At 45.6% G+C, this 288358-nt stretch overlaps 4 protein-coding genes across 13 annotated transcripts; 3 read left to right on the top strand and 1 right to left on the bottom strand.

The window, feature by feature from the left end:
* Positions 1–8579: 8579 nt before the first annotated feature.
* On the top strand, positions 8580–48582 carry LOC144598741 (kelch-like protein 13). The gene is made up of 8 exons (XM_078409104.1): positions 8580–8747; positions 17494–17638; positions 18307–18439; positions 18596–18792; positions 20071–20866; positions 22336–22449; positions 25431–25912; positions 47719–48582. Exons 1-8 carry the CDS (start codon positions 8647–8649, stop codon positions 47752–47754), a joined length of 2004 nt encoding a protein of 667 aa, XP_078265230.1. The 5' UTR covers positions 8580–8646; the 3' UTR covers positions 47755–48582.
* wdr3 (WD repeat domain 3) lies at positions 34815–101591 on the bottom strand. 4 transcript variants are annotated; one of them, XM_078409100.1, is made up of 28 exons: positions 101376–101591; positions 99280–99433; positions 95565–95774; positions 94433–94642; positions 93069–93187; positions 92455–92533; positions 91192–91287; positions 87899–87991; positions 85519–85620; positions 84143–84240; positions 71817–71927; positions 67106–67336; positions 65814–65907; positions 60661–60762; positions 58883–58968; positions 57621–57756; positions 55813–55869; positions 54616–54716; positions 50687–50798; positions 47698–47832; positions 45098–45148; positions 43881–43946; positions 43685–43777; positions 41938–41985; positions 41609–41652; positions 39722–39850; positions 39186–39279; positions 34815–37975 (listed from the first exon to the last, which is right to left on the bottom strand). In XM_078409100.1, the coding sequence occupies exons 3-28, from the start codon at positions 95733–95735 to the stop codon at positions 37820–37822; spliced, it is 2814 nt and encodes a 937-aa protein (XP_078265226.1). In that variant the 5' UTR covers positions 95736–95774; positions 99280–99433; positions 101376–101591; the 3' UTR covers positions 34815–37819. The 4 variants fall into 4 exon arrangements, with proteins under 4 accessions (XP_078265226.1, XP_078265227.1, XP_078265228.1 ...); XM_078409101.1 differs by lacking the exon at positions 101376–101591 and adding an exon at positions 99904–100282; XM_078409102.1 differs by lacking the exon at positions 101376–101591 and adding an exon at positions 100167–100281.
* Positions 100868–149481, top strand: gdap2 (ganglioside induced differentiation associated protein 2). 3 transcript variants are annotated; one of them, XM_078409105.1, is made up of 14 exons: positions 100868–100930; positions 102291–102661; positions 116340–116479; positions 121349–121502; positions 123975–124063; positions 127315–127391; positions 130273–130432; positions 132290–132440; positions 134762–134838; positions 136952–137028; positions 141851–141990; positions 144357–144411; positions 148211–148354; positions 149349–149481. In XM_078409105.1, exons 2-14 carry the CDS (start codon positions 102483–102485, stop codon positions 149373–149375), a joined length of 1470 nt encoding a protein of 489 aa, XP_078265231.1. In that variant the 5' UTR covers positions 100868–100930; positions 102291–102482; the 3' UTR covers positions 149376–149481. The 3 variants fall into 3 exon arrangements, with proteins under 3 accessions (XP_078265231.1, XP_078265233.1, XP_078265232.1); XM_078409106.1 differs by lacking the exon at positions 100868–100930 and adding an exon at positions 100944–102113; XM_078409107.1 differs by lacking the exons at positions 144357–144411; positions 149349–149481 and having other exon boundaries at positions 148211–148344.
* tent5c (terminal nucleotidyltransferase 5C) lies at positions 148219–191794 on the top strand. Of its 5 annotated transcripts, none has more exons than XM_078409108.1 (3): positions 148219–148354; positions 149349–149454; positions 190446–191794. In XM_078409108.1, the coding sequence occupies exons 1-3, from the start codon at positions 148347–148349 to the stop codon at positions 191622–191624; spliced, it is 1293 nt and encodes a 430-aa protein (XP_078265234.1). In that variant the 5' UTR covers positions 148219–148346; the 3' UTR covers positions 191625–191794. The 5 variants fall into 5 exon arrangements, with proteins under 5 accessions (XP_078265234.1, XP_078265238.1, XP_078265235.1 ...); XM_078409109.1 differs by lacking the exons at positions 148219–148354; positions 149349–149454 and adding exons at positions 159326–159358; positions 169107–169182; XM_078409112.1 differs by lacking the exons at positions 148219–148354; positions 149349–149454 and adding an exon at positions 159227–159358.
* Positions 191795–288358: the final 96564 nt, after the last annotated feature.

Genomic DNA, 288358 nt, shown 5'->3' on the forward strand with positions numbered 1-288358 from the left:
CTTTCACCGTTGGGCCCGTCCCCGTAGGGTTTCCATTGTAACCGGGAGGGGGGGAGGGAGGGTGGAAGGAGGGGGAGAGGGGTGGAAGGGTGGAGGGAGGGGGGGAGGGAGTGGGGGAGGGTCGGATGGAGGGAAGGAGGGAGGGGTGAGTTAGGGGCTGAGTGGTGATGGAGGTTGGGATTGAGGGGGGAGAGAGTCGGGATGGAGGTGGGAAGGAGGGGGGGAGGAAGAGGTTGAGGGGGAAGTGGGACCTCCCCTTTTCCCAGTACCCCTCTTTCCCCCACCACCAAGCCCCCACCGCAACGACCCCTGTTGTCCCCCTACCCAGTCCCCATTCTCAGACCCCCCCCCCATTCTCTTGGAATAAAAAAAAATACTTTTTTAAAAAAAGTGCTTTTTAATTGCTTGTTTTGAAACATTCGCGGTTAAGTGCTTTTTAAAAAAACATTCGCGGTTAAGTGCTGGTTTTGAAACATTCGCGGCTACTTAGTGCTTCTGTCAGTTGCTTTTCGAGGGAGGGAGTAGGGAGGTGTGGAGGGGGGAGGGGAGGGGGAGGGGAGGGGGAGGGGAGGGGGGAAGGGAGGAGGGAGAGGGGAGGGAAGGGGGTAGGGGGGAGGGGTAGGGAGGGGGGAGGGGGGAAGGGGAGGGAGGGGGGAAGGGGAGGGGGAGGGAGGGGGGGAGGGAGAAGGGAGGGAGGGGGGAGGGAGGGGAACCTCCCATTTTCCCAGTACCCCTCTTTCACCATTGGGCCCGTCCTCGTAGGGTTTCCATTGTAACCGGGAGGAGGGGAGGGAGGGAAGGGGGAGGGAGGGAGGGAGGAGGGAGGTGTGGAGGGAGGAGGGGAGGGGGAGGGGAGGGGGGGAGGGGGGAAGGGGGGAGGAGGGAGGGAGAGGGGAGGGAGGGGGGGGAGGTAAGGGGGAGAGGGGGGAAGGGGGAGGGAGGGGGATCTCCCCTTTTCCCAGTACCCCTCTTTCCCCGTTGGGCCCGTCCTCGTAGGGTTTCCATTGTAACCGTGAGGAGGGGAGGGAGGGAAGGGGGAGGGAGGGAGGAGGGAGGGGTGGAGGGAGGAGGGGAGGGGAGGGAGGGGGAGGGGAGGGAGGGGGGAGGGGGAGGGAGGGGGAAGGGGGGAGGGGAGGGGGAAGGGGGTAGTGAGGGGGACCTCCCCTTTTCCCAGTACCCCTCTTTCCCCGTTGGGCCCGTCCTCGTAGGGTTTCAATTGTAACCGGGAGGGGGGAGAGAGGGTGGAAGGAGGGGGGAGGGGGAGAGGGATGGAAGGGTGGAGGGAGGGGGAGGGATTGGGGGAGGGAGGGATGGAGGGAAGGAGGGAGGGGGGAGTTAGGGGGGAGGGAGTTGGGGAGGAGGGGGGGAGGGAGTGGGGATGGAGGTGGGAAGGAGGGGGGATGAAGGGGTTGAGGGGGGAAGGGGGACCTCCCCTTTTCCCAGTACCCCTCTTTCCCCGTTGGGCCCGTCCCCGTAGGGTTTCCATTGTAACCGGGAGGGGGGAGGGAGGGTGGAAGGAGGGGGGAGGGGGAGAGGGATGGAATGGTGGAGGGAGGGGGGAGGGAGTGGGGGAGGGTGGGATGGAGGGAAGGAGGGAGCGGGGGAGTTAGGGGCTGAGTGGTGATGGAGGTTGGGATTGAGGGGGGAGGGAGGGGGGAGGGAGTGGGGATTGAGGTGGGAAGGAGGGGGGAGGAAGGGGTTGAGGGGGGAAGTGGGACCTCCCCTTTTCCCAGTACCCCTCTTTCCCCGTTGGGCCCGTCCCCGTATAGTTTCCATTGTAACCGGGAGGGGGGGAGGGAGGGTGGAAGGAGGGGGGAGGGGGAGAGGGATGGAATGGTGGAGGGAGGGGGGAGGGAGTGGGGGAGGGTGGGATGGAGGGAAGGAGGGAGGGGGGGAGTTAGGGGCTGAGTGGTGATGGAGGTTGGGATTGAGGGGGGAGGGAGGGGGGGAGGGAGTGGGGATGGAGGTGGGAAGGAGTGGGGAGGAAGGGGTTGAGGGGAGAAGGGGGGGGGAGGGAGGGAATAGGGGCCCCATGCTGATCTGTGTATGTTAAGTGACTTGCACAACTTTAAAAAACTGGCAGTTGCCTTTCGCAACAATGTTGCAACAATCTCACACAAGCATTGTGACGTCACAAGCTGAAGATGTAAATTTAAAACCGAGCTGATCTCTGATTGGTGCACGGGTGCCATTGTGACATCACGCGCTGAAGCCCCTTCAAGAAAAGGGTTAGAAATGAAAATTTAAACTTTAATATCTCTCTAGCTTTAAAAAGGTAACTTCAATTTGAACGAAAGTACTTACAATAGTTGCCCACGTTAATGGTGAATATGGCGGTACAAAAATCGTAGCGCTTTGGTGTACCTTCAGGGAGGAGTAGGGTTTGTAAGTTATGGACAGAAATTCTTCGGAATCTTCCGTACATACACATATACATACATACATACGGAATGTTGGACCGCAGAGTTTTAGTAGTATATAGACTAGAAAAGAGGGCCCGTTGGGCCCGTCCCCACACCCCCCATTCTCTCCTCCCCCAGCCCCACTCTTACTCTCCAAGTGTGCCCGTTGGGGAGGGCCCGTTGGGCCCGTCCCCACACCCCCCATTCTCTCCTCCCCCAGCCCCACTCTTACTCTCCAAGATGTTTTGTTTTTTTTTCCTAATCAGATGTGCAGTACTTTGGTCAACGTGGGTTGTTTTTAAATGTGCTATACAAATAAAAGTGACTTGACTTGACTTGACTTGCAATAACAAAAAAGACTTCTTGGAAGCTTTTCGAAACAATGTAGCCGTCACAAGCTGAAAACTAAATCCTTGCTGAAAACTAAATGCTTTTCTGTAAACTTTTTGAAACAAATGTAGCCCCTTGAAGAAAAGGGTTAGAAATGAAAATTTAAACTTTGAAATGAAAATTTAAACTTTAATATCTCTCTAGCTTTAAAAAGGTAGCTTCAATTTGAACGAAAGTACTTACAATAGTTGCCCAGGTTAATGGTGAATACGGCGGTACAAAAATCGTAGCGCTTTGGTGTACCGTCTAGGAGGAGTAGGGTTTGTAAGTAATCTTCCGTACATACACATATACATACATACATACGGAATGTTGGACCGCAGAGTTTTAGTATTATACTAGAAAAGAGGGCCCGTTGGGCCCGTCCCCACACCCCCCATTCTCACTCCCCCAGCCCCACTCTTACTCTCCAAGTGTGCCCGTTGGGCCCGGAAAAGAGGGCCCGTTGGGCCCGTCCCCACACCCCCCATTCTCTCCTCCCCCAGCCCCACTCTTACTCTCCAAGTGTGCCCGTTGGGCCCGTCCTCCTGATCTGTGTATGTCAAGTGACCACTATAGCCTTCATTCTTTTTTTTTTTCCCTAATCAGATGTTTGTTTTTTTTTTCCTAATCAGATGTGCAGTACTTTGGTCAACGTGGGTTGTTTTTAAATGTTCTATACAAATAAAACTGACTTGACTTGACTTGACTTGACTTGCAATAACAAAAAAGACTTCTTGGAAGCTTTTCGAAACAATGTAGCCGTCACAAGCTGAAAACTAAATCCTTGCTGAAAACTAAATCCTTTTCTGGAAACATTTGGAAACAAATGTAGCCCCTTGAAGAAAAGGGTTAGAAATGAAAAATTTAAACTTTAATATCTCTCTAGCTTTAAAAAGGTAGCTTCAATTTGAACGAAAGTACTTACAATAGTTGCCCAGGTTAATGGTGAATACGGCGGTACAAAAATCGTAGCGCTTTGGTGTACCGTCTAGGAGGAGTAGGGTTTGTAAGTAATCTTCCGTACATACACATATACATACATACATACGGAATGTTGGACCGCAGAGTTTTAGTATTATATAGATAGATAGATATAGATAGATAGATAGATAGATAGATAGATGGCAAGATAGTGCACCTCAATGGGTCAATGGTACTTTATTGTCACATGTACCTAACTATAGTGAAATTCCTTCTCTGCATTCAGTTTAGTAAAGATCTTGCTATACACATAAGCACAATCATACTTAACTCCAAGTGTGTAAGAACAGAAGATTACTGTGGAAGTACACAAGAGTCACCGTATCCACAATATCAGTACCAGGTGACACAAATTGTATTCACTAAATTTAAATGCAAATTCCATGGAAACATTATCTTCAGTATTAAATCAAAAGTGGTTGAGGTAGAAGGGGGTCCGAAGGGGGTTGTGATTAAGAAGCCATTCGCAAATAGCGATGAATTAGTTATTGGAATAAATCGATGTTACACACAAACTGCTGGAGGAACTTAGCAGGTCAGCATCTGTGGAGGGAATGGACAGATGATGTTTCAGGCTGGGACTCTTCTTCGACTGATTGGAGAAGGGGCAGGAGAGAGAAAGCTGCCAGCATCTTTAGAAAACTATGGACTCAGTCTGAAGAAGGGTCCCAACCCAGAACGTCACCTGACCAAGTTCTCCACAGATGCTGCCTGACTCGCTGAGCTCCTCTAACACTTTGTGCCTTTTTTTTGTAAACCGGCATCCGCTGTTTCTTGTATCTATAGAATAAGCAACTGTATCTATAAAATAAGCACCTGTAGTTTATTTCCGTTAAGCCAGCACAATGGAAATCATTACTAAGATGCAGGTAGTCTGAAGAAGGGTCTCGACCCGAAACGTCACCCATTCCTTCTCTCCAGAGATGCTGCCTGACCCGCTGAGTTACTCCAGCATTTTGTGTCTACCTTCGATTTAAACCAGCATCTGCAGCTTTCTTTCCTATACATTACTAAGATGCAAATAATTAAATGTGTTAAAGATATACAAAACATGCACAATGATACACAGGATAGCTCTATATGCAATGAATAATTTTGTGTGTAGCCTTACTCCAACAGTGATCAGCCATGATCACATTGAATGGTGGTGCTCGCTCGAAGGGCCGAATGGCCTACTCCTGCACCTATTGTCTATAGAGGAGGCCCAGGACAGAAAGGTCAGTGTGGAAATGGGAAGGGGAGTTAAAATGGTTCACAACCGGGAGTACCAGCAGGCCTTGGCAGACCGAGGACAAGTGCTCAGTGAAAAGGTGGTAGTCTATGCTTGGTTTCGCTGCAATGAACAAGCAGCACCCTGTGCCTGAGGCACTTCTTGTGAGATCTTGTCACTGATTGAGGTGAGAGAAAAAGACACATTTCTCAGAACCAGATAATGCGCTTCCTCTTGCAGCAGGAAACTGAAATTGCTTGCTGGTTTTAGGCCCCTTGTTCAAGATCTTATCTGCAGTAATGCATACCAGAACCATAGAAGGCAGAAGGGTAGCCAACAGTGGTGCAGCTGGTTGTGCTGATGCCTCATTGCTAAATATCTAGGTTTGATCCTGACCTCGAGTGCTGTCTATGTAGAGTTTGTACATTCTCCCTATGAACACGTTGGTTTGCTCTGTATACTTAGTTTAGAGATGCAGCATAGAAACGGGGTCTTTAGCCCACTGAGTCCACGCTGACCATCGATCACCTGTTCAGACTAGTTCTGTTATCCCTCTTTCTCATCCACTCCCTACACACGACAGACAATTTACAGAGGGCCAAATAAGATACAAAGTGCTGGCGTAACTCAGGAGGTCAGGCAGCACCTCTGGAGAATATGGATAGGTCACATTTTGGGTTGGGACCCTTCTTCAGAGTTATTTGATTCTACATTATCAAAAGCATATATATATTTATTGATTCGTTCTTTTTATTTGATTTAGCCATACGTTAAAACGTTCCTACTGCATACTCTTCCCATCTATACCATTTGACCTTCCATTGTCACTATTTTTAATGTCATTTTATTCTAAAGACAATTTGATTGTTGGTTTGTAAAATTAACAAGGTCTGTCCAAGTTTGTTACATTGGAATAATTTGCCAGAAATAGGCAGAAAAAGGAAAATAAAGACTGGAGGAAGAGAGTGAGAGAGAAAATGAGTCAGAGAACAATAAAAAAGCTTTAAAAAAACCCACATTAAATTGAAAGCTCAAGGAAAGGGAAGGTTTGATCAGACACACCGCTCCACTGGATGCTGACCTCTGCAGCTATCTAATCGCTGCAACAACTTCAAGTTTACAGTGGTCATCCATTGACATTCCAGACTGTAGCCACCACCCGCAAGAAGAAGTGATTCATTCACTCAAACGTTTGTTTGTTTTTTTTGCATCGCCGACAATCCAAGAACGATTGAGAAAACCAAGAATAACTCATGGTTTGGGAAGTGCGACATATTCCCACTTGAGGAGCAGCTCCGGTACAAGTTTTAATGCAAAAGAAAATTAAAAGAAAATCAAAAGAAAAGCAAAAATACATACAAATTTGTACAGGTTTTGCATAAATTAACCATAAATACACCTAATTAATAGTTTTGAAAGCAGTATTTTCTTATCTCGAAGAAGCAAAACTGGACAATACGGATGAAACGCAGGTCTGTATACACGCAGCAGCTCAGCCGGCGAGAATGTTTAGCGCTTGTGACCTCTGACCTGCGCATGCGCGGTCGAGATACCGAACTCACTTATTGAACTCATCTTTCTGTAATGTCTCCAATTAGCCACTGGGTGGCACATGGTCTCAAGCACGAGATTGTTTTTAAAAAATTTGTTTGAAAGACACAGCATGGAAACAGGCCCTTCGTCTGAAGAAGGGTCTCGACCCGAAACGTCGCCCATTCCTTCTCTCCTGAGATGCTGCCTGACCTGCTGAGTTACCCCAGCATTTTGTGAATAAATACCTTCGATTTGTACCAGCATCTGCAGTTATTTTCTTACACTACCCATTCAAGCTAGTTCTGTTATCCCACTCCCTACACACTAGGGGCACTTTACAGAGGCCAATTAACCCACAAACCCGCACGTCTTTGGTATGTGGGAGGAAACCGGACACGCAGAGGAAACCCATGGGCCCAAACGTGCAAACTCCACACACAACCAAGGTAAGGGTTCAACCCTGCTCTCTGGTACTGTGAGGCAGCAGCTTCACCAGCTGCCCTTTAATGCAATAAAGCATTTTTTTAAATGTTGGTGCTAGATCATAAATCAATTTTCATTTCCGAGATCCATGAAACCTATGGTGCACCCCCTGGGGAAAGGATACATGGTCGTAATCATTCTGACAGTTGTCCTTATTGATGCAATGATAGATGGAAGCTGTTCCCTGGCTCCAGACTGTACCAGTCACTGCATCAGCCGCTGAATTAGAGCAGGTTTAGAATTGACAACAATGGGTGGCATGGTGGCGCAGCGGGTAGAGCTGTTTCTTCACAGTGCAAGAAACCCAGGTTCGATCCTGACCTTGGGGGCTGTCTGTGTGGAGTTTGCATGTTCTGCCTGTGACGGTGTAGGTTTCCTCCAGTTGCTCCGTTTTCCTCCCACATTCCAATGGCGTGCAGGGTTTGTAGGTTTTTCGGCCTCAGCAAATTGCTCAGTTGATGTGAGGTTGATGGGAAAATGGGGTAACATCAAACTTGTGTGAATGGGTGATTGATGGTCGACGTGAACTCGGTCCACCGAAGGGCCATTTCCATGCTGTAATATTCAATCGTTCAAACAATTAAAGGCATTTATTGATGGAATTCTTGTGGATGGGGATGGAGGGAGGGGTGAGGGAGATGCAGAGGGGTGGTTGTGACTGTGTCACTGTGACTGGTCAGTATTAATGACCCATAGGCTGTGCTTACAGCACAACCAAAATATTACAACAAAGACTGAATGATTAAGGTTGCCCTGTTTAATAAATAGAACATAGAACAGTACAAGACCAGGCCCTTCGGCCCACAATATCTGTGCCAAACATGATGCTAAGTTAAACTAATCTCGGCTGCCTGCACATCACTCATATCCCTCCATTCCCTGCATATCCATATGCTTATCTAAATGCTTCTTAACGGCACTATCACATCTGCCTCCAATACCAGACCTCCACCCTCTGTGTAACAAAAAACCTGCCTTGCATATCTCCTTTACACTTTGCCCCTCTCAGCTTGGACACAAGCCTTCTAGACTTAGTGTAGGAAAATAACTGGAGATGCTGGTACAAATCGAAGGTATCACAAAATGCTGGAGTAACTCAGCAGGTCAGGCAGCATCTCAGGAGAGAAGGAATAGGTTTCGGGTCGAGACCCTTCTTCATTCTTTCTCTCCTGAGATGCTGCCTGACCTGCTGAGTTACTCCAGCATTTTGTGAAGCTTTCTAGACTTTGACATGTCCGCCCTAGGAAAATGGTTTTGACTGTCTGCCCTATCCATGCCAAAGATTCCTGAAGCATAAATATTTGACAGTGATATTCATGTAGCTGTATCAAATATTCTCTTTAATTTATATTACTAACATCATTTTTGAGGAAACTACAATCAGTTGTCCACTTACATAGAATCTAAACTGTCAATACCCAGATAGGGAATGAAAGAGAGAGGGAGCCAGTGAGAAGCTTCTGCCTAAAGCAGGCTTTATGCTCCTCAATCTGCCAGGTTTAGAAACTGACGACATTAACTGGATCACGACCTGCTATTTTAGGAGCATGTCTCCCAAATTAAGTTACCTTCGGTGTGAAGATGCGGTAATGTGAATGAGTGAGGGAACAGATTTTGTTAGCAACGTAAATGCATGACAGTGTTTGTCGTTTGATCTAAACAACCATGCCGTTGAAATGGAAACTCTGTAATAGCCCCGTTGAAAGAAGATTCATGGTTTCTGTTCTCAAGGCTTCCAGGGCAGCGAGTGTCTCTCCAACATACATGTAAGTTGTGTTTAATTCTCTGTCGGTAAGCATGCCTTGGTGATCAGATAACTGGAATGTTGCAGGAGGAGCAATCAGGAATTGATTGGAACTGCAGACTCTGAACAAATGTTATCAAGAATAAAATAATGATATCTGGCAAATAGTAAATTCTGTAAGAATTCTCATGATACCTAGAAACAAGGAACTGCAGATGTTGGTTTACAAAAAAAGGCACAAAGTGCTGGAGTAACAGCAGTTCAGGCAGCATCTCTGGAGAACATACATAGGTAACATTTCGGGTTGGGACCCTTCTTCAGAGGAGTGATGCGTATCCCATCCCATCCCCATCCTTGACTCTTGTAGGCTGGCAAACCAGAGGAGATTGGGAGGTCTAAGACTGAAGAAAAGTCCCGACCTGAAACGTCTCCTATTCATGTTCTCCAGTGATGCTGCCTGACCTGCTGAGTTACTCCAGCACTTTATGTCTATTGTGATACCTAGGCTCTCTTGTACAGGCTCCTCAATGAATTGTGGTACCTATGAGAAAGGATGATCTATGAAACTGTCAAGATTCTGATTAAGAAAGAAGGAACTGCAGATGCTGGTTTACACCAAAAGTCTGAAGAAGGGTCCTGACCTGAAACATCACCCATCCATTCTCCAGAGATGCTGCCTGACTCGCTGAGTCACCCTAACACTTTGTGTCTAAGATACTACTTAATGTTAATTTGAAGATTTGATAGAACATAGGCAAGTGCAGCACACCCGATATGATTTGCTACTGCCAACCCCACATGTCCATAGATCACAACTGACTGAAAGACAACCTGGTTGATTTTATATCAAGCTAAACCCCGAATCATGGTCACACAGCATCATAACAGGCCCTTTGGCCCAACCTATCCATGCTGACCAAGATGCTCCATCTTATGCTAGTCCCCTTTACCTGTGTTTCACCCATATCCCTCTAAACCTTTCCTATCCATGTACCTGTGCAAATGTCTTTTAAATGTTGTTACTATATCTGCCTCAACTGCTATCTCTGCCAAGACACAAAGTGCTGGAGTAACTCAGCGGGTCAGGCAGCATCTCTGGTGAACATGAATTGGTAACGTTTTAGGCCGGGACCCTTCTTCAGACCAGACGTCACTAATCCATGTTCTCCAGGGATGCTGCCAGGCCCACTGAGTTGCTCGAGCATTTTGTGTCTATCCTTGATAAACCAGCATTTGCAGTTCCTTGTTTCTACCACCTCTAGCAGCTCGTTTAATTTACCTACCACCCTCTGTGTGAGAAATTTGCTCCTCAGATTCCTATTAACTCTTTCCTCTCTCACCTTAAACCTACCGACACCCTCTAGTTCTTGATTCAGTTTCATTTTAGTTTTAGAGATACAGCGTAGAAACAGGCCCTTTGGCCCACTGAGTCCACGCCGACAAAAGATCACCCATTCACCCCAGGTCTGTGTTATCCCCACCCTGTATTGTTAGCAATATATAATACACAAACACAGAAACAGAATTTAATGATAAACTGAAGCATAACTGTAGAGGACGAGGGGTGACCTTATAGAGGTGTAGAAGATCATGAGGAGAATAGATAGGGTAAATACACAGAATCTTTTACCTGGAGTAGAGGAAACATAAACCTGGGGAAATAGGTTTAAGGTGAGGAGGCAAGATTTAATAAGAACCTGAGGGACAACTTTTTTTTTACACAGAGGGTGATAGGTTTATGGAAAGGGCTACCAGAGGAGGAAGTTTGGGGCAGGTACTATCATAACTTTTAAGAAACATTTAGGCAGAGGTCTACAGCAGAAAATGTCAATTTAAATTGTTTTCCCATCATCAGTAGTAAGCTGGCAAAATGGAACTGAAAAATGGTGCCTGTAAACAAAGGGTGGGTTTTAGGCAAATAATGAATCGCGCTTGTTTTGCATTTGACCTTGTAAAGGACCGAAATCGGCCAATTAAGAAAAAGTATTTTACCGCTGGAGACAGTTAATGTTTCAAGTCAATGACCTTTCATTAGAACAGGGTGGCACAGTGATGCAGTTGGTAGTGTCACCCCTCACAGCACCAGAGACCCTGGTTCGATCCTGACCTTGGGTGCTGTTTGTGTGTGGAGTTTGCACATTCTCCCTATGACTGCGTAGGTTTCCTCCGCGTGCTCCGGTTTCCTCCCACATCCCAAAGACGTGCGGGTTTGTTGGTTAATTGGCCCTCTCAAAATTGTCCCTAGTGTGTAGGGAGTGGATGAGAAAGTTGGACGTAAAACTAGTGTGAACGAGTAATCGATGATTGACATGGGCTCAGTGGAACAAAGGGCCAGCTTCCATGTTGTATCATTGAACCAATCTAAAACAAAACAATGTAGTGTGTCTGAAATTCGATCCCATTTATAGCATTGAGCAGTAACTCCAAATGCTGTTGTAAGTAAATACTCTCAAGATTAAATCCATCTGTACACGAACAGCGAACAGTACTCTCATCCTAATGAAAACTGTGGGAATACAAATATCTGTAATTATATTCTTGCAAGCAGCAATGTAATAACTGAAAAGGGATAATTTCTTTTCATTTTCACTTATGCACTCCACTTCAATTTATGTAAATGAGTTTTTGACTAGATTAAACAGTAGTCTGCCAGCCACACTAGTCATTTTCTGTGTAATAGATTTAATGCTTTTATCAATTTCAATAATCTGCAAGGGCAGCACAGTGGTGCAGCTGGTAGAGCCACTGCCTCACTGCGCCAGAGACCCAGGTTCCATCCTGAGGTCAGGTGCCGGGTGATCGTTTCATCCCACATCCTAACTGGATATTGTAAGTCCACTGGGTGGCGTGGTACAATGGCACCCTCACCAACAGTCTGTCTTGTCCTTTTCTTTCTTTGTTGTTTTTAGTATGTTGTTAAATGTATGTTTTGAGTGTATCTTTAGCTTTGTATTATGTGGGAGTGGGGGTGTGGGGGGGTGGTTGGGGGAATATTTTTAAAATCTCTTGCCTCAACGGAGGAACTGATCCAGAGTCGAGAGATCTTTGGAAAATGATCACCAATGCATCCACGATTTCTAGGGCCACCTCCTTGAGTACTCTGGGATGCAGACCATCAGGCCCTGGGGATTTATCTGCCTTCAGTCCCAACAGTTTACCTAACACCATTTCCTGAGTAATGTGGATTCCCTTCAGTTTCTCCCTCTCACTAGATCCTCGGTCCCCTAGTATTTGTGGGAGATTGTTTGTGTCTTCCTTAGTGAAGACAGAACCAAAGTACTCGTTTAACTGTTCTGCCATTTCCTTGTTTCCCATTATAAATCCACCTGTCTCTGATTGTAAGGGACCTACATTTGTCTTCACTAATCTTTTCCTTTTTACATATCTAATGAAGCTTTTAGAGTCCATTTTTATATTCCGGCAAGCTTTCTTTCATGCTCTTTTTTTCCCCCTCTTAATCAACCCTGTTGAGTTCTAAATTTCTCCCAGTCCTCCGCTTGGCTGCTTCCTCTGGCCAATTTATATGCCTCTTCCTTGGATTTAACACTATCCTTGATTTCCCTCGTTAGCCACAGTTGAGCCGCCTTCCCCATTTTATTTTTTAGCCAGACAGGGATGAACAATTTTTGGAATTCATCCATGCGGTCTTTAAATCTTTGCCATTGCACCTCTACCATCAACCCTTTACGTATAATTTTCCAGTCTTTCCTAGCCAATTCCTGTCTCATACCTTCAAAGTCTCCTTTCTTTAAGTTCAGGACCCCAGTCTCTGAATTAACCGTGTTACTTTCCATCCTAATGCAGAATCCCACCATATTATGGTCACTGTTGCCCAAGGGGCCTTGCACAACAAGATTGCTAACTAATCCTTCCTCATTACACAATACCCAGTCTAGGATGGCCTGTCCTCTAGTCGGTTCTTCTACATATTGGTTTAAAAAATCATCCCGCATACATTCCAGGAAATCCTCTTCCCTCAGCGCTGCTACCAATTTGGTTGGCCCAATCTATATGTAGATTAAAGTCACCCATGATAACTGCTGTACCTTTGCTACACGCATCCTTAATTTCCTGCTTGATGCTATCCCCCAACCTCCCTACTTCTACTTGGAGGTCTGTGTCACTCTGGAGCCATGTCTCCGTAATTCCAACTACATCATATTCCTCAACTACTAACTGCACATTCAATTCATCCACCTTGTTACAAATGCTCCTCGCATTAAGGCACAAAGCTTTCAGGTTTGTTTTTCTTATCTCCCTTCTCCCTTTAGCTTCTGTCCTCCTTTTATGTCCCTCTGTCACCTTGCATTGGTTCCCAGCCCCCTGCCCTGTCAGTTTAAACGTGACCTTTCCTACATTTTCTTTCCCATTAACTGCACGCATAACGCCGTTGTCGACTCCATCTTCCATGTTGTTGACTCCATCTTGGTCAGCATGGACGAGTTTGGCTGAAGGGCTGTTTCCTTGCTGTATGAATCTAAGTATGACATCCTTCATTCTGAACACCACTCAGGTATTGACTAATTTTATTAACACCATTCACCTATTTTCTTCAATGCTTGAAATGGGTTAATTTACAAAGAATCATATCTTTACACGAATCATTGCAAGAATCTATCTGTAAGTATGTTATTAATCTTTTGTAATCCACTTTAGATTGAAGTACTGCTGATCAAGCTTGTTCTGGTATGCTGAAGTCACAGATGGCAGTGGGTTGAAAGATCAGAGACTGGGCGCAGACTGTGTGGAGCTGGGAGGAGTGTATTTCTCAGCTGAATCAGCAATCGCAGCGGTGCTATTATAGGACAGGTTGAGGCCAGATGCTTTTCAACTAAAGAGGCAGAGGAAAATTTTTAAAAAACAATGATCTTACCCGAGGTCACTTTGGCAGAGGCTGATAGTTTGCCAAATCGTGTCAAATGTGCTGAAATCTAAGGAGAGAAATCAACCAACAAGAGGAAATAATAATGTTTAGATGTTTCGAGATACAGCATGGAAACAGGCCCTTTTTCCCACCGAGTCAATGTCAACTAGTAACTTCACACGAGTTCTTATGTTATCCCACTTCCAGCATTGTAGCATTTGGATTTGCTCCTCGTTGCTGTAAATGGGATCTAATTTCGGACACACTGCACATTATTTATTTTCATTTTAGTTTAATGATACAGCTTGGAAACTGGCCCTTCAACCCATCAAGTCCACACTGACCATCGATCACCGGTTCACACTAGTTCTATGTTATCCCACTTTCTCATCCACTCCGTACGCACTAGTGGCAACTTCACAAAGGTCAATTACCTACAAACCCGCACGTCTTTGGGATGTGGGAGGAAATCGGTGCACCCGGAACAACCCCACGCGGTCACAGGAACATCGTGCAAACTCCACAAGCAGACAGCACCCAAGGTCAGGATTAAACCCAGGTCTCCAATGCTCTACCAGCTGCTATTCAACTCCTACAGGGGTTTAACGTTTGGTTTTATCAGGAGAACTGATGGCAGGAGGCTGGCCACTCAGTACGGCCCAACAATTGGGGTTTTTACCCAATAAAAACTCAGCAGGCTACACAATAGACTTCTGATGTGGCATTGGCAGTTTTCCACCAGCATTTATAGGTAAAAACCACTCCAAAGAACTCCAATGCTGATATCTGAAATGAAACAGAAAATGCTGGAAGCACTCAGCACCTGCTGTGACTTTCCAGCATTTTTTAATTCTATTTAAAATCCATCCCATGCCAGCATAACTACAGTCTACACCCAGAAATGAAAGAGATTACAAGGTGGTGAACAGTGCCCAGTCCATCACGGGTACTGACCTCCCCACTACCACGGGATCTACAGTGGCCTCAAATGGCAGCCAGCATCATCATCAGAGACTCACACCACCCTGGCCACACTCTCTCCCATCAAAAAGGTGGTACAGGAGTCTGAAAACCATGACCACTAGGTTCAAGAACAACTTCTTCCCAACAACCATCAGGCTCTTGAACACCCCATCAAATATGATCTTCAGTGGACTGTGTCTTTGGTTGCACTACACACTTCGGTTTTTGCACTATAATAATAATAATAATAATGCATTACATTTATATAGCGCTTTTCATATACTCAAAGACGCTTTACAGAGATTTAGAGAACATAGGGAAATTAATAAATAGATAAATAAGTAAATAAGTAAACGAACAGAGAAAGGAGACAGAAGGTGAGGTGCCCTTCAGTGGTTGAAGGCAGTACTGAACAGGTGAGACTTCAGCGATGTTTTGAATGTGGTGAGTGTGGAGGAGTCTCTAATGGTTTGGGGTAGTGAGTTCCATAAGGTGGGAGCAGCGATGGAGAAAGCCCTGTCCCCCCAGGATCTGAGTTTGGTCCGGATGTGGGGGGATAGGAGATTGGCAGCAGCAGAGCCGAGGGTGCAGGTGGGAGTGTGCCTGTGGAGGAGGTCGGTCAGGTAGGATGGGGCCAGGTTATGGAGGGCTTTGTAGGTTATTATGGTTAACTAGTACTACGAAACAAGGCTGCATCCTCGCTCCCACACTCTTTGGGATTTTCTTCGCTCTGCTCCTGAAACATGCCTTCGGCACCGCAACAGAGGGGATCTACCTGCTTACTAGATCAAACTGCAAGCTCTTCAACCTCACCCGCCTCCAAGCCAAGGCAAAAGTACGTGAAGCTCTCATCAGAGTCATGTTGTTCGCCGATGACGCAGCAGTTGTGTCCCACACGCAGCAGGAGCTACAGTCGTTGATGGACCGCTTCTATCGGGCTTGCAACGACTTTGGGCTGACCATCAGCCTGAAGAAGACGAAAGTCCTGGGACAGGATACAGCCGGTATCACCATCGATGACTACGAACTCGATGGCGTCCATCAGTTCACGTACCTTGGCTCCACCATCACCGACAACCTCTTCTTGGACACAGAGATTGACAAGAGGATCGGGAAGGCAGCTAGAACTCTCGCTCGCCTCACACTCGAGTGTGGACCAATCCAAAGCTGACAGTGAAGACAAAGATAGCAGTCTACAACGCCTGTGTCAACAGCACGCTGCTGAACGGCAGTGAGACATGGACTACATGTGCCAGACTGGAGAGAAGACTCAACACCTTCCACCTTAGAAGCATCCGCCGTATCCTGGGTATATCCTGGCAAGACAGAGTGTCCAACGCCGAGATTCTGTCTCGCGCTGGCCTTCCGAGTATGTACACTCTACCCAGGCAGCACAGGCTGCAGTGGCTGGGCCATGTCCACCACATGGAGGATGGCCATATTCCAAAAGGCATCCTCTATGGAGAGCTGACATCTGGGAGGCGAATCATCGGCCGCCCCCAGCTACATTACAAGGATTTCTGCAAGAGAGATTTGAAGGTGCTCGACACCGATGTGGAGTCCTGGGAGAGCCTTGCAGCTGACCGTACAAGGTGGAGAGGTACCCTGAACCAACATCTCAAAACGGGGGAAGAGAAATCGATGAACGCAGCGGCAGAAAAGCGGGCACGCAGAAAGGAGTGCAGCCACTTCAACAAACCAGAGACCACACACAAATGTGACCTTTATGAGAGAGACTGTCACTCCCGCATTGGTCGCTTCAGCCACAAGCGACGCTGCTCTAGCCAAGGTGTGGAGCAAGCAGGCAAACTAGGATGAATCACCCATGGTCAGCCATAAGAGTACTGCGATTATTGATTTGTTGTATTATCGATTATGATATGTTATCTGTTATTGTGTTTATGGGCCTGTTGTGCTGCAGCGAGTAAGAATTTCATTGTTGGAGCATATGACAATTAAACATTCTTGACTCTTGTTTCTCTGTGAGATGATGTTGTCTGCAAGTCAGAAATATATAGTAACTACTCTATATCATAAGCATACTTCCACAGTATTGTAATAAATGGCAACAAATCCACAAAGACGAGCAAGAAAGAACAATGACCAAGAATGAATGGAGAGAAAATACTGTTTTTGCTGTTTGTACGAATTAAAATTTGTACTTATGCTAGACTTTCCAACAAGAAATTAGGCCAGTTACTTGCATTTTGAAGAGACATTTGGTTTGATTTATTATCACCTTTACAGGGATACAGTGAGATGCTTGTTCTGCACAATATCCAGTCAAATCCACCATATCCAAGTACAATAGATCTTCTTCTGGAAGCAGAGGTCAGGTTCGAACCCAGGTAGCTGGCGCTGGGTGGCAGCAACTATACCAGGTGCGCCACTGTGCTGCCCATTGAAAAGCTGTAAAATTGCAGGAACTCGTTCACATGCAAGGATGTCCATAAATTGATGTTCGTAACGCAGAGATGGTCTGTATAGTAATATGGTCATGTATGGCGTAGTATGTTCTTTGGACATAATATATTCTTACATATAATATATACATTTTTATGATATAATTATATTAAAGTAACATTATTATAATATGTCATTTATATATATATGATTGGGAGTATTATGTACAATTATATATATAATCATATGCTTGTATATATTATATATTGTAGTGTGTGTGTGTGTGTGTGTGTGTGTGTGTGTGTGTGTGTGTGTGTGTGTGTGTGTGTGTGTGTGTGTGTGAGTGTGAAAGACAGGGTGAGAGTATGAGAATTCGTCCAAGTATGAAAGTGTGTCTGTGCGCGATCGCGTGCTTATGTGTCAAATATATTCTTATGGACATAATATATTGTCATGGACAATGTTGGCAGGCTAATTGCATGTCACAGAATGACGGTGATCTCTATATCCAACTGCTCGTCTGTCTCTTATTCCACAGCTCACTGGCAGAAGAGGGCACCTTCCCTCTGAAAGTGCCACTATCTGGCAGCAGGATGGAAGACTCGAAAACATCTCCCTCCTCGATTTCTCTTGGAGGTCCTCAAACCTTCAACAGCGAGACACACTGCTCAGCTGTGTTACAGGTAACCACAGATATTTTCAAAAAAAATTATTGTCATGTAAACCGATTGATGAAGGCAGTGGGGTAGATGTTGTTGATGTGGTGTTTAGTAAGGCACTTGACAAGCTTCTGCACTGTAGGCTGGTTCAGAACGTTAAGACACATGGATCCAAGTTAGTAAGAGAATGAACCAGGGTCGTACCTTCCGCACTCTCAAGTTTGGCTGTGGGAGGCGCCCCTGGAGCATAAAGGCTGAGGTGGCTGGGCGAGGAGAGAGACTACGGTTTGCTAAACGATCCAGACGGAGGCGGCGGCTAGAGGCCCTGCAGCAACCTGGGTCTCACCTGGATTGGCTGCCAAGACCAAGAGTGCGGACCGGATTGCAAACGGTCTCAGTGGACTATTTATAAGCACTTTGTACTAATCGGGGTGTGTGGTAGGTATGGCAATACTTTACTGAACTGTGTGCAAAAAAAATATTTCATTGTACATGTGATAATAAAAACCATTGCAGTTGATATGGTTAATTGGATCTGAAATTGGATTGGTTATAAGGGGCAACGGATAGTGATGGAAGGATGCTATTTTGATTAGACTTCTTTTGTTAAAATTGTTGGACTTTCATGCTGGTGGTGACGTTCTCCATCCTATAAATTCTAAATTTTGTGTTGCGAATTTTTGTTTTACCAGGGATTTAACAGCCTGAGGAACTGCGGTTTACTCTGTGATGTTACTTTAATGCCCGGAGACAGTGATGAAAGGTTCCTTGTGCACAGAGCCATGATGGCATCAGCGAGCGACTACTTTAAGGCAATGTTCACAGGTACACAAAACATAGAACAGTACAGCACAGGAACAGGCCCTTCGGTTCATAATGTCTGTGCTGAACATGATGTTAAAGTAATCATTACATGATGTTAACTCTTAAACAACATCTTAAAGCCATTGTCCATCTAAACTTGAATTCACTTGGTGGCAGGTGGTATGAAGGAACAAGAGTTGACTTCTATCAAACTGCATGGAGTAAGCAAAATAGGACTGACAAATATAATCGAATTCATCTATACGTCAAAGCTGGCTCTCAGTGTGGACAACCTCCAGGACATACTAGAAGCAGCTAGCTTCCTCCAGATTATGCCAATACTAGACTTCTGTAAAGAGCTTCTAATTTCTCAGGTTGGTCTTATATCACTAGCATATCATTCAATGTTAATGTGATTGGAGAATTAAGGGGCAAGTAAGAATTTCATTGTTCTGTTTCGGGACATTTGACAATAAAACACTCTTGACAGATGAGAAGACCACTTCACAGAACACCCTCCGTCCAATCCACAAGGGTGACCCAAACTTCCACCCCCCCTCACTTTAATTCTCTGTACCTCAACCCAAAGTGCTGCCGGATCTCAGAGGGTTCGCCAGCATCTGTGGAGGGAATGGACATTTCAAGTCAGGACTCTTCTTGCGACTCAGAGGTATTCCTGTCCCAAAACGTCATCTGTCCATTCTGTCCACAGATGCTGCCTGACCCACTGAGTTCCTCCGTTCCTCCAGCACTTTGGGCTGATTGAAGCAAGGTACTGCATGGTTCATGACATTGATGATAGTTTGTATATATTACATAATCTTCCTTCAACCTTTACCAGGGTTGAAAACTGCATTACATAATCTTCCTTCTACCTTTACCAGGTCTCGGTTGAAAACTACTATTTAATCTTCCTTCTACACTAAACCAGGTTTCGGTTGAACTGTATTATATAATCTTCCTTGTTTAGTTTAGTTTAATGTCATATGTACCAAGGTACCAGTGAAAAACTTTTTGTTGCGTGCTATCCAGTCAGAGGAAAGACTATACATGATTACAATCGAGCCATCCACTGTGTACAGGATACATGATAAAAGGAATAACATTTAGTGCAAGATAAAATCCAGTAAAGTTCAATTAAAGAGAGTCCGCGGGTCTACAGTGAGGTATCTCAGGACCGCTCTCTAGTTGGTGGTAGGATGGTTCAGTTGCCTGATAACAGCTGGGAAGAAACAGTCTCTGAATCTGGAGTCACACTTCAGATGTGCCTGGCATTTACGTTGACAACTGTATTACATCATCTTCCTTCCTCATTTATTTGGTCTTGATTGAAAACTATTATCTAATATTCCTTCCTCATTTATTTGGTCTTGATTTAAAACTTTATTATATAATCGTCCTTCTACATTTTACTAAGTCTTGCTTGAAAACTGTAATTTTCCTTCAACGTTTACTCGGTCTTGGTTAAAAACGTTATTATATAATCCTCTTTCTACCTTTACCAGGTAGATGATATACCAGATATGATCTTAATTCTACACTTACCAGGTCGCCGTTAAAAACTATGATATAATCTTCCTTCTGCCTTTGCCAGGACCCACGGGTGTCGGTTAAAACTATCACCTAGTCTTCCTTCTGCCTTTCTTTGCCAGGTGTCGGTGGAGAACTGTGTGGAGTTTGGCCGCCTCGCCAGCGTCTTCCACCTGACCGACCTGCACGACGACATCCAGGAGTTCATCGTGAGCAACTTCTCCGCGCTGATGGCGAGCGGGGAGTACGTGAAGCTGAGCTACGAGCAGCTCGCCTTCGTGCTGGGCAGCGACAGGGTGCGGGGCTGCTCGGAGCTGGAGTTGTTCGAGGCGGCGCGGTGCTGGCTGGAGCGGGAGGAAGGCCGCATGAGGCGCGCGGCGGCGCTGATGGCGTGGGTTCGCTTCCCGCTGATGGCGCCGCGGGAGCTGCTGGAGCGCGTGCAGACGGTGGGCTTCATGCGGTCGGACACGGCCTGCGTCAACCTGCTGCTGGAGGCCAGCAACTACCAGATGTTGCCTCACATGCAGCCCGTCCTGCAGACGGAGAGGACGAGGATCCGCTCGGACGCCAGCCGCCTGGTGACTCTGGGCGGCGTCCTCCGCCAGCAGCTCCTGGTCAGCAAGGAGCTGCGCCTCTTCGACGAAGCCACCCAAAGATGGCGCCGCCTGGCCTCCATGGACGCCCCGCGCTACCAGCACGGCGTGGCCGTGATCGGAAACTTCCTCTTCGTCGTCGGCGGCCAGAGCAACTACGACACCAAGGGCAAGACGGCCGTGGACACCACCTACAGATACGACCCGCGCTACAACAAGTGGGGGCAGATGGCGTCCCTCAACGAGAAGAGGACCTTCTTCCACCTCAGCGCCCTCGAAGGCAAGCTGTACGCGGTGGGAGGCCGCAATGCGGCTGGAGAATTAGGTACGTTGTGGTCAAAGATTCATGGAGTCAGTCATACAACACGCAAACAGGCACATCGGCCCAACTCATCCATGCTGACCAAGATGCCCCATCTAAGCTATTCCCATCGATGCCCCATCTACACAAGTCCCATCAAGATGCCCCATTTACACTAGTCCCACCAAAATGCCCCATCTAAGCTAGTCCCATAAAGATACCCCATGTAAACTAATCCCACCAAAATGCCCCATATGTACTGGTCCCACTAAAATGCCCCATATGCACTAGTCCCACCAAAATGCCCCATCTAAGCTAGTCCCACCAAAGCTAGTCCCATCTAAGCTAGTCCCACCAAGATGCCCCATCTACACTAGTCCATTCAAGATGCCCCATCTAAGTTAATTCCACCAAAATGCCCCATCTACACTAGTCCCACCAGCCCATGTCTCTCGAAACCTTTCTAATTCATATACTTGTCCAAATGTCTGATGATATGGTTAAAATTGAGACGGTTAATTACACATTTATGATTATCCTATTCCTCAGTCACAGTCGGCTCAAATCATAAATGCTGACCAAGATGCCACATCTACACTAGTCCCACCAAGATGCTCCATCTACACTAGCAGCAGCAAGATGCTCAATCTACACTTGTCCCACCAAGATGCCCCATCTACACTAGTCCCACCAAGATGCCCCATCTGCACTAGTCCCACCTGCCTATATCCCTCTAAACCTTTCCTATCCATATACTTGTTCAAATATCTTTTGAAGGTTGTTATAGTACCTGCTTCAACTACTTCCTATGGCAGCTCGTTCCATTTACTCTGTGTGAAAAAGCTGCCCCTCAGGTCCGTACTGAATCTTTCCTCTCTCATCTTAAACCTATGTCCTCTGGTTCTTGATTCCCCTGCTCTGTGTAAAATATGAAGGTGTGCAATGGAAGAATTAGCACAGAGATAATTATGAAATCAAACCCGAGTGCTTGCCACTAGCTATCTTTGAAATTAAACGATTCTATGGGACTGTAACTGAATTTTGCTGTCAATGCATTCTGCTTGATTAGTTTTAGTTTAGTTTAGAAATACAGTGTGGAAACTGGCCCTTTAGCCCACCGAGCCCACGCTGACCAGTGATCACCCGTGTGTGCATTAGTGCCATCGTACACACTAGTGATTATTTACAAAGGCCAATTAACCTAAAAACCTACACATCTTTGGAGTGTAAGAGGAAACTGGAGCACCTGGCGAAAACCCACGTGGTCACAGGGAGAACGTGCAAACTCCGTACAGACAGCATCTGTAGTTAGAATTGAACCTGGGTCTCGGGCAATGTAAGGCTTCAACTCGACTGTTGTGTCACTGTGCTGCCCTAAATTTAATAAGTGATTGCAATTTAATACTACTGCTTTTACAGTGAAATTAATATATTATATTCAGTAATCTTGCTGTACGTTAAATTTTAAAACAAGTGCTTTCTGTTATAATCAGCCACAGTTGAATGCTACAACACAGCTGTGAATGAATGGACGTACATCACAAAGTTAACAGAGCCACATTATGGACATGCTGGAACAGTTCATGGGAGATACATGTACATATCAGGTAGAGAAACCTAAAGACTTCTATCTTCTTTGGTAGTTCTGTAATATAATTAGAGCAAAAGTTTTTGTGTGATAAGGATATAGAAAATAAAACAGTTCAGCAGAGGAACGGGCCCAATGGTCTACAATGTTTTGTGCCGAACATGATGCCAAATTGATCTCATCTGTCTACACATGATCCGTACCCCTCCATTTCCTTTACTTCCATGTGCCTATCTAAAAGTCTCTTAAAGGCACCTTCGTATCTGCCTCCACCACTACCTCTGGCAATGCTTTCCAGGTACTCACTACCATCTGTGTAAAAAAAACTTGCCCCACACATCTCCATTAAACATTCTCCCTCTCACCTTAAAGCTATGCCCTCTAGTGTTGGACATTTCCATCTTGGAATAAAAGTTCTGACTGTCTACCCTGTATATGTCTCTCATAATGTTTATCTATGTACTAGACTGAGGACGACTAGACTGGGTCCAAATCTCTCCTGCGGGCCTCTCCTGGGGCAACCCTCCCCCAACTGACGATCCTGCAGACCCAGCAACCCTCTCCGACTGACGTTGGCGGGCGGGGAGTGCCCCCAGGGTTGTGGGTGGGCGAGGAGGGACAGGGAAGGGGAGGAGGGTGCTGCTCACCTCAGCCCCGTGCCACCAGCACTGCAGCCAGAGCGAGCCGTGGACCCAAAGCTTCTCCTGCATTGGTCTAGCACCCTCCCCACCCCCACTCCCTCTCCCCTCTCCTCCCCACCCACTCCCCCTCTCCCCTCCCCCCAGCTCCACTCCCCCCACCCCCACTCCCCCCACCCTTTCCCTCCCCCCCCATCACCGACAGCTGCGCCTACGCAGTTGGAAGATGGTTGCCGGGCCCGGTTTCCACGCGTGCACAGTTGGGGGAGGGTTGCCGGGCCAGGCGGCGGCACGCCCAGAAAGAATGAAGAGACGGAATTTGAACTATCTTCGTCACAACGGAAAACCAACAGGTCCACGGGTATCCGCACGTACGCAGTTAGAGGAGGTTTGCCGGGATCGGCGGCGGCACGCCTGCCCAGCAGCGCCAGGAGGCCAGGTGTGCCCCGCGCCTGCGTGGTGCAGCGTGGCGGCAGAGAGAAGGTCAAAGAAGATGGCCGCCAGCAGGACGAACAAGGCGCAGCACCTTGCAGGCCCTCTCCTGCTGCTGGCCACCCAGGGCCGGGTAAGTGGCTCCCTCCCCCCTTTCCTGTTCCCCACCCCCCTCCCCCCACACCCTCCCCAGCCCCGGGGGAGACTCCTCGGCCGCCACAGCCTTGGATAAACCCTGGGATCTTGCTGTGCGCTTTTGGAGTGGGGAAGGGGAGGGTGCGAGACCAATGCAGGAGAGGTTTGGGTCCACGGGTCATCTAGTATACTTCTATCGGGTCTACCCTCATCCTCCAATGTTCCAGTTGTATTGTATTCTAATCTCAACACAAGGTTCCCAACCTCTCTCCTATTAAGATGCTCCTTACATCCCACTCATTTTAGCCATCTACTGTAATATCTATTTTGTTAGCTCTTCTGTCAAATTTGGTTCATCAATGCACCTCCCTTTAAAGTGCATGGAAGAATTTTACCATTGGTGGTGATGAAGAAATGATTGTTTCGTTCTAACTAGAGATATAGCATGGAAATAGACCCTTAAGCCCACCAAGTCTACATCAACCATCGATCACCCATTCAAACCAGTTCTGTTATTTCACTTTCTCATCCACTCCCTACACATTAGAGGCAGTTTACCGAGGCCAATTAACCTACAAAGCCACACGGTGTGGGAGGAAACTGGAGCATCCGGAAGAAACCCACGTGATCACAGGGAAAACGTGCAAACTCCACACAGACAGAACGCGAGGTCAGGGTCGTGTCTCCGGCACTGTGAGGCAGCAGCTCGTCCAGCTGTGTCACTGTGCTGCAAAGTGTTTAAGGGTGCATGATTGTTTCCAAATATGTAGAAGCACCCAAGTTATCTCTATAACTTAGTTGTGTGTAAACCAGGTTGGCATCAAGCTACTAAATTATTATGCTCAATAATAAGCTACTAAATATATTATTATTTCACGGTTATTTGCATGATCTTTGTATATTTATATGGACTAAGTTGCACCCTTTGTGATTTCCAATTTATGCACTTCTATTTGTGTATTATAAATAATTGTAATGTTCATGCTGAACATATTTGAAATTGCAATAAAAATAATTCCCAATTCCTTTTCCTATTGTTTTCTGTGGGTGAGATTGTTTTCTGAGGAATTGAACAAATAAGCAAATTATTTAAGACGACCATCTGAAAGAATCAGATTTTGAAGACGTTTATCGTCCCATTATAGGAAGGATGTGGAGGCTTTGGAGAGGGTGCAGAAGAGTTTTACCAGAATGCTTCCTGGATTAGAGGGTATTAATTATAGGGAGAGGACAATTTTGGACAAATTTGGATTTTTTTTTTCTCTGGTGCGTCAGAGGTTGAGGGGAGGCCTGATAGAAGTATATAAAATTATGAGTAGCATGGATTGGGTAGACTGTCAGAAACCTTTTCCCCAGGGTGGAAATATCAAAGGCAGGAGGGCATAGCTTTAAGGTGAGATGGGCAATGTTCAAAGGAGATGTGCGCGGCAAATGTTTTCAAACAGAGTACTGGTACCTGGAATGTGCTGCCGGGGTTAGTGATGGAGGCAGATACAATAGTGCCTTTTAAGAGGCTTTTAGATAGGCACATGGATATGGAAGGGAAAAGAGGGATATGGTTTATGTGCAGGCAGATGAGATTAGATTATTTTGGCCTCATTGACACTGAGCTGAAAGGCCTGTTCTTGCACTTACTATGCGTTATCTTGGAATCATGTTTGGCACAGATATTGTGGGCCGAAGAGCCTGTTCCGTGTTCTAAAATTGATTGGTGACCAAATAAGCTGCCCAATGCCATTGAGCTAATCATTTGTCCCTTTATTATAACTCTAATGATCTCCGATTGCAATTGCAGGCGGAATAACGCAGGACTCGTTTCAGAAAGAGCTACAGCGTTACAACCCAGAGAGTAACAGCTGGTCACGGCGATGTGACATGTCCACCGTGCGCGGCCTCCATTGTATGTGCACGGTTGAAGATCGCCTATACGTTATCGGAGGGAACCACTTCCGTGGGACCAGTGACTACGACGACGTGCTGGCTTGCGAGTACTACTGCCCCGTTGCAGATCAGTGGACGGAGATCGCCCCTATGCTTCGCGGACAGAGTGACGTTGGCGTGGCGGTCTTCAACAAGAACATATACGTTATTGGCGGCTACTCATGGAACAATCGCTGCATGGTAGAAATTGTCCAGAAATACAACCCGGAGAAAAACGAATGGCAGAAAGTCTTTGACGTTCCAGAATCACTTGGTGGAATACGGGCATGCACCTTGACTGTTCACATGCCGGAGGATGAGGCCGAAAATTCATCTCCGCAATCTTCGTTTCTTGGAGTAAGTTCAATTAGCCGAGTGACTAGTTTTAATATTAAATGCTGACTGCGATGAATTTTTCCTTACAATGCTAACTGTTTATGGTTTGTAAGAGCAGAAATGTTAAAGTGAGAGGGGCAAAGTTTGAACAAGATGTGCAGGGGAAGTTTTTTCACTCAGGATGGTCGGTGCCTGGAACCTGCTGTCAGGGGTGGTGGTGGAAGCAGGTACGATAGTGGTTTTTAAGAGGCTTTTAGATAGGCAGGGAATAGTTCAGATTTCTGCACTCCTTTAGTTCAGAGATACAGTATTGGAACAGGTCCTTCGGCCCACCGAGTCTGCACCGACCAGAACTGTTCACACTAGTTCTATGTTATTGCCACTTTCTCCCACTTCCTATACACGAGGGGTAATTAACAGAGGTCAATTAGCCTACAAACCCACATATCTTTGGGAGGTGGGAGGAATCCGGAGCACCCGGAGGAAACACATGCACTCACAGGGAGAATGTGCAAACTCCACAAGAACTGCACCTATGTTCAGGATTGAACCCTAATCTCTGGCACTGTGAGGCAACAGCTTTACCAGCTGCGCCACTGTGTTGCCCTGATGGTGGTGGTAGAAAGCAGATATGATAGTGGCATTTAAGAAGCTTTTGGATAGGAACATGGATATGCAGGGTATAGAAGGATGTGGATCATGTGCAGGCAGATAAGAATTGATCTTGTCATCATGATCAGCATAGACATAATAGGCTGAAGGGCTTGTTCCTGTGCTGTATATTTTAAAATGCTGAAGGCATTTGTAAGCCAAAACAAAAATTGCTAGAGGAACTTAGCAGGTCAGGCATCATCGGTGGAGACCATTCTTCAGGACCATTCTTCAGATTGTCTCGACCCGTAAAGTAGCCTATTCATTCGCTCCACAGGGATATGGGCCCATCCAAATGATATTAGAATGAGGCATCTTAGTTGACATGGACAAGTTTGGCCTCACGGCCTGTTTCTGTGCTGTATGACCATAATGGCACTGTAAAACATTTCCATTAAAAAGGAATAGTGGGTAGTCTCAGACATTAATCATTTGTGACAGTACTGGAGTTAATTCACCATCTGTCTGTCCACAATCCATTCCTGTCCGTATAAGCCTGAAATGCTAGCGTGTTCCTTGCTTCTTATCTCTGACATACGGTGAACCGTGTATTTGCTCTGGAGTCCAATTGCAAGACACTGATTGAAATGTTTCAATTCTACTGATTCAATATACCTAATACAGGTAAAGAAATCAAGAACCAGAGGACATAGGTTTATGGTGAGAGGGGAAAGATTTAGTCAGAGATAGAGAGTCGTACAGCATGGAAACAGTCCCTTTGACCCAACTTGCCCACGCTGACCAACATGCCCCATCTACACTCGTCCCACCTTCCTGCGTTTAGCCCGTATCCCTCTAAACCTATCCTATCCATGTACCTGTCTAAATGTTTCTTAAACTTTGTGATTGTACCTGGCTCAACTACCTCTTCTGGCAGCTTGTTCCATATACCCACCACCTTTTGTGTAAAAAAAAAAGAAGGAACTTTCAGGTTCCTATTAAAGCTTTCTCCCCCCCCCCCCCCCCCCCCCCCTCATCTGAAACCACTGTTCTCTGATTCTCCTACTCTGGGTAAAAGACTCATTAATAGGAACCTGAGGTACAACATTTTCAATCAGAGGGTGGTGGCAATATGGAACGAGCGACCAGAGGAGGTAGTTGAGGCAGGTACGATAACAACATTTTAAAGACATTTGGACAGGTACAGTATAGGAATGGTTTAGAGGGATATGTGCCAAACGCAGGAAATTGGGACTAGCTTCGATGAGGCATCTTGGTCGGCCTGGACAAGTTGAGTCAAAGGGCCTGCTTTTGTTCTGTATGAAGCTATTATAAAACCGTTTTCTACACATCGGTGACTAATTTGATGCTTTTCTGGTGGGCAGGTTTAATATCTGTGACTATCCAATCATGCAGAGAGTGATTACATTTCTTTCCCCTCCTATTTCCCTATTGACTGTTGGATGATCAGGGCCTGTCTAATCGTGACATTATTCTGATTAATTCCAAGCAAATGAGTTGTTTTAGCACACACCACTATCTCAAGGCTGAGAATAACTATTTAAAGGCCAAGGGGCTTCTGCCTGAGTGGTCTATTGCTCCAACACAGGGCACATGTAATCATTCATTGACTGTGGGCTGAGTGGGATATGGGCCAAACATGGGCAAATGGGACTAACTTAGATAGGGCATCTCGGTCAGTATGGATGGGTTGGGGCAAAGGGCCTGTTTCTGTGTTGTACGACCACCTACACTAAAAGCAGGTGAGCACAGGAGCAGCTGACTTCTCTATCCAACCTCTCTCTGTAGCTAAGACTCCTCATTCCAGGCAACATTCTGGTAAACCTCCTCTGCACCCTTTCCAAAGCCACCACATCCTACCTGTAATGGAGTGACCAGAACTGCACGCATGACTCAAAATGTGGCCAACCAAAGTCTTATAGAGTTGCAATATAACTTCCTGACTCTAACACTCAGGAATATGGTGGCACGGTGGTGCAGCAGTAGAGTTGCTGCCTTACAGCACCAGAGACCCAGGTTCAATTCTGACAAAGGGTACTATGTGTACAGAGTTTGTATGTTCTCCCTCTGACCACGTGGGTTTTCTCCGGTTGCTCCAGTTTCCTCTTAGATTCCAAAGTTGTGCAGATTGGTAGGTTAATTGGCTTCTGTAAGTTGTAAATGATTGACGGTACATGTGACAATTAAACACTTCTGAAACTCAACAAGACGACAATGAAATGAGTACGACAACTAGGTTGGGGGTGGGATGGAGAGAGAGGGGATGCAAGGATTACTTGAAGTTAGAGAAATCATCATCATACCACTGGGTTGTAAGCTGCCCAAGCGAAATATGAGGCACTGTTCCTCCAAGTTGCCTATGGCCTACTCTGTAAAAACTTATCACTTATCCCACAACCAACAATGGACCATTGTGGGCTCCACTTTCCCTTGATTATCATTGCTTTTTGCATATCTTCCATTCATTTGTCCTATGTACAGTCTATATCTCTCATTCCCCTTTTCCCCAACTCTCGGTCTGAAGAAGGGTCTCGACCTGAAACGTCACTGATTCCTTTTCTCCAAAGATGCAGCCTGACCCACTGAGTTACTTCAACTTTTTGAGTTCATCTGTTTTCATGGCAGATTGAGAGAGAAAATGAACAACAGGCTAATTCCTGCTAGTTTAAAAAAGACCAACTTTGAAAAATTACATTTATTGCTGGCATAATAATATGTTTGAAACATACTGCCAAAGTCACATTGAACGACCAATACTGAACCTACTTGCTAGTTCTGTTGAACTCCATAATAAGCCGACCTCGGGTGCTGTCAGTGTGTGGAGTTTCCACATTTTCCCTGTGACCATGTGAGTTTCCTGTGGGTTTCCTGTGGGCCCTCCAGTTTCCAAAGTTTGTCAGTTAATTGGCTCCTGTAAAGTGCCCCCAGGGTGTTGGGAATAGATGAGAAAGTAGGATAACATAGAACTAGTGTGAACTGGTGATCAATGGATGGCATGGACCCGGTGGGCCGAAGGGCCTGTTTCCATGCTTTATCAGCCCTTCAGCCTAACTTGTCCATGCCCAACCAAGATGCCCCATCAAACTAATCCCATTTGCCCTGTATTCCTCTGAACCTTTCTCATCCATGCAAAGTTGTGGATCCAAAAATAATATTTAGTTCCATTTTCTTCCAGAAGATAATTGGTAATGTGGAAGTTAATGCCTGATTAAACACGTGAGCAATGAACTTTATCTGCATTGAAGTATTTACACTTCTATAGCCCCAGGTCCCTGTTCTAAGCCCTGATCCCTGTTCTAATTAGATGCTGAAATGTCAGATAGAATTACATGGTTCTATGCACAAAAAACATTTTTGTTGATGGTAACATGCCAAAAATAGAATTTTGTGCTGGATATTGGACAGGTGACCTTGATGTACCATTTTAAATGGATGCAAAATGAGTGGACTGCAAGGCCTCAAGTCAAATGCTGCAGAGATCATTCAATAGGTTCAGACTTCTTTATTATTTTGAAACATAATTTTCAAATATCGAGATCTGGAAATTATTTTGCTTAGTCTTTTTCTTAAAATGCTGCTTCATTAAGGGATGAGAGTGGATCTCATTGAAACTTACCGAATAGTGAAAGGCCTGGATAGAGTGGATGTGGAGAGGATGTTTCCACTAGTGGGAGAGTCTAGGACCAGAGAGCACAGCCTCAGAATAAAAGGATGTATCTTTGGAAAGGAGATGAGGAGGAATTTATTTAGGCAGAGGGTGGTGAATCTGTGGAATTCATTGCCACAGGCAATGGTGAAGGCAGTCATTGGGTATTCTTAAAGTGGAGATTGACAGGTTGTTGATTAGTAAGGGTGTTGAAGGTTACAGGGAGACGGCAGGCGAATGGGGTTGAGAGGGAAAGATAGAGTAGGTGGAGTAGACTCGATGGACTGAATGGCCTAATCCTACTGGTATGTCTCACCAACTTATTAATGTTTTGTCTATGGGGATAGCGATGCTGTGGTTATGAGGATGGTCGCAATTGTACAAAAGACTGGTTCTTTGGATTGAGGATAAAATCATGTCTCGTGTCCAGGAGGTTCACCTGTGGTTCTTCCATTAGGTCTATCCAGAAGGCAGATTCTGGACAAAGATAATAGATCTTGCCACTCGATCAGCTTGTAATTTGGTTTCTGTGCTGTATGACTATATGACACTAAGGCCAACAGAGTGCCAATGACATCTTCAAAATTAAGATCTTGAGCTGAGCTTAAACTACGCCGGAGACTTCCCTCAGTAATCTCCAGAAGGTTCCATGCTTTGCCCTATCAAATGCAAGCTCCAAGATACCGTGGTTATGAGGATCATGGCAATTAGGCAAGGAAAATCTTGCAGACAACTTCTCAAACAAGTTGCTTTATTCAAGGTCTTAACAGGATGCACTCTGTGCTTCAATAATTCACAGCACTTCAAGGGTTTTTAATACTCTGATAGGATGGTTACATGTGGATTTTACATTTTTGATCAACCTTCAATTTTCTGTTCCCACTTAATTAGAAAACCATTTTCCCATTTGTGTTGCAACTGGGAGTCAGTTTGACTTTTCTTATCTCATAAAGAGTTTTATTGCCTCAGCCTGGTTTATGACCTCCTATGTTTATCTTTACTCCAGCTAGCTACAGTGCCCTCCATGATGTTTGGGACAAAGACCCATCATTTATTTATTTGCCTCTTTACTCCACAATTTGACATTTGTAATTGAAAAAATCACATGTGGTTAAAGTGCACATTGTCAGATTTTAATAAAGGCCATTTTTATACATTTTGGTTTCACCATGTAGAAATTACAGCAGTGTTTATTTATACTGTCCCCCCATTTCAGGGCACCATAATCTTTGGGACACAGCAATGTCATGTAAATGAAAGTAGTCATGTTTAGTATTTTGTTGCATATCCTTTGCATGCAATGACTGCTTGAAGTCTGCAATTCATGGACATCACCAGTTGCTGGGTGTCTTCTCTGGTGATGCTCTGCCAGGCCTGTATTGCAGCCATCTTTAGCTTATGTTTGTTTTGGGGGCTAGTCCCCTTTCGTTTTCTCTTCAGCATATAAAAGGCATGCTCAATTGGGTTCAGATCAGGTGATTGACTTGGCCACTCAAGAATTGACCATTTTTTTGGTTTGAAAAACTCCTTTGTTGCTTTAGCAGTATGTTTGGGATCATTGTCTTGCTGTAGAATGAACCGCCGGCCAATGAGTTTTGAGGCATTTGTTTGAACTTGAGCAGATAGGATTTGTCTATACACTTCAGAATTCATTATGCTACTACCATCAGCAGTTGTTTCATCAATGAAGATAAGTGAGCCAGTACTTTCAGCAGCCATACATGCCCAAGCCATAACACTCCCACCACCGTGTTTCACAGATGAGGTGGAATGCTTTGGATCTTGGGCAGTTCCTTCTCTCCTCCATACTTTGCTCCTGCCATCACTGATATAAGTTAATCTTCGTCTCATCTGTCCACAAGACCTTTTTCCAGAACTGTGGTTGCTCTTTTAAGTACTTCTTGGCAAACTGTAACTTGGCCATCCTATTTTTGTGGCTAACCCGTGGTTTGCATCTTGCAGTGTAGCCTCTGTTCATGAGGTCTTCTGCGGACAGTGGTCATTGACAAATCCACACCTGACTCCTGAAGAGTGTTTCTGATCTGTCGGACAGGTGTTTGGGTGTTTTTCTTTATGCTAGAGAGAATTCCTCTGTCAGCTGTGGAGGTCTTCCTTAGCCTGCCAGTCTCTTTGTGATTAGTAAGCTCACCAGTGCTCTCTTTCTTCTTAATGATGTTCCAAACAGTTGATTTTGGTAAGCCTAAGGTTTGGCTGATGTCTCTAACAGTTTTATTGTTGTTTCTCAGTCTCATAATGGCTTCTTTGACTTTGATTGGCACAACTTTGGTCCTCATGTTGATAAACAGCAATAAAAGTTTCAAAGGTGATGGAAAGACTGGAGGAAAGACTAGAGCTCTTTTATACCTGCATTAAGGAGGCATTTAAACACACCTGAGCAATTACAAACGCCTGTGCTGCCATGTGTCCCAAACATTATGATGCCCTGAAATGGGGGGACTATGTATAAACACTGCTGTAGTTTCTACATGGTGAAACCAAAATGTATAAAAATGGCCTTTATTAAAATCTGCACTTAAACCACGTGTTTTTTTCTATTACAAATCTCAAATTGCGGAGTACAGAGGCAAATAAACAAATGATGGGTCTTTGTCCCAAACATTTTGGAGGGCACTGAATGTCTTGTAATCTAAACACCTCCTAAATCTATTTATTGCTCTCCTAACATGACCTAACATAACATGACCCATTCCTTTTATCCAAAAATGCTGCCTTTAGTTACCCCAGCATTTTGTGTCTATGTCCATTAAGATATATTATTTTCCCAAGAAGCTTCTCCAGTATGTAAGCTTTGAGGCTGAACATATTATAAACTTGCCCAATTTTCTTATAATTTCCAGAATTTCCTCTATCAAAACCTGGCGACTCTCAATGGTTTTACTATTGACGATTCTTGATTGGTGAAACCTAGAATGGCTAGGCCTGTCATTAGGTGTTGATGCCTTGTAGTGCAGGTGGTGTGGCCAGGATCACAATCAATCACAATCAATCACAATCAATGATTTTGGTTTAGTTTAGAGATACAGCATGGAAATGGGCCTTTCAGCCCACTAAGTCCACGCTGACCATCCATCACCTGTTCACACTGTTTCCATGTTATCGTAGCCTTTCTGGGTTTATAGCCTGACAGTCTGTCCTTCCTGCACAGGTTGGAGGGGACGACTTGAACGATCATAACACACCACTTTCTCATCCACTCCCTACACATTAGGGGCAATTTACAGAGGCCAATTAATCTACAAACCCATACGTTTTAGGGATGTGAGAAAAAACCGGAGTCACAGGGAGAACTTGCAAACTCCACTCAGACAACACCCAAGGTCAGGTTCGAACCTGGATCTCTGGTGCTGTGAGGCAACGGCTCTACCAGCTGTACCGCTGCGATGACCGAAGTTACGACGTGACAGAGATCTTGCAACATCAGTACTGCCCTCGAGTGCAGCACTTACAAGGATTGAAGGCAATTATTTGCATCTTGAAAATAAATTTGGTTTGGTTAATTTATTGTCATGTGTACAGAGATACAGTAAAAAACTTGTTCTGCATGCTATCCAGTCAAACCATATCATACACTAGTACAATAGATCCTCTGCTCAAACAGCATGCAGAGAGTCACCATGTTCCGGTGCCATCTTGTAACTTAGAAGGCTCTGAAAAGTTTGATCTTGGCCCAAGGAGATCTGTGGTTTCTTATCTTCTCACTTCGTGGCTCGGTGACCTGCAGTCCTGCAGCATTGGATGCGTGGGCCTGGCCCTTATTCCACCACTCCGTGCAGCTGCTGCCAGCTGCGCTCCATCCCCGGCTGCTGTAATTGTTATGTAAATTATCACAGTGGGAGAATTTATGAACGGATAGACAACAGTGATGGAGGAACTCACCTGGTCCTCCATCTTAGACATGCGGGTTTGTGGGTTAATTGGCCCTTTGTAAATCGATACCAGTGTGTAGGGAGTGGACGAAGAAGTGGGGTAACATAGGACCAGTGTGATGGGCGGTGTGGACTCGGTGGGCTGAAGGACCAGTGTCCACACTGTATCTCTCCAAAAATAAAAACTGTGGAGGAAACGGACAGATATTTCTATTTGGGATTCTCCTTCAGCCTCATTGGGTACATTTACAGCACCACGACGGCCATGTTGATGCGTACATGAGAGTGAATGGGATACGAGGAATTAGGTGGGAGAGTGAAATTGCTCTGAGAGACTATACAGCCTCAGACCTCCCAACCCTTCCGAATTTGGCGGGAAGTTTCCGCTTTCTCATTGCATTTCCGCCATTCTGATTTTGCCTCACATTTTTCCGCAAAACACACGCCTCGTTGCTGTACTCGCCCCGCCGCTGTACTCGCCTCGCCCTGCCACTCGCCTCGGTACTCGCCTCACCACTAGTCTCGCCCCGCCACTGGCCCGGCCTCGCCGCTAACCTCGCCTCACCTCGCCGCTCGCCCGACCTCGCCTCGTCGCTGGCCCGGCCTCGCCTTGCGTCGTCTCCCCGCTGCCCCGGCCTCACCTCGCCTCTCTCCGCTCGCCTCACCGTTGGCCCAGCCTCACTGCGGAGCGTGAGGCCTGTTGATGTTGAGAGGGGATGTTGAGAGAGACTTAGTCATACATTTTATGACCATTGTTCTTTTATTCAATACCAAGAGAATTGGGATGTGTACAGAAAAAGCAAAATAGAAAAAATAAAACAAAACAATTTGTTCTTTGTTGTAAAAAGTATTTCTGTTCAATAACCTTTCTATAATAGTAGAATGTACTCATGATAGGCCTGACATTGTACATGTACTCCAAGAACTACAGACTGTTGGAAATAATAGTTGTTTTTCACACGTGAATGTAGCTCAACGCGTACGCGCATTTGGCGTGCATACTTTTTTTTGCTGAAAAGTTGCATTATGCGCCATATTATGAATTTTGATGTAAAATTCTGAATTTTGGACATCAAAATTCTGAATTTGTAAAATCAATTGTTGAGAGGTCTGCAGCCTAGCTGGGCCCTCTGCTTATATGAATAAATCCCACCTTTTGCCCCATGCTTATCAAGATATTATGCCATTCTACCGTTAAAATATTCAGAGACTTTACTTTCATTGTTATTCTAGCTGCAGTTCATTAGTGCAATACAAGGTGTCTAGTTATTGGGGCAATTGAGTGGATGAGCAGTCACAATGGTGATTATTCAATCTTGTGCCAGCGGCCAATTTTGAACATAGGAACAGCCACCCTCGGGCCACAATGTCTGGGCTGAACATAATGCCAAGACCAATTTTTATCTGCCTGCACATAATCCATATACCTCCATTCCCCACATATCCACGTGCCTATCCCAAAGTCTCTTAACGCCACTATCGCATCTGCCTCCTCCCCCACCCCAGGCAGCACGTTCCAGGCACCCATTAACCTCTGTGTTAAAAAAACGTGTTCTGCACATTTCCTTTAAACTTGGCCCTGCCCACCTTAAAACTATGCCCTTTAGTCTTTGACATTTCCCCCCTGGGAAATAGGTTCTGACTGTCTATGCCTCTCGTAATGTTATATACTTCTATCAGGTCTCCCCTCAATCTCCACATCCTAGAGAGAACAATCCCAGTATGACTTTCTTCAAACATAGCAATCAAGTCTGAAAAAGGGTCCTGAACCGAAACGTCTACCATTCCATCCAAAGATGACTGCAAAAATACAAGCACAAATTGGAACAGCAATAATTTGCATTTTGAATGATGTGATCCTTTGTACTCCCCTCCCCCAACCTTTTGATTCTACTGTTTGTGCAGAGGCCCAGTGACGTTTCAGAGACCCATCTCCTGTTCTCATCTACCTCACCCTGTCATTATGTATCCCACAGCTCGCTGGAATTTAGAAGATTGAGGGGGGATCTTATAGAAACTTACAAAAGTCTTAAGGGGTTGGACAGGCTAGATGCAGGAAGATTGTTCCCGATGTTGGGGAAGTCCAGAACAAGGGGTCACAGTTTAAGGATAAGGGGGAACTCTTTTAGGACCGAGATGAGAACGTTTTTTTTCACACAGAGAGTGGTGAATCTGTGGAATTCTCTGCCACAGAAGGAAGTTGAGGCCAGTTCATTGGCTATATTTAAAGAGGGAGTTAGATGTGGCCCTTGTGGCTAAAGGGATCAGGGGGTATGGAGAGAAGGCAGATACGGGATACTGAGTTGGATGATCAGCCATGATCATATTGAATGGCGGTGCAGGCTCGAAGGGCCGAATGGCCTACTCCTGCACCTATTTTCTATGTTTCTATGGAAGACAGAACCAGATACAGCACAACGATGTCTGTATCTACCACTATCTACCATTAAACAAGAGCACCATCTAGTGACACATCCAACAGACTCAGACAACACAAAGTGTTGGAGGAACTCAGCAGGTCAGGCAGCATCCGTGGAGGGAATGGACAGAGACTTTTCTGGCCGGGAGACTGATTGGAGACCATTCCCTTTACACCCTACTCCGATCAACCCGACAGACCATGTCCATTCCCTCAACAGCGAGTCAGTCAGCATCTTCAGTCTGAAGAACGGTCCTGCCTCGAAACGTCACCTGTCCACCGCCTCCACAGATGCTGGCTGACTTGCTGAGTTAATGTACTTCAGCACTTTGTATTTTGTTCAAGATTCCAGCAACTCCAGTTTAAATACAGTTGGAATTGTTGGAAAGGTCTGAGGATGTACATGTTTGTGGACAAAACAGACATTTCAAGAGTCAAGAGTGTTTAATTATCATATATACTGAAAATGGAACAATGAAATTTAGAACAAGTGAGCCACTACAGTTAACATGAGGTGAATCTGGAGTCACACACAAGTCAGATGGACGAAGATGGGAGTTTGCTTTCAGAAAAGGATAGGACATCTGCCCGATTCCTGGTCACTTTCAGACAGACCAAAATTTAGTCATAAAATAAAAAATTGTTTAAACAACCCAAATTGTCAAGGACTGATATAATCAGAAAGCATGGGAAACATATCCAGTCTCTTCAGTACAATAAATCCTGGTCACTGGCTCTCTAGTACGGTAAACCCTCACCATAACGGACCTCTGTAGAGTGGATTTCCATTATAGCAGCGGAGGGTCCCATTGCACCGTTCCCTCAAGTCCGCCAGGTTACCTATCCAATGAGCTGGCCATATGGCGTGCTTCAGTGTGGGAGCGCTGAGAGCGAGCAGCAGGAAGGCAGCGTGAGTACCGGGCCCATCCCTGGCACACCCATGTGGGGCTGGGGTCTCTGCAGCTCCCTGGCTCGTGAATTCCCACTGGTTTAACTTAAACCTCCCCTGCACTCGTTTACAGCAGACAATCGGCATTCACGGACACCATCCCCTCATCCGTGGTCTTTTATACAGATGGTTTACTGTACCGACAGCTCCCTTATGTACATCATTGAATGCACACAATTTTAAGAACTATTCTTTTATTAAAACACGTTTGCAGAGTAACTTATTTTCCAAATCATTGCAAAAGTAATCGGCAAGAAGACTCGGATATTGTTTATATGTCTGGTATGAATTTGGGTGAATTGGAATGTCCCTCATTGATTAAATGAGATATACATTTCTCACAGATCTGCTGAGGAACTGCAGTATTATATGGTCCAATTGTGAATTAGGCGTGGATATTATTCAATAGTGAACATTATACAACCGCCAGAACAGATCTCTCTTTTATCTTTCTTTTCCTTTTCTTCTCCATGAACCTCTCAGTTGCGTCGGCAAAGAAGGTCACATCTTCTTTTGCTTCCACCTCCCGTTGTAAAAACTGCAGCCCAGCCATATTAAAACCAATAAGATCCTGTCAAAGCAGAGCAGAAAGGCACTGAAGTGAAAATATATAGTATAAGAAAATAACTGCAGATGCTGATACAAATCGAAGGTATTTATTCAGTCTGAAGAAGGGTCTCGACCCGAAACGTCACCCATTCCTTCTCTCCCGAGACGCTGCCTGACCTGCTGAGTTACTGACGTGAAAATTTCTGATTCCCTAAACTTCCAATATCTATTCATGTTGGAGTAACTCAGCAGGTCAGGTACCATCTCTGGAGGACATGCATAGGTGGCATTTCAGGTCGGGACTGAAGAAGGGTCTCATCCCATAAAAGTCACATATCCATGTTCTCCAGAGATGCTGCCTTACCCGATGAGTTACTAAATATTGATTTACTGTAACTAAATACTGGTTAAATAAACAAAGTGCTGGAGTAATTCAGCATGTCAGGTAGCATCTCTGGAGAACATGGATAGCATTTTGGGTCTGGACCCTTCATCAACTCAGCATCTGCAGTTCCTTGTGTCACTAAATATTAGTTTATTATTGTTACGTGTAGCAAGATACAGTGAAAAGCTTTTATTTGCGTGCTATCCAGTCAAATAAGATTATTTACTGGTGAATGAGTCAGTTTATACTGCTTTTTGGAATTTATTCCATTGGTAAGGTTTGGGTAGTTTAATCCAAAGATCTGAAGAAGGATCTGCAGATGCTGATTTATGAAAAAAGACCCAAAGTGCTGGAGTTACTCAGCTGGTTAGGCAGCATCTCTAGAGAACTCGGAGAGGCGACGTTTCTGATCTGGACCCTTCTTTGAAGTGAAGAAGGACCCGACACAAAACATTGTCTGTCCATTCCCTGCCCAGATGCTGTCTGACCTGCTAAGTTCCTCAAGCACTTTGCTTTTACTTATTGTCACCTGTGAACAGCAAATGCCATTGGCAATACAACTGCCTAATGAGTGTGCTGCTTTGTAACTGTAATAATATAATAACTTTATCATTCTAATGACGATACAACTGCTTTACGATTAGTTTGCTGTATGATTCCTGAAGACAGCCCAATTGAAAAACTATTTGTAAAAACATCCTATAATAATTTTGTCCCTGAATGTAATTAGTATATTAATTGTGGAAACTGTTAGTTATCATTGTTCTATTATTCCTTATCTACCTTAAAATGTACTTCATTTACAAGTATCATACATTGGTTAGTTAAAGAAGAACAATAACCATACCTTCATTTCATTTATCTTCCCGATTGTGTTTTTCCTCAAACTGTCAATGACTGTAAGAAGCATCTGATTACTTGTAATCTGTCCAAAATGAATTCTATGGGAAAAAAAATAGAATTATATGTGCCATTAGATTTTGTCTTGTTCATGATGTTTTAAGGACGGCACAGTGGTGCAGCAGGTAGAGCTGCTGCCTCACAGCTCCAGAGACCCGGGTTTGATCTTGACCTCGTGTGCTGTCTTTGTGTGGAGTTTACATGTTCTCCCTGTAACCGCGTGGGTTTTCTCCGGAAGCTCCGGTTTCCTCCCACATCCCAAAGTTTGTGGGTTAATTGGCCTCTGTAAATTGCCCCTAGTGTGTAGAGTGGATGAGAAAGTGGGATGACATAGAAGTAGTTTGAATGGGTAATCGATGGTCAGTGTGGACTTGGTGAGCTAAAGGACCTGGTTCCAGCTGAACATTTAAACTAAAATGTGCGAACATTACCCCAGATGAATAAAATCGTGTTTGCAACCACAACTCATGTCCAGATCCTTACCTGAGCAAGAAGAAGAGGCATCGGCAAATGAGCTCAACCTCCAGAGAAAGTTGAATGTACTCATTGAATAGAGTTAGCAGATCCGGGCTATAGGAAAATGGCAGCACAAGTAGCGATTCCTCCAATTCACTAGAAAACAGCCAAGCAAAGGAACAGCAAATATACACATTTACAATTAGAGGTGCTCACAACTCAAAATTATTTCCTACATTTTTATGACAGTTTAAAAGACTAGTGAACTTTTACAAACATTAGAGTCATATTTTTCATCAGTTACAAAAACAACCCTTGTACACCACACAACTATGATCTTCTGTGGACTGTGTCTTTGGTTGCACTATGGACTTCCTTTTTAGCACGATAATGTTTATCGAGTATTATGGTAATTAACATTGTAATTTTGATTATTATATATCATCCGTGTGTTATTGCATTTATAGGCCTGTTAAGCTGCAGCAAATAAGAATTTCAATGTGCCTTTTAGTTCAGTTTAGAAATACAGCGCAGAAACAGGCCCTTCGACCCAACCAGCGATCCCCGCACATTAACACTATCCTACACACACTAGGGACAATTTACACTTTCCCAAGCCAATTTACCTACAAACCTGCACGTCTTTCGAGTGTGGGGGGAAACCACAGATCTCGGAGAAAACCCACATAGTCACAGGGAGAATGTACAAACTCCGTGCAGACAGCACCCGTAGTTGGGATCGAATCCGGGTTGCAAGCGCTGTAAGGCAGCAACTCTATCACTGCGTGCCGCACGCTTTGTTGGTACATAGACTATTAAACATTTGACTTTCATAATTACTGATTTCCACTAAATTAAAAATGGAGTCCCACAGATAACGTTTGATTCCAGAATGGAAACACAAGGAACGGCAGATACTGGAATCTTGAGCAGCTGTGCTGGAGGAACTCAGTTGCTCAGGTACATCTGCGGAGGGAATGGACCGGTGACATTTGATCAGGACCCTTCTTCAGACCCAAAACTTCATATGTCCATTCCCTTCTTAGATGCTGCCTGACCGACGATGCCAGATTGTTTAGCTTAAGGACTCAGAGGCATAATTTTTGATACTGCAAAATAACTTTTGGTGCAGACATTGTGGACTGAAGGGCCTGTTCCTGTGCTGTACTGTTCTATGTAATCTCAACATCTGGACTAAATGGCCCAGAGGTGTGAAGTCCTTCCAAGAAATTTGGGGAAATTAAATTCTATTGATTAGTATCAATTACAATGAACATGAAACTGTAAGATAACATCTTAGTTCATTATCATCCTATAGGGAAACCGATCTGATATCTTCACACTCTGTTCTATTCGTGATTCTAGCCCCACAAAAATCTGTAGCAAAGAGCAGAATGTCAGAAGACCTCATAGCAGGTCACCCAACCAGCATCTGTGGAGGCAAGAGGGAGCAAGTTGAATCCCTGCAATAGAGCAGCGGTAAGAGGAAAGGTAGCCAGAATTATATAGAAGAGTGCAGGAGGGGTGAGACACAGGCTGGCAGGTGACACATGGAGCCAGGCAGGGAGGGAATAAATGGCAGCTGGAACGAGGCGGGGAATGGGAAGAGGAAAGGTGAACGCAGTTAGGGAAACTAGGTGGGCAGGTGAGTGCTGAATCACTCCATGACCTACACCTCATGTTAAAACAAAAAGAGTAACTCAATGTATCACATAGAACTAGGAACAGTACAGCACAGCAACACAATGTTTGTGGCGAACACAATGCCAAGTTAAACTGATCTCATCTGCCTGTACATGATCCATATCCCTCCATTCCCTGCACTTCCATGTGCCTATCCAAAAGCCTCTTAACCACAATCGTTTAATTTACACTCTGCAGTGAATTTGTTATCAAGATTAAATTGTTACTCACCTTGACTTGACTTTTCGAATAACATCCAAGACGTAGCGTGATGGCTAAGAAAAGTGTAAAAATGAACACTTATAAACTAAGCAATACACATATAAGCCAAGCTAAAGTTACTGGCTTCAACTGATAACGGAACAAAGACATTCTTGCAGGTCGGTTATGCTGCTGCAGGTAAAAATATCATTGTTTGGTACATATGACAATTAAACACTTCACTCTCTCTTCAAACATTCTGCAATCTCGGTCTACAAACCGAGGCAACTCTGCTAAGTAGCAAATTGTTGAGTGCCAAGAAGAATAAAGAAACTAGTTGGGGAGGATTAACTACTCACAGAAATATTTCCATGTGCGGCCAGTATAGGGTTGGTTGGTGCAGGCAGCTGGAATGGATAAAGATCACATTAGTTACCTTCTACAACATGAACATAGCCAACACTAATAGGATGAACAATGTGTAAATTAAACTTGTAGGCGCTTATAGTAAACTTTATTTAAAAATAAATTCAAATGATTTTTTGTTTAGTTTAGTTTAAAGATACAGCATGGAAACAGGCCGCTCGGTCCACCGAGTCCATGCCAACCATTGATCATCTTGTACCCTAGCTCTATGTATCTCAGTTTTATATCCTACACCCTAGGGACAATTTTACAGATGCCAATTAATCTGCAAACCTGGAGGTCTTTGGGGTGTGGGAGGAAACCCACACAGTCACAGAGACAACATGCAAAATCCAAACAGACAGTATCCAGAGTCTGGCTCAATAAGGCAGTAACTCTACCGCTGCGGTACTGTGCCACCCATTAATACTATTTAAAAGTCAATATGGCAGAGGCATTTAATTCTGTTTATAGACAATAGACAATAGACAATAGGTGCAGGAGTAGGCCATTCAGCCCTTCGAGCCAGCACCGCCATTCAATGCGATCATGGCTGATCACTCTCAATCAGTACCCCGTTCCTGCCTTCTCCCCATACCCCCTCACTCCGCTATCCTTAAGAGCTCTATCCAGCTCTCTCTTGAAAGCATCCAACGAACTGGATTCCACTGCCTTCTGAGGCAGAGAATTCCACACCTTCACCACTCTCTGACTGAAAAAGTTCTTCCTCATCTCCGTTCTAAATGGCCTACCCCTTATTCTTAAACTGTGGCCCCTTGTTCTGGACTCCCCCAACATTGGGAACATGTTTCCTGCCTCTAATGTGTCCAATCCCCTAATTATCTTATATGTTTCAATAAGATCCCCCCTCATCCTTCTAAATTCCAGTGTATACAAGCCCAATCGCTCCAGCCTTTCAACATACGACAGTCCCGCCATTCCGGGAATTAACCTAGTGAACCTACGCTGCACGCCCTCCATAGCAAGAATATCCTTCCTCAAATTTGAAGACCAAAACTGCACACAGTACTCCAGGTGCGGTCTCACCAGGGCCCGGTACAACTGTAGAAGGACCTCTTTGCTCCTATACTCAACTCCTCTTGTTATGAAGGCCAGCATTCCATTGGCTTTCTTCACTGCCTGCTGTACCTGCATGCTTCCTTTCATTGACTGATGCACTAGGACACCCAGATCTCGTTGAACTCCCCCTCCTCCTAACTTGACACCATTCAGATAATAATCTGCCTTTCTATTCTTACTTCCAAAGTGAATAACCTCACACTTATCTACATTAAACTGCATCTGCCATGTATCCGCCCACTCACACAACCTGTCCAAGTCACCCTGCAGCCTTAGATTGTTTAAACCAATAGCTGAGAAAATCTGAGATGCAAGGAACTGCAGATGCTGAGTTATACAAAAAAAGACAAAGCGCTGGAGTAACTCAGTCAGGCATCATCTCTGGAGAACATGGATAGGTGACGCTTCTTGTCGGGACCCTTCTTCGGACAATCATAAAGGTTTTACGATGATACGAAATGAATGGTTTACATGAAATGAGTGGTTTCAGCTCTCTCTGGCTTTACAACCTTTACAAGCATAAATTTATCGATCATGCAATTATGTAGCCTTGGCATATTGTTGTCCTCACTAGGTGTGGAATAGCAACCCAATAAGGAACTGTGCAACGTGAAATCCAACCTCTTTGCCTGCCGCTGCACAGGCTCTTCTGTGTTCCTCGAGTTTCATGGTCTCTTCCCGATAGAGTTCGATTGCTTCCATGATACGCTCAGCCTGTGAAGAACACTCAACAAATGAATCCACTGGGGCCTTCTGTGATTGTGTGCTCATGCGTTTTGTAAATTCTGCAAAGCGTTGTAAAGTTTGGTGCACTTACAGCTTTAACTGTTTCTATCGTCTTCTTTCCAGCTAAACCTGCTTCCCCTTCTCTCTCTCCGGGAACCTGCAGAATGAAATGTAATTTCAGTCAAATCTTCTTGTCATTTTCATGGGATTTCTGTAGACTTCACAGACACGTATATAAATTGTGGACTGGAAATTGGTTACAGAGCAAGAATCCTTCAGAAGGCTAGAAATATATATGTTTTTGGCCTGGTGTATCTAATCAACAATTCTACTTAGCATGCACATCTTTACAGAAAGACTTAGTCATAGTCATACAGCTGAGAAACAGGCCCTTCGGCCCAACTAGTCCATGCTGGACAAGATGCCCCATCGAAGCTGGTCCCATTTAGTCCATATGTCTCCAAACCTTTCCTATTCATAAACCTGTCCACATGTCTGTTAAATGCTATTATGGTACCTCCCTCAACCACCATCTCTGGCAGCTCGTTCCATATACCCTTCACCCTCTGAGTGAAAAAGTTGTCCTTCGGGTTCCTATTACATCTTTCCCCTCTCACCCTAAATCTACGTTCTCTGGTTCTTCATTCCCACTACTCTGGGTAAAAGAGTCTGTGCATTCACTATCAATTCCCCGCATCTATATACTAAAACTCTTGTTTGTTTGTTTGTTCCTGAACTACAGCCAAAATGGTACATGATAGCGCAACAATTTTAGGCCCACCTTACCGTCATCCCTTTGGTACTAATGGAAGAAGTTTCATTGAAATCAGTGTTATATTTTTTAAGTTATTCACATTTTAAAGTTTAAATCTATCTCCTAGGGAGGGAGGGGGGTGGATAAGGGGGGTTGAGGGGGATGGAGTGGGGTGAGGGGAAGGGGGAGGGGAGGAGGAAGAGGGAGGGAGGGGGTGAGGAGGGTGGAGGGAGGGGGTGAGGAGGGTGGAGGGAGGGGGAGGGGAGGGGGTAGAGGGGAGGAGAGGGTGCTGCACCAATGCAGGAGATGTTTGGGCCCAATGGGTCCACTTCGTCTAGTGATTTTATATACCTCTATCAGCTCACCCCTCAGCCTACTGTGTTCCAAGGAATAAAGTCCTAGTCTACTCCTCGTAGCTCAGGCCCTCAGAGATGGGTTTTATTTTAGATATTATAGATGGAAGAAGCTCAAGGCATCTGTGCAACACAATGGACTGTGATACCCAGTGAAACCATTATCAATAGTATATCATGAGGCTGCAGTAAACAACTCACCACGGGTTCATTTTCTTTTGCCAAACTCTCTTCAAATTCCGCTTCTCTTTGCTGTGGGAAAGTAACAATAATTAATTTGAAAAATTAATGAAATGTACTTAGATGCACAATTCAATCATGGAGTCATAAGAGTATGGAAACAGGCCCTTCAGCCTAACTAGTCCCTGCCGATCAAGATGCCCCATCTACGCAGTCCCATCTGCCTGCGTTTGGCCCATATTTCTCTCAACCGTTCCTATCCATGTATCTATCCAAGTGTCTTTTAAATGTTGTGACTCGGCTTCCTCCTCTGGCAGCTCGTTCCACAAACCCACCACCCTCAGTGAACAAGATGCCCCTCAGGTTCCTAGTAAATCTTGCCCTTCTCACCTTAAACCTGTGTACTCTGGTTCTTGATTCCCCTATTCTGGGTAAAAGATTCAATGCATTCACCCTGTCCTACACACAATCCTCCGAATAGCTGGAAGAGAAATTTTGATGGAACTGCTTTAAAAATAAATCTTGTTCCACAATGAAGCCATGGATTGCTCCAATGGCCCTGACAGGATTGGATGTGGCTTCTACTTATTGTTCAAGGCTCCTCAGCCCAGGGTTTTGCTTCTTGATGTAAACACGAGGCCAAAGGTTACTGAAAAAAGCCAAAATCTTCACTAGGGATAGGGACAAATGGGAACTAAATACAAGTTTATTCATGTGTATTGCATTACTACGTCTAATACGCTACAGCAACTAAGAATTTCATTGTTCCACTGTTGGGACATATGACAATTATACACTCTTGACTCTTGAAATTAACTCTTTGTCTGCTAATGCCACTGGTTAGAGTCCACCTTAGAATGTCTCAACCTTATTTTCACTTCCCCCACAATCTTACCTCTCTGCCATCTTTGTAATTCCCCACAAGGTCCTCCAAGCCATTGCACGTCAGTCCAAGGTTTTTGTGACCCAATTCTGCTTTCGTTTTTAATTTTGATCATTATACTATTATCTAAAAGCTCCAAAACTGTGGCATTCTGTCCCTTTGCCATTGTCTAATACTCTCTCCTATTAAGGTGTTCCTTACATCCCACGCTGAAAGACATTTTAGCCAACTGCTGTAATATAAACGTCTGCGGCTCTTTTGTCAAAATTTGTTTGACAAAGCTCGTTCCTGAGATGTAAATTGGGAATATTACCAACTTTGAGGAGATATAGAAAAGCTTTTTTATTTTATTTTAGTTTAGAGATACAGCATGGAAAAAAAGCCCTTCGGCCCACCGAATACACACCGACCATCGATCACCCATTCACACTAGTTATTTGTTAACCTTATCTACAGGTTCCATGTTTTCTTATCTACATACTTGGGGGCAATTCTAGGCCAATTTGAGGCCAATTAACCTAAAATCCGCAAGTCTTTGGGACATGCGAGAAAACCGTAGCATCTGGAGAAAACCCACGCGGTCACACGGAGAGAGTACAAACTCCACACAGACAGCACCTGAGGTCAAGAATGAACCCAGGTCTGTGGGGCTGTGAGGCAGCTGCATCACTGTGCTGCCCTATTTGTTTTATAAAACTATGACAACATTAACTATAAAATCTGAGTGGTATCAACTGAGTTTTTTTTAAGAGCAATACCTCTCAGCCAACAGACAAAAGATGCTTGAATTAAACAATATAGAGGCAAGAAACTGCAGATGCTGGAATCCTGAGGAAAAGGCAAAGTGTTGAAGGAACTCAGCGAGTCAGCCAGCACCTGTGGAGGGAATGGACAGGCGACGTTTCAGGTGGGAGCAAGCCTGTCCATTCCCTCCACAGATGCGGCCTGACCTGCTGAGTTCCTCCAGCACTTTGTGTTCTGCTCGTGAATTATACCAACCTAGCTCCATTTAAAGCCAAGTTCCAGAGATGAATGAGTACAGTCTCACAGTATTTTTCAACCCTCATTCAGAGTTTCTTGGCAGGACAGTGCGCATGTAGCTACAAGTGCTGAAATTACTCTGCCCACTGACAAGACAACTTAACCGCAATCAATGTGCAGAAACAAACAACGGCAGATGCTGGTAAATTTTAAAAAGGACAAAAAGTGCTGGAGTAATACAGCGTGTCAGGCAGCATTTCTGGAGAATATTTGATAGGTGACGTTTCAAGTTGGTCTGAAGAAGGGTCTCAACTCAAAATGTAGAATCTGGTGAAGGGTTTATTTAAGTTTAGAGATACAGTATGGAAACAGGCCCTTTGGCCCACTGAGCCAGCGCCTACCAACAATCACTTCGTTCTATCCTAGATTCTAGGGACAATTTACAGCAACCAATTAACCTAAAAACCCACACATCTTTGGAGTGTGGGAGGAAACCCGGATAAAACCCACGCAGTCATAGGGAGAATGTACAAACTCTGTACAGCCAGCACCCATAGTCAGGATCAAACCCGGGTCTCTGGCCTGTTAGGCAGCAGCTCTACTGCAGACACCGTGCTGCCCTCTGACCCAAAACATCACCTATGCATGTTCTCCCGAGATGCTGCCTGAGCCGCAGAGTTACTCCAGCACCTTGTGTCCGTTAGATCTTAATCAATATAGCTTGTTTCCCTCCGAACAACAGTTAATGATACCTCACCATTTCTCTCTCTTCCTCCAGGATGATCGGCTCCCTTGTGCGGTCCCACAGCCGTAGAGACTTATCATGAGAGGAAGAAACAATGTGGTCTCCATTGGGGCTGATGGCCAAACACCAGACTTCACCATGATGCCCCTGCAGAGAACAAACATCAATGAACTATCAGACTGAATCATGCAGGATTTACATGTCTGCAAAGAACATAAAAGTGATCGCAATTCCCCGACGATTTAAAGAGCCAGCAGTATGCTGTGAGACTGATTTATGTGATATACCAATCAATATTTCTGACAACAATGTGTTTTAGACTTATTTATACCCAGCAATATGCACAATTCAAACGTAGCCATTTATAATAATAAGACTGAGCTCTTGGACTCTGCAGCAACAAAAGGGTTTCAGATACTTTAACAAAATGGAATACAGTAAACGTTCAAACTCTAGCCTGGTAAAATTCTGGGAATCCAGAGTCCTCAGGATTTCAATGGTAATTTTTCAGACTGTTACTCCTAATAATACCTCAATACAATTCTTGTTCATTTTATTTTATACGTTACATTGTGGAAAGGAGACAAGTATTCCGGACATTGGCTCCAGCCAGGAATCTGACCGCGTTCCCAAACCCTGCTAATCCAGACCACAACCCTGACTCAGGATACACAGTATGGTTGCTGGATCTCACGGTTACCAACCATTCTAACACCCCTCCCTATTCCCACACAGATCTCTCTGTCCTGGGCCTCTTCCATTACCAGAGTGAGGCCACAGGCAAACTGGAGGAACAGCACCCCATACTCTAGCTTGGTAAAATTCTGAGAATCCGGAGTCCTCAGGGTTTCAATGGCGATTTTTCAGACTGTTACTCCTAATAATACCTCAATACACTTTTCATTCATTTTATTTTATTGGTTACATTGTGGAAAGGAGACAAGTACTCCGGACATTGAATTCTCCAATCTTAATATCCCCCCCAACCCTTCGCTATTTTCTGCACCCCCACCACATCTCTGTTCACACCCCACACAGACAGCATGCAAAGTCAGGATCGAAACGGGGTCTCTGTGAGATTTGATTAAAGGATTTGTCAGACCATTATCAATGGCATTGACAAATATTACCTACATATTACCAACTTTGAGGAGATATAGAATGTACATTTCCACTGACAAATACAAATCCCACGATAAATGTGACCAATTCATGCAAACCACGAAAATTAAAGGCAGTAGTATATCGAGGTTTATAATGCTGTCAAAAGAATGTCATAAGAATTAAGATCAAGAGATATTTGTTGAAATACATGACTGAAATGTTGATGCAGCATAATTTAAATTGGAACAGTAAGTTGGTAAATATCGATATAAAAACTGGAGTAAAGGGAGAAAAATTAAAAGTTTATACAGTGGAGTAAGGAATAAAGGAAGGTCTGAGGCATTACACATATAATTTGTTTTTGGCTTCATTGCAGAAGAGACCAACGTAGCAGAAATGGGGGGGGGGGGGGGGGGGAAGAAAGGGTTATCTGGAATTAAAGTAAAGAAGAGATGCCTGTAACTCATATGTGGTACTTTGGGAAAAGCTCTCTGTCAATCCACATCTACTAAATCTATTGTGAAACACAAAATGCTGGAGGAACTCAGCGGGTCAGGTGGCATCCTGTGGAGGGAATGGACAGATGACGTTTCAGGTCAGAACTCTTTCTCAGAGTGCATTGACACGAAATGTTCCTCCCACAGATGCTGCCTGACCCACTAATTTCCTCCAGCACTTTGTGTTTCACTCAAGATTCCAGCATCTGCAATTCCTTGTGTCTCTATAATACCATGTCTATCCTGCAACTTATACGTGTAAACAAAATTTAACAAAATTTCCCGGGATAAAGGGGGCTGTCCCACGGGGGGGCTATTGAGTTGTATTTGAAATTAAAGGTTATTTCATTGAGACATTTCATATTCTTTGAAGAATTCAGCGGATAGATAGATGTCAAGTGAGTTTCCTTCGGTTGGAAAGATGAGAACATGCCATAGCACATTTCTATCCAGGATGGGGCTCCAGTGGCCCAGCACCAGAGACATGGATTCAATCCTGACTGCAGGTGCTTTCTGTTCAGAATTCGTATGTTCTTCTTGTGACTGTGTGGGTTTTCTCATGTTGCTACAATTTCCTCCCACATTCCAAACCTACTAGGTTTATAAGTTAATTAGTTTCGGTAAAGATTGTAAATTGTCCCTTGTGTATAGGATAGTGCTGATTGGCGCAGGCTTGGTGGACCAGTTTCCGCACTGTAACTTTAAAGATGGAAATATCAAAGATTAGAGGGCACAGTTTCAAGGTTAGAGGGAGGGCAAAGTTTAAAGGAGATGTGCGGGGCGTATTTTTACACAGAGGGCGGTGAGTGCCTGGGGCGATGGTGGAGGCAGATTCAATAAGGGCATTTAAGAGTCACATGGATATGCCGGGAATGGAAGGATATGGATCTCATTGAGGCAGAGGAGATTAGTTTAACTTAGCATCATGTTCGTCATGGACATTGTGGGCTGAAGGTCCTGTTCCTGTGCTGTACTGTTCTGGGCTCTATGACACAACCTCAGAATAAGGCTTTTTCTATTTAGGACTGTGATGAGGAGCAATTTCTCAATGCAGGCCTTTAGAACTCGATAACCCTGAGATTGATCAATGGCCAATCAGTAACACATCGGCAGCTGCGATCAACAGATCTTCATGGGGATTGGGTGACAAAGAGGACCAGATAGATGTTCAGCCTCGATCTTATTGCATGGCGAAGAAGGTTTAAGTGGCTACATGGATGTTTGCCACTTTTTTTCATCTGTTGTCTAATTCTACAGTAACACATTTTCCACTTACTGATCATTTCCAAGTGCAAAGAAATCATTTTTTTGTTTTAGTCATTCAAATGGCAGCCATATTTTGAAATTATTAGCAATATTTATAAATTCAAGAGTTTATATATTGCTGAAGTTATACTCACTTCCAGAGTCTGAACCTGCACGAACTTGTCAGCGTCCCACTGTTTGATTTTCTTGTCCTTCCCAGCAGTGAAGAAGAGGTGAGTTTTTGCCACAAACTTCAAAGACATTACACTGCGGAGAGAAAGACCAGAGACTTTAGAGCGTGGAAACAGGTCCTCCAGCTCACGGAGTCCCTGGCGACCAGCGATCACCCCGTAAACTAGCACTTTCCTACACACTGAGGACAATTTACAGAAGCCAATTAACCTACAATCCCACACATCTTTGAAATGTGGGAGGAAACCAGAGGTCCCGGATAAAACCCACATGATCACGGGGAGAACGTACAAACTCCGTACAGACAGCACTCGTAGTCAGGATCAAACCTGGGTCTCTAGCACTGTAAAGGAGCAACTCTACCACTGTGCCGGATTTTCCTCAGTCACTGTTGTTGGGTTATGTAAAATGTACCTTTTTTTAATCATTTAATCTGTGAATGAAAGTTAATCTATGTTGACTACAACAAATAACAACTGCACAGTTACCAGGTTTTGAAATTTGATTGCTTAAGAACGGAGGCTGCACAAAGTAGTGGACATTACCTGGCCCATCACGAGTACCAACGTCTCTGACGTTAACGTGGGGCGATCTACAGGAAGCGTGGCTCAAGAAGGCAGCTAACATCATCCATACCCGACCCACACAGCGGGCCCATACTCTCCGCCCACTGCTACCACTGGGTGGAAGGTACAGGATCCCGAGAACCAAAACCTCCAGGTTGAAGAACAGCTTCTTCCCATCACCTTGTACAACCCTAACCACAACCTTACTTCAACCACCTCAACCCTACTGAACCTTTATGGACTTTACACTGCCAATGTACATTTGTATTTGCACAGTCACGGTCCAGTTTACTTAGAACGATTGAAAATTTATGGTGTATTTATTGTTGCATCTAGAGTCATAGAGTGATACAGTGTGGAAACAGGCCCTTCGGCCCAACTTGCCCACACCGGCCAACAGGCCCCAGCTACACCAGACCCACCTGCCCACTTTTGACCCATATTCCTCCAAACCTGCCCTATCCATGTACCTGTCTAACTGTTCCTTAAACATTGGGATTGTCCCAGTCTCAACTATCTCCTCTGGCAGCTTATTCCATACACCCACCACCCTCTGTGTGAAAACGTCACCCTTTAGATTCCTATTAAATCTTTTTCCCTTCACCTTAAACCTATGTCCTCTGGTCCAAAATCATCTACCCGCTTCCTACCCAATTGCATCTACCCAATCCTCTCATGATTTTATACACCTTTATAAGATCATCCCTCATCCTCCTGCACTCCAGGGAATAGAATCCCAGCCTACTCAACCTCTCCCTATAGCTCACTCCCTCCAGTCCTGGCAACATTTAATGTGCCTGTAAAGTAGCATTTCATTGCTCCAGTTCATATCTGGTGCATATGACACGTAAACACTCTTAAAACTTTAAAAGTGCGTAAACATAGCTGGAAAAGACATGATAGAAACCAGGAATAGCAGATGCTGGTTGACAAAAAGACAGCGGGGCAGCCAGCATTCCTGGAGAACTTAGAGGTTTTGGGTCGGGGTTCTTTTTCAGACTGTCTGATGAAGGGTGCCAACCTGAAACATCACCTGTCCATGTTCTCCAGAGCTGCTGCCTGAGCCGCTGAGTTATAAGATTATTAAGGGGTTGGACACGTTAGAGGCAGGAAACATGTTCCCAATGTTGGGGGAGTCCAGAACAAGGGGCCACAGTTTAAGAATAAGGGGTAGGCCATTTAGAACTGAGATGAGGAAACACATTTTCAGTCAGAGAGTTGTGAATCTGTGGAATTCTCTGCCTCAGAAGGCAGTGGAGGCCAATTCTCTGAATGCATTCAAGAGAGAGCTAGATAGAGCTCTTAAGGATAGCGGAGTCAGGGGGTATGGGGAGAAGGCAGGAACGGGGTACTGATTGAGAATGATCAGCCATGATCACATTGAATGGCGGTGCTGGCTCGAAGGGCCGAATGGCCTCCTCCTGCACCTATTGTCTATTGTCTACTCCAGCACTTTGTGTCTTTTTCTGGAAAAGATAAGATCAGCATTGTGTCAAAATTCCTTTTCTTTTAAATCTACATGGTGCATTAGTTTAAGATGTTTTTATTCTAGTAACCCCTCACCACCCATTCCTCCCCCAACCCGTTATATCCTTATATTTTTGTAAAACGCTTTCAATTCTAATTCTTACTTATCCTTACCTTTAAGTATTTATCTTGGTGCAGATTTATCACACATTTGCCAGTACTCATAGATTTAAAAAATCTTCTTTAAAAACCTGCTTTAAACGTTGGGAATATTTGCCAAGCAGCCTATTTTCCAGACCTCATTTCCAACTTCTCATCGTTACACCAAACATTACTTACTGCTCCAACATACACAGTAAAATGGAACAGCATAACTCATGCAAACCTGATCCCACTGACAGCTAATAGGTGAGCTCAAGCATTGAGCCCAGATTGGATGGGTTGAGTTATGAAGTGGGACTGGTTAGGCTGGGATTGCTTTCCTTGGCACGTGGTGACCTTATAGCGGTATGTAAAATCATGAGGCGTAGATAACATGAATGGTTACAGTCTGTTTCCTTGGGCTGGGGAAGGAAGGCATAGGTTTAAAATGAAATACAGAATGGTAGGGCTCTGGAGAGTTGGAGAGTCGAGGCATCTAGGAGTACAGGTACATAGTCCCTTAAAAGTGGCATCGCAGGTAGACAGGATGGTCAAAAAGGCTTTTGGCACATTGGCCTTCATCAGTCAGAGTACTGAGTATAGAAGTTGGGAGGCCATGTTGCAGTTATACAAGATGTTGGTGACGCCACATTTAGTGTATTGTGTTCAGTTCTAGACACCATATTAAAAGGAAAGATGTCAAGCTGGAAAGGGTACAGAGAAGATTCAAGAGGATGTTGCCAGGCCTCAAGGGCTTGAGCTATCGGGAGAGGTTGAGCAGGCTAGGACTCTATTCCTTGAGGCGCACAAGGATGAGGGGTAATCTTACAAAGATGTAGAAAATCATGAGGAATAAATCAGGTAAATGCACAGTCTTTTGCCCAGAGTTGGGGAATCGAGAACCAGAGGACATAGGTTTAAAGTGAAGTTAAACTAGTTTTATGTTATCCCCCATTTAGTATCCACTCCCTACACACTAGGGGTAATTTTATAGAAGCCAATTAACCTACAAACCTGCACGACTTTGGAATGTGGGAGGAAACCGGAGCACCTGGAAGAACATGACACAATCACAGGGAGAAGGTGCAAACAGCACAGACAGCACCAGAGGTCAGGGTGGAACCTGGGTCTCTAGTGCTGTGAGGCAGCAGCTCTACCAGCTGCACCACTGTGCTGCCTACAATTGTATCCAAAGTTGCGGAATAACCGTGAGTTAGTATTTTGCAGCAATTTTATACATATATATATATATATAATTAATGAGTTATCGTGATACTTTTATGTGCAATTTCCCACTACAGACTAATGCAACACAATGTCAATGATTACCAAAATCATTGAGTTGAAGCATGAATTGATTGAGATGCAGCCGTAGAGTTGCTGCCTTACAGCGCCAGAGACCCAGGTTCCATCCTGACTACGGGTGCTGTCTGTACGGAGTCTGATCCTTCTCCCTGTGACCGCCGTGGGCTTTCTCCGCGTGCTCCTGTGTCCTCCCACATTCCAAAGATGTGTGGGTTTGTACATTAATTGGCTTCTGTAAATAGTCTCTAGTGCGTAGGATAGAACTAATGTATGGGTCGGCACGGACTCTGTGGGCCGAAGAGCCTGCTTCCATGCCGTAGCTCTAAACTAAACTAAGCTGCTCCCTCTTTGACTCCGTGAAAAATATAAATCTGGAGCAATGTACTTTTTTCTATTGGAGAAATAAACTCTACCTGTCCTCATGTGCAAAAAGAGACCTGTGGCAGTCTCCAAACTCCAGTCCCCAAATCTTCACATTCCTGTCCGCTGAACCAGTTGCGATCAGAGAGCTATCCTACAAATTAACAATGAACAATGAGACATCAATTAATCACAATTACAGAAGAAGGGTTACAGCAATCAAAAATGCTCATTTTGGCCTTGGTAGCTTAACAATCTTCACAAAACATTAAATTAAACAATTACAATCCTTCTGCTCAAACAAAAAATAAGACAAAATTGCTTATAACAATTAGAACTGTTCCAAAGAAGAATGTCAGGTCCAATATAAAATTTGACACAAAGTGTTGGAGTAACTCAGTGGGTCAGGCAGCATCTCTGGAGAACATGGATGGTGATGTTTTAGGTTGGGACCATTTCTTTAAACTGATTGAGGTGGGGGGTGTGAGTGGGGGAATCACCTATCCATGTTCTCCAGAGGTACTGCCTGACCAGCTGAGTTACTCCAGCACTTTATGTCTTTCGTTGGTTCCTTGGAACTCCAATATACAATTAGTTGAGGTGACTCGGTCACAATGTTTAGCACTCCTTTCCAGTAGTTTTTTTTTAATTTCTGATTTTCTACGGTAAAACCAGCTCATTAAAAGGCACAAGCTTCAAAATCTTTGTACTCTGGGTTGCTACAGATGCATCATACTGCAGCCTACGCTCCCTCATTCTATTACAATGGTTAATATAATCATCCAAAATCATTACCCCGTTCCTGCTTTCTCCCCATATCCCTTGATTCTGTTAGCCCTAAGAGCTATATCTCTCTTGAAAACATGCAGTGAATTGGCCTCCACTGCCTTCTGTGCCTGTTCCTTGCACTAAACGTTATACCCTTTATCCTGTATCCGTACACTGTGGACGTCTTGATTGTAATCATGTACAGTCTTTCCGCTGACTGGATCGCAGGCAACAAAAAGCTTTTCACTGTACCTCGGTACAAGTGACAATAAACAAAACTAAAATCTCTAAATGAACCTAATATTAGTAAGTGGAGGCAAATCATTGATTCGATTTTACCCAAATCTATTTTGCTTTGACTTTATGAAAAATCTGATGCAACCATATTCCCAAGTGGAAATAAATCTATCCCAATATTTTGAACCATTTTGCCATCCCTTTTTTCCACAATATATATTAATACTGAAAGTGAACAAACTTACATGAGAGATATCCATACAAAGCACAGGTAGCTTGTGTCCATAAAGTGACAGGAAAAACTGCAAAAAAACAACAAAAAGATAGGAACTGGCAAAGGTACATTTGAATGTTTTTTTCAGTTCTTGATTAGGAAGAGTTGAATAGTTTACTTGGTGGTCTTATTCTTTTTCTTTTAGATCAAGTTAATTTTGATTTTATTTCTACAATTAACATTTCATTTTCTTCCACCACAAAACCAACATATTTCATGTTCATAAGTTCTAGAATAAAATTAGGACATTCGGCTGATCAAGCTACTCCACCATTCAATCATGGCTGATCTATCTTTCCCTCTAAACCCCATTCTCCTGCCGTCTCCCATAACCTCTGACACCCGTACTAATCAAGAATCTATCATTCTTTTCCTTAAAAATATCCATTGACGTGGCCTCCACAGCCTTCTGTGGCCATGAATTCCACAGATTCACCACCCTCTGACTAAAGAAATTCCTCCTCATCTCCTTTCTAAAGGTACGTTCTTTTATTCGGAGGCTGTGGGCTCTGGTCCTAGACGCTTCCACTGGCAGAAACATCCACTCTAACCAGGCCATTTATTTATCCACATCACACAACTAGTTATTATCTGTCTGACATCAAAATCATTTTCAGCCAGCAACAGCATAAAATAATCACTCTATGTTGGGAGAAGGGAAGAAATTAAGACATTCTCTAATTTGCCAATGATCGAAAGATGTATATAGTGTACATTCACACTATGTTGACCATTAAAGCCAGGTGATCGATGGTTTAGCGCTGACATGCAACCAGTTTAGGTGCCAGAGCTCAAGTTCAGTTTGAAGTGTAATGTTATGATACTATCTCCTCCTAAACCTTATATCACTTTGTTCCAGTAACAGGCTGATCTCTGACTTTATGATTTTTATTACCCGTTTTAGTTTAGTTTTGTTTGGAGATCTGCATGGAAATACGCCCTCTTGAGTCCACACCAGCCATCGATCACCCCTTCACACTAGTTCTATATTATCCCACTTTCTCATCCACTCCCTACACATTAAGGGCAATGGTTTTTTTTTAAAAGAGGCAAATTACGACAAACCTACACTTCGTTGGGATATGGGAGAAAACCGGAGCACCCAGAGGAAACCAAGGGTTAACATGCAAACTCCACACACACAGTCAGCACCCGAGGTCAGGATCGATCCCAAGTCTCTGGTGCTGTGAGGCACCGCAACTGTGCCACCCTTTAGTTTGCTGGGTGTAGCAAAGACGGGTACTGCCAGGCCACAATTACTCTTGAAAGGTGGTGGAGAGCTGCCTTAGTTTAGAGATACAGTGCAGAAATGCCCTTCAGCCCACTGAGTCCGCACCGACCAGCGATCCCCACATTCTAACACTACCCTGCACACACTAGGGACAATTTTATATTTGTACCAAGCCAATTAACCTACAAACCTGTACATCTTTGGAGAGTAGGAGGAATCCGAAGATCTCGGAGAAAACCCACGCAGGTGATGGGGAGAACGTACAAACTCCATACAGAAAGCACCCGTATCCGGAATCGAACCCGGGTCTCTGGTGCTGTAAGGCAGTTGCTCTATTGCTATGCTACCGTGCTGCCTTCTACAACTACTGCCACCCTTCTTCTAAAGGTACTCCCACTGTAACCAAGATGAGAGCACAAGGACTTTAAGCCTTTGACAACGAAGGAACAATGATAATGTTTGCAAGTTAGGGTGGAGAGTGACTAAGCAGAGAGCCTGATGCACCTGCAAACACAAGGCTTTATTCTGTCACTGTGATAATCTTTTACCTTGAGCGTGTCGGTGTAGAATACTTTCACGGTACAATCTAGTAGGGACACAGCCAGGAGCCTCCCATTGGGGCTGTGGCACACGGATAGGACATCTTCATCCAGTTGAAGAGTGCGGGTGTGATTCACAGACAGCCTGTGGTTACAGTAAAAGGAAGATCATGTCACATTCAGCCAGTTGGTAAGCAGTTATAATTGAAAAGATTTCCAAGGATGTTCCCTGGCTGGAGGGCTTGCATTGCAAGGAGAGTGGTTAGACCGGGGACACAAGGAACTGCAGATGCTGGAATTAGTTTAGAGATACAGCGTGGAAACAAGCGCTTTGCTCATCAAGTCCACACCGACCATCAATCACTCGTTCACACTAGTTCCATCCTACACACTAGGGGCAATTTTACAGAAGCCAATTAACCTCCAAACCCGCACGTCTTTGGAATGTAGGAGGAAACTGGAGCACCCGGAGGAAACTGGAGCACCCGGAGGAAACTGGAGCACCCGGAGGAAACCCACGCGGTCACAAGGAGAACAAGCAAACTCCGTGCAGACAGCACCCATCGTCAGGATCAAACGCGGATCTCTGGCGCTGCTGTAAGGCAGCAACTCTACCACTGAGCAAACTTGAGCAAAACAAGATTCTGAGGAATCTTGAGCAAAACACATAGTGCTGGAAAAACTCAGCAGGTCAGGTAGCATCTGTCGAGGAAATGGACAGAAGGAGTCTATGGACTTTTCTTCCGAGTGATGAGGGCTCCCGACCCAAAACGTCGTCTGTCCATTCCAGATTTTAGAGATACAGTAGGGAAACAGAACCTTCAGCCCACTAAATCCATGCCGACTAGCAATCACCCTGTACACTAGCACTATCCTACACACTAGGAACAATTTACAATTTAAAGATGCCAATTAACTTATCAACCTGTATGTCTATGGTGCGCGGGAGGAAACCGGAGCACCCGGAAACCCACCTAGACACGGGGAGAACGTACAAACCCCGCACCCCCGACACACTAGGGGCAGTTTACAGAGGCCAATTAACTTACAAGCCCGCACGTCTTTGGGATGTGGGAGGAAACCGGAGCACCAGGAGGAAACCCACGTGTGGTCACAGGGAGAACGCGCAAACTGCGCACACAGGCAGCACCCGAGGTCAGCGTCGAACCCGGGTCTCTGGTGCTGTAAGGCAGCGGCTCTACCATCTGTGCCACTCTGCTGCCCTCGCTACTCGAGTAAGAGCTTCATTTACTTTCCCTTTCGTTGCTCACCTTGTCTGCGAGGAATTTTCGTCCTTCACCAATTCAAATTCCCAAAATTTCACCGTCTTGTCAGCACTTCCAGAAACAATGCCACGCTGGAAGAAAGAATTGAAAAGTGGCGTAATCAATATTTATAAAATGTTTGTGAGACAATGAAGCCATTCAGTGCTCAATAATGTCATTTCCTTTCAGACTTTAACATACAAAAGTACAGCACAGGAACAGGCCCTTCAGCCCCCAATGTCTGTATCGAACATGATCCCAAGATAAACCTTTTTCCCCAGGATGGAAAAATCAAAGACTAGAGGGCATAGCTTTAAGGTGAGAGGGGCAAAGTTTAAAGGAGATGTGCGGGTCAGGTTTATATTACAGAGAGAGGTGGTGTTGCGAGAATGCCTTGTTAGGAATGTTGGTGGAGGCAGCACAATAATGGTGTTTAACAAAACTTTTGGATAGCCACATGGAAATGCATGGAATGGAGGGAAATGGGTTATGTGCGGGCAGGTAAGAGATAACCTTGGCATCATGTTCCTTTTATATCATGGAATGGAATATTTTACAATTCTCAGTCAGCCTTTGACTTTAATGTTTTCGGCCCCAACTGTGCCGTGGAACATAGAACACAGCACAGCAACATGCCCTTTGGCCCACAATGTCCATGCCAGACATGATGCCAAATCAGTACGTGGCTTGGAAGGGAGCTGCAGATAGCAGTCATCCCCTTGTGCACACTTGCCATCTAATGCATCTGGTAGAAGGTGTCCAAGGAGCCCAGTGTATTGGACTGTGGGACCTGTCTCGGCTCAAATGGCCACACAGCTATCCTCTGGGCAATAACCGTTTCCACCCCACAGTTGCTGGCAGCTATCCCGGACCTTTCTTTTGCTCTGCCAGCAGAGCCCTGGGCATCATGTTACTTGTCTCTGGCCGGCGATGAAGGCTGCTGCTATTTTCACAGCAATGGATGTTGGCGCGTAGTGGCGAGGGCCTTGGCACACGGCTATTTTCCACAGATGCAATTAATTTATTCTGGTAGCTGCGCGGAATTGGGTTCCCCTTCCAAGTCAGTACAATGTATTAAATTATATACATTGGCTTTAACTCTCCTCCGGTGCAAGGTTTAGACTTTTCCCGCAAACTCTTACAATGTAAACTTGATTAGGTTAGTTGAGAGATCCAGTGTGGAAACAGGCCCATTAGTTTAGTTTTAGTTTAGAGATACAGCAGGACCTTGACTTTTATGTGGGGAATATCGGCTAAGGTTTTGATTGAAACATATAACGCGGAAACTGGCTCTTCGGCCCAACGAGCCCGTGCCGCCCAGTGACTACCCCGTACACTAACACTACCCTACACACTAGGGGCTTTGTACAGTAAACAGAAGCCAATCAACCTACAAACCTGTACATCTTTGGAGTGTGGGAAGAAACTGGAGCACCCGGAGAAAATACACGCGGTCGCAGGGAGAACGTACAAACTTCGTACAGACAGCCGCCTTAGTCAGGATCAAACCCGGGTCGCTGGTGCTCTAAAGCAGCAACTCTACCGCTGCACCACCGTGCCACCGTTTTTCTTTAAATTTTCTTTAGATTTTAGATGAGATTTTAATCTCACCTTCCTACATGTGATCCATATCCCTCCATTCCCTGCACATGCATGTGCCTCTGCAAGCCTCTTGAGTGCCACTATTGTATCTGTCACCACCCCTGGCAATGCCTTAAGATGAGATCATTTCTGATCTCATTTAGAAATGAACTACACGTCTAAAAGTATATAGAACACATTACCTGGTCAGGTGCCAGTGAAATAGACCATACTGCCCCATCGTGGGCATCAAATGTCTCCAACATATTTCCTGATGCTAAATCAAAGAGCTGCAGCTTCCCAGACTACAGGAAACAAGAGAAAGCACAATAAATGAGAGGACATTTAATCTAAATCAGCTGGATGCCAATACCAAGTTTAACATATAAAATAATATATTTTATTTGCTGTCTTTACTTCCATCCACATACATCTGTTCACGATTAGAGTCATAGAGTGGAAACAGGCCCTTCAGCCCAACTTGCCCACACAGACCAACATATCCCATCTACACGGGTCCCGCCTGCCTGCATTTGGCCCATATCACCAGGGGGCGCTACATGATGGCTGCCTCGCCAACTTTTCCTTCTTTGACCCTCTTTGTCTTTTCCTTCGGTTTCCTCCCACATTGTGTTTTTAGTTTGTTGTAAAATGTACTTTTTAGTTAATCTTTAGTTTTGTATTATGTAGGGGGTGGTGGGGGGGAGGGGGGTAGGGGGAAACTTTTCTTATCTCTTTCCTCGACGGAGATGCGATTTTTCCGTGTCGTATCTCCGTCTGCACTGCGGCCTAACATCGTGGAGTTGGCGGCCTCTTGCTGGGACTTCTAGAGCTCCAAAACCGCGGAGCCTGCGGACTTTTAACATCTCAGAGCGGGTGATCCCTTTGCCAGGGGTCGGCCTTTGGAGCTCCAACCTGGGGCAGCTGCGGACTTTAAGATCGTGGAGCTCGCGGTCTCTGGTTAGGAACCGATTTCGGGTACCCCAAGCCGCAGGAGTTTCGACCGCCCCGAGGTGGGAGCTTAGACCGCCTCAACGAGAGAGCTCGATCGCCAGCTGTGGATGGTTCAACTCCCCCGACCGCGGGAGGAAAGAAGATAAGACTTTATTGCCTTCCATCACAGTGGGGAATATGGAGGGCCGCTGTGATGGATGTTTATGGCAATTTATATGTAGTTGTGTGTCTTTTTTGTTACGACTGTATGGCAAACCAAATTCCGCATATGTTAATAACATATTTGGCTAATAAATTACGATTATGATCCCTCTAAACCTGTCCTATACATGTACCTGTGTAAATATTTCTCAAACTTACGATAGTACCTGTTTCAACCACCTCCTCCAGCAGCTCGTTCCATACACTCACCACACTTTGTGTGAAAAAGTTACCCCTCTGGTTCCTATTAAACCACTCCCCCCCACCACCTTAAACTTATGTCCTCTGGTTCTTGTTTCCCCTACCTTGGGCAAGAAACTCTGTACCCGATCTTTCCTCTCATGATTTTCGACACCTTTATAAGATCACCCCTCATCCACCTGCGCTCCAAGGAATAGAGTCCTAGCCTGCTCAACATTTCCCTATAGCTCAGAACTTCGGGTCCTGAGCAGCCAAAATGTGTAGGAAGGAACTGCAGATGGTGGTTTTATATCAAAGATAAGACACAAAATACTGGGTCAGGCAGCATCTCTGGAGAAAAGGAATAGGTGACGTTTCGGGTCTGAAGAAGGGTCCCAAACTGAAATGTCACTTATACATCTTCTCCAGAGATGCTGCCTGACCCACTGAGTCACTCCAGCACCTTGTGTCTGTCTGATGATAGAACAGTGTTTGTTTTCAGAGCAGCAAGCTTTTATTTTACATTGAATGGCCAAATTATTTACTTCTCAAATGAGCAATCAGTTGATCAAGTCTTCACTCATGCAGACATGTGAATTTTTCTCATTTAGAACAGTTACGAATTGCTTTGGAATGTCGAGTTCCTAAAGAATTTAGAAGAATCGTTTAAGGTCAGTTTGGAATCAAACGATGTAAAACTCCTCTCACAAACAAAAACGCCTACGTTTATGAGAATTGTTTTAATTGTTTTTTCAACTTGGATGAAACGAGGGGTGAATGGCAATATTTCTGCTCACAACCCTCTCTAGATCCTCTAGATTTAGTGATGATTTTCAATACATTAGTATTTGCTTGCTTCCAAATCACCCAGAAAATGGCATGGCAAGGGTAGCCATAGTCTTAATTCTTCTCCGAGGGTCGCCAACTTGTTGCGGTGGAGACGCTTGTGTTTGCCACAGATCCTGAGGGCTAAACCGTCTGGACCTGTGCTCCTGGCCATGTCACCCCTGGCGGGCAGGTCATAGAAACATAGAAAATAGGTGCAGGAGGAGGCCTTCGAGCCAGCACCGCCATTCATCGTGATCATGGCTGATCATCCACAATCAGTAGCCTCTGCAGCTCTATCTAACTGTCTTTTAAATTCATCCAGTGAATCGGCCTCCAATGCCTTCTGTGGCAGGGAATTCCACAAATTCACAACTCTCTGGGTGAAAACGTTTTTTCTCATTTCAGTTTTAAATGGCCTCCCCTTTATTCTTAGACTGTGGCCCCTGGTTCTGGACTCCCCCAACATTAGGGACATTTTTCCTGCACCTAGCCTGTCCAGTCCTTTTATAATTTCATATTCGGGTCGAGGTCCCTGACAAAGCACAGCCCGAGACGACCTCCATGGTGGATCAGGCAGAGGATGGTGGAGAAGGGGGTCTCTCCCTGGCACAGCAGGGAGAGACCCCCGACCGTACTGGAGTCCATGCCGTTGGACCCGGGTCTGTATCTGTCAAGGTCCGTGCACCAGTCTCCCCACGTTAGAGGATATCACGCCCATCTGGAGGAACCCACAGAAAGGACACACCAGGAGGACAATCATACTCGACTGAGTGTAAGAAAATAACTGCAGATGCTGGTACAAATCAAAGGTATTTATTCACAAAATGCTGGAGTAACTCAGCGGGTCAGGCAGCATCTCAGGAGAGAAGGAATGGGTGACTTTTCGGGTCGAGACGTTCAGTCTGAAGAAGGGTCTCGACCCAAAACGTCACCCATTCCTTCTCTCCTGAGATGCTGCCTGACCTGCTGAGTTACTCCAGCATTTTGTGAATAAATACTCGACTGAGTGATCGCCAATGATCAATTGTATTCAATGTTAAGAACCTTAACCAATATTAAGATTTAATAGGAACCTGAGGGGCAACCTTTTCACATTGAGGGTGGTGGGTACATGGAACGAGCTGCCAGAGGAGGTAGTTGAGGCAGGTACTATAACAGCATTTAAAAGACGTTTACATAGGTACATGGATAAGAAAGGTTTAGAGGGAATATGGGCCTAACACAGGCAGGTGGGACTAGTGAGGTCGCTGTGAGCAAGTTGGGCCGAAGGGCCCGTTTCCACGCTGTATGACTCTATGACTCTGACTACCAGAAAAGGCCAGATTCCTTTCCAAAACAAACCTGGATAGAGTGGATGTGGAAAGGATGTTTCCACTCGTGGGAGAGTCTAAGACCAGAGGTCATAGCCTCAGAATAAAAGGATGTACCTTTAGAAAAGTGATGGGAAGGAATTTCTTTAGTCAGAGGGTGGTGAATATGTGAAATTCATTATGACAGGCCGCGCAGGCCAAGTCAATGGATATTTTTAAGGCAGAGATTGACAGATTTTTGATTAGTACAGGTGTCAGGGGTTGTGGGGAGAAGGGAGAAGAATGGGGCTGAGAGGGAAAGATAAATCAGCCATGATTGGATGGCGGAGTAGACGATGGGCCAAATGGCCTTATTCTGTTCCTAGAACTTATGAACATGAACAAAAGATGATGTGTGCCAAAGATCAGGTGTTGGAAATGTCAAAGCTATCAACTAAAAGTTGGTAATGCAGAGAGAAAAGTTTGCTTTCAGTAACAAATGTCCACGTCATTGTCATTTGAGTTGTGCTCCCTGTGATTGCGTGGGTTTCTTCCAGGTGCTACGGTTTCCTCCCACATTCCAAAGACGTGTGGGTTTGAAGGTTAATTGGCCTCTGTAAAATTGCCCCTACTTTGTAGGGGATGGATATGAAAGTGGGATACCATAGAACTAGTGTGAACTAGTGTGATCGATGGTCGCGCGGACTCAGTGGGCTGAAGAGCCGCATTTCCATGATGCATCTTTCAATCAATCAATAGGCCCCGTATCCACACTGGTCACATGAATGGACGTTGTTGGGACATTATGAATGTTGCTGTGTAGCTTATTTGCAATAAGAGAACGCAAGAATTCTGCTGGTGTTGCTCTTTCAAAGTTGAGCGTACACCTAGATTCATAGAGTATAAGAAAATAACTGCAGATGCTGGTACAAATCGAAGGTATTTATTCACAAAATGCTGGAGTAACTCAGCAGGTCAGGCAGCATCTCGGGAGAGAAGGAATGGGTGACGTTTCGGGTCAAGACCCTTCTTCAGAAGACCCTTCTTCAGAAGACCCTTGTCTGAAGAAGGGTCTCGACCCGAAATGTCACCCATTCCTTCTCTCCCGAGATGCTGCCTGACCTGCTGAGTTACTCCAGCATTTTGTGACTAAATACCCTAGATTCATAGAGGTATGCAGCGCAGTAACAAGCCCTTCGGCCCATCTTGTCCTTGCCCACCTGAGCTAGTCCTTTGCTGATGCTCCCCTGGTTTCAGTTTAAGGTCCTGCTCTATCACTAAACTAAATTAAACTAATCCAAAACCAAACCAAAACTACAATAAAACTAAACTACCAACCCCCTTGGTGAGTGCACTGCCCAATGACTCAGATAGCCAGGTCAAGATGCTTTTGGGACTTCTTCACCATGCGTGTAGAGAGATTATGCTGCTGAGTACATTTATATAAAAAACCTTCCAAATAGCCAAGAAAGTTTGTTTTCAATTTACTCCGCTGCACCACAAGAGGAATCGCAATACCACAGGATTTATTTGGATTTCAAATGAAACTAGATATGAAAAATATATAATATCCTATAATAGTTTCATTTAGAAATACAGCACGGAAACAGGCCCTTCGGTCCACTGAGTCCGCACCGACCAGCGATCCCTACACATTAACACTACCCTACACACTAGGGACAATGTTTACATTTACACCAAGCTAATTAACCAAAAAGCTGCACGTCTTTGGAGTGTGGGAGGAAATTGGAGTTCTCGGAGAAAACCCAGGCAGGTCACGGGGAGAAGGTACAAACTCGGCAGAGACAGCACCCGTAGCACCTGTCCGGATCCATCCAGGGTCTCTGTCAGCACTACTTTATTGAAATGAACAAACATTGAATTGTAATAAATCTGTGCCTTACCTTGGTCCCCACAATAATCTGTCTATCTCCAGGAACAAATAGAGAGCAGAGTGAGTACTGACAAGCCATGGTCCTGATACACTGCAGGCTGGACCTGAGGATAAGGAAAGCATGACTTGACTATCAAGGGCCGCTTCAGAAGCAGGACACGTGTTCTCCGTCGAATGAAAATGTCTACGACTTCAAGCATGCACTTGGAGAAGGTGTTGTCATGTATACATCATTAGTTTACCAACATCGACCAACTAGGAGTTGTACGGAGAATGGAGACACAAGGAACTGCAGATGCTGGAATCTTGAGGAAAAGCCAAAGTACTGGAGGCATTCAGCGAGGCAACATCTGTGGAGGGGATGGACAAGTGACGTTTCGGGTCGGGACCCTTCTTCAGACAGAATGGAATATGGAGGAGAAAGATGGAAAAGAGAGGTGGGGGCAGGGCAAAGCCTGGCAAGTGAGAGGTGGATACAGGTGAGGGGAGGGGGGTGATTGGCAGATGGGTGGAGTAAGTGACAAAGGCTGGAGATGAAAAGAGGACCAAAGGGTGTTGGATAAGGAGGGAAGAGGAGGAGTGAAATGTAAAGCTGGAGAGAGGGATACAGGTGGAAGGGATGGGGTAAATGAGGACGATAAAAGGGCAAAATAAGACTGGGATGGGAGATGAGTGTGCAGAGAGGAAATAAAGCAGGGTGGCTTGGGTGTTGGGAGATAGTGGTTGTATGCAGTAGTTTAATCGTGAATTTAATTAATATGTGTGCGTATCATGCCGGTATATCTACGCATGCATGATCCAAGTACAATAAACTGGAATATTTTAAAATAAAAAATGTGGATTCGGTTAAACATAATAGCATTTTTGTTTGGACACAAACCATCCACCAACCCAACTTGTGACTCAACTGCACCCAGAAGCACATGGTGACACAAGGAACTGCAGACGCTGGAATGCTGAGGAAAAGGCAAAGTGTTGGAGGAACTCAGCGAGTCAGCCAGCATCTGTTGTGGGGAAGGACAGGTGACGTTTCAGGTCGGACCAAGCCTGTCCATTCTCTCCACAGATGCTGCCTGACCCGCTGAGTTCCTCCAGCACTTTGTGAATTATACCAGCCTAGCTCCATTTAAAGCCAAGTACCAGAGACGAATGAGTAAAGGATCGCAAAGCTTTCCTCTTGAACTGTAGCTGGTAGCTTTTTTCAAGATTTTTCAATTTTCTCTGATTATGTCAATTCCAGATGGACAAGCTTTGGCACAGAAGCCGGGAACAAGTATGTCGACAGAAAATAAATGTACAGACCTGTTCCATATTTTGACCATCTCAGCCGAGGCAGAAAGTACTGCGATGTTGTCAGAGCTGAAGGCCAGGGTTCTTGTATCGGTCCGGTGGCCTGCAATGGTTATTCTCGCACAGTTTGTGTACTCTGGTATAATCCCAGTCAAGTTCAGGTTGAACGCTTCAACTGTGTTGTTCTGCAACAGCACCACAATCTTGACCTCCTCATTTGGCATTGGAAGAAAACTAACGGATCTACAAGAAAAAAACAAGTCAGGATCAAAGTAAATATCATAGGGCGGCCGGCCCAGCGGTGGCTGCTGCCTTGCAGCGCCAAAGACCCGGGTTCCATCCTGACTACAGGCGCTGTCTGTACATTTTCCCTGTGGCCGCATGGGTTTCTTCCGGGTGCTCCGGTTTCCTCCCACATTGCGGGTTTGTAGGTCTAATTGACGACTGTAAATTGCCCCTAATGTGTAGGATAGAACAAGTTTATGCGTGATCGCTGGTCGGCGTGGACCCGGTGGGCCGTAAGGCTTGTTTCCGCACTGTATCTCTAAAACTAAAACTATTGATTTAAGGGTATTCTCTGAAACAGTTGGCAACAAAGGAAGAAGCCAATCTGAAACGTTGTCTGTCCATTCCCTCGTCACCTACTCCAAATGAGTTCCTCCAGCACTTTGTGTTTAGGTAACAATGGATCAATGCATTGTCCAACAACACAATATATGCTCCCTCTCCCCCCCACATTCATATCTCTCTCTCTATCTTTGCATTTCACTCCTCCTCTTCTCTCCGTATCTGACACCCTTTGACACTCACTCCACACGTCTGCCAATCAACTCCCCTCGCCTGTATCCACCTGTCACTTGCTAAGCCGTGCCCCGCCTCCACCTCTTTTCTAAACCATAAGACCAATATAGGAGCAGGAATAGGCCAATTGGCCATCCAGGCTACTGCACCATTCAATCATGGCTGATCTATCTTCCCCTCTCAACCCCATTCTCCTGCCTTCTCCCCGTAACCTTTGACATCGTTCTGATCAAGAATCTATCTCCGTCGTAAAAATATCACAGTCGTCCGTGGCAATGAATTCCACAGATTCACCACCCTCTGGCTAAAGAAATTCCTCCTCGTCTCCTTTCTAAAGAAACATCCTTTTATTCTGAGACTGTGCCCTCTGGTCCTAGATTCTCCCACTGGTGGAAACAGCCTCTCCACATTGATATTAAATTTCTGCAAATGCTTATTTGAGCTATTAACCTTTTTCAGAATGAGATATATTACAATAGATTTCAAAATGTAGAACAGTGCAGCACAGGAACAGCCCTTTGACCCACAATGTCGATGCTGATCACAATGCCCAGTTAAAGGCACAATGTGCTGGAGTAACTCATTGGGTCAGGCAGCATCTCTGGAGAACATGAATAGGTGACAGTCAGGGTCGAGAACCTTCTCCAGATACCAATCCGAAACGTCACCAATTCATGTTGTCCAGAGATGCTGCCTGACCTGATCAGTTCCTCCAGCACTGTGTCTTTTCTTGTATACCAGCGTCTGCAGTTCCTTATGTTTACATGATGCCAAGTTACACTAATCTCATCTGCCTACAAGTGATCCACATCCCTGCAGAGGTGCTAGTTTGTGGGTTAATTGGCTTCTGTAAATTGTCCGTCCTGTGTAGGATAGTGCTTGCATACGAGAGTGATCATCGATCGGCACGGACTTGGTGGGCCAAAGGGGCTGTTTCCACGCTGTATCTCGAAACTAAACATCTCCTTTCAACTTTGCCCCTCTCAGCTTAAGGCCATGCCCTCCGGTCTTTGATACTTGCACCCTGGGGAAATGCTCTGACTATCTACCGTATCTATGCCTCTTGTAATTTTACATACTTCTATCAGGTGGCCGTTCTACCTCTGATGCTCCAGAGAACCAATGCATGTTTTTCCAACCTCTCCTTATAGCGAATGCCCTCTCATCCAGCCTAGTCCAATGAAGTTGGGCTTCAGTGTGGAGAGTCAGCTGCACGAAAGGTCTTTTCCATTCATGCGAGTTTGTTTGTTTAAGGTCAGTGATTTCAGTCAACCGAGAGATATGCACCTCCTGTCAGATGCGGGAAATCAGGGCCAATTTATTTTTAGTGTTGCTTTTGTGTTTTGGAATGTTTGTGGATGTCAGAAACCTTCGCACGCTGGCTGGGTGATGGCTCTGACAGTCGGTCAGTCAGTCTGGGGGAAGGGCCTTACTTCTCGAGCTGCTGCATCACTCAGCCTTGCTGACTGGCTGGAAGCCAGCGTCTCAATGAAAGACTGCTTCAGAAACCACAACAGGACAAATAGTGTGGTCCTAGTGCAGGCAATTAGTAAGCCTGTTATCCGAAGAAGGGTTCTGTACTGAAATGTCACCTATTCCTTTACTCCAGAGATGCTGCCTGACCCGTTGAGTTACTCCAGCTATTTGTGTCTATCTTCGGTATAAACCAGCATGTGCCGTTCCTGCCTGTGCAGCTTACAGACTAGGGAAGATACAGCTCCTTATCATCTCCAATGCATATAGAACATACAGTACAGCACTAGAACAGGCCCTTCGGCCCACAATGTCTGTGCTGAACATGATACCAAGATAGAGTGGATGTGGAGAAGATGTTTCCAGTAGTGGGAGAGTCTAGGACCAGAGGGCACAGCCTCAGAATAAAAATGTAGACTTTCGTGATACAGTGTGGAAACAGGCTATTTGGCTTAGAGTCCTCACAGACCAGCAATCACCCCATACACTGGCACTATCCTGCACACTAGGGACAATTTACAATTTACAGAAGTCAAATAACCTACAAACTTGTGGGAGGAAACCGGAGAAAACCCACGCAGTCACAGGGAGAACGTACAAACTCCACACAGACAACACCCGTAGTAAGGATCAAACCCGAATCTCTGACACTGTAAGGAAGCAACTCTGCCGCTGCACCACTGTGCCGCCCTGTACAGGACATGCCTTTAGATTGGAGATGAGGAGGAATTTATTTGGCCAGAGGGAAGTGAATCTGGCCAAGTCATTGGGCATTTTTAAAGCAGCGATTGATTGGTTCTCGATTAGTAAGTGTGTCAAAGGTTATGGGGAGAAGGCAGGAGAATGGGGTTGCGAGGGAAAAGTCGATTAGCCATGATCGAATGGCAGACCCAGACTTGATGGGCCGAGTGGCCTAATTCTGTTCCTATATTTTATGGTCTCAAGATCAACTCTCATCTGTCTGCACATAATTCATATCCTTTTATTTCATTCCTCTCCATGTGCTTATCCCAAAATCTCTTAAAACACCACTATGGCATCTGCCTCCACCACCACACCCGGCTGCTCAAACCAGGCACCCACCACCCTCTGTGTAAAAAAACCTGCCCAACACATTTCTTTTTGTTTCCCCTCTCACCTTAAAGCTATACTCCCTAGTCTTTGATTTTCTCATCCTGGAAAAATGATCCTGACCGTCTACCCTATCTATGCCTCTTGTCATTTTATATACCTCTATCAGGTCTCCCCGCAACCTCGAACTCTCCAGAGAAAACAATCCAAGCCAGTCCAACCTCTCCCCATAGCTAATACCCCCGAATCCAAGGCAGCATTCTGGTAAGGCTCCACATGCGGCCTAACAAAGTCCAATGAAGCTGCATCACGACTCCCTGACTCTCGTACTCAATGCCTTGACCTATGAACGCAAGCATACCATATGCCTTCTTTGCCAGTTTTCTATAAAGTCAGAACCTTTTAGCAGCATAAACCCTTAGCTATATTGTACTGCTGAAAAGTGCAATCCATATGACAGAGTGCTGGAGTAACTCAGCGGGTCAGGCAGCATCTGTGGGGAACATAGATAGGTCTTGTACTGATCATTGTATTTACCATTACTGTATGTACACTGTTTACTCTGTGAACTCGATGTGAACTGGAGAACAAGGATAGGTGACGTTTCAGGTCGGGACCCTTCTTCAGTATAAATCTGTGCATTGTATCCCTGCATAGTTATGTTTCAGGCTTCAAAGCTTCCATTCAGAGGAAAAACACATGGTCATTTTAATTCATCCACAGAGCACTATAATTCTTTCTAAACGTTAAAGCAATGATACAATGATCTATAACTCAAACTTTGGGTTAAAAAAGGTCAATTTCTGAGATTTGATTATTTTTTATTACTGACGAGAGACCCATGATTAATATTTTAATCAATGCTCAAATACCTCCATGACTCTAAAACATTATTCACAGAAGCGGTCGAGTACTAGAGCAAGGAAGCAGGCCCTTCAGCCCACCGAGTCCATGCTGACCATCAACTATCCACTCATGCCGTTGTTCATTCTCCCCACATTCGCATCAAACCATTCTGATTATTGCGGGGGGCAGGGGTTATGGGGAGAAGGCAGGAGAATGGGGTTGAGAGGGAAAGATCGATCAGCCACGATTGAATGGTGGAGCAGACTTGATGGGCCGAATGGTCTAATTCTGCTCCTATCCCTTCTGAAGATCCCACCACTCACCTGTATACTGAGGGTGTATAATTTACAGTTGCTTATCAACCTATTAACCCCATACTATTTTTGGGAGGTGGGAGAAAATTGGAGCACCCGGAGGAAACTTAACACAGTCACTGGGGGTACGTGAAAACCCCACACACACCAGCTGCACCACCCAAAATTACATTACAATTTGTTCTTTCTTTTTGGCCAGTTATCTAGCTCAACCGTACCTGATTTTTGCTGAGGCTTTAATTTTCGTTACCACCACAATCTCATCTTTGAGGGTTTGTTCTACAGTCGACTCCAAGTCAGTGGCATCTTCACCAGATTCTGCTCTTTTCCTTTGGAAAAACCGACAAAAGAGTTTGTTTAAATATATGCCGTAAAATAAGGGTGGACACAAAATGCTGGAGTAACTCAGCGGGACAAGCAGCATCTCTGGAGAGAAGGAATGGGTGACGCTTCGGGTCGAGACCCTTCCTCAGTCTGAAGAAGGGTCTCAACCCAAAATGTCACCCATTCCTTCTCTCCAGAAATGCTGCCTGTCCCGCTGAGTTACTCCAGCATTTTGTGTCTACCTTCAATTTAAACCAGCACCTGCAGTTCCTTCCTATGCAGAAAAATAAGTTAATTACACGTACAAAGTTTTCTTATTTACCCTAGTCATTATTGCAGTCATAAGAACTGGAGCGTGGATTTTGAAAATGGCGCCAAAACATGGTGCCTCTTGCATGCGGGCTCAGTAAATGACTTCTATGCACCTTGCTGATCAGCGATCAGGGGTATGGCAATACTCAACTGGGCTGTTTGTAAAAAAATGTATTCCACTGTGTTAGCACCTCACACGTGACAATAAAAGCGCCATTGATCCATTGATATTGAGAGGTTTAATGTGGATAACAATGCTTTATTCTTTTTTTACAAGATTTCAAATCAATCCTTGGAATTTTATGTTCAGAAGGAGCAGAATTAGGCCACTCGGCCCATCAAGTCCTATTCCTCCATTCAATCATGGCTGATCTATCATTCCCTCTTAACTCCATTCACCTGCCTTCCCATAACCCCTGACACCCGTACTAATCAAGAATCTATCGATCTCTGCCTTAAAGATATCCATTGACGGCCTCCACAGCCTTCGTGGCAGAAATTTCCACAGATTCACCACCCTCTGACTAAAGAAATTCCTCCTCATCTCCTTCCTAAAGGAACATCCTTTAATTCTGAGGCTATGTCCTCTGGTCCTGGACTCTCCCACTAGTGGAAACATCCTCTCCACACCCACTCTATTCAGGCCTTTCACTTTTCGGTAATTTGCCAGTCCATTCTCCCCACACATGCTGCCTGACTCACTGAGATACTCCTGCAGTTTGTGTTCCATGCAAGATTCCAGCATCTGCAGTTCCTTGTGTTTCCATATTGATTACGAATATGTTAAGACGTTAACTGATGTAAGTGGTAGTAACTAATACCACTTGGCTTTAGATCTACAACAACCAAGTGCCGGAGGAACTCGATGGGTCAGACTAAAGGGTCCCAACCCAAAATGTCACCTGTCCATGTTCTCCAGAGATGTTGCCTGACCCACTGAGTTACTAATGCACTGTGTATCCTTTTGTGTATTAACCAGCATCTGCAGTTATTTGTTTTTACTCCTTTAGACTGCCCCGCTCACCTTAAAGCTATGCCTTCTTGTCTTGGAAAACGATAAAATGTACCTCAGTGAGATTGGAGTCATGGTAACATTTTCGTGGTATAGGTCCACCACCTATTTTCCAGCACTCTTGGTTCCAGAGCCTTGACGTATTATCGATTTTGCTGGCTCAACAGAGGTCACGGTCTCGGGAAGACAGAGATACCGGCCTCGGGAAGACCGCAAAGTCGGCTGCGGAAGTCGGCTATGGGAATGGATCTGCCAGCTCTAGCAAATTAGCCCCGCCGATGGGCCGCGGAAGTCTCGATGAGGTCGAGATCGGCCGCCTCACAAGGGCTAGCACCACATTTTCGGGGTGACTTCCGGTGGGGGATGGAGAATTTTTCCGGATCACAGGGGAGCCTGGACCACCAGTTTCTGGATTATCGGTGGTTGAGCTGTATAATTTCAATGGTGTGTACAATTTAAAGAAAGAAATGGATAGAAAACTGAGGGGCACTAAATATCCATCGACAGATAAATAGGTTATTTGTGTGGCTTCAAAGGATTTTTTTTTTTGTTACAGCGCTGTAACAGGCCCTTTGGCCCACTGAGTCCCCGCCGACCAGCGATCCCCGTACACTAATGTTATCCTACACACGAGTGGTAATTTACAATGTTTACCGAAGCCAATTGACCGATAAACCTGTACAAAGAAACATAGAAAATAGGTGCGGGAGTAGGCCATTCGGCCCTTCGAGCCAGCACCACCATTCACTGTGATCATGGCTGATCATTCACAATCAGTACCCCGTTCCTGCCTTCTGCCCATATCCCTTGATTCCGCTATCTTTAAGAGCTCTATCTAACTCTCTCTTTAAAGCATCCAGAGAATCGGCCTCCACTGCCTTCTGAGGCAGAGAATTCCACAGATTCACAACTCTCTGGGTGAAAAAGTTGTTCCTCATCTCATTCCTAAATAGCCTACCCCTTATTCTTAAACTGTGACCCCTGGTTCTGGACTCTCCCAACATCGGGAACACGTTTCCTGCATCTAGCCTGTCCAATTGCTTAAGAATTCTATGTTTCTATAAGATCCCCTCTCATCCTTCTAAATTTCAGTGAATATAATCAATTCTTTCATCATACGTCAGTCCCGCCATCCCGGGAATTAACCTGGTGAACCTACGCTGCATTCCCTCAATAGCAAGAATGTCCTTCCTCAAATTAGGAGAACCAAATTGCACACAATACTCCAGGTGTGGTCTCACCAGGGCCCTGTACAACTGCAGTAGGACTTCCTTGCTCCTATTTTCAAATCCTCTTGCTATGAAGGCAAGAGAAATGCCATTAGCTTTCTTCACTGCCTGCTGTACCTGCATGCTTACTTTCAATGACTGGTGGACAAGCACACCTCCCCTTCACCTAATCTGACACCTTTCAGATAATATTTATCCACATTATACTGCACCTGCCATGCATCTGATCACTCACCCAACCTATCCAAGTCACCCTGCAGCCTCATAGCATCCTCCTCGCAGCTCACACTGCCACCCAGCTTTGTGTCATCCGCAAACCTGCATATGTTGCATTTAATTCCTTTGTCTCAATCGTTTATATTGTAAATAACTGGGATCCCAGCATTGAGCCATGCGGTACCCTGAATGGTCACTCCCTGACATTCTGTAAAGGGCCCGTTAATTTAGATTTTTTTTTTTCTTCAAGATTTAGATTTAGAGATTCCTAAGTAGGAATTCCAAAGAATCCCTACTCTTTGCTTCCTGTCTGCCAGCCAGTTAGTTCCCTATCCATGTCCCTACCTTACCCCCAATACCATGTGCTTTAATTTTGCACACTAATCTCTTGTGTGGGACCTTGTCAAAGTACGTCTTTGGGATGTGGGTGGAAACTGGAGCACCCGGAGAAAATCCACGCAGGTCACGGGGAGAACGTACAAACTCTGTACGGACAGCACCCGAGGTCAGGATGGAACCCGGGTCACTGGCGCCGTGAGGCAGAAACTCTACCGCTGTGCCACCAACATGATCGATTAAGAATGATGTGGGAAATGTGGAGAAGCGCGAGGCTAGGGAGATGTAGACATTCCTTGCGGGGCAGGAGAGAGTGCCAGGAAAGTGAAGTAATATAAAACCTGTGTGAAGTGACCTCTTCTGGCAGACGAGCAGTAACAGCCTTCCTGTTCCAAGCAGAGTTAAAAGTGTAGCTGGCACTCGCTGGCATCAGCAGACCACGATCTAATGAAATCACCATGACGACCGTGGATATATGTGGAGCAGGAAACACCACTGTCTAACTGCCCCTCACTGAAGCCCCCAGGAAGGCAGTGTTCTTCGGTGACTGTTGACACAAAATGATGGAGTAACTCAGCGGGTCAGTCAGCATCTCGGGAGAGAAGGAATGGGTGACGTTTCTGATCGAGACCATTCTTCAGATTGATGTCAGGGGAGGGGGCGGGACCCGAGTTACTCCAGCATTTTGTGTCTGCCTTCGATTCAAACCAGCATCTGCAGTTTTTTTCCCGACACACTTCTTCAGTGACTGCCTGGTACACATGTTTGGGTCGAGAGATACAGCCAGCAGAACAGTAGATCCACACTGTAGCTGCCGGCTGCCATTTGGCACTGCGTCCTGGCCCTCTGCTTTCTGCTGAAAGGGACTTTTAGCGGGATGGACTTTCAAAGAGCTCAGTGAAACAGGAGTTTTAGTTTTGGAGATACAGCATGGAAACAGCACACCAGTGATCACCCCGTACGCTAGCACTATCCTACACGCTAGGGTATATTTACAATCTTTACCGAAGCCAATTAACCTACAAATATGTACACCTTTGGAGTGTGGCTGGAGACCTGAGCACCCGGAGAAAACCCACACGGTTACAGGGAGAACGTACGAACACTGTACAGACAGCACCCGAGGTCAGGATGGAACCCGGGTCTCTGGTGCTGTGAGGCAGCTGCTCTACCGCTGCACCACTGTGCCGCCCCGACACAGTTCTTTACAAAGTGCGAACAGACAGCTCTTATCAATTTACTGCGCTCAACTCCTAAATCTGGAAGCTCTTTCCTTAAATCAGAAAATAAACAGGAAGCAAACAGAACAAGGCTAATGCACACACTGGACACAAGAAAACAAAGCACTTTCAACCTGTGAGCAGTCAAGTCTGAGCCCAGGATAAATCATCCTGAATTGTCGACCAGTTTGTTAATTTGCTGGCAACTTAGTAAACCACAAAACAATAACTTTATTTTGCTTCAGGATGCCCAAGAAAGGACCCGAAGTATTATTAGATGTTAATATAATTTTCCGAGCTCTGACAAAGAAAAGCTTGAAAAATGAATCAAATGTTTTTGAATAATCACTTAAGTTGAACGAGAAAACATAGAACAGCTTGACAATGTTATTTGTAAGCCTGCCAAGCACAGTGTTACACAGGAACACGAGCCAAGAACAGAATGTTCCCTAGTGCTGCACTTTACAACACTACAGGTCACTCAATGTGGATCCTGTCATCGTTGGTACGTGTGTGCGCATGAGTAAGGCTGAGTTAGTTAGTTTAGTTTATTGTCACGTGTACCGAGGTACAGTGAAAAGCTTTTGTTGCGGGCGAACCAGTAATCAGAAAGAAAATACATGATTGCAATCGAGCCATTTACAGTGTAGATACATGATAAGGGAATAATGTTTAGTGCAAGGTAAAGCCAGCAAAGTCCGATCAAGGATAGTCCAAGGGTCACCAAAGAGATAGATAGTAGTTCAGGACTGCTCTCCGGTTGTGGTAGGACACTTCTTTACCTTTTGCCTGATGGGAGTGGGGAGAAGAGGGAGTGGCCAGGGTGCGACTCGTTCTTGATTATGCTGCTGGCCTTGCCGAGGCAGCGCGAGGTCTAAATGGAGTCAATAGAAGGGAGGTTGGTTTGTGTGATGGTCTGGGTGGCGTCCACAATACGCTGCAATTTCTTGTGGTCTTGGATAGAGCTGTTCCCAAACCAAGCTGTGATGCATCCCGATAAAATGTTTTCTGTGGTGCATCTGTAGAAGGTGGTGAGGGTTGTGGGGGACATAAGGTCATAAGTGGTAGGAGCAGAATTAGCTATCAAGTCTACTCTGCCATTCAATCGTGGCTGATCTATCTCTCACCCCGAACCCCATTCTCCTGCCTTCTCCCCATAACCCCTGACACCCATACTAATCAAGAACCTATTTATCTCTGACTTTCAAATATTCATTGACTTGGCCTCCACAGCCTTCTGTAGCAATGAATTTCACAGATTCACCACCATCTGACAAAAGAAATTCCTCCTCATCTCCTTCCTGAAGGAACATCCTATAACTCTGAGGCTATGACCTCGGTCCTAGACTCTCCCACTAATGGAAACATCCTCTCCACATCCACGCTGTCTAAGCCTTTCACTATTCGGTACCTTTCAAATGAAGTCCCCCCTCATTCTTCTAAACACCAGCGAGTACAGGCCCAGTGCCGACAAATGCTCATCATAAGTTAACTCACTTATTCCTGGGATCATTCTTGTAAACCTCTGGTTTCCAGAGCCAGCACATCCTTCCTCAGATATGGTGCCCAAAATTGCTCACAATATTCCAAATGCGGCCTTACCATCGTCTTGTAGAACTTCAGCATTACATCCCCGTTTTTGTGTACAAGCCCTCTTGAAATAAATGCTAGCATTGAGTTTGCCTTTTTTACTTTCGATTCGACTTGCAGATTAACTTTTTGGGAATCCTGCACCTGCACTCCCAAGTCCCTTTGCAACTCCAATTTCTGTTTTTTCTCCCCATTTAGAAAATAGTCTGCACCTTTATTCCTACTACCAAAATGCATGACTCCACACTTTACCACACTATATTCCATCTGCCACTTCTCTGTCCACTCTCCCAACCTGTCCAAGTCCTTCTGCAGAGTCCCTGCTTTCTCTACACTACCTGCCCTTTCACCTATGTTCGTATCATCCACAAACTTGTTGCCACTCTTTGCCTTCTGCCATCCAGCCAACCTGCTATCCATGCTAGTATCTGCCCTTTGATACCATGGGCTCTCATTTTCCTTAGCAGCCTCACGTGTGGCACCTTATCAAAGGTTTTCTGAAAATCTAGGTAAACAACATCTGTTTACTCTCCTTTGTCTGTCCTATTTACTTCTTCAAAGAATTCCAGCAGATTTGTCAGGCAAGACCTTCCTTTCACAAAGCCATGCTGACTTTGGCCTATTTTATCATGATCATACTCCATAATCCTCATCCTTTATCACTCTAAGGCTCTAAAATCTTACCAACCACCGAAGTCAGGCTAACTGACCTATAGTTCTCACAATTCTGCTTTGTTCCCTTCTTGTGCAGCGGGGTAATATGGGCAATTTTCCAATCATCTGGAACCACTCCTGACTCTAGCGAGTTTTGAAATATCACTATCAATGCCTCCCCAATCTCTAAAGCCACCCCATTCAGGACCCTAGGGTGCAGTCCATCTGGTCCAGGTGACTTGTCCACCTTCAGCTTCCCAAGCACCTGCTCCCTAGTAATAGCCACTCCACTAACTTCCACCTCCTGACTCTCTTGAATTTCAGGCACATTGCTGGTGTCTTCCACTGTGAAGACTGATGCAAAAAAGTTATTCAACTCCTCTGCCATTTCTTCATTCAATAGACAATAGACAATAGGTGCAGGAGGAGGCCATTCGGCCCTTCGAGCCAGCACCGCCATTCAATGTGATCATGGCTGATCATTCTCAATCAGTACCCCATTCCTGCCTTCTCCCCATACCCCCTGACTCCACTATCCTTAAGAGCTTTATCCAGCTCTCTCTTGAATGCATTCAGAGAATTGGCCTCCACTGCCTTCTAAGGCAGAGAATTCCACAGATTCACAACTCTCTGACTGAAAAAGTTTTTCCTCATCTCAGTTCTAAATGGCCTACCCCTTATTCTTAAACTGTGGCCTCTTGTTCTGGACTCCCTCAACATTGGGAACATGTTTCCTGCCTCTAACGTGTCCAACCCCTTAATAATCTTATACGTTTCGATAAGATCTCCTCTCATCCTTCTAAATTCCAGTGTATACAAGCCTAGTCGCTCCAGTCTTTCAACATATGACAGTCCCGCCATTCCGGGAATTAACCTAGTAAACCTATGCTGCACGCCCTCAATAGCAAGAATATCCTTCCTCAAATTTGGAGACCAAAACTGCACACAGTACTCCAGGTGCGGTCTCACTAGGGCCCTGTACAACTGCAGAAGGACCTCTTTGCTCCTATACTCAACTCCTCTTGTTATGAAGGCCAACATTCCATTGGCTTTCTTCACTGCCTGCTGTACCTGCATGCTTCCTTTCAGTGACTGATGCACTAGGACACCCAGATCTCGTTGTACGTCCCCTTTTCCTAACTTGACACCATTCAGATAATACTCTGCCTTCCTATTCTTATCACCAAAGTGGATAACCTCACACTTATCCACATTAAACTGCATCTGCCGTGCATCCGCCCACTCACACAACCTGTCCAAGTCACCCTGCAACCTCATAGCATCTTCCTCACAGTTCACACTACCACCCAGCTTTGTGTCATCTGCAAATTTGCTAATGGTACTATTCCCCATTGTCACTACTCCTGCATCATTCTCCAGCGGTCCAACTTCCACTCTTGCCTCTTTCTTACTCTTTATATATCATAGCGGGCCTTCTAGTGCCGCTCGGGATCGTTTGACTTGTACGCAGCAGACTTGGCCTTACCCTGTGAATGTACCTCACAGTTCATCCATGGTTCTCGGTTGGGGAACACCCGGATTGTCTTCGTCGGCACAGTCTTCCACGCACTTGCTGGTGTAAGAAAATAACTGCAGATGCTGGTACAAATCGAAGGTATTTATTTCACAAAATGCTGGAGTAACCCAGCAGGTCAGGCAGCATCTCAGGAGAGAAGGAATGGGTGACGTTTCGGGTCGAGACTGAAGAAGGGTCTCGACCCGAAACGTCACCCATTCCTTCTCTCCTGAGATGCTGCCTGACCTGCTGAGTTACTCCAGCATTTTGTGAACTAAATACGCACTTGCTGGTGGTCAGTCCCGGCAGTGGCGCACTCATTCAGGCTAGCTGCGGAATCCCTGAATACGGACCAGTCCACTGACGCAAAGCAGTCGCGTAGGAAGTCATCCGTGTCCGTTGACCAGCATGTAACAACTCTCTGTACCAGATCCTCCTGCTTCAATCGTTGTTGGTAGGCGGGGAGCAGAAGCACAGCGAGGTGACCAGATTCCCCACAATGTGGCCGAGGGACAGAGCGGTCGGCATTGTTTATTGACGTGTAGCAGCGGTCGAGGGTGCTCTGACCCCTGGTGGGGCAAGAGACATGCTGGTAGTGTGTGTGTGTGTGCGCGTGCGTGCACGTGCATAGGTGAGAGTGTGTGCAAAAGTGTGTGTGTGAGTGTGAGAGAGAGAATGTCAGAATGTGTGTGTGAGTGTGAATGTGTGAGTATGTGTGAGAGTGTGTATGTGCAAGTGTGAGTGTGTGCGAGTGTGTGTGCAAGTGTGAGTGTGTGCGAGTGTGTATGTGCAAGTGTGAGTGTGTGCGAGTGTGTATGTGCAAGTGTGAGTGTGTGCGAGTGTGTGTGTGCAAGTGTGAGTGTGTGCGAGTGTGTGTGCAAGTGTGAGTGTGTGCGAGTGTGTGAGCATGAGGGTATAAGCACTTGCTGCCTCATTAATATTCTCACTATATTTCCTCTATTTCTCACAGTAGTTTTAGTTTTCTTATTTTGTTTTCCAACTCTCACTTGCCAGTAGTGAAAGCACCAATTGAAAGTAAGGATATGCCCACGGACAGAAGCAACTGCGAGCCTCATAAGTGAATGTTTTTTGAACCATGATGTAAAGCCAGATTTTACATTATTTTACATTACAATATGCTGGCCATCAAAAGTCGGTAAACTGGCCAATCTTTCCTTTCCCAAGCCAACAGCTAACTTGCCAACAGTTACTTTACTAACAACCTGCTGGAAATTAACCAAGGCTTATGTTTACTGTTGTCACGTGTACTGAGGTACAGTGAACAGCTTTTATGCTGTTTAATCAAATCAGAAATATCATGCAGGGCCATCACCGAATTTCTAGCATCTGGTGATCTGACCCCCCTGTAACCCAGGCAAAATCCCCTCGGGAGCCCCCCTGAAAATGTGGCGCCGAGGCCGGGTGAGGTGGCCGATCTCAACCTCATCAGGACTTCCACGCCGATGAATGTGCCCCCTGAGGCTGGGCCTCGGGAACCCCAGCCCGGCCAGAGTAGCCAGATACGTTCCCATAGCCAACATCCACAGCTGGCTTTGTGGGCCGGTTTCTCGGCTCCCCCCAAGGCCGTGACCATCAATGGTCCGACAAAAAAGATAATCCAGAAAGGCTCTGGCACCAAGGGTGCGGGAAGGTCGGTGGTGGGCCTGTACCTGAATACAATCAGGCCACACATGTGCACAAGATAGAGAGAAGACAGTGCAGAATATCATAGACAATAGACAATAGACAATAGGTGCAGGAGTAGGCCATTCAGCCCTTCGAGCCAGCACCGCCATTCAATGCGATCATGGCTGATCATCTCAATCAGTACCCCGTTCCTGCCTTCTCCCCATACCCCCTCACTCCGCTATCCTTAAGAGCTCTATCCAGCTCTCTCTTGAAAGCATCCAACGAACTGGCCTCCACTGCCTTCTGAGGCAGAGAATTCCACACCTTCACCACCGTCTGACTGAAAAAGTTCTTCCGTTCTAAATGGCCTACCCCTTATTCTCAAACTGTGGCCCCTTGTTCTGGACTCCCCCAACATTGGGAACATGTTATCTGCCTCTAATGTGTCCAATCCCCTAATTATCTTATATGTTTCAATAAGATCCCCCCTCATCCTTCTAAATTCCAGTGTATACAAGCCCAATCGCTCCAGCCTTTCAACATACGACAGTCCCGCCATTCCGGGAATTAACCTAGTGAACCTACGCTGCACGCCCTCCATAGCAAGAATATCCTTCCTCAAATTTGGAGACCAAAACTGCACACAGTACACCAGGTGCGGTCTCACCAGGGCCCGGTACGACTGTAGAAGGACCTCTTTGCTCCTATACTCAACTCCTCTTGTTATGAAGGCCAACATTCCATTGGCTTTCTTCACTGCCTGCTATACCTGCATGCTTCCTTTCATTGACTGATGCACTAGGACACCCAGATCTCGTTGAACTCCCCCTCCTCCTAACTTGACACCATTCAGATAATAATCTGCCTTTCTATTCTTACTTCCAAAGTGAATAACCTCACACTTATCTACATTAAACTGCATCTGCCATGTATCCGCCCACTCACACAACCTGTCCAAGTCACCCTGCAGCCTTATTGCATCTTCCTCACAATTCACACTACCCCCCAACTTAGTATCATCTGCAAATTTGCTAGTGGTACTTTTAATCCCTTCGTCTAAGTCATTAATGTATATCGTAAATAGCTGGGGTCCCAGCACCGAACCTTGCGGTACCCCACTGCGGTACACGCAATATGATGTCAGGACTCAAACCTACAACTATTGATTCAGGACCATTCCCTACACTGTACAGAAACCCGGCTTCGATCCCAACTAGTGCGGTCTGCACTGGTGCTCCGGTTTCCTCCCACACTCCACAGACCTACAGGTTTGTAGGTAAAATTGTAAATTGTCCCTAGTGTGTAGCATAGTGTTAGTGTACGGGGTGACACTGTACACATTACTCCAGATGTGGTCTTACCAGGGCCCTGTACAATTGCAGAAGAACCTCTATACTGAAATCCTCTCGTTATGAAGGCCAACATGCCATTAGCTTTCTACACTGCCTGCTGTACCTGCACGCCAACTTTCAGTGACTGGTGTACTAGGACTCCCAGGACTGGTCGGCACGGGCTCAGCGGGCCGAAGAGCCTGTTTCCGCCTGTATTTCAAAAGTCTAAAGATGTTCTCATGCACGGCAGTGCGAACTGTGAAGAGGATGTTAGGAGGTTGCAGGGTGACCTGGACAGATGCAGTGAGTGGGCAGATGCAGTATAATGTGGATAAATGTGAGGTTATCCACTTTGGCGGCAAAAACAAGGAGGCAGGTTATTATCTCAATGGTGTCAGGTTAGGTGAGGGGGAGGTGCAGCGAGACCTGGGAGTCCTAGTACACCAGTCACTGAAAGTTGGCGTGCAGGTACAGCAGGCAGTGTAGAAAGCTAATGGCATGTTGGCCTTCATAACGAGAGGATTTCAGTATAGAGGTTCTTCTGCAATTGTACAGGGCCCTGGTAAGACCACATCTGGAGTAATGTGTACAGTTTTGGTCTCCTAATTTGAGGAAGGACATCCTTGTAATTGAGGCAGTGCAGCATATGTTCACGAGATTGATCCCTGAGATGGCGGGACTGTCATATGAGGAAAGATTGGAAAGACTGGGCTTGTATTCACTGGAGTTTAGAAGGATGAGAGGGGATCTTATAGAGACATATAAAATTATAAAAGGACTGGACAAGCTAGATGCAGGAATAATGTTCCCAATGTTGGGGGAGTCCAGAACCAGGGGCCACAGTCTTAGAATAAAGACGAGGCCATTTCTAACTGAGTTGAGAAGGATCTTTTTCACCCAGAGAGTTGTGAATTTGTGGAATTCTCTGCCACAGAGGGCAGTGGAGGCCAAATCACTGGATGAATTTAAGATAGAATTAAATAGAGCTCTGAGGGCTAATGGAATCAAGGGATATGGGGAGAAGTTGGGCATAGGTTACTGATCGTGGATGATCAGCCAGGATCACAATGAATGGCAGTGCTGGCTCGAAAGGCCTCCTCCTGCACCTATTTTCAATGTTTCTATGGCAACTGTGATCTTATTCTTGGAGCCAACTATTATATATTTCAACTTACTTTGCCTTTTTCTTGGTTTTTCTTTGTTTCTTTTCAATCTTTTTCTTCACTTCCTCATCACTTAAGACCCTAAAAACCTCGAGAACATCATTGGTGCCCTGTAAGAAGTTGCACAATGATTAAAGTGATGGTCACAAGACTGCTTCACCCTACTTAGCCAATTTATCTTCATTTACGTTTAAGGCAGTACATTACAAAAACCCAACAACCATATGCTGAACGATCTTAATTTATTCCAGTCTACACAAACAACTCTTGCTCATAGCCATAGAGTGTGGAAGCAGGTGCTTTGGCCCAATGCCCACAGCAACCAACATATCCCATCTACACTAGTCCCACCTGCCAGCGTTTGGCCCATTTCCCTAAATACCTGTCTAAATGTTCCTTAAACATTGTAATAGTACCTGCCTCAACTACCTCCTCTGACAGTTAGTTCCGTAAACCTACCACCCTCTGTGTGAAAAAGTTACCCCTCAGGTTCCAATTAAATCTTCCCATGCTCACCTTAAACCTATGTCCTCTGGTTCTCGATTCCCCTACTCTGGGCAAAATAAACTGTGCTTCTACCCGATCTTTCCCCTCATGATTTTGTACACCTTTATAAGATCACCCCTCATCCTTTTGTGCTCCAGGGAATAGTCCCAGCCTACTCAGTCCTAGTCGATGTGCAAAATGAGGAACACCATAATCGGATCTCGACCCGAAACGTCACCCATTCCTTCTCTCCTGAGATGCTGCCTGACCCGCTGAGTTACACCAGCATTTTGTGAATAAATACCATATTTCAAAAGATCTTTGAAGAGTATGAAGGATATATCTGCCAGTTTGATTCTTCACCAAGGTGGAATATTAACAGGTTAGAGCTGTAAACTATCTGGCATAACATTAAACCTCAAATACAAATTTAACGGTACTTTGTTTAACTTTATCAAATACCCATCTGTCTAAAATATATTAAAACACTTGGCATTCCACGATTAAACAGCTTAATTTAGAGATACAGCATAAAACTCCTTTGGGTAATGCCAACAATCACACCAGTTCTTTGTTATCCCACTTTCTCATCCGTTCCCGACACACCATGGCCAATTTACAGAGGGCCAATTAACCTACAAACCCGCACGTCTTAGTGGGGTCTATCAAACTTCTTTAACAAACAGAGCAGCTACTTTTAATCAGAATATTAATGACAAATTACTGAATGTTACAGAATTCAGGTCCATTTGTTGGTTAGTCAATCAACCCAGCGATGAACATTGTGAATGAGAGTCACAAAGTGCTGGAGTAACTCAGTGGGTCAGGCAGCATCTCTGGAGAAAAGGAATGGGTGACATTTTGGGTCGAGACCCTTCTTCACACTGAACATTGATACTTACATGACAGACAACGATTCTTTGACTGAGATCAGACGCTAAGGAAACGACTCGATCCCTGCCCTCCCTAAAGATGGATCCAACCTTCTCACAAGTCAGTAAATGCTGTAAAGATAAAAGAAAACAATTACAATTGTTGAAGGCTTCACAAGATCCACAATGGTATCTCACCAAATCACCCAACATCAAAATCCATCCATGCAAAGTTGCACAAGATCTAGCCCTCTACCAGCCACTTCCCTTCCAACTAAACTCACCCTCAACTTATTTAGACTTTATTTGCAATTTTCCCTTCCCGCGTTTCTACCGTCTGAAAGCAGTTTAGTTTGTATACTTGAGACAGACCGGTCGGCCCACCGAGTTCATGCCAACCATTGATTACCCCGTAGGCATAATGAGAGGGTCGTCGGAGAGTGAGAGGGCCGTCGGGAGAGAGGAAGAGGGCCGTCGGAGAGAGAGAGTGAGGGCCGTCAGTGAGAGTGAGAGGCCGTCGGTGAGAGAGAGGGCCGTTGGTGAGAGAGAGAGAGAGAGGGCCATCGAAGAGAGAGAGAGGGCCGTCGGAGAGAGAGAGGGCAGTTGGTGAAAGCAGAGAGCTTCGGAGAGGGAGAGGGCTGTCGGTGAGTGGAGAGGTGTCGGTGACAATACAGAGCCGTTGGTGAGAGTGGAGAGGTGTCGGTGAGAGCTGAGAGCTGTTGGTGAGAGCAGAGAGCTGTCGGTGAGCCGTGTCCCGTGTGAGTGCCAGCAGTTGGTGGAGGACGTGCTGCCGAGCACAAGGAGAGGCCTGGCGTAGGGGGGCCGCCAAGAACAAATAGGAACTGTGAGGGGAGGTGGGGGAGAAGGAAGAGGGACTATATTGAATACTCTTGTAACTTCGTCTGTGCCCTTCAGGTGGCGACCCTTGCATACTTGTACTGTATGCAAGCAAACAATCTCACTGTACCAAGCGCACGAGACAAAAAAAGTTTCAATTAATCGATAACCCGCCCACACTAGTTCTATGTTATCCCACTTTCTCATCCAGTCCCAACACACGAGGATCAATGTACAGAGGTCGATTAACCCACAAACCCGCACATCTTTGGGATGTGGGAGGAAACCTATGGAGTCACAGGGAGAACGACAAAACTTTACACAGACAACTACGAGGTCGGGATGGAACTGAGGCCTCTGGAGATGAGGCGGTGGCTATACCCGCTGCGCTGTGGTGCTGGGATGCCACATAACCCGGATGCCACAACTCTCGTTGATTTATACTGCGTACGCTTCCAGCTGCCAACGCGCGCCCAGCCCGACAAACCAATTGTTTGTGTTATGATTAGCAGTGAAGATCCTGTTTTTTATGGATTTGCCTGCCAACTGATGGTTTAGTTTGTCCAGTGACTGTGTTCTTCCTGCTGCAGAATAATAGCTTCGTGAAGGCAATGCAAAAGACTGCAGATGCCAGAATCTTGAACAAAGCACAAAGTGCTGGAGGAACTCAGCGGGTCAGGCAGCATCTGTGGAGGGAACGGACTGGCGATGTTTTAGTTCGGGACAGTCTGAAGAAGGATCCCAACCTGAAACGTGCTGGTTATCAGGTTAACTGGCCCCTGTAAATTGCCCCTGGTGTGCAGGGAAGAGAAGGGAATGGTCAGACCACGATTCCAGTCAGATCCCTTCTTCAGATTAATCAGTCCGAAAAAAGGATCTCGACTTGAAAAGTTGTTTGTCTGTTCATTTCCACACTGACCACCTGGCCTGAGCCTCCTTCACTGTCAGAGTGAGGCCAAACACAAATTGGAGGAACAGCACCTCACATTTTGCTTGGACAGCTTACAACCCAGTGGTATGAATATTGATTTCTCTAATTTCGTAACCCCTGCATCGCCTCTCTCTGTCCCTCCCCCTCCCTAGTCGTCCTGCCAGTTCCACTGTTCGCATCCATATATCCCTTCGTTATCACCTCTTCCACAGCCAACAATTAACCATTGTGGGCTCCACCTTTCCTTGGCCATTGGTGTCGGCTCTGATTTGTTCTGCACCTTTTCATACCACTAGTTTCCCTCCTCCCTGACTCAGTCTGGATAAGGGTCTCGACCCGAAAAGTCACCTATTCCTCTTCTCCAGAGAAGCTGCCTGACCCGCCGAGTTACTCCGGCATCCTGCGTCCATCTTGTCCCTACTCGGATGTTGCCTGAGATCCACCAGCACTTTTGGTTTGAGTTTAGATCTTGCTCTTAACTCCCTAAACACTTACAAATACAGCAGGAGTCAAGCAAACTTATTCATTTCATTCCAACATACAAATTTCATTGCTCCCTGTATTTTAAGAAAATACAGTTCTGTTGATAATGATCTCGGAAGTAATTAATACAACAGATGTCCATAGTTGCAAATGTCTCACCTCTTCAGGTTCTTCATTCAACTCCTCCATGAATTCCGTGTATTCTGAAGAACGCTTGGTCATTTTCACATCTGGCTCTCCAGGTTCTTTTACCTGAAAAGTAATCCACAACATCAGACATGCGTGAAATAAATGAAGTCTGCCGTCTTTCATTGAATGTAGATCTGTTGGATGAATAATTTCAACATTGATATGAGTCTCAAAGGAGAAACATGGTGCATTTAATTTTTTTGAAAACCAGGAGCACCAAGCCAGGAAGAGAATATCCATCTAGTCTAGTTTATTGTCACATGTACCGAGGTACAGTGAAAAGCTTTTGGTTGCATGTTAGCGGAAAGACTATATATATATATATATATATATATATACATATACATGATTACAACTGAGCCGTCCGCCGTGTACAGATACATGACAAAGGTAATAACGTTTAGTGCAAGGTCAAGTCCAGTAAAAGATAGTCCGAGGGCCTTCAATGAGGTAGATAGTAGCTCAGGACTGCTCTCCAGTTGTTGGTTGGATGGTCCTGTTGCCTGATAACAGCTGGGAAGAAACTGTCCTTGAGCATTTTCACACTTCTGTACTTCTTGCCTGATGGGAGAGGGAGGAAGAAGGTGTGGCCAGAGTGAAACTGCTCCTTGATTTTGCTGCTGGCCTTGCCGCGGCAGCGAAGTGTAGATGAAGTCAATGTTTGGGAGGTTGGTTTGCGTGATGGTCTGGGCCGCGTCCAAAACTCTCTGCAATCTCTTGCGGTCTTGGATGGAACTGTTCCCAAACCAAGTGCAATCGATTTTGAGTTATACAGAAATCAAAGGTAAAGTGGACGCGAAGAGGATGTTTCCAGGGTTGGGAGAATCTAGGACCAGAAGGCACAGCCTCAGAATAAAAGGACGCACCATTAGAACCTGGGTGGCATGGTGGCACACCGGTAGCGTTGCTGCCTCACAGTGCCACAGACCCGGGTTCGATCCTGACTAAGGGTGCTGTCTGTATGGAGTTTGTACGTTCTACATAGATACATAGAATACAGGGGCAGGAGTAGGCCATTCGAACAAGTACCGCCATTCAATGTGATCATGACTGATCATTCTCAATCAGTACCCTGTTCCTGCCTTCTCCGCATATCCCTTGATTCCGCTAGCCCTAAGCGCTCTAACTCTCTTTTTAATGCATCCAGTGAATCGGCCTCCACTGCCTTCTGAGGCAGAGAATTCCACAAATTCACAACTCTCTAAGTTTTTTCTCATCTCAGTTCTAAATGGCCTACCCCTTATTGTTAAACTGTGGCCCCTGGTTCTGGACTCCCCCAATATTGTGAACATGTTTCCTGCATCTAACGTGTCCAATCCCTTAATAATTTTATATGTTTCTATAAGATCCCCTCTCATCCTTCTAAATTCCAGTGAATACAAGCCCAGTCATTCCATTCTTTCATCATATGTCAATCCCGCCATCCCAGGAATTAACCTTGTGAACCTACGCTGCACTCCCTCAATAGCAAGAATGTCCTTCTTCCAATTAGGAGTCCAAAACTGCACACAATACTTCAGGGGGCCACTGGGTGGCGCCAGTAATGGTTGCCTTGCCAACAGTCTGTCTGCCCCTTCCTTCTTCGTTGTTTGTTTGTATGTGTTAAATGTATGTTTTTTGTGTTCTTTAGCTTGTTTTATGTAGGAAACTTTTTCCAATCACTTACCTCAACGGAGATGTGATTTATTTCTGTATTGTACCTCCATCCGCACTGCGGCCTAACATCGAGGAGTTGCCGACCTTTGCTGGAGACTGATTTTGAGAGCTCCACTGCGGGCGCCTGCAGACTTACCATCGCCAGGGATCGGCCTCGGAGATCCAACCATGGGTGCTTGCGGACTTTCACATCACGGTGCTCGCGGTCTCTGGTCAGAGACCGACTTCGGGAACTCCAAGCCGCAGCAGCTTCGACCGCCCTGACGCGGGAGTTTCGATCGTCCTGACGTGGGAGTTTCGATCGCCCCGACGCCGGAGTTTCGATCGTCCTGACGCGGGAGCTTCGATCGCCCAGACGTGGGGGCTTCAACCGCCAGCTGCGGGAGTTTCAATCGCCCCGACGCAGGAGCTTTGACCGCCAGCTGCAAGGGCTTCGATTGCCCCGACGCGAGAGCTTCGACCGCCGGCTGCGAGAGCTTCGATCGCCCCTACTGCCGATGGTTCAACTGCCCAGACCGCGGGAAAATAAAGAGGAAGCGGTTGGACTTTTTTGCCGTCCATCACAGTGAGGAATGTGGGGAATCTGCTGTGGTGGATGCTTATCTAAACTTTTATGTAGTTGTGTGTCCTGTTGCTTTTTTTTTTGTATGGCTGTATGGTAATTTGCATATCATTGTACCTTAATTGGTACACGTGACAATAAAAGACCTTTGAAACCTTTGAGGTGCGGTCTCACCAAGGCCCTATACAACTGCAGAAGGACCTCTGCTCCTATACTTAAATCCTCTCGTTATGAAGGCCAACATGCCATTAGCTTTCTTCACTGCCTGCTGTACCTGCACGCTTACGTTCTCCCCGTGACCTGCGTGGATTTTCATTATTTACGGTTTCCTCCCACATTCCCGACGTACAGGTTAATTGGCTTCGGTAAAATTGTAAATTGTCCCTACTGTGTGTAGGATGGTGTGTGTGGGGATCTCTGGTCAGCACGGACTCGGTGGGCCGAAGGGCCTGGTTCAGTGCCGTATCTCTAAACTCAACTAAAATTAGAATGGAGGTGAAGAGGAATTTCTTCAGCACTAAATGTGGTACCCTTTATCCTGTATCTGTGCATTGTGGATGGCTGGATTGCATTGATGTATAGACTTTCTTTAATCGGACTTTATTTTACACTAGACGTTATTCCCTTTATCCTGTATCTGTACACTGTGGACGGCTTGATTATATTCACAAAATGCTGGAGTAACTCAGCAGGTCAGGCAGCATCTCGGGAGAGAAGGAATGGGTGACGTTTCGGGTCGAGACCCTTCTTCAGTCTGTCACCCTTCTTCATTCAGAAATGTCACCCATTCCTTCTCTCCCGAGATGCTGCCTGACCTGCTGAGTTACTCCAGCATTTTGTGAATAAATCGATTTGTACCAGCATCTGCAGTTATTTTCTTATAGGGCTTGATTATAGTTGGATAACACGCAACAAAGTAGCTTTTCACTGTAGCATCGGTACACGTGACAATAAATTAAACTATCAATTCAGAGGAAAAACATAACCGCACTAATTAACCACTGAGGTTTGTGACCGTCATCGTGAACGTTTATGAAGCTTTTACCTGATCCAGGTACTGGATATCCCACACTCTCAGCTCACTGTCAGACGAGCCAGTCATGATTCGCTTCTCGTCTGAAAGTAGCACAAAGTTCCAAACCTGCAGCAAAAAACAAAACTACAGTAACTATACTTTAGTCTCGTTTAGAGATACAGTGCGGAAACAGGCCCTTTCGGCCCACCGGGTTCGTACCAACCATCGATCCCCGCACATTAACACTATCCTATACCCACGAGAGACCATTTTTACATTTACCAGGCCAATTAACCTACAAACCTGTACGTCTTTGGAGTGTGGGAAGAAACCAAAGATCTCAGAGAAAACCCATGCAGGTCACGGGGAGAATGTACAAACACCGTACAGACAGCACCCATAGTCGGGATGGAACCCGGGTCTCTGGCGCTGCATTCGCTGTAAGGCAGCAACTCTACCGCTGCGCCACCGTGCCTCCCACATATACTTAACAGTTTCTTTTCAGAGTGTGAAAAAAAAGAGTCCTGATCCAAAACATGACCTATTTAGGCACCTGGCCTCACCTGGCTCGACCCAAAATATCACCTATTCTTTCTTTCCAGATATGCTACCTGACCCGCTGTTATTCCAGCATTTTGTGTCTTTCTTCGGTGTAAACCACCACCTGCAGTTCCTTCCTACAGAGTACCAGGGCACCCTCCTTGTCAACCGAGAGGCAAGAACATCACTGTACATAAAACAAGAGACATTGGCTTGGGTTACTCAGCACAGTGCCAGGAGCCCTGCGCTGTGGCAACAATGGCATTGTGGTCTCCATCACCACCAGTCACTAAAGCACCGTGCAGAGGCTGTCTGTGGGGCTGGTGCTGGGTGTCTGGGAGTCCCTCGGCTCTGATATGTTTAGAGATACAGCATGGAAATTCAAACAGGCTCAAGGGCCTGTTTCCATACGCTAAACTAACCACAAAATGCTAGTGTAACTCAAAACGTCAGACAGTATCTCCGGTGGACATTTGGACAGGTACGTGGATTAGAAGGATTTGGGCAAAACATGGGCAGGTGGAACTCGTGTAAATGGGGCAAGATAAACACAAAAAATTGGAGTAACTTAGCGGGACTCTGATGACAGCATCTCTGTAGAAAAGGGATAGGTGGTGTTTCGGGTCGGGACCCTTCTTCATGTTCCTACACACTCCAGAGATGCTGCCTGAGCCGCTGAGTTACTCCAGCACTCTGTGTTGTACAAAGGGAGATTTACTGGTTAAGATGCTCGACCAAAGTGGCGAAACTAACCTCACCCCGATGTCCAACCATGGTCTTGAAGCAATGCTGTGTCTCCAAATCCCACCATTTCACTAAAGTGTCCTTGGAGCTGAAAAATTAAAACAGATGGAAAATCAGGATACAGACATGAAGCAATCATTTACAAATGCAAAATTCACAGAGCAGACGTCCTGTCATGCTGTTCAGACCTGTAGTGTTGCTGCAAGTAAGAATCTCACTGTTCCGTTTCGGTACATATGACAATTAAACACTTGACACTCTTGTAGAATCGTTAATTGAATCAAACTTGGATTGTTTCCCCTGTAATGTCGGAGGTTGAGGGGAAACCTGATAGAAGTATATAAAATGATGAGAGGCATAGATAGGTTAGACAGTCAGAACCTTCTTCCCAGGGTGGAAATGTCAAAGTCTAGAGGGCTTAGCTTTAAGGTGAGAGGGGGAAAGTTTAAAGGTGAAGTGCAAGGTTTTTTATTTACACAAAGGATGGGGGGGGGTGGGTGGGTGCCAGGAACGTGCAGCCAGAAAAAGACACACCATATGGGGACAAAACACGACACAACAGATGAGGATTGGAAGGAATGCAGGAAAACTAGCAACTTATATTTAAAAAATTCCTTTGTTACCTTGAGACCAGAAAATTCCTGCCCTTCAGAAATGTGGCATGTGTAATGGCATCTTTATGGCCTTTCAATCGATATAATCCGCTCTCATTGATCACATCCCAGACGATGATTTCTGTGTCCTGTGCAGTATTTCAAACACAATTTAAATCAAGTCTTATTCAGCTATATTATTACCACTAATCTCAAGAAGGGTCCCGACCCAAAGCATCACCTATCCATGTTCTCCAGAGATGCTGCCCGACCCGCTGAGTTACCACAGCAACTTGTATCTTTTTATGATTATCACTAAACAGTCTTTAAGACATATAATTGAAATAGCGTTCCAGAAAAGTCAAGTACGTACACCCTCGTTATTAGGTACCTCGTTCGTTATAATGGATTTTGGTGATAGTGGACTGTCTCTTTAAGAACACAGGCTATTAGTTACACTGTGGAGGCGATTGAAATTGACAAGGCATGAAAATTGACGAGACACTGAAATTGACGAGGCATTGAAATGACAAGGCACAGAAATTGACAAAGAATTGAAATTGACAAGCTGTCGAAATTGACACTTCCATCCACACCTAATTCTATTAAACAATGTAACATACAGCCTTTAGTATTTTTAGCTTGCAGTAACAAAAATAAATGTTTAGCTGTTAAAAAGAACTTATGTATTTGAAAACAATTCGTTGTTTCACAGAGTTACCGCTCACAAGAATCCAATAAGACATTCCCTGGAGGTATCTGCTACTTCAGAGCAAAATTAAATGAGGTCAGAATGTGGAAATGTGGGCGGCACATCATGTTTGCCAGCTCACAGTGCTAGAGTTGCTGCCTTACAGCAAATGCAGCGCCGGAGACCCTGGTTCCATCCCGACTACGCATGCTGTCTGTGTGGAGTTTGTACGTTCTCCCCGTGACCTGCGTGGGTTTTCTCCGAGAACTTCGGTTTCCTCCCACACTCCAATGACATGCAGATGTGTAGGTTAATTGGCTTGGTAAATGTAAAAATTGTTCCTAGTGGGTATAGGATAGTGTTAATGTGCGGGGATCGCTGGTCGGCGCGGACCTGGGGGGCCGAAAGGGCCTGTTTCCGTGCTGTATCTCTAAAAACATTTTAAAAACAGGGTTCGATCCTGACCTTGGGTATTGTCTGTGTGTGGAGTTTGTATGTTCTACCTGTGATCACATGGGTTTCCTCTGACAGCTTCGGTTTCCTCCTACATCCCAAAGACATGCGGGTTTGTAGGTTAATTGGCCTCTGTAAATTGCCCTTAGTGTGTCGGGAGTGGGTGTGAAAGTGGGACAACATAGAACTAGTGTGAGCGGGTGATCGATGGTCGGCGTGGACTGGGTGGGCCGTGCTGTATCTACGTTACCTTTGATCCTGAGACGAGCCTTGCACCCAGGCTGTCATAGCTGAGAGTGGTCACTGCAGCTTTGTGCCCATTAAAGGTGACGTGACTCTCTCCAGTCAATATATTGAATATCCGTATCGATCCATCTTCATATCCCACCGCCAAGTGCCGCCCATCGGGGGCACAGCACAGATAGGTCACTTCATGTTTAATGCCCTTCAGAATCCAAATCTGCAGATACAACAGATGGCAAAAACAGTAAACGACAAGGCACTTTCAAATTGTGATGCAGCTTTTTGGGACTTTGGTTAGGCCGCATTTGGTGTGCTGGTCCACCGCCGATTTTCCGGCAACTGGTGGTCGAGCCTGCCCTTGAATTCAGACAAAATTCCCCCCTGGAAATCCACCCCGAAAATGTCCTCGGCCAGGTGAGGTGAGCTCAACCTCATGGTGACTTCCATGGCCGATCGGCGAGTCGAACTTGCCCCCTGCAGACAGGGCTCTGCAACTCTGGCCAGCATCTCTAGAAAACATGGATAGGTGACTTTTGTGGACACAAAATGCTGGAGTAACTCAGCGGGTCAAGCAGCATCTCTGGAGAGAAGGAACTGGTGACGTTTGTTTGGGCCGAGACCCTTCTTCGGACCTGAAACGTCACCCGTTCCTTATCTCCAGAGATGCTGCCTGATCCGCCGAGTTACTCCAGCACTTAAATCAGCATCTGCAGTTCTTTCCTACACACAGGTGACTTTTGTTTTGGGACCCTTCTTGAGAATGGTTGTTTGGGGGGAAGGGGTTAGAAGAAAACCTGAAGAGGATGGAGAGAGACTGGTTTTACCTGCCAAGCCTCGTCTTTCCTCCCTGAGCTGTCCGTGTAGGAAGGAACTGCAGATGCTATTTAAACCAAAAATAGACACAAAATGCTGGAGTAACTCAGCGAGACAGGTAGCATCTCTGGAGAGAAGGAATGGGTGACGTTTCTGAAGAAAGATCTCGACCCGAAAGGTCACCTATCCATGAACTCCAGAGATGTTGCCTGACCCACTGAGTGACTCCAGCACTCTGCATCCTGTTGTTAAGTCTATCACTGCATTTGATCACTTACACACAAAAAATAAACCAAATAAACCAGCAGTGGGCCAGTGTTGCTGACCTTCTCTCCTTTGCGGATATCCCAGATGAACACGTGCTCACAAGCTGCCACAGCCACATAGCGGCCTCTCTCTCCCCGCAGTTGTACGAAGGTTATGTTGGCCTTGTGGCTGCCGATCACGCCGAACACAGCGCTGGCATTGTAGCGCAGGTACTGCTTGGTCAGGCCCATGTCCGGGGTCTACGCTTGCTGCACCACTGCTGTGGGGATCTGAGGACACACAAACAAGCAGTGAATCCCTGAAACTCACACACCTGGATCACAGCGCCAGAGACCCAGGTTCCATCCTGACTACGGGTGCTGTCTGCACAGAGTTTGAACGTTCTCCCTGTGACCACGTGGGTTTTCTCTGAGATCTTTGGATTTCTCCCACACTCCAAAGACGTGCAAGTTTCGAGGTTAATTGGCTTGGTGTAAATGTAAAATTGTTCCTTATGTGTGTAGGATAGTGTTAATGTGTGGGGATCACTGGTCGGTGCGGACTCGGTGGGCTGAAGGATCTGTTTCTGCACTGCATCTCTAAACTATCTAATAACCAAAGGACAGCTTTGTAAGAGTTGCAGCTGAAACGTAAAGGGCATTGGGAGAATTTGGGCGGCACGGTAGCGCAGCGATAGAGTTGCTGCTTTACAGCGAATGCAGCGCCGGAGACTCAGGTTCGATCCTGACTACGGGTGCTGCACTGTAAGGAGTTTGTACGTTCTCCCCGTGACCTGCGTGGGTTTTCTCCGGGAACTTCAGTTTCCTCCCACACTCCAAAGACGTACAGGTATGTAGGTTAATTGGCTGGGTAAATGTAAAAATTGTCCCTAGTGGGTGTAGGATAGTGTTAATGTACGGGGATCGCTGGGCGGCACGGACTTGGTGGGCCGAAAAGGCCTATTTCCGGCTGTATATATATGATATGATATGATATGATGATAATATTGTAATTTTAGGGCATCTCTGCCAGAACATAGAAGAGTACAGCACGGGAATAGGCCATTCGGCCCACAATGTCCATGCTGAACCTGTTCAGTGAAATCCAGGTTAGTCGGGAAAATTGAATGGATTAAAGGCCGATAAATCCCCAGGGCCAGATAGGCTGCATCCCAGAGTGCTTAAGGAGGTAGCCCCAGAAATAGTGGATGCATTAGTGATAATTTTTCAAAACTCTTTGGATTCTGGAGTAGTTCCTGAGGATTGGAGGGTAGCTAATGTAACCCCACTTTTCAAAAAGGGAGGGAGAGAGAAAACGGGGAATTATAGACCAGTTAGTCTAACATCGGTAATGGGGAAAATGCTAGTCAGTTATTAAAGATGGGATAGCAGCACATTTGGAAAGTGGTGAAATCATTGGACAAAGTCAGCATGGATTTATGAAAGGTAAATCATGTCTGACGAATCTTATAGAATTTTTCGAGGATGTAACTAGTAGAGTGGATAAGGGAGAACCAGTGGATGTGTTATATCTGGACTTCCAGAAGGGTTTCGACAAGGTCCCACATAAGAGATTAGTATGCAAACTTAAAGCACACGGTATTGTGGGTTCAGTTTTGATGTGGATAGAGAACTGGCTGGCAGGCAGGAAGCAAAGAGTAGGAATAAACGGGTCTTCAGAATGGCAGGCAGTGACTAGTGGGGTACCGCAAGGCTCAGTGCTGGGACCCCAGCTATTTACAATATATATTAATGATTTGGACGAGGGAATTGAATGCAACATCTCCAAGTTTGCGGATGACACGAAGCTGGGGGGCAGTGTTAGCTGTGAGGAGGATGCTCGGAGGCTGCAACGTGACTTGGATAGGTTAGGTGAGTGGGCAAAGGCATGGCACATGCAGTATAATGTGGATAAAGGTGAGGTTATCCACTTTGGTGGCAAGAACAGGAAAGCAGACTATTATCTGAATGGTGGCCGATTAGGAAAAGGGGAGATGCAACGAGACCTGGGTGTCGTGGTACACCAGTCATTGAAAGTAGGCATGCAGGTGCAGCAGGCAGTGAAGAAAGCGAATGGTATGTTGGCATTCATAGCGAGGGGATTTGAGTTTATAGGAGCAGGGAGGTTCTGCTGCAGTTGTACAGGGCATTGGTGAGACCACACCTGGAGTATTGCGTACAGTTTTGGTCTCCTAATCTGAGGAAAGACATTCTTGCCATAGAGGGAGTACAGAGAAGGTTCACCAGATTGATTCCTGGGATGGCAGGACTTTCATATGAAGAAAGACTAGATAGACTCGGCTTATACTCGCTGGAATTTAGAAGATTGAGGGGGGATCTTATAGAAACGTACAAAATTCTTAAGGGGTTGGACAGGCTAGATGCAGGAAGATTGTTCCCGATGTTGGGGAAGTCCAGAACAAGGGGTTACAGTTTAAGGATAAGGGGGAAGTCTTTTAGGACCGAGATGAGAAATATTTTTTTTCACACAGAAAGTGGTGAATCTGTGGAATTCTCTGCCACAGAAGGTAGTTGAGGCCAGTTCATTGGCTATATTTAAGAGGGAGTTAGATGTGGCCGTTGTGGCTAAAGGGATCAGGGGGTATGGAGAGAAGGCAGGTACGGGATACTGAGTTGGATGATCAGCCATGATCATATTGAATGGCGGTGCAGGCTCGAAGGGCCGAATGGCCTACTCCTGCACCTATTTTCTATGTTTCTATGTTTCACAATGTTGAAGAAACTCAAAATATGTTTTTTGTTAAATTCTCATTTGGTAAATCACAATAAAATTCCATTGAGCCAATGAACCCTTGAGTAGAAACACAAGATCGAATTCAAGATGTGAAACCCCACACCAGCTCAAGAGGGTGCTTAGAACATAGGACAGGAACAGGTAATTGTTCCAACCTCGTCCCGTCTCAGCACCCTCTCCATCCCAGCCCACCATCAGTCCCTCAACTGATCATCCCCATGCATTTAGCCATTCTCGCCGCCCCTCCCCCCCCCCATCTCTTCCTCTCATGTGCCATGCCTGACATACACTATTGCCCTCAACCCCCTCCGCAAGCCACCCGCATCGCATCCGACCGACCCCATCCCCACCTCCTCCCTCCCTCCCTCCACGCCACACACTGCTTCAAACCTCCTCCCTCGCCCCCACTCAACCCTACTCTCTCATTTAACCCTTTGCCTCGTCTTTCTCCTTGCTCCACATCTCCATTCCGCCCCAACCCCTTCACCATAGTTTCTCATCACCTCCTTCCTCCCTTGCCCACCTCACTCTCCCTCCATTCTTCCCTGCCCTCTCCCCCTTCACTTTCACTCTCTCTCTTACCCACTCTCTCCCACTTCCTCATCTCTCTCCCCCCTCCACACCTCTCCCCACACTCTCTCCTTCTCCTCATCTCTCTCCACACTTACCCCTCTCTCCCCCGCACTCACCCCTCTCCCCACACTCACCCCTCTCCCTACACCCCCCTCTCTCTCTCTCCCCACACTCAACCCTCTCTCCCCCCACACTCACCTCTATCTCTCCCCATTCACCTCTAGCCCCCTCTCTCCCTTCCCACTCATCCCTCTCTCTCGCTTGCTCTCTCGCCCCACACTCACCCACTCTCTCTCCCCACACTCACCTCTCTCGCTGTCCCCCACACACCACTCTTCCCCCCTCTCCCCACACACTCTCTCTCCCCACAATCTCTCTCTCTCCCCCCACATCCCTCTCTTCTCTCCTCACACTCAACTCTCACCTCTCTCACCCTCACCTCTCTCTCTCTCTCTCCCTCCTCCTCACCTCTCTCTCCCTCTCTGCTTGCCACGGGTGCTGCAGGGCTTCGCGGCTCGAGGTGGGCAGAGACAGACAGACAGCCAGACCCGCTGCCACGATGTCGGAGCGAGTGATGACAGGAGACCAAGTGGTGCATCACTCAGTGGGCCAGACAGCAACCCTGGAAGGGAAGGAAGGACAAGTCAAGTGTTTTATTGTCATATGTCCCAGGTAGAACGATGACATTCTTACTTACAGCAGCACAACAGCATTTGTAAAGATAGTGCACTGTAAACAATATAATAAACGAGAATAAAAGTGTGCAGGAAGGTACTGGTTTAAAACGAAGATAGACACAAAGAGCTGGAGTAACTCAGAGGGTCAGACAGCACCTCTGGAAAAAAAGGAATAGGTGACCCTTTTTCAGACCCTTCTTCAGGTTCAAAACGTTCAGTGTGTGTGTACAAATACATGCGTAATTTACACACATATATATGCACACTTAAAAAAAACAAATAAGTGCAAAAAGACAAAACCAATGCAAGACTATGTAGTTCAGAGCTTATTTGAGGTTGCAGTGTTTAATAGCTTGATGACTAGAAGGGAAGAAGCTGCTCCTGAACCTGGACGTTAGTTTTCAGGCTCCCGTACCTTCTTCCCAATTGTAGGGGTGAAATGAGAATGTGGCCTGGATGGTGTGGGTCTCTGATGGTGTTTCCAGTTTAGTTTATTGTCACGTGTACTGAGGTACAGTGAAAAGCTTTTGTTGGGTGCTAACCAGTCAGCGGAAAGACTATACATGATTACAATCGAGCCATCCAGTGTACAGTTACATGACACAGGGAATAATGTTTACTGCACGATAAAATCCAGCAAAGATAGTCTGTTCTCCCTGTGACCACGTGGGTTTTCACCAGGTGCTCCAGTTTTCTCCCACACTCCAAAGATGTACAGGATTGTAGGTTCATTGGCTTCGGTAAATTGTTCTTCGCGTGTAGGATAGAACTAGTGTACGTGATCATTGGTTGGCACGGACTCTCCCTCTCATCACTCCCTCCTCCTCATCCCCCATCCCCCACTCCCTCTCATCCCCCACTCCCTCTCATCCCCCACTCCCTCTCATCCCCCTCTCCCTCTCGTCCCCCTCTCCCTCTCGTCCCCCTCTCCCTCTCATCCCCCTCTCCCTCTCATCCCCCTCTCCCTCTCATCCCCCTCTCCCTCTCATCCCCCTCTCCCTCATCCCCCTCTCCCTCACTCTCATCCCCCTCTCCCTCACCCCCTCCCCCACTCTCATCCCCTCCCATCCCTCCCCCACTCTCATCCCCTCCCCCACTCTCATCCCCTCCCATCCCTCCCCCACTCTCATCCCCTCCCCCACTCTCATCCCCTCCCCCACTCTCATCCCCTCCCATCGCTCCCCCACTCTCTTCCCCTCCCCCACTCTCTTCCCCTCCCCCACTCTCTTCCCCTCCCCCACTCTCATCCCCTCCCCCACTCTCATCCCCTCCCATCCCCTCCCCTACTCTCATCCCCTACTCTCATCCCCCTCCCCCATCGACCCGCTCCCGCTCCACTGCTCGGGCCTGGGCGTCGGTAGGAAGTGACGCATCGGGGGCGGCGGCCCAGGGTCAGAGGTGGATGGCGGAGAGACGGGGGAGAGAGAGAGACAGACAGACCGGTAACGGCGGGGAGAGAGGAGAGGGGGCGCTGGGCCCCAGTGGTGCGGGGGTCCGGCCCCGGCCCCGGCCATGGGCGACACATCCCCGGCTCCGTATCTCCCCCCCATATCCATATCACCCCCCCCCCCCCAGCCGGTGACATCCATTCCCTCTCCTACCGACCGTAGCTCATCACGGACACTCACTCGCTTACTCACTCACTCATGTCAGTGTCCCACACATGGGGCATAGTCATGGAGAAGTACAGGAACGGGCCACAATGTCTGTACCGAACACGATGCCAAGATAAGCAAACCTCTATCATATCATATCATATATCTACAGCCGGAAACAGGCCTTTTCGGCCCTCCAAGTCCGTGCCGCCCAGTGATCCCCGTACACTAACACTATCCTACACCCACTAGGGACAATTTTTACATTTACCCAGCCAATTAACCTACATACCTGTATGTCTTTGGAGTGTGGGAGGAAACCGAAGATCTCGGAGAAAACCCACGCAGGTCACGGGGAGAACGTACAAACTCCTTACAGTGCAGCACCCGTAGTCAGGATCGAACCTGCGTCTCCGGCGCTGCATTCGCTGTAAAGCAGCAACTCTACCGCTGCGCTACCGTGCCGCCCTATCTGCCTGCACATATCCACATCCCTGCTGTGCCCATCTAAAAGTCTCTTCAACACCACTATCGCATCTGCCTCCATCCCCACCCACCCCTGGCAGCACATTCCAGGCACCCAACATCCTCTGGGTAAAAAAAAAACCACATCTCCTTTGCCCCTCTCATCTTAAAGCTATGCCCTCTAGTCTTTGACATTTCTACCCGAGGAAAAATGGCGTGACTGTCTACCCTATCTATGCCTCTCATTGTATTTACTTCTATCAGGTGTCCCCTCAACCTCCCTCCGGAGGTTACAGTAAAAACAACCCAAGTCTGTCCAACCACTCCCTGTAGCTAATACCATCTAATCCAGGCATCATTCTGGTAAACCTCCTCTCTGCACCCTTTCCAAACCCTCCACATCCTTGGTGACCAGAATTACACGCAATACTCCAAATAAAATTGCCACAGAGATGCTTTCGATGGTGGGGTGACCAGAACTGCAGCCAAATGCAGCCAAACAAAAGTCCGATGAAACAGCATCATGACTTCCTGACTCTTAGACTCAATGCTCTACTAGATGAAGGCATGTGTATATTAAGCCTTCTTTGCCACTCTTGTCTACTTGTGGGTCTTGAGATGGCTGACGAGGCCAATGCTGGAGCCACAGACTATTTTGCAGTGTGTGCATGGATGAGTGGGGTGTGGTCAGGCATGTTGGTGGTGAGTCTCTCTTATTCCTGCTGCCGCTTCTGTTTTGCAGCGCGCCCAAGGCCTTCTCCATGGTGTGCGGCTCCTTTGTGAAGGATACATGATCGCTCTTCTCTGTGACGCCCACCGGCAACTAGAGTGATCAGCTCATCAGCCGCGGTCCAAGAACGGAGCCTCGGGCTCAGGGGGGAAAGAACGACTGTGCGGGGGAACTACGAGCTGACCCATCCTTGCTGGAAGGATCATGGATCCTCTGGGAGCTCGGTCTCCGATCGTGGACATTCAGACCCTCCCCTGCTGGGGCTTCAGTCCAGCTAAACCCCACACGGTACTCGATGGGTTTCATAACGAAATGCACGCAGACTGTTCCGTCTCCTCCCCTTTCCCGTATCGCAAAGATGTTAACAACAAAGTCATTCTTTGGTAAGTATTAATGGTTTGATTTCCCAGCATGTTTAATTTATTATTAGTTCATTAATATTGTCAAGTGTACCGAGGTGCAGTGAAAAGCTTTTTTGTTGCGTGCTATCCAGTCAGCGAAAAGACTATACATGAGTATACATGATGCTGCTTATCCAGCTGAGTTACTCCAGCTGTGTCTATCTTCAGTTTGAACCAGCATCTGCAGTTCCTTCCTTCACGATCAAGCCACCCACAGTGCACAAATACAGGGTAAAGGGTACAACGTTTAATGCAAGATAGGTTTAGTTTCAAGATACAGCATGGAAACAGGCCCACCGAGTCAGCGCTGACCAGCGATCCCCGTACACTAACACTATCTTACTCACTAGGGACAAGGTAACAATTTTATGAAGCCAATTAACCTACAAACCTGTACGTCTGTGGAGCGTGGGAGGAAACCGCAGCACCTGGAGAAAACCCACGGGAAGAATGTACAAACTCCATACAGACAGCACCCAAAGTCAGGATTGAACCTGGGTCTCTGGCACTGTAAGGCAGCAACTCTACCGCTGCGCCCCAAAGTCCAGTGAAATCAAATTTGAAGATAATTCAAAGGTGTCCAATGAGGTGGATGGGAGGTCAGGACCTCTCTCTAGTTAGTGAGAGGTCAGTCAGATGCCTGATAACAGCTGGGAAGAAAGTGTTCCTTCTCTGGAGGTATGCTTTTCAACCTTCTGTATCAGTTATTCAGATCTGAAAAAAAATGCTGCTATTTTTATTATTTACAACTCTTACAAGTTGAGCATCAGTTAATCACACTTGTAGTTTTCTCTAACTCTTGATTTGTGTGACATTTAGAGTTGGAGTCATACAGAATGCAAGCGTTTTTCACTGTACTTCAGTGCACGCGACAATAATAAATCTAAAGGTTTTGGTTTATTATTGTCACGTGTACTGCAGCATGCTATCCAAAGAGATAAGATAATACTACACATAAATACAATCAAGTCAAACTCCAGTACAATAGGTAGAGTGATGGAGAAGATACAGAGCGCAGAATATAGTTCTCAGCATTGTAGTGCATTAGTTCCAGAGCCAAAGTCCAATGTCCGTATTGGGGTAGAGGTGAATCAGACAGAAGCCCAGGAATGTTCAAAAACATGATAACAGAGGGGAAGAAGCTGTTCCCGTGTCTGGTGGTGAGCGCTTTCAAGCATGGAAAGCAAAACCAAGTAGAGGTGTGAGTGACTGTTGGAGAGACCAACAGCCAGCCATACAGGTATTCTATGAAAGATGGACATAAAGTACTGGAGTAACTCAGCGGGTTAGGACTCTATGAATAATCTATCTCACTTTCTATCACATTTTCTCTATTGAATATTTAGTTTTTAGCGATAAAGTGGAAACAGGTCCTTTGACACATTAAGTGCACGCTGACCACCCATTCACACTAGTTCCATGTTATCCCATTTTCGCATACCCTCCACTCCCTGGTTCCGCGTGGCTTTCCTTTGGGTGCTCCGGTTTCCTCCCACATCCCAAAGACATGCTTGTTTGCAGGTTAATTGGCCTCTGTAAATTGCCTTTAGGGATTGGTTGAGAAAGTGAGATAACATAGAACCAGTGTGAACGGGTGATCGATGATCAGTATGTACTTAGTGGGCCGAAGGGCCTGTTTCTGTGCTGTGTCTTTCAATCAATTAATTGAGTTTAGGATACTTAACGCAGAACCTCAAATCCAGTATGTTGAGGATTATTCCCAGCACCATGTCTTAATAGGAATGGAAAAACTAAGGTAGAGGAGATGAATGGGAGTGGTGACTGTGGAATTCATTACCACAGACAGCGGTGGAGGCCAAATCAATGGGTATTTGTAAAGCGGAGATTGATAGGTTCTTGATTAGTAAGGGTGTCAAAAGTTACAGGAGGAAAGAGGTGAATGGTGGAGCAGACTCGATGGGCCGAATGGCTTACCTCTGCTCCCATGTCCTATGGTGACATGAATGTGGGGCTCGAGCATTGGAGATTTATCTGTCTGCTTTTAACATTTCTTGGGCAGGTGGGACCAGTGCAAACAGAACAATATACACCTCAGCTGGGCCGTAAACTAGCCTTAGGGGGAGGGGGTTAAGATTGAGGGAGGGGGGGTTGTGATTGGGGGAGGGGGGGTTGTGATTGGGAAGGGGGGGTTGTGATTGGGGGAGGGAGGGAGGTTGTGATTGGGGCAGGGGGGTTGAGATGGGGCAGGGGGGTTGAAATGGGGGGGAGTTCGGAGGGGGGTTGAGATGGGGGAGGGGGATGAGATGGGGGGAGGGGGGTTGAGATGGGGGGAGGGGGGTTGAGATGGGGGGAGGGGGGTTGAGATGGGGGGAGGGGGGTTGAGATGGGGGGAGGGGGGTTGAGATGGGGGGGAGGTCGCCTGTGCTATTGACGATGGTTTAAATGGGTTTGTAGGGACACATTTCAAAGGGAATTCATAAAGGCAAGAAACAACTGGGTAAAATAGCAAGCACATCTTTATAAACAAAAAACTAATTTAAACTTTTTCCTGCACCTCGGCACTTTTTACGGCGTGGCTTTGCCTTGCTATTTATTTGCTAGCTGTGCGCTGGCATCCGTCTGTGAGAGGGGACGGTGGGCTTTGATGATGCCCGTCATGGGGAGGGGGCCAGTGCATCTGGAAACACAGCCGCAGATGCACCGGTCTCTGCTGCAAGCAGTGTAACGTCAAAGCCCCACCATCATCTCTCACCAACACAGTTAGCAAGATATACAGGAAAAGCAACACCATGCAATAAAAAGGGGCATTACAGGAAAAAGTTATAATGAAAATTAAAAGCACAATCTGAATGCTTGCAACATTTGCACCAAGGTATAATCATTATTAAAACAATTAGAAGCAAGCAGGTATAAATTGATTGTCATTTTGGAAATGTTGGCCAACCAAAGGAGTAAAATTAGGCTATTCAGCCCATCGAGTCTACTCCGCCATTCAATCATGGCTGATCTCTGCCCCATCCCATTTTCCTGCCTTCTCCTCATGACTCTTGACACCTGTTGTAATCAACAATTTGTATATCTCTGCCTTAAAATATCCACTAACTTGGTCTCCACAGCCCTCTATGGCAATGAGGTCCACAGATTAACTACCCCCTGACTAAAGAAGTTCCTCCTCAGCTCCTTTCTAAAAGCGTGCCCTTTAATTCTAAGGCTATGAAACATTCCTGACTCTTGAGGACACAGAGTGCTGGAGTAACTCTGTGGGGTCAGGCAGCATCTCTGGAGAGCATGGATACGTGACATTTCACAGAGTGGTGGAGTCACTCTATGGGTCAGGCAGCATCCCTGGAGAGCATGGATAGGTGGTGTTTTGGCTTGGGACCCTTCTTTAGACTCGTGTCTGAAGCCGGTTACTATCCAAATCGTCACCTATCCATGTTCTCCGGTGATGCTGCCTGATCCGTTGTTACTCCAGCACTTCGTGTCCTCTTTTTGTAAACCAGCATCTGCAGTTCCTCCTTGTTTCTACTCTCGACTCTTGACCAGAAGCACCCAATGAAGTCCCTGGTAAGCGTGCTGAATGGTGTGAGCAGGAGGAGGGAGCAGGGTGGGTGTCAGGCAGCCACTCTGCCCGATGCTGACTGACCCCAGCAATGACCCAGATGGTAAACCAGCGTCTGCAGTTCCCTGTTTCTACAGTGATGGAGCCTTGTGTGACACTACCTGGATTGCCTCTTGTAGACTAGTTGATTATGGCTTGTACTGTCTCACTAATTGGTTCATTAGTTATCTCAGAACATTGACCTTGAGCCATGTGCACATGAACACAGGGCCCATTCCTCAGCACATTGTGCAGCACATATAGGACATCAAGGCATTTTAAGCTATTTAACAAAGGAACACACAGGAACCGGCCCTTCAGCCCACAATGTCTGTGCCAAATATGAAACCAAGTTAAACTAATCTCTACCTCCATGTGATCCATATACCTCTGCTCCCTGCATATTCATGTGTCTCTCCAAAACCCTCTTAAACACCACTACCACCAGCTTGCACCTATAAAAACCAACACAGTTTCCTTCACCCACTCTGCTCCCTGGTTTACCCCTGAACTCCGCGTGATGAAAACTCTTGCCCGCCAACTTGAAAGACTCCGCAACAAAACAGGTCTCACAATTCACTCCCAAGCCTACAAAGACCACATACAGCACTATAAAGATGCCCTCTCCCGTGCCCACTCCACCTACTACTCTCAAATAATTCACTCTGGCTCCGGAAACCCAAAAACACTCTTCTCTACAATAAACAAACTCCTCAGCCCCCTGGACACCATCTCCCAATCATTCACAGTTGACAAATGCACCACTTTCCTTTCATTCTTCCAAAGCAAAATAGACAACATCTACAGCACCTTAACCACCAACGCACCTGCTCCCCCTCAAACCACCTGCCCCCCCTTATCCTGTCAGCCCCTGCCTCAGTTCTCCCCAATCTCCACCACCGACCTCTCTGACCTCTTCACAGGAATAAAAACTGCAACCTGCTCTCTGGACCCCATCCCCTCCAGATTTGTCAAGGCCTGCCTTCCTGCTCTCTCTCCACTTATCACTGCAACAATAAACTCCTCCCTGTCCACTGGCATCGTCCCGCCATCCCTCAAAATCGCTGCTGTCACCCCCATTCTGAAAAAACCTGGTCTAAACCCTGACACCCCAAACAACTTCAGACCAATCTCCAACCTACCCTTTCTGTCCAACGTTTTGGAACGTGCTGTAGCTTCCCAACTCAAATACCACCTCTCTACCAATAACCTGTATGAAACTTTCCAATCCGGATTCCGCTCAAACCACTGTACTGAAACTGCGCTCCTCAAAATCACAAACGACATTCTCCTCTCCTCCGACGCTGGCAACCTCAACATCCTCATCCTACTTGACCTCAGCGCCGCCTTTGACACCATAAATCACTCCATTCTCCTCACCCGACTTGAAACCTCCCTTAACATCACCGGCACAGCCCTATCCTGGTTCAAATCTTACCTCTCTGACAGACACCAGTTCATCTCCATTAGCAACTGTAAATCCCCCACCGCTCCTCTCCCCCAAGGTGTCCCCCAAGGCTCAGTCCTTGGCCCCCTCCTCTTCATCCTCTACCTGTTCCCCCTTGGTCAATTAATCCGCCGTCATGGTCTCAACTTCCACTGCTTCGCCGATGATATCCAGCTCCTCATCTCCACCAAGTCAATCTCCCCCACCACACACTCTACACTGACAAACTGCATCACTGAAATAAAATCTTGGCTTCAATCAAACTTCCTCAAACTCAATTGCAACAAATCTGAAATCATCATCATTGGTCCAAAAACGCTCACCAAATCCACCCAAAACTTCATCCTCAACATTGATGGTCTCCCAGTATCCACCTCACCTCACATCCGGAATCTTGGAATCATCCTTGATCAAACCCTCTCCTTCGACAAACACATCAAACACATCACAAAGACAGCCTTCTTCCACCTCAAAAACATTGCCCGTCTCCGTCCATCCCTCTCCTCCACAGCTGCAGAAACCCTCATCCACGCCTTCATCACCTCCCGTCTGGACTACTGCAACAGCCTCCTCTATGGCGCACCCTCAAAAATCATCAATAAACTTCAATACATTCAAACTCCGCTGCCCGTCTACTCACACACACCTCGATCCGTGACCATATCACCCCCGTCCTTTATAAACTCCACTGGCTCCCCATCCCCCAGAGAATCCAGTACAAAATCCTCCTCATAACATACAAAGCCCTCCATAACCTGGCCCCATCCTACCTGACCGACCTCCTCCACAGGCACACTCCCACCTGCACCCTCCGCTCTGCCGCTGCCAATCTCCTATCGCCCCACATCCGGACCAAACTCAGATCCTGGGGGACAGGGCTTTCTCCATCGCTGCTCCCACCCTATGGAACTCACTACCCCAAACCGTTAGAGACTCCTCCACACTCACCACATTCAAAACATCACTGAAGTCTCACCTGTTCAGTACTGCCTTCAACCACTGAAGGTCACCTCACCTTCTGTCTCCTTTCTCTGTTCATTTATTTATTTACTTATTTATCTATTTATTAATTTCCCTATGTTCTCAAAATCTCTGTAAAGCGTCTTTGAGTATATGAAAAGCGCTATATAAATAAAATGCATTATTATTATTATTATTATTATTTTACCTGCTTCCACCAGGCAGTGCATTCCAGGCACCCACCCAACTCTGTGTGGGGGGAGAAAACTTGCCCCGCACTTTGCCCTTCTCAACTTAAATATTGAAGAACTCGAAGTCTAGTCAACCTAGAATGTCCCTGAATTTGTAGGAAGGAACTGCAGATGCTGGTTTGCACAGAAGATAGACACAAATGCTGGAGTAACTCAGCGGGACCGGCAACATCTCTGGAGAGGAGGAATGGGTGATATTTCGGGTCGAGACCCTTCTTCAGACTCAGGGGAGAGGGAGACACAGAGATAAGGAAGTGTAAGGTGTGAAAACGAGACATCAAAGGGGATGTGGGCCAAGGAAAATGTAGAATAGATCATTGTTAGCTGGGAGAAAATGACAATGCAGCATACAGGGGTGAAATTTAATCAAGGGGACAGTCAGACTGATCGGAGAACTGGGAAGGGGGAGGGGATGGAGAGAGAGGGAAAGCAAGGGTTACTTGAAGTTAGACAAGTCAATATTCATACTGCTGGGGTGTAAGCTGCCCAAGCAAAAGATGTGGTGCTGTTCCTCCAATTTACATGGAAACATCGAAAATAGGTGCAGGAGGAGGCCATTTGGCCCTTCGAGCCAGCACCACCGCTATTCATTGTGATCATGGCTGATCATCCACAGTCAGTAACTTGTGTTAGCCTTCTCCCTTCTAGCCCCGAGAGCTCGATCTAACTCCCTTTTACATTCATCCAGTGAATTGGCCTCTACTGGCTTCTGTGGCAGAGAATTCCACAAATTCACAAATCTCTGGGTGAAAAAGTTTTTTCTCACCTCAGTTTTAAACGGCCTCCCCTTTATTCTTAGACTGTGGGCCCTGGTTCTGGACTCCCCCAACATTGGGAAATTGTTTCCTGCATCTAGCTTATCCAGTCCTTTTATAATTTTATATTCTACATCTCTATAAGATCCCCTCTCATCCTTCTAAACTCCAGTGAATACATGCCCAGTCTTTCCTATCTTTCCTCATATGACAGTCCGGCCATCCTGGGGATTAACCTCGTGAACCTACGCTGCACTGCCTCAATTGCAAGGATGTCCTTCCTCAAACTAGGAGATCAAAACTGCACAAAATACTCCCGATGAGGTCTCACCAGGGCCATATACAACTGCAGAAAGACCTCTTTACTCCTATACTCAAATCCTCTCGTTATGAAGGCCAACATGCCATTAGCTTTCTTCACTGCTTGCTGTACCTGCACGCTTACTTTCAGTGACTGGTGTACAAGGACATCCAGGTCTCGTTGCACTTACCCTTTACCTAATCTGACACCATTGAGATAATCTGCCTCCTTGTTTTTGATGCCAAAATGGATAACCTCACATTTATCTACATTATACTGCATCTGCCATTATACTGCATATGCCCACTCACTTGATCTGTCTAAGTCACCCTGTAACCTCCTAACATCCTCTTCGCCGTTCACACTGCCACCCAGCATTGTGTCATCTGCAAACTTGCTCGTGTTACTTTTAATTCCATCATCCAAATCATTAATATGTATTGTAAATAGTTGCGACCCCAGCACCGAACCTTGCAGCACTCCACTTGCCACTGCCTGCCATTCTGAAAAGGACCTGTTTATTCCTACTCTTTGCTTCCTGTCTGCCAACCAATTCTCTATCCATGTCAATACCCTACCCCCAATACCATGTGCTCTAATTTTGCTCACCAATCTCCTGTGTGGGACCTTATCAAAGGCTTTCTGAAAGTCTAGATACACTACATCCACTGGCTCTCCATCATCCATTGTACTTGTCACATCCTCAAAAAATACCAGAAGATTAGTCAAGCAGAATTTCCCCTTCATAAATCCATGCTGACTTGGACAATCCTTTCTACTGCCATCCAAATGCACCGTTATTACTTCTTTAATAATTGACTCCAGCATCTTCCTCGCCACCGATGTCAGGCTAACTGGTCTATAATTCCGTGTTTTCTCTCTTGCTCCTTTCTTGAAAAGTGGGATAACATTAGCTTCCCTCCAATCCACAGGAGCTGATCCTGAATCTATAGAACTTTGGAAAGTGATCACCAATGCATCCACGATTTCTAGAGCCACCTCCTTGATTACCCTGGGATGCAGACCATTGGGCCCTGGGGATTTATCAGCCTTCAGTCCCATCAGTCTACCCAATACTATTTCTCGCCTAATGTAAATTTATTTCAGTTCCTCTGTCTCCCTAGATCCACTCTCCTCTAGTACATCTGGGAGATTGTTTGTGTCTTCCTTAGTGGAGTCAGATCCGAAGTACCTGTTCAACTCTTCTGCCATTTCCTTGTTACCCATAATAATTTCACCTGTTTCTGCCTTCAAGGGACCCACATTTGTCTTTACTAATCTTTTTCTCTTGACATACCTAAGGAAGCTTTTACTATCCTTCTTTATATTCTTGGCCAGCTATCCTCATTCTTCATCTTTTAACCCCGTATTGCCCTTTTTGTTACCTTCTGTTGTCCTTTGAAAGTTGCCCAATCATCTGGCTTCCCGCTACTCTTTGCTATGTTATACATCTTTTCTTTTAGTTTTATTCCATCCCTAACTTCCCTTGTCAGCCACAGTTACCTCTTTCTCCCATTAGAATCTTTCTTCCTCATTGGAATGAAATGATCCTGCATCTTCTGGATTATGCCCAGAAATTCCTGCCATTGCTGTCCACCGTCATTCCTGTTTGGATCCTTTTCCAGTCGACCTTGGCCAATCCTCTCTCACGTCTTCATTGTCCCCTTTGATCAACTGCACCACTGACACTTCTGATGTAACCTTCTCCCTCACAAATTGCAGATTAAAACTAATCATATTATGGTCACTGCCTCCAAGCGGTTCCTTTACCTTGAGTTCCCTTATTAAACCTGGTTCATTGGACAACACTAAATTCAGAATTGCCTTCTCTCTGGTAGGCTCCAGTACAAGCTGCTCTAAGAATCCATCTCGGAGGCACTCAACGCCTTCCTTTCTTGGAGTCTAGAACCAACCTGATTTTCCCAGTCTACCTGCATATTGAAATCCCACATAACCACAGTGGCATTACCTTTGTTACATTGCCAGTTTTAACTCCTGCTGCAACTTACACCCTCTATCCAGGCTACTGTTTGGGGTGCTGTAGATAACTCCCATTAGTGTCTTTTTACCTTTACAATTCCTCAATTCTATCCACAGTGACTCTACGTCGTCAGTTCCTTTGTCACCCCTCGCAAGGGACTGAATTTCATTCCTCACCAACAGAGCTACCCCACCTCCTCTGCCCACCTGCCTGTCCTTTCTATAGGACGTATAACCCAGAATATTCAGTTCCCAGGCCCGATCCTCCTGCAGCCACGTCTCTGTAATCCCCACAATGTCATATCTACCAATCTCTATCTGAACCTCAAGCTCATCCACTTTACTTCTTATACTTTGCGCATTCATATATAATATTTTTTATCCATTACTCACCTCACCTTTCACATCGATTCCTATTACACTTGGCCATAATCTCCTATCCCTACGTGAGCTTTCTGTCCTGTTAATTCTGGGGTCTTTCTTAACCTTTCCTATACTCTCTTTCCCTTTAACTCCATCCTTGTTTATCCCATATGTCCACCCCCACACCCCCACTATTTAGTTTAAACCCACCCGTGTAGCAGTGGCAAGCCTGTCTGCCAGAATGCTGGTTCCCCGCCTGTGGAGGTGCAACCCGTCCCTTTTGTACAATCCACCTTTACCCCAAAACAGATCCCAGTGGTCTAAGAATCTAAATCCCTGCCCCCTGCACCAGCTCCTCAGCCACACATTCGCATCCCCTATCTCCCTGTTCCTGCCCTCACCAGCACGAGGAACTGGAAGCAAACCGGAGATAACCACCCTGGAGGTCCTGCTTTTCAGCCTTCATCCGAGCTCTCTAATGTCACGCTGCAGAATATCTTTCCTCTTCTTCCCGACGTTGTTTGTGCCGACATGCACTACCGCTTCTGGCTGCTCACATTCACCCTTGAGGATGCTCTGCAATTGGCCCGTGACCTTTGCCCTGGGCCTCATTCTGGGCCTAGATTTTAATTTTACTGGTACTAGGTTTCATCTTCCAGTTATATTCTTACAGGTACGTACATTGTTACAATGCTGTAAGTTGAAAGTTGTGCTTTCCTTGCTGTCTTTAAGATCATTGTTTTATTGTGATGCCACAGGAATCAGAGATGGACGCCATTATTTTGGCTTGAAACACGTCCTTCTCCCTACCACCCCCTTTCTTGGTTGCGCAGATGTGGATTTTGAAATGACTGCCTGACTATTTCTGTTGTAGGTCATGAGCAATAAGAAACAATGCCAGCCTCGCCACTTCCTTCTCGCTAATGTCACTCTTCCTCTTTCTCCTCTCCATCTCCTGACTAACACCCAAACTTCAGCTTCCTGTACAATTGGTGGTTAAGGTTAAATTGATTTGAATGGAATACTTTATTGTCACATGTGACAAGTCACAGTGAAATTATTTCCTTTCATACCCATGGTATGCAAACAGTCGCCTTGTAAAGGGCGCTTCGCCAAGTTCTCCATTGTTATCCTCCCCCCCCAGTCGCGGTGGTCCCCCCACGTCGGGCCCTCCTATGTTCCGCCGCCTCCGTTCCTGTCCAGCCTTCCGACGGAGCTGAACGAGCTCCGGGTGGGACGGATCGTCCACCGAGCCTTCGGGGCCTACCACGGCGCCTCGATAAAGGCTTCCAGCCGCGTTCCTGGTCTGCAGCCACGGCTCGGCGGGAAGCCTTCTGTTTCATTGACTGGAGAGTGGATGTGGACTTTGGTGTTGGGTTAAGATTACATTGTTTCCGGCACTTCAATTAAACTGGGTTGATAAATGGCAACCCGAACAGTAGTCTGGAGATAGGGTGCAAGTTGCACCAGGGGTTAAAATCAGCACGTAACAAAGGTAATGCTACGGCGGTTATGGGAGATTTCAACATGCAGGTAGACTGGGAAAATCAGGTTGGTACTGGACCCCAAGAAAGGGAGTTTGTAGAGTGCCTCCAAAATGGATTCTTGGAGCAGCTTGTACTGGAGCCTACCAGGGAGAAAGCAATTCTGGATTTAATGCTATGTAAAACGGATTTGATAAGGGAACTTAAGGTAAAGGAACCATTAGGAGGTAGTGACCATAATATAATAAGTTTTAATCTGCAATTTGAGAGGGAGAAGTTTAAATCAGAAGTGTCGGTATTCCAGTTAACCAAAGGGAACTATGGAGGCATGAGGGAGGAGCTGGCCAAAGTTGACTGGAAAGGGACCCTAGCAGGGATGACGGTGGAACAGCAGGTATTTCTGGGAATAATCCAGAATGTGCAGGATCATTTCATTCCAAAGAGGAAGAAAGATTCTAAGCGGAGTAAGAGGCGACCGTTGCTGACAAGGGAAGTCAAGGACAGTATAAAAATAAAAGAGAAGACATATAACAGCAAAGATGAGCGGGAAGCCAGAAGATTGGGTAACTTTTAAAGAACAACATAAGGTAACTAAAAAGGCAATATGGGGAGAAAAGATGAAGTACGTGAATATAGCCATGAATATAAAGGAGGATAGTAAAAGCTTCTTTAGGTATGTGAAGAGGAAAAAATTAAGACAAATGTGGGTCCCTTGAAGACAGAAAGAGGTGAATTTATTATGGGGAACAAGGAAATGGCAAACGAGTTGAACAGGTACTTTGGTTCTGTCTTCACAAAGGAAGATACAACCAATCTCCCAGATGTACTAGGGGACAGAGGACCTAGGGTGACGGAGGAACTGAAGGAAATTCACATTAGTCAGGAAATGGTGTTGGGTAGACTGATGGGACTGAAGGCTGATAAATCTCCTGGGCCTGATGGTCTGCACCCCAGGGTACTCAAGAAAGTGGCTCTAGAAATCGTGGACGCATTGGTGATCATTTTCAAATGTTCTATAGATTCTGCATCAGTTCCTGTGGATTGGAGGGTAGCTAATGTTATCCCACTTTTCAAGAAAGGAGGGAGAGAGAAAGCAGGGAATTATAGACCAGTTAGCCTGACATCAGTGGTGGGGAAGATGCTGGAGTCGATTATCTAAGATGTAATAGTGGCGCATTTGGATAGCAGTAACACGACGGTCCAAGTTAGCATGGATTTACGAAGGGGAAGTCATGCTTGACAAATTTTGGATTTTTTTAGCATGTAACAAGTAAAATGGACAAGGAAGAGCCAGTGGATGTAGTGTACCTTGAATTTCAGAAAGCCTTTGATAAGGTCCCACACAGGAGGTAAGTGGGCAAAATTAGAGCACATGGGGGTAGGGTATTGACATGGATAGAAAATTGATTGACAGGAAGGAAACAAAGAGTAGGGATTAACAGATCCCTTTCAGAATGACATGCAGTGATGTGGAGTGCCGCAAGGCTCGGTGCTGGGACCACAGCTATTTACAATATATATTGATGAATTAGATGAAGGAATTAAAAGTAACATTAGCAAATTTGCAGATGACACAAAGCTGGGTGGAAGTGAACTGTGAAGAGGATGCTATGAGGATGTAGGGTGATTTGGACAGGTTGGGTGTGTGGGCAGATACATGGCAGATGCAGTATAATGTGGATAAATGTGAGGTTATCCACTTTGGTGGCAAGAACAAAAGGCGGATTATTATCTGAATGGTGTCAGGTTAGGAAAAAGGGAAGTACAACGAGACATGGGTGTCTTTGTCCATCAGTCCCTGAAAGTAAGCATGCAGGTACAGCAGGCAGTGAAGAAAGCTGGCCTTGCTGGCATGCTGGCCTTGCTGGCATGCTGGCCTTCATAGCGAGAGTTGAGTGTAGGAGCAAGGAGGTCCTACTGCAGTTGTACAGGGCTCTGGTGAGACCACACCTGGAGTATTGTGTGCAGTTTTGGTCTCCTAATTTGAGGAAGGACATTCTTGCTTCGAGGGACTGCAGCGTAGGTTCACCAGGTTAATTCCTGGGATGACGGGACTGTCATATGATGAAAGAATGGAGTAACTGGGCTTGTATTCACTGGAATTTAGAAGAATGAGAGCGGATGAGAGCGGATATTAAGGGATTGGACACGCTAGATGCAGGAAACATGTTCCCGATGTTTGGGGGAGTCCAGAACCAGGGGCCACAGTTTAAGAATAAGGGGTAGGCCATTTAGAACTGAGATGAGGGAAAAAAGCCTTTTCACACAGAAAGTTGTGGAATTCTCTGCCTCAGAAGGCAGTGGAGGCTGATTCACTGGATGCATTCAAGAGAGAGTTAGATACTCTTAGGGCTAGCGGAATCAAGAGGTATGGGGAGAAAAGGCTGGTACGGGGTACTGATAGTGGCTGATCAGCCATGATCACAATGAATGGCGGTGCTGGCTCGAAGGGCTGAATGGCCTGCATCTGCACCTATTGCCTATGTAACTGTGAACCTCTTTGTTCTTATCATCTTATGAATCTAGAATATTTAACATTGGCGGATTCTTCTTGCAGGAAAGGGGACGTGGTGTTCCTGAGCTGTACGGCCATTGTGAACACGTCAAACGAATCACTATTTGACAAGAACCTCATCAGTGAAAGCATCCACCTCCAAGCAGGACCCGAACTCAGGGACGAGCTGCAGAAATTGAAAGGTGAGATCCGTAAAGCACCCGGCAAATCAAAATGGTTCAGGTAGGAAACTTAACAGTGGATGAATTTAGCGAGCAAAGAAATGTTTCTCAGCTTAAGGGTGGTGCAGTGGCGTAGCGGTAGAGGCAAGTTGCTGCCTTGCAGTGCCGGCGAACCTGGGTTTGGTCCTGACCTCAGGTGCTGTCTGTGTGGAGTTTGTATGTTCTACCTGTGGCTGTGGGTTTCCTCTTTCATTCCAAAGACGTGCAGATTTGTAGATTAATTGCCCCCACTGTAAACTGTAAACCTAGTGTGCAGGATAGAACTAGTGTATGGGGTGTTTGCTGGCCCTCGCGGACTCGGTGGGCCAAAGGGTCTGTTTCCACACCTTATCTCTAAGTGTAAAGTTGTCCATCCTTCCCTTGCTATTTTATGCTGATGAATGATGGTTACTTCTGTACCAAATGCTGCTAATGGCTGCCAAATTTGTTCTTTTCAACTCGTCTTTCAAATCTGTCTTGTCTTAAAAATATACCTGAAACACAACTTACTTGTAAATTTGTCAGTCTGAGGAAGGGTCTCGACCCGAAACATCACCCATTCCTTCTCTCCTGAGATGCTGCCTGACCTGCTGAGTTACTCCAGCATTTTGTGAATAAATACCTTCAACTTACTTGTATGTCAGTAAATGCAGCTAATTGAGGAGTACAGAATTTAAAGACCTTGTTCTCCTGGTAAATTCTGGCCACTTCTCAATCCAGAGATCTCTAGTTTATTTTTTTAGCTTAGTTTAGAGATACAGTGTGGAAACAGGCCCTTCGGCCCACTGAGTCTGCTCTGACCAGCGATCACCCCGTACACTAACACTACCCTACACACTAGGGACAATTTACAATCTTTACCCAAGCAAGTTAACCTGCAAACCTGCAAGTCTTTGGAGTCTGGGGGGAAACCGGAGCACCCGGATAAAACCCATGCAGTCACAGGGAGAACGTACAAACTCCATACAGACAAACCCTGTAGTCAGAATCAAACCCAGGTCTCTGGCGCTGTCAGGCAGCCACTCAACCGCGGTGCCATCTTTTCGTTTTTGGAATTTGAATTCCACTTGCTTCTTTTCTCATTACTGCTGGTTAATTTGCAGTCGGCAATTAAAGAGTCATAGTGGCATGCGGCACAGAAACTGGCCCTTCAGTGCAAGATGGACACAAAATGCTGGAGTAACTCAGCATCTCAGGCAGCATCTCAGGAGAGAAGGAATGGGGGACGTCTCGGGACCTCCTTCAGACACAGTTGCCCATGCTGGCAAGATGCCCCATCTATACTAGTCTCACCTGCGTGGTTTTCCTCTAAACCTAACCTATTCATGTACCTGTGCAAATATCTTTTATTATTGTACCTGCCTCAAATACCTCCTCTGGCGGCTCATTTGATCAATCAATATTATAAGCACATCTTAGGGATGGAGAGGAAAGAAGAGCACTGAACTAAAACACAATGGCCATAGTGGGAAGGATGGGTCTGTTCCTTTCTATGTATTGCCTCTAGCACTGGTGGTGCTAGACTTATATGGGTCTTGCAAAGTTACATCAACTCCTCTGGCACCATCTACACCATCACCTTCTGCCCAGGCCTAAACCCTTTCCATTTAAATTCCCATTTCCACAAACCCATTCCATAATCTCCACTGTGATTGCTTTTGGTTATCCTGTTTTCCACCCTCAGCCTTTGGATGGCTGCTAATCATCTTGTCTCTCCGTACACTCCTCTTCCTCTGATTTCATTGCTCTGCTCCCTCTCCAAACCTTCTGCCACATAAAGTCCCATCCCTTATCCCTCTGCAATCCCGTGAACCTTTCTACTCCTGTTAAAGAGCGTTAAGTGTCAGGAGTGTTTTATTGTTTACTGCAATGCTGTTGTTGACTACTTTGAGTTTGTTGTTGCCTATATTTTTGTTCCGTGCTGGCTTGGGAATAGAATACGTAGCTGCTCTATCTCACCTGAACTGAAAATATACATTGGCACCTATCGTACCTAATGCATGAGAGATTAGTAAAATCTATTCTGCTGAATTAAATAGAGTCATAGTCTTAGAGTGATACAGAGTGGAAACAGGCACTTCAGCCCAACTTGCCCACACCGGCCAACAATGTCTCAGCTACACTAGTCCCACTTGCCTGCACTTGGTCCATATCCCTCCAGACCTGTCTTATCCATGAACCTGTCTAACTTTCTTAAATGATAGGAAAGTCCCAGCCTCAACTACCTCCTCTGGCAGCTTGTTCCATACACCTACCATCCTTTGTGTGGAAAACGTTACCCCTCGGATTCCTATTAAATCTTTTTACCTTCACCTTGAACCTAAGTCCTCTGGTCCTCGATTCCCCTACTCTGGGCAAAAGACTCTATGCATCTACCCGATCTATTCCTCTCATGATTTTGTATACTCCCCTCATCCTCCTGCGCTTCATGGAATAGAGACCCAGCCTACTCAACCTCTTCACACCCTCTAGTCCTGGCAACATCCTCAAATCTTTTCTGAACCTTTTCAAGCTGAACCTATAACATGGTGCCCAGAACTGAACACTATATTCTAAATGCAGCCTCACCAACGTCTTATTCAACTGCAACAAGACCTCCCAACTTCTATCCTCAATGCTCTGACTGATGACGGCCAAAGTACCAAAAGCCTTTTTGACCACCTTATCTATCTGTGACTCGACCTTCAAGGAACCATGCACCTATACTCCTAGATCCCTCTACAATACTACCCAAAGGCCTACCATTTACTGTGTAGATCCTGCCCTTGTTTGGCTTCCCAAAATGCAACACCTCACACTTTTCTGTATTAAATTCTATCAACCATTCCTTTGCGAACCTGGCCAATCGATCCAGATCCTGCTGCAATCGTTCACAACCATCTTCACTATCTGCAAAACCACTAACTTTTGTATCATCAGCAAACTTGCTAATCTTGCCCTGTATGTTCTCATCCAAATCATTGATGTAGATGACACACAGTAATGGGCCCAGCACCGAACCCTGAGGCACACCACTAGTCACAGGCCTCCAGTCTGAGAAGCAACCTTCCACCATCACCCTCTGCTTCCTTCCATGGAGCCAATTTGCTATCCATTCAGCTATCTCTCCTTGGATCCAATGCAATCTAACCTTCCAGAGCAGCCTACCATGCGGAACCTTGTCAAATGCCTTACTCAAATCCATGTACACAACATCAACAGCTCTGCCCTCATCAACCTTTTTGGTCATGTCTTCAAAAAAATCAATGAGATTTGTGAGATGTACAAAAGCATGCTGACTATCCCTAATCAGCCCTTGCCCATCCAAATGCCTGTATAACCTATCCCTCAGAATACTCTCCAGTAACTTACCAACTACAGATGTTAAGCTCACCGGCCTGTGGTACCCAGCATGTTCCCTGCAGCCCTTCTTGAAAAGAGGCAGAACATTTGCCACCCTCCAGTCTTCCGGCACCTCTCCTGTATTTAAGGACGACTCGTAAATTTCAACCAGGGCTCCCGCAATTTCCTCTCTAGTTTCCCGCAATGTCCTCGGATATATCTGACCAGGCCCTGGAGGTTTGTCTTCCTTCATACACGACAGTACCTTCAGTACTTCCTCGATGGTAACATTGACTGCTCTCACCCTCTAGTTACCGTTTTCCCCCTTGTGTGTTTATAAAACCTTTTGGGATTGTCCTTAATGCTACCCGCCAGAACTATCTCCTGGTCCCTTTTTGCCCTTCTGATTTCCTTTTTTAGTTTACTCCTTAGTTCCCGAAACTCCTCCTGGGATGCACTTGATCCCAGCTGCCTGTACCTGTCCCATGCATCCTTGTTTTTGACTAACGACTCAATTTCCCTCGTCAGCTTTCTAATATAAAAAAAGACACAAAGTGCTGGAGTAACTCTGCGGAGTATTCTTGGAGAACATGGACGGGTGACGTTTTGGGTCGGGCCCCTCTTCAGACTGAGTGTTAGGGGGGAGGGGGGGTGGGTACAAACCTGGAAGGGAGGAGGGGCAGGACAGAGTGCAGCAAGTAATTGGTGACCACAGAGGGGGGGGGGGGAGTTGATAGGCAGATGGCTGGACAAAGGCCAAAGATGAGAAACGGAAGGTGTAAGACAAAAGTGGAGGCGGCACGGTGGCGCAGCAGTAGAGTTGCCGCCTTACAGCGCCAGAGACCCGGGTTCAATCCAGACCAGCTTGTAAGTTCTCCCCATGACCGCGTGGGTTTTCTCCAAAATCTTCAATTTCCTCCCACACTCCAAAGACGTACAGTTAACGTAGGTTAATTGGCTTGGTACAAATAAATTTAAAAATGTCACTAGAGTGTGTAGAATAGTGTTAATGTGTGGGGATCACTGGTCGGTGTGCACTCAGTGGGCTGAAGGGCCTGTTTCCACACTGTATAACTAAACTAAAAGGATTGAAGTTGCAAATCATGAAGTCAGAGGAAGGTACGGTGGGAAGTAATGGGTGCGAGTCCAGATGGGGAATAGGGGAGTTGGGAGGGTGGGTTGGTAGTGGTTACCTAAAATTGTAGAATTCTACGTTGGTACCGTTGGGTGTAAGCTGCCCAAGTGGAATATGAGGTGCTGTTCCTCCAGTTTACGTGTGGCTTCACTCTGGCAATGGAAGAGGCCCAGGACAGAAACTTCTCTGTTGTGGGCAAGAGCAATTATGGCCACAAGCTGGCATGTATTGGCCTCTGTAAATTGCACCTGGTATGCAGGGAGTGACTGAGAAAGTGGGATGACATAGAGCTAGTGGGTGGGTGAATGGGTGTTTGCAGGGCAGCGGGCCAAAGAGCTCGCTTCCACGCTGTATCTCCCAAACTAAAACCTTTTGTAAAAACTCCTGTTTTTAAGGTTGCCGCACAGGGGAAGCGAAGATGACCAAAGGGTTTAACTTGGCTGCAAGGTTTATTATCCATACTGTAGGGCCACGATACAATGCCAAGTACAGGACAGCTGCTGAGAGTTCCTTGTACAGCTGCTACAGAAGTGTGCTTCTATTAGCCAGGTAAGCCGTTTGTAATCATGCTTTATTTTAGACCTACGTAAGCAGAGAAAAGGTGATTACAGCCTCATTAGACTTTATTCTAGAGAAACAGCGCAGAAACAGGCCCTCTGACCCATCAAGTCCATGCCGACCAGCGATCACCCCGTACACTAGTACTGTCCTACACACTTGGGACAATTTACCATTCTTTCCAAATCCAACTAACCTACAAACCTAAACGTCGTGGGAGGAAACTGGAGCACCCGGAGAAAACCCATGCGGTCACAGGGACTACGTACAAACTCGTACAGACAGCACCCATAGTCGGGATCGAACTTGGGTCTCTGGCGCTGTGAGGCAGCAACTCTTCCACTGAGCAGTCCCGGGATTCTGGATAGCTGGATTCTCACGTGTAATCTTGCTTTCCATTCTCTATGTTAATGGACAACACATGCGCATGGGTTGAATTATACTTTTTTTTTTTAACCTTTCCCCGACTTTTCCTTTTTATAGGAAACATTTTTGTCTTAAATAGCTACTGGCATGGATCCAGCTGATCTTCCAGAGCAGCGTTTTTGCATTTCATTGCCTTGGTTACGATTTCAAAGTGACTTTCTATTGTTTTCAGGATGTAAGTTTTTAGGGGCAGCACAGAAGTGCAGCGGTAGAGCTACTGCCTTACAGCGCCAGAGACCCGGGTTCAATCCTGTCTACGGGTGCTGTCTGTAGAAAGTTTGTACATTCTCCCTGTGACCATATTTTCTCTGGGTTCCTCTCACACTCCAAAGACGTACAGGTTTGTAGGTTAATTGGCTTGTGTAAAATTATAAATTGTCCCTAGTGTGTAGGAGAGTGCTGGTGTACAAGGTGATCGCTAGTTGTCATGGGCTGAAGGGCCTCTTTCCACACTGTATCTCTAAAAGTAAAAGTCCAAAAGTACTGCCTGTGCCACATGTTTCCTTTCAACTAAGGAGGAGGCCTGTCGGAAACAAGCCATTGTCAGCTGTGGGCTAGGTGAAAACGAGTTACAGACAATGCAATGTCACCGAGCCCATAGCTAATAACAGCCTGTTTCCTTTATCATCGTTACCTTTTTGCATTTCTTTCATTCATTTGTTCTATTTCTCTCTATATCACCGTCTATATCACTCGTTTCCCTTTCAATAGACAATAGGTGCAGGAGGAGGCCATTCGGCCCTTCGAGCCAGCACCGCCATTCAATGTGATCATGGCTGATCATTCTCAATCAGTACCCCATTCCTGCCTTCTCCCCATACCACCTGACTCCGCTATCCTTAAGAGCTCTATCCAGCTCTCTCTTGAATGCATTCAGAGAATTGGCCTCCACTGCCTTCTGAGGCAGAGAATTCCACGGATTCACAACTCTCTGACTGAAAATGTTTTTCCTCATCTCAGTTCTAAATGGCCTACCCCTTATTCTTAAACTGTGGCCCCTTGTTCTGGACTCCCCCAACATTGGGAACATGTTTCCTGCCTCTAACGTGTCCAACCCCTTAATAATCTTATACGTTTCGATAAGATTTCCTCTCATCCTTCTAAATTCCCCTGACTCTCAATCTGAAGATGGGTCTCGACCCGAAACATCACCTATTCCTTTTCTCCAGAGATTCTGTCTGACCCACTGAGTTACTCCAGCTTTTTGTGTCTATCTTCGGTTTAAACCAGCATCTGCAGTTCCTTCCTAAGCACGTCATTTTGATTTGTTCGGATGAGTGGAATCATAATTCAATAAGTGCAGAGTTTTATTAAACAAAATAATTGCTTTAACCTGCCAGATTAAGTCAAGACAACGGTTTGAACATTAAATTCCCCCAAGTTTCGGCTACATCCCCCCACCCTCACCCTTTCCTCCCCCTATTTGCTCGTGCCCCACCGAGTCATGTGTTCTAACAGTAAATCGTTATCTCAAGACTCAGACTGGGTTTTAATGCAGTTTTGTATATAATCTAATGGCTTCATTATTTTCCCTTTATTGCATGCCAAGACATTGGTATGTGCCCCTTCAAGACATGAAAGGGTAGCACAGTGGTACGATGGTAGTGTTACTGCCTTGCAGCGCCAGAGTCGATCCTGACCTCGGGTGCTGGCTGTGTGTGGAATTTGCACGTTCTCCCTGTGACCGCGTGTGTTTCCTTCGGGTGCTCCGGTTCCCTCCACATCCCAATGACGTGCGTTTGTAGGTAAATTGGCCTCTGTCTGGAATGAATGAGAAAGTGGAATAACATAGAACTGGTGTGAAGGGGTGGTCGCTGGTCGGTGTGGACTCGTTGGGGTGAAGGGCCTGTTTCTATGCTGTATCTCTAAAATCTAAAAAAAAACATTGCAATTGTGTTGGCCGTTTTATTGTATATAGTACCTGTTGTCCATAGTCAGTTCAACTGTGCCCTCCAGAAGTATGTTTGACTCTTCCCATTCTGTGAGTTAGGGGGAAGAGTTACACCATTCTGATCTCGTTCTTCTGCCTTCCTGCAGGGAGCACTCAATGTCTTCACTGGGACTGTGCGTCATCAATACACCAAAAAGGGGCTACCCTTTGGAGGACGCCACCAACATTGCTCTGAGTACGTGTTGAACCGATTAACTTCACAGAGAATAGAGAGAGGATACCTTTGCTGATTCCAAAGGAATGGTTGGTTTAGTTTTAGTTGAGTTTAGTTTATTGTCACGTGTATTAAGGTGCAGTGAAAATCTTTTGTCGTTTGCTGACCAGTCAGCAGAAAGACTTTACATGAATACAATCGAGCCATCCACTGTGTACAGATACATGATAAAGGAAATTATGTGAATAACGTTTGGTGCAAGATAAATCCAGTAAGGTTCGATCAAAGATAGTCCGAGATAAAGTTGAACATAGGAAGTTTAATGCAGGAGAGCTTTGCTCAGAACTGGCAACTCTCTCTGACATATTCATTGAGCCATCTGTGCATATGTTATGGTTAAGTTTTACATTTTAGGCCCTTGGTATGATCTCAGTATTCTGGATCACAGGAGTCTTGTTATGTTGTGTAGGAAAGAACTGCAGATGCTGGTTTAAATTGAAGGTAGACACAAAATGCTGGGATAACTCAGCGGGTCAGGCAGCACCTCTGGAGAGAAGGAATGGGTGACGTTTCGGGTCAAGACCTTTCTTCAGACTGATGTCAGGGGAGGGGGAGGGACAAAGATCGAATGTAGTCACAGACAGTAAGACTAGTGGGAGATTTGGGAAGGGGAGGGGATAGAGAGGGAAAGCAGGGACTGTCTGAAGTTAGGGAAGTCAATGTTCATACTGCTGGGGTGTAAACTACCCAAGTGAAATATGAGGTGCTGTTCCTCCAATTTGCGCTGGGCCTCACTCTGACAATGGAGGAGGCCCAGGACAGAGACGTCAGATAGGGAATGGGAGGGGGAGTTGAAGTGCTGAGCCACCGTTTAACATAACGTTATGCTGTCATGTTATTGCTGTCATGTTATGGACCACTTTGATACCCAAGTCGAACTTCGATTTTTAGTTAATTTGTGATTTCATTACAAATTAATCAACTGCAGTGTTTGGCCTGAGCACGATTTTTCATGGCCGTTCATTATAAAATTTCTCCCTCTCTTTTCCAGTTCACCATTCCCAACTGGTTTTGCAGAAATTGCAGAACGCCAGACTTGAGAACAATTCCCAAAAATGGAGGCGTGGTTGAACAACATTTGTCTCTACTTACACAGAGACATAAACAAAGTGTATAAAATCACGAGGGGACTAGACAAGGTATAACACAGTCGTTTACCCAGAGTAGGGGAATCAAGAACCAGAGGACATAGGTTTAAGGTGAGGGTGGGAAAGATTTAATAGGAACCTGAAGGGCAACTTTTTCAAACACGGAGGTAGATGGAACAAGCTGCGGAGGAAGTAGTTGAGGCAGGTACCATAGTTTAGTTTATTGTCACACGTACTGGGGAACAGTGAAAAACTTTTATATGGCGTGCTATACAGTCAGCGGAAAGACAAAACATGATACCAATCGAGCCATCCACAGTGTACAGATACAGGTTAAAGGAAATAACATTTAATGCAAGATAAGTCCAGTAAAGTCCGATTAAATATAGTCCGTGTGTCTCCAATGAGGTAGGTGAAGGTCAGGACCGCTCTCTAGTTAGTGATAGGATGGTTCAGTTCCCTGATAGCAGCTGGGAAGAAAAAAGTTTAAAAGGCGATTTATTCACAAAATGCTGGAGTAACTCAGCAGGTCAGGCAGCATCTCGAGAGAGAAGGAATGGGTGACGTTTCGGGTCGAGACCCTTCTTCAGACTGATGTCAGGGGGGCGGGACAAAAGAAGGATATTGGTGGAGACAGGAAGATAGAGGGAGATCTGGGAAGGAGGAGGGGACGGGAGGGACAGAGGGACTATCTGAAGTTGGAGAAGTCGATGTTCATACCACTGGGCTGCAAATTGCCCAGGCGAAATATGAGGTGCTGTTCCTCCAATTTCCGGTGGGCCTCACTATGGCACTGGAGGAGGCCCATGACAGAAAGGTCAGACTGGGAATGGGAGGGGGAGTTGAAGTGCTCGGCCACCGGGAGATCAGTTTGGTGATTTAAAAGGCAATTGGAAAGATCCACTGGGTGGCGCCAACAATGGCTGCTTCACCAACAGTCTGTCTGCCCCTTCCTTCTTTGTATGTGTTAAATGTATGTTTTTGGTGTTCTTTAGCTTGTTTTATGTGGGGGAAACTTTTTCTAATCTCTTACCTCGACAGCAATACGATTTTTTTTTTCTGTATTGTATCTCCGTCCGCACTGCGGCCTAACATTGAGGAGCTGGCGGCCTTTGCTGGAGACCGACTGTTGAGAGCTCCACCGCGGGAGCCTGCGGACTTAACATCACGGAGCTCGCGATCCCTGTCAGGGATCGACTTTAGGGCTCCAACCGCGGGAACTAGCGGACTTTAACATCGTGGAGCTCGCAGCCTCTGGTTAGAGACCGACTTCGGGAACTCCAAGCCGCGGGAGTTTCAACCGCCCCGACGCGGGAGCTTCGTTCGCCCCGATTGCAGATGGTTCGACTGCCCCGACCGCGGGAGAATAAACGAGGAAGAGGATTGGACTTTATTGCCTTCCATCACAGTTAGGAACGTGGGGAATCTGCTGTGATGTTAACTTTTATGTAGTTGTGTGTCTTATTGCTTTTTTTAAAAGTATGGCTGTATGGTAATTCGAATCCCACTGTACCTTATTTGTACATGTGACAATAAACTGACCTTGAAACGTTGACAGACACAGATTGGGAGGGTTGAGAGGGATATAGGCCAAACGTGGGCAGATGAGACTACTGTAGAATGGGCATCTTGCTCAGCATGGGCAAGTTGGGCCGAAGGGCCTGTTTCCATGCTGTTTGACTCTTTGATGTTTCAGTCCAGAGGTTATGTTTATAAATACAACTGAGCGTTTAAATATATATAGTTTATATAATTGCCTACATAAACAAAATCTCCCTGCGCTCAGTTCTTAGACCTTCCAGTGTGAAAGAGCAAGTCATAATGAACATCTTTGGTCTCTGTCTCTAAGAGGGAGTGGGATGTCCATTAATAATTTATATGGAAGATAGACACAAAATGGTGGAGTATCTCAGCAGGACAGGCAGCATCTCTGGAGAGAAGGAATGGGTAAAATTTTGGGTTGAGACCCAACTCAAAACATCACCCATTCCTGCTCTCCAGAGGTGCTGCCAGCCCCGCTGAGTTACTCCACCATTTTGTGTCATTCTTCGGTGTAAACCAGCATCTGCATATCCTACACATAATTTATAATGTTTAGTTTTTCTCTCGTCTTCCGCTTTTTAGGAACAGTCAGGAGATTTTTGGAGAAACATGGAGACACCATTGAGAAAGTTGTCTTTGCCGTTACAGATCTAGAAGAGGTATGTAATCCATTATTGTGCTTGAGCTTTTAACCCTCAAACATGAAGTTTACATTTTTTCAATATCACTACTCATCACTTTTTGCTGCTGTTCAATGAGACACTGTTTACTTAAAGTGAAACTTAATATTTATTCGTGTTAATCTGTAGAGAGAAAGTTTTAATGGCCATCTGCTGTTGTTGTCAAAGCAACAAAGTGTAGGACTAATTGGCTTTGGCAGCGGCAGCATTGCCTGTAAACGTTGTCAATGCCTCCTGCAGTTTGAGGCAGGTTTGTCTTGTCGTCATTCATGGTTTATTCCAGCCCCCTGTGCTCCATTAGAGTCATTTTATTGTAGCTGGCCTGTTTGAATTGTTCCTAGCTATGAATTATTCCGAGCTAAGAGCGGCACAGGGTGCATTGGTAGTGCTGCTACCTCACAGCGCCAGAGACCCGGGTTTGATCCTGACCTCAGGTGCTGTCTGTGTGATGTTTGCACGTTCTTCCTGTGACCCCGTGGGTTTTCTCGGGGTGCTCCGGTTTCCTCCCACACTCCAAAGACGTGCAGGTTTGAGGGGTTAATTGGCTTCTGTAAAATTGTAAATTATCCCAAGTGTGTAGGATAATGCTAGTTTACTGGTTGGAGTGGACTTGGTGGGCCGAAGGGTCTGTTTCCATACTGTATCTCTAACGTCTAAAGAATGGAGGTTTAAATGTGTACAGCTCTACAGTGTATCAATGTAAAAACTAAGCTAGCCCTCTCGCCCTAATGGAGGGAAAGAGACCATAGGTATCGTCATACTGTAGTTCAGGGCAGAAATTTGGTCTCCAAATTTGAGGAAGGATATTCTTGCTATTGAGGGCGTGCAGCGTAGGTTTACTAGGTTAATTCCCGGAATGGCGGGACTGTCATATGTTGAAAGACTAGAGCGACTAGGTTTTAAATACACTGGAATTTAGAAGGATGAGAGGGGATCTTATCGAAACGTATAAGATTATTAAGGGGTTGGACATGTTAGAGGCAGGAAACATGTTCCCAATGTTGGGGGAGTCCAGAACCAGGGGCCACAGTTTAAGAATAAGGGGTAGGCCATTTAGAACAGAGATGAGGAAAAACTTTTTTAGTCAGAGAGTTGTGAATCTGTGGAATTCTCTGCCTCAGAGGGCAGTGGAGGCCAATTCTCTGAATACATTCAAGAGAGAGCTAGATAGAGCTCTTAAGGATAGCGGAGTCAGGGGGTATGGGGAGAAAGCAGGAACGGGGTACTGATTGAGAATGATCAGCCATGATCACATTGAATGGCGGTGCTGGCTCGAAGGGCCGAATGGCCTACTCCTGCACCTATTGTCTATTGTCTATAAAAGTGGGTCTTTGATTGTGATGCCTAATGCAGGATCCTACATTTAGCAAAGATGTGAGTTGGTTATACCGTGGAAATGATTTTATATACAGTAGAATCGCTGTGGAAAACTTTGATTTGGCTGCATTTGCAGTGTTGTATGCAATTCGGATCACCCCATTACAGGAAGAATGTGGAGGCTTTGGAGAGGGTGCAGAAGAGGCTTAGCAGGATGCTGCTTGGATTAGAGGGTATCAGCTATTAGCAGAGGTTGGACACACTTGGATTGTTTACCTTGAGCGTCAGGCTGAAAGGAGTCCTGATAAACATATATAAAACTATGAGAGGCATAGAAAGACTAGATGGCCAGAATCATTTCCCCAGAGTAGTAATTTTAAACACTAGCTGGCATAGCTTTAAGGTAGAAGGGGAAAAGTTGAAAGGAGATGTGTTGGACAGGTTTTTTACACCAGGTGGTGGATGCCTGGAACGTGCTGTCACGGGGGGTGGCGGAAATGGCCACCAATAGTGGCGTTTAAGAAAGTTAATTAGACCCATATATATTCAGGAAATTGAGGGATAAGGATCACATGCAGTTAGAAGGGTTGAATTTAATTTGGCCTCATGTTCGACGCAGATATTGTGGGCAGATATCAGCCCATCCCACTCATGCTGGTTCCACGTTATCCCACTTTCTCATTCACTCCCTACAAACCCGCGCGTCTTTGGGATATGGGAGGAAACTGGAGCACCCGGAGGAAACCATTGAACCATTGAAACCCATACGGTCACAGGGGGAATGTGCGAACTCCACACAGACAGTACCCGAGCTCAGGATCAAACCTGGGTCTCTGGTGCTGTGAGGCAGTGGCTCTTCCAGCACTATTGTACAATAAAGAAGGGGAAGAGAATATCAGATACAAATGGATTTATTCACAAAATGCTGGAGTAACTTCAGAAAGGGTCTCGACCCGAAACGTCACCCATTCCTTCTCTCCCGAGATGCTGCCTGACCTGCTGAGTTACTCCAGCATTTTGTGAATAAATCCATTTGTACCAGCATCTGCAGTTATTTTCTTATACTATCAGATATAAATGCTTGGGCAAACCCAGCGGTGCCACCCTTGTTGAAAGAAAAACTACAGCAACTGTAGAAGCGGATACAATTATGACGTTAAAAATATATATTTGGGCGGCAAGAGTAACAACAAACTGCAGATGCTGGTTTTCAAAAAAAGTGAAAGTGCTGGAGTAAATCAGCGGACCAGGCAGCATCTCTGGAGAACGGTTTCAGGTGACGTTTCAGGTTGGGACTCTTCTTCAGATTGATCTGAAATGTCATCTCTCCATGTTCTCCAGAGATGCTGCTTGACCCGCTGAGTTACTTCAGCACTTAATGTCTTCATTTGGACGGATAAATGGTAGGACGGCTCTAGAGGGCCTTAGCTTATGCAGGCAAATGAGACGAGCCCAGCAGGCCAACTTGCAACAAATGGGCCGCAGGGCCTGTTTCCATGCTGTACAGCTCTGTGACTCTAACATTTAAAATTTTTGCTCACAGGTTACATATTTGAAACTGATGCCTCTTTATTTTCCACGGTCGGTGGAGGAGGAGAGGAGGTGTTTGCCGATTCTGCCTGCTGATGTCGGGAATGCCGAGGGGGAGCCGGTCATAGCTGAACGGCAGATTCGGATATTGGACAAGCCGGGGATACTGCATTGTGAGTGTCGGCAGGTCGCAAATGTAATCTTTTTTTAGGAAAGGCGTATTTCTAGTAAAATCAGTATTTCAGCATTGATTACTGCGTACGAGATGGCGTCAGAGCCTGGCAACCCTTTGCATGCCAGTCCCAGAAGAGGATACACCACCCTACATTACATTTGCTCCACTCTTTCGCATCTGTATTTCAACAGCAGCATTTATCTTGCACTAAATGTTGTGCCCTTTATCCTCTATCTGCACACTGTGGAAGGCTTGAGTGTAATCATGTATAGTATTTTTCTTTGACTGGATAGCACGCAACCAAAACTTTTCACTGTACCTCGGTACACGTGACAATAATAAGCTAAACCTCGAAACCTCAATTTATCAAACCCTGGTTTGAAGATGTAATTTCTCCAGTTAGTCTGGCTAAACATTTGTTAGTCTCCAATTAGTCTTCCGTGTGAGATTCCTCTGGGTGCACCGGTTTCCTCACACATCCCAAAGATGTGCGGGTTTGTAGGTAAATTGCCCCTAGTGTTTAGGGAGTGGATGAGAAAGTGAGATAACATGGAACCAGTGTGAGCGGGTGATAGATGGTCGGCATGGACCTGGTGGGCCGAAGGACTTTTACATTCCCTTTTACAATGCAGTTTACTGTTTTGTTTTCTTGCGTTCTCCTGCCAAAGAACATTGTGTTTTGTTGTGTCTTCAGTCGTATTGCATGGGTTGTAGTCTGTTGGCTTTATTTTTGTTTTCATCGTTGACTGGGTCAATAATTCAAGAGAGATTAACTCCGCAATTTCTAAAGTTATAAAAAAGGTTGGCAAAATCAGTTTGTTTAAAAAAAATAATTCTCTGGAACTGGTCCTTAAATCTTGTTGGTTATTGAAAGCTTTGCAAGTCCTATTTAAAGATTATCTTCAAGCCATCCATAGTAGAATTGAGAGGATTTAAAAGTATCCCCAGGTGTTTCACTGGAGTTTTATCAAACTAAAGGGGTGGCACAATAGTGCAGCTGGTAGAGCTGCTGCCTCACAGCGACAGAGACCCGGGTTCGATTCTGACCTCGGGTGCTGCCTGTGTGGAGTTTGCATGTTCTCCCTGGTGACCCCGTGGGTTTCCTCCAGATGCTCCCGGTTCCTCCCACATCCCAAAGATGTGTGGGTTTGTATCTTAATTGGCCTCTGTGAATTGCCCCTAATGTGTAGGGAGTGGATGAGAAAGTGGGATAACATTAATGCAAGACTGAACCCTTTTAGCCCTCGACACCTTTCCCCTTTGCCACAATTGGTTTAAGAACACTTGTAGGAGCCATTTATGTTTAGGCTAGCCACTGTTGGCAAATTATATTATTTTGTCTAGATATATCTTGCCGTATTATTTTGGACACTTGGGGGCGGTCATTAGATGTACAGGGTGGTGTGTGTATATATATGGCCACAGGGGGCTGGGAGTGGCCAGATACATGGAGGGAGAGCATACAGTTCTTACCAGACCTGGACAGACCATCGACTGGAAAGGCCTGAGACCTGGGACCATCAAGGGACAGATCAGCCAGATACCACTTGCATGTGAAATAAGTATAGCCTGGTACGTTCATCTCCTTGTTTGTACAACTACTTCAATAAACAACTAATTAAACTGGAAAAATGACTGGAAGATCTGTTCTGTTGGGTTTGCATAAGATCACTCCTATTGCTTGTGTAGTAATGGCAATTGGAAAAGAAGTCACTGGAAAAGTCGGAAAGTTGCCATTACAACACTATTTTCTATACTGCGGGGTGTCTTAGGAACACAACTATTGCATTACAGCAGAGCCTGTATTGGTGGCTGCTTCTTCTCTGAGGGAATATTGCTTCATTTATCCATGTAGCTGACGCTGAATCTGATGAGGAGCATCTTGAGCTGGAAGACATTGGGACACATGCATTTGCAAAGATGGAAGGAGATATAGATAAACAGAGACGGCAGATTCTCCAAGGGCAGATGTCAGAGGCAGCTGTTCAAAAAACTCATCAAAGAAAGTGAGTATGGATTATGTCCATATACAATTTATTGCACTGGCTTTTAACTTTCCAACTTTTGATATATGTGTATGTGTATGTGCATATAGAAACATAGAAAATAGGTGCAGGAGTAGGCCATTCGGCCCTTCGAGCCTGCACCGCCATTCAATATGATCATGGCTGATCATCCAACTCAGTATCCCGTACCTGCCTTCTCTCCATACCCCCTGATCCCTTTAGCCACAAGGGCCACATCTAACTCCCTCTTAAATATAGCCAATGAACTGGCCTCAACTACCTTCTGTGGCAGAGAATTCCACAGATTCACTACTCTGTGTGAAAAAAAAAGTTCTCATCTCGGTCCTAAAAGACTTCCTGCTTATCCTTAAACTGTGACCCCTTGTTCTGGAATTCCCCAACATCGGGAACAATCTTCCTGCATCTAGCCTGTCCAGCCCCTTAAGAATTTTGTAAGTTTCTATAAGATCCCCCCTCAATCTTCTAAATCTTCTATATAACATTATGGATGTGTGTGTGTGTATATATCATGTAATATACATATATAATATATACACACTATATATATACATATATAACAGTATACATATACACACACAATGTTTTATTTATACATACACACAATTCATTGTACTCATGAAGAGATGCCAGAGTAATTCTATGTTCCTGCATTGTTAAGTCGCCCCATTAAAAGTGATTATCAAACAAGTTTCCGTTGTTTTACAGCACAGTTGCGCAGCGGGTAGAGCTGCCACCTCATAGCACCAGAGACCTGGGTTTGATTCTGACCTAGGGTGCAGTCTGTGCAGAGTTTGTACGTTCTCCCTGTGACCACGTGGGTTTCTTCCGGCTGCTCCAGTTTCCTCCCGCATCATGTCCCTAGTGCATAGGGAGTGGAGGAGAAAGTGGGGTACATAGAACTAATGGGAACAGGTGGTCGGCGTGGGCCGAAGGGCCTGTTTCCATGCTTTTAAACTAAAACAAAAACCAAATTCAGATTTCTGTGCTTAAAAATGTGCTATGTGTAATGCTGCACATGAAAAAATCCGTTTTGGCAACCAGCTTCGTGTGTTCTTTAATAAACGTGTGGGCTATCTTTCTTATGGCTGTTGTTTAATTCTCTGTTTGGAACCTTTTGTGTTGTGGAGATAAATCAAGCTTATTGGTTTCCCTGTTTGAGTGCATAACTGTTAGTTAGAGCTTCCCACGGCAAATTGAAAGGTATGTTTAAGCCAATTCACCGGTTTAGTTCTCCACAACATATTTGTCTTTGTGATGCTATTTTTTTCTCATGAATGAGTCATTAAACTTATCCTTAATGCATATTTGATACCTCTAATTTATACTGCATTCCACAGCGACCTGAAATTCCTGAATCCACATTACAATATCATTGAATCACACTGCACAGAAACAGGCTCTTTGCCCAACCTGTCCCTGCCGACCAAGGTGGCTCATCTGTTAGTCCCATTCGCCCACATTTGTTTCATGTCCTCCTAAACCTTTCCTAGCCATGTACCTGTCCAAGTGTCTTTTAAATGCTGTTATAATATCTGCCTCAACTACCTCGTCTGGCAGGTCGTTCCAGATACCCACCACTCTGCATTTAAACGTTGCCCCTCAGGCACCTGTAACCTTTCACCTCTCACCTTAAACCTGTGTCCTCTGCTTCTTGGTTTTCCCTACTCTCGGTAAAAAGATTTTGCGCATTCACCCTATCAATTCCCCTTGTGATTTAATACATCTCTAAAATTACCTAATTGTGCTGGATATATTGTCTTTAATTATCAATTCTAATGGCATGAGAGAAAACAGGCAGTCTGTCTTTATGCATTTTGTTTCACCAACTTCAGAGAAGCTATATATGTGGAGATGAGTACAATGAGTATGGGCGGCATGGTGGCGCAGCAATAGAGTTGCTGCCTTACAGCACCAGAGACCCGGGTTCGATCTTGACTACAGGTGCTGTCTGTACGGAGATTGTACATTCTCCCCGGGACCTGCGTGGGTTTCCTCCGAGATCTTCGGTTTCTTCCCACACTCCAAAGACATACAGGTTCGTAGGTTAATTGGCCTGGTAAAATTGTAAATTGTCCCTAGATTGTGTGGGATAGTGTTAGTGTGCGGGGATCGCTGGTCGGTGCGGACTTGCTGGGCCGAAGGGCCTGTTTCCACGCTGGATCTGTAAACTAAACTGGTGCTTGTTGTTTAAACATGCAGTTAGAACTGGCAATCAAAGATGAAATTCCCCACCTTAATGTCTTGCTCTGATTTATCTTGTTACATATTAATTCACACAACGATTCTTTATTGTCTCCTAGCTACAACCGCTGGCTGTGCAGAGCCAGAGCAGCTGATCTTTCCGATGTCGCTTCATTAAGAGCTTTATACCAGACTGGTGAGTTAGTGACTTAAGACTTTAAGCAAGTAAAAGCCATAATGTTTTCAAATTATTTATTTCAACAAACCACCAATGGTTCTAATTTGCCAGGATCTGTGCTTGGGATTTGTTCATAAGTTCTAGGAGCAGAATTAGGCCATTCGGCCCATCTAGTCTACTTTGTCATTCAATCATAGCAGATCTATCTTTCCCTCTCAACCCCATTCTCCTGCCTTCTCCCGAAAACCCCTGACATCCGTACTGATTCACAATCTCCACCTTAAAAACATCCATTGACGTCCTCCACAGCTCTCTGGCAATGAATTCCACAGAGTCACCTCCGTCTGACTAAAGAAATTTCTTCTCATCTCCTTTCTAAAGGTACGTCCTTTTATTCTGAGGCTATGGCCTCTGGTCCTAGACTCTCCCACTAGAGGAAGCATCCTCTGCACATTCACTCTATCCAGGCCTGTTTTTTTAAAGCTTTTTTTTCCTCAAAGATTATTAGTCCAGTTAAAACATAAACATCAAGGCAAATTATACTTTTAGACTTTAGAGATACAGCGTGGAAACGTGGATACAGCGGTGTCCTTCAGCACACCGAGTCTGGGGCGACCAGCAATCACCCCGTTGCTGGTTCTATCCGACCCTCTAAGGACAGTTTACAATTTTACAGAAGCCAATTAACCTACAAGCCTGCACGTCTTTGGAGTGTTGGAGGAAACCGGAGCACCTGGAGAAAACTCCTGTGGTCACGGAGAGAACGTACAAACTCCGTACAGACAGCACCCGTAGTCAGGATCGAACCCATGTCTCAAGTGCTGTGAGGCAGCAACTCTACCGCTGCGCCACCTATTTGTTCTCGCTCAAATTTCTTCACCTCCAACTGAATGATGGTTTGGTAATTCATTATTTACGTATAATTTTGAGATTACCTGGTCACTTAACACTCTTGGGTGGGGGGGGGGGGGGGGAGGTATTTTCAATTTCCAAGTATTTTTGGCAAGGATTTATTTGGAAAGGGTGCAGAAGAGATTCACCAGGATGTTACCTGGATTTGTAGGCTTGTGTTATGGGGAGAGGTTGGTTAGGCTAAGAATTTGTTTCTTTGGCACGTAGGAGGCCATGGGCTGACCTTATTAAAGTGTGCAAGATCACGAGAGGCGTGTGCAAAATGAAGACTCACAGAATTGAGAATTTGAAAAACAAGAGGGCATCAGCTTAAAGTGGGAGAGGAGAGATTCCAAAGGGACTTGTGGGATCCTTTTCCACTCAGAAGGTCATCCATATCTGGAATGAACAGCCAGAGGAAATGAGAGAAGCAGAAATAATTATGACTTTTAAAATTCATTTGGATAGATGGATAGAGGAAGGGTTTGGGGGGATATGTGCCATATATAAGCATATGGGGCTTGGTCATGGACCAGGTGGGCCGAAGGGTCTGTTTCTGTGCTGTACAGCTCTATGACTCTGATTATAGCGGCACGGTGGCGCAGCGGTAGAGTTGCTGCCTTACAGCAAATGCAGCGCCGGAGACTCAGGTTCGATCCTGGTTACGGGCGCTGTATTGTACGGAGTTTGTACGTTCTCCCCGTGATCTGCGTGGGTTTTCTCTGAGATCTTCGGTTTCCTCCCACACTCCAAAGATGTACAGGTTTGTAGGTTAATTGACTGTGCAAATGTAAAAATTGTCCCTAGTGGGTGTAGGGTAGTGTTAGTGTGCGGGGATCGCTGGGCGGCACGGACCCGGTGGGCCGAAGGACCTGTTTCTGCGCTGTATCTCTAAATCTAAAAAAAAATAAAAAATTATAAGCAGTTACATTTTATGGTGCTTCCCACTTCAAATATTGTTGAAAATATATTCCAAATAATCCAAATTTATACAGTGGAACAAACTAATTTGGAAGGTTTAGAATGCTTTGAGGAATGGTTTTCCACATAAGATATTAAAGTGTTTTCTAAACTTATTATAGAATGATTTCTATTACTTCACATTTTACTGTTTAAAATTTGATTTCATGAAGTATTGTTCTATATTTAAGCTTTGTTCTACAAGTAGGATTTTTTTTTTCTCTAACCACCTTGTAGCTTGCTCTCCATTTAATATAATAGTGATGTGTGTTTGTTACAGGATATGATAAAAGTGGCCATATAGTGGTGGTGATAGTGGGAAGGAACATTCCTGTAACACTAATAGACCCTGATAAGGTAAGGTCCGCATTAAAGTAAATGCTTTCTTTATTGCCATGTGTACCAGTACCAGTCCCAGTACACCAGCACAATCGCCCCGGTTAGTAATATGCACAGAACAGCCCACTGAGTCCATCGGCAAGAGGCGCCATTTTGCTGCCATTGTACAGTCCCAGCTGGCCACAAAGGCCGATGCAGCCGTCGCCTCCATTTGGGTCATTCCGCGATCTGATGTCCCTCTCCACGCCTTGACGCTGAGGGGCACCTCCCGCAGCCGAACTCGAGGGAGCAGAAGGTAAAACCACCCCCCCCCCCCCCCCCGGTTCCCCTCATCCGGCCTTTTGTCCAGCATCTGTCGCCGTCTCCTTCCACCCCCTCTCTGATTCCCTTCCCTCTCCTGTGGTTGGAATACAGCCGCGATTTGCTGCTGTAGGGCCTCCAGTGGCCCTGTACACCATCGAGGCCCTGCACTACTTCCTGCCGCTGGTCCGCTTACCGGCCCTCGGCCTGACTCCCTCCTCTCCAGTGCACGAGGTGAGCAGAGGCCATGCTCGGCAGCAACCTCTCCGGGCTGGTTCTCATTACCGCAGCAACGAGCCAGGCCTATTGTCGGGCATGGCCGCAGCCACAGCCCATCAGGAGGCGACATTCTGCCGCTGTCAGGGTCCATGAAGGAAGTGGAGGGAGGAGGTGACAAAGTCATTATCATATTGGCCGTCCTTCAGAATAGGAATGTTTGCAACTCTGTTACAATATTAGGAAATGTTACCATAGATGAACAAATTTCAACACTGGTTCCTTTCTTTATTGTGTGAAGCTGTTGTTTGATATCTCTGCAAAAAAAGAATCTGAATTACCAATGACTTAAAGGTTTTCTTTTTTTTTCTCCAAAAAGCATCTAATAGAGATGTACAAAATCATGAGAGGTATAGACCGGGTAGACGTGCAGAGTCTCTTGCCTAGAGAAGGGGAAATTGAAAACCAGAGGACAAGGGTTTACAGTGAGGGAGGAAAGATTTAATAGGAAACTGAGGGGTAACTTTTTTACACAAATGGTGGCGGGTGTATAGATCGAGCTCCCATAGGTGGCAGTTGAGGCAGGTACTATCGATACATTTTAGAAACATTTAGACAGGTACATGGATAGGGTAGGTTTAGAGGGATATGGGCCGAACATAGGCACTTGGGCCGAGTGTAGATGGGGCATGTTGGTCAGTGTGGGCAAGTTGGGCCGAAGGGTTTGTTTCCACTCTGTATGACTCAATGACATTCCAGCTCTAAATGGGCATGCAGGAAGCTGCATGTATGTTTAAAGTCATAGAGTGATACAGTGTGGAAACGGGCCATTCGGCCCAACGCCTACATCGGCCAATATGTCCCAGCTACACTAGTCCCACCTGCTTGCGTTTGGTCTATATCCTTCCAAACCTGTCCTATCCATGTACCTGTCTAACTGTTACTTAAGCATTGGGATAGTCCCAGCCTTAACTACCTCCTCTGGTAGCTTATTCCATACACCCACCACCTTTTGTATGAAAATGTTACCCCTCGGATTCCTAGTAAATCTTTTTCCCTTCACTTTAAACCTATGTCCTCTAGTCCTCGATTCTTCTACTCTGGGCAAGAGACTGTGTATCTACCCGATCTACTCCTCTCATGATTTTATACACCTCTACAAGATCACCCCTCATCCTCCTGCGCTCCAGGGAATAGAGACCCAGCCTACTCAACCTCTCCATATACCTCACACCCTCAAATCCTGGCAACATCCTCGTAAATCTTTTCTGAACCCTTTCAAGTTTGACAATATCTTTCCTATGACATGGTGCCCAGAACTGAACACAATACTCTAAATGCAGTCTCACCAACGTCTTATACAACTGCAACATGACCTCCCAACTTCTATACTCAATACTCTGATGAAAGCCAATGTGCCAAAAGCCCTTTTGACCACCTTATCTACCTGCAACTTGACCTGCAAGAAACCATGCACCTGCACTCCTAGATCCCTCTGCTCTACAACACTCCCCAGAGGCCTACCATTCACTGTGTAGGTCCTGCCCATGTTAGACCTACCAAAATGCAACACCTTACCTGAGTGTACTCTACACCCAGTGGGAATTAAACCTTCGAACATGGGTAGGTGATGCTTCAGGTTGGGTCGCTTCCCCAAATTTAGATAAAGTGGATTGTCTTTGTGGTGACCTGATAGAAGGATATAAAAGGATGACTCTTGACCTTCTTGGGAGGTTAGCTGGAGGTGAGCTTCAGTATTACAGCAAGAATGAGAGAAAAAAAGTGTTGGATGGAGCAGGGGAAAAATTCAAAGTGCTGGAGTAACTCCATGGCTCAGGCAGCGTCTGTGGAGGGAATGGATAGCCAGCATTTCGGGTTGGGGTCCTTCTTCAGTCTGATTCCAACCCAAAACGTCGCTTATCCGTTCCCTGCACAGATGCTGCCTGACCTACTCCAGCACTTTGTAGTTTGGTAGTTAAAATCTAATTAGCGGCAGATCCCTACAGGAAGTGGATAGAGGGTCCATTTGAGCTCTCAGAAAAGACACTTTAAAGGAAAGAAAATTGCAGGAAGAGTTGAAAAAAACATGTTAATTGCTTGCCATAAGACCATAACACATAGGAGCAGAATTAGGTCATTCAGCACATCGAGTCTGCTCCACCATTCGATCATGGCTGATCTCTTTCCCTGTCAACATTCTCCTCCCTTATCCCTGTAACCTTTGATCCTCTTACTAATCAAGAATCTATCGATCTCTGCCGTAAAAATACCCCATGACGGCCTCCATAGCCGTGTATTGCAATGAATTCCAGATTTTCCACCCTCTGGCAAAATAAATTCCTCCTCATCTCCATTCTAAAGGTACGTCCTTTTATTCTAAGGCTGTGCCCTTTAGTCTGACTCTCCCATAACTAAATTATATAATCCCAATACACTCCCATGACTCTCGCATTACTGCATATTATTTCTAAATGAGTTAGCTGACTCTTGGACCTTGTGTTGAAGGAGTTGTACATCTGGAAAATGTGCTGAAATATTAACTAAAAATACCTAGAGGGTCATTTTCACTTTCAGAAGTGTGTCACCTCTAAGTGTGCTCTTTTAAATACAAAAAAGTTAACTATTTTACAACAGAAGCAAAAGATACAACCTAGAAACAGGCCCTTTCGGCCCACCGAGTACGCTCTGACCAGCGATCACGCCGTACACTAACACTGCCCTACACATTAGGGCCAATTTACAATTTTACCAAAGCCAATTAACCTACAAACCTGTACGTCTTTGGAGTGCGGGAGGAAACCGGAGCACCTGGGGAAAATCCACGGGGAGAACGTACAAACGCTGTACAGAAAGCACCCGTAGTCAGGATCGAACCTGGGTCTCTGGCGCTGTAAGGCAACAATTCTACCACTGCGCCACCATGCCACCCTTCTACTGTATGCATAGTCTGAAAATATGTGTTATAACACAGGCCTTAAAAATAGTTCCTTGCCTTTGTCACTGGCTTCGTGGTCGAGCGGCTGACATTTTAGTCATTAGTGAAATCATTAGGTGTGACTCCATTTTACCAGAGAAGTTGTTTGACTGATTGAATGACACAATGGCACAGCCGTTGAGTTGCTGCCTTACAGCTTCAGTGACCCGGGTTCAATCCTGACTGCGGGTGCTGTCTGTACGGAGTTTGTACGTTCCCCCTGTGACCGCATGTGTTTTCTCCAGGTGCTCCGGTTTCCTCCCACATTTCAAAGATGTGTTGGTTTGTAGATGAATTGCTTTTTGTAAATTGTCCCCAGTGTGTAGGATAGAACTAGTGCGGACCCAGAAGGCCCTGTTTCCACGATGTATCTCTAAACTAAACTAAACTAGACACAGCATGGATATAGACCCTTCGGCCCACCAAGTCCATGCTGGCCATCGATCACCCATACACACTAGTTCTATGTTATCCCACTTTCTCGTCCACTCCCTACACACTAGGTGCAATTTACAGAGGCCAGTTAACCTACAAACCCGCACGTCTTTGGGATGTGGGATGAAACCAGAGCACCCGGAAGAAACCCCTGCAGTCATCGGGAGAACGTGCAAACTCCACAGGGGCAGCACCCAAGGTCAGGGTCGATCCGGGTCTAGCCGTGTGGGGCAGCAACTCTACCAGTTGCGCCACTGTGAGATGTGTGTTGAAGTTGGCTACTGCGAATAGAATAAAAGGAAATGGTGTATACTCTATCATGAGAACCAGGGCTTTGTACAGATGCATTGTAGAAAGCATACTGTCAGGTTGCATCACAGCATGGTGTGGGAACACCTTTGCCCAAGGCTGCAAGACATTGCAGAATTGCCCAGTCCATCACACAGACCAAACCTCCCACCATCGACTCCACCTACACTTCACATTGCTTCAGAAAAGTAGCCAACATAATCAAAAACATGTCCCATCCCTAGCTAGCAGAAGGTATGGAAGCTTGAAAGTGCGCACCATCAGGCTCAAGAACAGCTTCTTTTCCCTCTGTTATCGGGCTTCTGAACAGTCCACCGTAAGCTATGGTCCTGTCTGATTCACCATTGCGGAATTTGGACTTTGTCTGTGGAACTGGTGCGCTACAATGCTGAGAACTATATTCTGCACTCTGTATCTTCCCCTTTGCTCTACCAATTGTACTTGAGTTTGACATGATTGTATTTATGTATAGTATAACTGATCTATTTGGGTAGCATGCAAAACGAAGCCTTTGACTGTACATCTGTATAAATAAATCTAAACCGATGGAAAATAAATGTGATTGAAAATTGGAGTGTTATTAATAAAAGTATTAATTTTCTTCAGGCTCTCCTATATTTCATCCACATCATGGACCACATTGCCATGAGGGAGTTTGTCATGGTGTACTTTCACACGCTAACCAACGACTACAATCATCCCGACTCAGAATTCCTCAAGAAGCTGTATGACGTAGTTGATGTGAAGTAAGTCAGGCCCACTTTGCACATTCACCGAATTTGCTTCATCAACGTTATCGCACAGTAAGATCCTATTCAAGTTCAACGTGAAGTTGCTGAGACTGCAGAAGGACACAAAGTGCTGTAGTAACTCAGCGGGTCAGGCAGCATCTCTGGAGAGCAAGGATAGGCGGCGTTTCAGCTCGGGACCCTTCTTCAAATTAGTGGTAATCATACAGTTGAATCTGACTTGATTAAAACCAGTCTCTGCTTATAATATTTCACAAGACACAGAAATCATCGTCTGTGATGTGATCAATGAGAGCAGATTATACAGATTATAAAGATGCCATTACATGCCAGAAAAAGGGACCCTTCTTCAGACTGATGGTGTGAAGGGGAGGGGGAGAAGAAAACGAAGAGGGGAGAGGCAGGGCAAAGTGTGGCAGGTAATCAATCGGCTGTTAGAGGCGAGGGGGGTGGTTTGATAGGTAGATGGTTGGAACAGAGGCTAGAGGTAAGAACAGTTGGTGCGTGCAGGTGTGAGGAGTTGTGGCTTGTGAGGCCATGGGTAGGGAAGTAACTGGAGCTAAAGTAGCAGTGTTGACACCGCAAGAACGTGCTACCAGTAGTGGTTGGACATTGGATCCTCGACTTCCTCATCCACAGACCACAGTCTGTTTGAATTGGCAGAAATACTACTTCCTCATTAACGATCAGTATGGGAGCACCTCAAGGCTGTGTGCTCAGCCCCTTGCTCTACTCACTCTATACTCATGACTGTGTAGCCGGACACAGTGCGAACTCCGTCTTCAAGTTTGCCGACGACACCACCGTTGTTGGACGAATTACAGATGATGATGAGTCAGAGTATAGAAGTGAGATCGACCGATTGACCAAATGGTGCCAGCACAACAACCTGGCTCTCAATATCAGTAAAACCAATGAACTGATTGTGGACTTTGGAAGAGGAAGGATGAGGACCCACATTCCTGTTTATATCAACGGGACGATGGTAGAGAGTCGGAAACTTCAAATTCCTGGGCGTGCATATTTCCGAAGATCTTTCCTGGACCCAGCACACTGATGCAATTATAAATAAAGCACATCAACTTCCTGATTACAGAGATTCGGTACGTCAGAGAGGATTCTCTTGAACTTCTACAGGTGTACAGTAGTGAGCATATTGACTGGTTGCATCATGGCCTGGTTCGGCAACTTGAACATCCAGGCGCGAAAAGACTGCAAAAAGCTATGAACACTGCCCAGTCCATCACCGGCTCTGACCTCCCCACCATCAAAGGGATTTACCAGAGTCGCTGCCTCAAAAAGGCAGCCAGCATCATCAGACACACACCATACTGGCCACGCTCTCATTTCACAACTGCCATCGGGAAGAAGGTACAAGAGCCTGAAAAATGTAACATCCAGGTTCAGGAACAGCTTCTTCCCTACAGCCTGATGGCTATTAAACACTACAACCTCAAATAAGCTCTGAACTACAATAGACTATTATTATTATTATTATTGCACTACTATTGTTTTATTTTCTATATATATGTGTGCGTGTGTGTGTATGTGTGCATATATATATATGTATGTATGTGTGCATATATATGTATGTATGTGTGCATATATATGTATGTATGTGTGCATATATATATATATATATGTGGGTGTGTGTGAGTATGTGTATATGTACACTGGACTTTTGTCTCGTTTATTGTTTACAGTGTACTATATTTACATATTCTGTTGTGCTGCAACAAGTAAGAATTTCATTGTTCTATCTGGGACATATGACATTAAAAGACTCTTGATTCTTGAGTTTCGGTTGGAAGAATAGTCTTGAGCTGAAACGTCTATGTTCCAGAGATGCTCCCTGACCCACTGAGCTACTCCAGCACTTTGTGTCTATCGTCTGTATAAACCAGCACCTGCAGTTCCTTCCTGCGCAAAACACATTGGCAAGTCCTATTTGGAGTATCCAAAAACATTTGCAGCTATTAAAATATTTTTGAAGTGTAGTCATTTCAGTAATAAAGGGAACATGAGTGCCTATTTGTATCCTGCCAGCTCCGGCAAACAGTAATGTGATGACGGCAATCTCCACACAGAGTTTGTCCAGGATATCAAAAACAATTTCAATGGTCTTTTCCAAAAGAGGGTAACAGCATCATTTTTTATATTTGGAGGGTGTATGATATGAAACAGATCTAGGTTGCATTATTAATATTGGTGGAGGGGAATTATTCTTTTTGTGTGTGTGGAGAATGCTCGATTATAGTCCATTTCCTCATACATTGAACGAGGCAGCCGGCATAAGGCGACATAAGATGATCATGGTGGAAGTTTCTGAAAATAAAATGTTCTTTTTTTTTTGCTTTCTTCAGGTACAAAAGAAATATGAAGGCGTTTTACTTTGTCCATCCAACATTTCGGTCCAAGGTATGAGTTTTATGTGGTAGAGTCAAGAATCACGAGTGTTTTGTATGTTTCAAAATAAAACAATGAAATTCTTAGCTGCCGCAGCATAACAGATATGTTGCATTGTAAGCTGACAATACCATAGTAAATATGGATAGAGTAGATGTGGAGAGGATGTTTCCACTAATGGGAGAGTCTTGGACCAGAGGTCACAGCCTCAGAATTAAAGGATGTTCCTTTAGGAAGGAGATGAGGAGAAATGTATTTAGTCAGAGGGTGGTGAATCTGTGGAATTCATTGCCACAGAAGGTCGTCAATAGATATTTTTACGGCCGAGGTAGTCAGATTCTTGATTAGTATGGGTGTCAGGTTATGGGGAGAATGGGGTTGAAAGGGAGAGATAGATCAGCCATGATTGAATGGCGGAGTAGACTTAATGGGCCGAATGGCCTAATGCTGCTCCAGCCACATGAAATGAACAAAAGGAAGTTCAAAATATAAAAACAAAGAATATACTGCAAAGATAACAACAATGCCCCAAGTCCATTGTGCAGTTGAAGCAGTTTGTAGTTTGGGGTTTAGTTGGAGTTCATAGTTTTTCAATAGCCTGATGGTTGTTGGGAAGATGCTGCTCCTGAACCTGGATGTTAGTGTGCGGGCTGCTGTAGCACGCTGCTGATGGCAGGAGTGAAACAAGACCGTGGTGCTGTGGGTTCCTGATAATGCTGGCTGTGTCTCTGAATACAGCATTACAGATAAATTAGAGAAGACCAATGATAGTATTCAGAGGGATGAAAACTGAGACTGCACAATGAGCAGAAATAAAATAATATGTCACTTTTAGCAATACCACAATTTTATATACATTGCATAATTGACAAATGCTTCAAACTGCATTCTTATTTAGTTCTAGTTAAACCATAACATTTCAAACATTAATGCCATTGTTCAGTATATGACATGCCCAGCAAGGGACATTTACACTCCCCTCACTCCCTAAACTGCCCTTGATGAGGTTATGGTGAGGTGTCACTTTGAACCTTCTGCTGAAGGTCCTCTGATGGTAAAGATGGGTAGAACATAGAACAGTACAGCACAGGAATGGGCCCTTCAGCCCACAATATCTGTGCTGAACATGATGCCGTTAATCTGATCTCCTCTGTTTGTACATGATCCATATCCCTCTATTCCCTGCACTTCCCATGTGCTTATCAAAAACCCTCTTAAACGCCACTATCGCATTTGCATCCGCCTGCACCCCAGGCCCCTCTACTCTGTTTTTAAAAAAAACTCCACCCACACATCTCCATTAAACTTTCCCCCTCTCACCTTATATCTATGCCCTCTAGTCCTTAGACTTTAGAGATTTAGACTGTGGTTTGGATTTTAGTGTTGGACATTTCCAAGCCTGGGAAAAAGGTTCTGACTGTCTATCCTATCTCTGCTTCTCATAGTTACTCACGTCAGAGTTGCAGGATTGAGACGTGTCAGTAATGGAATGGCAGTGTTTTTCCAAGTCAGGGTGGAGTGCGGCTTGGAGAGGCATCTGCAGTTGGGGGTATTTTGATGTAGCTGTTGCTTCTGCCCATCTGGGTGGTGAGGATTGTGGATGTGAAGGGTGTGATCATCTGCAGTGGGGTAAGGACGGTGCATCTTGTAAATGGCACGTAGTGCAGTAAGGTTTCTGCGTTGGTGGGGGCCTGCATGTTTAGAGTGAAGGTGCCTTACTCTGGATGGCATTGAGCTGTTGGGATTGCACTCACTTGGCTGAATGGAGATGTTCCATCAGGATCCGGACATCTGCCTTACGGGTGATGGACAGGATTTGGGGGCATTAGGAAGTGAATCTCACCTTGGTATAACCAGCCTCTGATCCATTTGTGTGGTGAAGACACTTGGGAGGCTAAAGATAGACGCAAAATGCTGGAGTAACTCAGCAGGTCAGGCAGCATCTCTGGAGAAAAGGAATGTGTCGTTTTGGGTCGAGACCCTTCTTCAGACTGAGAGTCAGGGAGAGAGGGAAACTAGAGGTGTGAAAAGGTACAGAAGGAATCAGAGCTGGCACCGATGACCAAAGAACCCACAATGGTCCATATCGAAGGTATCACAAAATGCTGGAGTAACTCAGCGGGTCAGGCAGCATCTCAGGAGAGAAGGAATGGGTGACATTTCAGGTCGAGACCCTTCTTCAGACTGATGTCGGGGGGGCGGGGGACAAGAAAGGATATAGGTGGAGACAGGAAGACAGTGGGAGAACTGGGAAGGGGGAGGGGAAGAGAGGGACAGGGGAACTATCTAAAGTTAGAGAAGTCAATGTTCATACCGCTGGCCTGTAAGCTGCCCAAGCGAAATATGAGGTGATGTTGTGGAGGAGGTGATAACGAGGGGATACGAACAGTAAAACGCATGTGGCTGGGTTAAAACATGGTTGGAGAGCAGGAGGAATCACAGAGGGGGAGCAGCGAGAGAGAGTGTTGCAGAACACCCAGTTGAATATCCATTTAGTGCTGTCCCCCTGGAGATTGTATCTCTGAATGTCAAAATTAAGTGGGAATACACGGGCAGCACGGTTGCACAGTGGTAGAGTTGCAGCCTCACAGCGCCAGAGACCAGGGCTTGATCCTGACCACGGCTGCTGTCTGTGTGTGTGTGTGTGTGTGCGTGTGTGTGTGTGTGTGTGCGCGTGGAGTTTGCACGTTCTTCCTGTGACCACGTGGGTTTCCTCCGGGTGCTACGCTTTCACTCCACACTCCATTGATGTGTGGGTTTGAGGGTTAATGACCTCTGTAAAATTGCCCCTAATGTGTAGAGCGTGGATGAGCCAGTGGGATAACATAGAACTAGTGTGAACGGGTAATGGATTGTCATATCCACAATTTGTGGCAAGTATATTTAATCACCGGAAAGTCTTGATTTACACACTTTTACTTAATCCTTTCTCAAGTGCTACAAGGGTGGCACTGTGCAGCGGTGGTAGAGATGCTGCCTTACAGCACTAGAGGCCCAAGTTTGATCCTGAACTCAGTTGCTATCTGTGTGGAGTTTGCACGTTCTTCCTATGATCGTATGAGTTTTCTCCAGTTGGTATCAAGGTTTGGTTTCCAGTTTGGAAAGGTTTAGAGGGCCAAATTCGGGTAGGTTTAGTTTGTTATTGTCACGTGCACCGAGGTAGAGTGAAAAGGTTTTTGTTGCGTGCTATCCAGTCAGCGGAAGGACTATATATCATGACTGTATTACTGACGAAGGGTTCCAACCTGAAACATCACCCATCCTTTTTCTCTGAGATGCTGCCTGACCCGCTGAGTTACTCCAGCACTTTGTGTCTATCTTCAGTACAAACCAGCATCTGCAGTTCCTTCCTACACATGATTACAATCAAGCCGTGCAGTGTACGGAAACAGGATTACGGGTAGGACGTATGGTGCAAGATAAAGTCCACTGAAGTCTGATTAAAGTTAGTTTGGAGGGCTCCAATTAGGTAGATGGTGAGGGGAAAGATTTAATAGGAACCTGAGGGGTAACTTTGTTGCACAAAGGGTGGTGGGTGTATGGAACGAGCTACCGGAGGAGGTAGTTGAAGTAGATACTATTGCAACATTTAAGAAACATTTGGACAGGTATGTGGATAGGACAGGTGCGGAAGGATATGGGCCACACACAGGCAGATGGGACTAGTGTAGACGGGGCATGTTGGTCGGCATGGGCAGGTTGGGCCAAAGAGCTTGTTTCCACGCTGTATGACTATGATTAGAATATAATGAAAACATCAGTTTGAAGCTTTAAAACTAATGGTTTATTTCCCATCTGTTCCTATTCACAGATGATGACGTGGATCTTTACAACGTTTTCGGTCTCGGGAATGAAGGACAAGGTTCACTATGTGGAGACTCTCCCACAGTTGTTTACTCTGATCTCTCCAGAGCAGATTGACATTCCTCCCTTCGTGCTGGAGTACGATGCAAGGGTAAATCCACAGATGCCTCATGCCTATTTGCTTAGTTTAAACTTTCTGCTTGGGCAGCATGGTGGTGCAGTGGTAGAGCTGCTGCCTTACAGCACCAGAGACCCGGGTTCAAGCCTCACTACGGGTGCTGTCTGTACGGGGTTTGCATGTTCTCCCTGTGAAAGCGTGGGGTTTCTCCAAGTGCTCCACACACATATACTTACAATAATAGTGCAAAGATAAAAAATAATGTCCCCAAGTCAATTCAGTTCAGAGCTTATTTGGAGATTGTAGTGTTTAAAGGACACATTGAAGTTTATAAGCAAAGGGAATATGAGGTGCAGTTCCTCCAGTTTGCGAGTGGTAAACCATAACATGACCTTGATTTAAAATGAACAGGATTAAAAGTGATGCTTCAAGAAAACCAACTTAATTATTTTGGCCAAAAGCTGAACAAGGCAGCCTGTTACAGAGCAGTCACTGCCTCGTGTGCTATCGTGCCTGGAGGGGAATAAGGGATCGACAAGCAGCATGATTTGTACAAGGAGATGTAGTTTAGTTTAGAGGTACAGCGTGGAAACAGGCCCTTCAGGCCCACCGCCCCCTCCCCCCCGAGTCCACGTCAACCAGCGATCCCCGTGCACAAGCTCCACCCTACACACTAGGGACAATTTACAGAAGCCAATTAACCAACAAACCTCCACTTCTTTGGGATGTGGGAGGAAGCTAGAGGACCCGGACGAAACCCAAGCAGTCACAGGGAGAATGTGCAACCTCCACACAGACAGCACCCGAGGTCAGGATAGAACCCGGGTCTCTGGCACTGTGAGACAGCAACTCTACTGCTGCGCCACCGTGCCACACGTTCGGTCAGTGACCTCTTTCGAAACTATTTTAGAGATGCCACCTGACCTCTTGACTACTGTGCCCCGTTTTTATTTCATATTTCCAGCATCTGCAGTATATTGCTATTGTAATAATGGTCAACTGACCCCTTTTTTGTCTTTATTCACAGGTTAATGGACCTTACCAGTATTCATGACCCTCCTCTCCTGACTGAAGAAATCGCATGTGTGACCACACATAAGGAACCGGATGTCCTGAATGAATATATGTTTATAGTAATGGAGCTTTTATTTCCTCAAGATTTTTAAAAATGTTTTTGAAGCAGCAATCAAATAATTGTACTTGTGATAAATTGCAAAGGGACAGCAACCATTATTTTTGAGATTTAAGCTTTTACAATGAGTTTATTTAAAATTGATTCCTTTAAGGTCGCTTATTTTAAATCGTAATAGCTCCAGGTTTACAGCCCTGAGGTATAATTAATTCCCATTCAAAATCGTGGAGATTGCTGGAGGTGGAAAGCGGGTGGATTAACTATAATTTAAAGATTTCTTCCTAAGATAATACTTTGTGTCAAAAAATTAAGTGTTTCGGTCCCTGACGCCATAAACGAGTCAATCACCTTTCTTGCCGGGAGCATTTATCTTTTAGTGCAGGGGATTAATGTTTGCACACTTCATTTGTGATGCAATTTTTTTTACAATGGATTTGTTTTTAAACAATAGGGATAGGAAATGTTTAGAGAGACATGGGCCAAACACAGGCAGATGGAGGATGAAAATATTGAAATTATCTGAACAGAATTTATTCAAAATGGCCCTGCAGTCTGGCAAAAATGAATGTGTACTTGGATTAATGGGACCAACTTAGAAGGGGCATCATGGTCAGCATGGTTGAGTTGGGCCAAAGGACCTGTTTCCGTGATGTATGACTGACTATAATAGACACAAGGAGCCATAGGTGCTGGTTTTCAAAGAAAGACACACAGCGCTGGAGTAACTCAGCGGTTCAGGGAGCATCTCAGGAAGATAGATACAAAATGCTGGAATAACTGCAGCATTTCTGGAGAACATGGACAGATGATGTCTCATCACATTGTGTAGAACACAGGAATCTGAAGTAGGGTTCCCAACCGAATCGTGGCCTATCCATGTTCTCCATAGATACTGCCTGACCCGCTGAGTTACTCTAGCACTTAGTCTTTTTTCCCAATGAACAAGAGGCTGGCTATTCCTGACCTCCGTGCTGGAACATGTTCTCACGTGTAAACCAGCATCTGCAGTTCCTTGTGTCCACAGTATTGCAATGAACTTGTCTCCTTCTAAGGTTATTGAGAGTTAGGAAAATATTTTTTCATTGCCTTTGGTAAACAGGACGCATAGCTTTTAATTAGAAGGCCCTTGAGATAAGGAGTCATGTTGTTGATTATGTTCTAAAAGTTGACATATGAGTGTCGGAAAGTCTGATTTTAACGCAACTGTTCCTCCACAGATAATTGATCTGTTGTACAGTGAGCTTAATTTCAACAGTGACAGCCTCAGGGCTTTCTACATCTTCCTGTCGATTGGGCTTTCCAATTTGGATTTCCTAATTGAAATTGTATTGAATGATATTTCTTTGCAGCAAAAATTATCAGTTGCACTCATGTAATAATTGGATTTTATTGTGCAGCTTTGCTGAGAGTCTTTCAAGGTAATTGCTATCTATTAGTTTCATTTAACAACATCTGATTTATTACAAAATAAATCTATGGTTACTGCAGAAGCGAAGCTACTGACCAGAATTTATTTTGGTTTCCATTTAAACACCATGCAGAATGTCTTGTTCATATGCGGTTTAAAACTTTGACTCGTACAGTGCAGACTCGTGCTCATTCATGCCCACCTCACCAAGGCCTGTGATGTGTATCTGCACTCATCCCATTTGTCTACATTAAGGTCCACATCTCTCTATCCTTTCCCATCAACTAAAATGCTGAAATTGTGCAGAACATAGAATGGTACAGCACAGAAACAGGCCCTTCAACCCACAATGTCCAAGCCGAACACGATGCCAAGATAAACTAATCTTTTCTGCTGCACCCGATCCATATCCCTCCATTCCCTGCTTATCCATGTGCCAATCTAAACGCCTATTAAACACCACTATCGTATCTGCCTCCACCACCACCCCCAGCAGCAATTTCCAGGCAATTCGCCATTCTGTGTAAAACAAAACCTGCCCCAAACATCTCCATTAATCATCCCCATTACCTCTCACCCTGAAGCTATGCCTTCTAGTCTTTGACAATCCCACTCTGGGTAAAAAGGTATCTGACTATCTACCTCCATCTATGTCTCTCGTCATTTTATATACTTCTATTGGGTCTCCTTTCATCGTCTGATGTTCCAGGTAAAACAATCCTAGTCTGTCCAACATCCTGGAAATATGCCCTGGGCTCAAAACCTCGGACATGATTAACTTAAGATAAATTCAAACTGTCCTTGAATATTTTTTAGACGCTGTTTGGTCAAAATATGATCAAATGTGATCAAAATATGATGGTCATTAACACCAATTAACTCCATTGAGATACATCTATGCTGATATGTCAAGGGTAGGGTTGAATCCAGTCCCAGGTATTGGTATAATTCTGTGCCATGTTTAGTTTTTTGGAGTGGAGGGGATGGAGTTTTTATCTATAAAGAACTCACTGTAAAAATGGGCATGTTTTTTGTGAATTGCTTCATACTATTCATACTATTGCCCAACATAGATGGCTCTACAGATGTCATGCTGGTACAACTAGTGAATTTATATCATAATGGGATTATGTGCCATTTTCATATTTTGGGTTTCGTAAGTTCATAAGTCATAGGAGCAGCAATGGGCCCAGCATTGGGTTAAAAAGGTTCTGACTGTCTACCAAATCCATGCATCTTATAATTTTATATACTTCTACCAGGTCTCCCCTCAGCCTCTTGACGTTTCAGAAAACAATCCACACGTGCCCAATCTCTCCCTCTAACTGCACCCTCTCATCCAGAACGTACCCTGGGTTTCTCAACCTGTGAGACTGCACCACCCGCAGCACTACTGTACCAATCTTACTTCCATTACAATTGGGGGTTTTTAATTAACATTTTATAAACTTGGTTCAAACATAAATAGGAATTGGTGAAGTGTGTAATGTTAATGAAATTAGGGAACCGGTCTTTTAAAATCTAATAGTGGTTTATTCCCCTTGGTGAAAATTTATATATTTACACATTGAGCTCATGACTCATTTGTTTTCATATGAAAGCTAATATTTCCGAGACCATCCAGTAGAATATGTAGCAGTGTGCATGACAGCAAACATTAGCTTTTCCACAGAGAGGGTTCTCCCCTGTGTCTCTGGTAAAGGAGCAATGCAGTGGAATTACTATGAGACATGTCGAAACGAGGAACTGCAGATGCTGGTTTACAACAAAAGACACAAAGTGCTGGAGTAACTCAGCGGATCAGACAGCATTCCTGGGAATGTGTAAGAAGGAACTGCAGATAGACACAAAAAGCTGGAGTAACTCAGCGGGGCAGGCAGCATCTCTGGAGAGAAGGAATGGGTGAAGTTTCGGGTCTGAAGAAGGGTCTCGACCCGAAGCGTCACCCATTCCTTCTCTCCAGAGATGCTGCCTGTCCTGCTAAGTTACTCCAGCTTTTTGTGTCTAGCATACCCGGGAAACATGGATAGGTGCTATTTTGGTTTGAGCCTCTTATTCGGATTGATTGTAAGGGTGGGGAGGGGACGAAAGCTGTAAGAGAGGAGGGGTAGTGCAATGCCTGACTGACACAAGTGAGGAGTGTTCTGACTGTCAAAAAACCCTCATCCCTCATGTTCACCTATTACTTGCCAGCCTTTGTCCTGCCCCTCCTTTTTTAGCTTTCCATACCACACCTCACAATGTCTAAAGAAGGGTCCTGACCCAAAACGTCACCATCCATGTTCTCCAGAGATGCTGCCTGACCATCAGAGTTACCCCAGCACTTTCTCTCTACCTTAATATCAGAGACTTCTGGTATTTGGTTCTTCAGCAAATCTGATGTGCTATTTTTCTAAAAATCATCATCTACCTGACAAAGCATAAAACCTATTTCTTCCTTCCCTCCCTCTCCCCCCACCTCCCTTCCGCTCCTGTCAGGCTAAAAAAGGGTCCCCATAATCTGTCCGTTCTCTCCTCAGATACTGCCCGACCCACTGAGTTCCTCCAGCACTGAATGTAAACCTATTAGATATGTAACATTGCTTTGCACTGCAGAAGCACATTCATACTCTCAGCAAAACCCAGGTCCACTCCATTCCTTCATTATATATATATATATATATATATAGAATCGCAGTGCTTTCTTGGTGGGAGCCTGATACCATGATATAAGGCATTCCAGGGGTTGCTGCCTGGACCATAAATAACTTTAAACCTGCAAGCACCATGGGTTTATGAAGGATACAGTTGCCAGGCTGTTTATTTAAGCAGAGCTCAATACTTTTAAACACACAAAATGTCCTGGATCTTTTACTTATTATCATTGTCACTGATCTTCACACTAACCCAGCTCACGGCTGTTCACGTCTGTTTATATGTATACATGGTGTCGCCCCTTTTATCATTTATGTTAAAAACTGATTTGACTTTATTTGCACATATTTTTAATTTGGGTAAAACCAGTGAATTTATCATAAAATCTGTAAGAACTGCCAAAGTTTGTGGCATGGAAATTTTATTTTGTGTTAATAAAAAGTTATCAATCAAGTTACACCCTTGTATATTTCCTTGAATGTTTTTGGTTACAGATCCATGTTCAGTTGGTTTACTTGCAAGGGCAGGCTACAGTGGCACAGCGGGTAGAGTTGCTGCCTTACAACGCCAGAGACCCGGGTTTGATCCTGACCTCGGGTGCTGTCTGTGGAGTTTGCATGTTCTTCCTGTAACCTCATGGGTTTCCTCTAGGTGCTCTGAGTTCCTTGCGCATAGCAAAGACGAGCGGGTTTGTAGTTTAATTGGCCCTCAGTAAATTGACCCTAGTGTGTAGGGAGTGGATGAGAAAGTGGGATAACACAGAACTAGTGCGAACGGGTGATCAATGATTGGCATAAGCCTGATGGGCTGAAGGACATGTTCCCATGCCCCATCTTTAAACTTTGACTTAAAACCAGTGTAAATGGGTGATAGATGGTCAGCATGGGCTCAGTGGCCCTTTACATGCCGTTTCTCTAAAATAATCGTTATTCTTCACATACATTCAGGTAATAAATCCAGATTTTATTTTTAAGAATGAAAAGCTATTCTAAATCTAAATTGACCTGCTGAGTTATTTGAGCACTTTAGAGTAACGAAACATTTAGACAAAAACATTTAGACAGGTACATGGATAGGACAGGTTCAGAGGGATGTTCCAAACGCGGGCAGGTGGGACTAGTGTAGATGGGGCATGTTGGTCAGCGTGGGCAAGTTGGGCAGAAGGGCCAGTTTCCACGCCATATGACTCGGACATAAGATTTCTGAACTGGGTGCTCTTGAAAAAATGACTTGGGGTGGGGGAGAATTAAAGTTACCACTCAGATTCTTTGACCCTGCCTCTTTCTCCTCATTGTCAGGTTTTGCCTCTAATCTCTGGTCTAACCAGGTAAAACCTTTCACAAACACCCTCTTTCCCCTTGCCTTTCGCCCCCACCCTTTCTGCTGTATCTTGACTGACCTTGCACCACTTTCTCCCTAGTGGAATTAAGGGATATGGATAGAAGGCAGGAACGGGGTACTGATTGTGGATGATCAGCCATGATCACATTGAATGGCGGTGCTGGCTCGAAGAGCCGAATAGCCTACTCCTGCACCTATTTTCTGTGTATTTGTACCCTCCATCCCTTCCACTGGCAAAACACAATTTGCTCCTTTTTTTATCCCTGAGCTTCACAATTCGCAACTCTTTATGTCAGGGGTTTACGGGGAGAAAGCAGGCGAATGGGGTTGAGAGGGAAGGATGGATCAGCCATGATTGAATGGCGGAGTAGACTCGATGGGCCGAATGGCCGAATGGCCCAATTCTACTAGAGAACTTATGAACTTTATCCTTTTGGGCTCACACCTGTTTTTTCATCCATGGCCTTTGTCCAACAATCTGCCTATCAACCCCCCCCCCCCCCCCCCCTCCTGTGTTCACCTATTACCTGCCATGCTTTGCCCTGCCCCTCTTCTCTCCCAGCATTCTCCACCCCCCACCGACCCCCTACAATCAATCTGTAGAAGGGTCCCGACTCAAACGTCACCTATCCGCTTTGGGCGGCACGGTGGCGCAGCGGTAGAGTTGCTGCCTTACAACACCAGAGACCCGGGTTCCATACTGACTACGGGTGCTGGCTGTACGGGGTTTGTACGTTCTCCCCGTGATCTGCGTGGATTTTCTCCGAGATCTTCGGTTTCCCCCCCACACTCCAAAGACGTACAGGTATGTAGGTCAATTGGCTTGGTATTAATGAAAAATTGTCCCTAGTGTGTGTAGGGTAGTGTGCTGGTTGATGCAGACTCGGTGGGCCAAAGGACCTGTTTCCGTGCTGTATCTCTAAATTAAACTAAAAAACTAAACTATCCATGTCCACCAGAGATGCTGCCTGACCTGCTGAGTTACTCCAGCATTTTGTGTTTTCTTTTGTAAACCAGCAAGTGCAGTTCCTTGCTATTATATCATTACCTTTCAGGCTATTGTTCCAAATGTCCAGTGGCTGAATAACATTCGTGTGAGCAAACACACTGTTCCATTGTATTCCATCCCTGGTAAAGGGAAGCTGATGGAGTTGTTCTGAATCTATTGAGTCATTCACCTGCTGCAAACAGAATGAAATTGAATTTTACATTTTTCACAGTGGTGACAAAAGGGGAAATATTTGTAAGATAACGTTGAAACCATGCAGAATTTTCTCAAAGGAAAACATGTGGGATTAGTTGCAAGGTTAAACCTCACAGATGAAGAAGGGTCCCAACCCAAAACATCACCTGTCCATGTTCTCCCGAGATACTGGCTGACCCGCTGAGTTACTTCAGCACTTTGTGTCTTTTCCTTGTAAACCAGCGTCTGCAGTTCCTTGTTTCGACCATGCAGAGCTATTCACTGGTTGGCTCAACACAACATTTCATAGCAGGACAACGCAAGCCATTGGGATCCAAATCTGATACGTCACCTATCTGTTCCCCCAAGATATTGCCTGACCCGCTGAGTTACTGCAGCACTGTGTCCTTTATTCTGATGCCCAGACACCCTCAATCCCCTTCCCTCTCTCTCTCTCTATCCCTGCCATCTAAATTATCAATTCCAATTACATTTAATTTGGTCAATCCACTTTTTGGAAGCTCTTCAATATAAGATACATCATCGAAAATTTACAATCTGGTTGAATCACAGCTTGGTTTAGCAACAGCTCTGCCCAAGACCACAAGAAATTGCAGAGTTGTGGTGTAGCCCAGTCCATCACACAGACCAGATTCCCCACCATTGACTCCGTCTGCACTTCAAGCTGCCTCGGGAAGGCAGCCAACATAATCAAAGACTTGTCCCACCTTGATCATTCCTTTTTCTCCCTGCTCCCGTCTAGCAGAAGGAACAGAAGCTTGAAAGTGCGCACCACCAGACTTAGGAACAGCTTCTTCCCCTCTGTTATCAGGCTCCTGAACGATCCTTCAAGTCAAGTCAAGTCAAATTTATTTGTCACATACACATACACGATGTGCAGTGAAATGAAAGTGGCAATGCCTGCGGGTTGTGCACAAAAAGAATTACAGTTACAGCATATAAATAAAGTTAATAAGTTACTATTAGTGTCGACAAAAATTTAGTCTCTGGGGTTATAAAAGTTGACAGTCCTGATGGCCTGTGGGAAGAAGCTCCGTCTCATCCTCTCCGTTTTCGCAGCGTGACAGCGGAGGCGTTTGCCTGATCGTAGCATCTGGAACAGTCCATTACTGGGGTGGCAGGGGTCCCTCATAATCTTGCTTGCTCTGGATCTACACCTCCTGATGTATAGGTCCTGCAGGGGGACGAGTGTAGTTCCCATGGTGCGTTCTGCCGAACGCACTACTCTCTGCAGGGCCATCCTGTCCTGGGCAGAGCTGTTCCCAAACCAGACTGTAATGTTGCCGGACAGGATGCTCTCTACAGCCCCAGAGTAGAAGCAATGAAGGATCCTCAGAGACACTCTGAATTTCCTCAATTGTCTAAGGTGGTAAAGGCGCTGCTTAGCCTTACCCACCAGTGCGGCAATGTGCGTTGCCCATGTCAGATCCTCTGTGATGCTATAAGCTCGGAGACTGTCCAGTTCACCTCTACCCCGTTGTGGACATTGGAGTTTGACTTTGCTGACCATGATTCCAGAACCAAGTTTTATCTGCCTGTACACAATCCATAGTTTAGTTGTGGTCCATACCAACCAGCGATCCCCGCGACTTGTATAGGTTGTATAGGAAGGAACTGCAGATGGTGGTTGAAACCAAAGATGGACACAAAAAGCTAGAGTAACTTAGCGGGACAGGCAGCATCTCTGGAGAGAAGGAATGGGTGACGTTACAGGTCAGGACCCTTCTTCAGACCCGACAGCCTCTTGTGTCTATCTTAGGTTTGTAGGTTAATTGGCTTCGGTAAAGATTGTAAATTGTCCCTAGTGTGTAGGATAGTGTTAGTGTACGGAGATTGCTGGTCGGCGCAGACTCGGTGGACCCAAGGGCTTGTTTCTGCACTGCATCTCTAAACTAAACAAACCTCTCACACATGCCCTGACTGCATCTTCACACTGAAAAAAAGACACAAAGTGCTGGAGTAACACAGCGGGTCAGGCAGCATCTCTGGAGAACATGGATAGGTGACGGTTCGGGTGGGGACCCTTCAAACTGACTTTGGGTGGAGGGTGGGGAAAGAAAGTTGGTAGACAGGTGGGAGCAGGACAAAGCCTGGTGATTGATCCCGATGAGAGGTTTTTAAAATCTAAGGCAGCTGGTTGAATAAAGGCCAGAGATGAATAGACAGACGGAGTGAGACAGAAGGATTGAAGAGTTGTGAATTGTGATGTCAGAGGGAGGAATGTAGGCGGAGGGGGAGCGTTAGGGATGTGTAGGAAGGAACTACAGGTGCTGGTTTAAACCGAAGATTGGCACAAAAAGCTGGAGTAACTAAGCGGGACAGGCAGCACCTCTGGAGAGAAGGAATGGGTGATGTTTCGGTCGAGGCCCTTTTTCAGACTGAAAGTCACGGGAAAGGGAAGCAGGAGATATAAAGGATGATGTAGAGAGATATAGAACAATGGGTGAAAGATAAGCAAAAAGAGTAACGATGGTAAAGGAAACAGGCAGTGCTAGTTCAGTGGGATATGGGCCAAACGCACAGGCAGGTGGGACGAGAGTAGATGGAACATGTTGGTCGGTGTGGGCAAGTTGGGCCGAAGGGCCAGTTTCTAGGGAAGAGAAAAGACATCCTGGCCTTCCATCACAGTGAGGAGGTGACTGGAGGAGACTCACTGTGATGGATGTTTCTTTTGTTTGGTGTTGGTTATGATTGTATGTGTTATTGCATTTTTATTGATTATTCTTATTGGTCTTATTGTTGAACTGCGGGTAATTTTTCATTTCACTGCACATTTATGTGTATGTGACAAATAAATTGACTATTGACTATTGACTACACACTATGACCATGACTCTGTGGGCACCGGGGGGGGGGAGGGTGTTTAGGGAGAGGGAGGGGGGGGTTATGTTGGAGAATTCAATGTCCACACCGTTGAAAGTGTCCGCCTGCCGTGATCTTCCACAGACGGCAGAGGGGGTGTCGTCCCAAGCTTTATATCTTAACCTTGGCTTTGAGCCCGAAGGTCTGACGGAATGGTGACCATGGAGATACATTTACGTAGGGTTCACAGGGAGGATAAGAGCGGGCATCCCATTTATCCAGACTGATTCGGGGTGAGAGAGAGAGAGACGAGAGACGAGAGAGAGACGAGAGAGAGACGAGAGAGAGAGATCACACACCGAGGCAGATCCTCTCACAACTGACCCAACAAGGACTGGATCCATTTAACAAGGGACATTTTAAAACACCATGCTTTCTTTCACTTACGAAGCATTGGCTGCGAATTTCTGAACATCATAAAGTGCGGTTAGCAGTTCCAGTTGTACTTACTTGCAGGTAAGTGGTACTAGAGAGAGAGAGAGGTTGTCTCTTGTGTCACAGGGTATGTTACATTTTACAGCGGGCAAAGCCATCACTAATACCGCTGAGTCAGCGAATGCTATTTTTAAACACTGACCTACAAGGATACTAATAACTACCTTAAATAGTATCGGTGTATGATGCATATGCTTAAATAAGGCAACTACTGGAACATCTTCCAGTCCAACTAGAATTATTATGTTGCAAACCGGTATGTCACGCCACGCGTTTTTTTTTTTAATGTCTGCCCTTTCAATTTGTGGGGCATTAATCTGCAGATTAATATATTTGTCATAACGCATAATTCTCGGCATTAGGGGGAATGATTCTACCATTAAACACAGAAAAATGTTGGAGAGAGACACAGGGAACTGCAGATGCTGGGATCTTGAGTGAAAGACACAAATTGCTGGGTCAGGCAGCAAATTGAACTCAGTGGGTCAGGCAGCATCAGTGGAGAGGGAATGAACAGACCACATTTCGGGTCGAGACCCTTCTTCAGACCCCTCTCAACACAGATGCTGCCTGAGTTCCTCCAGCATTTCTGATTTATTTTTTTGTAGTCTACATAGTTGCTTAATCCCGTTTTCGGCGAGATTCATCCGTCGATTGATAAATGCAGAATAGATTCAATTAATTCAAAATATGAACTGTGTAGACGCAAGGAACAGCAGATGTTGGAATCTTGAGCAAGACAGAAAGTGCTGTAGGAATTCAGCGGGTCAGGCAGCATCTGTGGAGGGAATGGATCGGCGACGTTTGGGGTCGGGACCCTTCTTCAGACTCTGGAAATACTCAGTAGGTCAGGCAGCATCCATGGGAAAGAAACACTTAACATTTCAGGTCGTTACAAATGTCAAAGTTTACTGGTACAGTATCCACCAACCCCTGTAAAGAATGGTGTAGGAAAGAACTGCAGATGCTAGTTTAAATCGAAGGTAGACACAAAATGCTGGAGTAACTCAGCGGGACAGGTAGCATCTGTGGAGAGAAGGAATGGGTGATGTTTCGGGACGAGACCCTTCTTCAGACCCTAAACGTCACCCATTCCTTCTCTCCGGAGATACTGCCTGTCCCACTGAGTTACTCCAGCAATTTGTGTCTATCTATAAAGAACGGTGTGACCAAGACACAAAGTGCTGGAGAAACAGGGGACCAGACAGCATCTGTGCAGGGGATGTCTATTCTCTCCACAGATGCTGCCTGACCTGCTGAATTCCTCCAACACTTTGTGCTTTGCTCAAGATTCCAGCATCTGCTGTTCCTTGCGACTAGAAAATTCATATTGTTGAATCAATTTAATTTATTCTGCATTTATCAATCGACAGATGAATCTCGCCGAATACGGGATTAAGCAAATATATAGACCCTACAAAAAATAATAAGAAATGCCGGAGGAACTCAGCAGGTCAGGCAGCATCTGTGGTGAGAGGGGTCTGAAGAAGGGTCCTGTCCATTCCCTCCACAGATGCTGCCTGACCCACTGAGTTCCTTCAGCATTTTGCGTTTTTCTCAAGATCCCAACATCTGCAGTTCCTTGTACAGAACTGTAAAAGACTGATTTTGTGCACTCTCTCCACAAGTCTTATCTATTAAGTTAAAATATACAGTGCCCTCCATAATGTTTGGGACAAAGACCCATCATTTATTTATTTGCCTCTGTTCTCCACAATTTGAGATTTGTAATTTAAAAAAAATACATGTGCACATTGTCAGATTTTAATAAAGGCCATTTTTATACATTTTGGTTTCACCATGTAGAAATTACAGCAGTGTTTATTTCAGGGCACCATAATGTTTGGGACACAGCAATGTCATGTAAATGAAAGTAGTCATGTTTAGTATTTTGTTGCATATCCTTTGCATGCAATGACAGCTTGAAGTCTGTGATTCATGGACATCACCAGTTGCTGGGTGTCTTCTCTGGTGATGCTCTGCCAGGCCTGTATTGCAGCCATCTTTAGCTTAAGCTTGTTTTAGAAACATAGAAACATAGAAAATAGGTGCAGGAATTGGCCATTCGGCCCTTCGAGCCTGCACCGCCATTCAATATGATCATGGCTGATTTTGGGGGTGTGTCCCCTTCAGTTTTCTCTTCGGCATATAAAAGGCATGCTCAATTGGGTTCAGATCAGGTGATTGACTTGGCCACTCAAGAATTGACAATGTTTTAGCTTTGAAAAACTTCTTTGTTGCTTTAGCAGTATGTTTGGGATCATTGTCTTGCTGTAGAATGAACTGCCGGCCAATGAGTTTTGAGGCATTTGTTTGAATTTGACCAGTTAGGATGTGTCTATACACTTCAGAATTCATTATGCTACTACCATCAGCAGTTGTATCATCAATGAAGATAAGTGAACCAGTACCTTCGGCAGCCATACATGCCCAGGCCATAACACCCCCACCACCGTGTTTCACAGATGAGGTGGTATGCTTTGGATCTCAGGCAGTTCCTTCTCTGCTCCATACTTTGCTCTTGCCATCATTCTGATATAAGTTCATCTTCATCTCATCTGTCCAGAAGACCTTTTTCCAGAACTGTGGTTGCTCTTTTAAGTACTTCTTGGCAAACTGTAACCTGGCCATCCTATTTTTGCGGCTAACCAGTGGTTTGCATCTTGCAGTGTAGCCTTTGTATTTCTGCTCATGAGGTCTTCTGCGGACAGTGGTCATTGAGAAATCCACGCCTGACTCCTGAAGAGTGTTTCTGATGACGGACAGGTGTTTGGGGATTTTTTTTAATTATAGAGAGAATTCTTCTGTCATCAGCTGTGGAGGTCTTCCTTGGCCTGCCAGTCCTTTTGTGATCAGTTAGCTCACCAGTGCTCTCTTTCGTCTTAATGATGTTCCAAACAGTTGATTTTGGTAAGCTTAAGATTTGGCTGATGTCTCTAACAGTTTTATTCTTGTTTCTCAGTCTCATAATGGCTTCTTTGACTTTCATTGGCACAACTTTTGTCCTCATGTCGATAAACACCAATAAAAGTTCCGAAAGGTGATGGAAAGACTGGAGGAAAGACTAGTTGCTGAGAGCTCTCTTTTACCTGCATTAAGGAGGCATTTAAACACACCTGAGCAATTACAAACGCCTGTGAAGCCATGTGTCTCAAACATTATGGTGCCCTGAAATGGGGGGGGGGACTATGTATAAATACAGCTGTAATTTCTACATGGTGAAACCAAAATGTATAAAAAAAACCTTTAATAAAATCTGACAATGTGCACTTTACCCACATGTGATTTTTTTCTATTACGAATCTCAAATTGTGGAGTACAGAGGCAAATAAATAAATGATGGGTCTTTGTCCCAAACATTATGGAGGGCACTGTATCTACTGTACCCCAACTTTGCTTTGTGGGAACTAGTTTTAACTAATATTTCAGGCGGCTCCTATTTAAAATCAAAATAAATCACTCCACCTATAGTACATTAAACTATAAATCACGTTAGTTATTAGTTTAAATTTGCAGATTTTTGTGCCCTTAAGTGCGTTAGTTATTAGTTTTAATTTGCAGATCCTTGTGCCGTAAAGTGCGTTAGTTATTAGTTTAAATTTGTAGATTCTTGTGCCGTAAAGTGCGTTAGTTATTAGTTTTAATGTGCAGGTTCTTCGTGGCCTAACAAAACTATTCTTAGATAGTAGATGTGAAGATTTGACATTTAGTGACAGGTTTATTGAAAAGAACGGGTTGTCCTATTAATGTCAGGCTTCTGATTTAGCCAACGACCGTGCAATCGTTTTTAAATAATACCGAGTGAAGATGACACTCGAATGTGACACAGGTCTTTTAAAAAAATAAATCTCCACTGACTGCGCCGTTTTTGTGTGTAACTGAACTTGGAATGTCTGCTTGCGGCATTCAGTGGACGACTTCAGTAGTTAGTAGTGTGTCCAGTATTAATCAAAAAAGCTATATACTTGCAACTCGTATGATACAATGCTCCATGAATGATAGATAGAGAGCTGCCGACTTGCCAATTTCTTGCATTTCAGGCTTCACTCCTTAAAACAGCAGGGCTCAAAGATGTTTATATATTTATTATTCTGAATAAAGTTTATTTTTGGAAAGAAAAAAATGATCATGTACAAGATCATGAGGGGAATAGACAGTAGATGCATTCTTTTACCCAGGGGAGGGGAATCAAGAACCAGAGGTCTCACGTGAGAGGGGAAAGATTTAATAGGAACCCGAGGGGTAACTTTTTCCAGAGGGTGGTGGGGGTATGGAACGGGCTGCCAGAGGAGGTCGGTGAGGCAGGGACTATAATATTTCAAATACATCTAGACAGGATAGGAAAAATTTAGAAGGATATGAGCCAAATGCAGGCAAGTGGGACCAGTGTAGATGGGGCACCGTTGTTGGTGTGGGCAAAATGGACCTGTTTCCATGCTGCATGACTGTGACTCTGAAACATTCCTTACATCCAACTGTAATTCTGGCAGACAGTTACACTAGGAAATCTTAAATCTCCAATAACGCCATAAACATGCCATAAACCCCCACATAAATGCGTCCTGGCCCGCTGAGTTCCCCCAGCACTTTATGTTTTAAAACATATTCATATGCAAAATTTGATTTGAAAGGCAGGAGTATTCTCTCCATGTTCCCCAAATGGTCTTAAGTGACTAAAACACTTAGTTCAGCAGGCAGAGAATAGTATAGGGATTGTGGTATGTGCTCATGTAAAAATAAAAAATAACATGTGGGGCGACACAGCGGTAGAGTTGCTGCCGTACAGCGCCAGAGACCCAGGTTCGATCCTGACCACGGGTACTGTCTGTGTGGAGTTTGCAAGTTCTGCCTGTGACCGCGTGGGTTTCCTCCAGGTGCTCCGGTTTCCTCCCACGTCCCAAAGTCGTGTGGGTTTGCAGATTAATTGGCCTCTAAATAATCCCTCATGCGTTGGACAGAACTAGTATACTGATTGTTGGTTGGCGCGCACTCAATGGGCCGAAGGGCCTGTTTCCACACTGTATCTCAAAACTAAACAAAAAAAGCGATTAGAAACTTAGCGGGTACAATTGCAAAATTTAAGAAACATTTAGACAAGTACAAGGGTTTGACAGGTTTAGAGGGATATAGGCCAAACGCAGGCAGGTGGAACTAGTGTATATGGAGCATGTGGGTTGGGGTGGGAAAGTTGGTTGGAAGGGCCTGTTTGCACGCTGTCTGACTCTATGACTCTATGACTAACTGTACAGAATGCCTCCGATAAAGCAGAATAGTGCCAAAGAATTTAAAAATGAACAGGAAAGAAATCCCATTCATGGCTGCAGAGCTAGAGTGGATGGGTTCAGCTTTATTATTGTCATGTGTGCTGAGGTACAGAGAAAAGCTTTGTTTTGCATGCTATCCAATCAGATCAGATAATACTACACAGATACAATCAACTCAAACTCAAGTACAATAGGTGAAACAAAGGGGAAGACAGAGTGCAGAATACAGTGCTCAACATTGTAGAGCATCAGTTCCAGAGACAAAGTCCAATGTCCGCAATGGGGTAGAGGTGAATTGGACAATACCCTGGCTTATGGAACCGTTCAGAAGCCTGATAACAGAGGGGAAGAAGCTGTTCCTGAGTCTGATGGTGCACACCTCTGTACCTTCTGCTGGACGGGAGTGAGGAGAAGGAAGAATGACCGGGAAATGGCAAGTCTTCGATTATGTCGACCGCTTTCCCGAGGCAGCGTGAGCTGTGGATTGGAGTCAATGTGGGCAGTCTGGTCGGTGTGATGGACAGGGCTACATCTACAATTAGTGCAAAAGCAAGGATAGAAATATGTTAAAGTGTATAACATTGTTAATCAAAGCAAACACTGCTGTTTTCGGGCAAATTGCTTATGTAGGTGGTCACAGGATAATTACAGGTTGATGCTAAATCCTTCATTATGTATCTAGAGACAATCAATGACCTCCCAATGGGTTTTTCTAAATGAACTGACTTTTAGTATCCTTTATTCATTCTGCAAATGAATTTTCTGCAAAAGAAAATCACTCTTTGAAGCAGAATTTCTGATGTCAAGCCTGAAGATACATTTTAACTGTTGAACGTAAAAGTGCATGAGGAACTCAGCGGGTCAGGTATAAGTTCATGTCATTGGAGTAGAATTAGGCCATTCGGCCTATCAAGTCTACTCTGCCACTCAATCATGGTTGATCCTTCTTCCCCTCTCAACCCCATTCTCCTGCCTAACTTTTGACACCCTTACTAGTTAAGAATCTGTCAACTTTAAAAATACCCAATGATTTGGCATCCAGTGTCAGTGGCAATTAATTCCAGATTCACCACCCTCTGACTAAAGAAATTCCTCCTCATCTCTTAATTCTGAGGCTGTGCCCTCTGGTCCTAGACTCTCCCACTAGTGGAAACATCTTCTCCACATCCACTCTATCCAGGACTTTCACTATTCGGTTTCAATGAGGACCCACGTCATCCTTCTAAACTCCAGAGTGTGCAGACCCCGAGCTGTCAAACGCTCATCGTGTGGAGGGAATGGACTGACAAAGTTTCGGGTCTTGTGACGAGTCTGAACCCGAAATATCGTCTGTTCATTCCCTCCACAGATGCTGCCTGACCCGTTGAGTTCCTCCTGCACTTTGTGTTTTGCTTGTGGTTCCTATGGGTGCCTGGCAGGAGTTTCATCCACATATGTTAACCTGTGAAGCAACCAGCAGGTACTCCAGGGAAACCCACCTCACCCACCACCCACCAATGCCCCACAGCAACCTTCTTCTGGAGTCTCCATGACACCTTCGTCAGATTAGATCCTTCTGCAGACAGCCCGAAACAGCGTCTGTCCATTCCCTCCGTAGAAGCTTCCTGACCCGCTGAGTTCCTCCAGCACTTGTGTTTTTATTACATTGTCTTTAGTTTATTTAGACTTTTAACATACAATGTGGAAACAGGCCCTTCAGCCCACCGAGTCTGTGCCGACCAGCGATCACCCCATACACTAACACTATCCTACACCCTAGGGTTATTCCCAATTTATTCCAATTTACAGAATCCAATTGACCTACAAACCTGCACGTCTTTGGAGTGTGGGAGGAAACCGGAGCACCTGGAGAAAACCCACGCAGTCTCAGGGAGAACATGCAAACTCCATACAGAAAGCACCCGTAGTCAGGATCGAACCCGTGTACCTGGGGCTGTAAGGCAGCAACTACCGCCACTGTGCCACCCATATCTTATGCTTTAAATAAAGTAATTTAATAGCCCTTTGACAGCGGTGTTCCCTAGATCCCACCCCCTTGTCCTTTGGACAGCTGGGAAAATTCCATAGAGTTCAGGATGTGTGATGTCACAGTTGGCGCCTCAGATTTAGATTAATTATTGTGTTCTTTGGATTGAAATCAAAGTTTCCTTTAAAAACAAAAACCTCTCGTGTTGAAACGGTTGCAGTACATCAAGGTATTCAGAAGAGCAATAGATTTGTCATCGTGGTGTTATTTCAATCTGACCATTAATTAAGTGCAAATAGATTTGCAATTCACAAATTATTTTTCGAGACTAAATCACAACCATTCTCGTGTAACTGATGAAAGACACAAAAGCTGGAGTCACTCAGCGGGACAGGCAGCATCTCTGGAGATAAGGAACGGGTGACGTTTCGGATCGAGACCCTTCTTCAGACCTCGAGTACTGATGATGGTGATGGAGCTGCAAATCTGAAAAAGATAGGGTTTAGTTTCTGTTTGGGATACAGCATGGAACCAGGCTTTTCGGTTATAAAACTTAATTAAAGATATTAAAACTTTTTTTTTCCCCCGATCGTAAATCATTTTAGAAGATAGAAATATTCAAAGGCCTTTTGAACAAATACTGAGTCCATGCCGACCATCGACCACCTGTTCACACTAGTTCACTGGTGCCATGGTGGGAGTTGAACTCTTGGCTCGGTGTCTTGCCACAGGGCTTGTGTGTTAACCACAACCCTAAACCTTTCCAGGCCTTTGACCATTGGGTGAGTTTCAATGAGGCAAGGCTGAAGTGAAGGCTGCACGAATGCAACATTTTTGGGATTGAGTCCAATCCCTTTTGGAGGTAAAAGGCAGTGTAAAAATATTCTTGGAATATATCCAGAATCCACGTCACACACATTCACTCCCACAGACCATCAGGACCAAAATAAGCTTGGAACTTGTGCTGCTATTTCAGTCTCCTTGCTCACAAGCATCAAATTAAACCTGAAAAAGGACAGTACTTTTTATTGTAAATCAGCATCTGCAGTTCCCAGTTTCTACATATTACGTGAAATATGCATGCATTGGTAGAATATGCAGGATAATATAGAGAGATAAGATCCGCAGGTGCTGGTTTACGAAACAAGAAGAACGTTTTGCAGTAATACAGTGGGTCAGGCAACATCTCTGGAGAACATGGATAGGTGATATTTCGGGTTGGGACCTGTTCACACTAGTTCTGTATTAACATACTTTCTCATCCACTCCCCACACACTGATTTAACAGAGGGCTAATTAACGCACAAACCCACATATCTTTGGGATGTGGGAGGAAACTGGAGCACTCAGAGGAAACCCAGGTGGTCATAGGGAGATCATTCAAACTCCACAGAGACAGCACCCGAGGTCAGGATCGAACCCGGATCTCTGGCGCTGTGAGGCAGCAGATCTACCAGCTACACCACTCTGCTGCTTTTTATGTCGTTAGTGTTCACATTTATATTTTAATCAATATCACCAAAATGCAATGAACGATTCAGACATTTATGCTTATGGTGTGTGGAAATAGATTGCCACATTTGCCTAGTTAACAGGAACTGCATATCAAACATAACAATTTGAATTAGAAACATAAAAAATAGGTGTAGGCGTAGGCCATTCGGCCCTTCAAGCCAGCATTGCCATTCAATATGATCATGGCTGATCATCTAAAATCAGTACCCCGTTCCTGCTTTTTCCCTATCTCTCTTGATTCCATTAACCCTAGAGCTAAATCTTAATCTCTCTTGAAAACATCCAGTGAATTGGCCTCCACTGCCTTCTGTGGTGGAGAATGAGCTTTTCCTCATCTCTGTCCTAAATGGCCTACCCTTTATTCTTAGACTGTGATCCCTGGTTTTGGATTCCCCCAACACCGGGAACATTTTTCCTGCATCTACCCTGTCCAATCCTCTTAAGAATTGTATATGTTTCTATAAGGTCCCCTCTCATCCTTCTAAATTCCAGCGAATACAAGCCCAGTCGACCCATTCTTTCATCGTATGTCAGCCCCGCCATCCCGGGAATTAACCTGGTGAACCTACTCACTGCACTCCCTCAATAGCAAGAATGTCCTTCCTCAAATTGGGAGACGGTTTAAACCAATTCAAGGATGAAACGAAGGGTCTTCAGGCCATCCTGGAGGGGGATGGAAGTGTGGAGGGACTGAATGTTTATGGTAAAGATGAGTGAACGGGGGCTTGGACCATTGACGTTCACTTCCTCTACACTCCCATCCCCCTCCAGGAGGATCTTAAGACCCCTCGTTTCTTCCTCAAATTGGTCTAAAACCAGAACTGCAGTTCATTATTTCTACGTTGTAATAGTTTGGTTGTTAATTTTCGTTGGATTTTGAGGAATTATCAGGGTACAAGCTAGTTAAAATACCCCCCTTCTTCAATATCTACTCAATTTCCTAAACCAATATTTCACCACAATCCAATATTTGATGTCAAAAGCAAACAATAGAATTTCTTCTGCTTTTAATCTCTTTGTTTAGGTTATTTTTGTGGATCGTAGGAAGTGAAGTGCTGTCTCCAGATTGGACAAGTTTATTGGCGAGTATTTACCCAAAGGTATGTAATTAGTCAAATGTACTGTATATGTTAGCATCTGACTTTCAGATTCAATGTTTAACTGATCATCTTTTCTCTGAGGGGATTTTAAAAACACTACTCGATATTGATGGAGTACTGGGGTACTGATTGAGAATGATCAGCCATGATCACATTGAATGGCGGTGCTGGCTCGAAGGGCCGAATGGCCTACTCCTGCACCTATTGTCTATTGTCTATTGTCAAAGATGGGCACCTGAAATCCTCCTAAGTTCATAAGTCATGGGAGCAGAATTGGGCCATTCGGCCCATCAAGTCTTCTCCGCCATTGAATCATAGCTGATCTATCTTTTTCTCTCAACCCTTGTCCTGCCTTCCCCCCATAGCATTTGACACCCTTACTAATCAAGAATCTGTCAATCTCTGCTTTAAAAATACCCAACTAGTTGTCCTCCACAGCCATCTGTGGCAATGAATTCCACAGATTCACCGCCCTCTGACAAAACAACCCGCCCACATCTCCATTCTAAAGGTACGTCCTTTTATTCTGTCTTGGCCAACATTTACCCATCAAGCAATGTTTAGTTCATTGTTTAAAAAGATACAAAGTGCTGGAGTAACTCGGCGGGTTTGGCAGCATCTCTGGAGAACACGGATAGGCGACGTTTCGGGTCACGCCCCTTCTTCAGGCTAATTGTAGCGTGGGGGAGAGGGGAGAAAGCTGGAAAAGTAAGGTGGGGGCGGTACAAAGGCTGGCATGTAATAGATGCACACCCATGTCCATATCTAAAACGCCACTATCTTCTCTGTCTCCATCTCCACCCCTGGCACCCCAGAAACCCGCCACTCTCTATGGAATAAAACATCTCACAAGAGTCATACAGCATGGAAACAGGTCCATCGGCCCAACTCATCCATGCTGACCAAGATGCTCCATCTAAGCTAGCCTTGTTTAGAGTCATACCGCACAGCAACAGGCTCTTCGGCCCAACCTGCCCATGCTGATCTAGATACCCCATCTCCTTTAAACTTTGCTCCTTATCACCCTTAAGGTAGAACAGTACAGCACAGAAATAGACCCTTCGGACCACAATGTCTATGCCGCACACTCTGCCAAGTTAAAGTAAACTCCTCTGCCTGTACATGATCACTAATAATTCCCAATGATAACAATGCCTGAGCAAACTAATTTTTATGTACGTTCACTGCCTTGCATGTTAAAATAAACATCTGCGTGAATGAGACCAATACACGTTATAAAAGTCATGAATATATCATCAAAAGTCTTGCATGCCAATAGGTTTATATTGCATTAATGTCTACATCACACACATTCCATTGATAGTGCTGGAAAAACGTTGTATGAAAAGTGGAAAGAGATATAATTAGTGGTTTTTTTCAGTGGGTGAAATCAAGTGAGACTGGTTTATGATGTCACCGTGATGTCATGGTCGTGGACATATTTTTATTCTCAATGTTAACTTTCTTCCTCGACCTTACAACATGATTCTGTTAACCAGCCACGGTACAGAGTGGCTGGCCTTTAAAGACGTGTGAGAATCACTCCCTGCCTCAATGGCCCAGATCCTCAGTTATCCAAATAATAATGTAACTGTTCATGAAACAGGTCAGTTTGACGTCTATTCTTCCCCAATAACTCTCTGAAAATTTACCAGAGTACATTTTATTTTCTATACTATTTGAAGAATTTAAATGGTTTGGGGGAAAAAAGCTGTAAATGGTGTTACAAGGCTAATATTAGATATTACTTTCTAATTAGAAATTTCCAACATAGCTGTTGCTTCACAGCGCCAGTGACCCGGGTTTAATCCTGACTACAGGTGCTGTCCATGTGTGGAGTTTGCATGTTCTCCCTGTGACTGCATGGGTTTCCTCCGGGTGCTTCGGTTACCTCTCTCATGCCAAAGACATGCAGTTTTGTAGATTAATTGGCCCACTGTAAATTGCCCCCAGTGTGTAGGGAGTGGATGAGAAAGAGGGATAACATAGAACTAGTGTGAACAGCTGACCGATAGTCGGCATGGACTCGGTGGGCTGAAGGGCCTGTTTCAATGCCGTATTTTGTAATCTTCGGCTCCTCGTTTTGGTTTGCAATCTTCATTAAACAGGCAATTGCACAGAAATGGAAGCTGAAAAATGGACCTAACTTTTGTTACTGATCAATGATCAAAGGCTTTCTATGCAAAAATAGATTCAAGGATCTTGGTTGAAAATGTGCAAACTAGGAGGAATGACTGTCACGAGGGATGACTGTCTGAGGAATGGTGTCTTCATGACTGAATGGTCTGTTGACACTATCGAAGCTCATGAATATAACCTTGACCAGTGAGTGATCAACAAAGCAATCCAGAGATAAGATGAAATCCCAAAGAAATGATTGGAGTTTTAGTTTTATTCTATGTGATAGTGTCGGCACGGTGGTGCAGCAGTAGAGTTGCTGCCTCACAGCGCAAGAGACCCAGGTTCGATCCTGACTACCGGTGCTGTCTGTATGGAGTTTGTACGTTCTCCCTGCAACCATGTGGCTTTCCTCCAGATGCTCCGATTTCCTCCCACATTCCAAAGACGTGCAGGTTTGTAGGTTAATTGTCTTTGGTAAAATTGTAAATTGTCCTTAGTGTATAGGATCGTGCTTGTGTAGGGGGTGATCACTGGTCGGTGCAGACTCGGTGGGTCGAGGAGTTGTATCTCGAAGTCAGAGTAATATAGCATAGAAACAGGCCCTTTGGCCCAACCTGCCTATGCCAACAGATGCATCATCTGCACTAGTTCCACCTGCTCGTGTTTGGCTCATATCCCTCTAAACCTCTCCCATCCAAAACACTGTCCAAGTGTCTTTTAGTTTGATATCTGCCTCTATTCATAGAAAATAACATTCAAACATCATGCAGAAAGTTAACTTTAGACTTTGGAGAACAGCACCCAAACAGGCCCTTCACCTAAACACACCCTGTTCACTAGCACTATCCAACACACTAGGGATGATTTTTATAATTTTACTGAAGCAATTAACCTACAAACCTGCACGACTTTGGAGAGTGGGACGAAACAGGAGCACCCGGAGAAAACCCACTGGATCACGGAGAGAACATACAAACTCCGTACAGACAGCAACCATAGTCAGGATTGAACCCGGATCTCTGGTGCTGTAAGGCAGCAACTCTACCGCTGCTTCACCATGCCGCCTGAGCCATGAAGCTTTTAGTTGCTTCGGTGGCAGGACTGTCTGAGCAGAAACCCCAGCTCAGGAAGACAAGCGCATAAACCTTTCAGCTGCAAAGGGTGCAGAGATTTACAAGGATGTTGCCAGGACTCAAGGGCCTGAGCGGCAGGGAGAGGTTGAGCAGGATAGGACTTTATTCCTTGGAGCACAGGAGTCTGAAGGGTGATCTTACAGAGGTGTATAAATCATGAGGGGAATAGAAAGGGAGAATGTACAGAGTCTTTTAGCCAGACTAGGGGTATCAAGAACCAGGGGACATAGGTTTAAGGTGAAATGGAAAGATTTAATGGGAACCTGAGAGGGATTTTATTTCCCCACACAGGTGATGGGTGTATAAGTTCATAAGTTCTAGAAACAGAATTAGGCCATTTGGCCCATCAAGTCTACTCCACCATTCAATCATGGCTGATCTATCTTTCCCTCTCAACCCCATTCTCCCGCCTGGGTGGAATGAGCTGCCAGAGGAGGTAATTGAGGCAGGTACTATAACTACAATGAAAAACCATTTGGACAGGTACATGTAATAGGGAAGGTTTAGAGGGTATTGGGACAAACGCGGGCAGGTGGGAGTAGTGTAGATGGGGAATCTTGTTTGGCATGGGTAAGTTGGGCGGAAGGGCCTGTTTCCATGCTGTACGACTCTGTGACTAAATCTAGGTCGGCCCTGCAGTGCTGAGCTAGTGCTAGATCGTTAGAGGTCCTCTCATACAGGCATGGTTTGTCTGGAGAACATGGATCGGTGATGTCTCGGTTTGGGACCCTTTTTTAATCTGAATGGGGCGGCAGTGGCTTAGCGGTAGAGTTACTACCTTACAGCGCTAGAGACCTGGGTTTGGTCCTGACCACAGGTGTGTCTGTACAGACTTTGTACATCCTCCCCATGAACGTGTGGGTTTCCTCCAGGCACTCGGGTTTCCTCCCACACTCCAAAGACGTACAGATTTGTAGGTTAATTGGCTTCGATAAAAATGTAAATTGTCCTCAGTGTGTAGGATAGTGCTAGTATGTGGGTGATCGATGGTCGATGTGGATTCAGTGGGCCGATGGGCCTGTTTCCGCACTGTATCTCCACAGGCCTGAGACAACACCTATCCATGTTCTCCAGGGATGCTGCCTGACCTGCTGAGTTACTCCAGCACTTTGTGTCTTCTTTGTAAACCAGCATCTGCTGTTCCTTGTGTCGACTGTCTGCTTGTAGAGATGAACATAAAACATGTTATTTTCCGTAGATAGCTGTAGACTTGCGTCAGACAAATGCCCAACTGTTCCATTCCCACCAAAGCAGAGTTTCTGGTCTGTGATCTTGAGATTTCCATCAGGAATCTGGCCTCTACCTACATTGAAAATGTCACTACATTGCAAAGCATCTGGGAACTGGGAACTGGGAACAACTTTGGAACATGCTGCAGGTGTGAAAGGCAGTTTGAATTTTTTAATTGATCTGTTCCAGTTAAATAATTGTGGAAGTATCCTTTTTGAACAAGTGTCTTCCACTATTTCTGCTGTCAATTAAGTGCTTATCTCTCCTAAGCTTGTGACCCCTGGGTCTGGAATGAATCTTACACCATGGCATAATCATAGAACTTAGAAGAGTACAGCACAGCGACAGGCCCTTCGGCCCACAATATCCATGCTGAACATGAAGCCAAGTTAAACTAATCTCCTCTGCCTGCACATGATCTATATCATTCCCTGTGTAAAATTGTTTTAAACATCACTATTGTATCTGCCTCCACCACACCAAGTGAAGGAGAACTTCTTCAAATTAGAATTTTAAAATTCTCAAAATGGAGTATTTTAAAATTCTCAAAATGGAGTATTTTAAAATTCTCAAAATGGAGTATTTTAAAATGTCCAAAATGGAGATTTTTTTAATTTCCAAAGAGTATACTGCCTTCTTCAAAATCTGAAGACGGGTCCCAACCCATAACGTTGCCTATCCATGTTCTCAAAAGATGTTGCCTGACCTGCTGAGTTGCTCCAGCGCCGAAGGTAGACACAAAATGCCGGAGTAACTCAGCGGGACAGGCAGCATCTCTGGAGAGAAGGAATGGGTGACCCAGGTCGAGACCCTTCTTCAGACTCCTTTTGTTGAAGTAAAAATCAACCATTTTTCCAAAAGGGGGAGCTGTTGCTCTGTTGAGGACTGCTATTCACTGCTGCCTTTTGCCTTGTTCAACGTAGGGTTTGTGACAAGAAACCCTGTCTGCCTCTTCCCCTTGGGAAGATGATAGTATCTTTCTTTGATGCCTGATGAGCAACCTGCAATCACCGTATTTACCTTATTATTTTAAAGATGATATGTATATTTAAAATAAATAAGCAGATTTTTTATTAGTAAGAGCGTCAAACATTGAGGGGAGACGGCAGGAGAATGGGGTTGAGAGGGAAAGATAGATCAGCCATGAACAAATGGTGGAGTAGACTCGATGGACCAAATGGCCTAACTCTGTTCCTATGACTTATGAACTAAAGTAGCTCCAGTGATAAAAGGAGAGGAATTTATTAATAGTATCCCTTGAAACATTGCTCCTGGTGAGGAGGAATTTCAATAGCCAGAGGGTGGTGTATCTATAGCATTCATTACCACAGACGGCAGTGGAGACCAAGTCACTGGGTATTTTTAAAGTGGAGATTGACAGGTTCTTGATCGGTAAGGGCATCAAAGGTTACGGGTAGAAGGCAGGAGAATGCGGGTGAGAGAGAAAGATAGATCAATCATGATTGAATAGCGGAGTAGACGTGATGGACTGAATGGACTAATTCTGCTCCTATGTCTTATGGTGCCCATTCTTAAATGTAACATTGAATGTCACAACTTCTGCTCCCCTAAGGAGCAACCCCCTCTGCCCCACCAACATCAGGAATTGTGGCAAGGCCCCCAGCGTGATCAAAGACCAGTCTCATCCCGGTTACTCCCTCCTTCCTCTCCCCCCTGGCAAAAGGTACAGAAATGGGAAAACACACACCTCCAGATTGAGGAACAGTTTCTTCCCAGCTGCTATCAGACAACTGAACCGTCCTATTACCAACTAGAGAGCGGTTCTGATTCCCATCAAACACATTGGAGACCCTCGGTAGGAAAAAAACTGCAGATGCTGGTTTAAATCGAAGGTAGACACAAAATGCTGGAGTAACTCAGCATCTCGGGAGAGAAGGAATGGGTGATATTTCGAAGTATGAAGAAGGGTCTCGACCGGAAACGTCACCCATTCCTCTCTCCAGAAATGCTGCCTGTCTCGCTGAGTTACTCCAGCATTTTGTGTCTACCTCGGACTAGCTTTAATCAGACTTTACCTTGATTGTACCTTGGTGCACATGACAATAAACTAAACTAAAGCAGAGGTACTATTCTTGAGTAATTGAGCAGGGGCAGAGAGCTCTGGTGATTTAAATACTATCATAAATGAATCACAGAACACTGATTCATCTGGTAGAACACATTTAAAACTTAGATCAATAAGGGAAAAAAAAGTTGATATGACACTTTGAACGAAGAATTTTAAAAGGACAAAAACCAAAACATATGCATTAACAAATCCCTCTACCATAATCAAAACACAGAATGCAGGTAACAAATGGAACAAATCATTTGAAACGTCAATAACTTAAAAAATAAAATAATTTGTTGGTGTACTTTAAAAGAAGATATTTCAAAACACATAATTTAAACATGTGCTTTAGCGAAGCCCTCTATCATAATCAAAATCACAGAGCGCAGATTCATTCAGGTAACTAGTGGAACACATTTAAAATCTCAATAAATAAAGATAAAACCATTTGATAAAATAACTTAAAATAATAAATATTAAAAGACAAGTCATAAATATATAGATCAGTATGTCCTGCTAAAACAGCCAATGCACATAAAGCAGGTAACAAATAGAACACAGAATTTAAATAGCAATAAATAAAAGATTTTGAAAAATATATGATCTAATACTTTAAAAGATTTTTTAAACATGTGCATTGGGAAATCACTGGAACACAATCAAAACATAGATTGCAGATTCATCCAGGTAACAAATGGAACACAAGTTTTAAAACAGGAATAAATAAAGATAAAGCGATTCGCTCGAAATGCGTTAAAATAATGTTTTTAAAGGCAAAACACTAGTAAACACATCGTGATTTTGCAAGGTTAGTCTTCGAGGTTTTGCTGGGTTGACAAGTACCGATCGCATGCTGGTGTTTGTTTTGTCCTTGCAAGAGAAGCATTGAGCTCGCAGCCGCCACTGTGTCAACAGCAGGCAGCGTTGCAGCTGCTGCCAATCCCAGCACCGCTGCACCCACATCACCTCAGTGTCTACCTCCACCTGAGCGGCCAGCCAATCACAAACCGCCTTCCTCTGGCATAGACCCTTGCCACAAAATAGTCCAAACAAAGAACCAACGCTTTAACAGTTTTTTTTCTCCCTTAAGGCTTGTGATACATTTTCAGAAACAATATGATTTTCCTCTTTGAGGGTTTTTTTTGGGTCTTTGCCAATTTATGTTGTAGATGGGGTTGTGTGGAGGAGGGATACATTCCCAGTTGTGCGTGAGGCGGTGTGAAATCTATATATTACAGCAGAGCCGGCAATAGAACATTCAGTGTCTCCGGCACCTGTGGTCTGAGTTGATGTGGGTGACTCCAGAGTTTACTTTGCTTTTTAATCTGTACTAGTTAAGTGGAGATCTGCCATGTAAAACTAACTGCAAGTATTATTTTCTCAAACTGCAAGTGTTGTTTCCTCAAACTGCAAGTATTGTTATCTCAATTTTCCATGCATCTTAAAGCCCATTTTCAGTGTAATAACATTCATTTATTTAACCTTGATGGTTTTAATTTTGGAAATAAAACAGCCTAGCTATGTGGTAGCATGGTGCTTGTGTTAGGAGCTAGAGGTTACATTTAGCTTCATGCACTTTATATTCTTAAAATAGCGCTTCAAATTTATTTTTGTGCTCTGTACAAGGCATTGGTTCAAAAACTTTTACTTTGAAGAAAGTAAATTTAAATTTTGTCCCAGTTTCTAATGGATTTGTAGTACAATTAACTAATTAGTCTGTTGCTGTTTATTTGTGGTAGATTTGCTTTGCAATTAACAGTAATCTTGCTAATTTCTGCTTTAATATTGTTAAAATCAGTAAGAGCTTTTTAATGATGTTGCTATTACATTTTGTGAAGATTTTTTTTAGATTATGTGAATTCATAGTGGGGCAACTGTATTAGTAATGATGTTTTAAAAGTTAAATTCGTAATGGGATTTAAAGTTATAGTATGGTGTTGATGCATGACCTACAATGCCCTCCATAATGTTTGGGACAAAGACCCTTCATTTATTTATTTGCCTCTGTACTCCACAATTTGAGATTTGTTATAGAAAAAAAATCACATCTGGTTAAAGTACATATTGTCAGATTTTAATAAAGGCCATTCTTATACATTTTGGTTTCACCATGTAGAAATTACAGCAGTGTTTATACATAGTCCCCACATTTCAGGGCACCATAATGTTTGGGACACAGCAATATCCTGTAAATGAAAGTAGTCATGTTTGGTATTTTGTTGCATATCCTTTGCATGCAATGACTGCTTGAAGTCTGCAATTCATGGACATCACCAGTTGCTGGGTGTCTTCTCTGGTGATTCTCTGCCAGGCCTGTATTGCAGCCATCTTTAGCTTATGCTTGTTTTGGGGGCTAGTCCCCTTCAGTTTTCTCTTCAGCATATAAAAGGCATGCTCAATTGGGTTTAGATCAGGTGATTGACTTGGCCACTCAAGAATTGACCATTTTTTAACTTTGAAAAACTCCTTTGTTGCTTTAGAAGTATGTTTGGGATGATTGTCTTGCTGTAGAATGAACTGCCGACCAACGAGTTTTGAGGTGTTTGAACTTGAGCAAATAGGATGTGTGATTGATCTACAGTCTGTATACTTCCGAATTCATTATGCTACTACCATCAGCAGTTGTATCATCAATGAAGATAAGTGAGCCGGTACCTTCAGCAGCCATACATTCCCTGGCCATAACACCCCCACCACCGTGTTTCACAGATGAGGTGGTATGCTTTGGATCTTGGGCAGTTCCTTCTCTCCTCCATACTTTGCTCCTGCCATCACTCTGATATAAGTTCATCTTCGTCTCATCTGTCCACAAGACCTTTTTCAGAACTGTGGTTGCTCTTCTAAGTACTTTTAACCTGGCCATCCTATTTTTGCGGCTAACCAGTGGTTTGCATCTTGCAGTATAGCCTCTGTATTTCTGTTCATGAAGTCTTCTGTGGACAGTGGTCATTGACAAATCCACACCTGACTCCTGAAGAGTGTTTCTGATCTGTCGGACAGGTGTTTTGGGATTTTTCTTTATTATAGAGAGAATTCTGTCATTAGCTGTGGAGGTCTTCCTTGGCCTGCCAGTCCCTTTGTGATTAGTTAGCTCACCAGTGTTCTCTTTCGTCTGGCTGATGTCTCTAACAGTTTTATTCTTGTTTCTCATTCTCATAATGGCTTCTTTGATTTTCATTGGCACAACTTTGGTCCTCATGTCGATAAACACCAATAAAAGTTCCCAAAGGTGATGGAAAGACTGGAGGAAAGACTAGGTGCTGAGAGCTCTCTTGTACCTGCATTAAGGAGGCAATTAAACACACCTGAGCAATTACAAATGCCTGTGAAGCCATATGTCCCAAACATTATGGTGCCCTGAAATGGGGGGAACTATGTATAAACATAGCTGTAATTTCTACATGGTGAAATCAAAATGTATAAGAATATGCTTTAATAAAATCTGACAATTAATCAGGTGTTTTTTTCTATTACAAATCTCAAATTGTGGAGTGCTGAGGCAAATAAATAAATGATGGGTCTTTGTCCCAAACATTATGGAGGGCACTGTACTTTGTGTCCATGTGCTGATTTGATCTAATCAGTTTAGTATTTAACAAAACCCCCTAAATGTTGAATTAGTAAAATGAGAAGTTTTGTTTTTAATTCAATGTGACATGTATAAAATTTCTGACATCAATATGGGTTTGAAGGCATTTTGAGTTCCTTAATAACTTATTGGCGCTAACTTTTGGAGCATCCAGAAACTAAAATCTACAGTGTATATCGTCAATAAGCAAAAATTAAAATACATAGGGTATAAAGATGGTAACCGATTGCTAAATGGAAATCATTTTCACAACTTTGTTTTTACTAAAAGCCAATCAATGAGCATTGTTGGAATGAATTTAATACCATGTACTCATAGTACATAGTACATTTGGTCAAGTTTGGGTGCATGGTATGTGGATTGAAGTTGGTGACTAGGAAGGGGATGAATGATTTTGTTAAATGGTAGGGATCATTTTTCCAGACATCCACAAACTTTATCTCTAGAACTGGTGTGCAACAATGCTGAGAACTATATTACACATTTTGTATTTTCCCCTTTGGTCTACCTATTGCACTTGAGTTTAACTTGATTGTATTTGTGTATAGTATTATCTGATCTGATTGGGTGCCATGCAAAGTAAAGTTTTTCACTGAACCTCAGTACATGTGACAATAAGCCCAAGGTGGATACAAAGTGCTGGGGTAACTCAACGGGTCAGGTAGCATCTCTGGAGAAAAAGGATGGGTGACATTTTGGGTCGGGACCCTTCTTTAAACAATAAACCCAAACCCATTGTTCGAGGAACAAATGTCTGAAGAAGGGTTCTGACCCAAAAGGTCTCCATTCCTTTTTCTCCAAAGATGCTGCCTGACCCGCTGAGTTACTCCAGCACTTTGTGTCTATCTCCATTATGTGGTTAAAGTGGGCAGAATATATTCTGCAAACAGGCCAACTTTGGTATTAAGGGGCAAGAGATAGCTCTGGCTGATAATACTAAGGGAAGTCCAGAGATTTTATGTACATTAAGGGAAAGAGGGTAACTGGAGAGAATAGGACCCCTTGGAAACCCATGGGATCATCTCTGTGGAGCTGTAGGAGATGGGCAAGATCCTCAATTAGTATTTCTCCTTAGTTTTTACTGTGGAAAAAGATATGAAGATTGGATAACTTGGGATGGTTAATGGAGATGTCTTGAGGACAGTCCATATTACAGTCAAGGGGGTGCTGGGGTGTGTGAAGGAAGATAAATCTCCTGGGACTGATCAGATATATCTGATGACACTGGGAGGCTCCCTGGCTGAGATACATGAATCAACATTCAACACGGGTGAGGTGCTGGAAGACTGGAGTGTGGCTAATGTTGTGCCTCTATTTAAGGAGGGCTGCAAGGAAAAGCTGGGGAACTATAGATCAGTGAGCCTATCATCTGTGGTGGACAAGTTACTGGAGTGGCGGCAATGTGGCGCAGCGGTAGAGTTGCTGCCTTGCAGCCCCAGAGACCTGGGTTCAATCCTGACTAAGGGTGCTGTCTGTATAGAGTTTATACATTCTCCCCTTGACCTGTGTGGGTTTTCTCTGAGATCACCGGTTTCCTCCCACACACCAAAGACATACAGGCTTGTAGGTTAATTGGCTTGGTATAAATGTACATTGCCACTAGTGTATTAATGTGCGGGGATTGTTGGTTGGTGTGGACTCTGTGGGTCGAAGGGCCTGTTTCCATGCTGTATCTCTAATCTAAACTAAAAGCACTGAGGGATAAGATGTGTATGCATTTGGATAGACAGGTTGATTAGTAGTAGTCATCATGGTTTGGTACATGGGAGTACAAAATGTACCTTGCGGATCAGATTTTTGAAGAAGCAACCAAAATAGCTGATGAGGACAAAGCCATAAAAGTTGTCTATACGGACTTCAGCAAGGCATTTGAGAAGGTTCTGCATGGTAGGCTGCTCTGGAAGGTTGGATTGCATGGGATCCAAGGAGAAATCGCTGACTGGATAGGAAATTGTCTTCATGGAAGGAAGCAGAGGGTGATGGTGGAAGGTTGTTTATCAGATTGTAGGTCTGTGACGAGTGGTGTGCCTCGGGGATCAGTGCTGGGCCCATTGCTGTTTGTGGTTTACACCAATAATCTGCATGAGAATGTGGAAGGCATGATTAGTAAGTTTGCAGATGACACTAAAGTGGGAGGTATTGTAAATGACCAAGATGGTTATTGTGATCAGTTGGGCAGGTGGGCTGAGAAATGGTTGATGGAGTTTTATGTAAATACTAGACCGAGTGGGCCCGTTGGGCCCGTCCTCGTAGGGTTTCCATTGTAACCGGGAGGGGAGGAAAGGGGGAGGGTTGGGGGAGGGAAGGGGGAGGGAGGAGGGAGGGGAGGGGGGGAGGGGGGAGGGAGAGGGGAGGGAGGGGGGTAGGGGGGAGGGAGGGGGGAATGGGAGGGGGAGGGGGGAAGGGAGGAGGGAAGGGGGGGAGGGAGAGGGGAGGGGGGAGGGAGGGAGGGGGACCTCCCCTTTTCCCAGTACCCCTCTTTCCCCGTTGGGCCCGTCCTCGTAGGGTTTCCATTGTAACCGGGAGGGGAGGGCGGGAAGGGGGAGGGAGGGAGGAGGGAGGTGTGGAGGGAGGAGGGGAGGGGAGGGAGGGGGGAGGGGAGGGAGGGGGGTAGGGGGGAGGGGGAGGGAGAGGGGAGGGGGGAGGGGAGGGGGAAGGGGGGAGGGAGGGGACCTCCCCTTTTCCCAGTACTCCTCTTTCCCCGTTGGGCCCGTCCTCGTAGGGTTTCAATTGTAACCGGGAGGGGGGAGGGAGGGTGGAAGGAGGGGGGAGAGGGATGGAAGGGTGGAGGGAGGGGGGGAGGGATTGGGGAGGGAGGGAAGGAGGGAGGGGGGAGTTAGGGGGGAGGGGGGAGGGAGTTGGGGAGGGAGGGGGAGGAGGGGGGGAGGGAGTGGGGATGGAGGTGGGAAGGAGGGGGGATGAAGGGGTTGAGGGGGAAGGGGGACCTCCCCTTTTCCCAGTACCCCTCTTTCCCCGTTGGGCCTGTCCTCATAGGGTTTCCATTGTAACCGGGAGGGGGGGGGGAGGGAGGAGGGAGGTGTGAAGGGAGGAGGGGAGGGGGAGGGAGGGGGGAGGGGAGGGGGAAGGGGAGGGGGGAAGGGGGTAGGGGGAGGGGAGGGAGGGGGATCTCCCCTTTTCCCAGTACCCCTCTTTCCCCGTTGGGCTCGTCCCCGTAGGGTTTCCATTGTAACCGGGAGGGGGGGAGGGAGGGTGGAAGGAGGTGGGAGGGGGAGAGGGATGGAAGGGTGGAGGGAGGGGGCAGGGAGTGGGGGAGGGTGGGATGGAGGGAAGGAGGGAGGGGGGGAGTTAGGGGCTGTGTGATGATGGAGGTTGGGATTGAGGGGGGAGGGAGGGGGGGAGCGAGTGGGGATGGAGGTGGGAAGGAGGGGGGAGGAAGGGGTTGAGGGGGGAAGTGGAACCTCCCCTTTTCCCAGTACCCCTCTTTCCCCCACCACCAAGCCCCCTCCGCAACGACCCCTGTTGTCCCCCTCCCCAGTCCCCATTCTCAGACCCCCCCCATTCTCTCTCTCCCCCAGACACACTCTCAGTGCTTTTTTCGAAACACTTGCCCCGGTGGCCCACGAGCATAGGGGCCCAATGCTGATTTCTGTATGTTAAGTGACTTGCAATAAAAAAAAATACTTTAAAAAAAGATAAGTGCTTTTTAAGTGCTTGTTTTGAAACATTCGCGGTCACATAGTGCTTCTCACTGCGATCTGTTAGTGGTGCTTTTCGAAACAATGTAGCACCCATCTCAAACAAGCATTGGGAGGATGGGAGGGAGGGAAGGGGAGGGAGGGAGGAGAGAGGTGTGGAGGGAGGGGGGAAGGGGAGGGGGGAACGGGGGAAGGTGGAGGGAGAGGGGAGGGAGGGGGGATGGGATGGGGGAAGGGGGAGGGAGGGGGACCTCCCCTTTTCCCAGTACCCCTCTTTCCCCGTTGGGCCCGTCCTCGTAGGGTTTCCATTGTAACCGGGAGGAGGGGAGGGAGGGAGGAGGGAGGTGTGGAGGGAGGAGGGGAGGGGGGGAGGGGAGGGGGGAAGGGGGAGGGAGAGGGTTAGGGGGGAGGGGGAGGGGGGAAGGGGAGGGAGGGGGACCTCCCCTTTTCCCAGTACCCCTCTTTCCCCGTTGGGCCCGTCCCCGTAGGGTTTCCTTTGTAACCAGAAGGGGGGGAGGGAGGGTGGAAGGAGGGGGGAGGGGGAGAGGGATGGAAGGGTGGAGGGAGGGGGGGGAGGATGGAGGGAAGGAGGGAGGGGGGGGAGTTAGGGGAGGAGGGGTGAGGGAGGTGGGGAGGGAGTTGGGGAGGAGGGGGGAGGGAGTGGGGATGGAGGTGGGAAGGAGTGGGGAGGAAGGGGTTGAGGGGGGAAGGGGGGGAGGGAGGGAATAGGGGCCCCATGCTGACCTGTGTATGTTAAGTGACTTGCACAACTTTAAAAAACTGGCAGTTGCTTTTCGCAACAATGTTGCAACAATCTCACACAAGCATTGTGACGTCACAAGCTGAAGATGTAAATTTAAAACCGAGCTGATCTCTCATTGGTGCACGGGTGCCATTGTGACATCACGCGCTGAAGCCCCTTCAAGAAAAGGGTTAGAAATGAAAATTTAAACTTTAATATCTCTCTAGCTTTAAAAAGGTAGCTTCAATTTGAACGAAAGTACTTACAATAGTTGCCCACGTTAATGGTGAATATGGCGGTACAAAAATCGTAGCGCTTTGGTGTAACTTCAGGGAGGAGTAGGGTTTGTAAGTTATGGACAGAAATTCTTCGGAATCTTCCGTACATACACATATACATACATACATACGGAATGTTGGACCGCAGAGTTTTAGTAGTATATAGATAAGTTTGAGGGATTCAATTTTCAGAAGTGAAACTACGGCAGGGCCCATAGTGAATGGTCAGGCTCTGGGGAGTATTGAAGAGCAGAGGGACCTAGATGTGCAGGAAGATAGCTCATTGAAAGCAGTGTCACTGGTAGATAGGGTGGTCAAGAGGCTGTCGATGCATTGGCCTTCATTAGTCCGGCTATTGAGTATAAAAGTTGGAATGTTATTACAGTTCTACAAGACATCGGTGAGGCCACATTTAGAGTATTGTGTTCCGTTTTGGTCATGCTGCTATAGGAAGGAAGTTGTTGAGTTAGAAAGAGTGCAGAAAAGACATGAGCATGTTGCTGTGACTTGAGGGCCTGCAGGCTAGGACTCTATTCCCTGGAGCACAGGAGGCTGAGGGGTGATAAGGTCATTGAGGGGAATAAATATGTGAATGCAGTCATTTACCCAGGGTAGGGGAATCAAGAACCAGACTTGGGCTTATGAGAGTGGAAAGAAACAATAGATACCCGAGGGGCAATCTTTTCATGCAGAGTGGTGGGTATATGGAATGAGCTTCCAGAGGAGGTAGTTGAGGCAGGTACTATAACATTTAAGACGGACCTGTACGTCGTTGGAACAAACCGGAGAAAACCCATGCGGTCACAAAGAAAATGTGAAACGCACAAACTCCGTACAGACAGCACCCACAGTGAGGATTGAACCCGGGTCTCTGGCACTGGAAGACAGCAACTCTATTGCTGTGCTGCCCAGGACTGTTCTCATGCTGTATGACTCTGATGGTTAGGAAGATGGTAAAATGGATATCGGGAGAGGACCAATTTTGGAAATAAAATGACAAATTAGTGCATACAATCCACGCAGGGATAAGCAAGTAGTTTAATTTTTAGGAGTGTGATGTGGTCAATACAGAATGTGACTAATAGTGTTCAATCCCTAAAAATGAGAATGCAGATGAAACCTGTTTTAATATAATAGAATTTGCCTTTAAGGTTTTCATAGAGGTGGTACAGAAGTTGTTAAGAGAACAAAGTAGCTTGTAGAATATGCTGCTCAGACCACAGCTGGCATACATCACTATTTTGAGAACATCGTTTTAAAAATTATATAATCTGAAATAGTGCCAACTCTAAACAAAATATTGTTCACTTCACTCATTCACATCTCTGTGACAGAGCACATAAAAGCATGAATCATAAATTACAAAAAACAAGTTGACTCTTCCTCTTGGAGAGTCTAGGATTAAAAGGATGCACCTTTAGAAAGGAAGATGAGAAGGACTTTCTTTGGCCAGAGGATGGTGAATCTCTGGAATTCATTGCCACAGTTGGCTGTGGAGGCCAAGTCTCTGGGTAATTTTAAGACTGAGATTGACAGTGCCTGAATAGTATGGGTGTCAGGGGTTATGGGGAGAAGGCAGCAGAATGGGGGTGAGGGAAAGACAGATCAGCCATGATTGTATGGTGGAGTAGACTAGGTTGAATAGCCTACTTCTGCTCCTATGACTTGAGAAGATATGAGTAAATTGTGCAGAATTTTAAATTCCTCATGGAAATTCTTTCCACAGAAATGTTGAGCATAAATGTTTCTCCCAGAAAGGGTTGCAAGAAGATTTGTTGCATGCTTTAAGGGCAAATCAAATGAGCTGGGTGGGATACAGTCTCTGAATCGATGCACGATTAGTCTGAGAAATACTTCAGGTTCAAAACAAAGTGCTGGAGGAACTTAGCAGGTCAGGCAGCATCTGTGGAAGGAATGGACAGATGACGTTTTGAGTCGGGAGCTTTCTTCAGACTTCTGAAGAAGGGTCCTGATATGAAACGTCACCTATCTGTTCCCTCCACAGATGCTGCCTGACCTGCTAAGTTCCTCCAGCACTTTGTGTTTTACTCAACATTCCAGCGCCTGCTATTCTTTGTGTCCAAATACCTCGGGCAGCTGAGACCCGACAATAAATTGAAATGCAGAAGTACATGTCCGGGAAAGTTTGAGGCATGTGGGGCACACGTAGGCAAGTATGACTAGATCGGGCATCTTGGTCAGCATGGCTGAGTTGGGCTGAATGGCCTGCTGCTCTGCTCTGCGACTCTGACCATATCTATGACACTTCTACCAGTTCTTGGTTAGCTCTTGGGAAGCTATTGAGGTACAATAAAGCTTTTTGGTCGAGTGCTATCCAGTCAGGAAAACCACTCTACATGATTACAGTCAAGCTGTCCACAGTGTTCATATACAGGGTAAAGGGAGTAATGTTTAGTGTAAGATAAAGTCCAGTAGTAAAGTCCGATTAAAGAAGTCCGAGGGTCTCCATTGAGGTAGATGGAAGGTCAAGACTGCTCTCTAGTTGGTGATAGGATGGTTCGGTTGCCTGGTAACAGCTGGGAAGAAACTGTCTCTGAATCTGGAGGTGTGCGTTTTTGCACTTCTGTACCTCTTGCCTGATGGGAGAGGGGAGAAGAGGGATTGACATGGGTGAGACTGGTCCTTGATTATGCTGGCCTTGCTGAGGCAGTGTGAAGTCTAGAGGGAGTCAATGGTGAAGGGAGGTTGGTTTGTGTGATGGTCTGAGCTATGTCCACAATGGTCTCCTGGAGCTGTCCCAAACCTAGCTGTGATACAACCTGATAAAATGCTTTCTGTGGTGCATCTGTAGAAGCTGGTGAGAGCTACATAGAAACATAGAAAATAGGTGCGGGCAGAGGCCATTTGGCCCTTCGAGCCAGCACCACCATTCATCGTGATCATGGCTGACCATCCACTATCAGTAACCCGTGCCTGCCTTCTCCCCATATCCCTTGATTCCGCTAGCCCCTCGAGCTCTATCTAACTCTCTTTTAAATTCATCTAGTGAATTTGCCTCTACTGCCTTCTGTGGCAGAGAATTCCACAAATTCACAACTCTTTGGGTGAAAAGGTTTTTTCTCACCTCAGTTTTAAATGGCCTCCCCTTTATTCTTAGACTGTGGCCCCTGGACCTGGACTCCCCCAACATTGGGAACATTTTCCCTGCATCTAGCTTGTCCAGTCCTTTTATAATTTTATACACTTCTATAAGATTCCCTCTCATTCTAAATTCCAGTGAATACAAGCCCAGTCTTTCCAATCTTTCCTTGTATGACAGTCCCGCCATCCAGGGGATTAACCTCGTAAACCTATGCTGCTCTGCCTCAATAGCAAGGACGCCCTTCCTCAAATTAGTTGTTGGGGACATGCAGACCTTCCTAAGCTTTCTAAGGAAGTAGAAGCATTGGCGTTCTTCCTTGGTCGTAGCTTCAAAATGGCTGGTCCAGGATAAGTTGCTGGTGATACTGACTCCTGGGAACCTGAAGCTTTCAACCCTCTCTACTTGTTGCATTAAGGCTGTTGCACTCGTATCAGTGCTGATTCTTTGGAGCAAGGTAAAACAAAGTCAAAACCTTTCACACTGAACAAATTCTGTTTAATGTGAAAATACGATATTCTGGAAGTAGGCTTATAATTTTTTAATGTCCAATAAATTGGGATTTCAAGCAGCATTTGACTAAATGTGCTATTGTTTCTATGTTTTCTGATCATTTTTAGCTGCACTTCCTACATCAGTAGTTTAGAGATACAACATGGAAACAGGCCCTTCAGCCCACCAAGTCCACGACGACCATTGATCACCATTCACACTTGTTCTGTGTTATTCCACTTTGTCATCCACTCCCTACACACTAGGGGCAATTTGCCTTCAAACCCGCACGGCATTGGGATGTGGGAGGAAAACCGGAGCAACCTGACGGAACCCACACGGTCACAAGGAGAACGTGCAAACAACACACTGACAGCACCCGAGGTCAGGATCGAACCCAGGCCTCTGGTGCTGTGAGGCACCAGATGTGTCACTGATTACTCATCAAACAAAATGTAGTTTCAAAGTCTTTTAGCTGTCATTAAGGTGTGATAATCACTATATAAATACATGAATTATACTACTTTATAATTCAACCCTTCATTGTAAGGTGATTTATGGAGTGACCTCAAATTGTTTTGCATTTTTGTTAAACCTACTTTGAGAATCTCAGTAGTTTCGTGACTCGGAGGAAACAAAATTCACTTGACATTTTAACTATTTTTTTGAAAGCCCGATTAGGTTTCTTTTGACCTACAGCACTTGTAAGAACTATTGTCAAGGTACCCTGACATGAACTTGAATGACCCTGTTGGTTATTTGCAGTGTCGTATTGTACTGTGTAACAAATTGACTTTACTTTGTAAATAGAGCGTTTGGACAGGTACCTGCTCAGTACATTGGCCACTGGAGTTGCTGTTCGCTTATCCTGGACATTTGTTGAAAACTTGAATATTTTTTAAGTCGCAAAGGGTTGTCATTGTTAAAACACATCTAAATGAAATTTCAGTCTGTCCTTGATTAATGCAAGAATGTTTTCTGCAAATCCTTTTAGTTTAGAGATAGTGGGCCGAAGGGCCTGCTTCCACACTGAGTCCACGCCGACCAGCGATCTCCCCGTACACTAGCACTATCGTACACACAAGGGACAATTTACAATCTTTTACCAAAGTCAAATAGCCTACAAGCCTGCAGGTTGTTGGGGGTGTGTGAGTAAACCAAAGCACCTGGAGAAAACCCACACGATCACAGGGAGAACGTACAAACTCCATACAGACAGCACCCATAGTTGGGATTTAACCCAGGTCCCTGGCTGTCGGGCAGCAACTCTACTGCTGCACCACCGTGCCACTCTAACCTAACGTTCTTCATCTCTTAGTCATAAGCATGAAGAAGGGTCCTGACCCAAAATCACCTGTCCCTCCCTGTCCATTCTCTCCACAGATGTTACCTGACCTGCTGAGTTCCTCGTGCACTTTGAGTTTTATGCAAAATTTTATCTCAAGTCCTTGTGTCTCGGCCACTGAAGTGTCCATGCTGAAAGTTTTAAATAATTCAGTCAACACAATGTTATAGCAGTTCCCCACACAGATCAATACATTTAAATTTGAGGAATTATCGAAGACTGCAGATGCGGAATCTTGAGCAAAACAGCTGGAGGAACACAGCGGGTCAGGTAGCAACTCTCGAAGGACATGGACAACGGACGTTTCAGTTTGGGATCCTTTCTTCATGCTGATAATTGGACATAGAAACATAGAAAATAGGTGCAGGAGGGGGCCATTTGGCCCTTCGAGCCAGCACCACCATTCATTGTGATCATGGCTGATCGTCCACAATCAGTAACCCGTGCCTGCCTTCTCTCCATATCCTTTGTTTCCGCTAGTCCCTTGAGCTCTATCTAACTCTCTTTTAAATTCATCCAGTGAATTGGCCTCCACTGCCTTTTGTGACAGAGAATTCCACAAATACACAACTCTCTGGGTGAATTTTTTTTTTTCTCACCTCAGTTTTAAATGGCCTCCCCTTTATTCTTAGACTGTGGCCCCTGGTTCTGGACTCTTCCAACATTGGGAACATTTTTTCCTGCATCTAATAGGACCTAATCAGTCCATTCCATCAGTCCATTCCCTACCACATGCTGTATGAGAAGGAACTGCAGATGCTGGTTTGCACCGAAGATAAACACAAAACGCTAGAGTACCTCGGCTCTTGAGTTGCCTTGACCTGCTAGGTTCTATCACACCTTGGTTTGGGAACAGCTCTGCCCATGGCTGCAAGCCATTGCCGAGTTGCAGATGTAGCCCAGTCCATCACACAGACCACACTCCCCACCATTGACTCCATCTGCACTTAAAACGCTGCTTCGGAAAAGCAGCCAACATAATCAAAGACTTGTCCCACCCCGGTCATTCCTTATTGCTCCGATCAGAAGGAAGATGCAGAAGCTTGAAAGCGCACACCACTGGAATCAGAAACGGCTTCTTCCCCTCTGTTATCAGACTTCTGTACAGTCCTTCCATAACCTAGGGTCCTGTCCGAATCAACTCTACCCCATTGGCTTGGCTTTGTCCCCAATGTGGACATTGGACTTTGTCTATGGAACTGACTCTACAACCCTGAGAACTATGATCTGCATCTTGTGACTTCCCCTTTGCTCCACTTATTGTACATGTATTTGACTTTATTATATTGTGTATAATATATCACATCCAATTAGATAACATGCAAAACAACACTTCACAGTACCTTGGTAACGTTACAATAATAAACCTAAGCCTGGGCTGTAAAGTTAATGGTTGTATACTCCCTGAACGATGAGTATTTGGCATATTTGAGTTATGTTCTTTCAAGAAGTCATGACAAAGAACAGTAGATGTGTATAATAATTTTGTTTTTGTTTTCTCTCCAGCTGATTGAAATCCAAAGACTCAGTATGACAGACAGTAAAGCCACTAGTGTGTTGACCTGGGATCAAGTCAGCAATTTGAATGATGTTCTTACCGAGGTGGTCTTTATTCACGGCCGAGGCAACTTTCCAACACTGGAAGTCAGGCTCAAAGACGTGGTTAAGATTGTGCGACACAGGCTCCTTGAAAGTGGTATTCCAGTGCGTGATGTGCGCCTGAATGGGTCAGCAGCCAGCCATGTCCTGGTGAAGGATAATGGGCTAAACTACAAAGATTTGGACCTGATCTTTGGTGTTGATCTACCAGGAGAAACCCAATTCCAGTTGGTGAAAGACGTGGTCCTGAGTTGCCTGCTCGAGTTTCTTCCGGAAGGCGTCAACAAGGAACGCATCACGCCACTAACGCTCAAGGAGGCTTATGTGCAAAAGTTGGTTAAGGTTTGCACGGAGGCAGACCGCTGGAGTTTAATCTCCCTCTGCAACAATCACGGCAAGAACATCGAGTTGAAATTTGTGGACTCCCTAAGACGTCAGTTTGAGTTCAGCGTTGACTCTTTCCAGATCATCTTGGACTCCCTCCTGTTTTACTACGACTACTCTGAGAACCCAATGAGCGAGCACTTTCACCCAACAGTGATTGGCGAAAGTGTGTACGGGGACTTTGAGGAAGCATTGGGTCACCTCAGGAATACCCTAATTGCGACCAAGACTCCAGAGGAGATCAGAGGCGGAGGGCTGCTGAAGTACTGCAACCTCCTGGTGAGGGAGTTCAAGCCTGCCAGCGAAGAGGTGATCAGGTCCCTGGAGAAGTACATGTGCTCTCGTTTCTTCATAGACTTCCCAGACATCACGGAGCAGCAGAGAAAGTTGGAGGTGTACCTCCAGAACCACTTCATCGGCGAGGAGAAGAGCAAGTACGACTACCTCATGATCCTGAGGAACGTGGTGAACGAGAGCACTGTCTGCCTGATGGGGCACGAGAGGCGCCAGACTCTCAACTTGATCAGCCTCTTGGCACTCAGGGTGCTGGCGGAGCAGAACATCATCCCCAATGTCACCAACGTGACCTGTTACTACCAGCCTGCCCCCTACGTCAGCAATGCCAACTTCAGCAACTACTACGTAGCGCACAGCACCACCTCCTACCAACAGTCATACCCTACCTGGCTCCCATGCAACTAATAAGCAATGTTATGTTCACACTTGACTGATGTACTTCCCATTGCCTTAAATCTCTTTCATTCGCGGTAGCTGAGATGGGAGTGTACCCTGTGGCTGTTGTACATGTTCCGTGAATTAAATTGCAATGACGACACAAGGATAATACACACACTAATTTAATGCTGTGTGGGGTGGGGGGAGGGGGGGGGGGTGGTGGGGGGAGGGGGGGGGGGGGGAAAGAGAAAGAAAAGTCCAAAGAAACAAATGTGTGAGACATGTATTGTCAGAGGCGATACAACCCTAGCAAAAGTCCCTATATACACTGTCATACTTGGCTGGAAACGCCACTCTTTTTTGCTTTCCACGAAAGAGTTCACAAAGAATGTTGATCCTTCACGGTGTATTCAGGGGGAAAAATCAATCAAAAATACCAGCGGTTTGTAAGACTTTGCACAAAGAGGGATCAAAAAGCTTCCTCTATTGGTAACCAAATGAAGGGATGCACTCTGCACATTATCAAACCCCTTTTTGTTTAATCGGCCACAGAGGTAGGAATTTGAAGGCTATTACACATGTCAATCGAAGATCAACAGTTTCCCGGAAGAGACTATATAATGGGAAGGAAATATTTGTGTCAGTCAGGGAGAAAAGAAAATTGGTATTTTGGGGATATTAAGCTGCAAAACAACTTAGAAACCAAATTGCATGGAAGGCAATGTTTTGGTTGGGTAATTTGCACATAAGCTAGGCTACTGGTGTTTGAAGAAAATTGCGATCCAAGTTTCTGCCTCCTGAATAAATAACAATTTTTTTTTTTTTCATTTGTGGAATTGAGTAAATCTTTTTTGTTGAAACATTTAAAATAATTATCAACTGGTAGCATTCCTTTAATTGTACAAAGCTAGTCAGAGCTGAGTGCTAGATAATCTAATACCAATTTAGTTCACGTTTGTGAATTCATTGCAGCTTCATTTTGGGTGAGTAGAATTATATTTTTGGTGCTGAAAAACATTCTAATGCCTTCGTTGATTTTGCACCATAAGAATTTCTTTTTCTTTTGGCTGCTTGCATGAGCCTTTTTAATCTAAGCCACATTCCCAGTCAATGGAAATATACTGAAGCTAGTCTACCCTTCCCCAGGTCAGTGAGGCTGGCTTTAGAAAGCTCTGGTCTGCCAGTGTTAGGATTTTTGATCCATGCCCTTTGTTCAGAGTATACAGGGGTAAGGTTGAGTAACGCACAAATTCCAGGTTTGAAGACTGTCGGTGCAGTTATGTGGCTGTCAATAGCTTTGTTTGCAGAATAAATAAATAAATATAGATTTTGAGGCAGAGAGAAAAATCTCTTGCAGCAAACATTTTTTTGTGGTAACACTGAGTTACAGTCTAATTCTCTGGAAAATTGCTGATGGGAAAATTGTCCTTTTAATGGAATTGTATGACTTTGAGTAGGTCTTGGGAACTGATGCATTCAAGGTAACTTGATGGAAGATTTATTTCACATGCTCTGCAGGACTAAAAGTTTGGGTTATTTGCATTATGTATAATATGTCTCCGTTGACCATTTCTTGAAGCCCCATGGGTGTAGAAATCGGCAGCATTGTATTGATCAGCTACATTGACTTTTTTAAACACTGGAAAAGATTTACATTCAAAGTGCATTCATCTTGAGAAATATGCAAACTAGAAATTTTCTTTGGTTTGGCACATCAAATTAAAAATTACCATCAGGAAATATCTCCAGTGTTTAAAGATGAGGTTGTAAAGAGGAAAGCACAGTGTGCTATTGGTAATGCTTGATCTGTGAGACTTCATTACACTAATGGGATGATACATTGTAGTCAGTGGACAGAACCTGGTCCAGATTCATTGTGAACATAGTATTGCTGTACTTTAAATGCAGGGAGGAAAGATATTGGCAATTTACACTTTTTAATAAAAACTATGCTGAAATTTTCCAAACACCAGCTCTGGAATAAATGGAACTGAAAATAGAGGCTAGAACTTTGCAACGCAGAAGGAATTCCACTTATTTTTTAACATTTATATTTGAAAGGAGTACCGGGGTGTGAGAAATAAAACTGAAGTTTCATGTTAAAACTTCAAGGTGAAATAGCCTTGGAGTTCAGGGCCCCAGTAAAATGAATTGTAGTGCACTATGCAAAATAATTGTATTGCAACACGAGTCACTGAAGTATTTTCAATGGGTTTTTGGCAGTGAGTCCTGGTTTGAATTGTGTATGTGAAAGGGAGTGTGCCCGATATGTCTACAACATGTTTTTCATAACAAAAATAGAGTAGGCTGTGAATTTTAAACTCTTTAGATTCTCTTGCACTGGGATTGCTGCATATTGCTGGCTTCTGTTGCCAATGTAACGACGCAGGCAGCGGCAGTCTTCCAAACTCTTGCACTATTTGGTGAGGGTGTTAATGAATTGTGCTTATAACTTTGGCGATGCAACCAAACCCTTACTCTAACTAAACACCAAGTATGCACTTTCTGAGTCACGAGCTAGTGAAGTGAATTGGAAATATTGAGGGAGCGAGGTAGTGGAAGGGAAGATCTGAGGTTAGATAACAAGGTGATAAAACACTGCACAGATAGTCAAATCTATGACACTCCTGGTTTGCTCATCACACAGCAATCCAGCTACAACTTTATCACATCTTGAGAGCACTTTATAATGTTTTCCATTCGTCTGGGTGACCACAAGTGTACTCTGTATTGAGAGTGCATTTAATATTGCAAAACATGTAGTCCAGTGAGATTTGTGTTCGGGGTCTGTAAATACTGGGTGTGAATGGTACACGCCAGAGTTCTTGGAGTATACGCTTGGGTTTTAAACCATCGAACAGTTGCTATCCTGTAACTCCAAGCAAGGGGATAACATAACGAGCTATCTCAACCCATTTTCTTCCTGTATTATGGTGGGATGGTGAGGATGACTGGGACCTCTAGAGTTAAAGCTGTGTTTTTATTTTCAGATTTACCGAGCTGTTATTGGCAGTGTTTGTAAGTTTAAAAATATATTTGTTTTCAGATTGTAATGCTGCTGTACATGCTTTGTACAAACCAAAGAACCTGTAGACGTTTGGTCTGTATTTGACAATAAAGACTACCTGATGAAAGGCTGGCCCTGTCATGTTTCTTTGGGTGCTCAGCAATTTTATTTGACTTGCAAATAAATCAATAAACTTTTGAAGTGATTTACAGCAATGGGATATGGGCAGAAGACATGGACCTAAACGTTTCCTTTCATGATCTCCAGAGATGCTGTCTGATTTTAGATTTTTTTTAGATTTAGATTCTACACCGCGGAAACAAGCCCTTTCGGCCCACCAAGTCCGCGCAGCCCAGCGATCACCGCACATTAACACTATCCTACACACACCAGGGACAATTTTTACATTTACCCAGTCAATTAACCTACAAACCTGCACGTCTTTGGAGTGTGGGAGGAAACCGAAGATCTCGGAGAGAACCCCACGCAGGTCACGGGGAGAACGTACAAACTCCGTACAGTACAGCACCCGTAGTCAGGATTGCACCTGAGTCTCCAGAGTCTGATCTGCTGAGTTACTCCAGCACTTTGTCTTTTTTTGTAAACCAGCATCTGCAGTTCTTGTTTCTGAAAGCAAATGAATGGTTGATACATTATCACATGTGACATGCAACAGTGAATTTCTCTGTTTTGCATATATTACACAAAGTATGTAAAGAGTTGCCACTGATAGGGTGCTGGCAAAGTTACAAAGTGTTCAACCAAGTACAAAGCACAATGGTCCTGCTTTATTGACAGATACAAAGTGCTGGAGTAACTCAGCGAGTCAGGCGTCATGACAGGGAGAGGAACAGGTGGGAAGGGACTGGGCAAGGGTGGTGCAAAGCGGCACCCCAAAGTTCTTCGTGCCAACATCCAAGGCATCACCAAACCTGCCATCCGTCGTCTGGCTCGATGAGGTGGCGTCAAACCTATTTCTGGCCTCGTCTACGAGGAAGTGCGGGGAGTTTTGAAGGTTTTCCTTGAGAATGTCATCCGGGATTCAGTAGCCTACACGGAACATGCGAAACGCAAGACAGTGACAGCAATGGACGTGGTGTATGCACCAGGGACGCACCTTGTATGGGTTTGGGGGCTAAAAGATTAATGTGAGAAGTAATCAGAAAATCAAAGCATCTCTGGAGAAAAGGAATATGTAACTTTTTGGGTCAAGACCCTTCAACTTGGCACATCCCAGGTTAGGGGCAGCGCTGGTTTATTTTGTATTTGGTTTTTAAGTTTGGTTTATTGTCATGCGTACGGAGGTACAATGAAGCTTTTTGCTGCCTGACGCCCCCAGGTTTGGTCCCGACATCGGGAGTTGCCTGTGTTGAGTTCAGACCTTCTCCCTGGGACCGTGTGGGGTTCCTCTGGGTGCTCGGGTTTCCTCGCTCTCATCGCAAAGACTTGTGGGTTTGTAGGTTAATTGGCTTCTATAAATTGCTCCCAGTGTGTAGGGAGTGGATGCAAAAGTGGGATAACATAGAGCAAGTATGAAGGGGTGATCGCTGGCCAGCAGAGATTCGATGGGCTGAAGGGCCTGTTTCTATGCTGGATATTTTAAATCAATTTAAATCAAAGTCTGGAAGACCCAAGCTTGCTAAATAACTGGCAAATAATTATAATTTAGTATAAACGTTTTAAGAGGAATGAAATTAAAATTGTCAGTTTGAAAAGAAGTTCACTGAAAGAAAGGTCCTAACCTGAAACTGCACCTATCCATGTTCTCCAGAGATGCTCCCTGACCTGAGGCTCTCCTGCACTGTCCTACTGCAAAGAATACCACTCTTTTCTGTAACAATTTGCCTTCTGCTGTCCAGGTCCAAACTCTAGAATTCCCTCTACTTTTCCCCCTAACTGTTTTAATGTCTTTTGTGATTTACAGAAGGACACAAAGTGCTGGAGTAACTCAGCGGGTCAGGCAGTATCTCTGGAGAACATGGACGGGTATAAAGTGCTGGAGTAACTCAGCGGGTCAGGCAGTATCTCTGGAGAACATAGACAGGTATAAAGTGCTGGAGTAACTCAGCGGGTCAGGCAGTATCTCTGGAGAACATGGACGGGTATAAAGTGTTGGAGTAGCTCAGCTGGTCAGGCAGTATTGGGTCAAGATCCTTCTTCAGACTGTTTGTCATAAGTGATGGGAGCAGAATTGGGCCATTCAGCCCATTAAGTCTACGCCGCCATTCAATCATGGTTGATCCACCTTTCCCTCCTAACCCCTTTCTCCCCACAACACTTGACACCTGTACTAATCAAGATTGTGGGGAGAGAGGGAGGAGTGAGTGAAGGCTGGAAAAGGGGAGAGTCGACACGGGGCAAAGGGGATTTTTTGTTAGGCAGATGTTTAGAACAAAGGCCAGTGATGCGAAGAATAGGTATGAGACAGGTTTGGAGTTGCATATTGTGAAGACCGAGGGATACAATTAGCAGGAGGAGGAGTGTGTGGGGGGGGATGGGGATGGTGAAGGGGAGAAATGGGTGTATCTGTCCCAACTATCCTTTAACGGTCAGTTTTTCCTGATCTAGACTTAACAACTTATACCCTTGTAGAAATTCGTTCTTACTTAATCTACGAAAATGGCAGAAGTGTCAAATGTTGGTGCTTGAAATGCTGCTTAGTGTAACTTTGTTTTCACTCTGACTGGAGTGCAGTGCTCTGCGGGAATGCTTTAAATTAATTCATTAACATTCCATCCTGATTCCAAACTGTGGCAGCTTCAGTTGAGTGGCCAAAAGAAATGATGTTCATGCCTGGGTTTAATTTTCTGTTCATTTTAGGCTCCCATCAGTAGTAATTTAATCAGGAATGTACCATTGACTTTGACACCCAAGGACCATTATAATATAAAGTAGGTGTAGCTGATTCCTGGCACTTTATTCAGTTATTTCTGTCCGGTCTGAGTAACAAGTTCTTGGCCCTTGTGGATTGGAGTGAGATTTGCACTGCTGGCAGTTCTGATAGCTGTATCTACTTTCTCCAGCAATTCCAATCTCCACTTTAATCCTGTGCAAAATGCAACTATATTTGTAGTTGGGGCCTTGAACATAGTGTAATGGCAGTTTCTATACCATCTCAAAGTCCCACTTCGATAGCCATTACTACTCGGGGATGAAATGTAGTTATAGCTTACGCACACGTCGCACCCTGATATGACAAAACGAATCTTCATACGTCCTTTCTTAATTAATTGGTTTTATTAAAGTAGCACAAATCAAAGAGTAATTCATCACTTTCCGTACTTTATCAACTGTTTCTTCTTCTAACAATATCTCAGAATTCTTATAGTTATTACCGTGTGGTTCTTACAAATATAGCTGATACAAGCGTATGGTACGAGCGAGTGGTAAAGAACTGTATGCTCACCATCCTCCGAGCCTAAACTGACCCACAGCCTCTGTCGACACGCTAACCTCCCATCTAGACCCTCCCCATTACGTATTATCATATCATATCATATATATACAGCCGGAAACAGGCCTTTTCGGCCCTCCAAGTCCGTGCCGCCCAGCGATCCCTGTACATTAACACTATCCTACACCCACTAGGGACAATTTTTACATTTACCCAGCCAATTAACCTACATACCTGTACGTCTTTGGAGTGTGGGAGGAAACCGAAGATCTCGGAGAAAACCCACGCAGGTCACGGGGAGAGCGTACAAACTCCTTACAGTGCAGCACCCGTAGTCAGGATCGAACCTGAGTCTCCGGTGCAGCATTCGCTGTAAAGCAGCAACTCTACCGCTGCGCTACTGTGCCGCCCTTAAGTCACACCCATAAGCATGCAAAAAAGACATAAACTAGAAATATTAAAACATAGCCATAACACAATGACAATAACTGAATTAAGCATAAATGGCTCCTACGCATAGAATAGCACAGCACAGGCCCTTCGGCCCACAATGTCCATGCCGATCATGAATCCAAGTTAAACTAAACTCCTCTGCCTGCACGTGATCCAGATCTGCACGCCTATCCAAAAACCTCAAACGCTGCTATCATATCTGCCTCCAACGCTGCAACTGGCAGAGCATTCCTGACACCTGCCGCTCTGTAAAACCACCCTGGCGCTGCTCTGCATATCTTTAAACTTTGCCCTGCTCACCTTAAAGCTATGCTGTCTAGTCTTTTTCCATCCCTGGGGAAAAAGGTTCTGACTCTATCCTTTCTGTCCCTCATGATTTTATCTACTTCTATTGGGGCTCCTCTCAACTTCTGATGTTCCAGAGAAAACAATCCAGTTTGTCCATCTCTCCTTGTAGCTGTGTCGGAAGGAACTGCAAAGACTGGTTTAAATCCAAGATGGACACAAAATGCTGTAGTAACTCAACAGGACAGGCAGCATCTCTGGAGAGAAGGAAAGGGTGATGTTTTGGGTCGAGACCCTTCTTCAGACCTTATAGCCAGTAGTTTAGAGATACAGCACAGAAACAGGCCCTTTGGTCCACCGAGTCTGCACCAACCAGCAACCACCCACATTAGTTCTATCCGACACACTAGAAAAAAAATGACAGAAGCCAATTAACCTACAAACCTGCACGTCTTTGGAGTGCGGGAGGAAACTCACGCGGTCACAGGAGGAACGAACGAACTGCGTACAGATAGCATCCTTGGGTCAGGATCGAACCTGGGTCTCTGGCGATGTGAGACAGCTACTCTGCTTCTTTTGCACTGTGCTGCCCCATCCAGGCGTCCTAATCCAGGCAGCATTCTGGTAAACCTCTCCTGCACTCTCTCCAAAGCCTTTGCATCCTTCCTGGAATAGTTAGACAGATCAAAGATTTCTGGTAATCAGGCTCCTGCTAGTTTAGTTTAGAGAAACAGCGCGGAAACAGGCTGAGTCTGCGCTGACCAGAACTATTGGTACACGAGTTCTATCCTACACAGGGGTTGGTGCAGGGGGCAGGGATTCAGATTTCTGGACCATTGGGATCTCTTCTGGGGCTGGGGTAACCTGTAGAAAAGGGACGGGTTGCACCTTAACTGGAGGGGTAGCAACATCCTGGCAGGCAGGCTGGTTCGCTAGTGCTCCACGGGTGGGTTTAAACTAGATTGGCAGGGGGGGGTGGGATCTCATACAGGACAGAGGCAGGTGAGCGTTTAGAAGTTGATATAGAGGGCTGTGAGGGAAAGGTTATAGAATAGACAAAGGTGGAGAGATAGGACATACAGGCATTTAGACAGACAAGGGCTGATTAGGGATAATCAGCTTGGTTGTGTACATGGGAGGTCATGTCTCACAAATCTGAGTTTTTTGAAGACATGACCAAAAAGGTAGATGAGGGAAGAGCAGTAGATGTTGTATATATGGACTTCAGTAAAGCATTCAACAAGCTTCTGCATGGTAGGCTGCTCTGGAAGCTGAATGCATAGAAAATTGGCTCCATGCAAGGAAGCAGAGGGTGATGGTGGAAGGTTGTTTCTCAGACTGTAGGCCTGTGACTAGTGGTGTTTCCCAGGGTTCGGTGCTGTGCCCGTTACTGTTTGTCATCTATATAAACAATTTGAGAATATACAGGGCAAGATTAGCAAGTTTGCAGATGATACAAAAGTGGGTGGTTTTGCAGACAGTGAAGATGGTTGTGAAACATTGCAGTGGGATCTTGATCGATTGGCCATGTGGGCTGAGGAATGGTTGATGACATTTAATACAGAGAAGTGTGAGGTGTTGCATTTTGGGAAGTCTAACATGAGCAGGGCCTACACAGTAAATGGTAGGCCTCTGGGGAGTGTTGTAGAGCAGAGGGATCTATGAGTGCAGGTGCATGGTTCCTTGGTTGAGTCATAGGTAGACAGGGTGGTCAAAAAGGTTTTTGGCACATTGGCCTTCAGTCAGAGTATGGAGTATAGAAGTTGAGAGGTCATGTTGCAGTTGCATAATGTAAGTTATTGGGGCAAATCCTCCAAAATTATGGAAGAACTCGGGAATAAGGACCTGGACATTTTTTTAAACGGACATGCTGGCTGCAAAAACACAACCCCCCCCCCCCCCCCCAAGGGATCACAAAGGAAGAACAAGTTCAAAGCCTGTCTGTGGGCCTGGGCAGCCACATGACTATGGGCCTGTCTGTGGGCCTGGGCAGCCACATGACTATGGGCCTATCTGTGGGCCTGGACAGCCACATGACTATGGGCCTGTCTGTGGGCCTGGGCAGCCACATGACTATGGGCCTATCTGTGGGCCTGGGCAGCCACATGACTATGGGCCCATCTGTGGGCCTGGGCAGCCACATGACTATGGGCCTGTCTGTGGGCCTGAGCAGCCACATGACTATGGGCCTATCTGTGGGCCTGGGCAGCCACATGACTATGGGCCTATCTGTGGGCCTGGGCAGCCACATGACTATGGGCCTGTCTGTGGGCCTGGGCAGCCACATGACTATGGGCCTGTCTGTGGGCCTGGGCAGCCACATGACTATGGGCCTGTCTGTGGGCCTGGGCAGCCACATGACTGTGCGAGTGGTGAGAACAGGAAAGGCCGGGACAGAGATAACGAGATTACCTTGGAAAGACAAAGGAAGGAACCGAGCCCAGCAGATGTGGGGGGATGTGAATAGCCCAGCAGCAAGACAATCACCATCGTAAATGGCCCGGGACAATGGGAGCCCATCCAGGTGATGGGATAACGATTAGGCCGATGCATCGTGACATCAGCAAACCCATTATCATCGGAAGCCTATTGTTCATGCCAGATCGAAACTGGCAATCATCAAAAGACCCTTTTGTCCAGGGGTTCACCTGGGAGCTTTCAAGGGAGAAACTCTCGGGTAGAAAAAGGGAGCAGGCAAGCAAGAGAAGAGGCCCCTTCTTGGTTTTCGGCTGCTCTGTTGAACATCTCCTGACCCTGCATCAATCTAGCTGTAAGTACCCCAGACGACCTGGTGAAGTTCCCGAAATAGGATAGAGGTTGAGAGAAGAAGGAGAGGAGGTGTATTTGTAATTAATTTGTGTAAAGTAAGTTTTTTTACGACATGCCTGATAATTTTCTTTCCATGGTCTTAGTTTAAAGCATAAGTTTCGTCACGTGTTATGTAGTATTGGTGAGATTCGATTTTCCATTTGTTTAATAAAGCCTGTAAATTTTAGACTCGCTTTGAGTCCGTCTGGGTTTCTGTTTTCTCTCATCAGCACGCCCTGGTCAAGTCAACCTTTTATCATATCCCACCATAATTCCGAGGTCTAGAACCCAGGGAAATCCGGGCGCCTCGAAACGCCCTCTCTCCCTTTTGTATTCTCTCTTGTGAACCGCTCGAGTGGAGTGGTGGCCGGGGTGGCCGTTTGACCCACCGACAAGGGAGAGAATCACTCGGGCGGTTGGGCCCGAAGTGGAGCAAAGGGAACGAAACCCCTACAATAAGACGTTGGTGAGGCCACGTTTAAAGTATTATGTTCGGTTCTGGGCACCATGTTATAGGAAAGATGTCAAGCTGAAAAGGGTAACACAAAGATTCACGAGGATGTTGCCAGGACTAGAGGGTCTGAGCTAGAGGGAGAGGTTGAGTAGGGTGGGACTCTGTCCCTTGGAGCGCAGGAGGTTGAGGCATGATCTTAGAGGTGTATAAAATCATGAGAGGAATAAATCAGGTAGATGCACAGAGTTTCTTGCCCAGAGTTGGTGAATTGAGGACCAGGCATAGGTTGAAGGTGAAGGGGAAAAGATTTAATAAGAATCTGAGGGGTAACTTTTCACACAAAGGGTGGTGGGTGTATGGAACAAGCTGCCAGAGGAGGTAGTTGAGGCTACAACTATCCCAACATTTAAGAAACAGTTAGGCAGGTACATGGATAGGGCAGGTTTGGAGGGACATGGACCAAAAGCAGGCAGGTGGGACTAGTGTAGCTGGGACATGTTGGCCGGCGTGGGCAAGAACTCCATGACTATGACGCTAGGGAACAATTTACAATTTTAAGGAAGCCAATCAACCTACAAACTTTGGACTTGATGCCACCTATCTTGCTACTTGAAGGGTGTTTTCCTAAATCCTCCATTTGGATAACAAAGTTGATCTTTTAACATTTCACAAACAATCTGTGTAAAAATAACAGGTGTAGGTATGTGGCATCTGCCCTGCATGTAGAGGAGTGAGGGCTATCCAACTCCTTGAATAATTTACTAATTGTTCATAACTCTTTAAGACATAGGAGCAGAATTTGACCATTCGGCCCATCAAGTCTACTCTGCCACTCAATCATGGCTGATCTATTTCTCCCTCTCACCCCATTCTCCTGCCTTCTCCCCATCACCTTTGCCGCCTTTAATCAAGAATCTGTCAATTTCCGTTAAAAATACCCAATGATGGCCTTCTTAGCTGTCCGTGGCATTGAAGTCCACAGATTCGTCAGCCTCTGGCTAAAGAAATTCCTCCATCTCTTTTCTGAAGGTATTATTTATTTTGAGGCGATATTTCTCTGGTCCTAGACTCTCCCACTAGTGGAAACATCCTATCCACATCTCTGTAAACAGCGTCTACTGATCGGAGCAGAATTAGACTATTCGGCTCATCAAGTCTACTCTGCCATTTGATCACGGCTGATCTATCTTTCCCTCTCAACACCATTCCCCTGCTTTCTCCCCATAACCCCTGACACCCGTACTAATCAAAAATGTGTCCATCTCTGCCTTAAAAATCACTCTAACGTAGTGTGCAGGGAGTGGATGAGAAAGTGGGATCATGCAGAGCTAATGTGAATGCAAGATCACTGGTCTGCATGGGCTTGATGCCGAAGGACCTGCTGTATCTTTCTATCAATGATAATATCCTGGGTAACCCGAAACAAAAAAGTGTAATTTGCAACATATCAGGTATTTAGTATTCTGTACAAAAACCGGTGACACAAAAACAATGGACGAAAGCAACATAAATTATGCCCTGCTGGAATTATTTATTGAGCCCATTCAACCGTGCCATGTAAAATGACGTCAATCCCTACTTTGCATTTTACATCCCCACAGATCCGTGTTCAGTTTTAATATTTTATAACTTCAATCTAGCACATTGTTAATCATTTCTAGTTACACCCATGTTAGGAAATAGAAACGCATCCAGTGAATTTGTCACTTGTCTCTGAACTGTCGATGCCAGTCTCGAGGAAGCAAGAGGAATGTGCTTGCTGGATCTAACTGGCCACTCAAGTGCATTGCCAGTGGTGTCCACCCCCATACAATCTGATCCGGAATACAGAATTAATCCACTAGAGAGGTACAGGGTGGAAACTGGCCCTTCGGCCCACCGAGTCTGTGCAGACCACTGATCATCCATGGAATGCACTGCAGGTTTATGCTGGAGAGAGCATAAAAAGAGGACTGGTTTAGTTTGTTTTCGAGATGCAGTGTGGAAGCAGGCCCTTCAACCCACCAAGTCCGTGCCGACCACTACCCCGAACTTCTTCAGTCCTAAGTCAGATACAATAGTGGCACTTAAGAGACTTTTGGATTGGCACATGGACATGCAGGGATTGGGGTGATGTGCAGGTGGACAATGATTGGTCTTGGCATCGTGTACAGCATGGTTATTGTGGGATGAAGGGCCTATTCCTATGTTGTACTGTTCCATGTTTAGTTTAGGTTAGAGATACAGCATGGAAACAGGCCCTTATGTCCACGCCGCCCATTGATCACCCATTATATCCTGATCCTCGGGTCAATTTACAAAGTCCAATTAACCTACAAATGTGCACGTCTTTGGAGGAAGACCCATGCAGTCACAGGGAGAACGTACATACTCCGTACAGACAAGAACGCGGGTCTCTGGTGCTGTGAGGAAACAGCTCCACCAGCTGCGCCATGCACACAAGTTATCCTCGTTTACCATTCATTAGGATCGATGAGATTGCTGTCAGAGCCAGCATAGACTCCATGGGCCGAATGTCCTCTTTCGCTGTCATTTCTCTGGGCTGCTTACACATTCGACTGGGCCACATTACAAAGGGTCGACTGGGCTTATATTCACTGGAATTTAGAAGGATGAGAGGGGATCTTTTCGAAACATATAAAATTCTTTGGGGATTGTAAAGGCTAGATGCAGAAAAAATGTTCCCGATGTTGGAGGAGTCCAGAACCAGGGGTCACAGTTTAAGAATAAGGGGTAGGCCATTTGGGACTGAGATGAGGAAAAACATTTTCGCCCAGAGAGTTTTGAATCTGTGGAATTCTCTGCCTCAGAAGGCAGTGGGCGCCAATTCTCTGGATGCTTTCAAGAGAGAGTTAGATAGAGCTCTTAATGATAGCGGAGTCAGGGGATATGGGGACAAGGCAGGAACGGGGAACTGATTGTGCATGATCAGCCATGATCACGGTGAATGGCGGTGCTGGCTCGATGGGCCGAATGGCCTACTCCTGCACCTATATTTCTATTCTACTCTCTCTCTTTGTCAGGGCAGTACAAGGAAATAAATCTTCTCCAAACAATTAATCAATTTGAATGAACAACTGATAAGGCGGCTCCTGGTATTGAAGGGAATTCCGTTTAAACAGCAAATTTATCTTAATCTGCCAGATCGTGACATGGATGTGATCATGTGGAACAAGGCATTATCATGCAAAAGAAGCAGCTGACTCATAACTTCAGCCATTCAATCACATTCAAAACTTTCATCTATTTATTCTGGATGAATGTGGACTTTGACCTGCTGTTATAGAAGTCTATAAAATAATGACTCGGAGTGTTACGTGCAGTTTCGGTGGCAGCCTTATGGGAAGGATATGGAAGCTGTGGAGAGGATGCAGAAGAGTACCAGGATGTTGTCTGGATTAGTGGGTATTAGCCATAAGAACAGGTTGGATAGCACAGGTGCAGGTAGAGTTGCTACCTTGCAGTGCCAGAGACCCGGGTTCAATCCTGACTGAGGGTGCTGTCTGAATGGAGTTTGTATGTTCTCCCTGTGACCATGTGGGCTTTCTTCGGGTGCTCCGGTTTCCTCCTACACTCCGAAGACGTGCAGGTTTGTAGGTTATTTGGCTTCTGTAAATTGTCCCTGGTGTGCTAGTGTACGGGGTGATTGCTGGTCGATGCAGACTCGCTGGGCCGAAGGGCCTGTTTCCACGCTGTACCTCTAAAGACTAAATACAGGCTTGTTCCCAATGTTGGGGGAGTCCAGAACAAGGGGCCACAGTTTAAGAATAAGGGGTAGGCCATTTAGAACTGAGATGAGGAAATACTTTTTCAGTCAGAGAGTTGCGAATCTGTGGAATTCTCTGCCTCAGAAGGCAGTGAAGGCCAATTCTCTGAATGCATTCAAGAGAGAGAGCTAGATAGAGCTCTTAAGGATAGTGGAGTCAGGGGGTATGGGGAGAAGGCAGGAACGGGGTACTGATTGAGAATGATCAGCCATGATCACATTGAATGGCGGTGCTGGCTTGAAGGGCCGAATGGCCTCCTCCTGCACCTATTGTCTATATTGTTTTCTCTGCAAACTTTGGAGGTTTAGGGGATATCTGACAGAAGTATATTAAAATTGTGAGAGACATGGATAGGGAAGAAAGTCAGAAACCTCTTCCCAGGGTGGAAAGGTCACACTATAAAGGGCATAGTTTTAAGGTGAGAGGGTCAAAGTTTAAAGGAGGGCACAGAGGCTGTGGGCGCCAGGAACGTGCTGCCAGGGGAGGTGGTGGAGGCAGGTATGATAGTGGTGTTTAAGGAGCTTCTGCACAGGCACATGGACACAGGGAATGGAGGGATATGGCTTCTGTACAGGCTGAGATTAGTTTAGCTTGGCATCATGTTCTGCATGGATAATGTGGGCCATAAAGCCTGTTCCTAGGCTGTACTGGTCTATGTTCTAATGAAGTCGTATCTCTGGATTATTCCCATCTAAACACCAGTGAGTTTCAGAAAATCTAGATTTCATCCCTGGTTTGTAAGGGTCCTGTTTGAAAGAATAGATCTTGGTTTCAGAGAAGTGGGTATGGAACGATTTTGATTCATGTCACCTCCTAGATTGGATTCTTTAAACTTTTAGACTTTAGAGACACAGTGTGGAAATAGGCCCTTCAGACCACTAATCCACGCCGACCAGCAATCACTCGTGCGCTTGTTCTATCTTACACACTCGGGACAATTTACAATTTTTACCGAAGTCAATTAGCCTACAAATCTGTATGTCTTTGGAGTGTGGGAGGAAACCGTACATCTGGGGAAAAGGCATGTGGTCAGGGGGAGACCATAAACTAATACTTGTGGTCAGGATCGAACCACGTGGTCAGGGGGAGACCATAAACCAATACTTGTGGTCAGGATCAAACCCAGGTCTCTGGCGCTGTGAGGCAGCAACTCTGCCACTGTGCCACTGCGGCACCCAATTCTATGACCTGAGCAGAGTTTCCTGCATCTTTTCTAAATGAGCCTAGATTTTTCCTTTTTATTTTGCTTCTCCAGGAAGATAGAATCTCGAGTCATACAGCACAGAAACGGGACACGTCTAAACGATCCCACCTGCTCACGTTTGGCCCATTTCCCTCTAAACCTTTCCTATCCATGTACCTGTTCCAAATGTATTTTAAATGCTGTTACAGTACCTGTTCAACTACCTCCTCTGGCAGCTTGTTCCATGTACCCACCATCCTCTGTGTGGAAAAAGTTGCCACTTGGGTTCCTCTTAAATCTTTCCCCTCTGATCTTAAACTTATGTCCACTGGTTCTTGATTCCCCTGCGCTAGGTAAAAGACTCTACATTCACCCTACTATTTTCCTCATGATTTTATACACTCCTACATGAACGCCCCTTGTTTTTATGTAATTATGTGGGATATATTGTCTCCAATCATCAATTCTAACTGCATGGCTGATCCCTATAAGATCAGTCCTCAGCCTCCTGTACTCCAAGGAATAAAGCCCCAGGCTGCCCAACCTCTCCCTATAGCTCAGGCCCTTGAGTCCTGGAAACATCCTCGTAAATCTTCTCTGCACCCTCTCCAGCTTAATGACATCTGTCCCGTAGCAGGGTGACCAAGACTCAACACAACACAATACTGCGGCCTCGCCAACGTGTTATACAACTGTAACGTAACGTCCCATCTTCTACACGCAGTTCCACGACTGATGAGGGCCGATGTGCCAAAAGCCCCCCTCAGCACCCTATTTACCTGAGCCTTCTGCATCATCCTATCTACCTTTGATGCTGTTTTAAGATTGCATGACTGAAGATGAGGGTTGGCTTGGCAAAATGGAGGTGTTGCAAGGAAGGAAGGTCGTACTTCTTAATGACGTTCTTGCCATGATGGCGTAAGGTCTGGCTCATGCTCCTTCCCTGCCGGCAACTGCACATTCCATCACAATTATTCTGCCCAAACAGTAAAGCCAGCTGCTGCTTCACAGCGTCAGAGACCAGTGTTTGATCCTGACCTCGGGTGCTGTCTGCATGTGTGGAGCTTTTGCACGTTCTACCTGTGACCGCGTGGGTTTCCTCCGGGTGCTCCGGTTTCCTCCCACATCCCAAAGACGTGCAGGTTTGTAGGTTAATTGGCACTCTGTAAATTGCCCCTAGTGTGTAGAGAGTGGGTGAGAAGGCGGGATAACATGGAACTAGTGTGACTCAGCGGGTCAGGCAGCATCTCTGGAGAAAAGGAATGGGTGACATTTCGGGTTGAAACCCCTTATCAGTCTGAAGAAGGGTCTCAACCCAGAAAAATCACCAATTCCTTTTCTCCAGAGATGCTGCCTGACCGGCTGAGTTACTCCAGCTTTTTGCGTCTATCTTCGGTGTAAACCAGCATAGAACTAGTGTGAATGGGCAATCGAAGATCGGCATGGACTCGGTGGGCCAAAGGACCTGTTTCCACGATGCATCTCCAAACTCTGATCTAAACAAATATCAACAGGCCCCTGTTTGGCTCTCCGCACACAAACCTAAACCAAACAGCCAGTATCAGGCAGAATGTTCGCAAGCTATTCATGATTGGAACGCACGCCCACAATAGCAGGTTTCTGGAATTGTGGTTTTATTGGCTGCACACATGATGTGGTTGGCAATAAAAGTGCTTTTGCAGCAAAATGCAGTCTGCATTGTCTGATGGAGGGGGAGGGAGGCTGACAGTGGGTCAGCAAACCAATACATTGCAGAGAAAACAGCAATGAAATTATCCCTCAAGGTTTCATTATCCAGTTTATCAAATTCTGCACTTTTAATTGTGAGCTTGATACCAGTAACTGGCTCTGCTATCCTTCACAGCAAAGGGCAATTGCAAAAATGGGCCCGATAATACTTGCTGCAATCACTCCTACTAATAGTTCCCATATCAGCATTCAATGCTGGCTTGCAAAGCTGTTCAATCTGTTCAAGTTGGACACAAACAAAGAGAAATGTTTTTGGAGCCTGGAAAATTATTGAACTTCTGATCTATTAAAATGTTTTCTTTGAGTTTGGAGACACAGCATGGAAACAAGCTCTTTGAGTCCAAGCTGACCATTGATCATCCCTTCATGCTGGTTCTATGTTAATGGCCCATCCATTCCCTCCACAGATGCTGCCTGACCCACTGAGTTCCTCCAGCACTCTGTGTTTTGCTTAAGATTCTAGTGTCTGCAGTTTCTTGTGTCTCCATGTTATCCCACTTTCTCATCCACTCCCTACACACTCGGGGCAAGTTCACACAGGGCCAATAAACCTACACTCGATGTGAGGCCCAGAGCAAATTGGAGGAACAGCACCTCATATTTCACTTGGGCAGCTTACACCCCATTGATATAAATATTGACCTCTCTAACTTCAGGCCCTTGCTTTCCTCTATCACCATCCCCTCCCCTTCTCAGTTCTCCGGTCAGTCTTACTGTCCACAGATTACATTTTATCTCTGTTTGCTTCGTTGTTACCTTCTCCCAGCTAACAAAATGATCTATTCTACATTTTCCTTGATTCCATCTCTTTTGATGGTCTCGTTTTCACACCTTGCCTTTCCTTATCTCTGAGTCTCTCTCTCCCCTGACTCTCAGGCTGAAGAAGGGTCTCGACCCAAAACGTTCCCCATTCCTTCTATCCAGAGATGCTGCCTGGTGTACTACCTGTACAATCCACTTCTATACAACCCATCTGTATACTACCCACCTGTATACTACCCACATGTATACAATCTACCTGTATAAACTACTGGTATACTGACTACCTGTATACAAGCCGTGTACAATCCACCTGTATACAATCTACCTGTATAATCAACTTGTATACAAGCTACCTGTATAATCTACCTGCACACGAACTAGCTGTACAATCTGGCTGTATACAATCAGTCTGAAGAAGGGTCTCAACCCGAAACGTCACCCATTCCTTCTCTCCCGAGATGCTGCCTGACCTGCTGAGTCACTCCAGCACTTTGTGAATAAATCGATCTGGCTGTATACAAACTAGCTGTACAATCTCCCCCTCCCCCCTCAGACTGCACAGACAGCCATGTGACTGGAAAGGTTTCCATTGCTCGGGATTGCCAAGCGGAGTTTCCATGAAGAGTGGGAGTTCTTCAGTGAGTGAAGAACTTTCTCTATGACTGTGTAGAAGTGAAATTCATACAGAGCCATCATTTCTCCAGGCCTCTGTAAAGCTGTGAGTGAAACCGTTATGTCGATAACGAGTTTCCATTGGTAACCTTCAGTGGGGAATTGCCCACGGCGCTGGTGATGTGGGATGTACGATTAGCCCAGGGCTCGTTTTCCATGACTCGACAACTTAATATGACTGGATTGAAGCACGTGTTCTGTGGGCTGTTATCTGATGTTGAAGAGTTTAGCTGAAAGTTGAATCTTCATTGCATTGGCAGCCACTGGAACATTTCATATGATGAAAAGCACATAATAGTGCCACGCTTTGAAAGGGGGAAGAGAAGGAATGATGGCAACAGGGTTGTGCCCCAGGCAGGAGTCGCCTTATGATGGAGCTCTTTAATTTCTTGATGCATTGCTCATCTATTGCTTATTTTTTTCTTTGTCAGTAATCTCTATGGAATCCTGATATATTTAATCACCTTGCAACAATATCTATTTCTGTTCAATAAAATGGGAATAACATATGGTTTAAATAGTATTAATAAAGTCATTGATGGCATGTTTATGGACACAAAAATTATTGTAGGATTTCTGAATGTCCTGTGTTTTCTGCTTTGATTTTGCTCTGTATGGATTTTCAGAAAGCATTCAATAAATTAGCTCACAAGAGTCACAAAAAAAAAAAAGTTGACAGATGCCACAGTTCTTTCCCCCATCTGTTGACGATAAATGAATTGACACAGTGGCTTTGTGGTTTAATTTTCATTTTAAAAGAAAGAGCAGGTAAATTTGTGTTTGTAATAAAATGACTTCGTGACCCTAGCGCTGGAGTAACTCAGTGGGTCAGGCAGCATCTCTGGAGAACATGGATAGGTGGCATTTCACAGAGTGCTGGAGTAACTCAGTGGGTCAGGCAGCATCTCTGGAGAACATGGATAGGTGGCATTTCACAGAGTGCTGGAGTAACTCAGTGGGTCAGGCAGCATCTTTGGAGAACATGGATAGGTGCAATTTCGGGTCGGGACCCTTCTTCTGACTGATTGTAGGGGAAGGGGTGGGGAGTGGCAACAGCGGAAGAAAGCTGGAAGAGAGGGGGGGCAGGACATAGGGTGGCAGGTAATTAGTGGACACAGGCAAGGGGTGGGAGGAGATGATAATCAGATGGTTGGTATCAGCATTGATACATATTGAATTATTACGAACCAGAACACCAAATTCTCCAATCAAAGTAACCTATAACTGCCCCCTCCACTCCCCTTTTGTCCCCTTCCTCCCACCTCCCCTCCCCTCTGCCCAATCTGGACTCTGTCTATTGCCCGTGCTTGACCGAGACCGAGACCTAGACAGGCCCTTCGGCCCAACTTGCCCATGCCGACCAAGATGCCTCATTTACACTAGTCCCACCCGCCTGCGTTTACTCCATATCCCTCTAACCCTCGGTTGTACTTAGGTATCGTTTTATCTGATCTCTGGATAGAAGGACTGTTTGATGTTTCGACACGAAACATCAAACATTTAGAAGGACGAGAGGGGATCTTACAGAAACGTTTAAAATTACAAAAGGACTGGACAATCTAGATGCAGGAAAAATGTTTTCAATGTTGGGGGAGTCCAGAACCAGGGGCTACAGTCTATGAATAAAGGGGAGGCCATTTAAAACTGAGGTGAGAAAAAGCTTTTTCACCCAGAGTTGTGAATTTGTGGAATTCTCTGCCACAGGAGGCAGTGGAGGCCAATTCACTGGATAAATTTAAAAGAGAGTTAGTCAGAGCTCTAGGGGCTAGCGGAATCAAGGGATATGGGGAGAAGGCAGGCACAGGTTACTGATTGTGGATGATCAGCCATGATCACAATGAATGGCGCTGCTGGCTCGAAGGGCCAAATGGCCTCCTCCTGCACCTATTCTCTATGTTTCTATGTTTCTATGAATCCCTTCTTCAGTCTGAAGAAGGGTCTCAACCCGAAATGTCACCCATTCCTTCTATCCAGAGACGCTGCCTGACCCGCTGAGTTACTCCAGCATTTTGTGTCTGACTTCAGTGTAAACCAGCATCTGCAGTTCCTTCCTACCATAATTATCTGATCTGTCTGGATAGCATGCAAAACAATGCATATCACTGTACATGTGGCAACAATAAATGTAATCCTAAAAACTTTAAACATGGCTGCATTTCACATCTTTGCAACATCTTAGAACAATAAACCTATTTTTAATTTAATATTTAACTTGCATCAAATCCTCGCATGCACAATGGTGGAAAGGTTTGTTTGCAATTGGCAAGATTGAAATAATTGAAAAATTGATAAGCAACAGATAGCCTTTGACATGACTTCAGCAGCAAATAAGCAACTTGGCAAATGTAACTGCAGACACCGGTTTACAAAAAAGACACAAAGTGCTGAAGGAGCTCAGCAAGCCAGGCAGCATTACAAATTTAAGACACGTTCTTTCCAATATATAAATCTGATTGGCAACTCAGACACAAAATGCCTCTGTTGTTATTTAGTTTAGTTTTGAGATACAGCATGGAATCAGGCCCTTTGGCCCAACGATCCCATGCCGACCATCGATCACCCATTTACCCTAGTTCTATGTTATCCCTCTTTCTCATCCACTCTCTACACACTGAGGGAAATTTACAAAGGCCGATTAACCTACAAACCTGTATGTATTTGGGATGTGGGAGGAAACCGGAGCACTCGGTGGAAACACACACAGTCTCAGTTAGTTCCAGCTGTTATCAGGCAACTGAACCATCCTATCACCAACTAGAGAGCGGTCCTGAACTACCATTTACCTCTTTGGAGACACTCGGGCTATCTTTAATTGGACTTTACTGGACTTTCTTGCACTAAATGTTATTCCCTTTACCCTGTACACTGTAGACGGACTGATTGTAATCATGCGTTGTCTTTCCGCTGACTGGATAGCACGCAACAAAAAAGCTTTTCACCGTATCTCAGTATACGTGACAATAAACTACATTAAACTAAACTAAAACGTTTTGGTAAAGGGCTTATTCAAATGGCTCCTCACCACTTTCTGAAGGGAAAGTAGAGATGCACAACATATGCTGGTCATTTTACCCAGTGCCTACATTCCTATCAGATAGTTACGTCTTGTAAGAACTCAATGTCACTTGGTTGTTCTCCAGATAATTGAGACACTGAAAGGTGCAGGAGGGAAACCAGGCAGACTGAGGGCTGTCGGTATGTCTGAAATGTTCTCATGAACCTCTGCAGGTGTACAGTAGGGCGGCACGGTGGCGCGGCGGGTGGGTTGCTGCCTTACAGCGCATGCAGCGCCAGAGACCCAGGTTCGATCCCGACCACAGGTGAGTTTGTACGTTCTCCCCGTGACCGCATGGGATTTTTCCGCGAACTTCAGTTTCCTCCCACACTCCAAAGGCGCACAGGTTTGTAGGTTAATTGGCTTGGTATAAGCGTAAAGTTGTCCCTACTGTGTTGGATAGTGTTAATGTGCAGGGATCGGTGCAGTCTTGGTGGGCCAAAGAGCCTGTTTCCACGCCGTATCACTAAACTAAACTAAACTAAACTAGAGAGCACCATGAATGGCTGCATCACAGCCTGGTTCAGCAACTCAAATGCTCAGGAACGTGTAGGGGCCATAGAAGATTTTACATGGATCAAAAAGGACAAGATTATAGATACAGATAACCCAAAAGGTGAATATTTTAAATTGCAACCGCATGTGCAAATTCGAAATGGGCGCAGTAAAATGCAGATGCACGGGACTGCAGACGCAGGAACAAAGTGCTGGAGGAACTCAGCAGGTCAGGCAGCATCTGTGGAGGGAATGGATGAGCGACATTTCGGGTCGGGACCCTTCCTCATCAGACGAGGGATAGGAGTATTTCTCCATGAGCCTCCTCTGCCCTTTAAAAGGCAAATCCTACCTCATCTTCACATTTCTATCAGCATCCAGGAACCTTTCTCCCCCTTGCTCTATTTACCACCACATGAACCAACCTCCCTTCCATCGACTCCATCTGCACTTCACGCTGCCTCTGCAAGGTCAGAGGCATAATGAAAGACCAGTCTCACCCTGGCCACTCCCTCTTACTCCCTCTCCCATCAGGCAAGAGGTACAAAAAGCACACCACCAGATTCAGGGGCAGTTTCTTCCCAGCTGTTATCAGGCAAGTGAACCATTTTCCCAACAACTCTGTAAATTGTTGGCCCTCTGTAAATTGCCCCCAGTGTGTAGGGAGTGGATGAGAAAGTGGGATAACATAGAACTAGTGTGAATGGGTGAATGGGTCAGCATAGGCTTGGTGAGCTGAAGGGCCTGTTTCCATACTATATCTCTCTAAGCTAAACTAAGTAACACCAACACAGGCATTTTGTGTCTGAGTTGCCAGAAGAATTTATATATTGAAAGAACAAGTCTTGTCTTTGTAATGCTGCCTGGCTCGCTGAACTCCTGGAAGGAAGTAGAGGGTGATGGTGGAAGGTTGTTTCTCAGACTGGAGGCCTGTGACTAATGGTGTGCCTCAGGGTTCGGTGCTGGGCCCGTTACTGTTCGTCATCTATATCAATGATTTGGATGAGAACATACAGGGCAAGATTAGCAAGTTTGAAGATGATACAAAAGTGGGTGGTTTTGCAGATAGTGAAGATGGTTGTGAAAGATTGCAGCAGGATCTGGATCGATTGGCCAGGTGGGCGGAGGAAGGGTTGATGGAATTTAATACAGAGAAGTGTGAGGTGTTGCATTTTGGGACATCGAACAAGGGCAGGACCTACACAGTAAATGGTCGGGCTCTGGGGAGTGTTGTAGAGCAGAAGGATCTAGGAGTGCAGATGCATGGTTCCTTGAAGGTGGAGTCGCAGGTAGATAATGCGGTCACATTGGCCTTCATCAGTCAGTGCATTGGGTATAGGAGTTGGGAGGTCTTGTTGCAGTTGTGTAAGATGTTGGTGAGGCCACATTTAGAGTATTGTGTTCAGTTCTGGGCACCATGTTATAGGACGGATATTGTCAAACTGGAAAGGGTACAGAGAAGATTTACAAGGATGTTGCCAGGACTAGAGAGTCAGAGCTATAGGTAGAGGTTGGATAGGCGAGGACTCTATTCCTTGGAACACAGGAGGATGCGAGGTGATCTTATAGAGGTGTATAAGATCATGAGAGGAATAGATCGGGTAGATGCACAGAGTCTGTTGCCCAGAGTAGCAGAGGATATACAGTAGGTTTAAAGTGAAGGGGAAAAGATTTAATAGGCATCTGAGGGGTAATTTATTCACACAAAGGGTGGTGGGTGCATGGAGCGAGCTGCCAGAGGAGGTAGTCGAGGCTGGGACTATCCCAACATTTAAGAAAGTCTTAGACAAGTACATAGATAGGACAGGTTGGAGGGTTATGGACCAAACATGGGCAGGTGGGACTAGTGTAGCTGGGACATGTTGGCCTGTGTGTGGGCAAGTTGGGCCGAAGGGCCTATTTCCACATGTTATCACTCTATGACTCCATGACTCTAACTAGAGAACAGTCTGGAGCTACCATCTACCTTATCGGAGACCCACGGACTATCTTTGTTTAGACTACTAGTCTCCATCTTGCACTAGACGTTATTTGCGTTATTCCCTTTATCACATACCTGTACATTGTGGATGGCTCGATTGTAATCATGTACAGTCTTTCCGATGGCTGGTTAACATGCAACAAAAAGCCTTCCCCGTACCTCGGCACACGTGACAATAAACTATACGAAATTACCCCAGCTTTAAAAAACATTGCCCTTTGACGGGGAGAGTTTTAGTGACTTTTAAAAGGCATTTGGACAGATGTGTGGATAGGGCGGGTTTAGGGCATTATGGGCCAGTTGCAGGCATATCACCTGGTATGCCAAATTGGTCAGTATGAACAAGGTGGGCCGAAGGGCCTGTTCCATGCTACACAGCTGTGTGACTCTCTGATTTAAAGGAAAACTTCAATAGCTGTGGGCACTGTGGGCACAGTGTCGACGGGTGAATTAGATTTGAGGTGGATGTCAGCAGTGATATTTTGGCTGATTTATAGAGATCAACCTAGAGTTCCTTGACATCCCTGATCACTGACTCACACATGCTGATTTTATCTCATTGCCGGATTGATTGGAAGATAAAGCATGGAAACAGGCCCTTCGGCCCATCAGGTCTACGCTGACCATCGACCACACATTCACACTAGTTCTATGGGATTCCACTTTCTCTATCCCCCATTCCCTACACACAAGTGATAATTTACAGAGGCCAATTAACCTACAAACCCGAATGTCTTTGGGATGTGGGAAGAAACCGACGCATCTGGAGGAAACCCACGTGGTCATGGGGAGAACGTGCAAACTCCACACACACACACACACACACACACACAACACACACACACACACACACACACACACACACACACACACACACACACACACACACACACACACACACACACACACACACACACACACACACACAGAGGCAGCACCCGAGGTCAGGATCGAACCCTGGTCTCCGGCGCTGTAAGGCAGCAGCACTACCAGCAGGGGCACTGTGCCGCCAGGCAGCATTTGTCTCTCAAGAAGCACCTTGTGACCAAAGTAGTACTCAAACCAAGCACAGAAAAGAAACATTGGTGACTGAAACAGGGATGTGATGCTAAGGCTCTGTAGGGCGCTGGTCAGGTTGCAGTTAGAATATTGAGAGCAGTTTTGGACCCCACATCTGAGGAAGGATGTGCTGGCATAGAGAAAGTCCAGACGAGTGATGAGAATGATCCTTGGGATGATTGGGTTAACATACGATGAGCATTTGACGGCACCGGGCTGAATGGCCTAATTCTGCTCCTAGAACTTATGAACCACTGAAAGAGTCCCACATTTGGCAAGTTACTCAAGCAGGTGAATACATTTGCATTCAGAACTGACAACATGACTTGTTCACTGCAGATTCACCTTCAACTGCCTCAGTGCGCCTGAGTAGATTTCCATAAAAGTGTTCAAGGTTATGATAATCAGTAAACCTTTATCAATAACTACTGACTGCACAATTAATCTATTGGCCTAAGGTTTATTAGAATTCTAAGCACTATGTGACTGGAAGCATGTGCTTAGAAGTTAGATCCTGTGGTTGTGAATTAAATTTAATAGTGTATAAGTCATTTAGCACATGCTTTAAGGGATAGAATCATAGTCATATAGCACAGAAGCAGGCCCTTCGGCCCAACTCGTGCATGCTGACCAAGATGCCCCATTCAATGCCCCTCCTGTCTGCATTTGGCCCATATCCTTCAAAACCTTTCCTATCCATGTACCTGTCCAAATGTCGATTAAATATTGTTATAGTACCCCCTGCCTCAACTACCTCCTCTGGCAGCTCGTTCCATATACCCAACACCCTGCTGTGTGGAAAAGTTGCCCCTCAGGTACCTTTTAAATCTTTCTCCTCTCATCGTAAACCCATGTGCTCTGGTTCTTGATATCTGGGTAAAAGACTGTACATTCAACCTATCTACCCCCCTCATGATTTTATACACCTCTATAAAATCACTCCTCAGCCTCCTGCCCTCCAAGGAATAGTCCTAGCCTGCCCAACCTCTCCCTATAGCTCACACCCTCAAGTCCTGACAACATCACCCTACCTGTTCCCCTCATGACTTTATACACTGACCATCTGTGTAATGACCAACCTGTGCTCATTTATATTAGAAATAAGACTGGTCACAAAATCGTTCTGGATTCTTCAGTGTGCTATTCATCCTAACACAGTAAACTCTTGTTATAGATTGAGTTGGTAACTTTATTTATTTTCACCTGTCCAGAGATACAGTAAAATGTACTCACAAGGAACTGCACCTGTGTCCACCTATCACTTGCCACCCCCTCCTCTCTTCCAGCTTTCTTTCCTCTAATGCAATCAGTCTGTAGAAGGTTCCCGACTTGAAACGTCACCTGTCCATGTTCTCCAGAGATGCTGCCAGACCCCCTGAGTTTAGTTTTAGTTTAGTTTGGAGATACAGCATGGAAACAGGCCCTTCGGTCCATCGAGTCCGCACCAACCAGCAATCCGTGCACATTAACACTATCCCACACACACTATCCCACACACACTAAGGACAATTTACATTTATACCCAGCCAATTAACCTACATCTTTGGAGTGTAGGAGGAAACCAAAGATCTCAGAGAAAATTCACGTGGTCACGGGGAGAACGTACAAACTCCGTACAGACAGCGCCTGTAGTCGGGATCGAACCTGGGTCTCCGGTGCTGCAAGCGCTGTAAGGCAGCAGCTCTACCACTGCGTCTCAGTGGCCGCCCAGTTACACCAGCACTTTGTGTTCTAGTCCAGATACAGTGAGAAGCCATCCAGTCAAATCTTACTACACCCAAGAGCACTTCCATGGAATAAAGCCCTTGCCTGTCCAACCTCTTCCTGTAGCTTAGGCCCTCAAGTCCTGGAAAAATCCTCATAATTCCTTTACCGTCCTCAAAAACATGCACTTTATAACCACTGCACATGCTCCTAAAAGTGTCGCTGTTCCACCAAATCCCATCTATGCCACTCCATATCGTGGTTAGGTTTAGGTTTATTATTGCATGCTATCCAATCAGATCAGATAATACCCTACATAAATACGATGAAGTCAAACTCAAGTACAATAGGTAGAGCAAAGGGGAAGATACAGAGTGCAGAATATAGTTCTCAGCATTGTAGCGCGTCAGTTCCAGAGATGAGGCTTCGATATAAACAGGTATGACAAGACTTTAATATTAAAATCCCCTCCAATTGATTCACTCATTGACTGGAGCAGTTTGAACTCCACCCTTCCCATCCCGACTTAAACCTCCATTCCCCAATGCTCGCCCCCTCCTATCCCCCTCTCCATCCCTGCCTTCTCTCCCCAGCGAGTATTGAACCTTCTAATCTCTCGTTGCAATAGCAGAGGAAAGACCTTTGACTGTCTCGGTTGAGGTTTAGTTTTAAGTTTATTATTGTCACGTGTACCGAGGTACAGTGAAAAGCTTTGTTTTGCATGCTGCCCAGCTAGATCAGATAATATGTCGAAACAAAAGAACTGCAGATGCTGGTTTACACCAAAGATAGACACAAAGTGCTGGAGTAACTCAGCGGGTCAGGCAGCATCTCTGGAGAAAGAAGATGGGTTACGGTTCAGGTCAGAACCCTTCTTCAGGTAATTCTAAACATAATTACAATCAAGCCAAACTCAGGTACATGAGGTGGAGTGAAGGGGAAGATACAGAGTGCAGAATATAGTTCTCAGCATCGCAGCACATCAGTTCCACAGACAAAGTCCAATGCCCGCAATGGGGTAGAGGTGAATCGGAGAGTACCCTGGCTTATGGAAGGGCCGTTCAGAAGCCTGATAACAGAGGGGAAGAAGCTGTTCCTGAGCCTGGTGGTGCGCACTTTCAAGCTTCTGTACCTTCTGCTGGACGGAGCAGGGAGAAGAAGGAATGTACAGACAGCACCCGTAGTCCAGATCGAACCCGGGTCTTCGGCGCTGCAAGCACTGTAAGGCAGCAACTCTACCACTGCGCCACCGTGGCTGTCCAGTTACTCCAGCACTTTGTGGTCTAGTCTAGATGCAGTGAGAAGCTTTATCTGCATGCCATCCACTCAAATTATACTACAGCCAAGAGCATCTCCATGGAATAAAGCCCTTGCCTGTCCAACCTCTCCCTGTAGCTTAGGCCCTCAAGGTCTCTGGCGCTCAGGCAGCAGCTCTCCCGCCGTGCCACTGTGCTGTTTAGTTTAGTTTGTTATTGTCTCGTGTACAGAATACAGAATACAGAATACCTTTATTGTCATTCGATACCGAACGAAATTCATTTGCCAGCAGTCACAGAGCAAAAAAAACAACACAAGACACACAACCCCAACACAAACATCCATCACAGTGACTCCAAACACCCCCTCACTGTGATGGAGGCAAACAAACTTCCTCTCTCTTCCCCACGCCCCTCCCACAGACAGACAGCTCGACCCCTACCGAGGCGACCGACCCGCCCAGCCCCCGCAAGGAGATGGAAGGTCCCGCGGCCGAGCCGCACCGGGCGCTGGAAAGTCCCACAGCCGTACAGGGCGATGGAAGGCCCCGCGGCCGAGCCGCACCGGGCGGTGGAAGGCCCCGCGGCTGTACCGGGCGATGGAAGGCCCCGCGGCCGTACCGGGCGATGGAAGGCCCCGCGGCCGAGCCGCACCGGGCGATGGAAGGCCCCGCGGCCGCACCGGGCGATGGAAGGCCCCGCGGCCGTACCGGGCGATGGAAGGCCTCGCAGCCGTACCGGGCGATGGAAGGCCTCGCGGCCGTACCGGGCGATGGAAGGCCCCGCGGCCGTACCGGGCGATGGAAGGCCCCGCTGTCGAGCCGCACCGGGCGATGGAAGGCCCCGCGGCCGTACCGGGCGATGGAAGGCCTCGCGGCCGTACCGGGCGATGGAAAGCCCCGCGGCCGTACCGGGCGATGGAAGGCCCCGCGGCCGAGCCGCACCAGCGATGGAAAATCCTGCGGCCGAGCCGCGCCGGGCGATGGAAGGCCCCGCGGCCGAGCCGCACCGGGCGATGGAAGGCCCCGCGGCCGAGCCGTACCGGGCGCTGTTAAGTCCCGCGGCCGAGCCGCGCCGGGCGATGGAAGGCCCCGCGGCCGAGCCTCGCCCCGAGGAAGAGACCTAAAAAAAGAAAGATTTCCCCCACTCCACCCCACCACCCCCCACAACTCCCACACATACACAGCCAAAAACAAACCACCCCAACACCAACACACAAACAAAAAAGGAAAAAGGACATACAGACTGCCAGCGAGCCGCAGCCGTTAGGGCGCCGCCACACGTGACAAAATGGGACAAGTCTTTGAATACGTCTGCTGCGTGAAGTGTAGATGGAGTCAGTGGTGGGGAGTGTGGTCTGGTGAGGCCCTGGGGTTGTCTGTGTTACATCACTGATGTACATCAAAGCACCAGAGCACAAGGGCCTTATCTGCTTATTTCACCTTTGCTCCATTTCTGGTGCCGACAAAGTTATAAATATACCTAAATTACATTTGTACCATCAATTAACCTTCATACCTGTACGTCTCTGGGGTGTGGGGGGAAACCGAAGATCTCTGAGAAAAACCACTCAGGTCACAGGGAGAGCGTACAAACTCTGTACAGACAGCACCCGTAGTCAGGATTGAATCCGGGTCTCTGAAGCTGTAAGGCATGTAGTTGCGTGCTATTGAGTCAAAGAAAACTATGCATGATACAATCAAGCTGTCCACAGTGTACAGACACAGGATAAAGGGAATAATATTCAGTGCCGCTGCTGCAGTTCTGTTATCCCACTTTCACATCCACTCCAGGCAAACTAGGGGCAATTTACAGAGGCCAATTGATCTACAAACCCGCATGTCTTTGGAGATGGGGAGGAAACCGGAGCAGCCGGAGGAAATCCATGCGGTCACAGGGAGAACGTGCAAACTCCGCTCAGACAGCAGCAGAGGTCAGGATCGATCCTGAGAGGCAGTGCAGAAGCCATGTGAGGCGAGGGGACGGTGAGGTCGCAGGTCGAGGTGTCGGTGGAGTGGGCCGCTGGAGGCCCTGCAGCAGCCTGGGGATGGATTAGATCGGGTACCGCTCCAAGAGGTCGAGAGTGTGGATCGGACGTAGCCTGCAGCGGTACGGAGCAACTAAGGAGGACACCGACAACAACACGTGGCCAGGCTGGCCCTGCAGCTCCCACCCAGTGCCGTCGCCAGGGCAACGGCCCTTTATGGCCAAATTAAAAAAACAACACTGAACTTGAAGGGTACAAAGTGGAACTGGAAACATGGTGACTCTTGTGTACTGCCTCAGTGTAATCTACTGTCTTACTCTGAAGTATGATTGTGCCTATTGAAAGGATTGAGCCTTGAGGGTGGCACGGTGGCGCAGAGGTAGAGTTGCTGCCTCACAGCGTCAGAGACCCGGGTTTGATCCTGACTACGGGTGCTGTCTGTATGAAGTTTGTACGTTCTCCCTGTGACTGCGTGGGTTTTCCCCAGGTGCTCTGGTTTCCTCCCACACTCAAAAACGTACGGGTTTGTAAGCCTGAAGAAGGGTCTCAACCTGAAACGTCACCTATTCCTTTTCTCCAGAGATGCTGCCTGACCCGCTGAGTTACTCCAACATTTTTTGACTATCTTAGGTTTGTAAATTAATTGGCTTTGGTTAAAATTATAAATTGTCTCTGGTGTGTAGGGTAGTGCTAGTGTGTGGGGCGATCGCTGGTTGGCATGGACTCGGTGGGCTCAAGGGCCTGTTTCCGCGTTGAATCGTTAAACTAAATGAAACTAAAAACTAAACTAATGTATAGTAAGATTGCTACTGAACTGTATGCGAAAAAATGAATTTCAGCGTACCTAGAAACATGTGAGAATAAAGTCCCATTGAACCATTGAACCATTGAGAGCTGACCGCCATCTTTAAGATAGAGTGCTGTTCCACAGAAATAGACAGTGCAGTCTGTGCTGGACTAAAGCAAGATAAAACCAGAGTGAGCACCATGGTGAATCATTGAGGTACAGTGTAAAGCTTTGTTTTGCCTGCTATTCAATCAGATCAGATAATGATACTCAATAACACAATTCAAGTACAATAGGTAGAGCAAAGGGTAAGACAGAGTGCAGAATAGAGTTCTCAGCATTGTAGCGCGCCAGTTCCAGAGACAAAGTCCAATGTCCACATTGGGGTAGAGGTGAATCGGACAGTATGTGTAAGAAAGAACTGCAGATGCTGGTTTAAATCGAAGGAAGACACAAAATGCTGGAGTAACTCAGCGGGACAGGCTGCATCTCTGGAGAGAAGGAATGAGTGACATTTTGGGTCCAAAACGTCACCCATTCCTTCTCTCCAGAGATGTTGCCTGTCCCGCTGAGTTACTCCAGCAATTTGTGTCTACCTTTGAATCGGGCAGTGCCCCAGCTTCCCCTAGTAACCTGACCTGTTTGGATAGCATGCAAAACAAAGCTTTTCACTGTACTTTGCTACATATGACAACGATAAACCTAAACATATATTTAAACAGACTCTAAGCTGAAAGAATGACGACAGTTGTACACTGCCTTAGTGTAATCTACTATCTTACTCTCTTGCACTTATGCACGATTGTGCCTAATGTAAAGAAAGCTTTTCAGTGAAATGGATGGAGGAAAATGATCTCACTATAACGAGGTACATGTGACAATAAAGCACTATTGTACAATTGAAGATCTCCACAATAGAATTAGCACAACGGGCAGCATGGTGGCGCAGTGGTTGAGTTGCTGTCTTACAGCGCCAGAGACCGGGTTCGAATCTGACTACGGGTGCTGTCTGTGCAAAGTTTGCACATTCTCCCTGTGACCGCATGGGTTTTCCCTGGGTGCTCCGGTTTCATCCCACACTCCAAAGACGTGCACTTTGTAGGTGAATTGGCTTTCGTAAAATTGTAAATTGTCCCTAGAGTGCGGGATAGTGGTAGTGTGCAGGGATCACTGGTCGGTGCGGACACGGTGAGCTGAAGGGCCTGATTCCATACTGTATCTCTAACGCCTAAAGTCTACTATTTCTCTGCAAGAAATTACAATTGTCCCAGAGTTTTCCACTGATGCTGCACATCATGGGTCAGTGATGGATTACAGCGGTCTGGCAAAATGGAGAGAACTGCATCTGTTCCTCTTGAATTAAAAAATTTCCAACTTGGCTGTTGCAGCTGCTTCTCAACCCAATGTACACACACGATGACCAACTGCAGATGCTGCAACCCAGCTACTGATTCAGATTATTATTTGAAGATGAGAGCAGTAGATTTGCTGCCTCACAGTGCCAGAGACCCGGTTCCATCTTCACTAAGGGTGTTTTAGTTTAGTTTAGTTTAGTTTAGAGATACAGGCACTTCGCCCCACCGAGTCCGCACCAACCAGCGATCCCCGCACATTAACACTATCCTACACACACTAGCAACAATTTTACATTATACCAAGTCAGGTAACCTACAAACCTGTACGTCTTTGGAATGTGGGAGGAAACCAAAGATCTCGGAGAAAACCCACGTGGTCACGGGGAGAACGTACAAACTCTGTAAAGACAGCACCCGTAGTCGGGAACGAACCAGGGTCTCTGGTGCTGAAGGCGCTGTAAGGCAGCAACTCTATCGCTGCGCCACAGTGCCGCCCTCTACTGTCTGTGCGGAGTTTCTACGTTCTCCCTGTGACCGCATGGGTTTTCTCCGGGAGCTCTGGCTCCATCCCACACTCCAAAGATGTACAGGTTTGTAGATTAATCGGCTTCGGTAGAATTGTAAATTGTCCCTCGTGTGGAGGATAATGCTCGTGTATGGGTTGGCACTGACTCGGTGGGCTGAAGGGCCTGTTTCTGCAGTTCTAAAGTCTATTCTAAAGTCTAAAAGTCTAAAAGCTAGCAACATCATTTAAACAACCAGTCATTGAAAATGACAGAGTTCAATAGCCTGTTATGCTCTCACTACTTCAAACCAGAATGGCACTGAATCGGCGAGACCATGCGCAGACTGGGTGATCGTTTCACTAAACATGCTCAGTCCGCCTGGGCCTACCCGATCTCCCAGTTTCCAAACACTTTACTCCCCTTCCCATTCCCAAACCAAACTTTCTGTCCAGAGTCTCCTCCACTGTCAAACTGAGATCACATGCAAATTGGAGGAACATCACCTCATATTTCGCTTGGGCAGCTTACAACCCAGTGGTATGAGTATTGATTTCTCTAATTTCAAGTGACCCCTTCATTCCCTCTCTCTCCGTCCCTCCCTACCCTAGTCGTCCTGCCAGTTCCATTTTGGCATCCTTGTACTCCTTCATTATCACCTCTTCCCCAGCCAACAATGGACCACCCTTCCTTGGTCATCTGTTGCTGGCCCTGCTTTCTTCTGGCCTTTTCTTACCTCCTCTCTACTTTCAGTCTGAAGACCCGAAACATCCCCTATTCCTTTTTCCCAGAGATGCAGTCTGACTCATTGAGTTACTCCAGCACTTTGTGTCTATCTTGGTTAAACGGGTTTTGCAAGCTGGGCATTGACAGCTTTAGGTAACTATAAGATATCCACATGGTGCAAATTTCATACAAGAACTATTTGTTCTAGGTGATAAACTTTGAGCATTAATGTTCAGCGTCTACATGCAAGGCGGCTGAGCTAACGAATTGCTCCTCACATCCAGAGACACAAGAGGATCTGGAATCTTCAGCAAAACACAAAGTGCTGGAGGAACTCAGCGGGTCAGGCAGCATCTGTGAAGGGGAGTGGACAGGTGACTTTTTGGATCGGGACTCTTCTTCATCAGTCTGAAGAAGGGCCGCACCCTGAAATGCAGACACAAGGAACTGTAGGTTCTGGTTCACAACAGATGGCACAAAGTGCTGGAGTAACTCAACGGGTCAGGCAGCATCTCTGGAGAATACAGATAGGTGACGTTTTGGGCCAGGATTTTCAGTCTGAAGAACGGTCCTAATCCGAAACATCACCTATCCATGTTCTCCTGCTGCCTGACCCGCTGAGACCCCAGCACTTTGTGTCTTTTTTCCCTACATGAAACGTTGCCTGTCCATTCCCTCCACAGATGCTGCCTGGCCCACTGAGTTACTCCAGCATTGTGTTTTCCTCAGTATGGTGTGTTGTGCTAAATAACAACTTGTACAAAGTTCTTGTTTGCACACATGTACTAAGGCACCTGCCTTCCATTGTCCACACCCATATAGTTACACGGGTGTAGTTGATTCTGAATTTGCCCTAAATTGCTTTAAATAGCATTTTATCAGGATGCATCACAGCTTGGTTTGGGAACAGCTCCATCCAAGACCGCAAGAAATCGCAGAGAATTGTGGACGTAGCCCAGACCATCACAAAAACCAACCTCCCTTCCATCGATTCCATCTACACGTCACGTTGCCTCGGCAAGGCCAGCAGCATAATTTAGGGCCAGTCTCACCCCGGTCACTCCCTCTTCTCCCCACTACCATCAGGCAAGAGGTATAGAAGAGTGAAAACGCACAACTCCAGATTCAGGGACAGATTCAGGGACAGATTCTTCCCAGCTGTTATCAGGCAACTGAATCATCCTACGACCAACTAGAGAGCGGTCCTGAGCTGCCATCTACCTCATTGGAAATCCTTGGACTATCTTTAATTAGAATTTACTAGAATTTATCCTGCCCTGAATGTTATTCCCTTTATCATGTATCTGTATACAGTGGATGGCTCGATTGTAATCACGCCTTTCCGCTGACTGGATAGCACGCAACAAAAGCTTTACACTGTACATGTGAGAATAAACTCAACTCAACTCAACTAAACTAAACTAAACTAAAATAAACTAAACTAAACTAAACTAAACTAAACGGATCAATCTTTCTTCCTAAATAATAGGCGATAATAAATGATGAAGGCACTGGCCAATTAAATTTATTAAGTAATTTCTAACGTCTAATCTCATTTTGGCAGCTGTGAGATTAACTGCAGCAATATTTCACTGAGTAATCATAGTTTAATATTTACGGGTCTATGGAAAAACAAATAGGTTCAAATTTGCTGTGAAATATCTTTGAAAGGTGCCGGACAGAGCAAGTCAAGGCCTTTAAGGAAGTGATAAGGGAAGGTTAAAGCCAGCAGCTGTTTGTGGCTGCTCTCTGGGATGCTTGGTGTCCCAATTTAAACAATGCCAGTATCACTTTCAACAAGACATTTAGACTCATGCAAATTTACCAGCGGTTTGATGCTTAACTCTTGCATTGCTTTTGCAGCCTTCCTAGCAGCGGTGCACCGTAGAAAGACTAAACTCACTCTCTGTCTGAACATAAATGCAGTTTTCCTCTGTCTACGCCGCATCTGCGCACAAGATGAGGTGTTCCATACCAGGACATCTGTCTTTATTCTTTTGGGAATAGATGAGGCCCTCTCGCGGGTCTCCTCGTTACCCCACAGCTCTGCCCTTGCTTCCCCTCCCCTCAGTCGCAACAGGGACAGAGTCCACCTAGTCCTCACCTCGTCCACCCCATCAGCCGTCGCATACAGCACATAATCCTCCGGGATTTTCACCACCTCCAACGGGATCCCACCACTGGCCACATCTTCCCATCTCCACCCCCTTCTGCTTTCCGCAGAGACCGTTCTCTCCGCAACTCCTTGGTCCACACGTCTCTTCCCACCCAAACCACCCCCTCCCCAGGTACTTTGCCCTCAACCACAGAAGACGCAACACCTGTCCCTATACCATCCCCCTCGACTCCGTCCAAAGACCCCGACAGTCCTTTCAGGTGAGGCAGAGGTCCACTTGCACCTCCTCCAACCTCATCTACTGTATCCGCTGTTCCAGGTGTGGACTCCTGTATGTCGGCGAGACCAAGCGCAGGCTCGCGATCGTTTCGCTGAACACCTCCGCTCAGTCCGTCTAAACCTTCCTGATCTCCCGGTTGCCAAACACTTTAACTCCCCCTCCCATTCCCACATTGACCTTTCTGTCCTGGATCCCCTCCATAGTCAGAGTGAGGCCCAGTGCAAATTGGAGGAACAGCACCTCATATTTCGCTTGGGCAGTTTACACCCCACTAGTATAAACATTGATTTCTCACTTCATGTAACCCTTGCATCCCCTCTCTCTCCGTCCCTCCCCGACCCTAGTCATTGTACTAGTTTTACCGTCATCCTGTGAGTTCCTCTGTCTGTATACGCATTGTCACCTATCCCACAGCCAACAATGGACCATATCCTTGATTATCGTTGCTTTTTGCATATCTTCCATTCATTTCTCCTAAGTATCGTCTATATCTCTCATTCCCCTTTCCCCTGACTCTCAGTCTGAAGGTCTCGACCTGAAACGTCACCCATTCCTTCGCTCCAGAGATGCTGCCAGTCCCGCTGAGTTGCTCCAGTTTTTTGTGTCTGTCTTCAGTTTAAACCAGCATCTGCAGTTCCTCCCTACATATAAAGATAGTTTAGTTTACTCTAGTTTAAAGCTACGGCGCAGAAACAGGCCCTTCGGCCCACCGGGTCTGTGCCGACCGGCGATCACCCCATACACTAGCACTATCCTACACAATCTTTACCGAAGCCAATTAACCTCCAAGCCTGCACGTCATTGGAGTATGGGAGGAAACCGGAGCACCCGGAGAAAACCCACATGGTCACGGGGAGAACGTACAAACTCCACACAGACAGCACCCACAGTCAGGATGGAACCTGGGTCTCTGGCGATGTGAGGCAGCAACTCTACCACTGTGCCCCTAGTTTAGTTTAGTTTCTTTTATCATCACCTGCACCGAGGTACAGTGAAAAGCTTTATTGTTGCGCGCTATCCAGTCAGTGGACAGACTATACATGATTACTATCAAGCCGTCCACAGTGTTCAGATACAGGATAACGGGAATAACGTATAGTGCGAGATAAAGCTCTGGTTAAAAGTCCAATGGGAGCAGGCCCTTCGGCCCAACTCATCCACTCCAACCAAGGTGCCCCATCTAGGTCCCCCCTCATAACATTTCCTATCCATGTACCTGTCCAAGTGTATTTTGAATGGTGTTATAGTCCCTGCCTCAACTACCTCTACCTCCTCTGGCAGCTCGTTCCATATACCCACCACCCTCTGTGTGAGAAAGTTATCCAGCCAGTGTGGGCAAGTTGGGCCTAAAGACCTTTTTCCACACCGTGTCACTGTATGACTCTAAGACTCTAAGAAAATTCTTACTTGCTGCAACTTAATGGACCCATTAACACAGGTAATACATAACAAACAAATATTTAATAAACTAATAAGCACAATACTAGTGCAGAAAACAATCCAGTGTCCTCAGTGCAACCAGAGATGAACCATTGGAAATCATTGTTGAGGTGACCCACAGGGTTACTCCAGCACTTTGTGTTTTTTTGTTGTAAACCAGCACCTGCAGTTCCTTGTTGTAAACCAGCACCTGCAATCTCTGGGATCATACATTCCCTGGTACAGACCCAACCTCATGCTTACAAACACGGAACTTTGTTTTCCAACAGATTCTCAGCCAAACATGAAGGTTTATATTCAATAGCTTTGATCATAAGCAGTGTCATGTTATGATTCGGAGTCCTATTTAAAATGCAACAGGAAGAAACCAATCATCACAGAAAAAATATAATTCTCTTTTATCTGAAGATTTAGATGCTTCCAGTAAACTATGGGCTTGCCAGAAGTCAGGAGACACAAGGAACTGCAAATGCTGGAATCTTGAGCAAAACACAAAGTGCTGGAGGAACTCAGCGGGTCAGGCTGCATCTGTGGAGGGAATGGGCAAGCAACGTTTCGGGTTGGGTCAGTGTGAAGAAGGATCTCGACCCAAAGCACCATCTGTCCTTTCCCTCTACAGGTGTTGACTGACCAACTGAGTCAGAGTCATGGAGTCATACAGCATAGAAACAGGCCCTTCAGACTTACCCACGCTGACCAACATGCCTCTTCTACACCAGTCCCACCTGCCTGCATTTGGCCCATATCCCTCCAAACCTATCCTATCCATGTAAAAAAGGCAGTCTGAAGAAAGGTTTCGATCCGAAACGTCACCCATTCCTTCTCTCCAGAGATGCTGCCAGTCCCGCACCAGGGAGGCAACACACCATCCTTGAATCCCGCCTGTTGCCGCAGAAACCCCTATCTGTACCTCTCACGATGGAGTCCCTGACTACCACGGCTCTGCCTGACGTCGAAAGATAGAAAGAGGACAAAAGGCTGTGAGATAAGGAGAGAGGAGGTGTGAATTGCAAGGCCAGAGAAAGGGCTGTAGGTGGAAGAGGTGGGGGGGGGGAGGAGAAAGGGGGGGATTGGATAGTGGAAGAAATGGGTGCGCATCTCGGTGGGACACTGGGAAAGGTTGGGGGGAGGGGGTGGATGGAGAAAAGAGAGGGATGGAGGGAGAATTCAATGTTGTCACCATTGGGTTGTAAGCTGCCCAATCTGAGGCTGTTTCTCCAGCTTCCATGTTGGTTTAATGTTGCACTTTCCCAGTTGGTAGCCACAATCACAATCACAATAAAACTTTATTAGCCAAGTATGTTTTGCAACATACGAGGAACTTCATTTGCCGTACAGTGATAACAATAAAAAGCAACAGGACACACAAAATACATTTTAACATGAACATCCACCACAGTGACTCCTCCACATTCCTCACTGTGATAGAAGGTGAAAACAAAGTTCAATCTCTCCCTTCTTTGTCCTCCAGCGGTCGGGGGCCTCTAACCTCCCCCGTTGATGGGATGATCTTGACTCTCGTAGCCGGCTGCGAGCCTTCCTCGTCGGGGTGATCAAGCTCCTTCATCGGGGGGTGGGGAGGGATCTCAGCTCTCCTGTGGAAAGCACAGTCAGCTTGTAGCACAGCTCGGTCTGGAACAGCTCTGCCCCAAGACCAGACCGTGCGATGCTGCAGAGAGTTGTAGATGTAGCCCAGTCCATCACACACACAGACCAGACTCCCCATCATTAACTCCATCTACACTTCACACTGCCCTCAGGAAAACAGCCAACGTAATCAAACACCTTTCCCAGCCATTTCATTCCTTCTTCTCCCTGCTCCTGTCTGGCAGAGATACAGAAGTTTGAAAGTGCGCACCACCAGACTTAGGAACTGCTTCTGTTATCAGGCTTCTGAACGGCCTTTCCACAAATAGGGTACTGTCCGATTCACCTCTACCCCATTGCTGACATTGGACTTTGTCTGTGGAACTGGTGCGCTACAATGCTGAGAACTATATTCTGCACTCTGTATCTTCCCCTTTGTTCTATCAATTGTACTCTTTTAAATCTATTTTCTACTTGTAAGTACAGACTATATTCTGTGGTCTGTAGCTTATCCTTTGCTCTACCTATTGTACAGGTTTGGCTAGGTAGTATCTATGTGTGGTATATCTGATCAGTTTGGATACCATGCAAAACAAAGTACCTTGGTACACGGAACAATCCTAAACCTAACCCTAACAATCCCATCCAACATTATCACTTATTGGGCGTGATCCTCTGCCACGAAACCTGTGGTATGTTCCCTGCAAATCTGGCCTTTAGCCACCAAATTATCTTCAAATTTATCTTTTCAATTTCACACCAGCCAAAATCCACATTGTTGACCGGCAATTAGGTGGTTTAGACCTGTGAGCTGTGACAAACATCGTGAGTTATCCACAACCAATTTGCATTCTTTGTTTCAGAATTAGTCAGAACAGAAACTCCACCACAGTTACTGGAAACTGGTCTGATTCAGCTAGCAGCTATTTAGAATTTACTAGACCACTCGACTTTAAAAATGATCACACTTATCCACCGGAGTTGGTGTCTTATAAAGGCAGCTGGCTTCATCAGAGCCCCACGCCATCCTGGCCACGCACTCATCTCACCCCTGACAACGGGAAGAAGGTACAGGAAACTGTAACGTCCAGGTTCAAGGTCAGCTTCCTCCCAACAACCATCTGGCTACTGAACACTACAAAATAAACTAATAAAGCACGCACCGCCAGACTCAGGAACAGCTTCTTCCCCTCTGTTATCAGGGCGGGACTGTGGTGCAGCGGTAGAGTTGTTGCCCTCCAGCGCCAGAGACCCGAGTTTGACCGTGACTATGGGTGCTACTTGTGTGAAGTTTGCACATTCTCCCAGAGACTGCGTGGGTTTTTCTCCGGGTGCTCCGGTTTCCTCCCACGCTCACATTTGGGGGCTTAGCGGTTGAGCTACTGCCTCACAGCACCAGAGACCCGGGTCCGATCCTGACTATGGGTGCTTGTCTGTACAGAGTTTGTATGTTCTTCCCGTGACCTGTGTGGGTTTTCTCAGAGATCTTTGCGTTCCTCCCACACTCCAAAGATGTAGGTTAATTGGCTTGGTAAAAATGTAAAAAAATGTCCCTAGTGTGTGTAGGGTAGGGTTAATGTGTGGGGATCGCTGTTTGGTGCGAACTCGGTGGGCCGAAGGGCCTGTTTCCACATTGTATCTCTAAAGGCATGTAGGTTAATAGGCTTCAGTAAAAATTGCAAATTGACCTTAGTGTGTAGGATAGTGCTAGTGTTCGGGGTAATGGTTGGTTGGTGCGGACTTGGTGTGCTGAAGGGTCTGTTTCCACGATGTATCTCCAAAATCTCAAGTCTAAAGTCTAAATACGCACTGTCTTGGTTGCACTAGGTACCTTGGGCTTTTTTGCACAAATTTGTTTTTGTTTCTCATGTTATCTATAAGTGCTGTTATGCTGCTGCAAGTTAGAATTTCATTGTTGCATTGTGGTACCTCTGACAATTAACCACGCTTGACTCTTGATTCTTGACTCGTGAAGGACACAATTTGGATCAGAATTATATTGTCTTTTGGTGTGCATCATGTCCTATGCCCTTAGTCAGATTTTAGACTTTAGACTTAAGAGATGTAGTGTGGAAACAGGCCCCTCGCCCCACCCAAGCCCATGCCAACTAATGATCACTCCGTACACTAGCACTATCCTACACACGAGGGACAATTTGCAATTTTACTGAAGGCAATTAACCTACAAACCTGTACGTCTTTGGAGTGTGGGAAGAAACCGGAGCACCTGGAGAAAACCCACGCAGTCACAGGGAGAATGTACAAACGCCATACAGACAGAACATGGGTCTCTGGCTCTGTGAGGCAGTAACTCTACCGCTGCGCCACTCTGCCGTGCCATGGCAAATTACAAGCTCTAAGAACTAAGTTAACAATTGAGAATATTAAAAAGTGTGTGTTTATTCACAAAATGCTGGAGTAACTCAGCAGGTCAGGCAGCATCTCGGGAGAGAAGGAAAGGGTGACCTTTCGGGTCGAGACCCTTCTTCAGACAAAAATGTGACTCCTTGGATCAAGATCAGACAATTCAGAGACTTTGTAGATGCAAGGTGATGCTGGAACATGGCTGTTGCAGAAGAGGATCTATTGCACCCATGTATGGTATGATTGGACTGGGGAGCATGCAGAACAAGCTCCAACTAATCCCTGTAGATGTGGCAATTATGATCTAAACTAAAGGTTACATTATAATAATAATATAATAATATTCATTTATTGTCATTGCAACGAGTACAACGAAATTAAAAAATAGCCAATCCTGACGGTGCGTACAAACATATATGCAATAAATGCAAAAACAAATAAATACATAAATACAATTAAATACAATTAAATACAATTATTTTGGAGGATGTGTCTATTCAGCACTGAGTTTCACAGAGTCATAGAGTCATAGTCATAGGATCACAGAGTCACAGTCGTAGAGTTATACAGCATGGAAACAGGCCCTTCGGCCCAATTTGACCATACTGACCAACATGTCCCATCTGCACTAGTCCCACCTGCCTGTGTTTGGCCCATATTCCTCTGAACCTATTCTCCGTGTACCTGTCTAAATATTTATTTCTTAAAGTTCATAAGTTTATAAGTTCTAGGAGCAGAATAAGGCCATTCAGCCCACACAGTGTACTCTGCCATTCAATCATGATGCATCGTGAGACATGATAAGGATTAAGGAAACACACCTTCAGCTGTGAAACTCCAACTAGAAGCCCTAAACATAATTAAAATGAAGGTTGTTGACCAATTTGCCCGTGCCATTCCTCCCGCTCACGTGATGTTGGAGGTGGCGATGGTGTTATGCTTGGCCCAAAGATGGGCTGAGGCAAATATCTGCCTCTCACTCTCACGATTGTCAGAACTGTGCAAGGACATCAGTGAAGGCAGCCCATTCAAAATGAGTCATATCCATTCTTAGTGACGTTAGTGTGATTCCCAATCCCACGCACTAACCACACACTGCAGAAAAAATAACTCACACTTCAGTAGCAAAGGGCTTACTGTAACGGAAACTCTGCACATCACCAGTCATTCACTCTTGCCTCATTTTCCACACGGCCAGCGCACTGTTGAATCACATGGTGGACAAGGCGACAGGGATAAAGTTAAGGTGAAAGGGGCCAGGTTTAAAGGAGGTGTGCAGGACAGAGGGTAGTGGGTGCCTGGAACACGCTGCCAGGGGTGGTGGTGGGGGCAGATACGGTAGTGGTGTTTAAGAGGATTTTGGAAAAGCACATGGATGTGCAGGGAATGGAGGGATATGGATCACGCGCAGGCAGAAAGATTGGGTTAACATAGCATCATGCTCAGCATGGACATTGTGGGCTGAAGGGCCTGTTTCTGTGCTGTACTCTTCTATGTTCCATGCCTGTTATACGGGCATTATTTCAGTTAATATTAGAGTTATTGGAATCTCAACTAATACTTGCCATTCTGCTTCTGCACTTACATAGAAAATAGTTGGATACACACACCCACCACTCCATGTAAAAAGACTTGTCCCGCACATCTCCTTTAAACTTTGCCCCTCTCACCTTAAAGCTATTGTGCAGAATATAGTTCTCATTATTGTAACGCATCAGTTCCATAGATAGACAGACAGATATCTCTTTTTCCGCCATGCATAATGGGCCTGGGTTTGGTTGGAACCCATCTGAAAATGTGGCACAGCAGTAGAGTTGCTGCCTTACAGCGCCAGAGTCCCAGGTTTGATCCTAACTGTGGGTGCTGTCTGTATGGAGTTTGTACGTTCTCCCTGTGAGCGCCTGGGTTTTTTTTCCGGGTGCTCCACTTTCCTCCCACACTCCAAAGATGTGCTGATGTGTAGATTAATTGTTATGTACATGTACATCTACAAAGATGTGTAAATTAATTGACTTCTGTACATCGACTCAAGTGTGCAGGATAGAAGTAGCGTACGAGTGATTGTTGGTTGACATGGACATGATGGGCAGAATGGCCTGTTTCCACGCTGTATCTCTAAACTAAACTAAACTAATATTATAGAGGAACCTTGAAATATACAACTTTTCATGCTGCCACAGAGATCATTTAATTGTCTCATTAAAATTGCAAGATACTTTGTGACTGATGAATTGAGCTGGGAACAACTAAGAAGTAAAATGTCAAACTCAACTTGGAAAACATTAAATACCAACAGCTCAAATGCAAAGCAAATTAGAATGAAGAGGCAAACCCTTTTTGGATCAACACAAATATTCCAGACAAAAATATTACTTTAGTGAAAACAGTTTCTTCAGACAAAATATGGTTGGTGGCACAGTGGGGCAGCTGGTCGAGCTGCTGCCTCACAGTGCCAGAGACCCGGGTTCGATCCTGACCTTGGGTGCTGTCTGTGTGTGGAGTTTGCACGTTCTCCCTGTGATCACGTGGGTTTCCTCCGGGTGCTCCGGTTTCCTCCCACATCCCAAAGACATGCGGGTTTGTAGGTTCAAAAATTATAAAAACTGTGGGGAAAAAAATGCCCCTAGTGTGTAGGGAGTGGATGCGAAAGTGGGATAACATAGAACCAGAGCGAACGGGTGATCGAAGGTCGGCGTGGACTCGGTGGGCCGAAGGGCCTGTTTCCACGCTGCATCTCTAAAACTAATAACGATAATGAAATTATCTTTAGTGACTTAAAATACAGGCACAATCTATGAATCACGGAGACAGAAAACTTAATAGATGGAAACAAACTAAATATAGGGAATCTATCGGCCATCTTGGTGTACCTCAGGTGGAAATCTGCTTCTGTTCAATAGTGGCAAAACATTATTGGCATTGATGTATGGAATTTGTGGAAAAATAAGTATCATGGAAAATGCCAAAATAAGCAGTTGTCATTGAAAGGAATGAGAACAGTGTGTGCAGCTGAACAGACTAAGCAAATCTTATTATCAATGTTTATTGACTTTTCAATCAGATTAGTTAAAATTATTTGTTATTAAATATGCCGGCATTGGAACTAGTCTTCTCAGGCCCATTGGTTCAATTATTTAAGATCTATGCACTAAATGGTGAACAGCTAACTGCATTAGTTTAGAGATACAGTATGGAAACAGGCCCCATGGCCCACCAAGTCCACACCGACCACCAATCAGTCGTTTACATTGGTTCTATGTTATCCCACTTTCTTATCCACTCCCCACACACTAGGGACACTTTACAGAGGCATTAAGAAACATTCATATGTTCATATGTTCCATATGCTCCTCCTTCCCAGATCTCCCTCTATCTTCCTGTCTCCACCTATATCCTTCCTTTGTCCCACCCCCGACATCAGTCTGAAGAAGGGTCTCGACCCGAAACGTCACCCATTCCTTCTCTCCCGAGATGCTGCCTGACCTGCTGAGTTACTCCAGCATTTTGTGAATAATTCATATGTTCCATCATACCTGCTCAAACTTAGAAGCTTTTTTGTATTATAATCTTCATCTCACAGAGATTTGCTGTTGTAGAACAGTGAGGTCAGTTGTACAAGACATTGGTGAGGCCACATTTAGAGTATCGTGTTCAGGTTTGGTCTCCCTGTTATAGGATAGATGTTGTGAAGTTGGAAAGGGTCAAGGGAAGATTTACGAGGATGTTGCCAGGACTCAAGGGTCTGAGCTACAGGGAGAGGTTGAGCAGGCTAGGACTTTATACCTTGGAGCGCAGGAGGATGAGGAGTGATCTTATTCGATACGTTACGATGCGATAAAACTTCATTCATCCCCGGAGGGAAATTGGTCTGCCGACAGTCACAACACACAAGGTACACGAAGACTTGAAATTAAAAGAGAAAACAAAAAGAAAAAGACAAGCGACTGTTGGCTGGCTGCCGCGAGCACAGGGCCTTCACCGGAACAAATGAACAAACAAACACAGACTTATCCCCTGGACAGAGGATTCTAAACTAGAGTACCCTCCCCTTCCCGAATAAGACCATGAGATGAATAGATAGAGTGAATGTACTTTTGCCCAGAGTATGGAAATCAAGAACCAGAGGACATTGGTTTAAAGTGAGGGGGGAAAAGATTTAATAGATACCCGAGGGGTAACTTTTTTCACTAAGGGTTGTGGGTGTATGGGACGAGCTGCCGGAGGGGGTAGTTGTGGCAGGTACCATCGAAACATCGTGACATTTGTGTACTGCCTAGGTGAGATCTGCTGTATGATTTTACCAGGTTGTATGCAAAACAATGCTTGTGACTGTACCGCGGTACATGTGACAATAGAGTATCATTAAGTCACGTCACCCAAATGAGGTTAGATCAGCCAGGATCATCTCGGGTGCTCCCAACTTTGTGTGTCCCGGTGTGAACAGAGGCTCCGCTCTAGCCTTAGAGGGAGTACAGAGAAGGTTCACCAGATTGATCCCTGGGATGGCAGGACTTTCATATGAAGAAGGACTGGATATTCTAGGCTTATACTCGCTGGAATTTAGAAGACTGAGGGGGGATCTTATTGAAACATATAAAATTCTTAAGGGGTTGGAGATGCTAGATGCGGGAAGATTGTTCCCGATGTTGGGGAAGTCCAGAACCAGGGGTCACAGCTTAAGGATAAGGGGGAAGTCTTTTAGGACCGAGATGAGAAAACATTTCTTCACACAGAGAGTGGTGAGTCTGTGGAATTCTCTGCCACAGAGGGTAGTTGAGGCCAGTTCATTGGCTATATTTAAGAGGGAGTTAGATGTGGCCGTTATGGCTAAAGGGATCAGGGGGTATGGAGAGAAGGCAGGTACAGGTTACTGAGCTGGATGATCAGCCATGATCATATTGAATGGCGGTGCAGGCTCGAAGGGCCGAATGGCCTACTCCTGCACCTATTTTCTATGTTTCTATGTTTCTATGGTTTATACCAAAGATAGACACAGAGCGCTGGAGTAACTCAGCGGGTCAGCCATCATCCCTGGAGAACATGGGTAGGTGACGTTTCGGGTCGAAACCCTTCTTCAGTCTGAACATAACCTATCCATTTTCTCTAAAGATGCTGCCTGACCCACTGAGTTACTCCAGCACTTTGGATTAGATGAGTGTGGGATTAATATGAATGGGTAATCGATGGTCAGCATGGACTTGGTGGATCAAAGGGCCTGGTTTCCGTGCTGTGTCTCTCTATCTAACAACCTATCAAATTCAACACCCGTAGTCAGGATTTGACCGGGGTCTCTGGCGCTGTAAGGCAGCAACTCTACCGCTGCACCATTGTGCCAACCCAAATATGTGGAGGGGATGAATAGGCAACGTTTTGTGTTGGGGCACTTCTTCAGACAGCTTATTAGTTCCTTGTCCTCAAAGATCTGTTAACACTAGTGGCTCAGCTGGTAGAGCTGCTGCCTCATAGCGCCAGAGACCCGGGTTCGATCCTGCCCTCGGCTGCTGTCTGTGTGGAGTTTGCAAGTTTCACCATGTGACCGCGTGGGTTTCCTCCGGGTGTTCTGGTTTCTTCCCACATCCCGAAGACGTGCGTTTTTTTAGGTTAACTGGCCTCTGTAAGTTGGTCCAAGTGTGTAGGTAGTGGATGTGAAAGTGGGATAACATGGAACTTGCAGTAAGTCAGCGGATGATCGATGGTGAGCGTGGACTCAGTGGGCCGGAGAGACTGTTTCCGTGCCATATCTTTCAATCAATCCCTTCATCAATTTTGATCGCAGAACTATTGTAACAAGATCAAAACCATAGCAGCACGAGACACTTTCCAAAGTTTATTAAAAGACCCAAAGTGCTGGAGTAATTCAATGGGTCAGGCAGCATTGCTGGAGAACATCAGTGTGAAGAACGGTCCCAAACAGCAATGTCATCTATCCATGTTCTGACGAGATGCTGCCTGACCCACTGAGTTACTCCAGCATTTTGTGTTTGTATTTGTAAAACAACATCTGTGGTTCCTTGTTTTTACCAATCAAAGATTAGTTGGGATGGTGGAGTTAAAAATGAACTTGCATCTTCACCAGAACAGAAGAACGAAAAAAATCTCTGAAGAAGGGTCTCGACCCAAAACGTCACCCATTCCTTCTCTCTAGAGATGCTGCCTGTCCCGCTTACTCCAGCATCTTGTGTCTATCATCTTGAAAAAATCTCCAGATGAGTCAACATTGCTGTTGCGAATTACTTAGTTATTCTCAAGCAATGATAAGCTGTAGTATTAATGCCAAGGAGGAAATGGTTTCACCATATGTTAGCCATTCCAGGAGAAGAAATTTCAGTAAAAATTTAGGCAATAAGTTAACTGCCAAAATAAAAGTTAGGCTATTGAGAAATTAACATACTTTTCTGAACCAGTGTTGGAAGTTCCACTAGTTGAACAGCAAATGGTCAATGCATCAAATGCATTTTCTTGAGGGCTGCGATAAAGATTGACACTGTTGCTTGCAATGCTCATTGGACATGGAATAAGTCAGATGAGTTTTAGACTTTAGACCAGAGATACAGCGTGGAAAAAGTCCCTTCGGCCCACCGAGTCTGTGCCGACCAGCGATCACTAGTTCTTTGTTACCCCATTTTTTTCATCCACTCTCTGCACACTAGGGGCAATTTACAGCATGCACTTTTAGAATATCATCTACCAGCATTAGATTTTAGACTTTAGAGACACAGCATGGAAACAGGATCTTCAGCCCTGCAAGTCTGCTCCGACCAGCGATCACCCCATACACTAACACTATCCCTCACACTAGGGACAATTTATATTTTACTGAAGCCAATTAACCTACAAGACTGTACACCATTGGAGTGTGGGAGGAAACCAGAGCACCCGGAGAAAACGCATATGGTCACAGGTATAATGTACAAACTCCGTACAGACAGCACCCTTAGTCAGGATCGAACCCGGCTCGCTGGTGATGTAAGGCAGCAACTCTACTGCTGCGCCGTTGTGCCAAAAAATGAAACTAGTTTAGTTCATTATTGTCACATGTACTGAGGTACAGTGAAAAGCTATTGTTGCGTGCTGACCAGTCAGTGGAAAGTCTACACATGATTACAATCAATCATTCACAGTGTACAGATACATGATGAAGGGCATTCAGTAAAGTCTGATTAAAGATAGTCCGATGGTCTCCAATGAGATAGATAGGTCAGGACCACTCTCTAGTTATTGAGAAGATGGTTCATTTGTCTGATAACAGCTGGCAAGAAAACTGGAGGTGTGCATTTTCACACTTCTGTATCTCTTGGGTAGATGGGAGAGGGGAGAAGAGGGAGTGACCAGGGGGAGTTTGGTCCTTGATTATGCTGCTGGCCTTGCCAAGGCAAGGGGAGGTGTAAATGGAGTCAATGGAGGGGAGGTTGGTTTGTGTGATGGTCATCCTCAGCACCCATTTTCTGCCACTGTCCCTGAGCTGTTGCTGATTGGAGTGAGTGTTTGTTCACCAAAACCTCTGCAGAAATTCAGAGTCTCTCTGAGGATCCTTCAGTGCTTCTACTCTGGGGGTGTAGAATGCATCTTGCCGGAAACATCACAATCTGGTTTGGGAATAGCTCTGCCCAGCCAGGAAGGCTCTGCGGAGAGTAGTGCGTTCGGCTGAACGTACTATGGGAACTACACTCGCCCCCCTGCAGGACCGATACATCAGGAGGTGCAGATCCAGAGCCAGCAACATTATGGGGGACCCCTACCACCCCAGCAACGGACTGTTCCAGCTGCTACGGTCAGGCAAACGCCTCCGCTGTCACGCTGTGAAAACAGAGAGGATGAGACGGAGTTTCTTCCCACAGGCCATCAGGACTGTTAACTCTCATATCACCAGGGACTAATTTAATTTACTGTATTAATTTATTTTTTGTGATTTTTTTTTTTTCTATTCAGTTTTGTAGTTTAGCACAATCCGCAGGCGTTGCCACTTTCATTTCACTGCACATCTTGTATATGTATGTGACAAATAAAGTTGACTTGACTTGACTTGACTTGAGATCTCCAGGGAGAACGAATGTTGGGAGGCCATCACATCACCTTCAGAATCCTTCTATCTGCACGAGCAAACACAAATGTATATTGTGGAGTAAGTAACAGTTTGTGTTATGTAATAACTCAATCTGCACCCAGTGCGTTCACCACATATACAAAAGTCTCACACTTCTAACGAAAGATTATTAAATATACAAAAGTCACGATAAACACAAAGGAGTCGGGAGGTAACTCTCTCAAGGTCAGTTGCACCTTGCACTGTTTCTGTGCGGCGATTACATGCATTATTGTCCTTTTTAACTCCTAGGCTGCTAACGGAAAATCAAATGCCAGTGGGCACAGCTTTCAGGTGAGAGGGGTAAAGTTTAAAGGAGATGTTTGTTGCACAAAGGAGTTTTGGCCCACTGAGTCCACGCCGACCATCGATCACCGTTCACACTCGTTTTATGTTGTCCCACTTCCTCGTCCACTCCCCCCACACTGGGGGCAATTTACAGCGACCCTCAGACAATCTTTAATCGAACTTTACTGGACTTTATCTCGCACTAAACGTTATTCCCTTTATCCTGTATCTGTACACTGTATGGCTCAATTGGAATCATGTATAGTCTTTCCGCTGACTGGTTAGCAGGCATTTTTCATTGCACCTCGGTAAACTAAACTAACTAACTAACTAACTAACTAACTAACTAACTAACAGAGGCCAATAAACCTAGAAACCCGTACGTCTGTGGGATGTGGGAGGAAACCAGAGCTCCTGGGGGAAACCCTCGTGGTCACAGGGAGAACGTGCAAAGTCCACACTCGGACAACACCCGAGGTCAGGATTGAACCCGGGTCTCTGGTGCCGTGAGACAGTTGCTCTACCAGCTGCGCCACTGTGCCGCCCTTATTGAGCATTATTGAAATAGAGGGCAATGTCAAGGATTTTTTGAATGAGGGCAAACTCATACACAAGGATTTCAGGATTTCAAGATTTCAAGATCAATTTATTGTCACATGTACCAATTAAGGTACAGTGAAATTTGAGTTACCATACAGCCATACTAAGTGAAAAGCAACAAGACACACCGTCACATAAAATAAAATTGAACATAAATATCCACCACAGCGGATTCCATGTTCCTCACTGTGAGGGATGGTAATAAAGTTCAAACATCTTCCTCTTTGTTCAGCAGCGGTCGGGGCTGTTGAACCATCTGTAGTCGCCGCTGCCGACTGTCCAAAGCCCTCACGTCAGGATGATTGAAACCTCCTGCGTCGGGGCGGTTGAAACTCTCTCCGCGACATGGAGCTCCCGAGTCGGCCTCTTCTTACCAGAGACCGCAGGCTTCACGGTGTTAAAGCATTATTGAAACGGAGGGCCCCGCGGTTGGAGCTCTCCACAGTCGATCCTCGGCAAAGGATCGCAAGCTCCGCGATGTTAAAGTTCACACCGTGCCCGCGGCCTGAAGCGCTGGGCCAGTCTCCAGGAAAGGCGGCCAACTCCTCGATGTTAGGCCGCAGTGGGGACCGAGATACGATACGGAGAAAAATCGCATCATCGTCGAGGTAAGAGATTGAAAAAATGTTTCCCCCAACTCCCCCCCCACACAAAACAAACCAAGGAACACTAAAACATACTTTTAACACATACTTAAAATATCAAAAACAGAAGAAAGGACAGACAGACTGTTGGTGAGGCCTGGTGGTGCCACTCAGTGTAAAAGGAAGTGATGTTGTTAGTAGAAATAGAGCCAGAACATTCAGGATCTTAAGGGTCTTATCCTCAATCAATGTTACACCAAAAATTGGAGCAGGTATACACAATTTAACCCCGCTGCACAAGACTTGGGTTGTTTTCTGTGGAACAGTGGAGATTATGGGGAGACCTGGTAGAGGTATGTATAATTATCAGAAGCATAGATAGGGTCGGCAGTAGACATTTTTCCCAGGATGGAAAAGTCAGATACTAGTGGTCATGGGGTTAAGGTGAGAGGAACAATGTTTAAAGGAGACGTGCAGGGCAGGTTTTTACATACTGGGTGTTGGGTGCCTGGAGCTCACTGCCTGGGGTGGCAGTTGTAGACATGATGGTGGCATCAAAGAATCTTTTAGATAGGCATATCGATATGCAGGGAATTGAGGGGTATGGATCATATGATAAACAAAAAAAAAATCAATACACGATAACCCCAATACTATTACAAAAACATCCAAAGTCCTTAGTGCAACCAAGAGAGTCCGTAGTTCAGAGTTTAGTTAGTATTGTTTGGTCAGAAAGTCAGAAAGTCATACAACACAGACATAGGATCTTCATCCCAGCTGGTCAAGATGCTCTGTCCAAACTAGTGCTATATGCCTGCATTTGCCCCATATTCCTCTAAGGTACCATTGTCCATGTTGTTATTGTACCTGCCTCAACTACTTCCTCTGTTCTCTCCCCCGCACCACCTTACCATCTGTCTGAAATGTTACATGTCCATGTTCTCCACAGATGCTGCTGAGTTACTCCAGCATTTTGTTTTGTAAACCAGCATCTGCAGTTCCCTGTTTCTACCTCCTCTGGCAGCTTGTTCCATCAAACACCACCCTCTGAGTTTAGTGCTCAGGAGCCTGGTGGTTGCCGGGAAGAAGCTGTTCTTGAACCTGGAGGTCACGGTTTTCAGGCTCCTGAACCTTCTTCCCGAAGGTAGGAGTGAAATGAGAGCGTGGCCAGGGTGGTGTGGGTCTCTGAAGATGCGGCTCTTTGATAACCCTCATGATTAAAGATGATTATATTTAGTCTCACACCAACCTACATAATGGCAAATTCAAGGCCCAAGAAGTTCAGTTAATGGCACAAGGAGGGAGGTACATTTACTTTACATGGCTGTGCTCCTGGTTGCTGGAATTTCTGCCTTGGCAGCAGAGGTAAGGAGCAACGTCCAAGAAACATATTGGCAAATGGAAAATTATTTGGATTTCAAAGAATGGCAATATTGTTACAAATGCTGCGGGGAACACAATGATTTGCAATTTCCTTTCCTCTCCCACCCCGAAACCATGGACTGGCCAGGCACCTGCCCCTGAATCATTGCCCCCAGGCTCACATCTCCTGTTCACAGGGATCACTCTCCATAGTCCCAACATGGTCCACTTAGGAAGCTTACAACCCAGCGGTATGAACATTATATTCCTCATTCCTTCGCTCCCCTCGCACTTTCCTAGTACCCTCTTCCCCCCACCTAAGCACACATTCACCCACTCCCCCTCTCCACCTTTGTACCTTCTCCCTGCAACCGCATGGGCTTCCTCCGGATGCTCCGGTTTCCTCCCACACCCCAAAAACGTACCGGCTTGCAGGTTAATTTGCTTCTGTAAATTGTCCCCAGTGTAAAGGATGGTGCTGGTGGACAGGTGACTGTTGGTCTGCGCGGACTCGGTGGGCCAAAGGGCCTGTTCCTGTGTTTGATCACTAAACTAAACCAGTCCACATTTCCTGCTCTCTCAGCCATTGATATGCATTCCCTTTTAAGATTTTACTTCTTTTTTTTAATTGAACCTGTTACCAGTTCTATTTCAGACAATTCATTCCAAATCATAGTTACTCATCAGAACATCGAACAGTACAGCACAGGAACAGGCCCTTTGGCCCACAATGTCCCAAAACAACATTTAAAAGACACATGGACATAGGCAGGAAAGGTTTGGAGGGATGTGGTTCAAACGTGGGCAAATGGGGCTATTTTGTCGGCATGAAAGAGTTGAGTTGAAGGGCCTGTTTCCGTGCTGTAGGACTCTATGACTATGACCCTGCATATATACATACTCACCTAAAAGTCTCTTTTCTCCTTTTACAGAAGTTCTTTGTGAAAAAAGTAGGATTAAAATTACAGAGGAAAGACACAAAGTGCTGAAGTGTCTCAGTGGGTCAGGCAGCATCTCGAGAGAAAATGGACTTGAAACATCGCCTATCCATGTTCTCCAGAGATTCTGCCTGACCCACTGAGTTACTCCAGCACTCTGTGAAACGTCACCTATCCATGTTCTCCAGGGATGCTGCCTGATCTGCTGAGTTACTCCAGCACTTTGTGTCTTTCCTTGGTAAACCAGCATCTGCAGTTCCTCACTTCTACATTAAAAAAACAGATATCACCAAAATCTTCAAGAACCAACAATTTAAAAGCAGTTTGAAGGTTTTCAACTTAAGGAGCGGACCGCCATCTAGTGTCAGGAAAGTCGAGTGTGAAGAGAAAACCAAGTTGCATTTGGATGAAAACGAAACACAAGGTGCTGGAGGAACTCAGCGGGTCAGGCAGCATCTGTGGAGGGAAGTGGACAGACAATATTTTGGGTCAGGATCCTTCTTCAAACTGATTGCAGCAGGTTGGGGTGGCACAAAGAATTCAGACACAATTGGTGCTAAAAAGACCAGCCAAGACCAGAGAGCGGCACTACAAAGAGCTAGCGACATCTTTATTCATTAAATTGGCATTTCATAAGAGTCAAGGAACAGATCCTTCAGCACAATTTGTCTATGCCAACAAAGATGACCCATCCTTCCTGCCCATATCACTGTATATTTGGTCCATATCCCACTAAACCTTTCTTATCCATGTTGTTTAAATGCTGTTATAATACATGCCTCATCTACCTCCTCTGGCTGTTCATTCCATATACCCAACACCTCATTAGACTTCAGACTTTAGCGATACAGCGTGGAAACAGGCTCTTTGGCCCACCGAGTCAACGCCGACCTGCAATAGCACTATTCTACGCGCTAGGGACAATTAAAATGTTTGTAACCCAAGCCAATTGACTTGCAAACCTGTGCATCTTTGGAGTGTTGGAGGAAACCGGAGCACCCGGAGAAAACCCACACGGTCACAGGGAGAATGTGCAAACTCCGGACAGACAGCACTCATAGTCAGGATCGAACCTTAGTCTCTGGCGCTGTGAGGCAGCAACTCTACCGCTGCACCACCATGCCACCCATGGCACATTTATCTGAGTGAAAATGTTGTCCCTCATGGTTCCTATTAAATCTTGCCCTCTCACCTAAAACCTATATCCTCTAGTTCTTGATTCCCTTCCCCTGAGTTGAAGACCCTGTACATTCACCCTGTCTATTCCCCTCATGATTTTATACACCTCCATAAGATCATCCCTCAGCCTCCTGTGCTCCTGGAATAGTCCCAGCCTGCCCAACCTCAAATAAGCCTGACTTTATTGTAGTGTGCATTAATAGGGAGCCCAGAAGACTGTGATTTATTTTAAGAAAATAACAAAAGATGACAAAGTATACCAAATGAGAAGATAGAATATGTGTAAACTTGCAAATAATAATTTTGTTAAACGCCAGATCTACTGCAGAGGTGTAAAAAAGATAAAGGCTACTAAAGTAAGAATGACATTGGGAAATTCTCAAGCCTCAAGAGTCTGAAGTGTCTAATTGTCATGTGTACTGACAATGGGACAATGAAATTCTTACTTGCTGCTGCTTAATAGGCCTGTTCATGCAATAACACACAGGCAATATATAACAAACAAAAATTCATTAAATTAATAATGCCTAGTGCAAAAAAGTCCAAAGTGCACAGTGCAACCAAAAACAGTCCACAGTTCACAATTGCTGAGGTTAGTGATGTGCTGTGTTCAAGAACCTGGTGGTTATTTAAAGGGATATGGGTCAAATGCCATTTTAACTCTCCTGCCCATTCGCATATTGATCTTTCTGTCCTGGGCCTCCTCCTTTGCTAGAGTGAGGCCACACGCAACCTGGAGGAACACCACTTCATATTCCACTTGGGTAGCTTACAACCCAACGGTATGAACATTAAATTCTCTAATTTTAAGTAACTTCACCTTAAACTTCTCCCCTCCCCCCTCCCTCAGTGCCCCCTTCCTCCACCTTAGTTGTGTTACCAGCTCCACGCTTCTCCACCTTGTTTCTCTTGAGATCACAATGGGGCTACCAGGCACCGCCCTGCCTGAGGTCATTTGTGGCTGGCCCTGATTGATCCTGGTCTTTTCTCGCCTCCAGGTATACTTTCAGTCTGAAGAAGGTTCACGGCCTAAAATGTCACCCATCATTTTTCTCCAGAGATGCTGCCTGACCCCACCGAGTTACTCCAGCACTAGCACTATTGTCCCTAGCGCGTAGAATAGTTGGGGCACGTTGGTCAGCATGGACAAGTTGGGCTGAAGGGCCTGCCTGCCTTTTTGAGGCAGCAACTCCAGTAGATCCCGTCAATGGTGGGGTGGTCAGTACGGTGGGAATGGACTGGGCAGTGTCCAATGGATTGTCAAAGGGAAAGAGTGAAATGAGAGAGATTCTCACGAATTATTTTGGATTGGCCTTTACAGGAGGTCACTAACAATATTCAAGCAAAACTAGATGAGCATGGAGGGCGTGGTGACACTGGGGTGCAGCGGTAGAGTTACTGCCTTACGGTGCCACAGGTAGAGGTTCGATCCTGACCTCAGGTGCTGTCTGTACAGAGTTTGAACATTCTCCCTGTGGCCGCGTGGGTTTTCTCCGGGTGCTCTAGCTTCCTCCCACATCCAAAAGATGTACAGGTTTGTAGTTTCATTGGCTTCTGTAAAATGGAAACTGTCCCCAGTGTGTAGGATAGTGCTAGCATGCAGGGTGATTGCTGGTCAGGTGACCTTGGTGGGACGATGGACCTGTTTCCGTGCTGTATTTCTGAAGTCAAGTCTTAAAATAATGTCAATAACTGGATCTAAGTAAACTAATGAGGCGAATGGCCAATGTGGCCTCTGGAGGATGCTGGGATCCGAAGGAAGCGATAGACTGAGGGATTGATTGATTGATTGATTGATTGAATTGATTGATTGAAAGGTACAGCATAGTCCTCCTGCTTCCCCCGTCCAACAGGACTTCTGAAGAAGGGTCCCTACCTGAAACATCACCTATGCATGTTCTCCGGAGATCCTGCCTGACCCGCTGAGTTACTCCAGCACATTGTGCATTTTTCTATAAACCAGCACCTACAGTTCCTTGTGTCCACAACCAAACAATCATGGATAAGGGTCACTGATGCAACATGATAGCAAAAAATGGAACGATAAAAAGCCCTCAGCTATTATAAAATAATTACTATTTTCTATTGGAAGTAAGTAAGAACTTAGAGCTAAGTATAGATACAAAGCCCTGGAGTAACTTAGTGGACCAGGCAGCATCTCTGGAGAAAAAGGATAGGTGGCATTTTGGGTCAGAACCCTTTTTCAGTCTGAAGGGTCCCGACCAGAAATGTCACCTATCCATGTCCTCCAGAGATGCTACCTGACTCGCTGAGTTACTCCAGCACTCTGTGAAACGTCACCTATCCATGTCCTCCAGAGATGCTGTCTGACTCGCTGAGTTACTCCAGCACCATATGTCTATCTTTGGTATAAACCAGCATCTGCAGTTAGATATTTCTATACTTAGAGCTAAATAGCTTGGTATAATAGGTTCTGACTTTACTTTACACAGAGCATTTAATTTAATGCTAAATGCTAATGAAAGAAAATGTTAAATATGTTGCGATAGATATGGTAATTAGAGTCATATTTTATTTTTGTAAGCAGCTGACTGTTAATACATTTGTTCTCCCTCTTTGGCAACAGATGCAAGTCAGTAGACTGACTCAGACTTCATGGGCTGTTGATCATTATTGAGTTCATGCTGGACAGTTTCCAGGGAAATCAAGCCATTATTTAAAATAGCTTTGAGGGATGCTTGGTGTATTATTGCTACCAAAGCCCATTTGTCCCACTGCTGCCAACGTTCTGGAGCAAAATCACATTTCCAAAGACCTTGCTATCAATTCAGAGAGAGAGGAGATTTTGAATTTAATTTCATATTTATGCAAAAGTGTGTGTGTGTGTGTGTGTGTGTGTGTGTGTGTGTGTATTTGGCTGTACGTGTGTGTTTGTCTGTGTGTGTGTGTGTGTGCATTTATGTCTGTCTTGGGGTGTGTGTGTTTGTGTGTGTACGTGTCTGTGTATATATGTGTGTGTCTGTGTATGTGTGTGTTTGTTTGTGTGTGTGTGCATTTATGTCTGTCTAGGGGTGTGTGTGTTTGTGTGTACGTTTAGTTTAGCTTAGTTTAGTTTAGTTTAGTTTAGTTTAGAGATACAGCGTAGAAACAGACCCTTCGGCCCACCAAGTCCGCGCCGCCCAACTATCCCCACACACTTATGCTATCCTACACACACTAGGGACAATTTACACTTATACCAAGCCAATTAACCTACAAACCTGTATGTCTTTGGAATGTGGGAGGAAACCGAAGATCTCGGAGAAATTCCCCGCGATCACCGGGAGAATGTACAAACTCCGTACAGACAGCACCCGTAGTCGGGATCAATCCTGGGTCTCTGGCGCTGGAAGTGCTGCAAGGCAACAACTGTACCGCTGCGCCACCGCGTAAGTGTGTATGTAAGTGTAGGTGCACATATATGTATATGTACGTGTGTATGTGTGTGCGTGGGTGGGCGTACATGTGTGTGTGCCTTTGTGAGTGTGCATGTGAATGTGTGTGCTTGTGTGACGTTCATGTGCGTGTGTATGTTTATGTGTTTGCATTTGTGCGTGTTGTGCGTTCATGTGTGTGTGTTTGTGTGTGTGCATGTGTGTGTCTGTGTGTGTTTGGGTGTGTGTATGTTTGTGTGTGTGTGCGTGTGTGTTGGTGTGTGTGTTTGTGTAGGTTTGTGCATATGTTCATGTGTATGTGCGCGTGTGCTTGTGTTTATGTGTGTGTGTTCATGTGTGTGTGTGTTCATGCATGTGTACGTGTGTGTTTGTGTTCATGTGTGTGCATGTATGTGTGTGTGTTCGTGTGTGTCTGTGGGTATTTGTGTGTGTATGTGTGTGTTTGTATGTGTTCATGTGTGTGTATGTGTGTTCATGTGTGTGTATGTGTGTGTTCATGTGCGTGTATGTGTGTGCATGTGTTCATGTGTGTGTATGTGTGTATGTTCATGTGTGTGTATGTGTTCATGTGTGTGTGTTCATGTGTGTGTGTGTGTGTTCATGTGTGTGCAGGTGTGTGCAGTTTGTGTTCATGTGTGTGTATGTGTGTGTATGTATGTGTTTGTATATGTGTTCATTTATGTGTGTGTGCGCGCGCGCGCGTGGTTGTCTTTGTATGTGTGTGTTCATGTGTGTGTGTGTGTTCATGTGTGTGTGTGTTCATAGACAGATGTGTAGGAAGGAACTGCAGATGCTGGTTCACATCGAAGATAGACACAAAATGCTGAGTAATTCAGCGGGACAGGCAGGGTAACGTTTCGGGTGCAGATCCCTCCTCAGACAGAGTCAGGGGAGGGGAGACACAGAGATATGGAAGGATAAGGCGTGAAAACATCAAAAGGGGATGCAGGTCCAAGGAAAATGTAGGACAGATCATTGTCAGCCATGGAAGGTGACAACGAGGCACACAAAGATCAAATGAAATCAGGAGGACAGTCAGACAGGTCGGAGAACTGGGATTGAGGAGGGATGGAGAGAGAAGGAAAGCAGGCGTTACGAAGTTAGAGAAGTCAATATTCATACACTGGGTTGTAAGCTGCCCAAGCGAAATATGAGGTCCAAGTTAGTCCAACCTCTCAATAAAAAGATGGGTTCTGACTGCCTGTCCTATCTCTGCCAAATGCATTGCAATAATGGAAGGTGGTAAAGATGCAACAGTCAATATATAAGTCTGTGAGATAGGATTTTCCATTGAATGCCAAGAACTGATGTTCTGCTAAGTTTTGATACAGATTATTGGAACACAAAGGTACTATTACCAATGTTCTTTTTAAAGTACAATTTTAACTGGGAAAAAATCGTATTGTTCCAATTTCCCACATCCTTGATTCTTGGTCTGAGTTCAATTCTAAGCACCATCGTTAATTTCTCTTTAAAGAAGTATTTCCTGATTACTCTTCGGATATTATTTATTTTTAAAGAATTTGGCTCTTTTAAGTAAACGATATTTCTTTATATGCAAGCCAATAATAATAATATACACAAAAGTATATTTGCTGGAAATTGGATTGTGTGCTGCATTTACGAATTATGTCTTTAGACATTATTGTCTTTTCAGAGGAAGTCATAAAAATGGACAAACCAAAAGTTGTTTCAGTGAGTTTGACTGGGCAACTTCGGACATATACTTTAAATACTTTAGACATTTTTTTGACACTTTTTAAAAAGAATTACATCATGGCCAATGGAAGCTGCTCAGAGAATTTCCAGGTGAAATGGAGTCAAATTTTGCAGCTTTAGAAAATAGTCTTAGGATAATTATAAGAAAGCAAGACCATGCAAAAACATGGGCTAGGGAACATAATCCAGGTTTGTCCAACCTCTCCTTAGAGCTAATACCATCTAACCCAGGCAGCATTCTGGTAAACCTTCACTGCACTTTCTCCAAAGCCTGCACATCCTTCCTGTAATGGGGTGACCAGAACTGCACACAATACTCCAAATGGAACTAACCCAAGTCGTATAAAACTGTATCATGACTTCCTGACTCTTATGCTCAATGCCCTGACCTATGAAAGCAAGCATACAATACAAAGATCCCTCTGTACATCGATGTGTCCTTGTACACCAGTCACTGAAAGTAAGCGTGCAGGTACCGCAGGCAGTGAAGAAAGCTAATGGCACGTTGGCCTTCATAACGAGAGGATTTGAGTATAGGAGTAAAGAGGTCCTTCTGCAGTTGCATAGGGCCCTGGTGAGACCTCATCTGCAGTATTGTGTGCAGTTTCGGTCTCGTAATTTGAGGAAAGATGTCCTTGCTATTGAGGCAGTGCAGCGTAGGTTCACGAGGTTAATCCCCTGGATGGCGGGACTATCATATCAGGAAAGATTAGAAAGACTGGGCTTGTATTCACTGGAGTTTAGAAGGATGAGAGGGGATCTTATAGAGATGTATAAAATTATGAAAAGACTGGACAAGCTAGATGCAGGAAAAATGTTCCCAATGTTGGGGGAGTCCAGAAACAGGGGCCAGAATCTAAGAATGAAGGGGAGGGCATTTAAAACTGAGGTTTTCTCCCAGAGTGTTGTGAATTTGTGGAATTCTCTGCCACAAAAGGCAGTAGAGGCCAATTCACTGGATGAATTAAAAAGAGAGTTAGATAGAGTTAGATAGAGCTCTAGGAGCTAGTGGAATCAAGGGATATGGGGAGAAGGCAGGCACAGGTTACTGATTGTGGATGATCAGCCATGATCACAATGAATGGCGGTGCTGGTTCGAAGGGCCAAATGGCCTCCTCCTGCACCTATTTTCTATGTTTCTATGTTTCTATGAAGCTGTTAAGGGTCTTGTCATTAACTATTTACTTTCCCCTTCCATTCAACCTCCCAAAGTGCAACACCTAACTCTTGCTTGGATTAAACTCCATCTGTCATTTCTCTGCCCGTTCCTGTTGCTGACCTACATCCCACTGTACACTTTGACAAACTTCCTCACTGTCTGCAACTTCACCAATTATGGTGTGGTCTGCAAACTTACTGAAAAACACATCTCCATATATGTCCACGTCGTTATACCTTGAGGGTTCCTCCAATTTCCGGTGGGCCTCACTATGGCACTGGAGGAGGCCCATGACAGAAAGGTCAGACTGGGAGTGGGAGGGGGAGTTGAAGTGCTCAGCCACCGGGAGATCAGGTTGATTAAGGCGGACTGAGCGAAGGTGTTGAGCGAAATGATCGCCGAGCCTGCGTTTGGTTTCGCCGATGTAAAGAAGTTGACATCTAGAGCAGCGGATACCATAGATGAGGTTGGAGGAGGTGCAGGTGGACCTCTGTCTCACCTGGAAAGACTGTTTGGGTCCTTGGATGGAGTTGAGGGGGGAGGTAAAGGGACAGGTGTTGCATCTCCTGCGGTTGCAGGGGAAAGTGCCCGGGGATGGGGTGGTTTGGGTAGGAAGGGACGAGTGGACCAGGGAGTTACGGAGGGAACGGTCTCTGCAGAACGCAGAAAGGGGAGGGGATAGGACGATGTGGCCAGTAGTGGGGTCCCGTCGTTGATATATTTCGCAAACAACACAGGTCCTAGCATTGTACCAGAGACCTGGGTGCAGTCCTGACTACGGGTACTGTCTGTACAGAGTTTGTATGTTCTACCGGGTGCTTAAAACTTCAAACCCACACTTCAAAAAAGTATAGGTTTGTGGGTTGATTGGCTTTGGTAAAATTATAAATTGTCCCTTGTGTTGGATAGTGCTAGTATACCGGACAATCGCTGGTCGGTGCAGACTCGGTGGGCCAAAGGGCCTGTTTCCACACTGTATCTCTAAGCTAAACCCGACAAAAAGATCCCTGTGGAACTCCACTGGTCAGAAACCTCCACCCAGAATAACATCCTTCCACCACAACCCTCTGTCTGCTGTGAGTAAGCCAGTTATGAATCCAAATGAGTAAGTCAGTGTGAATCCCGTCCATCTTAATTAATCAGTAGACTAAACTCCCTGCTGACAGTCTGAAGAAGGGTCTCGACCCGAAACGTCACCCATTCCTTCTCTCCCGAGATGCTGCCTGACCCGCTGAGTTACTCCATCATTTTGTGTCTACCTTCGATTTAAACCAGCATCTGCAGTTTTTTTTCCCTACACAACTGACCTTGGGTGCTGTCAGTGTGGAGTATACACATTGTCCCTGTGACCATGTGGGTTTCCTCTGGGTGCTCCAGCTTCCTCCCACATCCCAAAGACATGCTGGTTTGTAGGTTAATTGTTCCTCTGTAAGTTGTCGCTGGTGTGCAGGGAGTGGATGTGCCTTCACAGCTAGTGGGAATGGGTGATGGAAGGTGGAAGGGCCGAATGGGCTGTTTCCACGCTGTATATTTGAACTAAACCAAGACGCTGCCTGACCCACTGAGTTCCTCCAGCACTATGCGTTTTGCTCAAGATTCAGGCATCTGCAGTCTTTTGTGTCTCTCTTAAATGTTTCTTTTTATTCTGCACTTGACAAGTTGAGTCTTATCAAACAAGGTGATGCTTTAAATCACATTTACGAAAACAGATCATAAAACAAATTTCTTTTTAGCTGTTTGTCACTTTGTAAATAAGTTACACTTGGGCTGAAAAAATATTATTACTTAGTAAAGCATTTCCAGAAAGTCTCACTGCTTGTTTACACTTCAAAGGAACACTGATTAAGAAGATAAATGGCATGAGCACTGCAGTACAGTATGTGCAGACTAACGTGAACAACTTTTACTAACAAATAGTATTAACTATCGATGCATGATATTCTTACTGTATCCTTCTGTTTCAAAACACTGCTCGTAGATTCTCAGAAAGATTGTAGTCCCTTGGTTCTCAGCTCTTTAGTTGAAGCAGAACACACCAGTAGAGTGGCACGGTGGCGCAGCGGTAGAGTTGCTGCTTTAAAGCACAAGAGACCCGGGTTCAAACCTGACTAAGGGTGCTGTCTGTAAGGAGTTTGTACATTCTCTCCATGACCTGCGTGGGTTTACTCCAAAAGCTCTGGTTTTTTGCCCACACTTCAGACGTACAGGTTTGTAGGCTAATTGGCTTGGTAAAATTGTGAATTGTGCCCAGAGTGTGTAGGATAGTGTTAGAGTATGGGGATCGCTGATCGGCATGGACTGGTGGGCTGAAGGGCCTGTTTCCATGATGTATTTCTAAACTAAACTAAACTCAACATAAAGGATAGAACATAGAGTAGCACAGCACAGAAACATGCCCTTAATCCCACAATGTCTGTACCGAACACAATGCCAAGACAATGGCATGGTGGCTCAGCGGTAGAGTTGCTGCCTTACAACGAATGCAGCGCCAGAGACCCGGGTTCGATCCCAACTACGGGTGTTGTCTGTACGGAGTTTGTACGTTCTCCCCGTGACCTGCGTGGGTTTTCTCCGGGATCTTCGGTTTCCTCCCACATTCCAAAGACGTACAGGTTTGTAGGTTAATTGGTTTGGTAAATGTAAAAATTGTCCCTAATGTGTGTAGGATAGTGTTAATGTGCGGGGATTGCTGGTCGGGTCGGACCCGATGGGCCGAAGGGCCTGTTTCTGCGCTGTATCTTTAAGCTAAACTAAACTAAACTAAAGTAATCTCTGCCTTTACGTGATCCTTATCCCTCCATTCCCTGCATGTCCATGTGTCCGTCTAAAAGCCTCTTAAACACCACTATCGTAACTGCCTCACCACCACCCCTGGCAGCATGTTCCAGGCACCCACCACCCTCTGTGTAAAACACTTGCCCCGCTCATCGCCTTTACATTGTGCCCCTCTCATCTTAAAACTGTGCCCTCTAGTCTTTGCCATTTCCACCTGGGAAAAAGGTTCTGACTGTCCACTCTAACTATGCCTATCTTAATTTTATATACTTTGACCAGGACTCCCTGCAACCTGCGACGTGCGAGAGAAAACAATCCAAGTGCGTCCACTGAGAGGGTGGTGGGTACATGGAACGAGCTGCCAGTTGAGGAAGGTACTATAACAGCATTTAAAAGACATTTGGACTGGTGCATGGATTGGAAAGGTTTATAGGATGTGAGCCAAATGCGGGCAAATGGGACTAGTGTAGATGGGACATCTCGGCCAGCTTGGACAAGATAGGCTGAAGCACTGCGGCACAGTGGCGCAGCGGTAGAGTTTCTGCCTCACAGCACCAGAGACCCGGGTTCGATCCTGACTACGGGTGCTGTCTATACAGAGTTTGTACCTTCTCCCTGTGACCACATGGGTTTTCTCCAGGTGCTCCGGTTTCCTCCCACGTTCCAAAGACGTACAGCTTTGTAGGTTAATTGGCTTTGGTAAATTGTAAATTTGTCTCTAGTGTGTGTGGGTTAGAGTACGGGGTGATCACTGATCGGTGCAGACTCGGTGGGCCGAAGGGCATGTTTCCGCACTGTACCTCTAATGTCTAATGTCTAAAATTAAGTCTAGTTGTGTGTTGTATGACTCTCTCACTCTCTGACTCTCCTTAGAGCTATTGCCACCTATTTCAGGCAGCATTCTGGTCAGCCTCTTCTGCACCCTCTCCACATCCTCCCTGTAATGGGATGACCAGAACTGCACACAATACTCCAAATGTTGCCTAACTAAAGTCATAAAGACCTGCATCATGATTTGCTAACTCTTATCCTCAATGTCCCGACCAATGAGGGCAAGCGTACCAGGCACCTTCTTTACCACTATAAACATTAAAAATCAAATGCAGCTCGAACAACAGAAATAGAGTCATAGAGTCATACAGCACGGAAACAGGCCCTTCGGCCCATCTTGCCCATGCTGACCAAGATGCCCCATCTTCGCCAGTCCTGTGTTTGGCCCACATACCTCGAAATCTGTCCAAATGTCTTTTAAATGCTATTATTGTAACTGCCTCAACTACTGTACTTCCTTTGGCTGCTCGTTCCATACACCCACCACCCTCTTTGTAAAAAAGCTGCCCCTCAGTTTCCTATTAAATCTTTCCCCTCTCACTTTAAACCTCTAGTACTTGATTCCCCTATCCTAGGTAAAAGACCATGCATTCACCGTATCTATTCCACTCGTGATTTTATACACCTCTATAACATCACCCCTCAGCCTGCTTGACCTCATTCCCTCTAGTCCTGGCAACATCCTTGTAAATCTTCTCTGAGCCCTTTCTGGCCCCTTGTTCATTGATCACGTAGCAACATTACTGCGGGCCATCCATCTCCCTGCAGTTGTGATCTTTGGATTATCTCATCATTCCACTTCAGTGAAACTCAAGCCAGCAATCAGCTTGGAAAAGGAAGAACTGTGACAAAATTAAAAGCAGAAAATGAAACGCACCAGACTTCAACTATTTTCTGATGTTGTTTTGTGTGACGGACAAGAATTCGTGCCACAAGAATATTATTTCCTTTCCATTCTACCCTCTAATCATGCGTTACTTTGTGCAAATCTAGAAGAGGTGAACTTGGCTTTGTTTAGTTTAACAATACAGCGCGTAAACTGACCCTTTGGCCCACGAGTCCACGTCAGCCATTGATCACCCGTTCACACTAGTTCTACGTTATCCCACTTTCTCATCCAATCCCTTCACACTGGGGACAATTCACAGAGGGCCAATTAACCTACAAACCCGCACGTCCATGGAATGTGGGAGGAAACCGGAGCACCTGGAGGAAACCCACACAGTCACAGGGAGAACGTGCAAACTCTACACAGACAGCAACAGAGGTCAGAATTGAACCCAGGTCTTTAGAGCAATGAACCAGTGATTGTAGCAGGGGGAGAAAGCTGGAAAAGAGAGGTGGGGGCGGGACCAAGCCCAGCGAATGATAGCTGGATACAGGTGAAGGGGGGAGGGGGTGGGGGTGAGTGTCAGATGTGGAGGAAGTGATAAAGACTAGAGATGAAAAGGAGAGAAAAGGGTGTCAGAGGAGTGGACCGTAATGCTGGAGAGGGGGATAGAGGTGGAAGGGGATGGGAAGAGGGGGAAGAGGTGGGAAGAAAGGGAAGCATGGGGCTCAGGGATGGGAGGTGAGTGTACAAAGAGAGTGAGGGAGATTCCAGTATCTGCCGTCTCTCCAATGGTCATTCTGACATTTCAAACCAGCATCTGCCAAGGTGATATTGTGCCGCTCACTCAAGGAATACTGGCAAAAGTGCTGCAGGAACTCTTTGCCTTAGGAATAGTTAGCGTAAATGAAATGTACAGAGTCATATACCCAGAGTAGGGGGAATCAAGAACCAGAAGATGTGGTTTAGGGTGAGGGGTGAAAGATTTAATAGGAACCTGGGGGATAACTTTTTTGCACAAAGGGTGGTGGGTGTATGGAACAAGCTGCCATTGGAGGTAGTTGAGGCAGGGTCTTTTGCAACGTTTAAGACACATTCGGACAGATACATGGATAGTGCGTAGGGAGGAACTGCAGATGCAGTTTAAACTGAAGATAGATCCAAAAAGCTGGAGTAACTCAACGGGACTGGCAGCATCCCTGGAGAGAAGGAATGGGTGACGTTTCGGGTCGATACCCTTCTTCAGACTGCCTTTATATGTGGATAGGATAGGTTTAGAAGGATATTAGACCAAGTGGACCCATTGGGCCCAAACCACTCCCGCATTGGTGCAGCACCCCCTCCCCCCCCACTCCCCACACCCCTCTCCCCCCCACTCCCCACTCCCCTCTACACCCTCCCTCCCCCCTCTCCCTTCCTCCTCGCCCCCTCCCCCTTCCACTCCCTCCCCCTCATCCCCCTCCCCACTCCCCCCTCCCATCTCCCCCCAACTCCCCCCCCTCTCACCCCTCCCTCCCCTCCCTCCTCCCCTCACCCCCACCCTCCCACCTCTCCCTCCCCCTCTTGCCCCCCACCCCTCCCTCTCCTCCCTCACGGCCCCCCTCCCCCCACCCCCCCTTTCCCTTTACCCCCCTCCCCCACTCCCCCTTCCCCTCCCCCCTAGGGTTGCCTCTCCTGCATTGATGCAGCGCCCTCTCCTCCCCCACACCCCCACTCCCCCTCCCCCCTCCCCTCTTCCCCCCTCCCCTCCCCCTCCCTCCCTCCGCTCCACCCCCTCTCTCCCTCACCTCCCCCACCCCCCTCCCCCAATTGTCGCACTATTGTGTACAGTTTTGGCTGTAGTTCAGGAACAAGCGAACAAACGAGTTTTAGTATATAGATAGATGGGCCAAATGCAGGCAGGTGGGACTGGTGTAGAAGAGGCATGTTGGTCAGTGTGGGCAAGTCTGAAGGGCCTGTTTCTATGCTGTATGACTCCATGACTCTGACTCAGTTGGTCAGTCAACACCTGTAGAGGGAAAGGACTGATGATGCTTTGGGTCGGGATCTTTCTTCACACTGACCCAACCCGAAACGTTGCTTGCCCATTCCCTCCACAGATGCAGCCTGACCCGCTGAGTCCCTCCAGCACTTTGTGTTTTGCTCAAGATTCCAGCATCTGCAGTTCCTTGTGTCTCCTGACTTCTGGCAAGCCCATAGTTTACTGGAAGCATCCAAATCTTCAGATAAAAGAGAGTTATGTTTTTCTGTGATGATTGTTTCTTCCTGTTGCATTTTAAATAGGACTCCGAATCATAACATGACACTGCTTATGATCAAAGCTATTGAATATAAACCTTCATGTTTGGCTGAGAATCTGTTGGAAAACAAAGTTCCGTGTTTGTAAGCATGACTGGATCCTGGACTTCCTGCTGGAACGACCGCAGGCAGTGAGAATGGGCCCGCACCTGTCCTCCACTATCACCCTGAGTACCGGCACACCACAGGGCTGTGTTCTGAGCCCCATGCTCTACTCCCTCTTCACACACGACTGTGTTCCTGCATTCGACACCAACACCATTGTTAAGTTTGCAGACGACACAACAGTGATCGGGCTTATCACCAACGGGGACGAAACAAACTATAGAGCGGAGGTGCAGAACCTGGCGGACTGGTGCTCGGATAACAACCTGTCCCTAAATACCACCAAGACCAAGGAGCTGATCATCAACTTCCGTAGGTCACATAACGGGGAATATGCCCCGATCTCTATCAACGGGGACAGTGTGGAGAGAGTGTCCAGCTTCAAGTTTCTGGGCACTCACATTTCGGAGGACCTAACATGGTCCAATAACACTGCTGCGCTGGTCAAGAAGGCACAACAAAGACTGTTCTACTTAAGAACACTGAAAAAGTCTGGTCTACCCCAACAGCTGCTGACGACCTTCTACCGCTGCACCATAGAGCGCATCCTAACGCATGGCATCCCTGTGTGGTACCTCAGCTGCACGGAGGCAGAAAGGAAAGCTCTACAGCGGGTAGTCCATAGAGCTCAGAGGGCCATCGGAACACAGCTACCAGACTTGGAGGGCATCTACAACACACGATGCCTCAGAAAAGCCACCAGCATCCACAAAGACTCTTCACACCCCTGCAACAGTCTGTTCGAACTCCTTCCATCGGGCAGACGATACAAGGCCTTCTACGCCCGCACCTCCAGACTCAGGAACAGCTTCATCCCCAGGGCCATAGCTGCTATGAACCGGTCCTGCTGAGCCGGATGGCCACAACGCATAGATCAACTTGCACTTTACCCTGTCTAAAAACTGTTACAATTGTTTCGTTTCGTTGGGTTGCTGTTAATTACTTAAATTATTGCATCGTATGGGAGGCGCATTCCCAATCTCGTTGTACCCCTGGGTACAATAACAATAAAGATATATTGTATTGTATTGTATTGTATGAGGTTGGGTCTGTACCAGGGAATGTATGATCCCAGAGATTGCAGCAAAGCATTCTTGTAGACGCAAGGAACTGCAAGTGCTGGTTTACAAAAAAAAAAACACAAAAGCGCTGGAGTAACCCTGTAGGTCACCTCAACAATGATTTCCAATGGTTCATCTCTGGTTGCACTGAGGACACTGGATTGTTTTCTGCACTAGTATTGTGCTTATTAGTTTATTAAATATTTGTTTGTTATGTATTACCTGTGTGTATTGTGCTAATGGGTCTATTAAGTTGCTGCAAGTAAGAATTTTATTAGAGTCATAGAGTCGTAAAGAGATACGGTGTCTTTGGGTCCAACTGAGAGCGCTGTAGACCCCAACCTCTAACCTGCAGTTCTTTGAGTGAAGCTCCTAACTCCATTAACATATAGCGACAATTTAGGATTTCAATGTTAAACATTTTGCAAATTTTTACCAAAAATAAGGCTGGGACAGTGGCCAGAGACTCGAGTTCGATCCTGACTACGGGTGCTGTCTGTACGGAGTTTGTGCGTTCTCCCTGTGACCACATGGGTTCCCTCCAGGTGCTCCGGTTTCCTCCCACACTGCAAAGACGTGCAGGTTTACAGGTTAATTGGCTTCTGTAAATTGTAAATTGTCCCGAGTGTGCAGGATAGTGTTAGTTTATGGTGTGATCACTGATCAGGACGGACACAGTTGGCCAAAGGACCTGTTTCCACACTGTATTTCTAGTGTCTAATATACCGCAAAGTTCCTTGGCCTGAGGGCCTCACACCATAAAAGAACAGTCTAGCAAAGGAACATGCCCGACAGCCCACAATATCAGTGAGGAACATGATGCCAAGATAAACTAATCTCCTCTGCCTGCATGTGATCCATATCCCTCCATTCCCTGCATATAGATGTGCCAACTATCTCACTCCCAAATACGGGACAAGGTGACGTCACCGCCCCGCGCCCCACGTCACCTCACCTCACCCAGCCAGCGGCTGCGTTCTCCTGCTCCGCCAATGGCGGCCGCCCGGGTCGGGAGGCGGGTTGCTACGCAACCTCCGTTAGACGGCGGCCGGGCCTCCGGACCTAGACTGTCCGGAGCTAAAATGCCGTAAACCTAGAGTGTCGGGACCTAAGCTGGCCGGGCCTACAGCGCCGCCCAGGCCTAATAAGGGACAAGGGCGGTTCCGTACGGGACAAACCAATTTAGCCCAAAATACGGGACGTCCCGGCTAATACGGGACAGTTGGCAACCCTACCTGCATATCCCTGTGCCTAGCCAAAAGCCTCTTAAACACCACAATCGCATCTGCCTCTACCAACACCCGTGGCAGCCCGTTCCAGGCACCCACCACCCTCTGTGTAACAAACATGACCCGCACATCTCCGTTTAATTTTGCCCCTCTCACCTTAAAGCTGTGTCCTGTGGACGTTTCCACCCTGAGATAAAGGTTCTGCCTGTTTACCCTATCTGTGCCTCTCATAAGTCTGTATACTTCTTCCACGTCCCCCTTCAATTTCCAGCGTTCCAGAGAAAGCAATCCAAGCCCATAGCTAATTCCCACTATCCCAGGCAGCATTCTGGTAAACCTCCTCTGCTCCCTCTCCAAAGCCTCCACATCTTTCCTGTAATGGGGTGACCAGAACAGCACGCAACACTCCAAAGCAGCCTAATCAATAGTTTACAATGGCACTTTATTGGTCACGTGTACCAAGGTACATAAAATTCATTTTTGTATACAGTCCAGTACTGGTATCACTATAAATAAACACTTAGAAACATCTTTGATAAGCATCGCAGATACAGTACACGTGTATATTAGTAGAACACCGAGACCGTATTTACAGTCTGTGTTGGAAATAACTCCAGATGCTGGTTTGTGCCAAAGATAGACATAAAGTACTGGAGTAGTTCAGAGGGTCAGGCAGCATCTCTGGAGAAAAGGGAAAGATGACATTTCGGGTTGAGAACTTTCTTCAGACTTGAGATGCTGCTAGGGATGCTGCCTGACCTGTTGGGTTACTCCAGTACTTTGTGTTATCTTCGGTATACAGTTGCCAGTTTTGGTACGATGATTGATTTCTCTAACTTCCAGTAACCCTTGCATCCCCTCTCTCACCGACCCTCCCCCACCTGTCATTGAACTAGTTTCACTGTCGTCCTGTTGAGTTTCAGTTTGTATATCTCGTTATCACCTTTCCCCACAGCCAACAATGAACCATTGTGGGCTCCACCTTTCCTTGATCATCGTTGCTTTTTGCATATCTTCCATTCATTTGTTCCATGTACCGTCTATATCTCTCGTTTCCCTCTCCACTGTCTTTCGGTCTGAAGAAGAGTCTCGGCCCGAAATGTCACCTATTCCTTTTCTCCAGAGATGCTGCCTGGCCCGCTGAGCGACTCCAGTTGTTTGTGTCTGTCTATGGCTTCTTGACTCTTGTGCTCAGTGCCCCGATCGAGAAAAAATAAATGCAATGGTACAAAAAGTATTTTGTACAAAGTAATAATGAAAAACTTGCTATTAATCTGGTAACTTTTACAACTTCAGAATGATCCAACTGGTTTATCTCCAGTTACATCCTGCTGCAAGGCGGAAATGTGACTGCTAATTTGCTGATGGGAAGTTCCACATGCAGTGAGGTGATAATGATTTGATAAACTCTTTCAGTCTGTGGACTGACGGCTAGAAGTTGGCCAAGACACCTGGTGAAATCCTCTGGGTCTTTTTAACATTATTTTATGGAAATTTATTACATCCAGTTTCAATTTAAAAGGGTCTCCTAAACAGGCTACACTCTCATTTTAACAGTTTGAACATTTGAATTCTCCAGCTTTGTTACTTCAACTTACACTACCACCCCCTCCCCCTCCCTCCACCCAATTCGTGTGACCAGTTCCACAGTCCTCCATAATGTTTCTCTTGAGATCCCACCTTCCCCAGCCAACAATGGACCCACCAGGCACCAACCTGCCCATGCCAATCAAGGTGCTCCATCTACCCTAGCCCCACCTGCCCATGTTTGGCCCATATACCTCTAACCTGCCAGGCTTTACCCAACCCCCACCTCACTTTTCCAGCTTTCTGCCCCCCTACTACATCAATCTGAAAAAGGGTCCCACCTCGAAATGTCTCCCAGTCTGAAGAATGTGAAGAAGGGCTGGCACGGTGGCGCAGTGGTAGAGTTGCTGCCTTACAGCGCCAGAGACCCAGATTTGATCCTGACTACGGGTGCTGTCTGTATGGAGTTTGTTCGTTCTCCCCGTGACCGCGTGGGTTTTCTCCGGGTGCTCCGGTTTCCTCCCACACTCCAAAGACGTACAGTTTTGTAGGTTAATTGGCTTTGGTATAAATTGTAAATTGTCCCTAGGGCGCAGGAGAGTGCTAGTGTATGGAGTGTTCGCTGGTCGGCGCGGACTTGGTGGGCGATAATCTCTGCATTGTATCTCTAAAGGCTGAAAAAGAGTCCCGACCCAAAACATCACCTGTCCATGTCCTCCAGAGATGCTGCCTGTCCCACTGGGTTACTCCAGCACTCTCTGCCTATCTTTGACGGCAACTTAACATTGGTTGAAAGTGCACCAAACTTTCACATTGCCTAAAGACAAATGCAATGTAACTGCTGATCTCTTCATTTTAACTTCGTTTTTTTTAAAAACCAAATATATACTTCTTTATTTCATAAAATAGCCTTCACTGTGGCAAGGCATGTTCCTGAACTCTGGGTGACCTGTGGGAATCACGTACAGATCTTTCATCAAGTTTAGGCTCAACACATTAAACTAATGGAACAAAATCTCTGAAAAGCAAAGTTCCAAGCCACAAATTAACAACAATCTTAAGATTTCTACCATCTGGGGATCTGGTTGTATTTATTCAATTAAATGTTGTCCAAAATCTACAGAAGAAACACGCTAAGCTGATATATTATCAGTACATATGCCTTGGTGGAAAAATAGTAACATCTGCTGGTTAATATATGAATCCCAGAGATGCACAGAGATATCTTTTCATCCCCATCAAAATGCTCTTGAATTGCGCATTCAGGTATCTTAAATGTACGTGTATCTTCTCAAAGTCTCCAAATTAAGCTTGGAGCCTCTGTAAATCTACTCCCCCAGACAACGAAGCACATGATGGCATCAAAGGATGGTTACCAACAAGCATTTGTTATCAAAATTAATAATTTACTAGTCATAGAGTGATACAGTATGAAAGCAGGCCCTTCGGCCCAACTAATGTATTAATTAATTAATTGATTATTAATGTAAATATATATGAAATGCAAGGACAATGGTTTAATGGTTCTTTATTGTCACGTATGCACTCACTGCACAGTGAAATTCTTTTTGCACAGCTCACACGTGCACGAGCCGCCATGTTTTGGTGCCATTTACAAAGAGTCCAAAGTCCGGTCCACAGGCTCGATGTACTGGAGCGGCTCCCAATCCAGGCGAGCCCCAGGCTGCGGCAGGGCCTCCTGCATCACCCACGGCCGGCTCGGATCGCCAACGATGTTCCCCTCCTCACCTGAACTGGTGGAGCTAGAATCATGTTTAGTGTAGTTTTAGTTTAGAGCTACAGCACGGAAACAGTCCCTTTCGGCCCACCAGGTCCGCGACGACCAGCAATCCCTGCACATTAACATTGTCCTACACGCACTGGAGACAATTTACACATGCACCAAGCCAATTAACCTACAAACCTGTACGTCTTTGGAGTGTGGGAGGACACCGAAGATCTCGGAGAAAGCCCACGCGGTCACGGGGAGAACGTTCAAGCTCCGTACAGACAGCACCCGTAGTCGGGATCGAACCTTGGTCTCCGGCTGTAAGCGTTGTAAGGCAGCAACTCTACCGCTGTGCCACTGTGCTGCCCTAAAGGAGCTTAAGGTGCTGGAACCTTGCGAAGAACACAAAGTGGTGGATTAACTCAGCGGGTCAGGTAACATCTCTGGAAAACACAAAGTGCTGAAGGAACTCAGCAGGTTAGGTTAGTGGAGGGACTGAACAGGCGATGTTCCAGCTTTAGTTTTATTATTGTCACGTGTACCAAGATACAGTGAAATGGTTTGTTTTGGATGCTAACCAATCAAATCAGATATACCATGCATAGATACAATCAAGCCAAACTCAAGTACAAAAGGTAGAGCAAAGGGGAAGATGCAGAGTGCAGAATATAGTTCTCAGCATTGGACAGTATAATCTGGCATTTAAAAATCTATCAACACAAATTGGGATCATTTCTGAAGAAGGGTCCTGACCCGAAACATCACCTATCCATGTTCTCCAGAGATGCTGCCTGACCTGCTGAGTTACTCCAGCACTTTGTGATCTATGCAAGATTCCAGCATCTTAAGTTCCTTGGTGTCTATGTCTTAGATAATTTCTAATTTTACATCTGCCTTCAATTAACACGGTTGAATCCGGCTACTTGAAGGGTCTCGACCCGAAACGTCACCCATTCCTTCTCTCGAGAGATGTTGCCTGTCCCGCTGAGTTACTCCAGCATTTTGAGTCTGTCCGGTTTAAACCAGCATCTGCAGTTCCTTCCTACATACTTCCTTTGAAGCGTGAGGAGATTCAGTATACAAATACTCTCTTGAACTTCTACAGGCGTACAGTAGCGAGCGTATTGACTGGTTGCATCATGGCCTGGTTCGGCAACTTGAACTTCCAGGGGCGAAGACTGCAAAAAGTTGTGAACACTGCCTAGTCCATCACCGACTCTGACCTCCCCACCATCGAAGAGATTTACCAGAATCGCTGACTCAAAAAGGCAGCCAGCATCATCAGAGATCCACACCATCCTGGCCACACACTCATTTCACCCCTGCCATCGGGAAGAAGGTACAGGAGCCTGAAAACTGTAACATCCAGGTTCAGGAACAGCATCTTCCCCACAGCCATCAGGCTATTAAACATTATAGACTCCAAATAGACTCTGAACTATATAGACTTGGGGACATTATTTTTTACTTTTGCACAATTGTCTATTTATTTATCTGTTGTTTTTAATATATATACTGAACTATTTTTTGTTTAGTTTTGGTTATTATGGGTTTTATAGAGTACTGTGTTTACGTATCTCGTGTGCTGCTGCAAGCAAGAATGTCATTGTTCTGTTGACATATGACAATAAAACACTTGATCAACATCACACTTTACATTACAACTATAATATATCATGAAATTTCCGAGACCAATTTGATATGTAATTAAACTATGTATTCAAGCCACACAACTAATTATTAGACAATGTAAAACAACTGCTTTAAATATAGTTTCAGCCAAAATCTGACTGCGAATTGCTGTAGGCTAGAAACTAGGAACTGCAAGTGCTGGTTTATCAAGAAAAGGGACAAAATGCTGGAGTTACCCACCAGGTGATGTTTCTGGTCGAAATCCTTCATCGGACCGATTACAGGGGTGGGAAACAGAAAGAAAGCAGGACAAAGCGGGGCAGGTAATAGGTGAATATAGGTGATAATTGCTGTAAGCTATGTCAGCACATCTCCACTATCGGTCTGAGGAGAGGTCCTGACCCAAAACGTCACCCATCCCTTTTCTCCAGAGATGCTGCCTGACCCGCTGAGTTACCCCAGCACTTTGTGTGTATCTGCAACACACCAACAGTTAGACGACGTTCCTCGCTCCCACACTTTAATAGAGGTGCTCACACACTGAAGCAGCTAACAGCTCCAGTCTGAAGGTTGTCACTTTACTACCTTTAACTGGTTTGCTCAATCATATTACGGCACTGGTTTATGAATATGGATATAAGGAACTGCAGATGCTGCTGCTCCAAAAAAAACCCCACAAACTGCTGGAGTAACTGAGAGGGTCAGGTAGCATCTCTGGAGAACATGGATAAACTTTAGACTATAGAGATACAGCGTGAAAACAGGCCCTCCAGCCCACCGAGACTGCACCGACTAGCGATCACAATTTATCATTTTTACCAAAGGCAATTAACCTACAAACCTGTACGTCTATGTAGGGGGGGGGGGGGGAGAGGGGCGGGGGGGAGAGGGGCGGGGGGGAGAGGGGCGGGGGGGGAGGAAACCGGAGCACCCAGAGAAAGGAGCTAGGTAACATTTTGGGTTGGGACCCTTCTTCAGACCTTCTTATTGTAGTAGGGAGGGAGAAAGCTGGAAGAGAGGGTAAACCTGGCAAGCGATAGGTGGATACAGGTGAGGGGTGAGGGGGGGCTGTTGAATGGCAGATGATTGGACAATGGGCCAGAGATGAAAAAAAGACAAAAGATGTGAGATAAGGAGAGAAGATTCAGAGCCAGAGACCCGGGTTCGATCCTGACTACGGGCGCTGTCTGTACAGAGTTTGTACGTTCTCCCCGTGACCGCGCATGTTTTCTCCGGGTGCTCCAGTTTTCTCGAACACTCCCAAAATGTACAGGTTTATAGGTTTATTGGCTGAGGTGAAATTGTAAATTGTCCCGAGTGTGTGTAGGATAGTGTTAGTTACGGGGATAGTGTTAGTTTTCGCTGGTCGACGGGCAATTGGTTGGGTCGAAGGGCCTGTTTCCACGCTGTATCACTAAACTAAACATACATGAAATGTGAGGGCAGTGGAAGGGATTTTGGTGGTAGGGGATGGGGTGGAAGTGGAATGGGGGAGAGTGGCAGGATAGTGGGAGAAATGGGTGGACATCCAGATGGTTCACTGGGTGGGAATTAGAGAATTAGAGGATACCATGGATAGGACAGGGATGGAGGGATACGGGCCAAACACAGGCAGGTGGAACTAGCGTAGATGGGACATGTTGGCTGGTGTGGGCAAGTTGGGCCGAAGGGCCTGTTTCCACTATCACTTTATGACTCATATGACTCACTCTGGATTTTGCGGATTATTTTGTCTAGCTACCTGTATACGTAGATTGTCAAAAGACCATCCTTTATTGAAGACAATGACTCTCAACTAACCCGCGATGTCTGGTACAAAAATGTACCACGATTATATCAGACAGCACACTCAGTTCTCTGGCATTTATCTATATTACACACCGTTTCCTTTTTAAAGCTAAAATAAACCCCAGGTGGCTATTTTTGCAAAATTTTAAATATTTACGCATTTGATGTTATAAATGTAACCTCTGGCAAATTGATTATATGAAAGATTGATTGAAAATTGCAGCTTGGAAACAGACACTTTGGCCCACCGAGTCCACACCGACCATTGATCACTTGTTCACACTAGTTCTATGTTATCCCACTCCCTGCACACTCGGGGGTGATTGACAGAGGGCCAATTGAACTACAAACCCGCACGTCTTTGGGATGCGAGAGGAAGCTGAAGGACCCAGAGGAAACCCACGAGGTCACGGGGAGGTACTATAACAAGATTAAATAGGAAACTGAGGGGCAACCTTTTCTCACAGGGTGGGTATGTGGAACGAGCTGCCAGAGGAGGGAGCTAAGGTAGGGGCATTGAAACAACATTTGGACGGGTACATGGATAAGGAAAGGTTTAGAGGGATATGGACCAAACATGGGGAGATGGGACTAGTGTAGATGGGGCATCTTGGTCGGCATGGACAAGTTGGGCTGAAGGTTTCCATGCTATGTGACTCTAAGACTCCAATGGCTTAATCTCACTTTGATGTAATTCCTCTCCAACCTGATTCATTGCAACAGGGATTCAATGCGGAAAAAGCCAGTGGACTCAGATCATACCGAGGAGCATCGAGTAGAGAGAACGGGAGGTCATGTTGCAGTTGTATAAGACGTTGGTAAGGCCGCATTTAGAGTATTGTGTTCAATTCTGGCCACCATGTTATAGGAAAGATGTTGTCAAGCTGGAAAGGGTGCAGCGAGGATTTACGAGGATGTTCCCAGGACTAGGCCTGAGCTCCAGGGAGAGGTTGAGCAGGCTGGGACTCTATTCCCCACAACGCAGGAGGATGAGGGGTGATCTTATAGAGGAGTAGAAAATCATGAGAGGGATAGTTTGGGTAGATGCACAGAGTTGCCCAGAGTAGGGGAATCGAGGACCAGAGGACACAGGTTTAATGTGAAGGGGAAAAGATTTAATAGGTATCTGGGGGGTAATTTTTTCACACAAAGGGTGGTGGGTGTATGGAACAAGCTGTCAGAGGAGGTAGTTGTTGAGGTAGTGACTATCCCAACATTTGGGATGTTAGACAGGTACATGGATAGGACAGGTTTGGAGGGATATGGACCAAATGCAGGCAGGTGGGACTAGTGTAGCTGGGACATTGTTGGCTTGTGTGGGCCTGTTGGGCCCAAGGGCCTGTTTCCACGCTGTATCACTCTATGACTCCATGTCTCTGACACTGCTGAAGTCGGTGGAGCGCTGCTTGGATGGGAGATGCAGAAAGTGAATTATGATTCCCGATGGGGAAGTGAAGAAGATATTGTCATAATGCTCCTTATAAATCATGGGAATGGAATCTGGCTCAGTTCAAGCTTCTTCAGTCTCCAGGGTTCAGCTACAGATCAGTCAGGAATATGAGTGGAAAGGCTCATTGCTCCCCATCAGTTCTAAGATAGCATCAGGCCCAGCGCTATGCCGCCGGCTCCTTCCACCGCCGCTCCCTGCAGCTGCCACAGTCCGCGCTCGATCCACTCGCTCGCCCGGCTGCTGTAGAGCCTCCCGCGGCCGCCCCCACCAACACCACCGCCCGCGACCACCGCAAACCCACCGTCTGTCACCCCCAGCAGCCGCCCCTCCGCCTCAGTGCCCCAATAGTTGCCATGCCCCACTTCCCCAAAATGACTACAAAACATAAGGGCACTCTTGGAGGGAGCGGGAGGTGAGTTTACGGATCGTTTATGGATCGTTCACAGCTGCTGGCTTTCCCCTTGATCTTCCACCATTCTCCCTGCCAGAGGTTCGTATGGAAACAGTGGAATGTTGTGTCACTGTGATACAGAGCCAAACCTCCGAGTCTTGGAACACAATAAGCTGGAACAAAGTTGATGGGGCGTCATGTTTCATTTGGACTTTACTGGACTTTATCTCGCACTAAACGTTATTCACACTATTCCCTTTATCATGTATCGGTACACTGTGGACGGCTCGATTGTAATCATGTATTGGCTTTCCGCTAACTGATTAGCACACAACAAAAGCTTTTAAACTGTACCTCAGTACACGAGACAATAAACTCAACTCAACTCAAACTAAACTAAACTAAACTAAACTAAACTAAACTAAACTAAACTAAACTAAACTAAACTAAACTAAACTAAACTGAGCTAAAGTAAACGAAAGTAAACTAAAGTTAACTAAACTAGGTTGCAAAGGAGGTTTACCAGAATGTTGCCTAATTTAGGGGGTAGTAGCTTTAAAGAGAGGTTGGACAAACCTGTGTTGTTTTCTCTGGAGTGTTGGGGGTTGGGGGGCGACCTGATAGAAGTATATAAAATTATGAGAGGCATAGATAGGGGAGACAGTCAGAACCTTTTTCCCAGGATGTAATTTTCAAATACTTGAGGGCAGGGCATTAAGGTGAGAGGGTCTATGTTTAAAGGAGGTGTGCGGAGCAGGTTTTTTTACACAGAGGGTGGTGAGTGCCACAGGTTCTCAATACCCCTGCCAAGTGCTTTTTTTTTAATGGCTCAGGCCATAGGCATGGTGGTGTGGCGGTAGAGTTGCTGTCTCACAGGGCCAGAGACCTGGGTTCGATCCTGACTACGGGTGCTGTACAGAGTTTGCACGTTCTCCCCGTGACTGCGTGTGTTTTCTCTGGGTGCTCCAGTTTCCATCCACACTCCAAAGACATACAGGTTTGTAGGTTAATTGCCCTCTGTAAATAGTCCCGTCTGTACGGTAGTGCTGAAGGGCCTGTTTCCATGCTGTATCGCTAACATCAACAATCTCTTTAAAAAAAAACATTTGTAAAGAGACTTGGTTCTGAGGAAGGAAAATGTCCCTAAATGTTAATGTTTATGAGAAAGCACACCACATTTTGGATTGTCTTTGACAAGGACTGTTGCCAGATCCATTGCCAGCTGACCCCACCCACCGGCGTTGAACCTCACCACAGGCAGAGAGATAATCTCACTGATCCATCATTTCTGACAAGTGTCTGGCAACAGTGTTCACACTGCTAGTGGGCCAGAGGCAGGATATCCAGAGACCCCAGCTCCACATTGTCCTGGGAACCTTTAGCAACCTCTGTTACCATCAAAGGCCTTTCAACAATCTTTTAAAAATCTGAAAGATTCATTCAAAAGCTATAACAGAGAAAGAACAATGAATTTAAAAGCCCAAAACAATTAATTTAATGTAAGTTTTTGTTTAATAGTCAATAGTGGTCTATTTGTCACATAGGCAACTGCACATTGAATTCCATCTCTTACACATGCGGACACCACCGGTTTAGACATACAGAATGGACACATGGCCTTCAGACCAACGAGTCCACACCAACCAGCACCAGTCACCCACACACTAGTTCTATCCTACACACTGGGGACAATTATACAGAAGACAATTAAGCTACAAACCCGCATGTCTTTGGATTGTGAGAGGAAACTGCAGCACCCGGGGAAAACCCATGGGAGAACGTAGAAGCTACGTACAGACAGCACCCGTAGTCAGGGGCGAACTTGGGTCCCTGGTGCTGTATGGCAGCAACTCTACCGCTGCACCTCTGTCCTGCCAACAGATTAAAATATTTATAATATTAACAAATTATTAAAGACTATAAAATAGTTAACTCATAGAACATAGAATGTGGAAAATAGATCATAAAAAAAATACATAGAACACAGAACATAGCATAAGAACATAACATGGCATAAAAACAGGCCCTTCGGCCCACAATGTCTGGGCGGAACATGATTCCAAGACCACCTCTTTATCTGCCTGCACATGATCATGATCCATATCCCTCCATTCCATGAGCATCCTATACAAAAGTCTTTTGATTGCCACTGTTGTATCTCCCTCAACCACCACCCCAGACAATAAGTAGCACAACAAATAGGCAGAGAAAATTCAGAAATATAAAATCAAAGTTGATATGTGACAAAAAATGTGGCATTCTCATTTGTCTAGATTTAAGACACTGACAGCCCCTTTATATGTGACTATAACAGTAAGGAAATTGAAACCAATTATAGCATAAAAACTGTCCTGACCAAACCCTACACACAATTGTATGAGAAGTAGAGCTTAAAGTCATTTTGAAAGTTGAGGTTGGAAGAGAAAAAACAAGGTTCTGTTGAATTTGATAGGTTGTTAGATAGAGAGATACAGCACGGAAACCAGGCCCTTCGATCCACCAAGTCCGTGCCGTCCATCGATTACCCATTCATACTAATCCCACACTCATCTAATACAAAGTGCTGGAGTAACTCAGTGGGTCAGGCAGCATCTTTGGAGAAAATGGATAGGTCTTCAGTCTGAAGAAGGGTTTCGACCCGAAACGTCACCTACCCATGTTCTCCAGAGATGATGGCTGACCCGCTGAGTTACTCCAGCGCTCTGTGTCTATCTTTGGTATAAACCAGCATCTACAAATTCTATTCCTCCCAAATTCTATAACTCGCCCACACTCTAAGGTCAATATGCAGAAGCCAATTAACCTACAAATCCATACGTCTCTGGGATGTGGGAGGAAACCAGAGCACCCGGAAGAAACCCACGCTGTCACAGGGAGAAAGTGCAAACTCCACACAGTTAGCAGCCAAGGTCAGGATTAAACCCAGGCCTCTGGTGTTGTGAATCAGTAGCTCTATTGCTGCACGACTGTGCTTTGTAGAGCTTACTATTGTTAAGCCAGCTGTTTTTTTCATGTCATAGGAGCAGAATTAGGCCATTCAGCCCATTAAGTGTATTCCACCATTCAATCATGGCTGATCTATCTTTCCCTCTCATCCTCTCCACATCCACTCTATCCAGTCCTTTCACGATTCGGTAAGTTTCAATGACGTCCCCCCTCATCCTTCTAAACTCCAGTGAGTACAGGCCCAGAGCCATCAAACACTTATCATATGTTAACCCAATCATCCCCGGATCATTCTTGTAAACCTCCTCTGGATGAGGGGGGAATCTCACTGAAACTAACCGAATAGTGAATGGTTTGGACAGAGTAGATCTGGGGAGGATGTTTCCACTAGTGGGAGAGTCTAGGACTAGAGGTCATAGGCTTAGAATTAAAGGACATTCCTTCAGGAAGATGAGGGTGACGTATCTGTGGAATTCTTTGCCACAGAAGGCTGTGGAGGGCGTCAATGGATAATTTTAAGGCAGAGATTAGTACGGGTGATATGGGTTATGGGGAGAAGGCAGGAGAATAGGGTTGAGAGGGGAAAATAGATCAGCCATGATTGAATGGCGGAGTAGACTTGATGGGCCGAATGGCCTAATTCTGCTCCTGTGAACATGAACTTATGACCCTCTCCAACGCCGGCACATCCGTCCTCAGATATGAGGTCCAAGCACGTTTTCACATTTTGCATGTAAATGAGAATGAAATTGCAAAATTAGTCAGGGTAACAGGTGCAAGGATCATCGCGTGGTGCTATTTCTGTTGGGTGGTTGAGTAGGTACTGACTAGGAAGCCAGGGGGAAATCCCTCCTCTTCCCCACACAGTATCGAGGTATCTATTTAGCCTTCAAAACAGCCAGATAGCGACTTGGTCAAAGTCACTTCTGAAAAATAATGCAAAACTTGGATTGTATTCTCCAGAGCGCCAGAGAGTGAGAGGAGACTTGATAGAAGTGTATAAAATTATGAGAGGCCCGCACTGGGTAGACAGTCAGAACCTTTTTCCCAGGATAGTGATATCAAATACCTGTGGGTACAGATTCAAGGTGATTGCGGCAACGTTTGAAGGAAGTGTGTGGGGCAGGTTTAGTCTTTAGAATTTAGGCTTTGGACACACAGTGCGGAAACAGGTCCTTCGGCCCACCGAATCCGCACCAACCAGCGCTCACCCCGTACACTAGCACTATCCTACACACTAGGGACAATTTACAATTTTTACCAATGCCAATTAACCTCCAAGCCCGCATGTCTTTGAGATGTGGGAGGAAAGCGGAGCACCCGGAGAAAACCCACGTGGTCACAAGGAAAACGTACAAACTCCACACACAGACAGCACCCGTAGTCAGGATGGAACCCGGGTCTTTGGCGATGTGAGGCAGCAACTCTACCGCAGTGCCCCTTCTTCAGAGTTATTGTGGACAATCGGCAATCATGGGCACCATTCCCTCCCCCTACAGTCCATTATATCTGTACTACACTTTGTACAATCACGGGTAACTGAACTGTAATGATGCAGCACGTCAGGCGATATTCTGAGAATTGTAGATTTGTTTTACAGGGTGGAGTGGAATTCTGGCAGGAGATGTTAAAAGGAAAAGTGTGTTTTTTGTTTTAGCTCAGTGATGTTGGAATTCATATTTCCTGTTATTCATTCTCGCGTGACTGCCTTGCTCAGGCAACACATCTCCAAGCTGATCACTTGCTTATTTGGGTCACACATGTCACACATCAGATGTATGTGAAGGGTTGCAAGATCGCAGGCCTCCACTGACAAGCTTGCTGCAAGTCTGTGTGACGGTGCACAGTGCACACGCGGTAGAATTCTCTGAATTCATTCAAGAGAGAGCTAGATAGAGCTCTTAAGGATAGCGGAGTCAGGGGGTATGGGGAGAAGGCAGGAATGGGGTACTGATTGAGAATGATCAGCCATGATCACATTGAATGGCGGTGCTGGCTCGAAAGGCCGAATGGCCTCCTCCTGCACCTATTGTCTATTGTCTATTGTCTATTGTCTATTGCTTGTAATGCCCACAGTCACACAGTGTGGAAACAGGCCCTTCGGCCCAACTTGCCCATGCTGACCCAAGATGCCCCATCTACACTAGTCCCACCTGCCCACGTTTGGCCTATATCCCTATATAACTTTATTAGTTTATTACTGTCACGTGTACTGAGAAACAGTGAGAAGCTTTTGTTTGCGTGCTATCCAGTCAAACCAAGCCATAGCATACATGAGCACAATCAAGACATTCACAAGCACAACAGGTAGTGCAAAGAGAAAAATGTCGGAGTGCAGAATATAGAGTTACAGCAATGTACCGTTGCAGTTACAGAGTAACAGAGCAGGATGGCACAATGGTGGCACATTGGTGCAGCGGTAGAGTTGCTGCCTTACAGCACCACAGACCCGGGCTTGATCCTGACTATGGGTGCTGTCTGTACAGAGCTTGTATGTTCTCCCTATGACCTCGTGGGTTTTCTCCGGGTGCTCCGGGTTCCTCCCACACTCCAAAGACGCGCAGGTTTGTACGTGAATTAGCTTCAATAAAATTGAAACATGGTCTCGAGTGTGTAGGATGGTGATCACTGGTCGGCTCAGACTCAATGGACAGAAGGGCCTATTTCCGCGCTGCATCTCTAAAGAATCGCACGACAAGGTGAGCAACAAATAATATTTGAAGAACGAGTTGTGCTTTCTTGAATCTGAGAAAATAAATTAAAATGAGTCTAATATACCACAGTTGAACCTACTGAAGACAAACGTTATTTTCTGTAATTGCTGCAAGTATTAAAACTCAACAGCTAGGTTTGTCAAATTCACATCTGTGGTTTGGTATCATTTTCTGTAAAACCTAAGAGAGTCATTATCACCTTTGCTGTCCAATTTGGAACCAATTTGTCTCTGCTTTGAGTTACCAGCGGATGTCACTAGCGCGTCTTCCTGCTAATGTTCCCATTAACTGTTCGTCAACAGAATGGATGGAAGAAGATTGCCAAGAATAATATTGAACTGCTGCTTTTGGTTTCTGACATAGCATCTTGTCCAACTCAAACGAACTTTGAGATCGTCAGGGTTGGGAGTCAGACTAACACAGTCGTTGACTTTGGGTGAGTAAGGACCAAGGCATCAGCTTGCTCTTTCCATAATTCTTTCTACTTTTATGGGATCAACATTAACGCAACACATCCTAAATGCTGTTTATGGTGAAATATTATTATATTACAACAGTAAGAAAGGTTTAGAGGGATGAGGGCTGAACGCGGAAATGTACAGATACATAATTTGTACCTCTGAGATGGATTGTTAGAGCAGCTTGTAATGGAGTCTACCAGAGAGAAGGTAATTCTGGTTTTAGTGTTGTCCAATGAACGAGAATTAATAAGGGAACTCAAAGAAAAGGAACCGCTAGGAGGTAGCGACCATAATATGATAAGTTTTAATCTGCAATTGGTGAGGGAGAAGGTCAAATCAGAAGTGTCAGTGTTGCAGTTGAACAAAGGGGGCATGAGAGAGGAGCTGGCCAAGGTCGACTGGAAAAGTATCCAAGCAGGAATGATGGTGGAACAGCAATGGCAGGAGTTTCTGGGCATAATCCAGAAGATGCAGGATCATTTCATTCCAAACGGGGAAGAAAGATTCTAAGGGGAACAAGGGAAGTTAGGGATGGAATAAAACTCAAAGGAAAGAGGTATAACTTAGCAAAGAGTAGCAGGAAGCCGAAGGATTTGGCAGCCTTCAAAGGACAACAAAAGGTAACAAAAAGGGCAATACGGGGTGAAAAGATGTAGTACGAAGGTAAGGTAGCCAAGAATATAAAGAAGGATAGTAAAGGCTTCTTTAGGTATGTTAAGAGGAAAAGATTAGTAAAGACAAATGTGGGTCCCTTGAAGACAGAAACAGGTGAAATTATTATGGGGAGCAAGGAAATGGTCTGCATCCCAGGGTACATAAGGAGTTATCGGACTTATCATCGGTGGAGCCGGCCGTCTTCGGAGGCTGCGGGAGCGGCTGCGACTCACCTTAGGCTCGGGCCGCTGCGGACCATCCGGCGCGGCCTGCAACCACAACAACCTGACCGCGGGAGAGGACGGCAGGAGAAGGGAAAGACATTGTGGCCTTCCATCACAGTGAGGAGAGGACTGGAGGAGACTCACTGTGATGGATGTTTTCTTGATGGATGTTTCTTTTGTGTGTTTTGGGGGTTGTGTAATTTTAATGCCTATTTTGATGCTTTTGTTGTTGGACTGTGGGTGACTGAATTTCGTCCAATTTGGATGACAATAAAGCTATCTTGAATCTTGAATCTTGAATCTCTTGAGGTGGCTCTAGAAATCGTGGACTCATTGGTGATCATTTTCCAATACTCTATAGATTAAAGCCTTTGATAATGTCCCACACAGGAGATTAGGGAAAAATTAGAGCACATTGTATTGGGGGTAGGGTATTGACATGGATGGAGAATTGGTTGGCAGACTGGAAACAAAGAGCAGGAATAAACGGGTCCCTGTCAGAATGACAGGCAGTGGTGAGTGGAGTGCCGCAAGGCTCAGTGCTGGGGCTGCAACCATTTACAATATATATTAATTATTTGGATGATGGAATTAAAAGTAATACGAACAAATTTGCAGATAACACAAAGCAGGGTGGCAGTGTGAACTGCAAAGAGGATGTCAGGAGGTTGCAGGGTGACTGGGACAGGTCGAGTGAGTGGGTAGATGCCTGGCAGATGCATGGCAGATGCAGTATAATGGTAGATAAATGTGAGGTTATCCACTTTGGCGGCAAAAACAAGGAGGCAGATTATTATCTCAATGGTGTCAGGTTAGGTAAAAGGGAACTGCAACGAGATCTGGGTGTCCTTGTACACCAGTCACTGAAAGTAAACATGCAGGTACAGCAGGCAGTGAAGAAAGCTAATGGCATGTTGGCCTTCACAACGAGAGGATTTGAGTACAGGAGTAAAGAGGTCCTTCTGCAGTTGTATAGGGCCCTGGTGAGACCACATCTGGAGTATTGTGTGCAGTTTTGGTCTCCTACTTTGAGGAAGGACATCCTTGCTATTGAGGCAGTGCAGTGTAGGATCACGAGGTTAATCCCCAGGATGGCGGAACTGTCATATGAGGAAAGATTGGAAAGACTGGATTTGAATTCACTGGAATTTAGGATGAGAAGGGATCTTATAGAAACGTATACAATTATAAAAGGACTGGACAAGCTAGATGCAGGAAAAAATTTCCTAATGTTGGGGAAGTCCAGAACCAGGGGCCACAGTCTAAGAATAAATGGGAGGCCATTTAAAACTGAGGTGAGAAAAAACTTTTTCACCCAGAGAGTTGTGAATTTGTGAAATTCTCTGTCACAGGAGGCAGTGGAGGCCAATTCACTGGGTGAATTTAAAAGAGAGTTAGATAGAGCTCTAGTGGCTAGCGGAATCAAGGGATATGGAGAGAAGGCAGGCACGGGTTACTGATTGTGGATGATCAGCCATGATCACAATGAATGGCGGTGCTGGCGCGAAGGGCCAAATGGCCTCCTCCTGCACCTATTTTCAATGTTTCTATAATTTGTTGAAAATGGCCTCGCAGGTAGATCGGGTTGTCAAAGTGGGCCGCCCGCACATTGCCTTCATCAGTCAGAGCATTGAGTATAGAAGTTAGAATGTCATGTTGTACAAGATGTTGGTGAGGCCACATTTAGAATATTGTGTTCAGTTTTGGGCACCATGTTACAGCAAAGATGTTGTCAAGCTGGAAAGGGTGCAGAGAAGATTTACAAGGATGTTCCCAGGACTCGAGAGCCTGAGGCCCAAAATGAATGAATGAATGAATGAATAAGTTTATTGGCCAAGTATGCATATACAAGGAATGTGCCTTGGTGCTCCGCTCACAAATGACAACACAAACATACAGTTAACAATTAAGAATAAAGCATAAACACATCAAAACAATAAGGATACACCATTACGGTTTGAACACGTGGGTGAAAATAAACCAGGGCAAAAAAGAGACTACAGACTTTGGTTATTGAGTAGAACTATCACTCGTGGAAAAAAAGCTGTTTTTATGTCTGGCTGTGGCTGCTTTGACAGTCCGGAGTCGCCTTCCAGAGGGAAGTATTTCAAAGAGTTTGTGGCCAGGGTGAGAGGGGTCAGAGATGATCTTGCCTGCTCGCTTCCTGGCCCTTGCAGTGTACAGTTCGTCAATGGGGGGAAGGTTGCAGCCAACAACCTTCTCAGCTGTGCGAACGATCCGTTGCAGCCTCCGGATGTCGTGCTTGGTGGCTGAGCCAAACCAGACCATGATGGAGAAGGTGAGGACGGACTCAATGATAGCAGTATAGAATTGGACCATCCTTGCCTGTGGCAGATTGTGTTTCTTCAGTTGCCGCAGGAAGTACATCCTCTGTTGGGCCTTTTTGACTGTGGAGTCGATGGTGGCCCCCCATTTAAGGTCCCTGGAGATGATGGTTCCAAGGAACTTAAATGATTCCAGAGATGTGACTATGGTGTTGTTGATGGTGAGTGGGGGGAGGGGAGGGGGATCTCTTTGAAAGTCTACAATTAGTTCCACTGTCTAGAGAGCATTGAGCTCCAGGTTGTTGCGATGGCACCAGGACGCCAGCTGTGTCACTTCCCATCTGTAGGCAGATTCCACCCCATCCTGGATCAGTCCAATCAGGCTAGTGTCATCCGCAAACTTGAGGAGCTTGACAGAGGAGTCTGTGGAGGTGCAGTCTTCTCAAAAAATGTGAGGAATAGATCAGGTGAATGCATAGAGTCTCTTGCTGAGAATAGGGGAATCGAAAACCAGAGGACATAGGTTTAAGGTGAGAGGGGAAAGATTTAATACGACCCTGAGGGGTAACTTTTTATACAGAAAGGATAGTGGGTGTATGGAACGAGCTGCTGTAGGAGGTAGCTGAGGTAGGTACTATCACAATGTTTAAAAATATTTAGACAGGTACATGGATAGGACACGTATGGAGGGATATGGGCCAAATGCAGGTAGGTGGGACTAGTGTAGCTGGGACATGTTGGCCAGTGTGGGCGAGTTGGGCCGAAGGGCCTGTTTCCACACTGTATCACTCTATGTGGGACTCTAGGTGGGACTCGTGTAGATGTGGTATCTTGGTCGGTATGGGTGAGTTGGACTGAAGGGCCTGTTCGTGCTGGAGAACTCTGTCTTTTTATGACTGTGGAATAGGCAGAACAGTCAGAAGGGGCTGGAAGATCGATATTTTAACTTTAAGTGAGGCATTAAACCAGGTACTAGAAAAGCAGATAAAATCTAACTGTATGAACTCAAATTTCACTGTACCTTAGTATGTACATGTGACAATAAACTGACCTTGAAACCTTGAACATATATCAGGTTATATATAAAACTGCAGATGTTGGAATCTTGCAAGGAACAGTAAGTGCTGGAGAACTCAGCGGGTCAGGCAGCATCTGTGGAAGGAATGGCTTTGGTATAATGAAATGGCTATTTAATTTTACATTGTACAGTGTTAAACTGGCTTTGAAGGTTTGAAGAAATTATTTCTTCACTTCAAAACTCACTGCAGAAAAGTCCTCTATCATCGAACTTTGGGTCAATAGTTTTCATCTTTTGATTTGATTACGTTATAATTTCAGAGCAATGGAGTCATAGGTCTGTACTGCCTGGAAACAGACCCTTCGGCCCACCTTGCCCGTGTTGACCAAGTTGGCATATTGGGCTAGTTCCATTTGCCTGCATTTGCTCATCTCCCACTAAACCCTTCTTATCCATGTACCAATCCAAACATCTTTTAAATGCTGTTATAGTGCCTGCCTCAACTACCTCCTATGGCAGCTCGTTCCATACATCCACCACCCTCTGTGTTAAAAAGTCGTCCCTCAGATTCCTATTAAATCTTTCCCCTCTCACCTTATACCTGTGTCCTCTGTTCTTGATTCCCCCACTCTGGGTAAAAGACTTCGCCCTATCTATTCCCCTCATGGCTTTACATGTCTCAATGAGATCATCCCTTAGTCTCCTGTACTCCAAGGGATATGGGTTTTCAAGAGAGAGTTAGATTTAGTTCTCAGGGCTAAAAGAATCAAGGGATATGGGGAAAAAGCAGGAATGGGGTACTGATTTTGGATGATCAGCCATGATCATATTGAATGGCGGTGCTGGCTCGAAGGGCCAAATGGCCTACTCCTGCACCTATTTTCCTAGGTTTCTATGTTTCTAAGTCCTAGCCTGCCCAATCTCTCCCTACAGCTCAGGCCTTAAAGTCCTGGCAACACCCATATCTGTCCAAATGTCTTTTGAAAATTGCAATTGTATCCACTTCTACAGCTTCCTCTGGCAGCTCGTGCCAGATACAGACTACCCACTGAATGAAAAAGTTGCCCCTGAGGTCCTTCATAAACTCTCCCCTCTCTCACTTTTCATGTGAGTGCCTGGAACGTGCTGCCAGGCAGATATGATCGTGGTGTTTACGAGACTTTTGGATAGGCACATGGATATGCAGGGAATGGAGAGATATGGATTCAATGCAGGCAGATAACAGCTGGTCTTTGGCATCATGTTCAACACAGACATTGTGGGCCGAATGGCCTGTTCCTGCGATGCACTGTTCTATGTTCTATGTTCATAGTGCATTGAAAATCCTTTTCCAGAAAAGCATTCATTGCTATTTCAATGATGTTCATTGTGGATCTCAAGTGAAAAACAATACTACGCCCACAATATCAACATGAAATTTATGTACCGTTGTAGTTTGCAAATCGTTTTCTTTGCTTCCAACACTCCAGAAGACTTTTGTTCCCTTCTGCTGGGATGTTCAAAGAAGAGTTAGATTGGACAAAAAATATGCACTTTCCTGCTTTCTCGATTTGGATTCAGTGAATAGACAAGGAAGCTTCATTTTTCTCCAACTGACATTTTTTCTCCAATTGACTACCCAAGGCTGCAATTAATTATGACTTTCTGTCTTTTTCATAACTTCTGCCTGGATTTTTCCCCTATATGTCGTTTCATATACCAAAACGTATCCTGGACCTTTGAACACAGAACAGCACAGCACAGGGACAGGCCATTCGGCCCGCAATGTCCATACCAAACATTCAATGATTCGATGATACTCCATTGTCACGTGTACTTGGGTGCAGTGAAATTCTTTGTTTTTGCATACAATACATGAGGTACGCAAAGAGTTGCCACGATTCCGGTGCCGAACAAGTTATAAAAGTACGAATTGGAGTCATAGATGGAATCAAAATGCTGGAGTATCTCAGCGGGACAGGGCAGCATTACTGGAGAGAAGGAATGGGTGATGTTTTGGGTCGAGTCCCTTCTTCAGTCATGTTGGTCCTTTGTTATCTCTGTGGCCCCCTCCCCCGCTGGGTCCCCCTTTGTTATCTCCCCCCCCCCCCATCTCCCCCGCTGGGTCTCCCTTTGTTATCGCCCCCCCCCTCCCTTGCTAGGTCCCCCTTTGTTATCTCGGCCCTCCCTCCCCCGCTGGGTCCCCCTTTGTTATCTCGGCCCCCCTCCCCCGCTGGGTCCCCCTTTGTTATCTCGGCCCCCCTCCCCTGCTGGGTCCCCCTTTGTTATCTCGGCCCCCCCTCCCCGCTGGGTCCCCTTTTGCTATCGCCCCCCCCTCCCCCGCTGGGTCCCCCATTGTTATCTCACCCCCCCCTCCCCCGCTAGGTTCCCCTTTGTTATCTCGGTCCCCCTCCCCCGCTGGGTCCCCCTTTGTTATCTCGGCCCCCCCCTCCCCCGCTGGGTCCCCCATTGTTATCTCGGCCCCCCCTCCCCCGCTGGGTCCCCCTTTGTTATCTCTGTGGCCCCCTCCCCCGCTGGGTCCCCCTTTGTTATCGACCCCCCCTCACCCGCTGGGTCCCCCTTTGTTATCTCGGCCCCCCCTCCCCCGCTGGGTCCCCCTTTGTTATCGGCCCCCCCTCCCCCGCTGGGTCCCCCTTTGTTATCTCGGCCCCCCCTCCCCCGCTGGGTCCCCCTTTGTTATCTCGGCCCCCCCTCCCCCGCTGGGTCCCCCTTTGTTATCTCGGTCCCCCCTCCCTCGCTAGGTCCCCCTTTGTTCTCGGCGGCACAGGCCAACTGCATCTCGATGGCCAAGTCACACAAGGTTACTGCCTGCACGGGTTTGCTCGATCTGCGTCTATGTAGCCAGCACCTGACAACTGTTGCCGATGGCTTTACGTTGCCAACTGGCATGAGAGATAGTGAGGCCCCTCAAAGAACTGTGAAAGAATCCAGTCTCTGCACAGAGGCCTGAAGGCGATTTTGCTGCAAGATCCCATCCAATTTCCTGGTGTTATTCTCATCATCATTGGCAATGATTTACAGATCATAATAATTTTCCAGATGAAAATGATCTGCTGCTCACATCCCTCTAGTGATTATGGGGGCATGATCTCACTCCATGAGCTACTTATCAAGTGTGAGTTTTCTGACAGACATGCCTATTGTACTCTCCCTGTTTCCCTTGTATAATAAAGGATCAGAGGGCATGGTTTTATTCCGCTACAACCCAGTGGCATGAACATTGAACTCTCCAATTTTAGGTAGCCTCTCAGTTTAAAGCTATACCTTCTAGTCATTGACTTTTACACACTGGGGAAAATATTTCTGACTGCCGTGTCTATCTGTGCCACTTTTAATTTTATATACGTCGATCAGGTCTCCCCTCAACCTCTGATGCTCCAGAGAAAATGATCCAAGTTTCTCCAACCTCTCCTCTTTCTCATAACTTCTGCATTGGAATTTTCCCCTAGTTTGGTTTAGTTTGGTTTAGTTTAGTTTAGTTTAGTTTAGTTTAGTTTAGTTTAGTTTAGTTTAGTTTAGTTTAGTTTAGTTTAGTTTAGTTTAGTTTAGTTTAGTTTAGTTTAGTTTAGTTTAGTTAAGTTTTGTTTAGAGATACAGCGCGGAAACAGGCCCTTTGGCCCATTGGGTCGGCGCCGACCAGCCATCCCCACACATTAACACTATCCTACACACACTAGGGACAATTTTTACATTTACCAAGCCAATTAACCTACAAACCTGTACGTCTTTGGAGTGCGGGAGGAAACCGAAGATCTCGGGGAAAACCCATGCAGGTCACAGGGAGAACGTACAACTCCATTAAGACAGCACCCGTAGTCGGGATCGAACCCGGGTCTTCGGCGCTGCAAGCACTGTAAGGTAGCAACTGTACTGCTACGCCACCGTGCCACCCTATTTGTTTAGTTTAGTTTAGTTTATTGTCGTGTGTACCAAGGTACAGTCAAAACCTTTTGTTGTGTGCTGACCAGTCAGCAGAAAGACTATACATGATTACAATCAAGCCATCCAGAGTGTACAGGTACATAGAAAGGGAATAACGTTTACTGCAAGACTATATGTTCCCCTGTACGGTGCTACAATCACAAAAATATATTGTGGAACATATTGCACAAATGTTAGCATTTACACTTTTAAAATATGTTTAAACAATGCTACCTAATTCTTAAAGAGTTTGCTAAATCATTGTCCAACACCTGACAACTGTTGCCGATGACTTTACGATGCCAATTGGCACAAGAGATAGTGAGGTCCATCAGGAACTGTGAAAGAATCCTGGTGGCGCCAGCAATGGCTGCCTCGCCAACAATCTGTCCGTCTGTTCCATCTTTACGTCTGTTTTGCATGTGTTAAGTGTATGTTTTTTAGTATTCTTTAGCTTGTTTTATGTGGGGGGGGGGGGGGGGGGGTGGGGTGTCGGGGGATACTTTTTCTAATCTCTTACCTTGACGGAGATGTGATTTTTTTCCGTATCGTATCTCCGTCCGCACTGCAGCCTGACATTGTGGAGTTGGCGGCCTTTGCTGGAGATCGACCGGGAGCTCCATCGCGGGAGCCTGTGGACCTACCATCACGGAGCTGGCGATCCCTGTTGGGGGTCGGGGCTCCAACCGCAGGAGCCTGCAGGACTTTAACATCGCGGTTAGAGACCGACATCTGGGACTCCAAACCACAGGAGTTTCGATCGCCCCAACGTGGGAGTTTCAATTGCCCCGACGGGGGGGGGGGGGGGCTTTGACCGCCGGCTGCGGGGGCTTCAATCGGCCTGCTGGCAGATGGTTCGACTGCCCGAACCGCAGGAGAACAAAGAAGAAAGAGATTGGACCTTCCATCACAGTGAGGAATGTGGGGAATCCGCTGTGGTGGATGTTTATGTTAACTTTCATGTAGTTGTGTGTCTTAGTGCTTTTTTTAGTATGGCTGTATGGTAATTCGAATTCCACTGTAGCTTAATTGGTATGCGTGGCAATAAACTGACCTTGAAACCTTGAGAATCCAGTCTCTGCCCAGAGGCCTGAAGGTGATTTTGCTGCAAGATCCGATCCAATTTCCGGGTGAAAACACGGATTGACTGTTATTCCCATCATTACTGGCAGTGATTTACTGATCATAATCATATTCCAGATGAAAATGATCTTTTGCTCACATCCCCGTAGTGAATATGGAGGCATGATCTCACTCCATGAGCTACTTATCATTTAGTTTTGTTTAGTTTAGATTAGTTTAGAGATACAGTGCAAAAACAGGTCCTTTGGCCTCCCGAGTCTGTGGTAACCAGCTATCCCTGTACACTAACCCCAAGCTATAAACCAGGGACAATTTACAATTTTACTAAAGCAAAATTAACCTACAAACCTGTAAGTCTTTGAAATGTGGGAGGAAACTGGAATATCCGGAGGAAACCCACGCGGTCACAGGGGAACGTGCAAACTCCACACAGACAGCACCCGTCGTCAGGATCAAAGCCGGGTCTCTGGCGCTGTGAGGCAGCAACAATGCCGCTGCACCCCATCAAGTGCGAGTTTTCTGAAAAAGAACATGATATGCCTTTCAGAGAGCTCTCTGTTACTCAAGTATAGTCAAGAACCAGAGGATGTTGGATTAAGATGAGAGGGCAAAGATTTAATAGGAACCTGAGGGGCAACAACTCCCTCTCACCAACTAGAGAGCGGTCCTGACCTCCCATCTACCTCACTGGAGACCTTCAAACTATCTTTAATTGTACTTTACTGGACTTTATCTTACACTAAACATTATTCCCATTACCCTATATCTGTAAATTGTGGATGGCTTGAATGTAATCACATATTATCTTTCTGCTGACTGGTCAACACGCAACAAAAGCTTTTCACTGTACCTCAGTACACGTGACAGTAAACTAAACTAAAACAAAACTAAAACAGCTTCATTTCGAGGGTGGTGGGTATATGGAACAAGCTGCCAGAGGAAGTAGTTGAGGCAGGTACTATAATAGCACTGAAAAGACATTTGGACAGATATGTGGATAGAAGACTTAGAGGGCTATTGGCTAAACGCAGGCAAATAGGACTGGTATAGATGGGGCATCTTGGTCAGAATGGGCAGGAAGGCCTGTTTCTGAGCTGTATGACTCTATGACTCTTCCAGACTGAGAAGCCATAAGCGAACAATCCTATCACTGCACCTCTTGGGCGGAGCGGTGGCACAGCTGGTAGAGTCTTGTCTCACAGCGCCAGAGACCCGGATTCGATCCAGCCCTTGAGTGCTGTCTATGTGTGTGGAGTTTGCACGTTCTCCCTGTGACCACGTGGGTTTGCTCTGGGTGCTCCTGTTTGATCCCTTAACCCAAATACATGCAGACTAATGGGCCCTCTGTAACAATTGCCCCCGGTGTGTAGGGAGTGCATGAGAAAGTGGGATAACATGGAACTTGTGTGAACGGGTGATCGATGGTCGACGAGGACTGGGTCTGTTTCCATGCTGTATTTTTCAATCAATTCTGGCATGACTGGCTTCTGCCCTGGCACATCTGCCCACACACATCTATACGTCTGTACGGAGTTTGTATGTTCTCCCCGTGACCTGCGTGGGCTTTCTCCGAGATCTTCGGTTTCCTCCCACACTCCAAAGATGTACAGGTATGTAGGTTAATTGACTGGGTAAATTAACCAGTCAATTAGGTAAATTGTCCCTAGTGTATGTGGGATAGTGTTAATGTGCGGCCGAAGGGCCTGTTTCCGCGCTGTATCTCTAAATCTAAATCTAAACAAACAAAACATCACAGTTTATCTAAATTCTATCAGATTCCATCAACATTTGATAATAGAAATCTTCTCACACTAATATAAACTCTCATCTGGGGTGATTAAAGCCACTTGATATTTTAGGCTCCATGCCGATCTCTGAGGTTTATACATAATCAATTTCAGACCATTTTGTGACTGCACGAATCTGCATTTAATTCAGCCTTTCTCCCAGAGTGGAGTGCACAGCCTCATGGAGGCTGGGTACTGGTGCGGTTTATTATTGTCACGTGTACTGAGAGAAACCTTTGCTTGCGTGCTATCCGATTTAACCAGTTTACACTATACAGGAGCACAATCAAGTGTATAAAATCAGATTGGAATAGATTGGGTAAATGCAGAGTCTTTTGTTCAGAGTTGGGAAACTGAGAACCAGAGGACATAGGTTGAAGGTGAGTCGTAGTCATACAGCGTGGAAACAGGCCCTTCGGACCAAATAGCCCACACTGGCCAACATGTCCTAGCTACACTAGTCCCTCCTGCTTTTGTTTGGTGAGGGGGGAAAGATTTAACAGGAATCTGAGGGATATCTTTTTTTACACAAAGAGTGGTGGGTGTATAAAATGAGCTGCCCGAGGAGGCAGTTGAGGCAGGTACTATTGCAACATTGAAGAAGCATTTAGATAGGTATATGGATAGGATAGGTTTGAAGGGATATGGGCCAAACACAGGTAGGTTGGACTAGTATGGATGGGGCATGTTGGTCGGCATGGGAAAATTGGGCCGAAGGGCCTGTTTCCACACTGTATAACTCTATGACTCTATGACTCTCTGCCACACACAAGTTCAACAGGTAGAAAAAAGAGAAAAATACCAGAGTGCAGAATTTAGAGTTACAGCATTGTTTCTTAAATGTTGGGATAGTTCCAGCACCAGCTACCTCCTCTGGCAGCTTGTTCCATACACCCACCACCCTTTGTGTGAAAAAGCTACCCCTCGGATTCCTATTAAACCTTTCCCCTTCACTTTGAACTTATGTCCTCTGGTCGTCGATTCCCCTACTTTAGACAAAAGACTGTGCATCTACCCAATCTATTCCTCTCATGATTTTTACACCTCTATTTCCTGTACCCTCATCCTCCTGCGCTCCATGGAATAGAGACCCAGCCTATTCGACCTCTCCCTATAACTCACACCCTCTAGTCCTGGCAACATCCTCCTAAATCTTTTCTGAAGCCATTCAAGCTTGACAATATTTTTCCTATAACATGTTGTCCAGAACTGAACACAATATTCTAAATGTGGTCTCACCAATGTCTTATACAACTGCAACATGACCTCCCAACTTCTATACTCACTACTCTGACCGAGGAAGGGCAAAGTGCCAAAAGCTTTTTTGACAACCTTATCTACTTGCGACTCGACCTTCAAGGAACCATGGACTTGTACTCCTAGATCCCTTTGTTTTACAATACTACCCAGAAGCCTACCATTTACTGTGTAGTTCCTGCCCTTGTTTGACGTCCCAAAATACCACCTCACACTTCTCTGTATTAAAT

This window comes from Rhinoraja longicauda, chromosome 12, assembly GCF_053455715.1.
Source record: "Rhinoraja longicauda isolate Sanriku21f chromosome 12, sRhiLon1.1, whole genome shotgun sequence".
Taxonomy (NCBI): Eukaryota; Metazoa; Chordata; class Chondrichthyes; order Rajiformes; family Arhynchobatidae; genus Rhinoraja; species Rhinoraja longicauda.

Excerpts from the sequence above, each read along its gene's own strand:
- LOC144598741 (XM_078409104.1), top strand. The coding sequence starts at position 8,647 with ATGCCGTTGAAATGGAAACTCTGTAATAGCCCCGTTGAAAGAAGATTC. Across the intron at positions 17,639-18,306 it reads ACTGCTCAGCTGTGTTACAG|GGATTTAACAGCCTGAGGAA; the intron begins GTAACCACAGAT and ends TTGTTTTACCAG. Across the intron at positions 18,440-18,595 it reads CTTTAAGGCAATGTTCACAG|GTGGTATGAAGGAACAAGAG; the intron begins GTACACAAAACA and ends ACTTGGTGGCAG.
- wdr3 (XM_078409100.1), bottom strand. The coding sequence starts at position 95,735 with ATGGGCCTGACCAAGCAGTACCTGCGCTACAATGCCAGCGCTGTGTTC. Across the intron at positions 93,188-94,432 it reads GGCTCGTCTCAGGATCAAAG|GACACAGAAATCATCGTCTG; the intron begins GTAACGTAGATA and ends AATACTGCACAG. Across the intron at positions 67,337-71,816 it reads AAAGCCTCAGCAAAAATCAG|ATCCGTTAGTTTTCTTCCAA; the intron begins GTACGGTTGAGC and ends TTTTTCTTGTAG.
- gdap2 (XM_078409105.1), top strand. The coding sequence starts at position 102,483 with ATGGATCCTCTGGGAGCTCGGTCTCCGATCGTGGACATTCAGACCCTC. Across the intron at positions 132,441-134,761 it reads CAAAAAACTCATCAAAGAAA|CTACAACCGCTGGCTGTGCA; the intron begins GTGAGTATGGAT and ends ATTGTCTCCTAG. Across the intron at positions 137,029-141,850 it reads CACTAATAGACCCTGATAAG|GCTCTCCTATATTTCATCCA; the intron begins GTAAGGTCCGCA and ends AATTTTCTTCAG.
- tent5c (XM_078409108.1), top strand. Across the intron at positions 149,455-190,445 it reads TGAATGAATATATGTTTATA|CTGATTGAAATCCAAAGACT; the intron begins GTAATGGAGCTT and ends TTTTCTCTCCAG.